Below are 257,788 nucleotides of genomic sequence, written 5' to 3'. Positions count from 1 at the left end.
TGAAAAATGACAAAAACGTGTGGAATTTGGGAAAATTCCAGTTAAACTTTTGTACAATAATGACAGTGTTCGCGAGGCATTTTGCAAGCGTACGTGTCAACTGACAAAATGTCAAACAGTTCATTCGAGATTTTCCTGGCTGCTGTCCGAGTCAGTGATTGCAAGACGCCTGCGTTTCGGTGCTGGTGAAGGCGTAATGAGTCTCATCTGTCATTACGAGACAGCAATTTTCTCTCATCGAGGTACTCACAGTACCGTAACCACGGCCGTCAATCTGGACACAATCGCCGATAGATGGGCGTGACGCCATGTTTGTTTACAGTGTGGAAGTAGCCCCTAAAATTTGGACATGACCTCTCTGATTTGCATCGGTATCCGTTTATAACCCCAACGGATACCGAAAATATTCGTATCACACAAGGGTGATAGGAAGTATAATAGAATCGTCATCGTGTAGTCTTGAGTTTGGATGGGTGAGGGAAGTGACGGGACTATATTTTGAAATGAAATGACAGCAAAGCAGGTCTTCCCGCAATATTCACAACTGAGTGAAGTCAACGAAGATTGAGTGGAAAGCATTAAACAATTTTTCCAGGGTCTAGATTTATCATTAAGGTGAATCATTAAAACTTGTCTTAGTGGGCTAAAGACTGGAATTAGCCCTGCCAATGTGTCTAAAGGGTATTGAATAGTTTATATCAATATCAATTGATCATCTTTGATATCATTTGCCTACTGTAGCACCGTTGAACGGCATGCATATTATCTTATTTGACACCATTCCTAAATTTTGATACATGCAGTTACGCAGTTACAGTGTTTGTTACTTAATCATTCCGTGCCACCGATATAACAATACTCGCCAAGAAATAACTATTTTCCTTGAACATGTAGTCACACAATCATCTTTTCGATGCCAGTCGCCATCTTGAGGTTCGTTCATTCGGAACCGACGGTTGGAACTAAAGTTTTCTCGTATCTCGGAGGCACAAAAGGGCCATAATCTCAGCCTAACGTAGGTTAGCCACGCAGCTAATTTCCTCGGTTTTCTTATTTTGCCAAAGTTCACAACAGGCATTCTGGAAACTCCCCTCTTGTTTACGTGGTTCAGCCCAAAAACATAGGCCTAAATGGGATTCGAACCCACATGCATTTGATTGCCTTAGGCCACTAAACCACTTGTGTACCCTTGTATAATGATATGAACATTATCAGACATCATCAAATGGTATGCGTGACGTTTTCTGTCCAAAATTTTGACAAGTATGGCGTCTGACATCTCCAAGAACACAGGACGCATAAATTGAGGATAAAAGATTTGATTTTCCCACTTCCAGTTTTAACCACGTTGCTGTCTATAACGTTTCCCCTAAGTAACACAGATAGGTGCTGATATTTAAATATTACATGTTAAAAGAATACTTCTCACCTCAAATGGACAAAGTTAAGTTCTGTGATCTGTGACAATTTCACTCTATCACATGTACTATCTACCAATAATTAACACTGTTCATACTTAATCTATAATAATGCCACAATAATGAAGAATGATATACAGTGGAAGCTGTCAAAGCCGGCATCTGTCCAATCCGGCAAGGTGTCAACACCGGCATAAAATCTCAGTCACGGCTGTGGCTTGAACATTTATCACCAGCTCTACAATCCGGCACGTTGTCTAAACTGGATTGTTTCTTCAGTCCCGATGAGTACTGGTAGAGACAGCTTCCATTGTATGTATTGTGAGTTTGCTTTTCAAAATTTAAGCAACAGTTTAGGCAAGGGAGGATTTGCACGTCGCCTCATAATTTCAGTATAAGATCTATTCATTTTTCTACTAATAAAAATCCCTCACCGTGGACAAGATAGCATCTAGAGTTCAATCAGTCCACAACGTTCCTGTATGATTTGAGACTGTCTGGTCGGGCAGCCTGGTGGTCACGCCGAAGATGCGGGTTCGATTCAACTCGTGGGTACAGTGTGTGAGGTGATTTTTGGTGTCCCTACCGTGATGTTACTAAAAGCTGGTAGAAGTGAACTCAATCACTCACTGTGGTGAGCCTATGTGCCGAATAATTTCAGACTCTCTAGGAGTTCGGGTTAGACGTATTCTCCTGGGACTAGATTTTCGAAGCTCTCTTAGCGTTAAGATAGTCGTAAGTGCCATATATTAACATTAACTTATGGCTATCTTAGCGCTAAATGATCTTCGAAAATCTAGGCCCTGCAATCCATGTCAGTCGTTGTTCACAACATCAGTAACTGGTTTGTCCAGTGTGGCGTTAAACAACAAACACAAATTTCAGCTTTTTACAAATTTGTTGTTTTAATCAAGGGCTCTAGAATAAGCAAAGAGAGACGTCTGTGTCAGCAGTCAACCTACCTGTGTGGCGCTCTGCATATACATGTACATAATTTAATGAAAAATAACAGTTGTTCTTATTTCACGGGGGTGACGAGTCTGCTAAGGCTTATGCCTACCTTGCATGTGAACGGGGTGAGCATGTAAAGTTATTTCGTCTAGTACCCATGTCACGACTTGTCTGCAGCCTTAAATACGTACATATGATCCTATCTGGTGAACACGTAACATTGTGACAGCCTAAACTCTTACAGAAGTGTATTAATGACCAATGCCGCTGGAACAGGATGTATAATGGTATTCAGTATTGACTCCCTTATTGTTGATTCATTATTTATTTTCTTTGAGTGTGCAACATGTTTTTATTTAGTTAGTCATAGTCTCCTAATTTTTTACGCCAATAAGTAGAAACTTCTACAAAATATTTAAAATGCAAGAATGCAGAGTTGATCATCCCAAAATGGATTCCACCAAGCTAAAGTGAATTCACCCAAATGTATGGAACATCTAAAACTTTTGTCAGACCGTTGGGCTGTTCAGCTGTAACTGTAGACCGCCCGTCTCCAACCTCTAACCCTAGGATCATTGCTCATACTTTCAGTCACTCGTTTGTCTTCACCAAATTCTTTATACAGGTGGTAGAGCGTCCTGGGTAATCAAGGGTATTTATCGCCATTATATAGGTACGATAATAAAATGGAGGAATAGCATTGAAAGACTAACGAATCTATAAGATAAACGCCCACGTCGTGAATATGAAAACAAACATCTTTTCAACAGAGTTATTGAGGCAACCTGTTCATAACGGAATCACGACAGGATGCGAACCCCAAAGTTCACGCGACGTTTAAATGACGTTCCCAAAACATTATAGTGACAATGATTAATGAAATAAATGAGACATTCCACAGCATTGCGCTATTTTAAAATTGTTTTGAGAATTAAGGATCTGAAGTGGACCAAACATTCCGGATCCTCGGACAAATGTTGTCATTCCATCCTACCAAATATTCAAAGACAGTATAACAATCTATAGCACCAACAGCCTCTTTGCAACCAGTGTATTGTAACACAAGTGGACATGTTCCACTAGAGTACATGATAGTGAGAGTTTGGCAAATATAGACGGGCGCTTGTCTAAATGTATGTTGGCGTTTGAATCAATGCTAATGGAAATGAAATATCTTCAACTGGAAACCAGCGTGGTGTTGACGATGAACAAACACACCGTATGCATCTCAATCATACTACATGGTATACCCACTGTGAGTCGGGTGTAATTAGATTGCAAACGGATTCAGGCAGCATGGCGTTTAATGGATAATTCATACGTCTGCCATACATGTCAAACTGGATATTCCCAAGAGTTTATCGTAGTGTATGGGAGTGTGTGAAGTAATTTACTTGGGTACAAGCAGTTGCAGACCCGCCCGAGGACATATCTACATCAGTGCTGGGATTGAGGAATGTGTCGAGGTATTTACCGTCTGGCGAGTTAGTGACAGTGCTGACATTTCATCATGGACCCTGGGAGTGAGAACACAGGTACTGAAGTATTGACGAACTTACTGTTATGCTGTCGTGTCTGTGTCATCTATAGCCTCTGTGATGTTAAGCCTATGATGATCTGTCGTATACACACTGCTTATCTTCTATCTATCTACACCGCCGATCTACAATGTCAATCATCTCTCTCACATAAACGTAACTATGCAAATTTACTGCTTCACGAAACGCTGCCGATCTACTCTCTCTCTCTCTCTCTAGGACAAATTTTGTTGATTCGGCTGATCAAGGTTTTATTATAACAAAATTATTGAAAAATCAAAAATTTAACTAACAGACAAGGCAACATGCCCTTAAAGAGGGATGAGGTCACAATTGTGTTTACAATCAACAATATCGGGTATTGGCACTATTTGCGTTGATACAGCGGCGGTGCACTGAAGACACCAGATAACAGAACGGGGTTTGTTAATGTTAACCAAAGACTGGCCTAACAATCCTTTATGGAAGGTTCTGCTCCTGTCGTAGGCGTTGATCCATTTCACTCCATTGGAGGAAAGGTCTTAAGAAACGGTCAAACATGCTTATACAACAATTCAAAATCGACAGTGTCAAATCGGGCTGGGTAATATTTGTAGTTGTAAGTTGTATTTTCCAATGAATTCCTTGCTAGCACAATTCAATCCCGCATATGAGGGGCGGGGTAGTCCAGTGGTTAAGGCGTTGGATCGTCACACCGAAGATCCGGATTCGATTCACCACATAGGTACAATGTGTGAGACTCATTTCTGGTGTTCCCCGACGTGATATTGCTAGAGTATTGCTATAAAGGGCATACAATCAAACACACTGTCTCAATATGCGTCTACATATGCGTCTCTAAAACGTTCTCCTGGGTGCATTTAGACCATCAGATAATATCTAGATCCATCTATGGGCTGTAAAAACTGTCTCTATTGTTTGAACGTCAGAGCTTGTCTGAAGTTAGGCAAGTCTGAAAGAAACGTGGAAGACGCATTTCACGTATGGATGACCGTGCGGCTGGCCGGTGTGCTCCCTCAACTAGTTGGATACGCTCTGTCAATAATTTGTCTCAACCCCGTAACTGTCCGAGATGTTAGGTGTCAGTTTGTCGAATATATATATATGCACAAACCGAATACGGTTGTCTTGTTGGTCTGACGTCACATGTGGACGACAAGTCGGTGTTGACCTCTTGTAGACAACGTCTCCAAAGGTCTAAGTGCGTATCAATGAACATTAAATGCCTCTCAACGTCGTCTGATGACATTTCTGTATGCAGAATACCCATGGCGCGTAGACATTGTGTTTTCAGCAAGACGTTTTTTCTTGTTCGCGTTGTTTACGAGTGCACCTGACAGCCAGTGAGTTGATTAAAGTTAGAAATCAAGTGTGAGTGTTTTGCATATCAAAGTTGTGACCATACGTCAGTATGCTTTTAATGTTTTCGAATCACGACCAGAAAGTCGAGCAACTGTTTTCATGAATATGTATTAAAATATGCATCATCCAGTTTAAAAGTAAATTTTATGTACTGAAATTGATATACATGTATACCACATTTGCATTTTTCTTTGAAATGTATTCAGTTTTTGTCCAAAGACTTCCCGCCTTCACCGGTGTATTTTTATTAGTTCATTCAGACCGAGAGTAAGGTCCACATTCATGTGTTTCACTGCAGCGACATGGTAAATTTAGTTCCCATTCATGTTCAACACAAATTAGGTTTATTTTCAGAAATGACTCAGAGAGCAAACATCTACAGAAATCGGCGTTTCCAATTTGTGGCATGTTATTTTTTGTACTTCGTGAACAAATATAGCATGTAACATGTTAGTAAGGGCCATAAAAAGACAGACACGAGGAGCTCCTTGTGGTGTAAAATTCACCACAATTTTCGAAACTCTCTTAGCTCTAAGATAGTCGTAAGTTAATGTTTGGAACTTACGACCATCTTATCACTAAGAGAGTTAAATGTGTAACTGTGTTCATGACCCCAGGTTCCCCAGGTCCCCTAGAGTTCCTTGGTGATGATGGTGTGGTCTTGTGCAGAAACCAGGTCCCATATCAGAACTTTGTAGTTAAGCAAAGTTATAGAGACGGAGTGTCCTTGGATGGGTGACTGTGTTTGGCAGCTTGACTCCCGAGAGTATCTATAGGATTTATGTCTTGCCTACAACGAAGCACATGTAACGCATGTGGTCTCACCTTAAACAAGTACATTTGCTCAAAATTGTCTCAGGGCAGTAGGGGTAGCCTGTTGGATAAGGCGTTCGTTTGTCACGTCGAAACTCCGGGTTCGATTTCCCACATGGGTACAATGTGTGAAGCCCATTTCTGGTGTCCCCCACCGTGATATTACTGGAATATTGCTTAAAGCGGCTTAAATTCCAACTCACTCACTCAAAATTATAAGAATGAAGATTTTTATGGATATCAACTTCTTTATGTGAGAACACAACGTTTCGGAGTTAATGCTTACTCCTTCATCAGGTGGCAACCGGCAACTTCAGTCAAGGGACCTTTCAGCAGTAACAGAACGACTTGCCGTTCCCTGGCTCCAGGGTCAGTTGAATCCATTACTCTGCCGGTCGCATTTAGCTGAGGTATTGCTAGGGTGAGAAGTGAGGGTTGCCCGCTGATCTCAAAGGTGTACATGGTAGCCATGCATCGGAGCACATTCATTCAAGGATTAACGCAATATAAGTTTTACACTCGGACAAATTTTACTTTGCCTCAGCCCGTCTCTTTAATTCACAGCAACCTGGACGGGACCAGACAGGGCAGGCTCCTTCCGGGATTTGGATTTGTATAGACCGATTAGTTTGGTTGGTTTTTTGTTTAACGCCGCACTCAGCAACATTCCAGCTATATTTCGCCAGTCTGTAAATAATCGAGTCTGGACCAGGCAATCCGGTGATCAACATCATGAGCATCAATCTACACAACTGGGATACGATGACACGTGTCAAGCAAGTCATCGAGCCTGATCATCCGATCCCATCATATGACAAGCGTGGGTTACTGTAGACTAATTCTAACTCCGATATTCCGAGGTTCGACTCAATCTGATGCGAGTTTGAAAGTCAGAAGATTGAGCACACACTCATGCACGCACGCACAAAGAGGATTTTTCAATACAAATTCTTGTACCGGTGTCAGTCAGGGGTGCTTGAGTAGTCACCAAAGAGACTCTTGCATAAAATGTGTTCTATGTTGTACCGGGGACTCTGTTAAACGTCTTGTAATCATTACGCAAACAGTTGTATGGTTCACTATACTCGTAAAGTAAACACTTAACGCCTCTGGGATGCTTTAAATAAACAACACTAGTATTGATCGAGGTTAGGGATGTTTAGGACTAGAACTACTGAAACAACATGTAATGAATTTCATCTTATCTTACCATGTATTTTCTACAAGTTTGGCCCTTCTGACTTTCCTAGGCCCTTGTGACTTTTCCGTTTTAGCCCTTTTGTCCGTTGGCCATTTTGTCGGACATGTGACGTAAAAAACATAGAGCGGTCTGCAGAATGTGCGCAGCACGAGAGTTGCCTCCCTTGCATACATGGCAACTTTCCCAAACAACATGCAGGCTCTCGTATTGTGATTGAAAACGGACGATTTTAACGAACACCATGTAGTGCTGTGGACATGATTTCTTTTGGTTTGTGAAGGGGTTGAACGTTTAACTCCTGCAGCGTATAGGTGAGTGTTGATATTTAATGGCATCAGTACGCCAAACGGGCACCTGCAAGCGTTGTGTTTCACTGGTTGTCGTCATGACCTATCTTCTGGAATCTGATAGCGATCATTATGATAAAAATCGATAAACCGATAATGAACCCATGTATTGCACACAATTTGTGGATCAAGAGCTTCCGTAATGTTATTTAAGAGACTGTTTTTCTATTATCATAAAACGTTATCCAAGGACAAGAATTGAAACAAAAGAGACAAATATAGGACGAGAATGTCAAAATAGACTTATAGTATACTTCGTTATGAATACCAGAGTCAAGCCGATTGTCGTGAGACACTGTATTGATAAATGTGAGTAAAATGTTTTGATTTTGCATAAGTCCTCAATGTTTTCACTAATATTTTATTGTGTGTGAAAAGATTAACGGATCTAGTTCCCATACTCAGATTACGTTGTTTATTGCCCATCCTTAACCGTTGGCAGTTCTCAACATTTACTGATAGGCCTGATCCTTAACTCACCTTTTCTGGGGAAGGTTGATCACTTTTTTAATCATACACATCGTTATGTTCACATTTCTGATCAAGACATTCTCCTTTGCAACAGTTAACGTTCAGTTGGTCTGTTAGTAACACAAATTATCCTACTTCAAGTATAAAAAGAAATGAACTATCCATTGATTTTCTTGTGAATATTGTCAAGGATGTATACAGGTAGAAAGAAGTATTGTTGTAAGGACAGTGTTTATTCCAAGTGGACACCTATAAACAAAGTATTACAGGTATGTGATCATACACCTGACATGGCCATCATTTTATGAGTGCTTCATGTAATATTCTCTGATAAATGTAATCAACTCAGCTGTACATCTGCTGAACTGAAATGAAGACAATAAGTTATAAAAAAAACAAAAACAAAAAGCCAAAATCACAAAAACAACAACAACACCAAAAATAAAAACGAACTCAGCCTTTCTTACGACGTGACAACAGATCTGCATATTGGTATATATTGTCACTGATGGGGTCTTTGCACTGCATAAAACACACCAACTGACCAAGCTTGTTCCATAATAGAACTGAACAACAATTTTGGCATATCCTGCTTTCAGATGTAGATATAAAATTAGACATAAATCACAAAAATTGAAGCCATCGAGGGTGAGTTTCTTCATAACTTTTAGAGCTTTTCCCAAAATCATCATTTTTACATCCTGAGGCAAAAATATCTGCTCAGAATTTGTGCTGCTAATTTACTGACTTTTAGTTTTATTGCATCATGTATGTGAACAAAATGCAGCAAAACATGTTTAAATGATGGCACTTGTCAGCATGTTAACAACCATTCTTTCCGAGACATTTAAACCTTAGTGACATAATGAGTTTATCTACAATTATTTACCATAATTGGGACCATGTCATGCTCATACACTTAGGCCTTCACCTTTACCTGATGGGATGTGCCACAAATCAGTAGTTCTAAAAATCTGGAAGTAGGTAAACTCTATTCAAATGTCAGTCAGTTCGGAGACAGATATGCTGTGCTTTTTTTTCCTTATTGTAATTAATGTTTTGCAAATGTGAAACGCTGAATGATTGGTTTTGTTGTTTCATTTGTTCTAGTTATATCCTACTTTTATTACAATTTTTCCTGATTGATAAGCAGTAAAGTTTATACTGTCATTAAGCGGATATTCGTAGACATTACTTGACTCATCTTACGATTCTAATAGTATTTTATAAGTATTTTTAAGCTGTTACACACTTCACAGTATAGCATATAAAATCTCACTTCCTATGGTTTTTCGAACTTTTTTGTTTGATTGATTTTTGTCATAAAAATTGGCTTCTCTCACTGTAGTCATAGATACCATTCTTTCCAGTTATCAAAAAATGACACACAGATAGTCAAGCACTTGTGACACAATGTCCATATTCAAACATCTGAAATGTTTCAAAATAAACAACTATATATATGCATCTCGATTGTGATCTTCACGACTAATTAGTATCAAACTAAAGTACTGTTTTTAAATTTGCTCATATTTTATAAGATGCTTAAATCATTATTCAATTTTATCAGTGACAAAAATATATTTTGAAGAACACATTTACTTCTTCCTCATGAACACAGAAAAAGGTTACATGACATATCCAAAACAATGGGGTCTAGTCATTTCAAAATAAATTTTGATAAGATTGTAACAGAGGATTACATAGTAACTACAGTTATGATGAAAACAAAGTATTAACTAAATGGTTTGTCAGTATAACCATAGTGTGTTATGTGCATATTGACTGAAACAAGAGGTTGGGACGAAAACCAGATCATAATATCCATCAGTTAAGCGTGGTTGTTGTGAACACACTTTATTCATGCAACTGGTCGACTGTAGGCTCAGCGTAATAGATTAATGCTGACACACTGGTGTATGATAAGACATTTGTCATGCTTGAATGCACATATTGATGTCCCCACCCGCACACACTGTGAATCCCAGGACCTGGTTGCTATATAGCTTGTGTCAACACACAACAGAAAGGCGTGTACTCAGTCCCAACACACAGGGACATTGTAGTTTAGGATTTTTATGACTGGTTGTATTGTTGGCTCATGTTAATACTTTCACAGGCACTAACCATGTAACTTTAGATTGACTGTGTGACAATGATGACAGTGTTCATGAATGGTTTTTCAAAGTAACAGGACATTGGTCCTGTAAGTTTCAGATGTCTGTCTGACCCACTGAAAATTCACAGGGCCCAAAGAATAAAATTAAACACACATTTCAGATTTAACATTTCTCATAATTGGCATTGAAATTATTAACATTATACAGTGACAAACATTTTAAACATAGATTTATAAACAGTGGACAAGTGTCACATGCCACAAATAACAACTTCAGACAAAGTTATTGTGATATATTCAGTCAGACACTGGGGCGAGCAGGTTTGGGACTTCCGTCTGACCGTTGGCAAATCTGGCAAATCTGCAACAGACACTATTCGTGAACACTGTGATGGAACGATTGTTTGTTTTTTGTTAATGTGTAACATATTTGGATTGGCTGAGATCCTCAACATGTCAAATTATTTATTATTGGATTTTGAGTTTGTACCAAAGAATTGTCAATTGTACAGAGATGTCATTTTTTATTGCATTTTCCCTGAAAAATTATGTGCCAAAGATGTGTAATTGAAATTTGAAGAAATATTTTCTTTGAAGAATGATGGGTTGAAAGTTGTTGATAGACTTGTTCATATGTAGTCACATACAATTTTAACTGATCAATAGGTATAATGTGTGAAACCCAATTCTGGTGTTCCCTGCCTTGGCATGGCAGGTGGTGTAAACACTCACTCACTCACTCACTCACTCACTCACTCACTCACTCACTCACTCACTCACTCACTCACTCACTCACTCACTCACTCACTCACTCACTCACTCACTCACTCACTCACTAATTCACTCACTAATTCACTCACTCACTCACTCACTCACTCTGGATATATTTAGATCAACAGATATGTGTTGAGATGTGTGTTGCAAAACTAAACTCACTCACTCACTCAACTCCTGGGTAAGTTACACCAAATCTCTGTGCCTCAGTGTCTGCTTGTCATGAACAAGTTCACACGATACCAGCATTCAGTTGATATACATCTGTAAGGCCATATGGGTATATCAGATGAAGTTTACACAAGAACAAATATTTTCCCATTGACTGCTATAGTAATATGATAGTTGTATTAGCTAAACCCTCAGCATTTTGACTTTTAGTCTGTGCATGGCCTGACCTTGAGGCAGCAGTAAATTATGACCAGTCTGACCTGTTCCTTTCACAGTACAGGAAGCTAAACAAAAAACTCCAGTTTGTTAATGCCAGATTCTAGTTTAGTGCAGTATAATCAGACAGACCTCTTTATGTAGAGTTGTTTTAGGATGAGATTTTCAAAATGGTTTATGGGGATGCAAACAACTTATTTGAATATTCAGGTATGTAGCAAGTCATTTTGTTTTGTCCAACAGGTTGCAAAGATTTTATTTAGATAGTATTGAGGACTTGCCAAACCTTTCTGCAACAATTGTATGTATACCCAGGCCTTTTTTATATTGGTAGCTTTGCCCCAGGTATTGGTGATTTACTTTGTGCATTTAAAGCAATTTTGAAGCTTGTATGGAGCTCTTGTCTTGGTAAGATAGTTTGTGCCCAAAATCTTTCATATTTTGATCATACATGATTAGTGACTAGTCAGATGATTGCTTGTTTTAAGACAGGACTAAACTTTATCTGGTTCTGCTTATAATGTCGTTCACATGTTTTTTGGGTTCAAACTCGATCATTTACAGGAATACAAGCTTAAACATTTTAAGCAAAAACAGTAAATTATGTCACAAATGTCTTTTTGAGGCACCACATTTGATTGTTTTGTCCAGTTGATGCTGAATTGGTTATATATCATACAATATTTAGTGAAGCTGGATAAGGTGAGTCTTGTGTTGCACTGAATGAGGTTGGGGTTAAGGTCAAAGTTGTTGTGAAGTTACAGGTCATAGTGTGGTCATAGTGTGATCACAGAAGTGACTGAAATTTGCTGATCATTCTGACCACAAAGAAGTCAAAACATGTGTTTCATAGGTAGCGTTATATACTAGTTTAATAGGGCCGAGACAAAACACAAATTGTGATATTTTACCTGCGATATGATACATATCACGATATATACACCTTGAAGGAATGGCACAGTATTAATATTTAAACTGATTTATATTAAGTTATATGTGCATAACAATAACATTTTGGTAATAAACAAGCACATAATTCTATCATACTTGCATTTCTCTAGATAAGTACTTTAGTGTGTTTAAGGTAATACTGTTTTTAAAAAAAGTCATTTATCATTTTGTGTCAATACACTAGTCAATGATATGATAGCTGTATCAAACTTAAATGTATCATGATGTATCGGTGCAGTGGTGAATTGCTCCGGCCCTAAGATTTCAATGCTTTTTTCTGAAGTTGGTATTGATTGATGACCACAATGAGTTTCCAGGCCATAGTACATCCCTAGCAACCAGTCCTGGTCTCAAGAGGCCAGCTGATTGATTGTGGTCACACTTGATGACTTGGTAGATAGTATGTCATCATGTATTGACAGCAAGGGTCATTGCTTGTAATGTTGTAGGTCCACACAAGGTGATTATAGATGATTTGCTGATGGTTTATGCAACAACACAGAAAATCTATCGGTGATAAATGCTGAACTGTACTGTTCCCTTATATTGTGATCATATTACAGCAGACTGTAGGGTTTATGGCTGCGTCTGGGGCAATTTTATGATTTACTCATTACTCATTCTTTGTAGTGTGTGTTTGTTTATTTTGACAACAGCTAGCAGTTGAGCCACTTATGTTTACTTGTTTGACAGGCTGAAGTAATATTGCTTTGTAAACATTTAGGCTAAATAAAAAAGTGAAATGTTTCTCGGGCATCGGCACGTCACTTTAATTTGTATGCATAAGAATTTTTTATTGCCATTTAAAAAATCTTATTTTGAATTGGCCACGTCCCGATCATCCACTTGTCTACTATAAGAATGAGAGCCTGTAACTCATTAACACATACTAAACTTCCCAAGCTGTATTTCTGTGAGAAAAAAAATAAAAATGTCATCACCTATTTAAAATAAAACCCCATTGCCCTTGTTACTTTTTAAAAAAAAATGTTCCCAAGAAACCTTAATTTTCTTTATGCAGCCTAAGTATTCAGTGACACTCTCTAGGAGGAGAAACTGAATTTACACCTGTATTCAGTGACACTCTCTTGGAAGAGAAACTGAATTTACACCTGTATTCAGTGACACTCTCTAGGAGGAGAAACTGAATTTACACCTGTATTCAGTGACACTCTCTAGGAGGAGAAACTGAATTTACACCTGTATTCAGTGACACTCTCTTGGAAGAGAAACTGAATTTACACCTGTATTCAGTGACACTCTCTAGGAGGAGAAACTGAATTTACACCAGTATTCAGTGACACTCTCTAGGAGGAGAAACTGAATTTACACCTGTATTCAGTGACACTCTCTTGGAAGAGAAACTGAATTTACACCAGTATTCAGTGATGCTCTCTTGGAAGAGAAACTGAATTTACACCAGTATTCAGTGACACTCTCTAGGAGGAGAAACTGAATTTACACCTGTATTCAGTGACACTCTCTTGGAAGAGAAACTGAATTTACACCTGTATTCAGTGACACTCTCTTGGAAGAGAAACTGAATTTACACCAGTATTCAGTGACACTCTCTTGGAAGAGAAACTGAATTTACACCAGTATTCAGTGACAGTCTCTAGGAGGAGAAACTGAATTTACACCTGTATTCAGTGACACTCTCTTGGAAGAGAAACTGAATTTACACCTGTATTCAGTGACACTCTCTAGGAGGAGAAACTGAATTTACACCTGTATTCAGTGACACTCTCTTGGAAGAGAAACTGAATTTACACCAGTATTCAGTGATGCTCTCTTGGAGGAGAAACTAAATTTACACCAGTATTCAATGACATTCTTTTGGAGGAGAAACTGAATTTACACCTGTATTCAGTGCGTTGAAGCCAAAACAAATATACTGCTGAATTCAGAGACAGTTCACATCACCGTCAGGTATGAGACTTTGTCCAATTCCCAATGCTATCTGTATTTGTGTTAGAACACACACTGTATATATGTCACATCACCGTCAGGTATGAGACTTTGTCCAATTCCCAATGCTATCTGTATTTGTGTTAGAACACACACTGTATATATGTCACATCACCGTCAGGTATGAGACTTTGTCCAATTCCCAATGCTATCTGTATTTGTGTTAGAACACACACTGTATATATGTCACATCACCGTCAGGTATGAGACTTTGTCCAATTCCCAATGCTATCTGTATTTGTGTTAGAACACACACTGTATATATGTCACATCACCGTCAGGTATGAGACTTTGTCCAATTCCCAATGCTATCTGTATTTGTGTTAGAACACACACTGTATATATGTAACATCACCGTCAGGTATGAGACTTTGTCCAATTCCCAATGCTATCTGTATTTGTGTTAGAACACACACTGTATATATGTCACATCACCGTCAGGTATGAGACTTTGTCCAATTCCCAATGCTATCTGTATTTGTGTTAGAACACACACTGTATATATGTCACATCACCATCAGGTATGAGACTTTGTCCAATTCCCAATGCTATCTGTATTTGTGTTAGAACACACACTGTATATATGTCACATCACCGTCAGGTATGAGACTTTGTCCAATTCCCAGTGCTATCTGTATTTGTGTTAGAACACACACTGTATATATGTCACATCACTATCAGGTATGAGACTTTGTCCAATTCCCAATGCTATCTGTATTTGTGTTAGAACACACACTGTATATATGTCACATCACCGTCAGGTATGAGACTTTGTCCAATTCCCAATGCTATCTGTATTTGTGTTAGAACACACACTGTATATATGTCACATCACCGTCAGGTATGAGACTTTGTCCAATTCCCAATGCTATCTGTATTTGTGTTAGAACACACACTGTATATATGTCACATCACCGTCAGGTATGAGACTTTGTCCAATTCCCAGTGCTATCTGTATTTGTGTTAGAACACACACTGTATATATGTCACATCACCATCAGGTATGAGACTTTGTCCAATTCCCAATGCTATCTGTATTTGTGTTAGAACACACACTGTATATATGTCACATCACCGTCAGGTATGAGACTTTGTCCAATTCCCAATGCTATCTGTATTTGTGTTAGAACACACACTGTATATATGTCACATCACCGTCAGGTATGAGACTTTGTCCAATTCCCAATGCTATCTGTATTTGTGTTAGAACACACACTGTATATATGTCACATCACCGTCAGGTATGAGACTTTGTCCAATTCCCAATGCTATCTGTATTTGTGTTAGAACACACACTGTATATATGTCACATCACCGTCAGGTATGAGACTTTGTCCAATTCCCAGTGCTATCTGTATTTGTGTTAGAACACACACTGTATATATGTCACATCACCGTCAGGTATGAGACTTTGTCCAATTCCCAATGCTATCTGTATTTGTGTTAGAACACACACTGTATATATGTCACATCACCGTCAGGTATGAGACTTTGTCCAATTCCCAATGCTATCTGTATTTGTGTTAGAACACACACTGTATATATGTCACATCACCGTCAGGTATGAGACTTTGTCCAATTCCCAATGCTATCTGTATTTGTGTTAGAACACACACTGTATATATGTCACATCACCGTCAGGTATGAGGCTTTGTCCAATTCCCAATACTATCTGTATTTGTGTTAGAACACACACTGTATATATGTCACATCACCGTCAGGTATGAGACTTTGTCCAATTCCCAATACTATCTGTATTTGTGTTAGAACACACACTGTATATATGTCACATCACCGTCAGGTATGAGACTTTGTCCAATTCCCAATGCTATCTGTATTTGTGTTAGAACACACACTGTATATATGTCACATCACCGTCAGGTATGAGACTTTGTCCAATTCCCAATGCTATCTGTATTTGTGTTAGAACACACACTGTATATATGTCACATCACCGTCAGGTATGAGACTTTGTCCAATTCCCAATGCTATCTGTATTTGTGTTAGAACACACACTGTATATATGTCACATCACCGTCAGGTATGAGACTTTGTCCAATTCCCAATGCTATCTGTATTTGTGTTAGAACACACACTGTATATATGTCACATCACCATCAGGTATGAGACTTTGTCCAATTCCCAATGCTATCTGTATTTGTGTTAGAACACACACTGTATATATGTCACATCACCGTCAGGTATGAGACTTTGTCCAATTCCCAATGCTATCTGTATTTGTGTTAGAACACACACTGTATATATGTCACATCACCGTCAGGTATGAGACTTTGTCCAATTCCCAATGCTATCTGTATTTGTGTTAGAACACACACTGTATATATGTCACATCACCATCAGGTATGAGACTTTGTCCAATTCCCAATGCTATCTGTATTTGTGTTAGAACACACACTGTATATATGTCACATCACCGTCAGGTATGAGACTTTGTCCAATTCCCAATGCTATCTGTATTTGTGTTAGAACACACACTGTATATATGTCACATCACCGTCAGGTATGAGACTTTGTCCAATTCCCAATGCTATCTGTATTTGTGTTAGAACACACACTGTATATATGTCACATCACCGTCAGGTATGAGACTTTGTCCAATTCCCAATGCTATCTGTATTTGTGTTAGAACACACACTGTATATATGTAACATCACCGTCAGGTATGAGACTTTGTCCAATTCCCAATGCTATCTGTATTTGTGTTAGAACACACACTGTATATATGTCACATCACCGTCAGGTATGAGCAGTATCAGAAGTATATCCAAAAATCAGAGCTTTGTCATCAGTGATTTCTTCCTGAAAGTTCAGGATGTATTGAAGTAAAGTCTGCTTAGCTCCTGTTGTCATTCTTCATGTCAGTTCCGTGGATTGTCTGGTCCAGAGTACTGAAAAGTGCAAGTTCAACTAACAATGAACAAATAGTGCCAGTATTTTATCATGTTTATTCCAAGATCTCGACCCACAAAGCATTTTTAACATTACAATCTATTGTAACCGTATGGTACATCACTGGCGTGTAAATGGCATAGTGCTATGAATGCTTTGTGCATACCAGGATAAGTGTATAATTTCCAGTCAAGACATGGACACTGAATAAGACGAAAAAAAATCCAAACTGTTTTCACCTGCCAGCTGCTTCATCAGTCCTTTGTATGATACATTTTGTATCATATTTGGTATACTGTAACGTTGAACCAATACTCATAAGATCCATCCCTATCCCTTTAGTTATGGCCCTAAAAATGCTTGTTTCTCTTCCAGGGCCTTTAAGGGCAGCACACTACATCACCAATGGACGACAAGGACTATCTTGTGTCCCCTAAAGGGGACCAGCCTTCTTCCCCAGAAAAAACAGTGGACATACTACCTCCTCAAGGGACAGCTGTTGACTTGAAGTCGGCAGCAGTTGTTGCTCAAACTCATGCTAAACTCCGCGCCAAGGCCAAGAAGAAGCATAAAAAGCATGGAAAAGATCGACCGAAACTTAAGCGCAGAATGTCCCAGTTTGAAAGACGCTACACTGAACTTGCATTAGACAATAAACTTATTCCTGAAAGGAAAAGGATTGATTATGTGTTGGTTCACCCAAATATAGCATCGTCTGATGCTAAAGATGTTTCCAAACAGAATGCCCTGAAGATTCACGAGCAGAACCGGAGGATGTTTGAGATGCTGTTGGAAAAAGAAGGCTTCTCCATCCAAAGGGTGACAATCGGGGGGTTGGTGTATGTCAAACTGCACTGCCCCTTTAAAAGACTTTGTGCAGAGGCAGAGAGAGTTAAGCTTCAGATGCCCCTTAAAGATGTAAGTACATGAATGCCCTTTTATATATTCATCCTTGCTGCAGTTCACATTCAACAAACTGGATATCAGTAATATGCTAATTTATAAACACTATAATCAACTGTCTTGTCCCGGTTTCTATTTCCAGATGTTAGTAGTACATAGTAGACATTGACATGTGCAACAAAGTGATCATCAGCTGATTGATACTGATTTAGTGATTATTAGATATGGAACATTAGTAGTTCATCTGTGCTAACTTCTTTTCTTGTTTCAGTGTGGAATTGAAGCCAAAGTTAATGAGAATAAACTGTCGGCCTGGATTGAGCGACACTTTGAAACTGATGATGAAGGTACCAACTTCTTTAGGATGTTGTCATGAGTAAAACTGTGAAAACATAAAGATATTATGGTACCACTGATCGTGGTTATCTGAAGATGTAGAGATGGTGGTGATCTGATGTGGTGATGATAGTGGTCTGATGATGTGTTGATGGTGATGTATCATGATGGTGGTGATCGCATGTGGTGATGGTAGTGATCTGATGATGTGGTGATGGTGATCTGATGTGATGATCTGATGTAGTGATGATGGTGATCTGATGATGTGATGGAGGTGATCTAATTATCTGATGATGTTATCTGATGATGTGATGTGTAATGATCATGATGATGTAGTGATGGTAATCAGATAATGTGTTAATTGTGATGGTGACGATGGGATGTGATGATGATGGTGGTCTGATGATGTGGTTTTGGTGGTGATGATGGTGATCTGATAAAACCCTTCTGACAGAAACTCTTCATGTTTCTTTTACAGTTGACTTTGTGAGCACAACTTTTATAATGGACAGAATCCATATTTTTGAGAATCATGAAGACCCCACCATCTTCTTCCGCCCGTCTCTCAGGTCTCTGCTGGTGAGTACTAGATGTCTGACCTGTTCTGAGAATCTCTTATACTTCACCCTATGCAAATTAATTGAAACCATTTTACTGAAGTTCACTGAAACTCAAACAAAGTTATTTTTCATGTTGACCTTGCTTGCACATTATTTCAAAACAACCAAAATATAATTTCCAACTTCTAGAACCGATACTTGAACCTTCAGTTCATCAGTAATGATAATAGTTGCATGTATGTCAGCTTATTTTTGGCTCAACTTTTTGTTTCTTGTAACAACAGCTAATAAAGTGTTCTGTCTCCAAACAAAATACAATACATTGTTTGGCTCTCTTTTAAGTTTTCTGTCTCCAACAAAATACAACACATTGTTTGGCTCTCTTTTTGTGTCTTAAAATAGGAGCTAATAAAAAGTATTCTGTCTCCAACCAGAACACAGATTGACCCTAGAATGTCACAATGTTAGATGTGTAGGAGCAATACACTGTGTGTTTTGTTGTGTCTCAAATGAGCTGGTGTAGCCTTGTGATTATAGTGTTCACTCATCATGTCAAAGAGCTGGGTTTGATTCCCCACATGGGTACAATGTGTGAAGCCAATTTCTGGTTTCTCTATTGCCCCAACATTGCTGGCATATTGCTGAAAGTGGCGTAAAACTAAACTCAATCTTACTAACCTGTAGTGCCACCACATCCTAATCAACCTGGACATTCGGACAGTGAAGGAGATGGAGGAAGGATGGCCAGCCTCTGCAGCCGAGGAGCGGTCATGTATAGACCAGACTCTAACTGTGTGTTTCGGGAAACGAGACAAGGAGACAGAGAAAAAAAACACTAAAGTCCTCAAGAAGAAAGGTAAGGTATTTTGTGTTTACTTTAAAAAGAGAGAAAATAAAAGATTCAGACATACACTTTTTTTCCATTTACAGAGGTTTTCCTTAGATTCTTCATGGAATGAATGAGATGTGAAAATTTCTGATCTTTCAGTTCTGTGAAGCTACTGTTTCTAAAATAGTCCAAACAGGTTTTATCATAGAAAATACAAAAATGTTGTCCTATCCTTTTTGGCTGAACCTTTTGATGTTTCCATTTCCACTCGTATCAGATAGATATCCTCTTCATTGACTTTTCTACATTCCTTGAATAAATTGTAGTCATGTTTTTAATTGCTTTGCCCTATGTTTCTGTGATCTCTGTGTTGAAAGTATTCCTAAATATATTGAACATAATCATTGTTAGAAGTAACTTTTTTGTGGCTGTCAAATCCTGATGCTATATGAAAAGTATGTGTTTAATTTCATAAATAAAGTATGCAAGGCACTCATATCATAATTGATGAATATGTTATATATGGTTCCTTCTTCACCTTTCAGTATTTTAAAATTTGATTGAAATGATAAAATGTAAAATGTTGGACCTTTGTAGCAGGAAAAAAAACCCCACAATATGTAGTTTCCCTACTGTTAAAATGAATTTTAGATTTTACATCAATCACAATCATATTCTTTTCATTTATGCTTTCATGATTCTATTATACGTTGACATTCTGTTTATTTGGAATATGTGATGCGTATTATTTGTTGTTTATTTTGCGGAATATTAATTTTATTTCCTTATAATCCACCCTTTTTCAGTTAACAAAGAGCTGTTGCCAAAAAGGGGTATTAGTTCAAATCACAGTATATGTTTAGAGTATTGGTAGTTTTATGTGCTGAACAAAATAGGTTGTTGATCATGAATATTTTCCATGATATTTTTATGAAACTGTGTGCTGTCTTCACTTACAACAATATCGAGTGAGTTATTCATGATCTCCAACCTTCTTTGTTCCATGAAGAATGTCTTGTGAAATGTTCTGTGACCTCTGTGAGTTTTAGAATGAGTGTTTAGATGTGTAACATGTTTTAGCTCTATGCACTGTTTTCCTGTTTTAGATGATGAGGTTTCAATTCAAAGTAAGAGGAGAACTTTCAGGTTTCGCTGCGTAGTTTAATGGTAGTAATAACAAATGCACATTGTAGATGAAACACACTTACACATATCTAAAATGTAGGAATATTCAACAGTTAATCAACATCTTTAGGACTTGATCATCAAAGCTGTTTGCTATTGAAATTAGTTTGGTATTATGAAAAAATACTTTGGGATTTTTTAAATATAATAGTACACAAGAGATCTGTGAGGACAATTTTTTCAACATTACATTTCTAATGTCAGATGGCCATTTTGTATGGGTTAAAAACTGCATGTATATTTATAAGTAATGCTCACAACAGAGTTAAAAATGAAACATACAACTTAATGGATTACAACTTACTGTTTATTGCGTTAAGTGACGTTTCACCAAATGGTGAGGAGCTTATGGTACATTGTGACAACAGCAGATGAACGATGAACAACAGCATTTAATAGGCTGACAAGCACATAATTGGAAGATAAAGCAGGGAACTATAAACAACCACTAGCTCTACTGATGAAGCCAATGAAGTGGGGGATTAAGTAGTAACAACAAATAGACACAATGCTTTGATAGTTTCTTGTTTTATTAGTTCATTAAAGGCTGACGGAACAGAGTTGTCTTCCTTGACTTCTGCAGAAGAACCTTGCATCCCATCAGATTTAATTTCTGCAGCCAGTGTGGCATTCTTGTACAAGAGTTCAGATCATATGCTTTCAAGCAAACTCTCTTTTGTAACTTTCATGTCTGTGAAATAGTTCTTTGACGAATACTTACAAGCATCAGACCTGCAAAAGATGTTTAAGGTATTTGCTGGCCAAAACACTGTATTTCTAAGATAGGCACTTTGAAAATCTAAAACATTTAGTCTGACTGTCCCTAGTGTATATTCTGTTTTTGATGATATGTTTTTTATTTTGTAATATAGCATAGTGATCATAGTACAGCTGTCCAATTTGTTGTATGTGATACATATTGCTCATATGTGCAAACCATTTATAAATGTTATCCTCCTAGCTAAACCTGCATAAGACCTAAACTAATGTAGAATGAATATTGATTCCTAAATAAGCATGCAATCACCTCACACTGATACCTTTTTTGATGCTATAGTGATTTGGTTTTGTCTCATAACAGGTGAAAGTGTACCTGCAGCTGAAGAGAGTAAGCAAGGGCACATTCAGATTCATGTAGTTGTGTAGTGACATACGCTGATGCTTTGTGCTTAATTACAGTTAAAGAACCTTCCAGAACACTACTTTGTTCTAGTCTCATCAACATGATGGTAGATATCACAAAATAAGAACTGACAAACAATTCAGTCTGTTTCTTATATGAAACATTCACTTTGTAGCTATGGTTTTGCTTGTTGAATATGTACATGAAGTATTTAGTTTTCATGACAAAATAAGTCATTTTGGGTTAGACCCGGAGGACCACTACTTGAAGCTCTCCTAGCTCTTGAAGGGTAGAGCCCTTGGATGAAATGGAAGTATAAGTAGCATGGTACTAAAAGATCTTTGTGAATATGGGCCCAGGAATTTTGTTTTTTATGCGTTTTTGTCCTGGCGCCTATAGGTTGTGTTAGGATTTTATATTTTAAAATCATAAGAGTTTGTTTTGTTACATGTATGAAATCTTAGTTATATTTTAGTTGTTTGTTTTTGTTTTAACATGCTTTGTCAGTATTTCATAATCTGTATTGTTAGGTTTGCTTTGCAATGGTTTGCAATGCTTTGCAAAGTTACTGACTGGTAGATCAGTCAACGAGATCCTGCTGTAGTGAGGAATTCCAGGCAGATTTCATTTTCTTCCCACAGAGGTTACCCCTGTCATATCTTCATAACGTGGGGCGGTGGGGTAGCTTAGTGGTTAAAGCGTTCGCTCATCACGTCGGAGACCCAGGTTCGATTCCCCACATGGGTAAAATGTGTGAAGCCCATTTTCTGGTGTCCCCCGCCGTGATATTGCTGGAATATTGCTGAAAGCGGCGTAAAACTAAACTCACTCACTCACTCTTCCAATGCAACCTCTGTTCTAATTTGGCCATATTTCCTGGTTCTCCCAAATATCCAAGCGGTCAAAAAATCACAACATAAATTATCTCCCTTCTTTCTATCCAGTCCGACTGGGAACTGATGACATGTGTCAACTAAGTCACCTAGCCTGACGATCAGACCCCTTGTGTAACATCTTATGACAAGCATGAGTTACTGAAGATACATTGTAGCACAGACTTTCATGGGTCAGTGGAGGTACTCCCATTTAATGACTCAATATTGAGTTTTCAGCTGAAAACTGATTTTCCCGTTGCTATCCCTGTGTGTTGTGCCAAATGCATGGATGCAATTCTAATGGCTATTTCAATCTGTGTTTCTGTTGCCCGAAAAAGACATTTTTAACCTCATTTTCATGTGTCTCACATCTGTGTTTACAAATCAAGTGATAAATGTACTAGTGAACTGTCCAAACACACAGACATATAGAGAGTCTTATGTAAATGAAGATAACAGGGGATGATTTTCCAATAAGCATTAGGTTTCAGAAACTGAATGGTGTAATTCCAATCCCAATAAGTGGAAGGAGTACTAAACTAATTAAGTAAATTACTATTAAGAAATACAGTTCATTCTACCACCATGTATAGTGTAATAAAGCACACTTTCGCCCTCTCTAGATCATTTTAATTACATCTGTGATTCTCTTAAACCATACAAGGCAAAATGACCATCTCATTTCTACTACCAACGAAAGTTTAGATCAGTACATTCAGCTGAAGCTGACTAGTCATGCGATATTCCCTGATTGCATTGTGCTAATGTAAACATTGCAAACATTACCGTGTCTCTGTAAAGTTTTGAGTTGAACTGCGAGGCATTTTATCCTTCGGAAAACATAAACATAATGTTTCCACTGGTGATGTTAGCTGTGTGATGCAACTGCAAACCAAGAAACTGGATGCGACAAAGCAGTTTACTGAGGGAGGCTGTACGAGGCGATGGCAACTGACATCCATCATGATGTCGGTTACATTATGACGTAATGCAAAAAAGTTCGATTCCGAAGGGGCAAACTGGAATGGCGCAGCGACGTCAACACATTGTGACGTAATGCAAAAGTGCACATTATCGTCAGATAAAGTATTGTTGGCGCCTTTGATCTTTCACCGAAGCATCTTAGAATTTTTATTATTGTTATTGTTATGGGACATGAGGGGATGTCAATAAGTTTTGAGCCTTGCATAGAAAAACACAAAATATTGGTATGAACCACATTTATTTTTCAACATAGTCCCCTTGTAAGTCAAGACACTTGTTCCATCTTTTCTGCCAGGCGCTGATGCCCCCTCTGTAGAAGGCACCATTTTGGTCCTGAAACCAAGCCTCAGTAGCAGCAATAAGCTTATTATCATCCTGAAATCTATGACCACGCAAGTGTTTTTTGAGATTTGGGAACAGATGGTAATCACTTGGTGCCAGGTCTGGAGAGTAGGGGGAATGTGGCAAGATTTTGTACCCGCATTCCTGGACAGCTGCGGCTGCAACGCGAGAGGTGTGTACTGGAGCATTGTCTTGATGTAGAAGAATACCATGTCTGATCTTGCCTCGGCGCTTCTCCTTGATTGACTGTCGCACTTGCCTCAACAAGTTATCGTAATATTCCCCATTCATTGTTCTTCCTTTTGGTAAGTAATCTATGTGGATGACGCCTTTGCTATTCCAGAAGACTGTCGCCATTACCTTCTGCACTGATCTGGAGGCTTTGAACTTTTTGGTCCTGGGAGAAGTGACATGTTTCCATTCCATGGATTCTTGTTTGCTCTCAGGATCATAGTGGTGGATCCAGGTTTCATCACAGGTTACTAGCCTAAAGTGAAAATCTTCTGGATTCTTGTTGTATCTGGCTAGCATAGAGTTGCTTCTGGTGACCTTTGTTTGCTTCATTTCATCTGTAAGCATTCTTGGCACCCATCTTGCGCACACCTTAGACATGACGAGATGTTCATCAAGAATTGTCTCGATGGATCCGTGTGAAATGCCTGTGGTCTCCTCTAACTCGTGGAGCGTGATTCGACGATTTTTTAGCACAAGTCTATGCACTCTATCAATGTTTTCCTGACTAGTGCTTGTTGTTGGGCGACCTGGATGGGGGTCATCTTCAAGACTCTGTCTACCATGCTTAAATTCATTGACCCATCGTTTGATGGTAGCAGATGAAGGGGAAGACTTCCCATAAACTGCTGAAAGCCTTTCTTCAATGTTCTTCGTCGAGTTTCCTTCAAGAACTAAAAACTTAATTACTGCTCTATACTCAATTTTATTCATTTTCACTGCCATGAGGGGGGTCTCTTTCTGTCAACGTGAGCTGTTCAATAACTTCTGAGAGTAGGATACCAAAACTTATATATCACATCAGCTACACCCCAAGGTGCAATGCACCAAAGGCTGTGACACCTGGGTGTGAAAAATAGCGCATATATTCACACAACTAGTACATGCTGGTATTTGTCCCTTGATTGTTTGAATACAATATCATTTTCAATGGGAACATTGTATTATCAATCTCAACTCCCTGGGAATCATACAACTCTTGCAGCCATTAGGCACAACAAGTTATTGCAGCTTTCCCATCCTTTCACAAGGTAGACCATTCAGTGGACTGGGACACATAGTGACAGTACCAAGTTTACTGCACATTACCACAACTGGATGTTTGCACATTTTCAAGTGGCCATCATCTGGTCCTATATCAACAGATTCCTGGGTTCTTTTAAGTGCACTAAGGTTGTGTACTATACAATTGGCGTTGTGACAACACTGAAAGTTTCTATAGAGATTTGAATCTATGATCGTTTGTTCAACAACTTTTACACTAAGTTGAATAAAATTTCACTTTATTTCATTTACTTTTTACCAAATTCTTTGGTATATTTTCACTGCAAACAGACTATAGTTCTGAGGAAAAAACATGAATAAGGAAGTCGTAGATTCTACACTTGACTAATAGAGGGCTTTTTAGTTCTGGTGTGTTTCCTGAAGAAAAATATGAGGTTGCATCATTTAGGGGATAATTCTGTGTTTATTAAACGCACACTTTTGTTAGTCAGGACAGGCGTCAAAATACATGGTATTATCAGGAGATTAGTATAGATGGTTTTCAAAGTAGAGCCTGTTGATTACCTATAGACTGCCTATAGACTCAGTGGTACTTGATTGAATTTGGAGCTAAACATGCAGTGTGAAGTTTCAAGTGTCAGATATTGCCTTGTTAAATCTACTGGTAGCCTAGCTCTACATTCAACACAGTATTTTTGTCTGCATTTTGTCATGCTAAATTGATTGCCGAATTTGGTGTCAGCAAAGATATTGAGTGAAGTAGAATGGGTTTTGTCCAAGGTTTTGAGTGGGTAGCTGGTCTTCTTTTAGGAGACATTAATAGGCACTGCCGTATCTGCTCAAACATTATATATATTCACATAGATATGCCTGTGGCAGGCATTTAAGGACAAAGCAACTCCCTAAGGAATAATGTAAACTACAAACAAATGGGAACATGTTACAATTTGATAGTCATGTATATAAACTTAAACATGGGGAGGTCATCTTTAATCCAAGGTCAGTGCAAATTTTTGTGTGTTTAATGAGCATTATAAGCAACAGGTTAGAACATTCATTGAAGCAAATGAATAAATATTCGTTGAGTTTGAGTGAAATGAAACATTGACAAAAACAGCGAAAAAGAAAGGTTCTGAAATGCAGCCGCACCACGTTGGATGCAAACACTCAAACACAACAGCCTAGTGCATGTGGAAGGCAGACTTATTTCATGTCAATATTGACATAATACCAACAGCTGGTATTGCATGTGCAAAATGGGCCATATCATTCAAAGGTACATGATAAAAGTTGTATTTTTTGTATGAATAATAATCCTTCTAACATACTTTTGTCTTAGTGGACTTACTGAACAAGTCTTTTAGTAAAAACTAATCATTGTCATTTTACACTTTTATTCTTTTAGCAAGAGATATTTCTACACACATTCCAGGTATTTGTCAGTTTGTGAGCATAGTATGTACAACTTGCTAATTTACTAATAACCTTTTAACGAATATGTTATTATAATGAAAATATGTTGTGAAAAAATTATCATTGTGAAGAATGAGACAATTCCATGCCTTCATCGTTCTAACAAAAATTTACGTAATTATAGCAACAATAATACAATGACTGTATGTCAGAGTTACAATGATCTTACTGCTAAGACTGAATATTTCAATTGGGGAAAAAGCTATGAGTGGGAATAATTTGATAAATCAAATAATCAATAAATTGATTTGTGGCAGAACACCAATCCTACTGAAACATGATCTATGATTATTAGACTGGCATTTCAGGGAGCAAATATTTTGATTGATGATTAAAGTTGTAAAAAGTTTGTGTGTATGTAAAACTGCCATGATGTATGTATCAAAGCACTTAATGAACTGTACATCCCTGATGGATAAGAATCTACGGGAACCTATTTTCGAAAGTGTCAATGATTAATAAACTTTTACCATTGTTTTGGTATTTGCAAAGCAACCCTTAGTAACAGGACATCATATTGGTGCATTGTTGCAAATAATTGAAGGTTTGTGTCCATTGTGATTAATTTAGAAAGTCCTGGGCTACTTTCTGTTTCAGATGTTGCAAATTAATTCATTCGGACCAAGGACAATCAATAAAATCTTGTACAATACGTGTTGTTTCTAATCACATGGAATTACTTGGATCTATCTAGTTTGAATCCCAAGGGTTTTTTAGTATACTTTGTTGGAGTCCATGACATGAATACAACTACACCTATGGTCCCCAGGACTTGCAGTGTGAAATATTTTATTTCATTCCAAATTTGTGTGAATGTAGGAAGTATTACTTAGGATTGGAAAATCACTGTCATTTTGTTGAAAGTATGAAAAGAATAAAGACCCTTTTCCTTTGCAGTGTTGAAGTTAAGTTTGATTTTTAATATGGAACATGTCAAGACAGTCAACGTAATGGCTTCTGTGTTTTATGGCTTCGACTTAGATGTGTAAAATCTGTTTTAACTTTTCAAGTCTCTTAACTGTCTATATTTCTTCATTGCAATATGCTTTTGCTAAACAATGGCTGTTTATGGTTTCTGATGATTGTATATCAACTGGCAGGTGCTTTCAACTGACTGAAAATAGCTATATTCTTTTGCTTATTTTACTGACTTTAATCCTGGAGTAGCTTATCCTCTAAAGTCTAACTGTTGGGTTTTGCTGCTAACTGTAGGTTATCTGATTGTAGGTAATGAACATGTTTGTAGGTCATGAACCTGATTATAGGTTGTGAACCTATTTGTAGGTCATGAACCTGTTAGTATATCATGAACCTGATTGTAGGTCAAGAAACTTTAGGTCATGAACCTGATTGTAGGTAATGAACCTGATTGTAGGTAATGAACCTGATTGTAGGTAATGAACCTGATTGTAGGTAATGAACCTGATTGTAGGTCATGAACCTGATTGTAGGTAATGAACCTGATTGTAGGTCATGAGCCTTATTGTAGGTCATGAGCCTTATTGTAGGTCATGAGCCTTATTGTAGGTCATGAACCTGATGCTAGGTTATGAGGGTCTGCCCAGTAGATCATGAGCAGCTCATGCTTCATGGAATGTGTGCGTGTGCGTGTGCGTGTGCATGTGCGTGTGCATGTGCGTGTCCGTGTGCATGAAGACATTGAAGTACAATAGGTTGCCATCGTGAAAAGCAACCTTTGACTCAAGTAAGGCCACCTCAAGCCATATGGAAAATAGGGTTTTAAACAAATTATCTATATTAAGTCACTGAGTGTGAAATGTCACCTAGGAAATTTGTAGCTATATGAGCCAGGACAAAGTCGTGGTCAGTCCAAATGGGTGATATTTTGCTGTGGTTCCAACTTGCTTAAGTCATAATAGTTGTGGGAGTTTAGGGCCTTGTGTTGCTATGGGATGGCTTGGGGATTTATGACACCAAGGGCTAAGAATTTTGTTTAACTTTTTATTAGAAGCAGTATCCTTTTCTCCTCATTAAAATCAGATGTTTTGTTTCATTTGATGAATTTTGTTTGTGAATATCTGATATCCTCAGATTAGGAGTTGGTTGCATCCACTGATGCTAGTCTCAGATGAAGCTTCTCAATTTTCTGTACTGAGGATCACATCTGAATTCAGTATCTTGAAAACATTAAACTCTAATGACAAGTTCTGAAAGAAGGTAAATATATAATTGCCACTGTATATTTAACACACCACATTATTTTTTAGTAGCGTCTACATATAAAAGTGGATTACCACAATTTGTTTTCGGTGTGGGCTATCTTTTCTACAAACAATATTCCAGATTAAACCAAAATGCTTTTGAAATTTAACAACTGCTGTATAGTATATGAAATCTGATTTTAATGCCATCATTTTATCCATCTCTGTTGACTAGTTATTTGTTGGTGTGATAAACTGTGCACTGTTTTTGGTCAATACACACTCAGCATAAGGTTGTAGCAGTGTTTAGGTCAGACCTAGTTACTTAGATATGGATGTGATGTACCATATTTCCTGTAATATTTGCACCAGGGTTCTCCAATAGCCATTGGGGTAAAGCAGCAGTTTAAGAAATAGGTGCCTGGGCTTTAATAAGTGCAATGTATGGTTTTTATAAATGTATTCTCCCATGATCCAAAAGAATATTTATTAAAGAATTGTCCCCAATTTTAACTCTCCCCAACAATTAATTATGGTACACCCAGTAAGTGCAGTAAGCGCCAAGTCTCCTATATGTATAGGGCCTCTAATAAGTACTAAGTCTGGAAGTCCATTGAAAAAATAAATTCCTGGGCACTTAGTTATTAGTTGAAATACGGTAGAATAACCCATTCTTGAACCACAATCTGTATCATACAGTTCACATAAATCAAAACTTATTACATAGATACGCTCAGAGAAATAGACCTATCATTATTTACCACACATCATAGTTGGATTTATGCAGATCGTATCTGCTAATATATGTACAACCATAGGTATACTTGATGCATAACATTGTGTGTAATCATCAGGTCTTCCCTACCTCCTGATGAAGAAGAGTTACACAGATGCCTACATCCTTCATGAAGATTCGATCAAGCGGGCGAAGAAGGAGTCGATTGATGGACTCTTCTATCCTGAAACAAAGGAGGAAGAGGATAAAATGAAGGGAGAAATGCCGATATCCCTGCTCAGTGATCCCAGGAAGGATATGGATGACACGTGGACCAAATTCTTTAAGTTCCAGCCTCTGTGGAAAATCAGAAACTACTTTGGGGAAAAAATTGCGTTTTACTTTGCATGGTCTGGGATGCTGATGACTACATTATGGATCCCTACCCTCTTTGGATTGGGCATCTTTATTTATGGATTAGTATTAAGGTAATTATTTCAAAAAGTACAATTATGACAAAAAATATTATAAAGAGAAAAAGTATTTCAAAAAGTTAAAAATTATTGAAAAAAATATTTTTACTGATGCTTTGAAGGGCATTATGGTTAATGTTGTTATCAGCAGCGATATGATTTACAGTGTATTTCGCACTACACAAGCTGTCAATATGAATATTTTATTCTTAAATGACTTGGTTGTATGGACACTTAGCAATTGATATTTGACATGTAGAGCTCAGGAAACTTTTCTTCTTAATAGTAAATATTTTGAACAAAATTTTGAAGACCATTTAGAGATTAATTTTTGTAAATGTCGGTAATTATTTACTTTCATACTCTACTCTACCCTAAGTCTCTCATATTTTCAGCATTAGTAAAAGTGAAAGCAGTCAGACTTTGAACAACGCTACACTTGTAGAAGAGTGAGTATATACTTGATCTTCAGGATGTTCAGTGTACTTCCGTCCAACACTGAGTCTACTGTTGAAGTGAATCCACTTGTAGCACTGTGGAAGAGTTTCATGACAGTCAAACATCAATATCAAGCCATATCAAGCCTTTTTTATATACCGTGTATTACCATGGATAAGCCTAATAAGGTCCTAACTTGACCTTTCAAATCTGTATCAATATGTCCTGTACATTAGCCGACCTACCCAAACTATGTTCATCTTCTCACTGTTGTCAGTCATCAGAGGTAGCGTGTCAAGGTTTCAGTAGCATGAATGAGCTCATGACATGTCTAGTTTAAGGTTTGAAGATTTTATTGTTTCTTCTGTTACAACTGTTTGGCAAAGTATATCAATGTAGTAAGATATCAGATATGTTTTTCTGTTGATCATCCGTTATTTTTTTCTACCAGGTCCCAATTCTGTCGAAGTGTCATTATCAGAGTAACTGTACATGGTGTTAAATGTAGACATGTCTTATTTTTCAGAATAAAGTCGAAGGTGACAGATGTACTGAACGTTATTAAGCAGGCCTTTGACAATGAAGTAACTCCATTTTTTGCCCTCGTCATATGCTTGTGGGGTAAGGCTCTCTGTGGACTAAAGGTCCGTTCTCGTGGTGTGATTTGTAGTGACAACTTGTAGCTTGCAGCTTCTGTTAACAATATAGATGGTAACAACTTTATTATTTGTGTACTTTTTACCTTGTATACAACTCCTATCTCGTGTATGACTTCGCAACATGGATTCGAGGAAATGAAACAGAACGTTATTGTCAGCCTACATATTGCGGTCACTAAGGAAGAAGAGAAAACCTAAATTGGTGTGGGTCTACAACTGGATTTTTAGGCAGAACACAGCTGTAGCTTGTCATTTACTTCGTGTCGGCAATTTCAGATTGTTTTGATGAATACTATATCTGTAATTCTTCATGTTTTACCTGACTTCCTGGGCTGGTGTGCTGTTGATGCATACCCAATGTCTTGTCCATTCGAATAAGGATGATGGTCCAAAAAGCTGCAGAGTCAGTAATTTTCACAGAATTGTACGCAGAATGTTAAAATTGGTGGAAATAATGTATTCCCAAAGAAACAGAAAACATATCTAATCTGATGACAGAAATAATTGAATACAATCCAACACAAATACCAACATAACTAAATACAATTAAACTCAATCAACGTCTGAAGTATGCAGATTTTGTTTTCTGCATGACTGAGTTGGAATTCTAACAAAGGAATAACCACAAAGCATTGGACAATTACTGCTGGTATCTTGCTTAAGACTCTATTCCAATATATTGGATTTAATATTTGATATATATAGGTATTGTTTTCTGAAAAGCTAGGAATTTGGGAAAAGGAACCAGACATTTTCTTCTTCTTCCACTGTTGCTAGGTACTGTATTTCTGGAGTTGTGGAAGAGGAAGGTGGCCCGTCTTGCCTATGAGTGGGATGTTGATGACTTTGAAGCGTCAGAACCAGATCGGCCCCAGTTTTTTGGCACCACAGTCAAACCTGTGAGTATTTAATTGAATGTCTAAAGACATGAAATCTTGTAAATAACTGCTGTAAGCATGGTAAACTTTCCTGGTATTAACAATATTCTGCAAGTGTATTATTTCTGCTCTCCAGAAATAAATGTAGGGAATATATGATCTGAAACTGTTTATTTGATCATTTCTGTTATAGTGTGTGCAAGAAACACCTGCTTTTATTTTATCAACATCAGATATACTTTCTGTACTTATCAACTGTAGTTTGTTGTGTTCCCTTAAAGGAAAGCATTTCCTTGTTACTGGGGCAACTTAAAGATGGTCTTTTAAGTTTACCCTGCAGAGTTATGTCCCTTGGACATACATCGATCCATACACTTCTCTATATTTACTTGCTACAGGCAGTGATCTCTGGTCATTTTATGCAATTGATCACTTTTTATTTAGGAAAAGGTCTTTAATTTACACTGATTATTGTCCTTGGTCTGTCAGCACAAAACAACTTATATGATTGGATCAAAGTGATCTTAGTGTATTTATGTTGTTAGTGAATTTAGTGTCATCACAATGCACTCAGTCTGCAGTGAAAAAGTTAAAACAAGGGCAGAATCTGATTGTTATCAAGCCGGTAAAGTTACGACTGTCAAGACCTGCAGGTGACTGTCTTATGTTGCAGGATCCTGTGACCAATGAGGATACGTGGTTCTATCCCCTCAGACGCCAGCTACTTAAGTTCACCACTTCAGCTTCTGTTCTCCTCTTTATGGTAAGTATTCATCTCCCACAAAGGAGGTTTCCGATCCCTAGACTGTTGGTGACTGAGGTGGTTCCAGAGTTGGTTCCTGAGATGTGGAACAATATCTTCTCCATCACACCATCACAAAGTCAACATGACAAGCTTCATACCGAAACTGAAAACAGCCCTAATAACTTATTAAAAGAGCTTTTGTCTAAGGGCCTCTGACTATCTTGATTAAGGAGCTACAGAAATGTGAATATTATTGTCGTTGTTATTGGAAAATGAGCAGTGCAAGAACTTGTTGGGACAGTGTTAAGATAGACACTGAGGTAGTCTAGTGGTTATAACCATATCTCAACAACATGGTTTTCATTCCCAAACAAGGTGTTTAGACAATTTCTGATAACTACTATCACTGTGCAACTATTTTCTTTCTTAAAACCTCATCAACCCAGACACAGTCCCTTGTTGATTCTTGCCTTGTGCCTGTCATGTAGATCTCCGTGGTGTTGATCAGTGTGACTGGTGTCATCATCTACCGTGTCATCATGGATGTCGACTTGTGCCCCGGCATCAGCGGAACTGAGTGCCTTCTCCTAACAACTGTTGTGTCTTCACTCCTGAACGCTATCTCCATCTTACTGCTTGGCAAGGTATGTCCTCTGTCACTGACATGGCCAGCCAGCTCTTTCCTCCAGCAACCCTCACGTCAAGGAACTACAGGATACATGGTTATATTCTTGGTTTACCAATTCTGTGCTCATCAGTTACTCAGTTTTCAACATGAATTTGAACAGTTTTCTTTCACGTGAAATTACTTGGATTAGTCAGTTATCTTTAGTTTAAGGTGCATAATCTTAATCTGAGCTTGATGCTTCATCATTTTATTGTAACATTTGTTACAAGTTACTTGTTTTTTTTAGTGTCTACTCAAACAATGTGTTTGATCATAGATAATACTAAGGAGACTACTCAGGGCCAGATCAGCATGAAGTGTATCTTGTTCCGCATTTTGTCCGCATGTGTACTCATCAGACAAAGATAATGTGAGCATGTGTGCCTTTATATAGAGAATGGTTTTGATGGCAGTGTTGTTAGTGATGTCAACAGGATGTTCTGACTTCACAGCTCTGCCGGTGGGGAATTACCAGTAGTAATGGCACCATTGTTGTGCCATGTCTGGTTCAATCTCATTAGTTTGAGAAAAAGAAAAGCACGAAATGCCAAAAAGTTAATTTGTCTCATGTTGGGTATATTTGGTAGCAGCCTCAAAATAATACTTGCTCCTGAGGTTAGAGATTGGACATGCGTTTTTATGTGTTTTTAAAATTTGCAGCAATTTTCTTTACACATTTACATGTGATTTTTCAGTTTTATGACAAGCTGGCAGTATGGCTGACTGACTGGGGTGAGCAGAGTTTTTGACTAAATCATCTATGAAATGATTGAGGTTTTTAATGAGAAATTTATGTGCTAGAAAATGCAACTTTCTGATATTTTGATGATTTAATGCGAATTCCCAATGGAACAAATAATGAGACAATACCAGTAATCACATTTTTGTTGTGTAACCATGGTAACCACATTTATCAACTACACTGTGTGCTTTGATACTTTTGCAGAGAACCATCGGACCCAGACTCGCTATGATGATGCTCTGATCATCAAACTCTTTGCCTTCCAGTTTGTCAACAGTTTTGCTTCCTGCTTTTATATTGCTTTCTTTCGAGGGGTAAGCATGAATATTTTCTCTCCCTCATAGCACATGTATGGAGAAAGTGGGAGGTGGGGTTGGTGAGCAACTGATGCGGTACATAACTGTGCAAGGCAGGAAATACTGTACGTTCTTCCAAGACTACATATCCATGAAGATTCGGGGTAGAATAGGTCTTTAGCAAACACATGTTTGCCATAAAAGGTGACTGTGCTTGTCATAAGAGGTGACTGAAGGATCTGGTGGTCATGCTCGCTGACTTTGTTGACACATGTCATCTGTTTCCAGTTGCACAGATTAATCATGTTAGTTGCTTCTTAAGAAAAGAATGTGCTTCTGAAGGCCAATAGTTCACCTTCACGGGTCTAATGAGTGTTCCAAGGTTACAGCATGTAGTCACACTACAGATTTGTGTGGAATACTCTGTAAACCTCCTTCATTATAAGCAGTGATCAAAAGGAGGCAGTAGGAAGTTGTTACAATATCGTCTTTGTCCAGTCGACATTCATGTTTCTCTGCTATTTGGATGTCCGAAGTACAGTGATGCTCACAATTAATGTACCTTTCTTCGTATTATAATTTCCTTTGTTGCTATCCTAGACTGTTGTTTCATCAAATATCTTGTCCTGAAATCATCTGACTTTAAATAGTTTCTCTTGAAATTGGCTGAACTTTATTGCCTTCATATTTGGTGATGGTGCCTAAATTAATCTAAATTTCTTTTCAGCGTTTTTTCATCCTTAACCGTGGTCAGAGTTATAAAGATAGTTGTGAGGGAACCTGCATGTCTCAACTATCCTTCCAAGTTCTTGTGCTCATGCTTGTGAAACCCTTCCCTAAATTCTTCAAAGATATAATTCTTCCGTAAGTAGACAAATTATGCTTTACTACCATCAGTCTGATTATAGAATCATGAATGCTCAATCTAATTAAATACAGATTAACACTGGTTCCATCCCTTTATGCAAGAACATCTGGTTAACATTTCTATAGAAAGCAGTGATCATTCTGGTGGCAAATAGCAGTGGCACATTTTCAGGATCTAATAAACTTTGGAAATTCTGTGATATCTTTACCAAATTTATGAATACATTTTCTTATCATTTTGAACCACAATGACTCAATATCCTGTTAAATGAAGTGATCAGAAGCCTGAAAGATTATCTTGTGTCAACCTGTACACACTTTCAACAGCTAGTCTTTATGCACAATGTGAAGGCATTGTCAGTCAGATCTAAGCTTTTTTAATCAGTTTAGCTTGCTTTGATGGACCAATGAAATGACTAACAAGAAGTGGATATCGGCCAATCAGAAAGCTGATTTCTTGAGCATTACAGAAAATATTTTCCAACTTCAGTCCCAGACTATTGACTCAATATTACAAAACTAACCCAAGAAAATTCTGGAATACCTAACGAGTGATTGAGATGCCCACTGGCTATGAAAGTTCAAATACTTATCCCACTGAAGTGAGAAAGAGATGCTAATATAAACATGATCAATCATTTAGCCTGGAACTGTTGTTCTGAATACACTATGTCCACCTCATCAAGGTTGCATGGTCTCAGGGGAGGTAGGGTAGCTTAGTGGTTAAAGCATTTGCCTGTCACGTCAAAGACCCGGGTTTGATTCCCCACATGTGTACAATGTGTGAAGCCCATTTCTGGTATCACCTGCCATGATATTTCTGAAATACTTCAAAAGCAACATAAAACTAAACTCACTCACTCACTCACTCACTCACTCACTCACTCACTCACTCACTCACTCACTCACTCACTCACTCACTCACTGCATGATTTCACAACTTCTCCCCATTGTAATTTCTCTCATCAAGGATAATGTTACATGCTTGGTTGAAAGTTCATTGAGATGCAATGTCCTCAAATCTCAGTTTGCATTTGTGTGAAAGTAGACATGATTTTAATGAGATTATTACAGTTATTAGTTATGTGAGTTATTATAGATGTTGTCAGACCTTCATTTTCATGGTTCCTGTCATTGCTAGTGCAAGTGGCACATAAGTGTAAATTAACTCACCTATTACGTTGCAGATTTCTAAAAATGCTGTGGCGAAAACGTCCTTGTTGCCGCAAGACAAAAGTTGATGAGGTGTCTGCAGATAACAAATCTGCTGGTGACGAGGCCATGAAACATCAGAGTTTTCTGGAGAGGGAACGCCTGAAACCCTCTCTGGGGGACTTCACTCTCGGGGAGTACACTGAGAAGGTCATACAGTATGGCTTCCTCATGGTAAGTTGGTCAAGGCCACATGTGTGATGGAACTTTTGCAAAAATTCATGTCGATTTTGTGAAAACTACAATGAGAAACATGATTTGATTTCATTGAAATGCACAGCTAGCCATGCTAATGCTGATGACTTATTGGTAGCTCACCTGGCTAAAAGTCATTGGAGATTATATGGTTGTTGCTTGTCCTATCATGTGAGATGTTGCTTGTCCTATCTGACAGACCTTTGATCTACCTTGCCCGTTGAAGGTATCACTGCTATTGAACTGAATTTGTTTGTTTGTGCTTCTAGATAATTTGTCTCTAAAACTTTCTTACACAAATCCAAAATAACTTCAGATGGCAGGGGCCGATTTAAACCTATCACGTAGAGCAATTAACGTAATGAGACGATCCTGTCGTGGTGTCATTGATTTTGGTCTACCATGCCCAGGTCTCGTTGCAACCCCACCCGTTTGATGGTACTTATCCCACAGGCGTGAAATTACACTTTTTGATTTCCCCATCTGCCGTCCCCCCATCTATCATCCCCACAATTCTCCATTTTGTTGCTTCACCAAGATACTGCCTCGGAGGCATTTCTGTCAGTAAGTGTCAATCTCTATTGCATTAGTGATTGCGACTTCTCCAGTACATTTACAGGAGTTAACTTCTGTATGCACGTGTAGCATGTGCTGGGCATGCATTATGCGAAATTCCATCGTCATTGGGTCATTGGATGTTGCGTTTGGGAGATACGCCACAATAACGGACCCTGTCACAGTCAAAGTTATCTACATTCAATTTCTTGGTTCCCTTATTTTCTGTCGGTAGTATATATGTATAAGGCTATGCTGATGTTATCCATTTATTCATGTATCTCTATTTATGCATGTATCTCTGTATATAGTGTTTCTGATAAACAGTGTTTCTTAAACTTGAATTGAATTCAAATCCAGTTATATACATGGCTGCCATCAGGTCTTCATAACTCATTTGAACTACTACACCAGATTCAATCAAGTCTTCATAATTCTGATGAGCTACTCCACTAGATGTTTCCAACTGCCCCAACATAGAATTGGTGTCTGTTAATATAACTTCATCATTCATGACTTCTGTATACTCTGTGATTGAGAAACATTAAGCTTGCTTCAATATAAGTTGTTATGTCTCGATGTGCAGCTGTTCGCAGCCTCCTTCCCCCTGGCCCCGCTCCTGGCGCTGATCACCAACCTCATCGACATCCGAGTAGATGCCAAGCGACTGCTTTGGTTTAATCGGAGGCCCATTGGCTTCATCGCTCAGGACATTGGTTAGTACAGAGACAATAATGATAAATGTCCATTGAAACTGAAATACGAGCTGGTACAATCAGTATGAACAAATGTAGATGGCACATCTAGACATATATTTTCAACATTCAGTGAAACAGTGTTTCTGCAAGGTCTCCAGATATCTGTGTAATGACATTCTGTCAGTGATATATATGATTTGTATGATCCTGGTTAAAATTGGTCATCAGCAGCCCATGCTTGTCGTAAGAGGCGACTAACGGGATCAGGTGGTCAGGTTCACTGACTTGGTTGACATGTCATTATATCCCAGTTGTGTTGATGCTTATGCTGTTGACAACTAGATTGTCTGTCCAAGGCTCAAGTATTCATAGCTGGAAATATTGCTGAGTGTGGTGTTAAACAACAAAAGTATACACTGTTAGATGATATTGGTTGCCCATGTGGCCACATCATAGAGATGCATCAAGTTAAGGGTGCATGAAATCTATGGTCACTTAATTGCCCTGAATCTGTTTCTATCTTGTCAGCATCATATGTTTATCTTTGGTTAGCAAATGTCAGATCAGTTAATAAAGCTGTCTGCCCCCATCAAGCTGATTCGTACTTTTTTGGAACTGTTACACTCACCACAATGTCATCTGTTTGTAGGAATGTGGTATGACATCCTGACGTTTGTCAACTTTTGTGGTGTCCTGACGAATGCTTTCCTGATAGCTTTCACCTCATCTTGGGGAGCAAACTTCGACCTTGTTGGGAAACTTTGGGTTGTGATCGGTTTTGAAGTAAGATGGGCTCATAATCATTTGTTTCTTTAACCATTTTTGATCTGTAATTCGCATTTTGTCGTGAAATGTTTGGTGACGTTCAGAGGCTGGTCTGTGGAATCAATACATTTTTTGTTGGTAAATGGAAACTGTTTTGAGATTAAAATGTTAAATTTGCTGTGCAGAGTGTTTTACATTTGCTGCCAGGATTTGCTTGCCTGATTCCCAGATTCATCTTGATTATGATCTTGTGTCTGTCAGCTTCATAGCTTTGTGCATGGTTTCACCAAAGCAGCAAACATACGTCATTATGTAGGAAATATCCAGGCCTTTCATGGTATACGTTGCTTACTGTCCAGAGAGCTGTTAGTCTCACTCATTTGGAACTGTCTCTTTATCACGTAGCACATCGTGTTCCTCCTGAAGTACATCCTGGCCTACATGATACCAGACGTGCCCATGGAAGTCCGCCTTGCCATCAGACGTGTAAGTTCTGACTAAAAACCCTGAATATAGTCTGTTTGCAGTGAAAATGTACAGATGAATTTCACTTGAAACAAAATGATAAATCGAATGAAGTGAAATTAAGATTGCGAATCCTCATAATTTCAACTTGCCAAGTTTTAAATCTCAGAATTTTCTTTGACTTTTGGATAAAGTTTAACAATCAGTCATAGCTTCAAATTGCTTTTATTGGTTTGTATTCTAAGGGTATAAGCGCAGTAGTTGGAACAGTGAAACAAAAAGGTTGAGGTAGTATTTGGAATGTCTTGTGGTTCAGTGTGCAGTTTGGTTGTCTCATTGATTAAGGGCAGGTTTGTGTGTCTCAGTGGTTGAGGGTGGGGCTTGGGTGTCTCAGTTATTGAGAGTGGGGTTTGTGTGTTTCAGTGGTTGAAAGTGGGGTTTTGGTGTCTCAGTGGTTGAAAGTGGGGTTTTGGGTGTCTCAGTGGTGAAGGGTATCGTTTAGTGTCTCAGTGCTTCAGGACGGGCTTAAGAGTCCCATTGGTTCAGGGTGTTGATTGATCACTCTGAAGTTGCTGCTGACCGTTTGGATGGATGTCTGATGCTTTGACATGTTCTGATTTCAGGAAAGGTACCAGATTAGGAAGAAACTGGAGGCTGGTAGAAATACGAAGATGGATTTCACTCATCTGTATCCAGAGGCCAGGTAGAGTTTTGTTATAAATGCTGGAAATGGTGGAAAAAAAACACAGTCGTGATTCTTCTTATAGCGAGACACAGAATGTTGGAATCTGACATGAACATAATGATGACATTTTGTCCCCATCAGTAAGGGGATTAATATGTTGACTGAGTTAAAAAACTATCAAACAAAACATATTTCTTTAATGTTTTAGATATTGCTGCATATTTTATCATGGTGTATTTTATCCTTAATCTGACATTTTTCATAGGAATCATAAACATGTTGAGTTTGCAAACCATCAGACAAAATCTATAATTTTAGTGATTGCTGGTTATTTTCTCAGTTTGTTACCACCATGCCTATGTTAGTGAGATTCATCAACTTGGTATATTGTGATAGCTGTGTCAGTGCAAGCTTCACTCCCACAATGATCACTGATGTTGCTGTAGTGCTGGTTAAAGTGACATTACGCGCTATTCACTCAGTATAGGTCTCTTGTATTCTCATCATTTACTGCTGTTCCTTTGATTTGTTGAAACTGAAATACAGTGTGGTGAGCAACATCAAATCATCGATATTTCTTACTAGGGATATTTGTTATTTCATAGTTGTTGTTATTTTCCTTTGAAGGTGTAATATGTCATAATTATGGTGGTCCTTTCTTTATTGATCACATGTAGGTCACGCTTGGCTTCTGAGAACGCGGATGACGATGTGAATGACAATTCGCGTGGTACGATCAACGAGTCCGTCATTGTGGAGGAAACTCCAGAAGCAGCAGGACCCAGTACGTTACGGAAACGACCTTCGGCCAACAACCTCTGGTATAGCTCAGAAAACACTGCAGTGTTAGACTTGGATAAGAGGTAATTTGGAGCAGATCCTGTCATCCTTGATAGTCTTCAGTGAATATCTTCTGATAAATCACCACTAGTATCCTGAATGCATCCACAGCTTGGTGTCTATGATGGGAAATTGAGCTTACCAATCACAAGGCTTCTGTCAAAACTCACTGGTGCTGCTTTTATCCAGGGACCTCTGTTTTATCTAAGTGATTAGACTTGGCATCATAATTGTTCCAGAAGTACCTTGTTAGAGGTAGGAATTCTTCCATATATTATTTTGAGGTTTCATACCTGTCAATTTGTCTATGTGATATTTTCCCTAAATCTCAGTCGCCCAGTGGGCAAACTTTTGTGGCTGCAGCCGCCATGTTTGTTGACATTGGCAAGCTTTGTTGTAACGGTTTAACTGATTGGCTACAGTGAGAAGACGGAGCCAACAAACAGATGTAGTACAATTATCCGACTGAGCCATTGATGCTTCCAGCTCAAGATTTATCATAATGTATGCCCTGGAGATTATGGAGGATGAGATCCTGTCAAGTGCAATGATATTCCTTTTGTAGTTTTGGATTGGCAAGTACTGTCAGGTCTCATTAATCCGACCTCCATTTATCCGACAATCGGCTTACTCCAACACTTTTGTTGGTATCAAATTGAATAAATGTAACTTTGTCTCTTTCATTTGTCCGACATCCTCGTTAATCCGACAATTTGATGTGCAACGGGCGATGTCGGATTAACGAGACTTGATTGTATGTGTTGTTGAACTCATATGCATTTATAGGATTTAGTATTCTAATGTTAAACTGTAGTTCATTTAAGTTAAAATGACACACATATTTGAACTGATTGTTCAGGTTATAAAGATTTGATTTAATAATATCATGACTGAACACTTGAGGACTGAAATAGTCACATGGAGTATTTAGCAGTAGCCTGGCTGACGATGAGGCAGTACAGATTTTCCCTCTCTCTTTGCTTATATGTAGTATCTTAATATTTACATGTATACCATTCATTTCAAAACTCTGGATCAGGAGTGTCATTTCAGATTTGCTAATTTTGCAAGGATTTTATCATGTGCCCTTTTCACAGCTCACAACCTCTCTTCTCCGAATCTGATGCTTATCTTGATAGGCATGTTGACAATTAAAGCAGATCAAAGAATTTCACAAGCCAGGTTTTTAGTGTAGTTATTTTTGCCCTTTGCGATAGTAATGGCATAGTCAGCATGTCTGCTATTAATCCTAATGGAAGTCGGCTGCTACGGTCCCAGACGTCACGAGAAAGTGAAGAGGAGACAACTCTGTCGACCTTGAAGCACTCAGAAACTATTGATGACATAGGTGAGATTTTATTTGATGTTGAACACCCTTCAGTCAGCTGACGTAGGGTTATTTGGTAAGGGGAGATCATTCCATAGGTGGATGGTAACCTCAATTTTTATTTCATGGATGGAATATTTAAAAATGTTCTCTTCAAATCTGATGGAAAAATCTTACTTATTCCGAAGATATGCCTTCATCCTACAGTCCCAAACATAGCTGAGGATGAGTTCCTGTGTTGCTTGGAGACTGAATGAATATAATTGGTATCAGTACTCAGTATTAACTGATTTTGCTTCTATAACATAAATAACAAGTTGCAGGACTCAAGTGTTGTGTATTTGATGATATTGAGTTCAGTGTTGATCACCAATATAATATGATTGACCGACATTTGTAGTAAAAGTTTCTTGTTTTGCAGATGAAGAGACTGAACCTGTGAACTCTACAACACCCAAACCTAGGTACAAAGATTCCCAGTGCTGAAGTGACGGTTTCCTGTTGGGTTGGTCTCCTACCTTTAGCATCACTAGCTCGTCTCTATCAGTAGCTCACCTGGATAGAGTTGGCTAGTTTCCATTCCAGCTGTAGTTAGCCTGGTTGGAGTTGCCTGATATCTAGCAGTAGCTCTCCTAGAAGGAGTTAGATGATCCCTGTCAGTAGCTCACCTGGATAGAGTTAGCTCATCTCTAGCAGTAGCTCAAATGAATAGAGTTAGCTCATCTCTAGCAGTAGCTCAACTGGATAGAGTTAGCTCATCTCTAGCAGTAGCTCAGCTGAATAGAGTTAGCTCATCTCTAGCAGAAGCTCAACTGGATAGAGTTAGCTCATCTCTATCCGTAGCTCAACTGGATAGAGTTAGCTCATCTCTATCCATAGCTCACCTGGATAGAGTTAGCTCATCTCAAACAGTAGCTCACCTGGATAGAGTTAGCTCATCTCTAACAGTAGCTCAAATGGATAGAGTTAGCTCATCTCTAGCAGTAGCTCAACTGAATAGAGTAAGCTCATCTCTAACAGTAGCTCAACTGGATAGAGTTAGCTCATCTCTATCCGTAGCTCAACTGGATAGAGTTAGCTCATCTCTAGCAGTAGCTCAACTGGATGGAGTTAGCTCATCTCTAGCAGTACCTGAACTGGATAGAGTTAGCTCATCTCTAGCAGTAGCTCAACTGGATAGAGTTAGCTCATCTCTAGCAGTAGCTCACCTGGATAGAGTTAGCTCATATCAAGCAGTAGCTCACCTGGATAGAGTTAGCTCATCTCTAGCAGTAGCTCAAATGAATAGAGTTAGCTCATCTCTAGCTGTAGCTCAACTGGATAGAGTTAGCTCATCTCTAGCAGTAGCTCAAATGGATAGAGTTAGCTCATCTCTAACAGTAGCTCAACTGGATAGAGTTAGCTCATCTCTATCCGTAGCTCAACTGGATAGAGTTAGCTCATCTCTAACAGTAGCTCAACTGGATGGAGTTAGCTCATCTCTAGCAGTACCTGAACTGGATAGAGTTAGCTCATCTCTAGCAGTAGCTCAACTGGATAGAGTTAGCTCATCTCTAGCAGTAGCTCACCTGGATAGAGTTAGCTCATATCAAGCAGTAGCTCACCTGGATAGAGTTAGCTCATCTCTAGCAGTAGCTCAAATGAATAGAGTTAGCTCATCTCTAGCTGTAGCTCAACTGGATAGAGTTAGCTCATCTCTAGCAGTAGCTCAGCTGAATAGAGTTAGCTCATCTCTAGCAGAAGCTCAACTGGATAGAGTTAGCTCATCTCTATCCGTAGCTCAACTGGATAGAGTTAGCTCATCTCTATCCGTAGCTCAACTGGATAGAGTTAGCTCATCTCAAACAGTAGCTCACCTGGATAGAGTTAGCTCATCTCTAACAGTAGCTCAAATGGATAGAGTTAGCTCATCTCTAGCAGTAGCTCAACTGAATAGAGTAAGCTCATCTCTAACAGTAGCTCAACTGGATGGAGTTAGCTCATCTCTATCCGTAGCTCAACTGGATAGAGTTAGCTCATCTCTAGCAGTAGCTCAAATGGATAGAGTAAGCTCATCTCTAACAGTAGCTCAACTGGATGGAGTTAGCTCATCTCTAGCAGTACCTGAACTGGATAGAGTTAGCTCATCTCTAGCAGTAGCTCAACTGGATAGAGTTAGCTCATTTCTAGCAGTAGCTCAAATGGATAGAGTTAGCTCATCTCTAGCAGTAGCTCAACTGGATAGAGTTAGCTATTCTCAACTAAACTTTTGATCCTATATTTAAATATGTAGTTCACCTGGATAAAATTATAGCTCACCCAATTAGAGGTAGCTGATCTCAACTCCGGCTGTACCTCTTCTAGATGGAGGTTGCCAGTCTCTATCCGTAGCTCACCTGGATAGAGTTAGCTGATCCCAACCCAGCTGTAGCTTGCCTTGATAGAGCTAGCTAGTCTTAACTTAACCTGTGACTCACCTGGATGGTGCTTCTTTCTTCACACGATGTTCACTCATCTGCCTAAAATTCACCAGTCTTTGCTCACTAAGACCTCACCTTTCACCTGCATGTTATTACCTACTTTTCATTGTCTGTTTTCCATGTCTATCCCATCTACGTCAGTTTGCACTTTGTAATAAAGTCCATTCCCTTGCATGCATTATGTGTGGTTTGTGTTGTGATTCCTTCTAAACATGGGTAATGGAGGGTGTAGGGGTGATTGTAGCGAAATGTTGTTTCATTTTAAAAATTATTTGAGTTCTTACTTCCACAATGATGATAATTAAAAGGAAGAGGAAAGTGAACAATTATTATTATTGAAAAATACCAGTCAAAACAAAGTCTTCCCAAACTTAATATGTTCCTTATGTCTTCTGACAGATTTTAAGAGACAAAAAATATCTAAACATGAATGAGGAACTAGATTTTAACTGACAGGCTTGAGAAAGTGTCTCAGCTTTCTTTCACACTTAGTGGTTGATTAAGAATATGTTGTATTTTTTAATTTTGGCTGATGTGTTTTTCTTAAAATACAGTTAAAAGATGGCCTTACTTATTCTCTCACCTGTCTTGTACACGTATTGATCATAGTTTTGTCACCTGCTCTAGAGAGACCCCAGGCCCGGGATATGGTTACGAGCACGTCATGAAACTTTGTTTGGACAGCTGACCTTGATTGGATATTTTGTTCTATCATCCCCTTTTCTTCCCTACCAGACTGATTATTTACAGACATAGAGCTGATATAATTTTGATATCTTTTTAGTAAAATAAATGAAGGAAAAAGATTAATCATCAGCATCACGGAATGTCTCCTTAGCCGATTTGTATGCCAGTGGATTATCATTAAAGACCTGTTCCTAGATTTTCCTAGATGCTCTGTTAGTGCTAAGATAGTCATAACTTAATGTTAAGATATGGCAATTATGACAGTCTTACTACCTGGAAAGCTTTGAAAATCAAGGTCCTTCAACTTTAGTCCAGTAGATTTGCAGGTTTAGCTTGATTTGCTTAGATGTTTTACTTAGATAGTCCAATAGATTAGCAGGTTTAGAGAGGACAGTTAATACTGATATCTAAATGTGTTCACACTCTTGCCAAAATACAATATGTAATAAAATGTACACACTAATGATACTACTCATATCACACCTACTTTGCCTGCCTATCAAGTTCTTGTAATGGTGTGAAGTATGTGAACTTCACATATCCTTTACAGTTTATGCAAATATAAGTGGTCATCTTTCGTATATATTTCTCAGGGAGATGAGAATGTACGCTGTTCCTTCGACCAAGGAGTTAATGTGACTCCATATCAGTGGATAAGTTCTTTTTTAGAAGTTGGTGTGATGAACGATGGGAAGAGTTCTATGGCTGCACAACTTCTTTGTCATTAATGTGGGCAACATTTCCAAGTAACTACTAACACCAACATCAACATGTTTATTAATAATTAAGAGCTTGTATGCCCATAGAACTCTCCCCATTGTTCATCATATCAGTGGATGAATCAACTGTTGTGTTCCTTTTGATCACATTACATGTATTTTCGGCACCATGAAGGGGAAAGGTAACCATAATCACTCACTCACTCACTCATGGCTGTGTTATTGGTTTTGCAGGCCGCCTGATGTAGTTTTGCCCAGCTACAGTGGTCAGAGTCGCTCAGTGTGGACCATGGACTACCAGAAACGAGGGTCCATGGGCGAGTAGCCTTGCTCCAAAGCTTTACTGAATGCTGAGCCCATGGATGTAAAGTAATTCTGTCCTTTGAAGAGTCAGGTCTAGATAAGCAGACAGTACTGCCCCAGTCTATTATTTTGTAGATGCTATCATTTAAACTATAATTCTTTACCTTAGAGACTCGTGCAAGTCTAATGGGCGAGTATATAGTGTAGGTATAGAGGTCAAGGTTATCCCTGGACCGAACTGGACAACATGTCAGCAAGCAGACAAGGTGAGGTTGTCACAAGAGAGCTGACTACAACTACGACACAGACAACCAAACTGTTCCGGAACAAAGCTTGTACATATTCTAATGAACTGTCATCAAGCACTGATGAAGATCAGAGTTTCTACAGCAGCAGTAGCATCAGCTCCATCATCAGTTATGGAGTCTCTCCACATTATACTCAGTAGTGTCCGGCAATATTTTATATTTGATGATCTGTCAGATGTAATGACATGTGATATTTTCAGTTGTTACTTATAAGGTTTGTTTCATACATAATCCACTTTTAAATATATAAAGTGTACATTAGCTTTACTTGTAACGAGACAGTACTTTGATAGAACAATCAAGTCTTTTGTTATTTATTATGCCTTGTCCATGACACACTATGCATGTTTGTATATACTGAATATGGATATCCAAAATTTGTTGCTCAATCTCATTGCTTGACTTTTCTTAACTAGCTTTCAGCATCACTGGCTTTGTACATTGTTCAAGAAGATTTTATTACATAGATAAAATGTAAGGAACATATTGACATTTTGCAAGGAAACTTGGCAGGCCACACATATTATATTTCACGGTTTACTTAATTTATCAACGAATACTCCTTGGTGATATGATCTCACATAAGATACATGCTGATTATGTTTTGAGGACAGAATTTAAATTTTCATGATTACCATGGTGATATCTGTATGTGACTCCATCTGTCGGAGAAAACTTGGTGTATTTATAAGAATTGAGACAGACAATATGTAATGCATGTCATCAATGAATTACGGAAAGTTAGAGTCACTTTTTTCATGGTTCTTTTAATTTTTGTATTCATCTAATTTATCAGTGGCAAACTGGCCAGATTAATAATGATAAACTATTCTTATTTGTATTTTCCTTTCTGGTTTGTACTGAGAATGGAAATTTAAAAAGGTATAACCCAGTGGAACCTCAGATAGGACTGAAATTTCAAATTTTTTACTTTTAACTTGTAATTTTATGTCAGATATTTTAATTGACTCCCTGCCTAAAACTACAGTTAGCCAGTTACACTTACACTTGATGTATGATTCATGTAGGTGGATACATTCTTAACAGTATATCTAGAAGTCATGCCAATAATTGTGGAAATTTCATTCCATTACTAATAAGTTTACATATAGTACATTCCATCAGACTTATTTCAAATGTTGCTAGATATATATGTTTAAAGATTTATTTAGATAAAATTTCTTGTTTGTTTACTCATTTGATATTATAACATAACATTACATATTTGGAAATGAGGTCTTACTTACACTGTATATGCCATGGGCTTTTGTTCTAGTTTTGAAACCTCAAATGTACATACCCCTTGTTTTCAAGGAATTATTTCAAGGAGTCTTTTCTGAAAGTATTATGTTTGTGTCTTAGCTACAGCTTGTTACTGACTTAAACAATTTATTGCTTTTGTTATCAGCATTCTGTAAATAATGTATCACATGTTTGTAATAAAAGAGAAGTGTTTATATTTTTAACCTGACATATTTTCCATTTTAACTGGAGCGGGGTTATTTGTAAATTATTCCGTTTAAACAATTTTGTATACATGTATATAGTTTCTGCTATTGTTAATACAAGCTTCTCCACCTGGCAGAAGGATTCAGTGTAAATATACTGCTGTTGTTTTAATGTTACATGTCAGACTGAGTCAGTATCCAGGATATGTTTATTTCATGTCTGGCTTTTAGTCCGAGTATAAAAATGATTTGATCTGATCATTTAAGACATAGTGTTTCCTTATTAGAAGACTGCAAAACGTTATAATCTGAGGAAAGCGATGTTTTTTGATTACAGAATATTACTGAATCAAAAACTTTCTGAGGTGATATTTTTTTATATATATTGGTTTATTGAGATATTTTAAAAAAAATATGCTCATAGATTTCGAAAAATGTATATCAGTCCAAACACTGACTATTTGTGTACAAGCTCTTTAGTAATCGTTCTTAAAGATATGCCTATGATTAATGAAAAACATGCTTACTTTAAAGTAGATGTACAATGTGTGTACAAAGACGGCAATTCTTACAAGACATACTTTTTGTGTAAATACTGTATAATATATTTTTATTATTGATATGACAATAGGGACTGCATAGGCCCTACGTTATTAGTATCAACAGAAATGTCAAAATTATCACTATTCATACAATGTGTTTATTTGATGTTTTGAAGGATATCTATGATTTGAGGTTGTCAAGTAAAATTCGCTCAAACATTTTGTAAATATAATGCACACCTTCTGAAAACTAGAATGTCAGGTTATTTGTTCACAGTTTTAAGAATTTGTTTTGTTTTGTTGTAATTGACGTTGAGAATTATTACCATTGTACAGCATTCAGTTCTTCATCTGTTGACTCAAGGCATTAGGTAAACAGGGATGTATATGAGATATGTGGGTCTTGTTTATAATGCCTGTATACATTGTAACTGGTGAGTTGTAGGGTTTCACAAGGTTTTAACCACTTGTATATAATCTCTACCTGAGAACACCCAGGTTAAAATTGGTCTCCAGTAACCCATGCTTGTTGTAGGAGGCAACTAATAGGAGCGGGTGGTCAGACTTGCTGGTTTGGTTGTCAGAGCGTTGTCTGGTCCAGACTCCATTCTATTTACTGACCACTGCCATATAGGTGGAATATTGCTGAGTGTGGCGTAAAACTAAACTCACTTGCTCACTCATGTGTTTATATTCTGACAAAACAGTAACTATTTCTCCAGCATTGACATGTGTACAGGCAACTTTCTTCCACATGAAACTGATGTGCATTGATTTAACTGTTCAAAGCATCACTCACATGTTAAATGGCAAAATGTGACATAAGTTGTTTAGCTACGGATATGCCAGGAAAAGTATGCAGTGTTCCTACAAGAACATTCCACTACCTGACTTTCTTCCACATGAAACTGATGTGCATTGATTTAACTGTTCAAAGCATCACTCACATGTTAAATGGCAAAATGTGACATAAGTTGTTTAGCTACGGATATGCCAGAAAAAGTATGCAGTGTTCCTACAAGAACATTCCACTACCTGACTTTCTTCCACATGAAACTGATGTGCATTGATTTAACTGTTTAAAGCATCACTCACATGTTAAATGGCAAAATGTGACATAAGTTGTTTAGCTACGGATATGCCAGGAAAAGTATGCAGTGTTCCTACAAGAACATTCCACTACCTGACTTTCTTCCACATGAAACTGATGTGCATTGATTTAACTGTTCAAAGCATCACTCACATGTTAAATGGCAAAATGTGACATAAGTTGTTTAGCTATGGATATGCCAGGAAAAGTATGCAGTGTTCCTACAAGAACATTCCACTACCTGACTTTCTTCCACATGAAACTGATGTGCATTGATTTAACTGTTCAAAGCATCACTCACATGTTAAATGGCAAAATGTGACATAAGTTGTTTAGCTACGGATATGCCAGGAAAAGTATGCAGTGTTCCTACAAGAACATTCCACTACCTGACTTTCTTCCACATGAAACTGATGTGCATTGATTTAACTGTTTAAAGCATCACTCACATGTTAAATGGCAAAATGTGACATAAGTTGTTTAGCTACTTATATGCCAGGAAAAGTATGCAGTGTTCCTACTAGAACATTCCACTACCTGACTAAGATTGTTGTTAGTGTTTGGAGTGCATTCCTATTACTTGAATGTGATTTAGATTACTCTGTACATGATTTACATTACTGTGAATGGAATTCGCATTACCTAGGACTTGAATCACATTTCTCTATACCTGAGACACAATAGGTTTGTTCCACTGAAAAGTGCAGTTTTCATATTAATTGTGCCAAATAACACACCCATCAAATTGTTTTATGTCCAATATAGAGTAATTTTCCTTTTGAAGATGTGGTTTGAGGCAAGGTTAATATTTTACTTCTTTTTTTTCAGTGGTAAAATTATGGAAATTTCACGTCTTTTTTCATTTGATTCGATTCCGAATATGTCAACAACAAAAGCCCAGGGTAGATGGGTGTATGCATTTGAAATTGAAGGACTAGATTAATGTTCCTGATTTTTCAAATGCTTTCTTGCCAGACTGGAAACTGACTTCTCTTGTCTCATGTTATGTTAACTGGTGTTGATCTCATGGTTGTTATTCGTTGCTATGGCAGCAGTAATCATGTGACATCCCCGAGTTGTCCATGCATTATTTGCAATCCCACACTCAAACTTAAAAATCACTCAGGAAAGACTTTGTAAAATGTTGTGGTGTTTGTGGTTTTGTTTTTTACATCGTTTCGTATTTTGTAGAGTTAAAGTGTAAATTTTGACAAGTGACAAGTGTATTATAGCACGATTGTGACACAGACTGGGAAATACAATTCACTTCTCCTTTATTAAATAAATCTCACATACATTATACATGATAAACAGAGACACTCTCTCTGTGCAGTTAGTGTGAGAGTTAACTGACAAATAGACATCCATTGACATAATCATGACATAATCGTGTTTAACATTCACCCACTCACTCTCTCAGCACCGCAGTGAGATAACCTAGTGATTAAAATGTTTACTTGACATGCGGAAGACACAGGTTTGATTCCCCACGTGGGTACAATGTGTGAAGCCCATTCCTGGTATCTCATGCCGTGGTATTGCTGGGATATTGGTAAAAGTGCCGTAAAACTATATTCACCCACTGTAACCACCACAGCTTTCATTTTATTGAGCTTGTGCAAATATTGATCTGTACACTGTTTTTATGGCTCTGTTGATACAAATTTGCTAGTTATGTCTTTTGTACAGGTGTAGGTTAAATCTCTTGGAGAAAAAGAAGAAAATTGCTAAATTTATTCACCCAGACTTAGCTGTTTGTATATATTTGTAAAGTATGCTTGCTTCACTAGCCATGGTGCCATAACTGGTACTTGCTATCTGAAGAATACTAATGCAGATTAAACTTCAGTGAAGCTAGATATTACTGTATATTTTTTGGCAATCATTCGTTTCTTATGGAAATACACTGTAGTCCATGAATTAGTATTCTTACTGTTGTGTCTTCTTGTTGTAAGTAATTTTTATTGGATCCCTGATTTTAATTTAATAGCATTTTTGTGAATACTTATTAATATGTTTATAGACACTGAAGTATTCAATTATTTTCTTGTCCGTCCATGTACCACTGTTTGTCCTTAGCAACCTGTTGTTGTTTTCTGGTCATTGCAGCTGTTATAACCAGGCAGCGGTTCGATACTTAGTTACTCAGTTATAGTGAGCAGTAAGCATAATTTACTTTTTTAGGTTGAACTATATTGGACATGATTCTGGTCGTATCTTTCCAAGGCAGGGCTGCCCACTAGCTATTTTTGAGTCTACTTCCCACCCTCAGCATTTCTGGACATCTGTTTGGGGCTAAAAGATAAGTGATGTGTCTCAGATGTGGACAGTAAAGTAAGAAAACACTTATAATAATTATATTATCAACATCCTTTTTCTGTGAACCTGGTCACTGCTATGGCCTCAGTCATTACTGATTGAATTTACGCTGGAATTTTTCTGAGAATTCAGTTGAGATGAATATGTAGTGGTTAAAGGTTTGCTCGAACTGCCAAGGTTCTTTTATATGTGTGAGTGCATACTTCTTCATTTTGTTTTACTCAAGGGACACCAACTGGGTTCTACATAGCAAGCCAAGAATGAGATAGCCTAGTGGTTAAAGCGTTCACTTGTTAGGCTGAGGACACAGGTTTGAGTCCACATATGGGTACAATGTATGAAGCAAAATATTGCTAAAAGCAGTGTAAAACCAAGCTCATTCATCCAAGAGACTGGACATGAAATATCTAGGGTGGAGTCTTGGCCTTCCCATAGCTCATGGACAGTCTTGTCTCGGGTAGAAGACCATGTTCCGTCCACATCTTTGGATAATAGTATATCACATGTAAAACTGCTTTCTTCTTGCGTCCAGTGTATTTACAAATATTTTATTTTTGTTTAAATTTAATGTTTCATGTTCTTGTCCTATTTGTTGTCTGCATACATGCGTTTTTGGCATATGTTTTACATTTTACATATCTGTAGTGTTGTGCATTGAATATTTTTTGGGCAATATCTCAATGCCATGGATTTGTATATTTTTATACTTAAGCAACAACTGAACCATTGACTGGTTTAACTCACATTATGGAAAGTCAGGGTTTTCATCATTATAAGTTAATGTTAACAGAAATATTTTTTTAAAGTTGGTGAATCAGATGGGAAATATCAACATTTAGCACGTTTAAATTTTCTCGGCTATATGAATGTTTACAAGCATTGTGCCATGCTTGTAGTAATGTCAGGGCGGATCCCTTCTCTCCATGAAAACATTTTCCCAGAGGAGCATTTCCCACTAACCTTTGGACATGTTTCATCCACCGCCTCCTAAATCCTGGATCGACATCAGTGTCTTCAGTGTGCCATTGATTGTAACTAGAGGATGAATTACACCAGAGATAATTCTTTCTGTAAATAAAGCCATAACTGAGGTGTCAACTGGCAGAGTGATTGCCATAAGAAAAAATGGACAAATGTGAAATCTTAGGTGTTCTATGATGTCATTTTTATCATGATATGATTTTGTTATCATGTCACATTTGTTATATTTATCCAATCTATTTATGAAGGTAATAAAATACTCTCTTCTGTAAATATATTGTTTGTTGTAAGTCGTTTGTTGTAATGATGGTGCTGTATCAGGGTACCAGTCTTAAGAAATCTCTGTGGCACCCAGCTCGAGTTTCAAGAGACTACTCTCAGGCTATACATTCAACAATACAACTAGTATATTTCCTGTGGGATCCTTACAACATGGGAATATACTGGGAACTACAGAATCTCAAACAATCAGTCTGATGACATCTCCAAGCTGGAAGCATTTGGGATACAATGACATCAATTGCGCAGATTGATTCACATATGCATGCTCTTGGTCACTTGATTCTCTGGTCCAGACTCAATTATTTACAGAGCACTGCCATATAGCTGTAATATTGCTGAGTGAGTGTTGAAAAACAAACCAGCCAAACAACCAACCTAACAACCTAGGGTTTTTCTTCATTGCATCCCTCACAAAATTGATGAGGTCAGATCCACTTCTTCTAGGTGTCAATATGCCTCTGGTTCCAGAAAATGCTATGTATTTTTCATCAAAGTAAGAACCTCAGCAGTTTATTTGGAAACATTTTGAAATCACCCCAGGATTGTATTGTTCAGCACCAGATATTTGAATGGGCGTGTCACTTACCTTTCTATAAGCTGCAACATGGTTTCTCGTCACACACACGAATCAAAACTCAAGTTTGTTCAGCTGATTTTATGCTTTGTACACTTAATCATGTCCAGCATTTACATTTAATTATTTTACCAACCACAGTATGTTCACATGCAGTCTTACACGTTAGCAGATCCACATTTCGTAGACATTATCACAATCCAAATTCGTATTTGTTCTACAGACAAGTCGCACGAAGAATTACGTTTATGCAGCTTTAGATCCAAAGAAACTGAGTAACGATTTGTGAAAATCGGGCCCAGTTTGCAAGTCAGAGAAGCGTCAGTACAATATGGCATGGACAGCGTCAAAGAACACGTGTTTTCAATCCTTTGTTGTACAAGCACTGGTACCATTCCAACGGATTTTAAAACCGCTTCTTGTCCACACAATCTTGTGATTGACACTAAGTTACTAGAGCGACCAGACGTTCAAGAAGCTTGAACAGATTGCCGATGATATTTACTCTTACTCGATCTGGTCTGGTTTGATTGTTTAACGCCGCGCTATGAGAACGGTCTGTAAATAATCGAATCTGGACCAGACAAGCCAGTAATCAACAGCATAAGCATCGTTCTGCGCCTTTAGAATACAATGACACGTCACATCTAAGTTAACGAGCCAGACCACCAGATCCGGAGATCAATTTATGCCCAGATCCGAAGATCAATTATAGCCCAGATCATCTCAGTTAGTCTTACATGGAACCCATCTTGGTGTGTGGAACGAGTTCGATACTAAGTGATTATGGTGCCTGTTATGACATAATAATACTTTCATACCCGCATAGTTTGGTTGGTTGGTGTGTTGTTTTACGCCGCACTCAGCTTTATTCCATCTATATGGTGGCGGTTTGTAAACAATCGAGTCTAGACCAGAAAATCCCGTTTAATAGGTACTAGTGGAAGTGTTTCAATGAATATTTTACAACAAAGAATAAAGTTGTTTGGTCACAGATTCAGGTTGCTAGAACTTTCGTGAGAAACGTTCAGGTAATATGACAAACATGGACGTAGCGTGGCGGACAAGGGAAGGTCTCAACATTTGAACCAACCCTTTCTAGCAGATAGAAAGTCTACCCTGAAAACGTAAGGTCGTTGGTGTGAAACGGAATCGGGTGGTCAAGCTCGCTGCCTAGGTTGACACAATTCATTGTATCCCCGTTGTGTAGATCGATGCTCATGATATTGATCATTAGATTGTCTGGTTCATATTCGATCATTTACAGACCACCACCATATTGCTGGAATGGTACTGAGTGCAGCGTTAAAAACCCAAACAATCATACTGTCAACGCATACACTATAACCTAAATTAACGCCTTAACGAGAGGACCGGATGCTTATTTTATATGTATTTTATTGGCTTCATGATATGAATAGAACGTGACACTCAAATAAAATATATTTCTTCTACTTCATCCTAACAGTTCACTCCCCTTACACTTGTGAGTCACCCATGTGTGTCGTGTTGTACACTCATGTGGAACCAGTCAAGACACACATTTGGGTGGACCAGAGAACAAGTAACAAATGAAATTAGTTTTACGCCACTGTTGCAATCAGCTAGCAATTTCACGTCAAAGGACACTTGGAATGTGCGTCACACATCGTACCCATGTGGGAAACCAAACCCGGGTCTTCTGCGTGACGAGCGAACGCTTTAACCACTTTGCTATCCCACCGCCGCCACTAACAAGTGAAGTTATTATTGGCGGAGACAGTGAGCCCATCTCCAAATCTGAAAAATTTTACCAGTCTGACAAAATGTACCGGAAATAATCATTGCTACAAGACAAAACAACTTGTTTCTATTACAGAGGTAAATATGCTTACTCTCCACTCTCTGTTGTACAGATAATCGGTATTTCCACATGCTGATCACATGCAACAGGCTATGGGTGGTCTCTTTGAACTTTAAAACGCTCCGCGATAAGCTGCCAGTCAATGATAAAAGAACTCGGCATGGGTTTTATTAATGAAAAAACCCAACAAATATCTGCAATGCCTGCTGGAAAATGACTGCAACTATTGGTTTAACATTTAGTCTAATTGATGAATTTTGTATGACCTATAATATGATCATGCTTTTGTAATTTTGGAAAACCAGAATCGATGTGTTTCTTCAAGGGCCTATCATGCATGTTGTAGGAGGTAAGATAGCAAATATGAGGTATTCTGGACCTGCGTATTAAAGAATGTGGCTTTTATTCAGCAAGGAAATTAACTCACGCAAACCAAACAGGAGTTGTTGATGTATATTCCAACAAAGTTATCGCTTACCCCTTGTAACACGTATCATGTTTCAACAGAGAAATGAATGTCAGGTCTTTTCGTATTTGTGTATGTCAACCCACAGCCTTCACCACCAAATTATACATTCATGCACGTGTCTGTGTGTATTTGCAACATACATAGCAACATTTGACATCACACACACACGCGCGCGCGCGCGCGCGCGTGTGTGTTTGATGTCAAATGTTGTTATCAAATATGTCTGATAGTGAAGATGCAGTATCTTGGCCATTGGATATCTTTTCATCATGGGTATTGTTTAATTGGAATCCTGCTAATATTGCTTCTGACCTTTAGTCATCTTCGGATCTAAATCTTGATGCCAGTGCCTCGGATATTTGGTCACTGTCAGATCTGAATATGTGTGAATTCTGATGACCACCTCCAGATTATTGGCCATCACCTGTTCTGTTCTGTTCTTATCTATCACCAGCCTTGAAATCTGTCCTTCTTGTGCATGGTCCCAGGATCCGATTCCTGGTGAAACTGCTGTAGAGTACACGAATCTAGATGACACTGCTTCAGATCATAGGACATTTATTTTGAATCTTCATACCATTACTCCCGATTATCGGACCCGAATTTGATTGTTAAACGACTTGTTATCTTCTGATTACCTGGTTAATCTTAATGAAATCCACCAGAATAATTGATCATCATGAGCAGGAACTATTCTTAGGATCTTGTGATCTGATTTTTCACTGCTGTAGGTTATTTGCCACCTTATCAAGAGAACCACAGTTACATTACACGAGGTCTTTGGTCATCCTTTGGCCAGTATCATGGTCGCATTTATCTATTTCAATTCTGACCTGACATAAATCTTAGTGACATTACTCCAGGTCAATTCTGGTGTTCTGATCCCAATCTTGGTGACATTCCTCAAGGTCATTGCTTATCTTCTGATCCGAATCATGATCCAGTCACGACATCCCTCATCTTTTGTCAACCTATGACCGCCATTCCGATAGCACCACTCTGGTTCCTTGGCCAAGTTATACTTGCAATCTTGATAACATTTCACCAAGCCCTTTCCTATATGGTACACGTATTAACACTTGGGTTAACAACTGAGCTAAGCTATCACATATATCCCGAACAAGTAACATGTGTGAAAGTCTGGACCCACGTATTCACGAAACAGACTAATTCGGTTAGTGTGGCATTCCTCCATCAGCAGCCGGCTTATGGCAGTAGCTACCTGGTGTGTGTTCCACGAGGAGGGTTTATCCGGGGTGATGGCTAGGTATGACAGGAATGCCTGCCTCGTGCCTCGCATGGCCGAGGTCGTTCATTCATAACCACAAATATCATCATACAGCTTGATGCACCTTTCTTACCCTTCAACGGTCATTGGGGCGATGTGGTAACGCTGGCGTTCGGCCGTCACGCCAAATGTCCAGGTTCAGTACCCCATATGGTTACTGTGTTTGAACCTAAGTTTCAAGTTCCCTATGTTGATGGTATATTGTTTAGTGAGCCAGTGAATATAGTTTTAAGCCGCGACATCACGGCGCTGACGGTGGTGGTGTTTCGAGTGGGGGTGTTCAGGGGATTCGACCCCTCCTCCTCCTCCTTTTGAAAATGACTTTTGATGACTTATGATCACATTGAATGATGACAATTCCTAGATCAGTCTACCCATTACATTGTTTTAAGCGTCGTGTCATCACACATCGCTTGCCAAACGTCTGCACTCATTGGTCACAGGTCATACAAGAAAAGAAGCCATTTGTGATCATCTGTGGCTTCAAGCGACAATAGTAGGAGGGCGAAAGGCTGTCATTCCAAAATATGTACCAAAAGATGATTATCGTTACCCCGCCTGACGCTCGACAAGGAATTAAAAGACCAGCATATTCATGTTAAACAGTGGCATTGTATCTCGTTGTCCGAGTAAAAGAGACGTTAATCCTGACTTTTATCTTGAGTCAGATAAACGGACACACGCATGCGTATTGTTTCCATTTCAATATTCAGCGAAACTGTGCAAAGCCATAAGTTGTTTCCTTCAAAATTATTCCAAATAATGAAACATTCAATACAACAATACAAATAACTAGTGGAAGAGTGAGTGATCATGAGTGAGCGAGTGAGCAAAGCTTTACACCGCTTTTAGCAAAATTGCAACAACGGCGGATGACACCATAAATGTTGGGAATCTAATCCGGATCTTCAGCGTGACGAGCGATCGATTAAACCACTTTGCTACTTCACCGCTCCGACTAGAAGTCGAGTACACCGACTTTAAATATTATCAATTCATGACATGATCAAGGGTTATGTCATCCTGACATGAAATTCTACTTTGAAGGAGGTATTTCAGAGAAGATTTGCCGTCAACAAAAAATTAAGAATGCTTCATTAACAATTTACAGTACCGTCTGTATAGTCAACGCGACATGCATTCTGTTATCGGTATGGAAATGTAGAAGAGGACTAATTGTCTTGAGTTGAAAACATAATCCACCGCCTATCTTAAAATCTAATCCAAAAGGATACCATGACGTCACCCATTCCTTTAACACGTTGTTTCGAGGACGTGCGCACTGTAAAATTCCAAATGAAGATTTAAGGACCACTTCTTTCATATTCAACGTTTACTTCACGCCATACTCAGGTCTCAAATATTTAACCGTTCACCGCTTCAGAACGCCCAAGACAGTGCAGATGAAGAGAATTATTTTTGTCATGCTTATCTTTGTTTCCGTTCATCACGTGGGCAAGCCACTGGACCTCAAGAGCTTTTTTCGAGAAGGGCTTGGTATATTAAGGAACAAAAACGTGAAGATTGTGCTTTTGAACGATGTGTTAATGTGTGTATCGGAGTGTATGAGGAGATCTAACTGCATGTTCTTTGCCTACAAGAAAAGGGTGTGTGGTGTGGACGTGACAGGCGGGAGAGTCCCTTTAAAGCAACCAAAGAATAATTGTATTGAAAAGCGACAGATGGTGGAAATGTATCCTCGGGTAAGTCTATCATAAATCAGTCGTTTACGATATATAACACGAACCGTGTCTAATATGTTGAAGGAAATATTTTCCAGTTTGTTTTGTGTCCAGTTTATCCCTTTCAAAAAGAGCTCTCAGACCTGTGTTCCAAATAGTCATATGCGTTATGCTCAATAAAGATAGGAATGCATATATGTATATAATGCACATATGTTGAAACAAACATTCTTAAAGAAAACATTTTCCAATTTGCTTGTATCAAGGTTAAAATATCAATTGTTTCGACAAAATAATCAGTGTTTGTAGGATTCTCACATGGTCACATCCTGCATTTCCACTCAAATGAAATCGTTCTGTGACTGTAATATGACCTTCCCATCTTCCAGACTATTGCAGGTGCTTGCTCTGTCCACACCTGCACCGACAAGCAGATCTGCAAGCTGCGAAAGAGGGGAGGGTATCGTTGCCATAAGGTAACAAGAAAGGGAACCACGTGTGTTTTCAAAATCTTGTAAACACTGACCTTTAGTGGCTTTCTTTTTAAGGATTACATGCTGATAATGTGCAGCTGAAATCAAATCATGAATACACAATGCCATTAAGAATGGCTAAACGTAACATACGCTATCTTTGTAATTACACTTTCATAGTACAGAACAAATATCTGGAATGTTGGAACTTTGGTTGGGTTGATTCCATTCGGGATTCGAACCTTCACATTCAGAGCTAGGCACCTAATCGCCAAAACACAAAGTAACAAGCACAATCCCCTGTCACTGCGGCTTCCACAATCAAATCACAGAGTAAACGCCAAGTGTTCTCGTTATTGTAAACCTGTTTCTTCAAGATGAGATGAAACGTGATTTCGGACAGTATATCTGATGTTTTCTCAATGAGATCTCACGTGGAGAGATTGAATATTTACTGGTTAGATGTAGAAAATCGATTTACCTTTTTATGTTGCATTTTCCTTTTATTTAATACTCTTTCAATCAGATTTATTCTCTTTTCGTTAACATTGTAGCTTCACATTACGGAGAAAATATATGCATATATTTGTTCTAAGAATGGGCAAAACTGTACTTGGAAACAAGTTTTTTTCGGGCCATGGAATTTCGACCCGTTGCTTGTCAGTTAATGGTTTGTCAGGATCCCATTATTCATACGTTTTGAGCTGTTGCTGATTTAAACAAGGTAGCATGTGTCATTGATCTGAAAATAACACCCAAATATTTTATACCATACCAGATAAAATCAGCCTTTTAATATAAAGCACAACAAATAAGACAAAGTAAAAATATATTTATATCATGTTTTTTGTATTTTTTCTATGCTTTTGAATATATGTGAATGTGTATTATGCGCATGGATATTTTGTAGCTCAGAACTTTGGACCATACTGAGTAAAGCTTGTCTGTTTTTGTCTGTTAAACATTTTTACATAATGCATCGGAAGAGTTGCTATATCACCCAGATTCCGTCGAATGGTATACCAACTGGTCTTAGAATACTGCATTTGGTCATTAGGTTCATGGCGCATATTTCATTGCTCAGTGTTGACTTTTACCTTACACCTATCTGTTAGTTTAAGCTGCGGTCGTAATTTGGAGGAACTACGATCATCCGTGTCTGACTTTATCCATGTTAGACAATATGCTGAAGACGGGAATATTCCGTTAAGAACAGACTAGATACTTACCCGTCGATTGATGTATAAATAACGAAACAGACGGGGTTTGTATCAACGTCGAAGAATCTGCAGAATGCGCTTCAGTATTCTTTTTTGTGGAGAGAGAGCGAGAGCGAGAGAGAGAGAGAGAGAGAGAGAGAGAAGAGAGAAAGGGTGGGGAGGGAGGAGGGATGGAGGGAGAGAGACTTCAATTTCTGAGCCAAGGTTGATTCTAATTATGAGTACGATTCTAATTATTTCAGGCGGGACGCTAATGCTTTTTGTATGGCCGTCAGGTTCACATCGGAAATCCACTCTCGACCGACATGCCATCTCCATAAAACTTCTGTTTGAACATTCATATCTGACCTGTTCTTTCTGGTACCTGCGTGAAACCGGACCATACAATGCGATGCCATCAGCTGTACGAGTATGCTCCATTATTTTCGTGAGGCACCTTTCCTCCAGAATGTGTCAGAGTTCAACGTCGAAGAAATAGTACCCGGGGGTGTGGCAGTCTTCGTTAATAGCTACCACGTCTTGCTTAAAAGCTGCAATATTAAACTTCCGGTGTCATTTTGATCTATTTGTTATTAACCAATGTTACGTCATGACAGTCAAACTATCAGCTTCAGCTGTGTTCACGGATGATGAAACCATGGAGATGAGACAACGATACTGACCCACAAAAGGTTATAGCTTGGTTTCCAATCAACGATCTTGGACCTTGGAACCAAGGGACGCAACTCTGTTAGCAATTTCAAAGTAGTGGTTTCCTTTCAAGTCTTTTTCTCGAACAAAATGATGTCAATATTGTCTACTACCCAACCCCGAATATATATATAATGGTCGGTGCCTAAAAGACCTCAAGGGACAAAGCTAGCTGTAAGTACTTAACTTCATGGCACCTCTCTGCAATCGTCCATTCTTAAACATTGGTGCTCACGACATAAAATTGCCTTAATGTCGCTTTGTCGAACTGGACCAGGTAGAATATCCCAGAAAAGCGATTATTGCATGAAGAAATCCAAGTGTGATCTTGATTGAAACTGTTGCCAAGAGAAAACCCAACGCCCTTTCTTAATATGAGATTTGAGTACATTTCCCCGAAAGGATTTGAATACATCTCTCATACTGGAGATTACATTTACACAGCGAATGGAATTTGAATTTATGAGTTGTGTCAGATATCACAACGCCTTGATGGAATGTCCATCTTGGATTATAAAGCTATTAAGCAAGAACGCCATCTACATATCATTTCGGACAATGAAACTATAAACGTGTGCCACTTTTGAAAACCCAACAATTAACTGTGAAGGAATTCAAATGGCACGACAGGATGATTGACACGTGGCATGACGTCATTTGTAAATATCTAAGTACTTCATGAAATAGCGTTCTACTCTGACAAGAGCGTTTTGAAAATAGATCCCTTCCCTGTTTTTGTACCCGTTCACACGTGTGGCTATGAAATATTTTGACGTGTCCGACATTTGGTCTCGCAGGATTGTCACGTGACGAATACCAACGTCATTTTCCCCCCTGTACTGATTACGGAAACAGTGTGTTACATTTGACATATAGACTGAGCCCAGCCTTTCTTTTAAACTACCAACCGTGTTAAGTTCACCTGAACGGAACGTTCCTATTGCAGGATAATTTTGAATCCATTCAGTAACCATTTGATTTATGTTATTTGTTTACTATCTGATAAGTACTTGTATATAAGTATAATTTAAAGTGTATTTGTTGTGATATTCAAAAGTAGACAGTAATCAAGTCTAGACGCGTCAGACACCTGCATATGTTTCGAAATACCTGTAGATATATTGCCAGTCTGACGCTGACATTTCCTTCTCAGCAGGAAATTCCAATTATCCAGGGATTGTAGGGGCACTTCTGTATTCCATACCACAGACGTGATCCCCCAAACCATATGTTACACCTGTCACATCTACTATTCAGTGGCACGTGCCCTATAGGTCACATCACAGTATCTATTGAAAACTAAACATCTACTATTCAATAGCATGTGGCCCTCAGATCATGTCACAGTATCTATTGATAACTGAACAGCATCTACTATTAAATAGCATACGTTCTAAAGATCACTTTACAGTATCTATTGATCACAAGGATCACCTGGTACATTAAAAGGGGTGAAATCATGTATGTTGACAGTTCATCAGAATGTCGAATCAGATTAATTTCGAATCACATACATACATACATACATACATACATGCATGCATACATACATACATACATGCATGCATGCATACATACATACATACATGCATGCATGCACGCACGCACGCACGCACGCACGCACGCACGCACGCACGCACACATACATACATACGAATCCGTTTCTAGCTTCATGTATCTTGTCAAAACTAAGTTACATAGCGTACAAGTTGATTAACAACAAGTACATTTCAACTTTTGAAGAACGTCTGTAGCACAGAGACCCGTGAAGGTCCCGGGGTAGAATAGGCCTTCAGCAACCCATGCTTGCCATAAAAGGCGACCATGCTTGTCGTAAGAGGCGACTAACGGGATCGGGTTGACACATGTCATCGGTTCCCAATTGCGCAGATCGATGCTCATGTTGTAGATCACTGGATTGTCTGGTCCAGACTCGATTATTTACAGACCGCCACCATGTAGCTGCAATATTGCTGAGTGCGGCGTAAAACTAAACTTACTCAAAGGTAAAATCACTCCTACAAATCTTTCTTAGGTCAAACCGTTGAGTCAGCCAATACAGCACATTACTGCCTAGTTGAGGCCATTAGTTTGGAATGTGGACTGACTCAAAAGATGGATCCTTTACTGAGTTTCTTCCTGTTATAGAAACCTTTTGTACTTGTGATAAGCAACCCCCACCACTAAGAAAACCTAAACTGTTAGTGGCGGATATACTCGGCGGTGTAAGGGTACCTTCTTATAAGGCGATTCTTACCCACGTGGTGGAAATGCAAGGAAACGGTCTGTAGTGGGATTAGGTGTACATCGGAACAACATGGTTGTTGTTGGCAGTAAAACTGTGTGTGGCTGAATGAGGGAAAAGTTTGTATCACCACATATGACAATCTGTCAGCGTTGGGATGTCTTTGCCCGCACGCTGGTGTTCCTGGTTGCAGACCCCTATTCATGTCTCCGCCATGAAGTTTCTAAAAATACAAACAATGAAAAAGTAGACAGCCAATGAAAATTGTTAGACAAGACATCTGTGGTCCGTCTTGATATCCAGGGATTGACACTCGTGTAACCAATTCAACAGTGTGTCAAGAACATTTATTTAACCCTAAAAGAAGTGCGAACTACAACTTGATGATAAGTGCCGACTAAACAAAACTGATAATTGATATCGTGCTCTTTAAAAAAACATTTTGCATAAAATTGGGGGCAAACTTTTGATAACACCGTATCCTGCGAAAATAAAGTCCAACCATCCATAGTGTGCTATCACTAGTCTTAATGTTTATAAACAACGTGTTGTTGTTTATGTGTGTATGCAGGCAAAAAATGAATGTTCTTTAGGAGTTAAGGAGGCATTGAAATTTTTAGAAAAGAGGCATCAATTTGACGGCAACAAAGAGCACAGGTCAAGATTAAAATGTCCTCTGTAATCATCATTCTCTGTGGGCATCCGCTCTTAATGGGTGTAAGAAGGGGTTTGTTTACAAGAAATATAAACGTTAATCTCATTTTCAAAGATTTTTGCCACACAGTAGATTATGTGATATTTCGCTGATATCTTATAAGGATCAGGCAGATTATTCCAGTAGTTCCGTCAGTGGCCTAGATTATTTGTTTGTGAGTTTCGGTGATGGGCATGTTTCTCTGTTAGTTTTGGGTTGTTTTAACGACAATTATCAGGGAAGATACATTCTAATCTTGTGCGATGTCAGTGTTTTTTTTATGAAATGTATTTTATGGTTTTCAAGACATATATTTCTGGAAAACGGTAGAAGTAGAAGTGAAAAAATAGTTCTTTATTATAGTGTCACACATTGTTCGTGCAACCCCGTTCAATAAAAGTAACAACAATGTCCGGCCATATGGCCTATGAGACACCAAGGGCACTTTATAATCCGTAATTTAAAATATTTGGCATTAAAACTTACACATATCACATATACACATACATGTGCCCTAGAATAAAATTCATAAACTATACGTTTTGGTTAAAATGTTTGAACATTCCGCTTCCGAGCATGTTTCTTCCCCGCCCTCATGTAGTGTTTTGAGTATACGTGATCAGCAACCAGTAATACTAACAACGACACCAACCCATATTCACTCACTAACGGATAGTGTATAACATTAACATCTGGACATTTATAAGGACAACTTTGCAGAATCTGGAGCAAGGCTCACACGATCGAAAGTTAAATATACACAATGTCATTTAAAAAGTGGTCAAATGTATTAATGTATATTTGGGACTACGCTTTTTCTGTAAAAAGAGCCGTGACAACTTACACTTATCAGAGGAGGGGATCACAAAGTGCGTGGTCTAACCTACCCGTTGTCCGACTTCTATTTCTATGGAAGACGGGTGGCTGAGTGGGTTAGACGGCTGACTTTGTGTGCGGGCGATTAGGTCCTTGACTCTGAGGGTGTGGTTTCGAGGTGGGACTCAGCCGAACAAATGTACCACCCCCATTCCCCCTCAATCCCCCTCATGATAAGAGGATGACAAGGATGTAATCAGAAGATGGTATGAGCCCGATTAGGGCACGACAAAATATTATCAAAAAGAGAGTGAATAATGCATGGTAAAACATGGTCAGAGAATGGAAACGGCATGGTTATACTCCATTTGGTCAAGATGTCCCATATGCACGACACTACAAACGCTATCCTGTACCAGGGATAATCTACAACATCGAGTCTCCCTGCCTGTACTCAGTGAGTCGAGCCGCTTACGACGTTAAGTTAATGGTTCCGACATGCAGTGACGTTAACGTTGCTTTCCTAGAGCATTAACTCGTATAACTCGAAGAATGGCGGAAAGCTCCCAATTCTTCGAATGAACTGGGTTTTACAATGAATCACTTGATGAGTTGATGTACATTTAACACATAAGTTCGAAATGAATAAAACTATTTGCTGCAAGTATGGTGCTTTTTCAAGCAGAGGATTGCATGCACTTTGGCTTTGAGCAGCTTAAGTGAAAAGTGTATACTTGTTTTTAGCGAAATAGAAAAGCATAGAACAATTTTGTTCCTTTCTCAAATTCATAAGCAGTTTCTCATCCAGACCTATTTCAGCGTTGGAGTACTGGGTTTCGTTATCAGGTGATACTTTAAGATGTATGACTTGAAGATAAAGCTATTCATTTCATTTTATAGTCAATTTATGCATATTATTAGTCCGAACACCTGATAAAATCGATTTTTTTGCGTTGTAAAAGAAATCCGAAAAAATAAATCTGATATTTACATCATATTTACTGTCCTTGAAAAATATTTAGTCTAAATTTGATGGATGGATGTTTGGAATGTTTTATTTATCGAATCACTTTGTCTGTTCCTGTAGTTATATAATCTTGAGACCTCGCATAAAACAGCCACAAACAAGATTATGAAGGTCGTGAAAATTAATGTGATATATGATTTTTACACTCACTGACCTCCAGATTACGTTAGTTCCTTGGCATGTATACACAGTGGTGGGCAGAAGCCAGTAAGGTGATATTTATACAGATTACACTCCCGCCATTTGAAATGTTTTAAGACAGCAAAAGTAAAACATATTAGTATTTTTGATAATTTCTGTCAAAGAGGGGTCATAAGACTGTTAAAGAGATATTTTTCAGATTTCTGAATTACTGTAATGATGTTAGGGTGCATTTTTGTTTCTGATATCTTTTGCCAATATAATTTGCTGATATAACCAAAGCATTTATTCCAGAACATGTGTAAGTTATTTGGTGTAAGACGCTTTGGATTATATATTGATAACGAAAAATAAATGCAAAATACCTCAAAAAACCGTTTATCATAACGGATGAATTGCAAAGTTCCTGCTGCGGTGGGCCTGGGCATAGGTATGGTGCTACACAACAAAGAACTCAGTCGGAGCGAATTATAAACCCATCATCCCCGACATCAGACTGACTACATATTGCGAATTCCGACGTCTCAGTCAAATGACCACAAGCGATGGTGTATAAAGTTGTTACTGAAGCTGTTTCCCATCACCGTCACCAGTTTGTTCATCAGCGTCGGCAGCAGCGACGTGCCTCACAATGCCATGCCAAAGCGTGTATACCCAACGGGGATCTGATTTTATACTCAACAATTATATCTAACGAGATGGTTTGCCTGTATGGCGTCCCACAAACAGTGGACGCTGACTAAACCGGCACTCACTGGTACTGAAGAAATAACCCAGTTTGGACAATGAGCCGGATAGTAGAGCTGATAATAAAGGAACAAACCAAGGGCAGGACTGAGATATTATGCCACTGTTGATAACTTGTCGGATTGGAGAGATGCCGGTTTGGGCAGCTTCCACTGTAGACACGTAAAGCCATATGTCACCAGCAGGCAATATACTTACTGAAAAAATGTGAAGATCCAAGTTAGAGTTGATCTTCAGCGACCAGTGTTTGTCAGAAGAGGCGACTAATGGGATCAGGTGGTCGGGCTCTCTGACTTGGTTGACACGTGTCATCTTATCTCAGTTGCATAGATCGATGCACATAGCTGTTGATGACTGGACTGTCACCGTCAGGAAACCAAGTACCTGTAATACTAGGGTTATCCGGGGTAATAATATGCATGCTATCACTGTTAGCACTATGAGCATTCACCTCGTGAGTGGGGTTTGGCGCAATATAAATGCATATATTATTTTAACCAACCTACTGAAAACATTAAGAAGAAATTATACTTATAATTACTGAAAACATTACTGAATAAATACGTATAACGTCATTTGTTACATAGGGGCATATTTTTATAACATTTGGTACGAGCTAAGGAATCCTCATGCCAAGCAGCAGCATAGCAGTAATACAGTATCGTGTCTTTTCTAAAATAATACACTCGTTTAAGGTACAATAACATGATTTTACGTAATGTAAAATCAAAATAGGTATGTTTTGAACAAAATGAACAATGCTGGTTTCAATTACTTCCTTGCATTGCACCTACGTCCTAAAAATACTACTATGCGATTGCATTCTTTATTTTCTGAATTAGATAAACTGGGTATAACCACTGTGTATGGACGTTGTAGTTTATTCAGATGTTACGTGGCTACCTTCCTTACTGAGTTCATTCACATAAGTGAATAATTTAGGGTTTCCTTAAAAATGTACCTGAACAACTAACATGATGGGGATTTGTGAAGGTACCGATACATATGCCTCCACTACATAGATGCACACTCAATTGCAGACATTTGAAACATAGACGTCTCCTGTGTAACTACGCAGAAACACCCATATGCCCACAGACGTTTTGCAGAACTATCACAAGAACACCACTGCCACGTGGCTGCCGTAAAACACACAGAAATACATTAAAAGGTCCGCTGAATCTGTTTTGTTCCCAAAAAGTCGGACCACAGCCGCTAGCTACACGAGCTCTTTGAAGGAAGGCTGTAGTAACATGCCAGTGGTTTCAATCCATGGACTCAAAGCACGGGTTACCACTTATCAAGAAATATCTCAAGGCGTTTTTACGATTAGGGCCATTTTTGACTTTCTTCAAGGATACAGCACATCTCTTGAAGGGACCGGTCTTAGCTGTTCCTTTCATGGTAACACGTCATGGGCTTAATCGTCGGAAGGATTCAGCATGCTATAGCCTGATACACGTGAGGACCTCTTTGAGTACCTGGTTTCTTTCTCTTCTCCTCCTCCCCCTTTTCTGTCTCCAAGGAAACTCTTTCCTCTAGGATCTTCCTTTCCTCGTTCATCTGGACCCGACTCATACTCCGAGACTAATATCTAGTTACTACATTGAACATATTTTACAGAAAACACGTTTCAATTCCAAAATTATGTTCATCAAATATGATAAAAACCTGCTCTAGACCTGTATTGGATATATCGGTTTCAAGGTCTAAAATACCTCTGGTAATGTGGAGATATTCTAGACTAGAATTTGGTCCGCATTGGGTATATCTGTTTCAAGGTCTGTATGACAGACGATTAATATCCGTCATTGTTGTATTCAGGGTAAGAATTAAGACAGCCACTGTTTAGTGACTGATACATAAGCATCTGTGTTAATTTTAATGACAACGTTTGACCTTTTAACTTTGTAAATGAATATTCCACGTCATTTAGCAGAGTTTTCCTTCCCTAATCCTGGGGGCATTTGTCACATTGTATAAACATTGTGAACAGAGATGAAGTAACATCTCTATCTTTTAAATGTTTTTTTTTCACAAAATTGTAAAAAAAATAGAGCAATATCATGGAAAGGTTGCCTAGAACAGATATGCGCAATTTCCTCATTGATAAGATCTATGTGGCATTTGTGGGACATTTAGGCAAGAGGTGGGCATCCCCGTGAAGAGTTCTGGTTTGTCTCTTTACATAATATATTATCAGGCACATGAAAGTTGAGCTACTTCTCCAGTTAGCAACGTTAAAAAAAGGGAATTCGGCGATGTAAAAAGTTGCATTCAAATAGTTGAAAGTTATGTTATGATTTTCTAAATATTTGGCATTTTCAAAAAGATGTCTGAATGCATGATACGGATCCAGGCTTATGTACATCTTCACTGTATTAATAGTACAAGTTAAGTGGAAATTAATGTCCTGTCACTCTTTAATCTCTACTCTAATTACAATAAATTTTATTCCAACTCAGCGAAGTCAGACTGGCGCTTCCCTCCAATAATGGTTTGTTTCAACCGGTCCCTTCTCTTTGTTAAGGAATGCGTGTTCTCTAAACGTTTCTGATATTCTAATACGGATAAAAAACAAATTCTAATAACTAACCCTTCTGAAATTATTCGTATAGATAGTGACTTCAGTCAAGGTAGTCTGATATGAACTATCAATAAGTAAAATAAAAATATAAGTATAGGCGCCAATATGTAGAATAAACACCTACTATTAAACTAAGGAAGCTTCGATAGTGATAGCGACAGATTGTGTCCACAGACAGATACATTATTGCATGTAGACCATACTCTAAACACTGTCGAACAGGAGAGGCTAAACATAGATAGACTGCTTGTAAACAAACAGAGGGATAGGGGCAATCTGTTCACACCGTAATTCATCTTATTAATGTAGTGATTAATATCTCACTCTTATCTTGACGTTTGATTTCTTATCAGCGATGTGTTTTTACAAAAACGTGTATTATTATCCCCCAAGCCTATAATTACATGCTTTCAGTGACCTGGTTTACAGAGTATTCTTGTTACAGGAACCTTGAAATCTTTAAAGACAAACACATCTAGGACAAAGTAAAGAAACTGACTAACGTCTAATGAAGATGCTATGCTATAGCACCTAGGAGTGAATATGTTTTTACGCCGCTTTTAGCAATGTTTCAGCAACATCACCACGGGTGACACCAGAAATGGGACTCGCATGTCGTATCCATGTAGGGGATCTAACCTGGGTGTTCAGCTTGATGATTGGACGCTTTAACTACTGTACTAATGGACTGCTCCACTATCTCCCATATATAACAAGGGTGCTTCAAGATAGTGTAGTGTAAGGCTATGGTATTAAATGAACATTACTGAGGAGATAGTAAAATAATGGGGCGAAATATAGGAGCGAAGCGAAAGGTATCTCAACGAGTAATGATTTCATATTAAAATCTTCAAATCCTATATTCTCCATTCATCCATGTGTGTGTGTGTGTGTGTGTGTGTGTGTGTGTGTGTGTGTGTGTGCGTGTGTGCGTGTGTGCGTGTATCTGCGTCTATATGTGCTACTGTTTTCGCCTGTGTTCACGTCTGTGAGTGATATTGTTTTGATACCTAACTTCTGTTATCGATTCCATATATAATCATACACATGAATGCCAGTACTTCTTGTAGAATTATTAAACCTATATTTACCTCTGAAGTATTTTCAGAAATGAACACTTAAATCTTTTGTTCCACATATTCCCACAAAGCAGGGAAATAAAGTGTGTACGTTGAAGACTGTATCCGATGTGATACAGGGCCCGAAGGATCCCACTAACGTGAGGTTTTGGAGTGAGCATGATGTTATAATTCAGGGGTAAAGTACATAAGTGTACCAGTCCGAACCCTGGACACTGAAACTTGATTCGACGTTGACCTCGTTGTTGTTTGTTGACTGTTACATTTTTACCGCTGGAATGCTCATGATATATATAGATAAGATGAGCATTCCTTCTATTTTCATCAACGTCAGTGTAACCCAGCTTGTTAGGAAGGAATTATGGTCCAAGATCTGAATAACATTCAAACACCATTCCAAGTGTTACAATCTAACACTGACATAATGTCGGCCATGGATGACTTAAAAAGTGCACGTTCTGTCCAAGATCAACCACTACTGATACTCAGGAAAGGAAAAAGTATTGACGTGTCTCAGATTTGTTTTACCTTTGTTTGTAGGCAAACCGAGACTGAAATGCTTTGAAATTATGTCTGTTTTAGATTTCGCGCCAACTTGTTTGAAGCTTTCTGAATGCATATCTTGAAACTGGAATAGCTCCTGGCATGTCCTGAAGAGGGACAACATGAGTTCCAGTGACATGAAAAACCCGTTCGGACGGTGTCGAATTTCTCCCTGGTACTCAAATTGGTTGAGAAAGCAGGTGGAACATTTTCAGTCAGCATATTGACAGGTCATAGGTCATTTATTGGTCATCTTCGGTGTTTTATTGATAATGAGAATTCATCAACTTCCGTGTCCCATCACGTATTGTCGTCGCTATATGGATGGAATAATGGCGATGTAACGTGAGCGGTAATTCACACGCTATTCTTCCGCAGTTTCTTTCGCTGATGGTGGAATCCTACTTCACCAGACTACAGCATCTATCGCCTTTGTTTTTGGATCTTCTAATATAAAATTCAGTACCCTTTCTGAAGCCCTGCGTTCATATCAGAGCTAATCCTATCCCATGATCCTGAAGGTGAAGTTCGCTCATGGTAACAGGATCCCCTGAGATAAAAACACAAACTGCAAAAGTTTAGTCATATATAATTTTCTTACACTCAGTTTTGCTCAGTGCTACGAAACCTAAAAAACCCCTAGATACCATGGAAACGATGCTCAAGACTAACCTCATTGCTAAAAGAATTGATTCATCATGCATGGTACCATCAGTCTGACATTTGACATTTTTGTAGAATAACATCAAAACTTGAATCAAAAACATGATTCAAGGTCAGTACTTCTGAAACAGCCATACATCTTTAAACAAGATGTTCAAAACAATAAATGTTGTTTCAAATAGAGTTAATGTTTCGTTTTCGTTCATGCAAGACGTGACTATAAAGAAAGTTCGGGTGCCTACAACGGTTGCATGGCATTTGTTGAGCATCTTTGCCATGTAGCTGGGATATTGTTGTGCGGCATAAAACTAAACTCACTCACTGTTGACCATCTGTCGTCGAATTGGGTCTACACAAGGTCAACTTAACCACGATAATAATCGATGCTGTTTGTGTCTGCTAAGATATTACCGGTTATGTGTAGGCTATGGTTCATCTTCATACGGATGCACCTGCCCTGTTGTAGTAAGAAATGGTTTAAACATAATTTATTCACTTGGAAATGGATTGCCAAAGAAGCCTGTATGGCTTATACTAATGCCTCTCCATAACACATACTTTGTTCACATTTGTACGAAGAAAGTTTACATGATGTTACTATACACTGACATATGTGGTAGTAGATGAGTCACGATGTTTCGTACGATAAACAAAATCAGTCATCAAAATAAAAACAGACTGCATTGGTATTATAAGCTTTAGGTGACATTATCAGGTAAACGTTGTAGCTTTTCTAATATTTGTTCGTATTGGTTTCGTGGCCAGTTAATACACGGAAGTTATTACCTACTAAACTTTTTAAGAATCAAATCGTTTTGATGCAATGATGAACTGATGAAATGAGTGAAGAATATCCATATTTGTCTGATATGAAACTGAATTATTGCCATTCAGCACGTCCCGTAGTGTGAAACCTTTCTTATAGAAATATGATTCATATCGTATATTGTTATATATTTGGGACACGTGACGAAATAGTGGAAAGCATCCCCAGGAACATGTGAGCAGGAACAAGAGGCATTATCAGAAATGAAACGGTTGTATTTGTCACTGTTTAAGTCAATGCATTACAGCGTAAGGCGACTGTGCATTATTTGAAAGAATCGACTACCATAGTCTAGATCAAACTTAATATCAGTATTTGCGGGGTATGTGATTGGATTCTTAAATTCTCCAACAGAAGAAGCACTAGTCGCATTAGTAGGTAGATTATTCGACAGTCTGACTGTATCGAGTAATTCGTAGATCTGCATCTGATAGTTTGGTAATTTTCATTATTTCTAAGATTATAATTATTATTGTCAGATACAATCCCTGGAACACGATCACAAAGATAGTCAGGAAACATGTGGTTTACCATTTTACAAAACAATGTTAATTTGCACCTTTCCCTTTTTTTTTGGCAAGGAGGTTTGATTTGTCTCATTGTACAACGTATCGTGGCTCGTGCCTTTGTGCATATGGCATCTAAGTGAAGGTGTTCTAGTGACAGTGATTGCTCATCTGTGCAATTGTCCCAGAGATGACAACAATAATCAAATAATGGTAGAATAAAGGATTTGTACATTGTTTCCAATGTTTTGCGTGACAGCCCATATTTAAAACTACGAAAACAATTAAGCATAAACAATTTTTGCTGTTCATTTCATTTATGTGGGAGTGCCAAAGTAAGTTATCTTGAAAGGTAATACCTAAATGTTTATGAGTCTGTATTTCTTTTATGACCGTACCATTCATGTTGAGGGGAGGTCTACAGAATGTTCAGTTTTAAGTGAGAATGGGATGTATTCAGTTTTGTTTGGATTAAATTTAACTTGCCAGATTTCTGCCCACTGAGATACACAGTCTAGATCTGAGTTTAGGGCAGATGCACCTGTATAAGGATCGTCAATTATCACGTAGAGTGACGTGTCATCTGCGAAGAGACGTATATTACCTTCGATTCCATCAACTATGTCACTAATGTACACTAAGAATGGACGAGGCCCGAGAACTCATCCTTGGGGAACTTCGGCTATAATCGGTTTGGATTCTGACATTTTACCCTGAATAACTACTCTCTGCTTTCGATATTGTAGATAACTTTCAAACAATTTCGATAATGTTCCGCCTATTCCACAGGAGTTAAGCTTATGAATAATTCCTTTGTGTCAAACTTTATTAAATGCCTTGCAGAATACAGCTCTAACTTCTGTTCCATTGTCTATAGCTTTAGCAATAAAATTATACAAATGTGTAAGTTGATACGCTGGTGAATCTCCTGGAATAAATCCGGATTGTAAGTTTGAAAGGCAGTTATTATCTCTCATGAAATTAAAGACATATTTAAATACACATTTTTCACAGACTTCCGATAAGCAAGATGTCAAAGTAACCGGTCTATAATTACAACGGTCGTTAATATTACCTTTCTTTCCATGTATTTGGGAAGACTGATGTTTGAAGTGACTTGATGAGTAAATGGTAGAGACAATAAAGACGATACCAGGCGTAAAATACGATTTCCTATCCCATCCGGTCCTGTCTCTTTATCAATGTTTAATGATGATAACACATCTTGAACATCCTGTTGAGTGAGATGTAAATCAGTCAGATATGCACTGTTGTATTCAGATTCACGTGTGGAAGATATTTATTGGGGTCAGCTACTGTTGCCTGCTCAATACAGTAATTATTCATGACATTTGCTATTGACGCTTGATCATGATAAACATCATTGCTATAATGAATAGGGGAAAAGATATATTTTCAGATTTCTTGTGCATATAGTTTTTAACTAATTCCCACCATAGTTTGGTGCTATGGTTGTTACTAATTTCAATATCTAATTCTGCAATGCAACCCTTCTTGGCTTTTCTAACTGCAGAAGTAACTTGGTTTCGAAATGTTCTAAAAGTAGCCCAATTGACTTCACAATTTTTTAGCTTCGCGATGTTATACTGTCTCTGTCTACTCCGTTTCCGAATGAGCTTGTAGATATTATTATTCATCCACGGGGTATCTTTACTTATCGTAACAGTTTTATTTGGTATATGAGAATCACATATATCGGATGGAGTTTTGACGAACGAATTTGTATTCGTATGTATATCCGGTGATGATAGTACGTTTGCCAGTCCGTATTTTCAATGTGGGAGCAAAAGTTATCTCTGTTTATCTGATTGTAGTCATAAACGTTTCTCTCATAAGTGCTTGCTGATTTAATACATTCCTTTAGCATTACAGATACTCGACAATCGTCGATGTAGTAAGAAAAGGCAGGTTCAATCTTGATTGTTATATTTTCCGTCTGTTGTTATCTACTAGAGTCAAGTGCTGATGTGGAGGTAGAATCACGTGTTATTCAAAACAATAAATGTTGTTTCAAATAGAGTTGATGTTTCGATTTTGTTGATGCAAGACGTGACTATTAAGAAAGTTTGGGTGCCTACAACGGTTGCATGGCATTTGTTGAGCATCTTTGCCATGTAGCTGGGATATTGTTGTGCGGCATAAAACTAAACTCACTCACTGTTGACCATCTGGGTCCACATAAGGTTAACTTAACCGTGATAATAATCGATGCTCTTACCGTTGTGTCTGCTAAGATATTACCGCTTATATGTAGACCATGGTCCATCTTCATACAGATGCACCTGCTCTATTGTAGTAAGAAATGGCAGATTCTGTTTAAAACCCGAGAATGCGTTGAATAAAATCCCAGTTGTCTTCAATTCCCAACTCCCTTATGTGCATACCATTAGTTTAGGTATAGTATGTTAGTTGTTAAAGCATATGTGGTTAAGTTAAGGTTCCAAATGAGATTTGTAAGAGTATTTGTTTTGATTCCAGTTCCGTTTGATATGCAAAACAGGTGGCAAAGCGACACATATTCTATTGCACATTGCCAACAGATGTACATATTTACTGAACTGATATATCTTTAGCTACCAGTGCTTGGAATACTTATTGAAAGCATGCTCTATTGTGCATTGTTGGCTGTCTCACATGTATGCATTTATGAATCACAACCAACTAGTCACACTGCCATTACAAAAAGACGAGCGCACCTGCTTCACCGATGGCATCCAACACAAGTGCATTGAAAGACAAGGTCAACTATGCACCTGAGCAAAGACAAAAGCATGTTATACAAGTCCAAATGGGGAATAGTATCGGAAACCACATTGGTCAGTGATACGCCAACTTGGACTTTCCAGCCTTTTCCACAAACGGTTGGTTTCATCACTGATCTTTCAGTTCTCCATATCCATCAGTTTTTATATGTCTGTTTCGCCTTTTACACCCATGGGTATGTAATGAAATAAGGAAATGGGAGAGGGCCGCGGTTTCATCTCCATAGAAATATGCACTTTCCAGGTTGTGGAAATCTGAGAAATATTGGTATTATAAATATGACTCATGCTGAAATTATTAAGAACAGTTCTTTGCAGACACAGAGTTGTAAGACGTCAAATGAAAGGCCAAGTGTCATCAAATGGAAGATTAAAAGTTACATTTACACCATTCATAATTTTGTTTCCCTTTACCTGTTCTATGGATACTAGCTTGGTTCAAAGACTTGTTCATACTGATAAATTACGAGTGTATTTCCTGAAAGTGCCACATTAAATACTTACCCGCGCCTGCAGTGTTGTCATAAGTTGCAAACACCCAGTAGTTGCTATGAACAAAGTTGTGTGTTTTTGCTGTAAACTTATCTATGAACTTCCTTAATATTTCTGAAAGTTTGGCTCAATTCCTTAACAATGCAAATGCCCTTGACCAGATGGTCTCAATTTCCTACTTTATGGATATCAGCTTTCACCATTCTTTCTAATGACGTCTGAGCTAAATTTTGTCCCGTCATCAGCCGAACGCTGACTAGGTAGAGACAGTTTATGATATTTTTAAACAAGGTAGCACTATTACTCAACTGGGAAAAAACGTCCCCAAGATGTTCTTATCCATCAAAAATATAATATATTCTTGATCTTGTATCTCTAAAAGGCCTTTGAAAAGTTTTGAAATCGTGTTGATGTGTATGAAGACTTATATCAACACATCCAGAAATATCCCCATTGTCAATCAGAGTGGCTGCATTCATTCATCAGAGTGAGATGAGAAAGATATCAGCCCCGAGCAGCACCGTGATTCTATTGTGTGATCACTGATTGGATGGCGTGAGTAAAGCATGAGGCTCCGTCTGATTGCTCTTGATTGGTAGAGGCGTGACAGGTTGATTTGGCAAGTCATGAGTTTGTTTCTTCTAACAAAGGTTCACTCATCTTGACATTGTCCGTATGTGTCTGATGTGATTGAGCAACACTAGTGTCACCGTGGCTTGCCATGAGTGACAAGCAGCAGGGAGTCGGTGGTGTCAAAGTAGGTCTCAGATATAACACCATCCTCGTCGATAATTACCCATCATTTCCTACTCACTGCCTAAAGTATCAGCCTTTATACTTTCAAAAACCGCCTTGCTTCTGAATTCCAACAGTCGCTGCTTCAACCACGTTTAAGTCCAATTGGTATGTTGCGTCAAGTTTACCTTTTTCAGCTGTTAAAGTAATCCCTTCTCTACAATGGATCGATCAGCCAGTATAATCAATTCTTTGTTGGATTCCTCCTTTGATATGAGTTACCAGCCCTTGGTTGACTACACACTTACTGACTCTGAGGACGAGGATTACTCATTGGACCAGACAATAAACAGTCTCAAATCTCATCTGGCAACCATGAAGACAACGGTGACGGATGATGTGTGTTGTCGCCTACGTCGTCGGGTCCAGATGAACGAAGAAAGGAAGATCCAGGAGAAGAGAGTGTCCTTGGTCCTAGAGACAGAAAAGAGGGAGGAGGAGAAGAGAAAGAACCAGGTACTCAAAGAGGTCCTCACGTTCAGAAAGACGTGTTCCAGTCCATTGGATACTGAAACCTTCCGACGATTCAGCCCACGACGTGTTACCATGAAAGGAGCAGCCAAGACCCGCCCCTTCAAGAGACATGCCGTGTCCTTGAAGAAAGTCAAGATGACACCTAAACGCCAGAGCGCCTTTCACTACATTCTGCTGAGTGAGAGACTGTGCTTCAGGTCCATGGACTAAAGTAGTGACGAAACATTGTGTTGAACGAGTCCTTACATGTGACATAGACCAGTGTCACTGTTCTGTTTTCCCAGGAGGATTCTACTATATAAGAGGACAGTTGATGCCGATGTATGAATACGCCTGTTAAACACCTATGTTAAGACTTTGCAAATGTGTCCATGTGAAAGCTAATGTTCAATGTTGATTGTTATATTTTCCGTCTGTTGTTATCTACCAGAGTCAAGTGCTGATGTGGAGGTAGAATCACGTGTTATTCAAAACAATAAATGTTGTTTCAAATAGAGTTGATGTTTCGATTTTGTTGATGCAAGACGTGACTATTAAGAAAGTTTGGGTGCCTACAACGGTTGCATGGCATTTGTTGAGCATCTTTGCCATGTAGCTGGGATATTGTTGTGCGGCATAAAACTAAACTCACTCACTGTTGACCATCTGGGTCCACATAAGGTTAACTTAACCGTGATAATAATCGATGCTCTTACCGTTGTGTCTGCTAAGATATTACCGCTTATATGTAGACCATGGTCCATCTTCATACAGATGCACCTGCTCTATTGTAGTAAGAAATGGCAGATTCTGTTTAAAACCCGAGAATGCGTTGAATAAAATCCCAGTTGTCTTCAATTCCCAACTCCCTTATGTGCATACCATTAGTTTAGGTATAGTATGTTAGTTGTTAAAGCATATGTGGTTAAGTTAAGGTTCCAAATGAGATTTGTAAGAGTATTTGTTTTGATTCCAGTTCCGTTTGATATGCAAAACAGGTGGCAAAGCGACACATATTCTATTGCACATTGCTTCACCGATGGCATCCAACACAAGTGCATTGAAAGACAAGGTCAACTATGCACCTGAGCAAAGACAAAAGCATGTTATACAAGTCCAAATGGGGAATAGTATCGGAAACCACATTGGTCAGTGATACGCCAACTTGGACTTTCCAGCCTTTTCCACAAACGGTTGGTTTCATCACTGATCTTTCAGTTCTCCATATCCATCAGTTTTTATATGTCTGTTTCGCCTTTTACACCCATGGGTATGTAATGAAATAAGGAAATGGGAGAGGGCCGCGGTTTCATCTCCATAGAAATATGCACTTTCCAGGTTGTGGAAATCTGAGAAATATTGGTATTATAAATATGACTCATGCTGAAATTATTAAGAACAGTTCTTTGCAGACACAGAGTTGTAAGACGTCAAATGAAAGGCCAAGTGTCATCAAATGGAAGATTAAAAGTTACATTTACACCATTCATAATTTTGTTTCCCTTTACCTGTTCTATGGATACTAGCTTGGTTCAAAGACTTGTTCATACTGATAAATTACGAGTGTATTTCCTGAAAGTGCCACATTAAATACTTACCCGCGCCTGCAGTGTTGTCATAAGTTGCAAACACCCAGTAGTTGCTATGAACAAAGTTGTGTGTTTTTGCTGTAAACTTATCTATGAACTTCCTTAATATTTCTGAAAGTTTGGCTCAATTCCTTAACAATGCAAATGCCCTTGACCAGATGGTCTCAATTCCCTACTTTATGGATATCAGCTTTCACCATTCTTTCTAATGACGTCTGAGCTAAATTTTGTCCCGTCATCAGCCGAACGCTGACTAGGTAGAGACAGTTTATGATATTTTTAAACAAGGTAGCACTATTACTCAACTGGGAAAAAACGTCCCCAAGATGTTCTTATCCATCAAAAATATAATATATTCTTGATCTTGTATCTCTAAAAGGCCTTTGAAAAGTTTTGAAATCGTGTTGATGTGTATGAAGACTTATATCAACACATCCAGAAATATCCCCATTGTCAATCAGAGTGGCTGCATTCATTCATCAGAGTGAGATGAGAAAGATATCAGCCCCGAGCAGCACCGTGATTCTATTGTGTGATCACTGATTGGATGGCGTGAGTAAAGCATGAGGCTCCGTCTGATTGCTCTTGATTGGTAGAGGCGTGACAGGTTGATTTGGCAAGTCATGAGTTTGTTTCTTCTAACAAAGGTTCACTCATCTTGACATTGTCCGTATGTGTCTGATGTGATTGAGCAACACTAGTGTCACCGTGGCTTGCCATGAGTGACAAGCAGCAGGGAGTCGGTGGTGTCAAAGTAGGTCTCAGATATAACACCATCCTCGTCGATAATTACCCATCATTTCCTACTCACTGCCTAAAGTATCAGCCTTTATACTTTCAAAAACCGCCTTGCTTCTGAATTCCAACAGTCGCTGCTTCAACCACGTTTAAGTCCAATTGGTATGTTGCGTCAAGTTTACCTTTTTCAGCTGTTAAAGTAATCCCTTCTCTACAATGGATCGATCAGCCAGTATAATCAATTCTTTGTTGGATTCCTCCTTTGATATGAGTTACCAGCCCTTGGTTGACTACACACTTACTGACTCTGAGGACGAGGATTACTCATTGGACCAGACAATAAACAGTCTCAAATCTCATCTGGCAACCATGAAGACAACGGTGACGGATGATGTGTGTTGTCGCCTACGTCGTCGGGTCCAGATGAACGAAGAAAGGAAGATCCAGGAGAAGAGAGTGTCCTTGGTCCTGGAGACAGAAAAGAGGGAGGAGGAGAAGAGAAAGAACCAGGTACTCAAAGAGGTCCTCACGTTCAGAAAGACGTGTTCCAGTCCATTGGATACTGAAACCTTCCGACGATTCAGCCCACGACGTGTTACCATGAAAGGAGCAGCCAAGACCCGCCCCTTCAAGAGACATGCCGTGTCCTTGAAGAAAGTCAAGACGACACCTAAACGCCAGAGCGCCTTTCACTACATTCTGCTGAGTGAGAGACTGTGCTTCAGGTCCATGGACTAAAGTAGTGACGAAACATTGTGTTGAACGAGTCCTTACATGTGACATAGACCAGTGTCACTGTTCTGTTTTCCCAGGAGGATTCTACTATATAAGAGGACAGTTGATGCCGATGTATGAATACGCCTGTTAAACACCTATGTTAAGACTTTGCAAATGTGTCCATGTGAAAGCTAATGTTCAATGTTGATTGTTATATTTTCCGTCTGTTGTTATCTACCAGAGTCAAGTGCTGATGTGGAGGTAGAATCACGTGTTATTCAAAACAATAAATGTTGTTTCAAATAGAGTTGATGTTGCGATTTTGTTGATGCAAGACGTGACTATTAAGAAAGTTTGGGTGCCTACAACGGTTGCATGGCATTTGTCGAGCATCTTTGCCATGTAGCTGGGATATTGTTGTGCGGCATAAAACTAAACTCACTCACTGTTGACCATCTGGGTCCACATAAGGTTAACTTAACCGTGATAATAATCGATGCTCTTACCGTTGTGTCTGCTAAGATATTACCGCTTATATGTAGACCATGGTCCATCTTCATACAGATGCACCTGCTCTATTGTAGTAAGAAATGGCAGATTCTGTTTAAAACCCGAGAATGCGTTGAATAAAATTCCAGTTGTCTTCAATTCCCAACTCCCTTATGTGCATACCATTAGTTTAGGTATAGTATGTTAGTTGTTAAAGCATATGTGGTTAAGTTAAGGTTCCAAATGAGATTTGTAAGAGTATTTGTTTTGATTCCGGTTCCGATATGCAAAACAGGTGGCAAAGCGACACATATTCTATTGCACATTGCCAACAGATGTACATATTTACTGAACTGATATATCTTTAGCTACCAGTGCTTGGAATACTTATTGAAAGCATGCTCTATTGTGCATTGTTGGCTGTCTCACATGTATGCATTTATGAATCACAACCAACTAGTCACACTGCCATTACAAAAAGACGAGCGCACCTGCTTCACCGATGGCATCCAACACAAGTGCATTGAAAGACAAGGTCAACTATGCACCTGAGCAAAGACAAAAGCATGTTATACAAGTCCAAATGGGGAATAGTATCGGAAACCACACTGGTCAGTGATACGCCAACTTGGACTTTCCAGCCTTTTTCACAAACGGTTGGTTTCATCACTGATCTTTCAGTTCTCCATATCCATCAGTTTTTATATGTCTGTTTCGCCTTTTACACCCATGGGTATGTAATGAAATAAGGAAATGGGAGAGGGCCGCGGTTTCATCTCCATAGAAATATGCACTTTCCAGGTTGTGGAAATCTGAGAAATATTGGTATTATAAATATGACTCATGCTGAAATTATTAAGAACAGTTCTTTGCAGACACAGAGTTGTAAGACGTCAAATGAAAGGCCAAGTGTCATCAAATGGAAGATTAAAAGTTACATTTACACCATTCATAATTTTGTTTCCCTTTACCTGTTCTATGGATACTAGCTTGGTTCAAAGACTTGTTCATACTGATAAATTACGAGTGTATTTCCTGAAAGTGCCACATTAAATACTTACCCGCGCCTGCAGTGTTGTCATAAGTTGCAAACACCCAGTAGTTGCTATGAACAAAGTTGTGTGTTTTTGCTGTAAACTTATCTATGAACTTCCTTAATATTTCTGAAAGTTTGGCTCAATTCCTTAACAATGCAAATTCCCTTGACCAGATGGTCTCAATTCCCTACTTTATGGATATCAGCTTTCACCATTCTTTCTAATGACGTCTGAGCTAAATTTTGTCCCGTCATCAGCCGAACGCTGACTAGGTAGAGACAGTTTATGATATTTTTAAACAAGGTAGCACTATTACTCAACTGGGAAAAAACGTCCCCAAGATGTTCTTATCCATCAAAAATATAATATATTCTTGATCTTGTATCTCTAAAAGGCCTTTGAAAAGTTTTGAAATCGTGTTGATGTGTATGAAGACTTATATCAACACATCCAGAAATATCCCCATTGTCAATCAGAGTGGCTGCATTCATTCATCAGAGTGAGATGAGAAAGATATCAGCCCCGAGCAGCACCGTGATTCTATTGTGTGATCACTGATTGGATGGCGTGAGTAAAGCATGAGGCTCCGTCTGATTGCTCTTGATTGGTAGAGGCGTGACAGGTTGATTTGGCAAGTCATGAGTTTGTTTCTTCTAACAAAGGTTCACTCATCTTGACATTGTCCGTATGTGTCTGATGTGATTGAGCAACACTAGTGTCACCGTGGCTTGCCATGAGTGACAAGCAGCAGGGAGTCGGTGGTGTCAAAGTAGGTCTCAGATATAACACCATCCTCGTCGATAATTACCCATCATTTCCTACTCACTGCCTAAAGTATCAGCCTTTATACTTTCAAAAACCGCCTTGCTTCTGAATTCCAACAGTCGCTGCTTCAACCACGTTTAAGTCCAATTGGTATATTGCGTCAAGTTTACCTTTTTCAGCTGTTAAAGTAATCCCTTCTCTACAATGGATCGATCAGCCAGTATAATCAATTCTTTGTTGGATTCCTCCTTTGATATGAGTTACCAGCCCTTGGTTGACTACACACTTACTGACTCTGAGGACGAGGATTACTCATTGGACCAGACAATAAACAGTCTCAAATCTCATCTGGCAACCATGAAGACAACGGTGACGGATGATGTGTGTTGTCGCCTACGTCGTCGGGTCCAGATGAACGAAGAAAGGAAGATCCAGGAGAAGAGAGTGTCCTTGGTCCTGGAGACAGAAAAGAGGGAGGAGGAGAAGAGAAAGAACCAGGTACTCAAAGAGGTCCTCACGTTCAGAAAGACGTGTTCCAGTCCATTGGATACTGAAACCTTCCGACGATTCAGCCCACGACGTGTTACCATGAAAGGAGCAGCCAAGACCCGCCCCTTCAAGAGACATGCCGTGTCCTTGAAGAAAGTCAAGATGACACCTAAACGCCAGAGCGCCTTTCACTACATTCTGCTGAGTGAGAGACTGTGCTTCAGGTCCATGGACTAAAGTAGTGACGAAACATTGTGTTGAACGAGTCCTTACATGTGACATAGACCAGTGTCACTGTTCTGTTTTCCCAGGAGGATTCTACTATATAGACTTTGCAAATGTGTCCATGTGAAAGCTAATGTTCAATGTTGATTGTTATATTTTCCGTCTGTTGTTATCTACCAGAGTCAAGTGCTGATGTGGAGGTAGAATCACGTGTTATTCAAAACAATAAACGTTGTTTCAAATAGAGTTGATGTTTCGATTTTGTTGATGCAAGACGTGACTATTAAGAAAGTTTGGGTGCCTACAACGGTTGCATGGCATTTGTCGAGCATCTTTGCCATGTAGCTGGGATATTGTTGTGCGGCATAAAACTAAACTCACTCTCTGTTGACCATCTGGGTCCACATAAGGTTAACTTAACCGTGATAATAATCGATGCTCTTACCGTTGTGTCTGCTAAGATATTACCGCTTATATGTAGACCATGGTCCATCTTCATACAGATGCACCTGCTCTATTGTAGTAAGAAATGGCAGATTCTGTTTAAAACCCGAGAATGCGTTGAATAAAATCCCAGTTGTCTTCAATTCCCAACTCCCTTATGTGCATACCATTAGTTTAGGTATAGTATGTTAGTTGTTAAAGCATATGTGGTTAAGTTAAGGTTCCAAATGAGATTTGTAAGAGTATTTGTTTTGATTCCGGTTTCGTTTGATATGCAAAACAGGTGGCAAAGCGACACATATTCTATTGCACATTGCCAACAGATGTACATATTTACTGAACTGATATATCTTTAGCTACCAGTGCTTGGAATACTTATTGAAAGCATGCTCTATTGTGCATTGTTGGCTGTCTCACATGTATGCATTTATGAATCACAACCAACTAGTCACACTGCCATTACAAAAAGACGAGCGCACCTGCTTCACCGATGGCATCCAACACAAGTGCATTGAAAGACAAGGTCAACTATGCACCTGAGCAAAGACAAAAGCATGTTATACAAGTCCAAATGGGGAATAGTATCGGAAACCACACTGGTCAGTGATACGCCAACTTGGACTTTCCAGCCTTTTCCACAAACGGTTGGTTTCATCACTGATCTTTCAGTTCTCCATATCCATCAGTTTTTATATGTCTGTTTCGCCTTTTACACCCATGGGTATGTAATGAAATAAGGAAATGGGAGAGGGCCGCGGTTTCATCTCCATAGAAATATGCACTTTCCAGGTTGTGGAAATCTGAGAAATATTGGTATTATAAATATGACTCATGCTGAAATTATTAAGAACAGTTCTTTGCAGACACAGAGTTGTAAGACGTCAAATGAAAGGCCAAGTGTCATCAAATGGAAGATTAAAAGTTACATTTACACCATTCATAATTTTGTTTCCCTTTACCTGTTCTATGGATACTAGCTTGGTTCAAAGACTTGTTCATACTGATAAATTACGAGTGTATTTCCTGAAAGTGCCACATTAAATACTTACCCGCGCCTGCAGTGTTGTCATAAGTTGCAAACACCCAGTAGTTGCTATGAACAAAGTTGTGTGTTTTTGCTGTAAACTTATCTATGAACGTCATTAATATTTCTGAAAGTTTGGCTCAATTCCTTAACAATGCAAATGCCCTTGACCAGATGGTCTCAATTCCCTACTTTATGGATATCAGCTTTCACCATTCTTTCTAATGACGTCTGAGCTAAATTTTGTCCCGTCATCAGCCGAACGCTGACTAGGTAGAGACAGTTTATGATATTTTTAAACAAGGTAGCACTATTACTCAACTGGGAAAAAACGTCCCCAAGATGTTCTTATCCATCAAAAATATAATATATTCTTGATCTTGTATCTCTAAAAGGCCTTTGAAAAGTTTTGAAATCGTGTTGATGTGTATGAAGACTTATATCAACACATCCAGAAATATCCCCATTGTCAATCAGAGTGGCTGCATTCATTCATCAGAGTGAGATGAGAAAGATATCAGCCCCGAGCAGCACCGTGATTCTATTGTGTGATCACTGATTGGATGGCGTGAGTAAAGCATGAGGCTCCGTCTGATTGCTCTTGATTGGTAGAGGCGTGACAGGTTGATTTGGCAAGTCATGAGTTTGTTTCTTCTAACAAAGGTTCACTCATCTTGACATTGTCCGTATGTGTCTGATGTGATTGAGCAACACGAGTGTCACCGTGGCTTGCCATGAGTGACAAGCAGCAGGGAGTCGGTGGTGTCAAAGTAGGTCTCAGATATAACACCATCCTCGTCGATAATTACCCATCATTTCCTACTCACTGCCTAAAGTATCAGCCTTTATACTTTCAAAAACCGCCTTGCTTCTGAATTCCAACAGTCGCTGCTTCAACCACGTTTAAGTCCAATTGGTATATTGCGACAAGTTTACCTTTTTCAGCTGTTAAAGTAATCCCTTCTCTACAATGGATCGATCAGCCAGTATAATCAATTCTTTGTTGGATTCCTCCTTTGATATGAGTTACCAGCCCTTGGTTGACTACACACTTACTGACTCTGAGGACGAGGATTACTCATTGGACCAGACAATAAACAGTCTCAAATCTCATCTGGCAACCATGAAGACAACGGTGACGGATGATGTGTGTTGTCGCCTACGTCGTCGGGTCCAGATGAACGAAGAAAGGAAGATCCAGGAGAAGAGAGTGTCCTTGGTCCTGGAGACAGAAAAGAGGGAGGAGGAGAAGAGAAAGAACCAGGTACTCAAAGAGGTCCTCACGTTCAGAAAGACGTGTTCCAGTCCATTGGATACTGAAACCTTCCGACGATTCAGCCCACGACGTGTTACCATGAAAGGAGCAGCCAAGACCCGCCCCTTCAAGAGACATGCCGTGTCCTTGAAGAAAGTCAAGATGACACCTAAACGCCAGAGCGCCTTTCACTACATTCTGCTGAGTGAGAGACTGTGCTTCAGGTCCATGGACTAAAGTAGTGACGAAACATTGTGTTGAACGAGTCCTTACATGTGACATAGACCAGTGTCACTGTTCTGTTTTCCCAGGAGGATTCTACTATATAGACTTTGCAAATGTGTCCATGTGAAAGCTAATGTTCAATGTTGATTGTTATATTTTCCGTCTGTTGTTATCTACCAGAGTCAAGTGCTGATGTGGAGGTAGAATCACGTGTTATTCAAAACAATAAATGTTGTTTCAAATAGAGTTGATGTTTCGATTTTGTTGATGCAAGACGTGACTATTAAGAAAGTTTGGGTGCCTACAACGGTTGCATGGCATTTGTTGAGCATCTTTGCCATGTAGCTGGGATATTGTTGTGCGGCATAAAACTAAACTCACTCTCTGTTGACCATCTGGGTCCACATAAGGTTAACTTAACCGTGATAATAATCGATGCTCTTACCGTTGTGTCTGCTAAGATATTACCGCTTATATGTAGACCATGGTCCATCTTCATACAGATGCACCTGCTCTATTGTAGTAAGAAATGGCAGATTCTGTTTAAAACCCGAGAATGCGTTGAATAAAATCCCAGTTGTCTTCAATTCCCAACTCCCTTATGTGCATACCATTAGTTTAGGTATAGTATGTTAGTTGTTAAAGCATATGTGGTTAAGTTAAGGTTCCAAATGAGATTTGTAAGAGTATTTGTTTTGATTCCGGTTTCGTTTGATATGCAAAACAGGTGGCAAAGCGACACATATTCTATTGCACATTGCCAACAGATGTACATATTTACTGAACTGATATATCTTTAGCTACCAGTGCTTGGAATACTTATTGAAAGCATGCTCTATTGTGCATTGTTGGCTGTCTCACATGTATGCATTTATGAATCACAACCAACTAGTCACACTGCCATTACAAAAAGACGAGCGCACCTGCTTCACCGATGGCATCCAACACAAGTGCATTGAAAGACAAGGTCAACTATGCACCTGAGCAAAGACAAAAGCATGTTATACAAGTCCAAATGGGGAATAGTATCGGAAACCACACTGGTCAGTGATACGCCAACTTGGACTTTCCAGCCTTTTCCACAAACGGTTGGTTTCATCACTGATCTTTCAGTTGTCCATATCCATCAGTTTTTATATGTCTGTTTCGCCTTTTACACCCATGGGTATGTAATGAAATAAGGAAATGGGAGAGGGCCGCGGTTTCATCTCCATAGAAATATGCACTTTCCAGGTTGTGGAAATCTGAGAAATATTGGTATTATAAATATGACTCATGCTGAAATTATTAACAACAGTTCTTTGCAGACACAGAGTTGTAAGACGTCAAATGAAAGGCCAAGTGTCATCAAATGGAAGATTAAAAGTTACATTTACACCATTCATAATTTTGTTTCCCTTTACCTGTTCTATGGATACTAGCTTGGTTCAAAGACTTGTTCATACTGATAAATTACGAGTGTATTTCCTGAAAGTGCCACATTAAATACTTACCCGCGCCTGCAGTGTTGTCATAAGTTGCAAACACCCAGTAGTTGCTATGAACAAAGTTGTGTGTTTTTGCTGTAAACTTATCTATGAACTTCCTTAATATTTCTGAAAGTTTGGCTCAATTCCTTAACAATGCAAATGCCCTTGACCAGATGGTCTCAATTCCCTACTTTATGGATATCAGCTTTCACCATTCTTTCTAATGACGTCTGAGCTAAATTTTGTCCCGTCATCAGCCGAACGCTGACTAGGTAGAGACAGTTTATGATATTTTTAAACAAGGTAGCACTATTACTCAACTGGGAAAAAACGTCCCCAAGATGTTCTTATCCATCAAAAATATAATATATTCTTGATCTTGTATCTCTAAAAGGCCTTTGAAAAGTTTTGAAATCGTGTTGATGTGTATGAAGACTTATATCAACACATCCAGAAATATCCCCATTGTCAATCAGAGTGGCTGCATTCATTCATCAGAGTGAGATGAGAAAGATATCAGCCCCGAGCAGCACCGTGATTCTATTGTGTGATCACTGATTGGATGGCGTGAGTAAAGCATGAGGCTCTGTCTGATTGCTCTTGATTGGTAGAGGCGTGACAGGTTGATTTGGCAAGTCATGAGTTTGTTTCTTCTAACAAAGGTTCACTCATCTTGACATTGTCCGTATGTGTCTGATGTGATTGAGCAACACGAGTGTCACCGTGGCTTGCCATGAGTGACAAGCAGCAGGGAGTCGGTGGTGTCAAAGTAGGTCTCAGATATAACACCATCCTCGTCGATAATTACCCATCATTTCCTACTCACTGCCTAAAGTATCAGCCTTTATACTTTCAAAAACCGCCTTGCTTCTGAATTCCAACAGTCGCTGCTTCAACCACGTTTAAGTCCAATTGGTATATTGCGACAAGTTTACCTTTTTCAGCTGTTAAAGTAATCCCTTCTCTACAATGGATCGATCAGCCAGTATAATCAATTCTTTGTTGGATTCCTCCTTTGATATGAGTTACCAGCCCTTGGTTGACTACACACTTACTGACTCTGAGGACGAGGATTACTCATTGGACCAGACAATAAACAGTCTCAAATCTCATCTGGCAACCATGAAGACAACGGTGACGGATGATGTGTGTTGTCGCCTACGTCGTCGGGTCCAGATGAACGAAGAAAGGAAGATCCAGGAGAAGAGAGTGTCCTTGGTCCTGGAGACAGAAAAGAGGGAGGAGGAGAAGAGAAAGAACCAGGTACTCAAAGAGGTCCTCACGTTCAGAAAGACGTGTTCCAGTCCATTGGATACTGAAACCTTCCGACGATTCAGCCCACGACGTGTTACCATGAAAGGAGCAGCCAAGACCCGCCCCTTCAAGAGACATGCCGTGTCCTTGAAGAAAGTCAAGATGACACCTAAACGCCAGAGCGCCTTTCACTACATTCTGCTGAGTGAGAGACTGTGCTTCAGGTCCATGGACTAAAGTAGTGACGAAACATTGTGTTGAACGAGTCCTTACATATGACATAGACCAGTGTCACTGTTCTGTTTTCCCAGGAGGATTCTACTATATAGACTTTGCAAATGTGTCCATGTGAAAGCTAATGTTCAATGTTGATTGTTATATTTTCCGTCTGTTGTTATCTACCAGAGTCAAGTGCTGATGTGGAGGTAGAATCACGTGTTATTCAAAACAATAAATGTTGTCTCAAACAGAGTTGATGTTTCGATTTTGTTGATGCAAGACGTGACTATTAAGAAAGTTTGGGTGCCTACAACGGTTGCATGGCATTTGTTGAGCATCTTTGCCATGTAGCTGGGATATTGTTGTGCGGCATAAAACTAAACTCACTCACTGTTGACCATCTGGGTCCACATAAGGTTAACTTAACCGTGATAATAATCGATGCTCTTACCGTTGTGTCTGCTAAGATATTACCGCTTATATGTAGACCATGGTCCATCTTCATACAGATGCACCTGCTCTATTGTAGTAAGAAATGGCAGATTCTGTTTAAAACCCGAGAATGCGTTGAATAAAATCCCAGTTGTCTTCAATTCCCAACTCCCTTATGTGCATACCATTAGTTTAGGTATAGTATGTTAGTTGTTAAAGCATATGTGGTTAAGTTAAGGTTCCAAATGAGATTTGTAAGAGTATTTGTTTTGATTCCGGTTTCGTTTGATATGCAAAACAGGTGGCAAAGCGACACATATTCTATTGCACATTGCCAACAGATGTACATATTTACTGAACTGATATATCTTTAGCTACCAGTGCTTGGAATACTTATTGAAAGCATGCTCTATTGTGCATTGTTGGCTGTCTCACATGTATGCATTTATGAATCACAACCAACTAGTCACACTGCCATTACAAAAAGACGAGCGCACCTGCTTCACCGATGGCATCCAACACAAGTGCATTGAAAGACAAGGTCAACTATGCACCTGAGCAAAGACAAAAGCATGTTATACAAGTCCAAATGGGGAATAGTATCGGAAACCACACTGGTCAGTGATACGCCAACTTGGACTTTCCAGCCTTTTCCACAAACGGTTGGTTTCATCACTGATCTTTCAGTTGTCCATATCCATCAGTTTTTATATGTCTGTTTCGCCTTTTACACCCATGGGTATGTAATGAAATAAGGAAATGGGAGAGGGCCGCGGTTTCATCTCCATAGAAATATGCACTTTCCAGGTTGTGGAAATCTGAGAAATATTGGTATTATAAATATGACTCATGCTGAAATTATTAACAACAGTTCTTTGCAGACACAGAGTTGTAAGACGTCAAATGAAAGGCCAAGTGTCATCAAATGGAAGATTAAAAGTTACATTTACACCATTCATAATTTTGTTTCCCTTTACCTGTTCTATGGATACTAGCTTGGTTCAAAGACTTGTTCATACTGATAAATTACGAGTGTATTTCCTGAAAGTGCCACATTAAATACTTACCCGCGCCTGCAGTGTTGTCATAAGTTGCAAACACCCAGTAGTTGCTATGAACAAAGTTGTGTGTTTTTGCTGTAAACTTATCTATGAACTTCCTTAATATTTCTGAAAGTTTGGCTCAATTCCTTAACAATGCAAATGCGCTTGACCAGATGGTCTCAATTCCCTACTTTATGGATATCAGCTTTCACCATTCTTTCTAATGACGTCTGAGCTAAATTTTGTCCCGTCATCAGCCGAACGCTGACTAGGTAGAGACAGTTTATGATATTTTTAAACAAGGTAGCACTATTACTCAACTGGGAAAAAACGTCCCCAAGATGTTCTTATCCATCAAAAATATAATATATTCTTGATCTTGTATCTCTAAAAGGCCTTTGAAAAGTTTTGAAATCGTGTTGATGTGTATGAAGACTTATATCAACACATCCAGAAATATCCCCATTGTCAATCAGAGTGGCTGCATTCATTCATCAGAGTGAGATGAGAAAGATATCAGCCCCGAGCAGCACCGTGATTCTATTGTGTGATCACTGATTGGATGGCGTGAGTAAAGCATGAGGCTCTGTCTGATTGCTCTTGATTGGTAGAGGCGTGACAGGTTGATTTGGCAAGTCATGAGTTTGTTTCTTCTAACAAAGGTTCACTCATCTTGACATTGTCCGTATGTGTCTGATGTGATTGAGCAACACGAGTGTCACCGTGGCTTGCCATGAGTGACAAGCAGCAGGGAGTCGGTGGTGTCAAAGTAGGTCTCAGATATAACACCATCCTCGTCGATAATTACCCATCATTTCCTACTCACTGCCTAAAGTATCAGCCTTTATACTTTCAAAAACCGCCTTGCTTCTGAATTCCAACAGTCGCTGCTTCAACCACGTTTAAGTCCAATTGGTATATTGCGACAAGTTTACCTTTTTCAGCTGTTAAAGTAATCCCTTCTCTACAATGGATCGATCAGCCAGTATAATCAATTCTTTGTTGGATTCCTCCTTTGATATGAGTTACCAGCCCTTGGTTGACTACACACTTACTGACTCTGAGGACGAGGATTACTCATTGGACCAGACAATAAACAGTCTCAAATCTCATCTGGCAACCATGAAGACAACGGTGACGGATGATGTGTGTTGTCGCCTACGTCGTCGGGTCCAGATGAACGAAGAAAGGAAGATCCAGGAGAAGAGAGTGTCCTTGGTCCTGGAGACAGAAAAGAGGGAGGAGGAGAAGAGAAAGAACCAGGTACTCAAAGAGGTCCTCACGTTCAGAAAGACGTGTTCCAGTCCATTGGATACTGAAACCTTCCGACGATTCAGCCCACGACGTGTTACCATGAAAGGAGCAGCCAAGACCCGCCCCTTCAAGAGACATGCCGTGTCCTTGAAGAAAGTCAAGATGACACCTAAACGCCAGAGCGCCTTTCACTACATTCTGCTGAGTGAGAGACTGTGCTTCAGGTCCATGGACTAAAGTAGTGACGAAACATTGTGTTGAACGAGTCCTTACATATGACATAGACCAGTGTCACTGTTCTGTTTTCCCAGGAGGATTCTACTATATAGACTTTGCAAATGTGTCCATGTGAAAGCTAATGTTCAATGTTGATTGTTATATTTTCCGTCTGTTGTTATCTACCAGAGTCAAGTGCTGATGTGGAGGTAGAATCACGTGTTATTCAAAACAATAAATGTTGTCTCAAACAGAGTTGATGTCTCGATTTTGTTGATGCAAGACGTGACTATTAAGAAAGTTTGGGTGCCTACAACGGTTGCATGGCATTTGTTGAGCATCTTTGCCATGTAGCTGGGATATTGTTGTGCGGCATAAAACTAAACTCACTCACTGTTGACCATCTGGGTCCACATAAGGTTAACTTAACCGTGATAATAATCGATGCTCTTACCGTTGTGTCTGCTAAGATATTACCGCTTATATGTAGACCATGGTCCATCTTCATACAGATGCACCTGCTCTATTGTAGTAAGAAATGGCAGATTCTGTTTAAAACCCGAGAATGCGTTGAATAAAATCCCAGTTGTCTTCAATTCCCAACTCCCTTATGTGCATACCATTAGTTTAGGTATAGTATGTTAGTTGTTAAAGCATATGTGGTTAAGTTAAGGTTCCAAATGAGATTTGTAAGAGTATTTGTTTTGATTCCGGTTTCGTTTGATATGCAAAACAGGTGGCAAAGCGACACATATTCTATTGCACATTGCCAACAGATGTACATATTTACTGAACTGATATATCTTTAGCTACCAGTGCTTGGAATACTTATTGAAAGCATGCTCTATTGTGCATTGTTGGCTGTCTCACATGTATGCATTTATGAATCACAACCAACTAGTCACACTGCCATTACAAAAAGACGAGAGCACCTGCTTCACCGATGGCATCCAACACAAGTGCATTGAAAGACAAGGTCAACTATGCACCTGAGCAAAGACAAAAGCATGTTATACAAGTCCAAATGGGGAATAGTATCGGAAACCACATTGGTCAGTGATACGCCAACTTGGACTTTCCAGCCTTTTCCACAAACGGTTGGTTTCATCACTGATCTTTCAGTTGTCCATATCCATCAGTTTTTATATGTCTGTTTCGCCTTTTACACCCATGGGTATGTAATGAAATAAGGAAATGGGAGAGGGCCGCGGTTTCATCTCCATAGAAATATGCACTTTCCAGGTTGTGGAAATCTGAGAAATATTGGTATTATAAATATGACTCATGCTGAAATTATTAACAACAGTTCTTTGCAGACACAGAGTTGTAAGACGTCAAATGAAAGGCCAAGTGTCATCAAATGGAAGATTAAAAGTTACATTTACACCATTCATAATTTTGTTTCCCTTTACCTGTTCTATGGATACTAGCTTGGTTCAAAGACTTGTTCATACTGATAAATTACGAGTGTATTTCCTGAAAGTGCCACATTAAATACTTACCCGCGCCTGCAGTGTTGTCATAAGTTGCAAACACCCAGTAGTTGCTATGAACAAAGTTGTGTGTTTTTGCTGTAAACTTATCTATGAACTTCCTTAATATTTCTGAAAGTTTGGCTCAATTCCTTAACAATGCAAATGCGCTTGACCAGATGGTCTCAATTCCCTACTTTATGGATATCAGCTTTCACCATTCTTTCTAATGACGTCTGAGCTAAATTTTGTCCCGTCATCAGCCGAACGCTGACTAGGTAGAGACAGTTTATGATATTTTTAAACAAGGTAGCACTATTACTCAACTGGGAAAAAACGTCCCCAAGATGTTCTTATCCATCAAAAATATAATATATTCTTGATCTTGTATCTCTAAAAGGCCTTTGAAAAGTTTTGAAATCGTGTTGATGTGTATGAAGACTTATATCAACACATCCAGAAATATCCCCATTGTCAATCAGAGTGGCTGCATTCATTCATCAGAGTGAGATGAGAAAGATATCAGCCCCGAGCAGCACCGTGATTCTATTGTGTGATCACTGATTGGATGGCGTGAGTAAAGCATGAGGCTCTGTCTGATTGCTCTTGATTGGTAGAGGCGTGACAGGTTGATTTGGCAAGTCATGAGTTTGTTTCTTCTAACAAAGGTTCACTCATCTTGACATTGTCCGTATGTGTCTGATGTGATTGAGCAACACGAGTGTCACCGTGGCTTGCCATGAGTGACAAGCAGCAGGGAGTCGGTGGTGTCAAAGTAGGTCTCAGATATAACACCATCCTCGTCGATAATTACCCATCATTTCCTACTCACTGCCTAAAGTATCAGCCTTTATACTTTCAAAAACCGCCTTGCTTCTGAATTCCAACAGTCGCTGCTTCAACCACGTTTAAGTCCAATTGGTATATTGCGACAAGTTTACCTTTTTCAGCTGTTAAAGTAATCCCTTCTCTACAATGGATCGATCAGCCAGTATAATCAATTCTTTGTTGGATTCCTCCTTTGATATGAGTTACCAGCCCTTGGTTGACTACACACTTACTGACTCTGAGGACGAGGATTACTCATTGGACCAGACAATAAACAGTCTCAAATCTCATCTGGCAACCATGAAGACAACGGTGACGGATGATGTGTGTTGTCGCCTACGTCGTCGGGTCCAGATGAACGAAGAAAGGAAGATCCAGGAGAAGAGAGTGTCCTTGGTCCTGGAGACAGAAAAGAGGGAGGAGGAGAAGAGAAAGAACCAGGTACTCAAAGAGGTCCTCACGTTCAGAAAGACGTGTTCCAGTCCATTGGATACTGAAACCTTCCGACGATTCAGCCCACGACGTGTTACCATGAAAGGAGCAGCCAAGACCCGCCCCTTCAAGAGACATGCCGTGTCCTTGAAGAAAGTCAAGATGACACCTAAACGCCAGAGCGCCTTTCACTACATTCTGCTGAGTGAGAGACTGTGCTTCAGGTCCATGGACTAAAGTAGTGACGAAACATTGTGTTGAACGAGTCCTTACATATGACATAGACCAGTGTCACTGTTCTGTTTTCCCAGGAGGATTCTACTATATAGACTTTGCAAATGTGTCCATGTGAAAGCTAATGTTCAATGTTGATTGTTATATTTTCCGTCTGTTGTTATCTACCAGAGTCAAGTGCTGATGTGGAGGTAGAATCACGTGTTATTCAAAACAATAAATGTTGTCTCAAACAGAGTTGATGTTTCGATTTTGTTGATGCAAGACGTGACTATTAAGAAAGTTTGGGTGCCTACAACGGTTGCATGGCATTTGTTGAGCATCTTTGCCATGTAGCTGGGATATTGTTGTGCGGCATAAAACTAAACTCACTCACTGTTGACCATCTGGGTCCACATAAGGTTAACTTAACCGTGATAATAATCGATGCTCTTACCGTTGTGTCTGCTAAGATATTACCGCTTATATGTAGACCATGGTCCATCTTCATACAGATGCACCTGCTCTATTGTAGTAAGAAATGGCAGATTCTGTTTAAAACCCGAGAATGCGTTGAATAAAATCCCAGTTGTCTTCAATTCCCAACTCCCTTATGTGCATACCATTAGTTTAGGTATAGTATGTTAGTTGTTAAAGCATATGTGGTTAAGTTAAGGTTCCAAATGAGATTTGTAAGAGTATTTGTTTTGATTCCGGTTTCGTTTGATATGCAAAACAGGTGGCAAAGCGACACATATTCTATTGCACATTGCCAACAGATGTACATATTTACTGAACTGATATATCTTTAGCTACCAGTGCTTGGAATACTTATTGAAAGCATGCTCTATTGTGCATTGTTGGCTGTCTCACATGTATGCATTTATGAATCACAACCAACTAGTCACACTGCCATTACAAAAAGACGAGAGCACCTGCTTCACCGATGGCATCCAACACAAGTGCATTGAAAGACAAGGTCAACTATGCACCTGAGCAAAGACAAAAGCATGTTATACAAGTCCAAATGGGGAATAGTATCGGAAACCACATTGGTCAGTGATACGCCAACTTGGACTTTCCAGCCTTTTCCACAAACGGTTGGTTTCATCACTGATCTTTCAGTTGTCCATATCCATCAGTTTTTATATGTCTGTTTCGCCTTTTACACCCATGGGTATGTAATGAAATAAGGAAATGGGAGAGGGCCGCGGTTTCATCTCCATAGAAATATGCACTTTCCAGGTTGTGGAAATCTGAGAAATATTGGTATTATAAATATGACTCATGCTGAAATTATTAACAACAGTTCTTTGCAGACACAGAGTTGTAAGACGTCAAATGAAAGGCCAAGTGTCATCAAATGGAAGATTAAAAGTTACATTTACACCATTCATAATTTTGTTTCCCTTTACCTGTTCTATGGATACTAGCTTGGTTCAAAGACTTGTTCATACTGATAAATTACGAGTGTATTTCCTGAAAGTGCCACATTAAATACTTACCCGCGCCTGCAGTGTTGTCATAAGTTGCAAACACCCAGTAGTTGCTATGAACAAAGTTGTGTGTTTTTGCTGTAAACTTATCTATGAACTTCCTTAATATTTCTGAAAGTTTGGCTCAATTCCTTAACAATGCAAATGCGCTTGACCAGATGGTCTCAATTCCCTACTTTATGGATATCAGCTTTCACCATTCTTTCTAATGACGTCTGAGCTAAATTTTGTCCCGTCATCAGCCGAACGCTGACTAGGTAGAGACAGTTTATGATATTTTTAAACAAGGTAGCACTATTACTCAACTGGGAAAAAACGTCCCCAAGATGTTCTTATCCATCAAAAATATAATATATTCTTGATCTTGTATCTCTAAAAGGCCTTTGAAAAGTTTTGAAATCGTGTTGATGTGTATGAAGACTTATATCAACACATCCAGAAATATCCCCATTGTCAATCAGAGTGGCTGCATTCATTCATCAGAGTGAGATGAGAAAGATATCAGCCCCGAGCAGCACCGTGATTCTATTGTGTGATCACTGATTGGATGGCGTGAGTAAAGCATGAGGCTCTGTCTGATTGCTCTTGATTGGTAGAGGCGTGACAGGTTGATTTGGCAAGTCATGAGTTTGTTTCTTCTAACAAAGGTTCACTCATCTTGACATTGTCCGTATGTGTCTGATGTGATTGAGCAACACGAGTGTCACCGTGGCTTGCCATGAGTGACAAGCAGCAGGGAGTCGGTGGTGTCAAAGTAGGTCTCAGATATAACACCATCCTCGTCGATAATTACCCATCATTTCCTACTCACTGCCTAAAGTATCAGCCTTTATACTTTCAAAAACCGCCTTGCTTCTGAATTCCAACAGTCGCTGCTTCAACCACGTTTAAGTCCAATTGGTATATTGCGACAAGTTTACCTTTTTCAGCTGTTAAAGTAATCCCTTCTCTACAATGGATCGATCAGCCAGTATAATCAATTCTTTGTTGGATTCCTCCTTTGATATGAGTTACCAGCCCTTGGTTGACTACACACTTACTGACTCTGAGGACGAGGATTACTCATTGGACCAGACAATAAACAGTCTCAAATCTCATCTGGCAACCATGAAGACAACGGTGACGGATGATGTGTGTTGTCGCCTACGTCGTCGGGTCCAGATGAACGAAGAAAGGAAGATCCAGGAGAAGAGAGTGTCCTTGGTCCTGGAGACAGAAAAGAGGGAGGAGGAGAAGAGAAAGAACCAGGTACTCAAAGAGGTCCTCACGTTCAGAAAGACGTGTTCCAGTCCATTGGATACTGAAACCTTCCGACGATTCAGCCCACGACGTGTTACCATGAAAGGAGCAGCCAAGACCCGCCCCTTCAAGAGACATGCCGTGTCCTTGAAGAAAGTCAAGATGACACCTAAACGCCAGAGCGCCTTTCACTACATTCTGCTGAGTGAGAGACTGTGCTTCAGGTCCATGGACTAAAGTAGTGACGAAACATTGTGTTGAACGAGTCCTTACATATGACATAGACCAGTGTCACTGTTCTGTTTTCCCAGGAGGATTCTACTATATAGACTTTGCAAATGTGTCCATGTGAAAGCTAATGTTCAATGTTGATTGTTATATTTTCCGTCTGTTGTTATCTACCAGAGTCAAGTGCTGATGTGGAGGTAGAATCACGTGTTATTCAAAACAATAAATGTTGTCTCAAACAGAGTTGATGTCTCGATTTTGTTGATGCAAGACGTGACTATTAAGAAAGTTTGGGTGCCTACAACGGTTGCATGGCATTTGTTGAGCATCTTTGCCATGTAGCTGGGATATTGTTGTGCGGCATAAAACTAAACTCACTCACTGTTGACCATCTGGGTCCACATAAGGTTAACTTAACCGTGATAATAATCGATGCTCTTACCGTTGTGTCTGCTAAGATATTACCGCTTATATGTAGACCATGGTCCATCTTCATACAGATGCACCTGCTCTATTGTAGTAAGAAATGGCAGATTCTGTTTAAAACCCGAGAATGCGTTGAATAAAATCCCAGTTGTCTTCAATTCCCAACTCCCTTATGTGCATACCATTAGTTTAGGTATAGTATGTTAGTTGTTAAAGCATATGTGGTTAAGTTAAGGTTCCAAATGAGATTTGTAAGAGTATTTGTTTTGATTCCGGTTTCGTTTGATATGCAAAACAGGTGGCAAAGCGACACATATTCTATTGCACATTGCCAACAGATGTACATATTTACTGAACTGATATATCTTTAGCTACCAGTGCTTGGAATACTTATTGAAAGCATGCTCTATTGTGCATTGTTGGCTGTCTCACATGTATGCATTTATGAATCACAACCAACTAGTCACACTGCCATTACAAAAAGACGAGAGCACCTGCTTCACCGATGGCATCCAACACAAGTGCATTGAAAGACAAGGTCAACTATGCACCTGAGCAAAGACAAAAGCATGTTATACAAGTCCAAATGGGGAATAGTATCGGAAACCACATTGGTCAGTGATACGCCAACTTGGACTTTCCAGCCTTTTCCACAAACGGTTGGTTTCATCACTGATCTTTCAGTTGTCCATATCCATCAGTTTTTATATGTCTGTTTCGCCTTTTACACCCATGGGTATGTAATGAAATAAGGAAATGGGAGAGGGCCGCGGTTTCATCTCCATAGAAATATGCACTTTCCAGGTTGTGGAAATCTGAGAAATATTGGTATTATAAATATGACTCATGCTGAAATTATTAACAACAGTTCTTTGCAGACACAGAGTTGTAAGACGTCAAATGAAAGGCCAAGTGTCATCAAATGGAAGATTAAAAGTTACATTTACACCATTCATAATTTTGTTTCCCTTTACCTGTTCTATGGATACTAGCTTGGTTCAAAGACTTGTTCATACTGATAAATTACGAGTGTATTTCCTGAAAGTGCCACATTAAATACTTACCCGCGCCTGCAGTGTTGTCATAAGTTGCAAACACCCAGTAGTTGCTATGAACAAAGTTGTGTGTTTTTGCTGTAAACTTATCTATGAACTTCCTTAATATTTCTGAAAGTTTGGCTCAATTCCTTAACAATGCAAATGCGCTTGACCAGATGGTCTCAATTCCCTACTTTATGGATATCAGCTTTCACCATTCTTTCTAATGACGTCTGAGCTAAATTTTGTCCCGTCATCAGCCGAACGCTGACTAGGTAGAGACAGTTTATGATATTTTTAAACAAGGTAGCACTATTACTCAACTGGGAAAAAACGTCCCCAAGATGTTCTTATCCATCAAAAATATAATATATTCTTGATCTTGTATCTCTAAAAGGCCTTTGAAAAGTTTTGAAATCGTGTTGATGTGTATGAAGACTTATATCAACACATCCAGAAATATCCCCATTGTCAATCAGAGTGGCTGCATTCATTCATCAGAGTGAGATGAGAAAGATATCAGCCCCGAGCAGCACCGTGATTCTATTGTGTGATCACTGATTGGATGGCGTGAGTAAAGCATGAGGCTCCGTCTGATTGCTCTTGATTGGTAGAGGCGTGACAGGTTGATTTGGCAAGTCATGAGTTTGTTTCTTCTAACAAAGGTTCACTCATCTTGACATTGTCCGTATGTGTCTGATGTGATTGAGCAACACTAGTGTCACCGTGGCTTGCCATGAGTGACAAGCAGCAGGGAGTCGGTGGTGTCAAAGTAGGTCTCAGATATAACACCATCCTCGTCGATAATTACCCATCATTTCCTACTCACTGCCTAAAGTATCAGCCTTTATACTTTCAAAAACCGCCTTGCTTCTGAATTCCAACAGTCGCTGCTTCAACCACGTTTAAGTCCAATTGGTATATTGCGTCAAGTTTACCTTTTTCAGCTGTTAAAGTAATCCCTTCTCTACAATGGATCGATCAGCCAGTATAATCAATTCTTTGTTGGATTCCTCCTTTGATATGAGTTACCAGCCCTTGGTTGACTACACACTTACTGACTCTGAGGACGAGGATTACTCATTGGACCAGACAATAAACAGTCTCAAATCTCATCTGGCAACCATGAAGACAACGGTGACGGATGATGTGTGTTGTCGCCTACGTCGTCGGGTCCAGATGAACGAAGAAAGGAAGATCCAGGAGAAGAGAGTGTCCTTGGTCCTGGAGACAGAAAAGAGGGAGGAGGAGAAGAGAAAGAACCAGGTACTCAAAGAGGTCCTCACGTTCAGAAAGACGTGTTCCAGTCCATTGGATACTGAAACCTTCCGACGATTCAGCCCACGACGTGTTACCATGAAAGGAGCAGCCAAGACCCGCCCCTTCAAGAGACATGCCGTGTCCTTGAAGAAAGTCAAGACGACACCTAAACGCCAGAGCGCCTTTCACTACATTCTGCTGAGTGAGAGACTGTGCTTCAGGTCCATGGACTAAAGTAGTGACGAAACATTGTGTTGAACGAGTCCTTACATGTGACATAGACCAGTGTCACTGTTCTGTTTTCCCAGGAGGATTCTACTATATAAGAGGACAGTTGATGCCGATGTATGAATACGCCTGTTAAACACCTATGTTAAGTCTTTGCAAATGTGTCCATGTGAAAGCTAATGTTCAATGTTGATTGTTATATTTTCCGTCTGTTGTTATCTACCAGAGTCAAGTGCTGATGTGGAGGTAGAATCACGTGTTATTCAAAACAATAAATGTTGTTTCAAATAGAGTTGATGTTTCGATTTTGTTGATGCAAGACGTGACTATCAAGAAAGTTTGGGTGCCTACAACGGTTGCATGGCATTTGTTGAGCATCTTTGCCATGTAGCTGGGATATTGTTGTGCGGCATAAAACTAAACTCACTCACTGTTGACCATCTGGGTCCACATAAGGTTAACTTAACCGTGATAATAATCGATGCTCTTACCGTTGTGTCTGCTAAGATATTACCGCTTATATGTAGACCATGGTCCATCTTCATACAGATGCACCTGCTCTATTGTAGTAAGAAATGGCAGATTCTGTTTAAAACACGAGAATGCGTTGAATAAAATTCCAGTTGTCTTCAATTCCCAACTCCCTTATGTGCATACCATTAGTTTAGGTATAGTATGTTAGTTGTTAAAGCATATGTGGTTAAGTTAAGGTTCCAAATGAGATTTGTAAGAGTATTTGTTTTGATTCCAGTTCCGTTTGATATGCAAAACAGGTGGCAAAGCGACACATATTCTATTGCACATTGCCAACATATGTACATATTTACTGAACTGATATATCTTTAGCTACCAGTGCTTGGAATACTTATTGAAAGCATGCTCTATTGTGCATTGTTGGCTGTCTCACATGTATGCATTTATGAATCACAACCAACTAGTCACACTGCCATTACAAAAAGACGAGCGCACCTGCTTCACCGATGGCATCCAACACAAGTGCATTGAAAGACAAGGTCAACTATGCACCTGAGCAAAGACAAAAGCATGTTATACAAGTCCAAATGGGGAATAGTATCGGAAACCACATTGGTCAGTGATACGCCAACTTGGACTTTCCAGCCTTTTCCACAAACGGTTGGTTTCATCACTGATCTTTCAGTTCTCCATATCCATCAGTTTTTATATGTCTGTTTCGCCTTTTACACCCATGGGTATGTAATGAAATAAGGAAATGGGAGAGGGCCGCGGTTTCATCTCCATAGAAATATGCACTTTCCAGGTTGTGGAAATCTGAGAAATATTGGTATTATAAATATGACTCATGCTGAAATTATTAACAACAGTTCTTTGCAGACACAGAGTTGTAAGACGTCAAATGAAAGGCCAAGTGTCATCAAATGGAAGATTAAAAGTTACATTTACACCATTCATAATTTTGTTTCCCTTTACCTGTTCTATGGATACTAGCTTGGTTCAAAGACTTGTTCATACTGATAAATTACGAGTGTATTTCCTGAAAGTGCCACATTAAATACTTACCCGCGCCTGCAGTGTTGTCATAAGTTGCAAACACCCAGTAGTTGCTATGAACAAAGTTGTGTGTTTTTGCTGTAAACTTATCTATGAACTTCCTTAATATTTCTGAAAGTTTGGCTCAATTCCTTAACAATGCAAATGCGCTTGACCAGATGGTCTCAATTCCCTACTTTATGGATATCAGCTTTCACCATTCTTTCTAATGACGTCTGAGCTAAATTTTGTCCCGTCATCAGCCGAACGCTGACTAGGTAGAGACAGTTTATGATATTTTTAAACAAGGTAGCACTATTACTCAACTGGGAAAAAACGTCCCCAAGATGTTCTTATCCATCAAAAATATAATATATTCTTGATCTTGTATCTCTAAAAGGCCTTTGAAAAGTTTTGAAATCGTGTTGATGTGTATGAAGACTTATATCAACACATCCAGAAATATCCCCATTGTCAATCAGAGTGGCTGCATTCATTCATCAGAGTGAGATGAGAAAGATATCAGCCCCGAGCAGCACCGTGATTCTATTGTGTGATCACTGATTGGATGGCGTGAGTAAAGCATGAGGCTCCGTCTGATTGCTCTTGATTGGTAGAGGCGTGACAGGTTGATTTGGCAAGTCATGAGTTTGTTTCTTCTAACAAAGGTTCACTCATCTTGACATTGTCCGTATGTGTCTGATGTGATTGAGCAACACTAGTGTCACCGTGGCTTGCCATGAGTGACAAGCAGCAGGGAGTCGGTGGTGTCAAAGTAGGTCTCAGATATAACACCATCCTCGTCGATAATTACCCATCATTTCCTACTCACTGCCTAAAGTATCAGCCTTTATACTTTCAAAAACCGCCTTGCTTCTGAATTCCAACAGTCGCTGCTTCAACCACGTTTAAGTCCAATTGGTATATTGCGTCAAGTTTACCTTTTTCAGCTGTTAAAGTAATCCCTTCTCTACAATGGATCGATCAGCCAGTATAATCAATTCTTTGTTGGATTCCTCCTTTGATATGAGTTACCAGCCCTTGGTTGACTACACACTTACTGACTCTGAGGACGAGGATTACTCATTGGACCAGACAATAAACAGTCTCAAATCTCATCTGGCAACCATGAAGACAACGGTGACGGATGATGTGTGTTGTCGCCTACGTCGTCGGGTCCAGATGAACGAAGAAAGGAAGATCCAGGAGAAGAGAGTGTCCTTGGTCCTGGAGACAGAAAAGAGGGAGGAGGAGAAGAGAAAGAACCAGGTACTCAAAGAGGTCCTCACGTTCAGAAAGACGTGTTCCAGTCCATTGGATACTGAAACCTTCCGACGATTCAGCCCACGACGTGTTACCATGAAAGGAGCAGCCAAGACCCGCCCCTTCAAGAGACATGCCGAGTCCTTGAAGAAAGTCAAGACGACACCTAAACGCCAGAGCGCCTTTCACTACATTCTGCTGAGTGAGAGACTGTGCTTCAGGTCCATGGACTAAAGTAGTGACGAAACATTGTGTTGAACGAGTCCTTACATGTGACATAGACCAGTGTCACTGTTCTGTTTTCCCAGGAGGATTCTACTATATAAGAGGACAGTTGATGCCGATGTATGAATACGCCTGTTAAACACCTATGTTAAGTCTTTGCAAATGTGTCCATGTGAAAGCTAATGTTCAATGTTGATTGTTATATTTTCCGTCTGTTGTTATCTACCAGAGTCAAGTGCTGATGTGGAGGTAGAATCACGTGTTATTCAAAACAATAAATGTTGTTTCAAATAGAGTTGATGTTTCGATTTTGTTGATGCAAGACGTGACTATTAAGAAAGTTTGGGTGCCTACAACGGTTGCATGGCATTTGTTGAGCATCTTTGCCATGTAGCTGGGATATTGTTGTGCGGCATAAAACTAAACTCACTCACTGTTGACCATCTGGGTCCACATAAGGTTAACTTAACCGTGATAATAATCGATGCTCTTACCGTTGTGTCTGCTAAGATATTACCGCTTATATGTAGACCATGGTCCATCTTCATACAGATGCACCTGCTCTATTGTAGTAAGAAATGGCAGATTCTGTTTAAAACACGAGAATGCGTTGAATAAAATTCCAGTTGTCTTCAATTCCCAACTCCCTTATGTGCATACCATTAGTTTAGGTATAGTATGTTAGTTGTTAAAGCATATGTGGTTAAGTTAAGGTTCCAAATGAGATTTGTAAGAGTATTTGTTTTGATTCCAGTTCCGTTTGATATGCAAAACAGGTGGCAAAGCGACACATATTCTATTGCACATTGCCAACATATGTACATATTTACTGAACTGATATATCTTTAGCTACCAGTGCTTGGAATACTTATTGAAAGCATGCTCTATTGTGCATTGTTGGCTGTCTCACATGTATGCATTTATGAATCACAACCAACTAGTCACACTGCCATTACAAAAAGACGAGCGCACCTGCTTCACCGATGGCATCCAACACAAGTGCATTGAAAGACAAGGTCAACTATGCACCTGAGCAAAGACAAAAGCATGTTATACAAGTCCAAATGGGGAATAGTATCGGAAACCACATTGGTCAGTGATACGCCAACTTGGACTTTCCAGCCTTTTCCACAAACGGTTGGTTTCATCACTGATCTTTCAGTTGTCCATATCCATCAGTTTTTATATGTCTGTTTCGCCTTTTACACCCATGGGTATGTAATGAAATAAGGAAATGGGAGAGGGCCGCGGTTTCATCTCCATAGAAATATGCACTTTCCAGGTTGTGGAAATCTGAGAAATATTGGTATTATAAATATGACTCATGCTGAAATTATTAACAACAGTTCTTTGCAGACACAGAGTTGTAAGACGTCAAATGAAAGGCCAAGTGTCATCAAATGGAAGATTAAAAGTTACATTTACACCATTCATAATTTTGTTTCCCTTTACCTGTTCTATGGATACTAGCTTGGTTCAAAGACTTGTTCATACTGATAAATTACGAGTGTATTTCCTGAAAGTGCCACATTAAATACTTACCCGCGCCTGCAGTGTTGTCATAAGTTGCAAACACCCAGTAGTTGCTATGAACAAAGTTGTGTGTTTTTGCTGTAAACTTATCTATGAACTTCCTTAATATTTCTGAAAGTTTGGCTCAATTCCTTAACAATGCAAATGCGCTTGACCAGATGGTCTCAATTCCCTACTTTATGGATATCAGCTTTCACCATTCTTTCTAATGACGTCTGAGCTAAATTTTGTCCCGTCATCAGCCGAACGCTGACTAGGTAGAGACAGTTTATGATATTTTTAAACAAGGTAGCACTATTACTCAACTGGGAAAAAACGTCCCCAAGATGTTCTTATCCATCAAAAATATAATATATTCTTGATCTTGTATCTCTAAAAGGCCTTTGAAAAGTTTTGAAATCGTGTTGATGTGTATGAAGACTTATATCAACACATCCAGAAATATCCCCATTGTCAATCAGAGTGGCTGCATTCATTCATCAGAGTGAGATGAGAAAGATATCAGCCCCGAGCAGCACCGTGATTCTATTGTGTGATCACTGATTGGATGGCGTGAGTAAAGCATGAGGCTCCGTCTGATTGCTCTTGATTGGTAGAGGCGTGACAGGTTGATTTGGCAAGTCATGAGTTTGTTTCTTCTAACAAAGGTTCACTCATCTTGACATTGTCCGTATGTGTCTGATGTGATTGAGCAACACTAGTGTCACCGTGGCTTGCCATGAGTGACAAGCAGCAGGGAGTCGGTGGTGTCAAAGTAGGTCTCAGATATAACACCATCCTCGTCGATAATTACCCATCATTTCCTACTCACTGCCTAAAGTATCAGCCTTTATACTTTCAAAAACCGCCTTGCTTCTGAATTCCAACAGTCGCTGCTTCAACCACGTTTAAGTCCAATTGGTATATTGCGTCAAGTTTACCTTTTTCAGCTGTTAAAGTAATCCCTTCTCTACAATGGATCGATCAGCCAGTATAATCAATTCTTTGTTGGATTCCTCCTTTGATATGAGTTACCAGCCCTTGGTTGACTACACACTTACTGACTCTGAGGACGAGGATTACTCATTGGACCAGACAATAAACAGTCTCAAATCTCATCTGGCAACCATGAAGACAACGGTGACGGATGATGTGTGTTGTCGCCTACGTCGTCGGGTCCAGATGAACGAAGAAAGGAAGATCCAGGAGAAGAGAGTGTCCTTGGTCCTGGAGACAGAAAAGAGGGAGGAGGAGAAGAGAAAGAACCAGGTACTCAAAGAGGTCCTCACGTTCAGAAAGACGTGTTCCAGTCCATTGGATACTGAAACCTTCCGACGATTCAGCCCACGACGTGTTACCATGAAAGGAGCAGCCAAGACCCGCCCCTTCAAGAGACATGCCGTGTCCTTGAAGAAAGTCAAGACGACACCTAAACGCCAGAGCGCCTTTCACTACATTCTGCTGAGTGAGAGACTGTGCTTCAGGTCCATGGACTAAAGTAGTGACGAAACATTGTGTTGAACGAGTCCTTACATGTGACATAGACCAGTGTCACTGTTCTGTTTTCCCAGGAGGATTCTACTATATAAGAGGACAGTTGATGCCGATGTATGAATACGCCTGTTAAACACCTATGTTAAGTCTTTGCAAATGTGTCCATGTGAAAGCTAATGTTCAATGTTGATTGTTATATTTTCCGTCTGTTGTTATCTACCAGAGTCAAGTGCTGATGTGGAGGTAGAATCACGTGTTATTCAAAACAATAAATGTTGTTTCAAATAGAGTTGATGTTTCGATTTTGTTGATGCAAGACGTGACTATTAAGAAAGTTTGGGTGCCTACAACGGTTGCATGGCATTTGTTGAGCATCTTTGCCATGTAGCTGGGATATTGTTGTGCGGCATAAAACTAAACTCACTCACTGTTGACCATCTGGGTCCACATAAGGTTAACTTAACCGTGATAATAATCGATGCTCTTACCGTTGTGTCTGCTAAGATATTACCGCTTATATGTAGACCATGGTCCATCTTCATACAGATGCACCTGCTCTATTGTAGTAAGAAATGGCAGATTCTGTTTAAAACACGAGAATGCGTTGAATAAAATTCCAGTTGTCTTCAATTCCCAACTCCCTTATGTGCATACCATTAGTTTAGGTATAGTATGTTAGTTGTTAAAGCATATGTGGTTAAGTTAAGGTTCCAAATGAGATTTGTAAGAGTATTTGTTTTGATTCCAGTTCCGTTTGATATGCAAAACAGGTGGCAAAGCGACACATATTCTATTGCACATTGCCAACATATGTACATATTTACTGAACTGATATATCTTTAGCTACCAGTGCTTGGAATACTTATTGAAAGCATGCTCTATTGTGCATTGTTGGCTGTCTCACATGTATGCATTTATGAATCACAACCAACTAGTCACACTGCCATTACAAAAAGACGAGCGCACCTGCTTCACCGATGGCATCCAACACAAGTGCATTGAAAGACAAGGTCAACTATGCACCTGAGCAAAGACAAAAGCATGTTATACAAGTCCAAATGGGGAATAGTATCGGAAACCACACTGGTCAGTGATACGCCAACTTGGACTTTCCAGCCTTTTCCACAAACGGTTGGTTTCATCACTGATCTTTCAGTTCTCCATATCCATCAGTTTTTATATGTCTGTTTCGCCTTTTACACCCATGGGTATGTAATGAAATAAGGAAATGGGAGAGGGCCGCGGTTTCATCTCCATAGAAATATGCACTTTCCAGGTTGTGGAAATCTGAGAAATATTGGTATTATAAATATGACTCATGCTGAAATTATTAACAACAGTTCTTTGCAGACACAGAGTTGTAAGACGTCAAATGAAAGGCCAAGTGTCATCAAATGGAAGATTAAAAGTTACATTTACACCATTCATAATTTTGTTTCCCTTTACCTGTTCTATGGATACTAGCTTGGTTCAAAGACTTGTTCATACTGATAAATTACGAGTGTATTTCCTGAAAGTGCCACATTAAATACTTACCCGCGCCTGCAGTGTTGTCATAAGTTGCAAACACCCAGTAGTTGCTATGAACAAAGTTGTGTGTTTTTGCTGTAAACTTATCTATGAACTTCCTTAATATTTCTGAAAGTTTGGCTCAATTCCTTAACAATGCAAATGCCCTTGACCAGATGGTCTCAATTCCCTACTTTATGACGTCTGAGCTAAATTTTGTCCCGTCATCAGATGAACGCTGACTAGGTAGAGATAGTTTATGATATTTTTAAACAAGGTAGCACTATTATTCAACTGTGAAAAGCGTCGCCAAGATGTTCTTATCCATCAAAAATATAATATATTCTTGATCTTGTATCTCTTAAAGTCCTTTGAAAAGTTTTGATCCCAAATGTCCTCAAATTAGACTGAAATGATGAGGATATGGCGATAAACAAAATTGTGTGTTATCCATTTTAGCTAGGTTATGAAGACTACATAGAAGTTTGTTATTAGGAGAGATCCCAGAATCGTTTATCTAATGATGTCAATGAACAAGATGGTTAGGACTATAGATGCTCAAGTGCATCACACTAACGGTACATTTAGCATGGTGTCCAATATATGTACTTAATGATACATCGTTTTTTGTGTCTGTTGACAAATGTGTTTCATAAGATGGTGAACCATTTATTTTACTAAATCCCATAGCGATAGCAATCGTAGTAAGACACATCATTTACAGAAAAGTGCTTGACATATCTTACTCCCATTGAAACCATTTTTACACTGCTCTAACGTTTAGTGAACCGTTAATTAAAGTGACATTTAACATTCGTCATGATTCTCGCCTCCCATTATATTTCATTTTTTCCAAAAACAATTTTAAGAAGCCACAATAAGTAGACATGCTATTTACATCAAAATAGAAAAAAATAAACAATCTGTGAAATCTGATCAGAGTCACCATATCCTCATCTCACCCAAAAGTCAACAAACCTCCTTTGTCTCATTTAACCTCGGGGATTGGGTTTTCATTCCCCTTGTATACCTCCTGATATCTGTGTGGAGCCATCAGTTATGTGGCACAGCGGTACAAAGGCCGATACCAGATGAGGTATCTAGTGCAAGATGCGTTAGCGATATGGTATAGAGAAACAAACCCGGCCATAACCTTGGGGAAGATCTGAGCTAGGTTTAGGTAGCAGCTACCCTCGTGGCTGTATGTTGAGGAGATACAGGGATAAGTGGCGAAGAGAAAATATTTGAAATATGTTTGATTGATATTAAGCATGTTGCATTTGCATTGCCTGCCCTTTGAGCACCTGTTGTGTTCAAACATTGGACTATTGATGTTTGTTTGTTATTCAGGAAATGGAACTGCACAGGTTTCAATTCTTGCCTGTTTTCCTTTGGGCTGGGAAACCATGACTGTCGTAAAAATATTATTCCAGAGGCTGGGTGTTATTTCCCACGCACTGCACTTTTGAATAGAAGTTATAATTTTTTTTCTAAATGCCCAAACAGCTTATGTTACCATTATTCCGCCCACAGAACATCCTCATATTTCCAGGAGATATCTGCCGTGGTGATGGTAACACGGTTGACTTTTGGGTTTGGCAAAATACGATGCAGTTTAGCATGGCTTGCTGACCTTTCCCGAAGTTTTATACTAAAAAAATCAGATCAACATTTACCCCTATGAAGTCTTTGCAATTGCTTCCATAGTCTGTGAAAGTTTGGCAAAAATGAATGGAACCGTAAACAGTGTTTCCCAGGTCAGAAGGTGACTCAGAGTTCAAGGAGGTATTTGTTCCTCAGTATTTTGATTTCTAAAATGTACGGGCACACGCATGACCCTGTAATTCTGTTTCGCGTAAAGGGAAAACCCTTCACTGGTCGTCCTTGTTTAACAAATGTCCATCATTATTTGTTCTCGTTGTTCTTTGTGGTGATTCACAATCAGCAAATAAGGGCTCTGCTCAATTGTGGCCGCAAAACGGAAAACAGTAGCCTTATGTTCTAATTATATTACGCCAGTACACAACAATGCCAAGATTTACACACAGGCTCTGCATTTTAACAAGCCAGTGAGGGTGAGGGTGTACACTGATAAACTGAGGGCTCAGATTATACATGAAGTGCCGTGGCAAGACAAAACCTAATCGTTCTAGGATGAGGTTTATTTTAAAATCACCCAGGGCACATCATCTGCAGCAATTAGCAACTCTCCTGAGTACATCTGAGTATATCAACGAGCATGCCCAGCGCCTCGTTTTTGATACTTACAGAAGTGACAGAACATCTCTTGACAGCCACACCCGTCTCATTTCTTGAGAGAGTATATATCATCATATTTACAGCAACACCATAGACCTTGTTGCTAAACCAGTCTCTGTGTTCTTCAGAAAAAGCACCGCTTTGGAATAAACAAATGCAGTCGAGTCAGTCCTTCGGTATGCTCTTAATATCACCCAATTCGAATGTTCCGGTATGCAGAAGTACTTCCGTGTTTGTGTTTATGAAAGAGGAAATGCAATATCTCGCATTAATCACTACATCCGTACACGCGCCGTGTTTACTTTCTAGGTTGCACTTCCGCATTCCAACATCCCGTTAGGACGAGATTTTGACTTGTATTTCCGGCATGTTGATACAGAATAAACAGGTTTACTCTGTATCGATAGACAACAGACACGGCCAGTTTTGCACTAACCAGTATACTTTGGAAACTAGTTACACACTTGTACCATATCACCCATCTGTGAGATGTCAGGTATTATTGTCATGTCTCGAAGAGCATCATTAGTGGAGAGAGGGTAGGGTGTAGTTTCTGAACCGCCTTTAGTGGTGTTATACAGTTGTTCAGCTTGGTGATTCTACATTATTTGTTGCCCGGGAACAGAACTTTGTCTTAGAACATTTAATGTATTTCTAGAGTTATAGAGTGATTGAGTTTAGTTTTACGCGGTTCCAGCAATATTGTAGAAATATCACGGAGGGGAAAATCACAATGAGCCTCACACATTGTGCACATGCGAGGAATCGAACCCGAGTCTTCGTTTAATCACTAGAATTACCTAGCATTCCTAGGATAACATAACTGTGTTTGTTACAGAATACACTTACCATTTCACGGGGAAAGGAGGTGGGATTGTTGTTAAACGTACGTCCATAAATCTAAAGCCGCTTTTACATGCACACAGTTACTTACAGGAGTTCATCTGCTTATGTGAGTAACTGTACCTATGGTAAGTAAAGTGACCACGTAAACGTCACAAAACGAATTTACTAAAAGAAATATTTATACTCCTGCAGTAGATTTACATCTGCTCCGGAGGTAAAGTAAAAGTTCATTTATTTCTAAAGTATTTTTCTCCAGGAGCAAATTGACCATGTAAATAATACTTCTGATGTACTCCTGTCAGCAAATACATTGCTCCATACCTTTAGATATGCTATTATTACATTATCATTGTGTTGTCAGTGTTTCATATAAAAAGATACGTTTCATTGGCATTGATATGTTTTCATAATCCGTTTTTGTCACTTTTTTCGATTTCCTTTTGTATGACCATGCCATATGACATGGTTCTTCTATCTTTTCCCTTCTAAGTCAAGTTTTATCACGGTCTATCATGGTATCCATGATGAGCCGTTGGAAAGGGGCTGCCGAGTCCCGAAAGCTCAAAGGCATACTGCGGCTCGTCCACAGTCCTTACGTTTACACTGTTTACGTTAACTTAAGTCAGTGTGACAACGTATCAGTTTCCTAAGTTCATTTAAGATTTTACATTATATCTCGGTTTTTTTTCAAATTGTCTTTTCCTTTTCTGTATCAATGCTTATGCAATACAAGTTGTCCTGAAGTAAATAGAGCAATTATTAGTTTCTTCTACGTGTGTACTGGAACAACCCTGTGATTGTAAAGTATGCTTGTTTTTCAAACAATTCGACCTGTGCCCTTAGAGGTTATGATGCATATCTATTGTGCATAAAATGCATAGAATGTCGCACACTAATAGTAGTAGCAAAAGTTCGTAACAGTCACTTGTTTGTTTTATCCGCGCTTTATGCATGTACAAGATACTACGTACGTTACTATTCCTGTCAATGGACACCATTGTACCTTCCGATACTTTGTCAACTCCCTGAGGAACATACAGCCTAGAAGCATACTTACATAACTAATAGTTCACGCTGTCAATGCCATAGGTATCCATATTACAGCTGGGTGGACTGGGACATTGCGGATGGAGGTGACTTGCTCATTGATGTGCAAAGACAGATGCTATATCCACTACACTATTGCACTGAAGACGCAGCTGAGATGACGACAGCCATAATGTAACAAATACCACTGTAAAGATACACTGACAAAGCTGCCTTTTACATTGTGCTATCTGTAGTAGAGAATTTGTAGCATGCGATCAGTCGTGACAAACAGAGCATGCTCTTATTTCCGGTACACATCTTAAGCAACTTTTCAGATCGTTATGACAATGGGAGTTATTTCGATATTGAGATGATTCAGGTTCGTGCTACAAATCCTATTTAATTAGGATGCCTTTTTGCCATACATGTCTTTACTCATCCCAAATTTCTCCACCCGCCGACCCACCGATCATCATTAAAGGTGCCTTGGGCAGGTCTTGCATTAAAAGAATGTTGCAGATCTCCTCTCTGTTTTAAAATCACGAGCCTGCTTATTTTGTGTCTGAGGATTAAATTACCAAACTACTTCAAAACCAGATGTCTGGGTGGTATGTAGACCAGATATACTCCTATTGGTTAAATGTCCACGTGTATAGCAAGTAAATATAGTTTTACTCCTGTGAGTTAATTTACTCCCAAAGTAAATATACTTTCAGAATTTACAGGAGAAAATGCTCGCATGTAAATGAGACTGTATGTAGTCTGTTTATTATGCACAATCAGTGCCTGAGACTAGTATTGAATCACAATTGAAAAATCACTCATAGAATTTATCACAATTCCTTTGGGATTAAGTTGAGTTTCGTTACAGCCGACCTTTCTCTTAACCCGGTTTCATTACACGGACAGTCGATTGTATTTCATCGCTCCGTGATCCAATGTGTATGTGTGGCACTCCGTCTATGAGACATTGGAGGTATTTGTGACAAAGAAACGACGAGATCGTTGACTTCAGCACTTGTTACTCGTTTCAAATGATGTATTCCCACTCATTCTGCTCAGACACTTAGCTTTTAATAGTATTAGTTAATACCTTGCGTAGTATTCTACAGGGTAGAGCTGTCGACAGAAATACAGAGGCTTAGACTGACACGTTTATGGGGGACTAAGGTCAGACATACGTCAGTTAACGCCTTAACTGGCGCCTTTAACATAGGTAACGCTAGCAGGAAAACGAAAAGGAAACCAAACAAAAAAGTACATGTATCATTCACTGCTCAGTCAGACGCGTCCAATTGCGTCCGTGTCTATTGAGGAACATTGCTGTTTGAAGGTTTGCAGTTTTTCAGTGGAGATCACTGTGACGTTGCAAGTCTTTTTTATGGGAGGTTACATGCATCGTTCTAAACCAATTGGTAAACTTTGCCATGACAATGATATTACCAGGAGATTTGGAAGGGATCTCTCAAACAGTATGTAGGATCAAACTCTGGTGTCATAATCATGAAAAGTTGATAAATATAACAAACTTGATATTCCCTACAGTCTGTGTCAGAGATCCAAACCAATGTCCATGTGTGCACGTCTCCGTATGGTAGTGCACATGTCTCTGTATGGCAGTGCAGATGTCTATGAACAGTAGTGTACATGACACTGCATGGCAGTGCATATGGCTATGAACAGTAGTGTACATGACACTGTATGGTAGTGCATATGTCTATGAATAGTAGTGTACATGACACTGTATGGTAGTGCAGATGTCTATGAACAGTAGTGTACATGACACTGTATGGTAGTGCATATGTCTATGAATAGTAGTGTACATGACACTGTATGGTAGTGCATATGGCTATGAACAGTAGTGTACATGACACTGTATGGTAGTGCATATGTCTATGAATAGTAGTGTACATGACACTGTATGGTAGTGCATATGGCTATGAACAGTAGTGTACATGACACTGTATGGTAGTGCATATGTCTATGAATAGTAGTGTACATGACACTGTATGGTAGTGCAGATGTCTATGAACAGTAGTGTACATGACACTGTATGGCAGTGCATATGTCTATGAACAGTAGTGTACATGACACTGTATGGTAGTGCATATGTCTATGAATAGTAGTGTACATAACACTGTATGGTAGTGCGTATGTCTATGAATAGTAGTGTACATGACACTGTTTGGTAGTGCATATGTCTATGAATAGTAGTGTCTATGGTAGTGCACATGTCTCAGTATGATAGTGCATATGTCTCTGTATGAAAGTGCATATGTCCTTTTGTGGTCGTGCAAGTGGCCCGCCATGGTAGTAATTAAAAACAGGGGCACAGATGGCTTAGTCGTCTAAGGAACCTCATTTTACTGTGGAGAGTTACGTCCCTTACATGAGCACGGCACCTTTGATCGTTAGAACCATGCATTCGTTACGTCTTCGTCTGCCCGGCAAGCTACAAACGTGTGAACATGCATCACTTGGGGCTCATCACGGACCCACACCGTGATATAATCGATATTGTGTAAGGGATATATTCAAGCACACTAGCTGACAGTGTTCTAATAGTACATACAGTCACTCTGGGGCTCAAAAACTGGGATTCCTTGGCGTGAGTATCTAATCACTTGAAGCTGTCAAATGAAGGTGAACATGACGGTCACAAACATACAGTGACTATATATAGACTCTGAGTGTAACAAGTACCGTGATTTTCTATATTGAGATGGGTAATTATCCAAATATTCTAAATCGGTTAGTCATAAACGTACGGGTACAATTTGACGTTTTTCCCCCTGCTAAGATGACCTGCACCTAAAATAGAAAGTTGAACCTGTTGACGAGACGTTAGTGTCTGCCCACATAAATCATGGACATCACGTAATGTTTGACTTTAGATCACTGTTTCATTGCAGAATAGCACATGTTACATGCTATTCTAAAGCATCAATTTAGCGTCGTGTGTCCGTTCCGTATTTCCAGCTGGATTTGGTAAATGATTGTGTTCCCGAGACCCCATACGTTCGCATAAATGCACATGTTAAAGAATGGAGGTTGCAGTAAATGTGCCCCTTTCCCTGTTATTTATTGATTTTGTTTTACTAATGAAAGCTCTGCTTTTCTGGGTGGAAATATCTAACTTTTCTCCGGGTTTATTTAGTGACCTAACAATAAACTTACCCGAAAATATACAGTTTGGTCGCAAATATAGCTCGAGACTATTTTATGAAGCATTTCAGGGCCAGAGGAAGGGAATGTCATGTTCAAACGAATGCGTACATACTTCTATCACCCTTGCGACATTATTATTTCTAATTAATATTTCAGTTGCTTAGTTCTTACGTACATATTTTAAGGACTATGAGCATTTACTGACCCGATGACAATGTAAGCACTGTACAACTCGTGCAATCGTACGGAATGGTGACACAGTGTCACTATAAGATGCACCATGCCACTTTTCCAGCCTCTTGCGCACACATAGAGAACAGTGACCCAATATCAATGAGCGTAAGAACAGTGTCACTACAGAATGTCATCCCATTATCAATGTAAGCACTGTACAACTCATGCAATCTCTACTGCACACGTACGGAATGGTGACACAGTGTCCCTATAAGGTGCACCATGCCACTTTTCCAGCCTCTTGCGCACACATAGAGAACAGTGACCCAATATCAATGAGCGTAAGAACAGTGTCACTGGTACAGACTCTTGTGCAGTCGTACAGAATGTCATCCCATTATCAATGTAAGCATAAACACTGTGTCATGCAGCCAGCCACAAGTGTAGTCAAAAGGAATAGTGTTCCAAAATCAACGTAAGCATCGTGCCACTCACTGGTCTAGCCTCTAGTCCATCAATATAGAACAATGGCCCAATACTAATAGATATGTTCAACTAGCTTAGCTCCGAGTTCACCCCTAGAGAATAGTGACCCAATATCATGTAAGCACTGTGCCACTCACCCACCCAACCCCCGTGCACACGTGTAGAACAGTGGCCCAATATAAATGTAATGGCGGTGTGATTCACTCACCCAGAATCTAGTGCACCCGTAGAGAATAGTGACCTCAATATAAAAAGTAATACCTGTTACTCACGTAGCTTCTGTTGCACCCGTAGAGAATAGTGCCCCTATGTATAAGTAATCACTGTGTCAATCGCGGAGACTCTAGTGTACGCGTAATGAATAGTGACCCAATGTCACCTGTACTGAACCATATGTGTAAACAATATTTAGACCATATCACGATGATCGGATAGTGACCCCATTCAATGTCATCCCTGAGAGTCACAACGCACTGTAACCTTCAAGAGAGACAGTAGTAGGGAAGCGCCTTGGCGAACACAGTGTCGGGGGACGGCCAGCCATACATTTCCGTTCACAACCTCCTTCAACCTGCGGCTGCAGACATACCCAAACACAAACAATAACAAATATCAAACATCGTTTCATGTTCAGCCTATCTCGATCCCTTGTTTTAGCACGGCTATGAACAACAGCCAATACACATGCTCCTACAGACACACCCTGGCGTGCTCCAGCGATATCGTCTTGTACAGACTTACCTAGCAGTCTATGAAAAAAATAATGTCTGGCGATATTTCTGGTTCACCTTGAAATGACAACTTGGAAGCATTTAGCATTTACACGCACTTACGTTCGACACAATTATTCGCCGCACAGCTGACGTCCCTTCACAATGAAACTACGAAACTGATGTCCCAGTAACTACTGTGATATGAATATAGATAGCTTGTGACGTAACGGCGTTCGGGCTATGCAGTCCAGTTGCCGTAATGCGGATAAAACAACATCGGAATTCCATTTGGAAGTACTGCCTCGTGACGGTGAGTACATTGTATCACTTTTTGTCGTTAATGATTGCATATTGTACATAGGCTAATCAGTGATATATGCAACGTATACATGTATTGTACGCGGTGTATGTATTATGTTCATCTTGGAATGATACCTTAGCGTACAATTGCTGACTACACAATCCACAAAAACTTCTATAGACATCACATGTGTATCATGACTGAGATAGTCTGTGTAGTTTATACCACGCAGTGGGTCTTGTATCAATGTTAGAAAACGGAACGTGTTTTATAAACACAAATCAGTACGTGTTGGGTCACTGTTCTGTCAGCGATATGTTGACATAGCACTGTGTTTTATTTTATTTTCTACAAATATGAACGTAATGGTGTAGTTATAGTATCTGCGGACTGATTTATGTCTGTTTTGTAAAACTGTTATTGGAACTGTCACGGGAAATAATACATCATAGTTCAATGATACTTCCAGAACAGATATCAGGATCCTGGTGTCAACATAGGTGACAGATATTTCCAAATCCGTATTTTCAAAGAGAATGTTAATAAATAGTTTTGCTGCATATTTCGGGAAAATATACTTGCTTGAAAATCACACAATCTATTTTCATACATACATGCAATAATGCATACACACACACACACACGCACGTACGCACACTACATACATACATACATACATACATACATACATACATACATACATACATACATACATACATAAGTGTTTTTAATTATGTACAGCCGTGCTTACATACATACATATATACACACACCTGCGTACGTACCTACCTACCTACAGTGAGTGAGTGAGTTTAGTTTTACGCCACACTCGGCAATAGTCCAGCTATATGGCGGCGGTCTGTAAATAATCGAGTCTGGACCAGACAATCCAGTGATCAACAGCATGAACATCGATGTGCGCAACTGGGAACCGATGACATGCGTCAACCAAGTCAGCGAGCCTGACCACCCGATCCCGTAAGACGCCTCTTACGACAAGCACAGTAGACATTCATGGTAAACATGGGTTGCTGAAGGCCTATTCTACCCCGGGACCTTCACGGGTCACATACATACATACATACATACATACATACATACATACATACAGACATACATACATACATACATACATACAGACATACATACATACATACATACATACATACATACAGACATACATACATACATACATACATACATACATACATACATACATACATACATACAGACATACATACATACATACAGACATACATACATACATACATACATACATACATACATACATACAGACAGACAGACATACATACAGACATACATACATACATACATACAGACATACATACATACACACATACATACATACAGACATACATACATACATACATACATACAGACATACATACATACATACATACATACATACATACATACATACATACATACATACATACATAATTTTGAAGAGCCGTGCTTCTAAATACAAAATATGACAGTACATTGAGGTCAAAACGTAATGATATAATAATATAAAGCAATATCCATTTAACACAGTTGAAAAGGGAATTTAAAAATCGTTATCTGTGCTTGCCACCGAGATCAGTTGTAGTGTTGTTGAGTGACGTGATCTCCAACACATCACAGCCACACTTGATTGACGTACGGCTCGGGTCCAGTCGCCAGTCAATGCCACCCTGCACATACAGTGTGAGGTACGTCGAGCACCACTAGTGCAGCTTGATCGAACTAAGTACGATTTATTTGATGTGTACGTGACTGGAGAGCAAAGTGAGGTCATCTGACGCAACCTAGGAGTAGGAATTCGTTCATGGTTGATAGGATTGTGAAAGGGTATTGGTTGTTGAAGCACTCTTGTTACTATATTTAAACAATTCACGTGATGCCGGAATGTCTGGCAGTTAATCTGATACCTGTTTTTTTTTATTTGCATTCGGTACCATGTCCTCGATTATCGTGATGTCATTGTTGATATATAAATTCACTCTGTTTTTTATTCCGACATTGTTGATTTTCATTTTTCTTTATTGGTTTTAACTCTTTATTTATCGGTGTGATTTACGTTCATTCACACAATCACCTCTCGTTACCTTTGAGTGTGGAAAGACAGTTTGCGCCCGTAAGGGACAAAGGGGATTGCGTGGACACAATGGCTGCATTGTGTGGATAATACGAAGGCCGCGGTGGACGTCATTTTGCTGTATGCATTCTTGCTCCGTAAAGGGGTGGTTAATGTAGTTGTTAATGGAACCACGGAACAAATATAAGTGTGGTATTGATGGAATATTCCCATTGCTACATACTGCACGTGTAACATGACTCGTCTTATCCCTTGACATATGGTTTGGTTGTTGTTGTTGTTCAACGCCGGCAATATGCCGGTTATGTCGAGTCTGGACCAAACAACCCAGTGATCAACAACTTGAGCATCTTTCGACACAGTTGGGATACGATTACACCCGATCCCGTTAGTCGCCTCTTATAACAAGCATGGGTTACTGATGAAGAGTTCTAACCCGGATCTTTACAGGTTCTTGATTAAAATCTCCAAGTTGTTTTTATCACGATGTACATGGGGGATATGACGATTTGAGGGTTCTGGAGACAAATGCAGTTGCAGACTCTCAGCGGCGAGTCACGAGGTAGTTGGTGAAATAGTTAAATGCGGCTTAAAGACATAGTCACTCACAAGTTTGTAATAATGTTGTTCTTATATCCCAAGCTACCTCCTAGCGTGAGTGTAAAAAACCCTGATGCTACACGTAGATTTCGGCGCTACACATGTCACCCACTCGTGTCCATCTTTGCCTGCCGGGACGTGTTAGTAATCTGCAACGTTACCAGGGGGTGAAGGGAATGCAGCTCCGCTCCGACCCCGGCAACATGTAACACAACGTTTACCTTTGACAACCACACGTGGGTCAGCTGTGTTGGGTCGTATACCATCAAATAACGGTCGACAAGCATACAGGTCGACATTCATCACGTAGATGAGTCCATGTCTGTCACGTACGGCGACGTTTTATTACCAGCCGTACGGGGGCTTTCCATGGGTAATTGCGTGATCGGATACTTTTTATTCTTAATTTCTTCTATTTCGGGAAGCATGCCGATTTCATTTGAATAGGTATTGCTTCGTGATGAATGTTTATAAAATTAATAAATTACGACTGGCAGTCATTCAAACTGTAGCCACGTGGTACACCGAGCACGGGCTAGCGAGTGGAGGGCTCGGGTGAAATGTTTAAGGTGTCATTTATTCTCATTTATCACCCTCCCATTTGTTGATTTATTGGTATCCAAGGGCCCTCCATAAAGTTGACCCCCGTCAGTCCACGGATAGATTTCTTGGAACATAGTCCCGGTTAACAAGGTTTCATTGTCCCTGGCCGTCATGAACACAATACGCTCTGCGCAGGAAGATGTGTGATTTTCTTTGATTTCCTCTTCTCTGAATCCACGTCTGTCTCTATGGTTGTCATTGAAGCAATGCCTGGCTTGTTCTTCAGTATCGAGACTATGTTTTCATGTTGTAGCAGCAGTTCTCCTCATATTCTGTGTATGTGTGTTATCACGTGTTTTAGAGAGTATCTGTAACAATGTCTACCTGATATCTGTAGTGATCTCATGCACGGGATCTCTTTTAATGGACCAAGGATTTTATATCCTCGGGTTGTATGTGGTGTTGTGTCGTGTGCGTACGTGCGTGCGTGCGTGCGTGTGTTTGTGTGTGCGTGCGTGCATGCGTGCGCACGCTTGTGTTGTCGGGAGAGAATAGGGTTATGCGTAAAAAATATAGGAGACATGTCTGTGATGTGTGTGTGCGTGAGCGTGCGTTTTTGGTGGGATGGGGTTGAGGTTGGGTGTTGAGGAGAAAGACAATTTGTAGGACCAGCAGACTAGTTCTGAATAATGGTGATGATGATGCTGATGATGAAGAAGATGACGATCATAGTGATGACGACGATGTTGCTGTTGAGATGGTGACTGGTTGAGATGCACATTTACATGAAACAATATTAAAACAGAGAAACACAAAGAACTCGATCCCCAGCCAGTACTACGTGGAATCAGATATCAACGAGGTCGTCCTTAGCAGTGATTCATCTCGTGCAAAGTAATTACACAATCCTATCATACGTTACATTGATCATGCATACCTCCGCATGCATGAGACGTAGCATATGTCTGCTCACAGGCGAACACAGGGGAGGTCAAACAGCACAAATTGTGCACGAAAGCTGAAGCATCTGCTGACAGCCCAAATACAAATAATATCAGAAATACTATCAACACCCCAGTTAATACACGTTCCACAGCAAGACATATGGAGATTCTTTGTTGGAGATTTATTTAGTATCCCGATATTTGTTCAGTGGAAACGAAATGACAGTGCTACTGCTGGGGATTGTGTGAAGCAACAGGTGTAAGATCATGCTGCATGTTGCTACCCACGTTATCAATAGGGTGTTTGTGCTTTTCTTCATGCAGGGAGGGGTGGCCCAGGGGCAACTGCTGAATGTACATAGATGCATAAGTAAATATAATTATGGTAGCAAAAGATCTGATAAACACCACTTTACGATTAGGGCGTTCTTCAGAGGGTCAGTGCACATGGTGTGTTTTTTGAAACACGAAGAGTATGGTTTAAAAAAGGTTTACCAATACAAACACGAAATACGTGCCCAGACGCATGGAGTGATTGATGGAGAAGAACTGAATCTGCTTGAATACCAATAACACACTGGCGACTGTCCACGGACAAATTCCGCACTTAACGTCTGATGCATGGTGGGGGAGCGTAGCGGGTGGGATAACCACTCTAGCGGGAGTTAACGGTATTCGTATACAAAATGTTGACTGAGTTCAGTAGACGTGCCATGAACGCTTAACAAACGCCGTGTTTTTTGCTTTAAACATTCCATAAACATGAAGTCAGACTCTGATAGGTTTCATTTTCCATATTCCCACATGTACCTGGATTTGAGATGTGAGGGGATAGAGGCTGCAGTGCTAGCCCTACGAAACCACCAGGAAGGCTTGCACAAATGTATGGGCAGTGCATCCATGATCGCAACAGTAAAGTAAGATAGTCTTAATAAGGAGACTTTGAAACAGGTGCCCCAAATTATTGACAATCGACGACCCTGTTCTGGACCCAATGTTTATTTCAAGAGTACAGGATCGATCTGAAACCTTCCTAGAGCTAAAACGGCAAAATTAAATTGTTGTAACATTTCGATTGCAAATCGTAACTTGGCTGCTCATTTCAAAACTCAACGCTATGTGGCGTCACTTACACATCCGAAAATCACAAATGAACGGCATGGTGTGCAAAACGTCGAAACTGGTGTAATCCTTACTCGCTGATGGCACGATGTGTGCATCAAAGTCTAAAGCCAGTGACTGTTGCTGAACTTGGCTAGGCGCAGTAAGAGGAGATCACCCATTCTGACGTCACCATTAGTACACTCATACTGTGTACTGTGTCTCGACGAATGAGTGAACGTTTAACAAATCATGGCGTTGTTGCCCACCACTAAATTAGAAATGTCAACCTTAAAATTTCTCGCCTCACCGTATGGTCCTTCAAATTCGTTGGCGATTACAATGGCACACAGTCACCAAGTGACGTGACCAAACAATGCACAGAAGATTTAGTCCGCCATGGCTGAGTGACAGATAAAGTCATTTTGACCAGTGTTTCGGTCATACTGATGGATCTGGTTGTGGGAGGGCAACCAGAAGAGGTGCAGGCCACTGATCATGTACAATTTTGGAGCACGGATTCAACGATTCTAACCCAAACTGATGCAAACTATGGACATAACGGTAACTGTGCTTTATAACACACCATCCTTTCTGTCTCCATGTTGATTGGACACTTATGTGAGGTCACACTGCATTAATATTGAGAACAATACGATATTGCATCAGAATTTATATTAATGCATCTTAATAACAGAAGGACTAATGTTTGTTTCTCGAGTGTATGTTAAGAGCGTTTGTCATGGTTCTTTTCATTGCCCAAAGGAACCAAAAGGTCGTTTTAATAGGTGACAACATTCGAACCCATAGTAAAGCTTTCAAAACGATCTTTTTAATCATAAGATGACATTTCCAAATTTGATCGGAAAGATGATTACCGATGGAAATCCAAATATATGTACCACATGTTACGTACTTGACTTTGCATGTGTTTGTGACCGGTGTCACACTTGTGCACACGATATATTCTCGCGTATATCTGGTGCCCCCTTCCTCCGTTAATACTGATTCATAGACGCCTGATACAGTCGTAACTATACAATGGACGTTGCTATTAGTAGAGATTCCTTACGGATTAAAATGCTTGATAGCTAATATGACGATATGTCTTAGTAGATAAGGTTTTGTCGCTTCGAATAACAGAAGCTGAGTTCGCTATATCCGTCTTCGATGTACAGGCGGTCAACAAACAAGGCTCTTAATGTAATCCCCATGATAAATTAAATGCTATTACTGTCATGAATACCAACAAACATGATATGAGCGCACCATTTAGGTTGTTTGATACACCATTACCTGAGCTATACACCATTACCTGAGCTATCATCTCTTTGCCTGCGTCTCACCATTCTACGTTGTGACAACAAAGGACAACACCTTGTTCTCCAGTCATAGACAGTCCTCGATCTAGGTGGCCAAGCCTTTCTTAAAACTCATTGCCTGGAAAATAATCAGTAAATTTTAGTCTAGTGTAAGCCCTTTACAAAGGTTGTGAGAACGTTACATGATGCTCTCCCACTGTTACTAGAAGGGGAAAATTTTGTCATCTCCCTTATCCCTGTAAGTTAACCTCCCTACGTTCAAACATCAAAGACATCCGCACCCCACAGTTATTCTCAAGTCACACAGAGTAACCTTGCCCCACGGGCAACGTCACCTCCTGGGGATATTTTAGCATATCGCTTTCCTTCGCTCTTTTTCAACACATTAGCAGTCAACCGTACACCTATCTGCAAAAAAGTGCTTTAATAGTCGTTAGCACATCACTGATGTACCTGGTCCGGCTTTAACTTTCTTGCCGTCTGTGATAAAGGTAAGCATTTGCTAGTATCGTGGCATCAATCTCCCAGTTTTCTTACCACCACTACATTGCTAACATGCCACATGCAGGTGTTACAGGATTGTTCATTGAAACCTAAGCCAGATCATACTATCAGTAGTCGGCTTTTTAATGCTTTTAGACGTGTTGTGCTTTATCAGATTTACTAAAAAGTTCTTTTAGTAGTAATATGTCCCTGGTGTCTTATAAATATTTCAGATGAAGATTTACGAGCTGGATTTTTTTCTATAACAATACCCTGGATTAGTATTAGGTGTTCAGCAGGGATATCTTCTGTGCCGTACGTAATTAATGTCGCTACCTAATTTTTCTAGATATATATGTGAATAGAAGTACAGTAAGATTCCTCCGTGTACAGAAATTGCATATTAAAGTTTTCTAACTGAACATACACCTGAACAATCGCTGTTAATGAGTGCAAAATGTTTAATATGATCTGCAAGTAAAAGAACGAAAATCAACGAAACCTGATACCTTACTGCAGGTGTTTAGACTATATCAACCAAGGATTTTACTGGAGCGTCATAACATACAATACAAGCAGGAAATGACATTATCGTGCCATACAAAATGTGTTTTCAGTTAAAGGTTCTGGGGTTATATGTCCTGAGATTTAATGCAATATACCCACACACCTGTCCGAGGAACACTTGACTCACCTTTAATTGCAAATCTATGTAACACTGATAAAAGCTAACAAATTATATTCTCCAGAATGCCAACATCATTGACAATAGAACCAGCAAACAAGAAGACGGTATATTACTGAATGTACATAAATACTATCTCTGCGTAACAAAATAGGAAAACAAAATGCCACAATATGTTTGCTCCAAGATCCATGGACTAATATTTTTTTTTATACTCATGTGGCAAACGTGTATCAAATATGAATGATTTCCACAGAAGGAATTATACAGAGTTATCATTCACAATCAATTATTTAGGAATAAACCTTTGCGTTATAATCAAGTAACTATTACTAGAGTATCTTTTCCAAAACATTAACTGGAAGATTTATTTCGCGTTTCGCTGCTTCCAAAAGATTAAGTATAAAATAATTGCACTCGTAATTTAGAGTCGCACTTCCAGTTTGATATTCCACTGTGCGGGGAGTCCATAAATTGCATTCTGTAACACTAGTGTAATACTAGTCACACGTCAGATATCTGTATACTATAGTTTGCTGACAGGTGTAATTATACCCCGACTGGCGTACAAAGTTCAAACCCACGTAGATAACTCATGGTATGAAAGAGACAGCTGTTTTGTAAACCGGATAGACGATCAAAGTATAGCCCTGCCTCGAGAGTTACCTCCTTTGACAGTAGGCAGCTGCACTGGTAGGCATTAGTGCCTACAATCGTCCTTGTTAGAATGAATAGAATACAATATTTTCGGACACTGCAATAAGCATTTTCTTCTGAAAAGGAGACAAAAAATATGTTCACATGTCTGTTTAATCATTAACCACGTCAAAGGAACATTTTTGTTTCCTAAAGCGCAATTTCTTCAGTATATCACAGAACGTACATTCTTGCAATTTGCTGTGTTAATGTTTACGCTGGTATGATACAGACAGGTAGCTGCTATGCATATTTACGTTCAAATGTTAACGATTAGTGGCGTTTTTTAACTTTACATATCCGCGGTCTTCGAACAAATATCTCTATATAGAAGATCTCATCAGTTTCCTCATCAACAGAGACATTCTGCTGAAGTTATCCGGGTCTGACTCGTCACCTTTGTTTACAGTACTGCATACCATGCGGTAGCTTTGTGAAACGGAGTATTTGACTTGAAGATCAAACTTGCTGTTCTCTAAGTCATTGTTCACAGTCCAGAAGATGGTCAATGTTTTATCCTTTCCTTTAGTGTCAACCTGTACGTTAACGTAAGTTTTGAAGTCTCCTTTAGTGTCAACCTGTACATTAACGTATTGAAGTCTCATTTAGTTTCAACCTGTACATTAAGTTATTGAAGTCAGGTGATCGTTTGTTTCAACAGAACGGTATAACAACTGGCAGGAAAGGATGTTTTTGATGGTGGTGATGACAGTGATGACGACCATCGTGATATTGAATTGATGGTGATAGTGATGTTAAAGATGATGACGGTGACGACGAGCACAATGGTTAAATTAATGGTGATGTTGATGAGGTGACGCTGATGACCAGCATCGTGATAATTACTTCATGTGATGCTGGCGGTGATGGTGACGGTGATGAGAAGCACCGATGTCGAATTGATGGCGATGGTGATGATAATGTAGAATTAATGTTTAATTATATCTGGTCGATGATGCATGTGGTATGTGGGTACCCAGCAGAAACAAAATTCCCCGAAAATACACATTGGCATTATGCAGATTGTGAAGTGACTGCAACGGATAAGCATCTTGTAACGATAAATAAAAATGGCAAGGCCACTTGATAGACGTAATATATCTTGAATCATAGCGAGGTTAGATCTATCTCACTCACTCACTCTAGACCTTTGACAAAATCCCTAATGTCTAAAGAATGCTGTTTAGACAAGTTTAGCTTCTACTCCCCGTTACGTAAATACTGTAATCCAAGTAATCTATTATGTGGTGAAGTGTTTGTTTGGCGGTTGAATACCCCGTCTGTTTCATATCACTATGAAGCTATTGTGTTAAAGGTGAAGTCACACCACTTGTGGAGACAAACAGCACATTTACAGAAATGTATGAAAATATATAAACGCTGAGTGCCAAAGATATATCATTAATATCGTTTCCATTATATGCCGTACAGATTTCGTTGGGCGTGAAAGGCTAAACTGTAGCGAAAATAGTAGAGATGAATCACTGAAACACAGAACATCAGATGTCGGCGAAAATGTCCAGCAATACATCCGAAAACAATGCCTAGCTCAGCTACATGCAATCGTTTGTTTTCATCCCTCCTTTCCAGCGGTCGTTACCTCTGACGTCGCGTGATTGACATACGTCGTAAATATATGTATATTTACGTAAGAGAGTTAAAAGAAGATCTTCACATTATGACATTGCGATATCGTTAGACGCAGTAAGAGTGAGCACGTCGGCATGCCACAAGGAAATGGAGATTATTTCAGGCTCCGTCAGTATTTGTGTATTTAACTGAAAAACATTATTGCCTTTGGAAAGGGGCACAGTGACTCTGACGATTGTTTCAAGAGGAGATGCACCTTTACACCTGCTCGTGTATGTGCCTACCTTGCGAATTTCACGTGCTTACCAGTCTTGCAGCTTGGCAAAAGCGGGCAAACTGTACACCTTGCCTGGCAGCTGAATGTCTGGTTTTGCCCACTTGCAGATGGTGACTCTTCGGGTCAAATGTTAGATAGCATTAACATGTGATTATTCTGATATAAACGCACAGAAAACGGTCAATTGTTGCTCTGTATTTGTTAACGCAGATGGTGCTATATCTAAAGTGTTTCTGCTTGATGCGCATTACTCTTCAATTTCCTCTAACGGGTGTATCAAACAACCTAAATGGTGCGCTCATATCATGTTTGTTGGTATTCATGACAGTAATAGCATTTAATTTATCACGTGGATTACATTAAGAGCCTTGCTTGTTGACCGCCTGTACGTCCCGCCAATAACTAAATTGTGATTGGTTGATCAAGTTGTATGTCTGCTGCTAGCATGCCAGTATATATCGAGGGGTTGTTATCCGTCTTTCAGTCATTGCTCTTCCTGCCCCAAAATCTTAATCAATTACAGTCTGTAATATAACTCACGTATACATTTCTTGATAGGGGATAGCATGGCGGTAAATTTAGAGACAGCTCGTTTATGATTGTTACATGGTATAAGGTGCAATATGTATCCCAGTATTCCGACCGTCAACATATTGTTGTCTGTACACAGTTAGACCACTTTTGTCAAGAGCTGATTGATGATAACTTTCAAAAACACCCGTTGATAATACTAACTTGAAACGGGGAAGTAGGGTAGCCTTGTGACTAAAGCGTTCGCTCGTCACGCCGAAGACCGGGGTTCGGATCCCCAAATGGATACCATGTGTGAGTCCATTTCTGGTGTACCCCGCAGAAATGTTGCTGGAATATTGCTGAAAGCAGCATGAAACCAAACTCAGTCAGTTAACTTGAAGCCATCATGTAACAATATGGCCAATGACAGTGAGTGCCACTGACATTCGTATGGGTATTATGTCGCCTGCATGTCTGCAAGTCGCAAAACTGAATCCGACCGAATTTGGTCGACTGTCCATCATTATTGCACATGGTATCAGCCACCGGTTTGTCTAACCCATAAGTCTTCCGTGAAATAAGAAGACTATTACTGGCTGTTATATAACTACTGTTTTGAAGGTTAATTTCCTTTCAGAAAGAAAGCAAATTTAATGCGCTCATTGGTAATATGGGGTTTATTGAATAGCACAGTCTTACGTATATGCAATTGCGCAATGGTGAAATATCTCATCTCACGATCAAGAGGGACAAACTTGACGGATGTTCTGTAGAAAGAGGGCTAAACATCAACATCTAGTACAACACTTTTGAAGGATGACACAACGTTACCATTACGTACGTGGCGAACAGCGTATGAAGATGCATTTTTCAGGCAAAGCGAGCGAGAAGACGTGCTCTGTTTCATAAGGACAACAGACCAATGTACAGTTCAGTTAATGCCATTTCTATAGTCCGACATTTTCTTGTTCCTGTGTCCAAACAGGAAGGAAAGAACCGTTTCTTCTGGTGCCATGTTACCTTCTGAGATCGTTTTGAACAAGCAAGAGAGGTGCCTTTGCGAAACTGGGACAAAATCAGCTCAGCATCCTTGTAAAATGTTTATCACTGCGGAAGGGGATACGTTTAAATACGTACATACAGACACCAATTACACACTGCCTGAATCCATCCGCAATTTCTATGATATTGGTCCCAAACCTACAATAATACCCTGGCATACTGGAATGCATTCCAAGCACGTTTGCATAATTGCAGCATGTTGTGAACTAACGTAACATAAAGCTGTACTAGAAATAACTGTTGACCAAACAAGAAGTTGACTTTCAGGAAATACACAATGACAGTTACTGGCGACGCAAGGATTTCCTATCGCATCATCGGCGGTTCATCTCAAATACTCTCTACAAAACGGTTATTAGTCGGCAGGGTTGAAGCCCGTGGATACACACTGGCGGATCTAGAGGGTGTGTGTGTTACAGGGGGTTCCTTACTTTGGGGTAAAGAATCGTCCAAGACCTGGGAGAACATGGATGGCAAATTCCCTTTTTGACGTCCAGTTCCAGTTCGTTTAGGAAGACGCAACGTTTTTACCCCTGCTGAAGACCTGCACAGGAAACTGCAAGGTGCTTGTCTTAGGCAACGGTGTCTAATCACACGTCCTTCTTCACTGCAGAAACGCCTAGCGTGTTGCAGAATCCGGGAATATCAGATGTTGAGAACATTACAGTACAGCTCATTTGTCAGATGAAAGTTACTAAATTCTACAGACAGTTTAACTATTTGGTAGTAGCCCAGGAACGAAGTGAAATTGCATTACTACAACTTGGATCTTATAATAGTCCTTGGAACCACCAATAGTCAACATTGTCAAGAGAATATACCACTGTCGTGCCACAATTCGTGTTTGGAAAACGTTCGTAAATGACAATACTATACCTCGCTATCATCGAGCCGCTATCATTCGAACGGCGTCGATTCTTTACCAATGCTGATATGAACTCCGAACTACAGATACTCCTGTAGGCACTGATGCAGGCACTTCATGGGGAACATCTATATGTAGATGCTATTCCTGCGATGGCTTTACCAAGGCACATACACAACCATGCACTTCGTACTTCTATAAACATGTGGATGTTGCTTGATTAATGTCCATGTGTATACATTATTGTGATATCTCCTGATGAAGTCTTTCTATGATGGTCACAACTTATCATTCAACTCCTGTAACTCAAACGACGCTCTGATCGTGCGTATGCTATTTTCGATCATAGATTGTACAATCTCTTAACAACATGTAGATCATGGAGTATGTACACCTGACCACAGTATCGAAATGATACCAGATGTTCTGCCCTGAACACTTAACTGACTCTTATTAGGAGCACTCGTAGATACGCCGCTATTTAAACACGGCGTTGATATCTGCAAGAAATGGTGGTATAGGAGGAACACTTGAAAAATAATTTGATGAGATACTGGTTGGATGTTTACAACCTGTCGTCTTACTGTGCCAATGCCAGTGATGTTCAAACCGTACAGGGAAGTGTGGTGTTGGACTGTGCGATATGATCTGATGGATTTATTGGTTGGTTTGTTAACGCCGCACTCAACTGTGTTCCAGCTATATGGCGGCGGTCTGTAAATAATCGAGTCTGGACCTGACAACACAACGATCAACAACATGAGCATCGATCTGCGCAAGTGGGTTTGCTTAGATGAGATGAGGTCTTTAGAGGATACCTTGTTGAACTACTTAACCAATTACCTGCACCAATCCTCATCGTAGAGGCCATTACACAGTTCGGTAGTTAGTGGGGTGATTTTGGTCATTGTTTTTCCTGACAACATGGCCATGGGTTATTGCGCATAGTACAAAAGAATGGACTGTCAGGCCCATACTCAAATATTAAATATTTACAGATCGACGTCACGTATATCCAACTGGAACATAAGAGTGTGTGCCGTTCACAAACAAACTAGGACAGAAATATTACACTGTACAAAAGCTATCATATTCACGATATCTTAATATGTGCATATACATGGCTTTACAGGATTAGATCGTGTGAAGAACGGTTTGTGCTAAATGACACACAAAAGCATTGTCTAACTGCCTCCTCCCAACGGTTGTTACCTCTTACATCATGTGATTGACACGTAAATATATGTGTATGTAAGAGGGTGAAAAGAAGGTCTTCAGATAATGGCATTACGATATCTTTAGTCGCGGCAAGAGGTAGCACATGGTATGTCACCAGGAGGTTGTTTCAAGCTCCGTCAGTATTTGTGTATTTAACTGGAAACGATATTGCAATAGGGACACAGTGACCCTGACGATTGTTTCAAGAGGTGATGCAATTTACACCTGCTCATATATTTGCTTACCTTGCAAAATTCACGGGCGTTAGCCTTACAGTTCGACAAGAGCAGGGGTAACAAAACACCTAGCTTTGCAGGTGAATCTCTGGTAGAGATTGGCTCCTCGCGTCACGTGACACACTGCACGCCGTCCAGTGTGTACGTGACAATTCTGAGGGGACATGAGCACACATAAAACGACAAAACATTGCTCCACATTTGATCCTGGCACTGGGGTCACATCAAATGTGTTTTCAGTTTTCAGTTTTCAGTTATATACTCTTCAAAATAAGTACAGAAAGTTCATTTTAACTTACGTTTGAAACAATTGGGAGATATAACGGAGTCAACCAATGTTGATGCAAGAATTAATGTCTTAAGAGCACATCACCACTTGTACTTCCTCATGACCACAGTTGTTTTCGCCCAGACTCTGTGATACGCCTGAGAAAGTTCAGCAGCACTTGTCGGCCTTGGTCGCACATCATCGAGCCACCTCTGAATCTCGTCCCACCAGTGTTCTGTCGGGTTTAAGTCTGGACTGAGAGCAGGCCATTGAAGAGTTTGTATGCCGTGTTGACGGAAAGTCTCTAGTTGCTCTGGCAGCTTGGGCACGCGCATTGTCCTGCTGGAAGACGTGGTTTCCATGGTGAACAAGAAATGACAAGACGAAAGTTCTGGACGCTTCATCAATGTAGCGGGCAGATGTTACACCATTTCCTCTACCAGGGCCAATATTATTTTCGAGCAATTCAATCATTATGCTCTTTGTCAGGCCTGCTGTATATAATATTATGATGTTGATTGGGATGCCAGGGAATTCTCAGGTCTCGAATATCTCCCAAACAGATTTCATTGGGTTTAAAAGACAATATAGGATTGATCACACAATGACACGGGTGTTCACGAAAATATCTAGCAATGCACACAAAAACAATGTCTGGTTCAGCTACATGCAATCGACTGTTTTCCTCTTTCCTTTCCTATGCTTGTTAGCTCTAACGTCCTGTGATTGACGTACGTCATACATACTTGGATATAAAGACGGCATTCCTATAATGACATTACGATACATCGTACTGGAGCACACTGTATTGGTTTTTTTCAAGATCAAATGAAGAGTATTTCAGGCTCCGTCAATATAACTGTGTTCAACTAAGAAACATTATTGCAACTGGAAACGGGCACAGTGACTCTGGCGATTGTTTCATTTTCATCCTTTTCCAGATTCACGTCCATGCCGTAAAATTAACACGTTATTATTTTGATAAAAGCTTACAGGAAACAATCAGTTCCAAGTCAATATCTGATACTACCATTTGTGTCATAACAAATGTGTTCTCATCTTCAAATGTTCTACAAATTGAATCACAATCGTTATATTTAACAAACATCAGAAATAAGACTCAAATGTTATGCATAACATTTATTACCTCCATGTGTTTTTTCCGGCCCCGATAACGTACTGGAATGGGATGAACAGGTAATATGTCTGCCGAATGCGTGTCATCATAATGTCAGAGATATATGGATGAGATATGCGTTTGATGTTTACAGTTTGCCTTCTTCGTTTTAACAATGCAAATGTGTCTCAGATTGGGTATCATGCGTTGCGGTGCAGTGCTATTCGTGGTATGTTGGTGCTAGGTGTTGTATGGTCCGGTGTTTGTTTGGTGGATGGTAACGTCATCTATTTTATGTCAGTTTAAAGTTGTGAGAGGTGTTAAAGCTGCACTTCACGTTGAAGATTCTGACTTACCATGGAACCGCATGAACATATTGCAGCGGCCAAGGGTGTTCACACATTTGATCACTGGATCGTTTGGACTTCAGTTACAGCCTGCCATCATGGCACACCATACAATTAAGGGGGACGTTTTGAGGTGCACGTTGAGTGTCCTAAGGGATGCAGATTGTTATTGATGGTATTTGTGCGGTTAAATGGGACCTCTGCACATCATATGAACTGTCAGGCTGTCTTTACATCCAAGTAACCTTGTGTCATCTACACTTACTCATAGATTCACAGAGATAGATAGAAAATGAACCGTTGAAACTAGGGACTTCTCTATTCGATATAGATGAACCTTATTCTAAAATCCATTAACACACACACACACACACGCACGCACACGCACACACGCACGCACACACACACACACTTTGAAGCCGACCACCACATGTTATATTCGGGAAAAGGTGTATGTATTCGTCTTTTTGTTTGAACGTACCAAACGAAAATACATATTCACGTTGACGTCTTATACGCATCATTTGATGCCAAAGATGAATGTTAGCATTGAGTTGATAATCACAAGTGGCGTATTTGATACGAGCAATGTTTTGGGTGTAAGGTTTGCAGTGGTCCTTTGTGTCCTTGTACAGTTTTGATAATGTTTGCAATTACTTTTTTTCAAATTCATGTTCAGTTGTCGAGTGTATACTTTCTTTTGCCTAGGAGAGTAGCGTGACGGTGATTCTTTTCTTTCTTAATCAAGAAGTCAAAGATTCTTATTGACATATAACACCCTATTTCAAGCTACAATCTTGCCCAGTATGCGATTTAAGGGTTCTGGTCAAGCTACCTGTGCTGTGTACCCCGAAAGGAAGTACTCTCAGGATTATATTTACCCTTAAAAGCGGATTATGGTTTTAAAATGATATTACACCGTTTTTCATTATATCCATCCAGCCTGGCATGCCTCTGTCATGGGGATGGGTTAACAGCTGCCTAGTCCCTGTAATATCCACCCGCCTTTACGTACCCGGCTTGATGGACATCTTAATCCTTCCAATAAGCCCTTGTCAAGCCTGGGCCTCATCTAAACGCCTTGAATGCTTTGGATCGAAACTGTTGATTATTAACAGGGGTTGACAGTCCCATATTCTCAACACAGCACGTGTGAATTGGCAGCAATCTGTCTATAGTATGAGACACAGACTAATGCGTTTTCCAGACGGGGCTAGGCAGGGTGACTACTTTTGACCCCTTCACTTCATTGTCAAGCCAGTGACGATCTGTGGCTTACTTGACTCTTTATTCTACTCTTATATTTTTATCATTTTAAGAAAAGGGCTTTGTGTATCCTGCCTCTATGTTAAGTTATTTGATACTTTAGAACTTTGGGTGCCGAGATTATTGTCTGTACACGTTTAAATGGGTGGTGATATAATATCTTATTTAATTGACATATTTGCGTTCCTCCCAAAAGGGCTTGTTTAGAGTTTTGGAACTGCATATACTTAGAGGACTTTGTAACTTGAACGAGATGAATACAGGATTTTAGTGTTTAAACGTAGTACTGCCATTTAAGTCACCTTTCCGCTAGCACGTACCTGCAGCTGGTACCATTGCTATTTGAAAGTGAGTCATAATAGTTGGTAAAGTCCACTCCGTACTATAATATTTAATATACACCCCTCAGGGAAGTCAGGCATCCACTTATGCATATCCTGAATTTTCACGTACCATTTTGAAAAGTCATCTCTGTCAAATGATAAAGGTTTTCTATTTCCATATGCGAATGCAATATTACAACTCTGTATCCTTGAATAATTAGTACAATTGAGAGACAATTATAAGAAACATTTATCGACGTCTTGATCACTGATCAACTCACATTAAGTAGGGTGACATGCACCAAACAAGTCTCTCGGGACAAACGTTGGCCGCTGAAGACCAATTCAAACCCGGGTCTCGATAGCAACAAGCAGTTACAGATAGCTAGCCTGCAACAGCTGTTACCTTCATTATTACACATCTAAAATCATCACCACCAATACAACTGGTATTTTACAATGCAATTTGTTGGTGTGGCCTTGTCATACTTACTACAACAGTAACTCCTGTGAATACACCATACCACTCAGAGGTGTTCAAATGCATCATCAGTAGTTCCTGTCTCTGGAACTGATATTCACTGGAAGAAATAATCTTTCTTAAATGTTTTCGCTCCAGACCATAACATTTTTACAGATTCTTTAAAAAATAGTAAATTCAATTTGATGTGAAAATCGAGTTTTTCTCCCGATAAAACTGCGTTTTATCGAGCATATAACGTGTGATGTGAACAAATAAAACTCAACAGAAACTGATCTTCTAACATTTGTGTTTTTTTCTCTTAAAAGCTATTTCAGGCAAGTAAAGTTTAGTCTGTTTTCAAAACGTGTATCGTCATTTTCGAAACAACATTTTACAGTTCCTCAATGCATGGGGTAATGCATTTTCCATCTCATTCTTCTTGCTCTGACATACGCTTTACAGACTTCATGTACTCAAGTAAATACTCCAATGATAAGCGTAGTATGCATACATCGCATCTCTATTTTCACGACTGCATTAAATGACAAGGAGAGAGCTATCGTCCCTGTTGGACTCCTTGCTTCATTCGTCTTAAATTAAAGAAGTGTGTTTCTGCGCAGCGAGCCTGAGTTTGTATTAAATGCTGATTTTGTCTTCATCACGATCGCTGGCTCCATTAATATCGATGATACACTGTGCAGACCCTGCTTAAATCTAAATGTCCGACATTTATTTCTTGGGAATCATTTGTTTTTGTTTTGTTTTTAAATGTGTCAATGATTTTTAATTTTTAAATGGTATATATAGCGCTTGAATTAGACAATCCTGTGATTGCCATTATGAGCATCGGCCAAAGGAATTGGAATATGATGACATGTATTATGAAGAAAACTGGCAAGATTAACTGATCCTCCTTCGACATGTACGGAATGCAGAACTGATGCGTTTGTGGCAGGCACTGGACTGTATGCTGGTTTCAGTCACATATATGATGAGAAAATCAACACGCCGTCGGTTACGATGGGAATGAAGTTACTGGAACCTTAATACCCCTTTTCATCTGAAATCGCGGATGACCCCTATAATAGATCTAATGTCTTTATTAAATACTTGACAACTTAAATATTTTAAGAAACCGATTCGTCAGATTCTTTAACCGTTCTATTTGATATCTCTTATTAAAGAAACGTATAGTTTTAGACCTTTAAAACCCGCAATAAAGGAAGCCAGCTTTAACAAATTTCATCAGTCAGTTTTTGCAATTTAAGCATCACCAGAACGCTATTGGGCCTGTTACCGCCATTGCGTCACCGCGACTGTGAGGTGGTCCTCGTCCGTCTCAAAGTAATTGATATGGTTTTCTTGGTGTTGTTAGTACAGTATTTGATAAGCACCCCTTTACATCCATCACTGTCGCCGATCCGACACTTCCGCCTGTTAAGAACAAATTTAGTTTTTACCTTTCAACCGTTACACTCACAGGTCGCGAACAAATGTAAAAAAAAGTCCCAACTAGGCAAAACTATCCTTTGCAGTTTCCGAAAGGCTCTGTATCTAGGTTTGTCCGTGACTGTGTTTTTCAATCAATAATGTCACACGGTAAGGTTTCCTTTGAAAGTCTGCCTTTTAGCACGTAGAAGTTGACATTCATTTAAGTCCACGTTGAAATAACAAGGGTTGGAGTTTAATAGTGTCGAGGACAAGACGTCGTTTTGCAAAAATTATGAGATAAAAAAAACCACTTGGTATCTGAGCAACCAACGCCCAAACGCCCAAGAAAATACGCTTTAACGTTGTGTTACCATGGTGATGGATTAATTAAAGATCATGCGACTGCTTATCACAAACTCTTGACACATGACCATGCCTGCACCTGTATTATATTCAAATTACGTGTATAAAAGGGAGACAGAACATTTCCACTATCGTAATCTAAGCAAAAGCTAATATTGTGTGATGCAGATTTTATTCGTTTTACATTGATTAAGAAATATCATTACACAGAAACACCACAACATGTACGAATACTAACCTGGGGCCCGTTTCACAAAACTCTCGTAAGCTTAAGATCCCGTGACTTATCTCTTAGCATTTGCACCTCTCATACTGTAATATAGGAGTTGCAAATGCAACGAGAAACGTTACGTGATCCTAGGCTTTCGAGAGTTTTGTGAAACCGTTCCCTGGGCCTTAAGTGTGGCGAGGTAACGACTTAAGTACCAGACCACCCCAGGCCTCCTAACGTTAAACCATCAACGTGACGCTGTTTCAGCGCAGGAGAAAACTATATTGAATTAGCCGTATGATAGTGGTTTTCGTCCTTTTTATGCATTATGTCAAGGAAGAATACGTCATCAAGCGACGACTATGCAGGTGGCTGCAAAAACGTTTCGGACGGGCATCTCATGACTGCCAGATGTAAATCAAGAAATGTTTCCTGAAGGAATAGTACATTATTTACAAGGTATCTGTTGTCTGGCTCAAAACGAATCGGAAGTTCAGAAGTGACTACTTCTTTCTCATTCGGTGACGTTATTACGATTACTTAGATCACGACATGTCAGTTTGATTTGGGAGGATCCAGGTGACACAGAGCTCCAACAATTTACTGAAATTAGACAGGCGTTCATATGAGAGGATCGCGATAACAATCACGCTGCGCGAATAAGTAACTAAAACACCCAAGTACGCTGGGAAGACAGACTGCGTGAGAAGACATTAGGGGTAAACCTTGACATGTTGCAAATTCGTTAAGAATTGAGAGGGTTTAATTATCATGATGTTATATCATTGTAACGTATACGATCCTGGGCACTAGGATAGTCTCTTTTCTGGTAGAATATGCTGCTTTGTAATATACCTAAATACATTTCAGTTAAAAGCGATATTACACATTTCGTTCACCAAACATAACCTACAATATCATCTGGTAATATAACTGGGCAATTTCCCAGTTAACAATACAGCTTTGTCACAGTCTTATATGCTTTCGTTGTTTCAACATTGTTCTATGGACTCAATGGTATGGCCTGACGTTGGCACACGTCATTTTTACGACGCCACGACTTTGATTATTTTACGTTGTTTTAACGCTCTATTTAGCGTTAATAGTAGAATAGTTTTTCCAGTAGTGAACAGTAAATAAGACACAAAGGTCGCGTGTACATGAATAGTGAAGAAAAGTGTTACAGAAAACTCTATCGTGAAACGTTTTTATAACGTAGTCAGGAGCCCAAAGCATAACGTTTCTTCAACGTAAAGTTATTACGTTGCGACATAACGTTTTAAAATGACGGAATACTGACGTTGTGTCATGACGTTCCAGCAACGTTGTGAAAACGCTGTGTGTTATCAGGGTTAGTATCCAGATATCGTTGCACATCGCGTTTTTCTCCATGAGCCAAAATGCACGTACAACATGCTACGAACACCTGAAATAACAATCGCAAATTTATCAGTGAAGCCAGCACAGGCTAGTGTGAACGAACCATTGCACCGTTCAGTTCTACATACGCCGCTTTACGAAGACTTTTACTGGATTCCCACCACGGGAGATCATTCAAGCACCGATCTGCAAATATGCTCAGGACGTATTAATGTCCCGCCAGTCATGGTTAAATACCTACAGTTGCAACCTGCGAATAAGCTAATCCACAAATACCTAAAATGGTAATAAAGATTCCTAAGCCCAAACATTGTGTTGTGTGTTCTGCAGTGTGAATGAATGCTCCAAGACGCCTCACTGTTTAAAGGTTTAAGATCGCTGCAAAATTGTTCTTGGTTCAAACCCTTATTTCATGTCTACATAAATACAGACGTTATATAGATACATTTAGGAACACAGAAGTATGTTTTATTTAACTCTTAAAACCCTTCTAAGCACATACTTGAATTGACCAACAATCGCGAATGCATATTTCTGTAAATTGTCAAAGCTCACATGGCGGTATCACCCTGTTTCTTTGTGACATCATAATGGAAACTGCAGATGTTGACTGTATCTTTCTCATACAGGACTGGTGTAATGTTCTTTCGTGGTGACAGTTTTATTATGCACACTGCATTGCTCTACTCAAGATAAATGTCTGCGATGGAAAATCGGTAGTTTCTGTTATTAGTAACGCGGTATTAAACATAATTCAAATGGTAATTTCTTTAAAAACACTTTGGATAATCTGGTATTATATCTTTAACATTTGAAAGACTTGACACTACTGAAGTACTTCTCAGACGTGGAGTGTTACAAAATAGTAAATAGGCAGTGTGGCACCAGCACACAAATAAAAACGTTAAAAATAATTATGTTATTTCAGGGCATGAAAACATTATTTAGAACTCTTATACCTTTAACTTGCAATTCAAAATTGTAAAGGCATGTCCGTTTTAAAAATCCACACGCACCTGGAATTGTCAGCTTATCTTGAATAGCCAAAACGTTTTGAAAAAAACGTATAAATCAAATAAAATGCAATTTTAAAAAATTAATTAATTTTGTATTTAAAAAATCCAAAAGAAGTAAATAAGCCCACTTGTAATAACAATTCATGTTCGTTTTATTTCACCCTTCTAAAATCTAATCAATTTGTACGTGAGTGTTACGTGCAGTTCGACAACTAGCCAACGTTAAAGTCATCTGTAACGTTTTTTAACTCTCCAAACAAGTCACGCCAGTGTGAGAGCTGAGTGTGAACAGTCGTGCCGACTGTCCGCTGCGAACATAGCCAGTGCAAACAACGTGGACACTGGACATTGTCCACCATCCACATACATTGCCTCTCTCGTGACCTCTACCAGCCATGTCACGTGGAAAGGAGAATATGGTAGCTGAATTTTAAGGTAGGCCGAATGACCTAACGCATTACATACATACACACACACACACACACACACACACACACACACACACACACACACACACACACACACACACACACACACACACACACACACACACACACACACACACACATACATACATACATACATACATACATACATACATACATACATACATACATACATACATACATACATACATACATACATACATACATACATACATACATACATACATACATACATACATACATACATTTACATCAACGATTCTTATAATATGAAAGGTTAATATTTTGCCCACGACCATTGTGAATTGCCAGTGTGATACTTCACGGTTGCGGGAGTGATTATATTTCCATTTATCTTTGTGCATATGTGTGCATGGAAATGTACGATTTTATAAAAAAAAATTGACTGAGTGTGTTTTACAATATGACAAATATTAGACGTAGGTTACCAAGCTGTGAATATTCTGAAGTTCTTGGCACTGAAAACTCCAACGGTTGGCAATTATGTCGTATTTCTAACTAATTTAGTAAGATATCACGAATGCGCGTGGCCAAACCTTAAAACGCGTCGATATGTAATGTCGTGAGTTTGGGTTTCTTGTGTCTTCATATGCTGGTGGTTTGAACCAGACAGTTGCTCAGACGTATAGTGATTTCTAGTTTGTCAGCGTTTAGCCCCCCATGCTGGGTTCTGCACCGTATTAAGAACATCTACGAGCCTCTGCACTACACTGCTACTTTCCGAGTATCAGTATCCCAGCATCATGTGTGTGGGATGACTTGACAATTTCACGATGTGTGACACAGCTGACTGCATGGCCGCACCCCAATACGCTGATCGCTTCTACTATTGAAAAGCTCCCTTGGCACAGACTACCTATTTGATGCTCCAGTGTTTAATGTCTCGTTCGGTCCAGAGTGCGTTAATCGCTGCCTCTATTTGTAATAGCTCATTTGGCCCAGACAGTGTTGATAGCTGCTAGTGTTCAGTATCTCGTTTGGGCCAGACTGTAGAGATCGCTACTCCTGTTGAATATCGCGCTTGGTCCAGACTACGTTAATAGCAGCTCCTCTTTGTAATAGCTCGTTTGGCCCAGACAGCTTGCTAGTATTTAGTTTCACGTTTGGGCCAGACAGTGATGATAGCTGCTCCTCTTTATAATAGCTCGTTTGGTCCAGACAACGCTGAGAGCTGCTAGTATTTAGTTTCTCGTTTGGTCCAGACAGCGATGATAGCTGCTCCTCTTTGAAATAGCTCGTTTGGTCCAGACAACGCTGAGAGCTGCTAGTATTTAGTTTCTCGTTTGGGCCAGATAGCGATGATAGCTGCTCCTCTTTGTAATAGCTCGTTTGGTCCAGACAACGCTGAGAGCTGCTAGTATTTAGTTTCTCGTCTGGGCCAGACAGCGATGATAGTTGCTTCTCTTTGAAACAGCTCGTTTGGTCCAGACAACGCTGAGAGCTGCTAGTATTTAGTTTCACGTTTGGGCCAGACTGTGGAGATCGCTGTTCCTATTAAATATCGCGTTTGGTCCAGACTTCCTTCATCGCTGTTCCTGCGTGTATTTGTAATACCCCGTTTGGCCCAGGTTACGTTCATCGCTGCTGCTTTGTGTGTTGTTAAACGTCGCATCCAGCAATGTTCCTGCTACATGACGTGGGTCAGTAAATTGTCTGGTCCAGAATTATCGAGTCTGGACCAGACAATCCAATGATATGGGATATGATGACATGCATCAAACAAAATAGACCATCCGATCCCATTAGTAGCCTCATGTGACAATCATGGCTATTTAAGACCATGAAATATTTCGAAAATTTGAATTTGAAATTCCAACAGAAGGAGACACCGAACAGTTGCCTTCGTTCATCACAGCATTAAATGTTGCATCGTGGCATTTTCGTTCACGGTCCTTTCTGGTCACGGGTCACTGGCCCTAAACTGATCTCCAAAACAAAAGATTTCACAAGACAAAGCAAACAAATATTGCTCATGCAAGAGATGTGTATTCCCGAGAATGTTGTTTCAACGTATTATTAACCAAATAACATTTCATCAGAGCAGATGAACTGTGACACATGGGTATATGGGATTCAAAGTTATACTACTGCTTTCTACATACCTGTCATACAAAGGTATTTGAGGTACTACAACGTCTCTAAACAACACACCAATAATAAGTGTTGCCGCTCTGTGTCTCGGTTCACGCTGCAACATGTCGGCCTGTCGACGTCAAACTTCTGATGACGTCAGCAGAAATTCTTTGACATTCGTCTGGAAGAACCTGGCTGGTGATATCGAGCGCCGTATAAATACTCGTCTACCAGAGTCATCTCGTAAATCGGTCTGTGTGGGATTATCTCAGGAGAACATGACAACGCAGGAATATTCATGTTGTACAGGTGGTCTTGAGTTGTTATTTCAGTATGGGGTCTAGCGTTGTCGCATGTCAGACAATATCACGTGGCTGTTCTACAGAAATGACGGCAATGTTATTAATATAAAATATATGAAATAGGTTAGTAGAGTGTCCGCACATTATCGGTTCCACGTTCATATTATCTCGCCTCAGTCGCAACATCTACATACGTATGCATGTGATGACGGCGTCTGTTGTCGGCGTGTATGTATGTATGTATGTATGTATGTATGTATGTATGTATGTATGTATGTCTGTATGTATGTATGTATGTCTGTATGTGTGTATGTGTGTATGTGTGTATGTGTGTATGTGTGTGTATGTATGTCAGTGCGTACGTGCGTTCACGCGCACGTTTGTGACCGAGTTTCGTTGTAAAAGTACTTGACTTTATTTTGTAGACTGTTTAAATATTAGCACTTCTAAGTTGAATATTCCATTTCGTACACGATGTTTACCCTGGCATTTTGTGTTGTTGCATTATTCATATATTGAAGTATCATCATCATCATCATCATCATCATCATCATCATCATCATCATCATCACCTTCATTTGTTATAGATGTATCAAGCGTTAAAGCGTTCTCTCGACCCGGGCTCTATTGCTCATAGGACAGAGCCCATTTCTGGGCTGTTGCCGAACCAAGTACTTAATACTAGTAATCAGTAATTGGGCAATTGTTTAACAAACCCCATAATTAAAGGTTCCTATCTGTTTTTAAAACACCATGTCAAGTTTACAACTTCTCGTGCTTATATTTGAGATTCAGCGAGCGATTCTAATGAATTTTTACTTTGCACAAGGCAGTTTGAGAAAAACAGTCAGCCACATTCGACCCATATATCATAGTGTACATATTATCGTCATGTTCCTTATTCTACCAAAGCGGATCAGTAATGGTAGTTACACGGGATAGGTCCCCAGGTGAGTGGACACTCTGGGCAGTTTGTAGTACAAGGTCGATGCGATGAGAAGCCACTTTACGAATGTAATCTTAGGCCATAAATGTCATAATCATCGTACGTTTAAAGTAACACGGCATAACTCCATTTTACAAAGAGTTGAATATCAGACTTTGTGGCTGTTAACATAATAACAATCGCTATTCGAGGATACGTTGTTCATATGAACTACTGGCATGATTATATTTAGGTTAGGTCACGTTACGTTACGTTACGTTACTATACGTAAAGTTACGTTAGGTTAAGGTTGGTGCGGATGCTTTGAAACTTCTAAACAGAGGAACAGCTAGTATATTAAATTTGGATATCACTTTCAGTAGAGTGGCCCTGTTATATTAGATTAGAATAGAAAGAACTCTAGGACTATGTATTTCCTCATTTCAAAGAGACAAGTATTGGGGCATGTAACAGTAAATGTTAACTATACTTTTTTCTTGATAGATTTCAGTTTCTCACATTTCAGATTTCTGTGTAAACTTCATAAAAGGACAACTTTAAACCGTTCATATGAGGTGCTTTTTAGATCGCCTCTCCTTAACAAAGACTTAAGAACAAACTCTTACGCTGTACTCAGCGCTTGAGTGTGCAATTTGTATTAGCGGTTGTTTTTTAAGACCGATTTTTATACAGATCGTGTGATAGGTAGAGGCTGCATAAACAGTCTAACAACTCAGTTCATATTTGAAATGTTTAAGATTATATTCTTCTAGAACGTTGTAGGACTACCCAACTTTGTATAAACGTATGTGTCATAGTATGCAGACACGCCTAAACTCTAGGCTTAATATACACACTATGAGTCAGATGTCACAGCACACCTTATATAACCTGTATGATCATATAAAGATACCATGAATCAGCTAGATTCTTACTCAAAATGCATTAAATAATCAGTTTTAATCCAGTTAATCCCGTTAATCGGATTTTTACTTGCAGTACTATTTCTTTAAATACTCTAAGACTATTACTGTCACATTTATCGAGTAATCCATTATCCGTTTTATCGATTAAAATCCAGTTTTTAAATCTACTCTTTATTTTTTCAGGCAGTTTGTTAGTAAGCACTGCAATTGTACAAAAAGTATACATGTGATCCGCTGATATGGAAATATCTATCTTGGATGATTTCAATGATATTGTCAGCCTTGAACGTCTAAACATGTTCCCATAAACAGCAGGTAGATGCTGATTGCATTCAACCAACGACTGGCATCATGTCATATACGAAATACTCTTGAGTCATTTTATATGCATTATCAATGAGTATCAGTAACCCAGTTTTATCGAAAGAGGTCTCCTCTTAACGGTATCGGGTGGCAGACTCGCTGACTTGGTTCACGTATGTCATCGTATCCCAGTTGCATAGATGGTGCTCATGCTGTTGATCACACGATTGTCAGGTAACTGCTCAATTATTTATATTCTGTCGGAATATAGATCGAATATTGCTGAGTGTGACGTTAAACAACACACAAACATACAGATGTGTACATGGAACCTGTTGCTCCGATTTTGGATACCGGTTAAAATCAGCAGCGTTCAATAACTATTTTATCAACTGAATGGTTGTATCGAACTCCTTGGAGTCCTAGGGCTGATACGGGTCCGATTTTTACCCGGGTACTCTACCCTCTATTACCCTACCCTACCCGGATACCCGTTATGTTTAATTCTTGTTAATTTCATGAAAGAATAACCTATTACTTTGATTGGTCTATTAAGTCACGTGTCCATAAACGGGTCCGGGTATTGAAACTGTTACCCGGGTTCAACGGATCACACACCCGTCCCGGGTATCCGCGTTACCCGTCCAAGTCCTACAATGATTTCGTCACACTGAGTGTTCCTTATGCATATCCTAGTCATGAAGATATTTGAGATATCTGAAGACATCACCACAGTCCACAGCAATATATATCTCACACTGACATTTCTTAATGTAACCTTGCTCCTGTCTGGTTAAAAAAGTAAAAATAAATAAATAATAATTAAAAAAACATTGACTCTTGGCAATTGGTTGTTAGACTGTTGGTCTAAATGATGTAGACTCGGGTTCGAATTCATGTGTACATAATCCGTTTTTAGGCTTTCATGTTCTGTATTACAAGTAATATTACCGTATGATATATAACATTTGATCACACGGTCAAAAAAAGAAACAAACAAAATCAGTCAATGCCCAAAAATATCTTGCACAATGAGCGTCTGAACAATTCTGATAGAAAAGTACCCGTTTGTCAAATGCTGGAGTCAACATAACCACGTTGACCTTAAGCCACCCCTGCTAATATGGCGTACGTGACGTATGAAACATACTGTGTGTGTCACAAGTCCTCAACACATAACTTGGGGCCTTTGAAAATATTCCACTTGCTCTTGAATCAATATCAAATCCCTTTTTCCTTAGAAATCCGGAGATAAGAGATATGTTTGACTTGAATGATATCTCCTTTCTTTGTTGAGATAATTCTTTGCTAAAGAGGCTGTTTAACTGATTCAGTCACGTACTGTTCAATATTACATTGAACTACGAAGTTTACCAAGACTCTGAAAACCAAAAAGTTATTTTTTAAATATTGTTCCGGTGTATATTTAATAGAACTCTTTATAGATGTACAGGGTGATTTTTCCATCGACTGGAAATATATTTCACTTGATAACCTCGTGGATGAATATAAGAAAGACGGCAATGTGTAATTGTTTAGTTCGTAATAGCCATTAGCTGCAGATATCACAAGTGCTATCGGAACAAACAGCCTTTAAGAAAATATGCATTAACTTCAGTTGTTGATAAATATCAAAACACACACTCATTCACGCGTATTTGACACCTAAATTTATGTAAATATGGACACAATTAAAAACCCCAAATATGAGAAAATATGCATTTGGATTTAAATAATTAAAGTGTTTATCGTAGTTGATAAAAAGCTAATGTGTAAATATCAGACTTGGATGATCACAAATATGTATGAAAATGTGTGGTTAATGAACTGGAAGAGAAACATAATACTTATTTATTTGTGGAAGTTGGAATCTAAGAATCGTCGGATAATAGCATTGTAACTTTATTAATTTGGTTAACTTTGGCGACAACGTGACACTGTCCCCTCTGTGATTCCATGAAAACCATTTCCACATGCACTAGCCTATCGTGTTTGGGCGTTTGAATCAAACATGGTGCTAGTGTGTTTCACCACCCTTCTATTTCGCTGTTTATGACTTAGTGTTTTATTTCACTCAAATATTGGATCGGATGCGTCACTGCATGTTCTAACATGACCTTTCAGGTGACCCGTAAGTACGCAGTTGCATTGACTTTAGAGTATAACTGACCTCATCACTGTTACATTTGTGTATGACAATCAAGTTCTAGGGTGTTCTCAGACTCTTGTTTGTGGTATATTCGTGCCCTGCATTGAGGGTCCCGGTGTGATCAACTGGTTACAGCCGAGTGTATATACTCCATGCATTGAAATTATGTGTCATGATAGACTGTCTGTATCCCAGTATATATAAACTGCATGCACTGAGATTTCGTGTCGTGATAAACTGTTTATAGACCAATGTAGAAACTCAATACACTGAGATACTGCGTCGTAATATACTGTTTATTGCCCATATATTTACTCCAGACATTTCGAAGCCGTGTTGTAATGAACTGTCTACAGACCGATGTGTTTACTCCATCTATTATGTATGGAAATATTCCGTAAAGGTAATGTGTGAAGCTCAAGTACAAACTATTCTACGTATAGACCAACAAGAAGTACCCGTATAATACTATACACTATGTTGCCTCATATACACCGTGAAAATGTGTCCCAGACAGGTTCGTTCGTAGTCCCATAACTGTTATGCATTTAAGAAAAAGTGTTTAAGATAGTAAAGAATATAAAATCTAAAGGTGGAACAGATCCTTGGTCCCCCGTCTTCACCCCCTTCACATTCAATTGAAGTTCATTGTGTGTAATTACTATATAGTTACACTTAACATCTCCCTCAGTTCAAATATATGGAAGTATGGGAAATACAGATTTAAGAGTATCGACTTAAGAGTGCATAATCGAATGGGCATTCACATGATCTTCCACTTTCAGTATGTTAACAACAACAGCGACAAAGTTAATATGAATTAGCACGCCGTTTCAAACGTTGGCAGGATGCGAAAGTACATCACCTTGTTTATTAACCCTGTACTTTGGAGCTAACGCTGAATTTCATTTTGTCTTGTCATCTTCATGTAAGCGATGTGTATTTGTAACAACATTTTTGGTTAATATTTGCATATTGGAGTTGTACATAAGCCAAGCAAGTGCCAAATCTGATTGGAACATCTAATTAAATTGTATTATGAATATTTGACGTTATACCCAATGATGCACTTATATTTAGATTGTGGGGACGTACTGTATCAGTTTATGATTAGGCGTGTGTTTAGACTGTCAGGCGATAGATAATTTTGGGTGTTTAGACTCTAAACGTGATTAGATAGAACCTATCAAACCCGTATTGCGTTTGGATATAAACACGTTCGTACGCATATTTTGTATGCAATTAAAATGTAAGCACATTTACGCAACGTTACACCGATGGAACCAGGAAGTCGATGCTACAACATCACTTTTCATTATAACGCGCGCTCGGTGTGTATTCCAAGATCACCGTTGTGATAGGGAAGGCTTGTAGAAACCCGAAATGCAAGGTTTGTGTTGCAGACACTCCTGTCTAAAGGATTGGGCTCTGAAAAACCTGAAAAATCACAGGAACTTCGTCATATATATGACGTGTGGTTCATTGACGTGCGTGTTTTTATATTTCTTTTTGTTTTGGTATTTTTGTTTGTTTGTTTGGGGGGTTGTTTTCATTTAGTTAATTAGTTAGTTAGTTGGGGTGTGTGACTGCACTGTATTTAACCCCACCATTCTAGAGCTTATCCAGTAGGAATTCTGGAATAACAAAACATGGGTTTCCTTTGACATCCATTCCTATGATGGATTTTAAGATGAACGTAGGATATGGATCCTAACTTATGTCAGTCTAAATACAATAGATTTATATTCCTTCAACTTATACCACCACAAGGCAAAATACACTCGCCTAACACGTACAGTCAAAGATATACCGTCACAAGACATGTGCGTGTGTATGTGAGCACGTGTTTGTTGAGGTGCTGCTTGATAACACAGTTAAAAAATGCCCGGAGGGAGGGGGACAATCCACAGTCCCGGACCTTGGCGTTGGTACAAACGTCTTAATCGGCGGACCAATGAAATGGGATCATTGATTTTTTAAAATTTCCCCTTCCTTGATCATTTTGCAACATTTCACCTAACATTCTCAATTAAGTCTTGAAATAAACAAAGTTATCTAACTGTTTGTATACAGTTTGAGCGCCTCGTCAGCCACACTAGTCTGAGTTCCTTTGAAATAATTATCAATCAAATACAACAGACTTGAAAAGAGCACGATCTTTATACAAAGGGAAAAGAAAGATATCAGCGGGAGTTGGAGGGCATGTTGACCTTTAACGTCATCACGAATATACGTCCGTCCGGTAATGTATCGGAAAACTCGCCTTCTACTCCTTGTATATCTTTCTCTGGTATGTCGGATAGTCCTCTAGACAGGATATTTAAACACGTTGACCCACCAACTCTCAATAACTTCCTCTTCACGAACGTTCAAGTTGCAGAGGCTCATTTCTGTCCATGTCATCAGTTGATTTTCAAGCATGGCGTATACGTCGTGCGTAATGTATGCTTACATACTTGTATGCTAGCACGTCCAACTCTGGCTCTCTTTAACGGCAGGATCTTCGCTACAAAGAACGAAACAAGTAAGTTGTGAACATTCAAAGTAATGTTACGGATGGAGTGTTTGCTTTCTTTGCTTATTAGTGTACGAGGGTCGGTCAAAAAGTAGTCTTCCTCACCTAGAAAATGGTACAAATGCAGATGTTTGTATGCTTTATGTTTCTACAATCTATCTGTCAAATTGGTTTTGCAATGTTCCAGCCTCACGATTCCCACTTTGCTTGACCTTTTATGTTGGTACTCTAAATAAATAAAACATACGATAAATATATCACAAACACCAGGAAACAAAATACATAAGAGACATTTTGTGTGTTTGATATAGATAGACGTCCGCTAGAATCATGCTTAGATATTAATGAAAAAACAGTTTCAAATTGCAAAGGCTTGTGAAAGTGATTCCCACTTCATGTGCAATGAAAGAGCTTGCACTACCCACCCTCTTTTAGATGACGTAATTGAGTCAGTTTAGGTTTACTCCGCACGCAGCAGTGTTTCAGCTCTATGGCGGCGGTCTGTAAGTAATCGAATCTGGACCAGACAATCCAGTGGTCAACAGCATGAACATAGATCAACTGGGAACCCATAACATGTGTCAGCCAAGCCAACAAGCCTGACCACCCGATCCCATCAGTTGCCTCTTACGACAAGCATAGTCACATTTTGTGGCAAGCATGGGTTGCGGTAGACCTAGTCTGCCCCGGATCTTTACGGGTCAGATGACGTCATTGTAAGGACATAACTTATTATAATGTTTTCACTTATTCATACTTGAGAGCAAGGGTTCAAACTAAATACTGAATGGTCAAACAAGTGGCAGGTCTCAACAAGTTGAGTACATAATGACAGTTCTCATGTCATTTTCTCCATTTTCAAAGAAGTATTATACCCCAGTGTGCTGTGATGGCTAATCGTTAACCACATTACCCAATGTATGGCTTTGCTAACAATTCTTTAAAAGAAACTGGAAGCTTGTCAAACATTGGACATCGAGAATACTGTTAAGCAGACTACTTTTTGACCCACTCTCTTAATGCGTGTCGTCATTATATAAAACAGTTAATTTATTTGCTCCTGCTTTCAGTCCAATGTCTGTTTGGTGTTCCCTCAATTATTCACAGGTTGATTTAGCTGAAACATCAGTGACTCGGGCGTTACACGTGTTGAACCACTCACTTATTCTGAAGTTCGTCCGTCAGTCGACAACGTTTTCGTATTATTAATTGCATTACTGAAGCTGATTTATGATTTGGCACTGGGTTCCTTCGTGTTCCGTTGTCGTAAACACGATCAGTACTCACAAATAACTTGTTACTTTTCAAGGTTTGAATTCGGTCAGTGGTGACTATGTAAAATATTAGTGTATCAGTCTTTAGGCTCCAAGCGACATAGTGGGAACAGAGAGATCCTGAGTTCACATGGATAAGCTTTTACCTGAAAGCTACACAATGAAATAGCGCCGACGCAATATTTGACATTTTCCGCGATAACTCTACTGTGTCTGGTTACGGTCGTTCGTGTTAGAAGATTGTCGCACTACGTCACATGAAGTAGCAATTCTGTTTCACACGGAAATGTGATTAAGGAAAGACCTGATGATCTGCCACTGCAAGTCATGGGCGTTGCTGATAATTAATGGTTCTGATTGAAAATTGAACATTTTGTCATATGTTATTTCATGGAATCATCTTTCGCTTGTAAAACACATTTCACTTGTCATGAAACAGTTGTTTATACCCACATGGCGAACTAAAGAGAGATAATCATGAAGAGACGATATTTCCTCTTTAGAAAGGACCAACGTCATGAATTGTCAAGAATATAACAAGAAAACGGGATCAAACATATCGATCCCCCAAACTGATTTTGTGAAAATACAATTTGAAGTGCGCTGTACTAAAGATGAACTTATCGATCACAGTGCACACACGAGCAGACGACCCAGTCCAGGGACAGTTTTTGCACACGGAACATCTTATGCTGAAAACTGAATCTCTTGAGCACATCTGACATAAAGTGAAATTTTGGTCAATTATTGGATTATACGCTTTGACATAAACTTCTACAAAGATGTGTGCGACAAAGCAAGAATATAACGTACGGTGTTGCTTAACCCAGTAAAGTTTACAGACACAGAACAAACGCGTCTGTCACCAGCATTTTGAAGCAAAGAGTGTCTTTATCCATCTAGAAAGCTGAAAACGTCAGTTTTATTGCGTTCACTTCATTGATTATCAAAATTAACGTTTAACGTCTGTGCCAAAGAAGGTGCAGAGTCAGCCATGTTTCAAGGTGACTATAAATTAATGGAACACTTGGGAATGTATTTGGTACGGGTGTCATGTTAGCGTTTTGGAGTGGTTCAAAGACTGAACATGGTACAGTTTTCATTTGGTTTAGTCCCGACTACTTCATGTATATTTCAATTGAAATGCGTAAAATGAACTATGATTACAACAAATTAAAATTATTGGTCCGTTTGAGTCCGTGATAACTTGAGGCCTGTGCAGATCCGGCTTAGAATTGATCAGCTTAGAATTGATAACGGGATCAGATGGCCAGGCTTTCTGACATGGTTGAAACATGTCCCAATTTCGTTGATCGACGCTCATGTTAATGATCACTGGATTGTCTAGTCCACACTAAATTAGTGACAGACAGTACCACATACCGTACGGCGTAAGACTAAACTCATTCACTTCTCATGGTGTAATTGCTTTTTTTGATATTCGTAAATACAATTACATTGTAAGTGTGTATATAACGAACTGGGTAATATGAATCAATGGTCATAGCAGGTCTTTTGGATAATCAAATCACTGCATTTAGTAAATTTGGTATTAACTGCACAAGTAACATATTTCGGGCTGGAATCACGATGGTTATAACCCAGTCGGAGCTGGTTGGGGTAGCTTAGTGGTTAAAGCATCCGCCCGTCAGGCTGAAAACCCGGGTTCGATTCCTCACATGGATACAGTGTGTGAAGCCCATTTCTGCTCTCTCCCTCCTTGATATTGCAGGAATTTTGCTAATTGCGGCCTAAAACCATACTCACTCACTATAACTCTATGAGAATTGTATGACATATGTTTGACTGACAGTTATCTTTAAGTTTACTTATATTTAGAATTTGTAAGAAACAGTCACATACATGAAGAAAGGTGTATTATATGTCAACGCATTTCCTTGATAATGCAAAGTGCCCAGTGGTCGCGTGATAAATTACGGCGTTTACCTCGTGAAAATCAATTTTCATGTTTTGTCAACCACAGGTTCAGAATTACAATATCTCTATCAACACCTCCACAGTACGCCAAATAAATTAACACCTTATAGTATAATCCATAAAATAAAGAACAACATTGACCTTCAGACCCTTTTCATTCTTTGGTCTTTAGACATTAATGTCACTATTGGTAACGCCTTGGAATATTTATTGTTATAGTATCGTGAAATGCAAGTTGGGAAGTCAAGGAAACTGAAGATAAACACTTTATATAATGGATCGTTCTGTTAATTTCTTTTCACAGGAAAATGTCTCAGAATGTTTTACTTGCATAAGTTTTACTGTGGCCTGACGTGACCTCGTGACCTCGTGTGAATTCAAAAAGTATCATTCTGTCTTAAGTTTCTCCCATAAAAGGAAAACGTCAGTGACAAACGTTCTGGGAACAAATGATCCTAGACACTGAGTTGGTTAACGGAGATTTGATACATGCGCCAGGTCTGGATGTATGTTTAAGAGTGACAAATACCAAAGGTTAACGTCAATTGTGGTGTGGCGTTACACCATTTGCGGCATTTGGAGAGAACTATGTTTTTCATCTGCAATAAGTCTTTTCCTTGTAGAAGAAATTTTTAGTAATGACAAAACGCTTCGATGTAAATCTGCATCAAACCCTAGTTAGAATATCGAATATTTGCTATTGTGCAAATCTATTTGTGCAATGATTGTATAAGTGAGTGACTGAGTATACTTTTACGTCACACCAGAAATGGTCTCTACTCATTGTCACCATGTAGGGAATCGACCCCGGGTTTCATTCGTGACGAGCGAACGCTGTAACCACTAGGCTCGCACACCGCCATGAGTACGTCCGGAGCCCTGGAGCGGTGGTTAAAGGTTATGGTTAAAGCGTTCTCTCGTTACACGTAAGGCCCAGGTTCGGATTCGAACATGGTTCACTGTGTCCATCAGTGGTGTTCCTCAGTAGTGATAAGTCTGAATAAGTGTAAACTGGCTTGAAATCCTATTCACACAATCTTTGCTTTTGCGTAAGTTTCCATACTGAAAATCATATACGACTCTACAGATAATCACTTGTGATTGTTTGTCATTTGCAGAAACCCGATGAAATAAACATTAAGGAATAAAACAGACCTAGAGAGGTCAGGGCACAGGACAAAAGTTTTCCGCATGATTCATGTGCACTTGGTGAAACACAAAAACCACGACTACTCGAGAAACTTGTCAAAACGTGCATTTCATTCAAGCAAGGAAATTTAAATGTATCCTATTTTAAGCAACCCTGTGTCTATAACCTTTATATACAGCTGGCGGAAGGCGCCAAAGGAAGACACTATGAATGCAATCTCTCAACACAGGAAGATTCGGGGGTAAGTATTTTTCAGTCACAAAAAATGGTTTAGGTCAATGTCTAATAAGTGATTCTTCGTTTTGTACACGTCAAGATAAACAACAGCTTTATGAAACCTACACTCTGACTACTAACACCGACGCATGTTAGATTGACAACATGCCATATATGTGCACACCAATCCCAGGAATTACAGTCTCAAGTCTCAGCTGGTAGACCTTTAAATACCTGCTGTACTATGATGTATACCATCTTTTCATTTGCTATGGTTGGTGGTGATGGTGAGATGGACTAGGCTGCAGCTGCGCAGTTATTCGCCTCATATGGCTGACCCCATAAATGTCTTATTTGAAAACTTTTATTTTAACATTAACGTTTAGATTTATACCAGTGATAACACTTCACACAGATAAAAGTGTCAGTTGTTGGTTTCCATGCTGCATATTTCCTTATTTGAACAATGTTAAAAGCATCGTGTTAAATGTAACACTATTCAGTTTAAAATTTAGTTTCATAATATTTTCCGTTACACAGAATGTACATGGATCTATTTGGCGTTGTAAAGACAGAGGCAGTTGGAGTTAAGGTGAAGCAGCGGGCCATGAGAGACAGAAGTCTAAATGTATATCATATGTCATATGTAAAACGTGAGTGCGCATCCGAGAAATGCATTTTTGAAGCGGACGTGAGTGTCTCTCTGCCAACGCGATGAAACTATGTATTTGACAAAAAAGGTAGGATACCTTATGCGACGTTTCGGATTTGATGGTTTCCAGTTTACTTGTTGGGTGAAGGGTGTTGCTCGTGACTCTGCTGACTGGTGGTTGAACTCTGTGAAAGCACGTAAAAGGTACTGAATTTCTGTAGACGTAGGGGTAGGCTACGGGGTGAATGAGAGATTGTTCTGGTGAGAGTGGATATTATGCCCGTTTTGGTTGTCAAGGGTGAGTTAGAGTTAATGTATATATATTGGTCGGAGTGATCTGGTTTCCTGAAGACACTGGTTAGATCTGGTTGAGTAGGAGTCTGGTTACGAGGGCGTCTAGAAAGGGAAGTTGACCATTGGCCTCTGTTGCTGAGGTGAACTGGGCAACGGCGTGCTGTTGGTGTTGCGGGAAGATTGCTGTGTCTTGTTGTGCATTGACGAGGGTGTCATCGGCTTCCCGTACCGGCAGCTTTTGAAGCGTAAGGTGGTGAGTGCTTGCTGTTGGCGACATGTGGATTTGGAACAGATGGGAGTCCATTGGCGAGCCAAGGATTTCACGTAGTAGTCACCTTCCTTCGTGAAGCAGGTGGAGGCGATGCATCCTGAAATAGCATCCGATCCTGCACCCAAATGTATCTCCTCATCTTCCTAAGAAAGACCTCGCACCACATCGGCCGTGTCCTGAAGCGACAAGAGAGCTTTGAAACCATCTTCACCAGCTCTACACCCCTGAAAACCAAAGGCCAATGTTTTGGAACTCACCAAAACAACTCACCAAATTCGTTGTCTACCAAATCTGTTCTGACCGTGGCGATGTCTGTGTAAGTAAAACTTCACGTCACATGAACGTCAGAATCAAAGAACACTCAACGGCAACCGCCTAATCAGGCAAAACCACATCATCAACCGTCGTGGCCACAACATCGAGTGAGACATGTTGAAACATCATCATAAACCTCCACCAAAAGAAAACCGAGGATATCTCATCCAACCAACCTGACAAAATCACAAAGCACTACAGAAATCATTGAATACACAATGTTGTATTTAAAGTGGTCAAATGTAAGAAATGTTATAGCTGGGATTACTATTTCTTAAAGTACAGATTCTAGACTTAGTACTTTTGCTAGGTTGAGACCCATCTGGGAATCGAACCTTCACTCTCAGAGTGAAACACTACTCGGTCACCGCGACTTTCACAAACTGGAAATCAGACAACTTATAGTCTAGATAATGCACTAGGCAATCGAGATATTAGTCGATCCATAAAAAAATCTCAGAAGTCTTTAGCAATCCTCCGTAGACGATTCAGGAGTTTACAATATAGCGGAATGTCCAGTTTACTGATCTATAACAATTAACGGAGAACTCGCTCTATATGTTTTGATTTGAGAGCACTTGTGAGCTCTCGAAGAGATCTGTAATGCAACCATTGGGTTTTGGAAATGGTTACGTAATTTTATGCCTTCTTACTCAAACGGAGTACAGCCTATTGAACCGCATCATCCACTGCAGTGGTACGCCCAGGGGTACGCCCAGAGGTATGCCCCCTCCAGGGACCGCTTGTTGTCTTGATCATATACCCTCGTGTGCCATGCTCAACACTTTCCGGTTGGGTTTGCTCAGAGTACTAGCTAACATTTTGTGATATATATGAAATATTGCTTCAATAAATTTGTCTTAGTGACAATACTGGTGTCGATCGGATGGAAATTCAAAAAGCATTGACAGAAAGATTGTTATCACTGAAGAGTTCATTATTTACATACCCTTTTCACAAATATATACGACATTTCTTGTTTTCGTTATTTCCTTGTTTGCTGTTAACGGCTGATGACGTCAGTGTACTCTAGTGTTGCTGTTTCAGTAAGTTATTATCTGATCTGATAAACCTTCCTGTGAAACGACAGCATTTCCGTGGAGATGCTGTTTACTTTATAAAGAGAAAAGACCTACAAAAGAATGTAGATTATCAAACCTACATTCATATTCCGTGAAGTTCCTGGTTAGAATAGATCTTCAGTAACCCATAGTTGTTGGAAGCGACAACTAACGGGATCGGGTGGACAGGTTCGCTGTCTTGGTTGACACATGTCATCCTATCCCTGTTGTGTATATCGATGCTCATGCTTTTGATCTCTGGATTGTCTCGTCCAGATTACTTACAGGCCGCCGTATAGCTGGAATATTGTTCAGTGAGGCGTAAAACTAAATGGACTCACTCACTCACTCACTCACACACTCATTTACGGAATTGTGCAGAAACGGGTCAGTGTACTGACGTTGCCACGTTATAATAAAGGTCTCGAAATACCCTTAGTTTGCCCCATGTTGAGAAAACTATCTCAAACTTAATTTCACTGATTTCTAAACTGACATGGATAGTATATGTTCCCGAAAGAAGCTGTGTTTGTGTCGACTACGATTAATAACACGAATTCAACTTGCGCAGCTGCTCTTGGGTCTGTCTGCCGATCGTGGCGACCTGGCTGCCTGTCTGCTTCAGCACTTGTCTGTCCAGAGAGCTACATGCCAGCGGTGGCGGGCAACTGACGGACGGGGAAGCGTGGTCGGATTTACATAATACTTTACACACTTCCGTGGTGTTTCGGTACAGGAGTATCACGCATGACATAAGCATGTTAAGGCTGTGAATTACCTTAAAATACTCAGTTGATTGTTTCGATCGAGTAGAAAAACATTTGGTGAAAAAACCCTCAGCGAAAGATGAATGAAATGCGTCACTTTACTCTGAGTGAGTGAGTTTAGTTTTACCCCGAATTCAGCAATATCTCAACTCTATGGTGGCGGTCTAAATAATCGTGTCTGGACCAGACAGTTCAGTGATCAACAGCATGAGCATCAGTCTACACTATTTTGTGTGTGAGAGAGAGAGTGAGAGTGTGTGTGTGAGAGAGAGAGAGAGAGAGTGTGTGTATATGTGTGTGTGTGCGTGCGTGCTGGAGATGTGTGTGTATAAATGTGTGGCCTTATGAATGTGTGGATCAATGGATGGTGGCTGACAACACAAGGTATTATCATCATCATTAAACTTCGAGGCGTTTGAAAGTTATACTTATCTCTGTTAGCAAAGCAAGGGTTTTCGCAAAATTCAGATAGCACTTGGAGCGTGTCAAGCACCTGTCTTGTTCATTGCGAGAAATCCTTTTCGAAAATCATTCATGTTCCTAATGCAAACACGTTGTCTCGAATACAGTCGCAGGGGGAAGGTGCTAACGCCCTCACCGTCGGGTCAGCCTAGGTCTCATGTATGAATTTCTCACAGACAGTGTGAGACACTGACATATCGCGGGAGACACCTGTTACGACACACGAAATACGTGGGTACCGCTATATTGCGTAATCCTTCGTGTGTCAATTACGCCCGGTGTTCTGGGAAGTGCAAAGTTTTGTCAAACCTGCGTACGGGATTGTGTCGACCGGCACGTGTCGCAAACATTGATTGCTTCCCCGGAGCGACCCAGGTAACCAGCTGTCGGGGGCGACCAGTTCGTGTCACATTTAACCGCGGACTTTTTACTATGACCTTTCTGTGTGACCCGTTCCTATATCACTACATCAAAATCGAATTGTCTCTTGTTAGACACGTCCTGTGGTCGTTCAGCATGAATGTGAAAGCATGAATGGGAATGATTGTAAACCCCGCTCAGCCAATAGACGGCAGTGGATGTGAGAACCGCGCACAGCGGTCACAGACGGGGAAGTGATTCGCCTCACGTATACCGGTATAGACACAGTCACTGGGAAATGTTCATTCAGTGAAAAACTCCAACAAATGACGCATGCTCCCAAATCGATAAGAGTGAACGTGCAATGTTGAAGGCACGCCAACTGTCTGAGGTCACGTCTGCGTATGAATGAGATTAATTCACATGGGAATGTTCAGATTGTCTTCTTATGTATTATCAAATAATTTCTGAGTTATAACTTCTGAACTTAAACTTATCCAACAAGCAGCTGAAATTATTTCCTCCTAATATATATCCATTTCAAGTGAAGCAGGTGTAGTTTATTTCACTTTGAAGCTTTGGGATTTGTTTTGTCCTTCAATAATGTTGTTAAACACTTTCCGGAAGGTGTTTTGTTGTATACACAGGTGGACCATTCATTCGTTGGCACTGAAAAGAATCACGGGGCTGTAAGTTCCTTATGCGAAACAAAATATGTAGAAGACGAGACAGTGTTTTTGTGAATGGAAAAGTTGATGGCGTTAAAGCCACACTGGATTAAAAATGAGTCTGTATAACATCAAATAATGGTCGACGTAAATTATTTTAAATCTGGTCGTCATGTTGTCTCGAGGTGACCCACCATCAGCTTCTCCGTGTTTATGGATCGTCCCTCTTCTCGGTCATTACGATATCTTGAACCCATTTCCGGTAGGTAACAAAGACATTGCATGAAAAGCTGAGCGATAGTACGTGTTACGTCCTTGATTTTGACCTTGGCGGAAATAGTTATTGAGCACTCGTTAACATAAGTCAGTCACTTACAAGTTAGAATGTTTGGTCGTATATTTGACCTAGTTTGAATACACATTCAGTATGGAGTATGGAGTTAAAACAATAGCCCTATTTTGCCAGTTACATCTGACAGTTACATCTCGCTGATTTTATTGATTGGTTGTTGTTAAACGCCACACTTAGCAATAGTCCATATATATGGCAGCGGCTTGTAAATAATCGAGTCTGGTGAGATAATCCAGTGATCAAAATCATAATTAACAATCTACACACTTGGAATACGATGATTTGTGTCTACCGAGTCAGCGAGCCAGACCACTCGATTCCACCAGTCGTACGAGATGCATGGGTTAGTGAAGATCAATTCTGTACCGGATCTTCACGGGTAAGCTAATTGTAGGTTGAGGGACCCTCTACCGACTAAGTAGTCATTTAAAACAATCTGTTGACGAGACCCGAAATGTTTTTAAATGGAATGAACACTTTCACATTGAGGACACTGAAATCAAAGTCATATCAGACAATGGTTCGATTCCTCACAAGGGTACAGTAAGTGAAGCCCATTATCGTATCCTCCGTGCAGATATTGCAGGATTATTGTCCAGCTTTGAATAGTATGACATTTGTACAGTCAATCTTACTCTTCTTCTTTCGGAGAACATGTATATTCCAGAAAAAGTATGTCATTCCACATAGGACATAGCTGTAAATATGTATACATGTATGGGTCAGCTCTGCGACATCGCAACGAGACTTCGTAACGAGACTATCGCACCTATCAAGGTTTCGTGTTCACATATTTCAAATTAGCATAATCGGCAGAACCAGCTTTACGATAAGGTCTGGTGCCAGATATCTTGATTCTAAAGTTAGTTACTGTTTTAAACTTATTAAAAAGCATATTCTAAGTGCATCAACGGAACTCCATGCTTTTGGAAAAATACCTGTGTGTAAAAACCAAACTTGGTTAACTTGCGTGGCTATATAACTTATCATATAAATGGGTGCAAAGTTATAAAACCTCCCTTTATGTTTAACACGCTTGATATGAAAGCTGCTGCTGATAACTGCGGATTATGACGAGGTCATCGCTTTCTTTGTTGGAACAAATTTCATGACTTCAAAAGATAAACTGAAAGATGAATTATACCTTCCATCTATGAAATTGCTTTGGTTGTAACCCAGCCAGGTCGTATTTACTTTGTGTATGGGATTACTGCCCTAAATGTCATCTCATTGAAATTCGTCACATTGACCGTCTTGTTGCGTAATTCACAGTCAACACGAATGTACACTTATACCCTCAAATCAACAGATGCTGACTTGACAGATGTCACATGGACAATAATCTCCTACTCGACAATGTCGTGCAGTGTCACACCGTACCATCGTGTCACGCCGAACAATGTATCATCATATGATACATGTATACAGAATACCGAGTCGTCCCAAATAAAGTACCACGACCCTACCACATAATCCCAAAAACGCCACACCGTGTCATGTCAGGTCTAACACCAAACCAAACTACGCTACCCATATCCCATCACACTGTGTCACGCCAGTTCTAGTATCATGTCACACTACACTACCCATATCACATCACACTGTGTCACATCAGCTCTAGTACCAAACCAAACTACACTACCCATATCACACCACACTGTGTCACAGCAGCTCTAATACCAACCAAACTACACTACCCATATCACATCACACTGTGTCACGCCAGTTCTAGTACCATGTCACACTACACTACCCATATCACATCACACTGTGTCACGCCAGTTCTAGTATCATGTCACACTACACTACCCATATCACACCACACTGTGTCACGCCAGTTCTAGTACCATGTCACACTATACTACCCATATCACACCACACTGTGTCACGCCAGTTCTAGTACCATGTCACACTACACTACCCATATCACACCACACTGTGTCACAGCAGCTCTAGTACCATGTCACACTACACTGCACTACCCATATCACACCACACTGTGTCACAGCAGCTCTAGTATCATGTCACACTACACTACCCATATCACATCACACTGTGTCAAGCAGCTCTATAGCTAGTACCATACCACACTCCACTTTCCATATAAGATCACCACGTGTCACACCATATCCACAGAACCATACCACAGTTTACACTTAATATAACATAGCACCGTGTCATACCAGTTCATGTATCATATCACATTACATTATCCATAACACATAACACCGTGGATGGTTTATATCAGTGATTGTTTCTCGGGTCTGTTTTACCAATTCTAATATTGGCGTCTTGACCAATTTTGGGCAATGTCCGAGCCTCGGTGAATCTGAAATGTAGGTTGACTTGTCTCTATCACAGTCCCTGAACCGCATTCTTTTGCCCAATGCCAAGCCTTCTCTGCAGTGATAAGTTTTTAATTAAGCAAGTCTAGATTTCCTCACGCTCTGAGTCTCTGGGCTCTCTAGGACTCCATTTCAATTAAAATGGGTTAGTTAGTTAGTTAGGTAGTTACTATACTATACATTCAGAGACTAAGTATGACCAAATTCCCGTGTAATAATGGCAGAAATTCTGACTCGAATGCATGACGAAACGTATACACACATGGGGTGGAGCACAGTTGGTGGCCATAGGTGGGCCGCCTCTTTGATGAAATCAAATTTCATTACCCCACATTAACAGAAACTGACTGGGGACTACAGGGAGGAGGTGAAGCGTTCGGACAAAACCGCGGCAGCGTATGCTCTTCACCTACGTGTGACACGAAAACAACGTTAGGTTTAAATTGTCCATTGTGTCTGTACTTATGTCTTATCGTAAAGCCAGGTGTTAACGACCTCCATTGTGTCTGTACTTATGTCTTATCGTAAAGCCAGGTGTTAACGACCTCCATTGTGTCTGTACTTATGTCTTATCGTAAAGCCAGGTGATAACGACCTCCATTGTGTCTGTACTTATGTCTTATCGTAAAGCTAGGTGTTGACGACCTCCATTGTGTCTGTACTTATGTCTTATCATAAAGCCAGGTGATAACGACCTCCATTGTGTCAGCAAGTCTGTCTTAAAGTAAAGCCAGGTGACAACAACCTCCACTGTGTCTGTACTTATGTCTTATCGTAAAGCCAGGTGATAACGACCTCCATTGTGTCAGCAAGTCTGTCTTAAAGTAAAGCCAGGTGATAGCGACCTCCACTGTGTCTGTACTTATGTCTTATAGTAAAGCCAGGTGATAACGATCTCACATGTGTCTGCACTTTTGTCGTTTGGTATTATCCTTTGTGTCTACAAAGTAAAATCCATATGAAAACGGCCCCCGTGTTCCTGTTTAGATACAATCCACTCCCTACATGCCATCAACTGGCTGGTTGGCAATCCAGCAGAGCAAATATGTTTGATGACGGTGTGGCCACAACAACGCGATTCCCCTTTTCCTGGTAGTACCAAAACCTACTGAAGAATCACGCCAAGTTAACAATGATTATGCAAACTGTATGGTATACTCCCATCTGTTACACATGCCAGTTCTTACACACCGCAATACACATAAGATCACAGTCCACTGCACACACCCATCACCTGTTACTGGAAAATAAGATAGTCAATAGTCGATACAGACATAGAAGGAGAACCCAACACAACTGATTAGCACTGCATATCATTTTGTTGCATTTTATATGCATTTGTTTGCAAATTGATTCAATTCAGTTGTTTAGCACTATATATCATTTTCTTGCATTTTGTATTCATTTGTTTGAAAATCCATATCTATGAAATTCATCATTCTTCGATGTCTCTTATCATTTGTTTCTAAACCACTTATTCAACTCAACACAGATGCCACATAACAAGAGTCTCAACCATGCTTAATCAAATGTCCGATGGAATAAAGGAAGCGGTGTCCTGATACCCTGGTCAAGCTGGTCATCCAGTCCTAACTATACATATATCGCCAGTGCTGACATGTCTGTCGTGCTGTAGTCTTGTTGTAGAGGAACCCTTCAGAAAGAACTTATGATCTCTCGCTGCGATGTGACATACTCTACTCTTTGAATACCTGTCATGGTTAATATGCAAGGGTCATCCCCAGCCATTTATAGTGAATTTCTCAATATAAATTCTCTAATCGCCATCAATCAGTTAATCCTGCCTTGAGAAAAATAAATCATCTCAAGATAAAACAACTGAATGTAAATATGAAATGCTAATGATAAAAAAACATATCTAATCAAACAAACACTTCTTGAGTAAAGAAACACCAAAACTACATGCTGTTAATCCATTTGATTCATTGGACAGTTAAGCTGCCTCACCATAAATCCTTCCACTGACCTGTTTGGTCTAGTCTATTATTGTTGTAGGTGTAGCAGGTGTACACACCCAGCCTGACTGTGTAACAACTGGCAATAACAACGTACATGTAACAAATGGCATGTGTAACAAATGGCATGTGTAACAAAGCGGAGACATCCAACCGTACAGATAGCATATACAGTAAAGCCAAAACAAGCCAATGATTATCTGTAGACAAGAATCACTTTACTTGCTACAACTAAAATGAAATTGTGCCTTGCAAATTATAATATCAGCATCAGATTTGTTTGTTGTTAAGACAGCCATGTGGCACTGTAGGCGAGCTGCGATAGCATGAATGGGAATGGTTGTCAACCAGTTTCAGCCAATAGACGGCACTCGATGTGAGAACTTCCGGTTGGAATCCGCGCACAGCGGTCACAGACGGGGAAATGATTCGCCTCATGTACACGGCTATAGAGACAGTGACAAGGAAATTTCATTCAACAAAAAACTAAACAAACTGCGCGTGATTCAAAATCAATAAACGTAAACGTGCGATGTTGAAGTAACCACAGCTGTTTGAGGTCACGTCTGCGAAGGAATGACTTTACTTCACATGGGCAGTTTATCAGATATGCTTTCTTATAAAATTTTATGAAATGCTTAATTACCTATAAGTCTTAATCTTTTAACTTCTCCCATGTATCCAACAGACAGCTGAGATTATTTCCGCATTGAATGTAAACATTTCAAGCGATGCTGACACGTTCTTTACTTCAGTTTAATGGGCAAGGCTTTGTTTTTGTCTCCGAATAGGATCTGTTTCCTCATGTGAACAGCGTTATACTGCTTGACTCTCTCTGCCGTTTGCTGCCCTCGTTCTGTGTGTAAACCTCCCTAACTCGGGAAGTGTAGACGGGGGATATTAACACATGTCCCATATCCTCCTTCTGAATCAGTTCATTCTTTAATACAAACAAAGACTATGAGAGTGCATGTTCTTGGTGCGTAGAGTGGTGAGAAAGATGAGTCAGCAAATGTAGGGCTTTATGAATGAAGACCTCTCCTTATTTGGTGGCATGTTTTTTCTGTTCACAGCTGTTGAAGTTACAGAAGAATAAATGAAAACTGGACCCAGTGTCTCCCTTGATATTTGTAATACAATCTGACAGAAAAATAACCCTGTTTCATATAACTGAAAATAATTTCATCATTTTATTTCTGTTGCATTCATATGTCTTATAATATAATACGTTTTATATATTTGGGAAGGCCTATCTTAGTCCTAAGGATTTTGATTACCAATGTATTCTTGTATGTTAAAGCAAAGCGCACAATGTGGATATTTGTGTGTTTGTTTGAAGCATGACCTCATATTTGATAATGTGAACAGCTCACAACTATCTTTTAATTCTCAGCGCTCATATATTACTTTGCACTGCAAATACCGATTTTATAACTCCACGACTTGGTGAGAATCAACGTATATGTTCGTGTGCTACGAGTAAGCCGGAAACAAGTATGGCAAAAGACGGAATATCATCTCTACAGAAAGGAAACATGTGCCACGGGTCGGTCGTCCACGTGTGACATTGGGTCAACCGTATTCGGTTAGCGCATCTTTGGAATCGATTCCACAGTGCTAAACACAGTATTAGAACGGTACGCAACCGATTGACGTATGATAATATCCGGCCCATACGTCTGTCGGTACGCCCAGTGTTGCCCCCCACATCACGTTCACACTCAGCTAGCTTGGTTTAGGTGACATCTGAGGTACAGAAGCCAGAACGTGGACAATTTACTGGTCACAGGTCCGTATAGTTTTCATCTAAGCAACGTCAGTAGTTGCACAACGGTTTACAGTACGATTAAACGTCCGTTTTGTACTGCAGGTGTAATGGTATCGGTGAGCAACACGAGGGATAATACATTTCAACATTGTAAATGCAATTTGAATGACGCGCAAAGACGACGATCTTTCGAGATCACGTTTCACCTGCCTTGTACAGATACAAACGCTGTAACAGCAGCTCCTTAACGTCCGTCCACATAATACACATATTGTAACAGAGTTTAGGAGCGAGCATAACATTTCAGGCTATCTCTTGACCTCTCACTAAATGAACACTTTTGGGCTGAGTTGGATGACTTCTACGACAGGAACAGAATCAACAAATACCCTCAATCCAGATGTGCCAATCTGTTGTTAACGTTTGGAACAACCTCTAAGCCTTCTAGTCACGATCAACGCAAATGGTTGTCACTCCCGATATTGACATTGCCAGTTGTTCACGCAACTCCTCATCAAGGAGTGCCGCTCTAATTCCTGTCGTTGGATGTTGCTTTAGACATGTGCGTGTAAGTTTCATCAGTGTTCTGAACGTATATCAATCACCTCACATTTCCTACAGTTTTCTCATACAAGAGAACCATTGCCTGAAAAGTATAGTCCAAGCGATATCCGAACCCACATAGGCTACTGGTGTGCCCAAGAGACGCAGCGTAGCATTCCGTCTCTTCTCCCTGCACTCAAACCAACCCTCTCCCACAAAACGACCGTTCGTTCCAGTGATTACATCCAGACTACAGAGTCTCAGACATCAGAATTCTACAGCCTTTCCAAGTTTTCACTTTCCGGGATCCAGCATTTTAACAATACGCTTTCCTGAAATCCATTATTGTACCGTACAAAAATATGAACATTACTGGCCCTCGAATGCATTGGTATTACGTGTGTGGCTTGAAGTATGTCGAAGCGAAATTCACCTCCCAGTCAATTATTTACCGCTGTGTTGCAAGCATTAGTTCTCCCTAAGGCCCCAGCATCTTCGTTCTCGCCCACCCTCAACCAACTCTCGTGGCAGGTGTCCTTACTCAGACGTTCCCTCGCTTATAAAGCAGGCGGAAGATGCACATGTGTTTGCGCACAGATGTGCGCAGTGTCGGGTCATCTTACCGCACACGATTACGTCACAGCGAGGCTACATGTCGTCGCCGCGACATCGTAACGAGGCTATCGCATCTGATCAAGGTTTCGTGTTTACATACTTCAAATTAGCATAATTGGCAGAATCAGCTTCTTGATAAGGCCTGGTGCCAGGTATCCTGATTTTGCTGCCGTTACATCTCACACACATGGCCATGTGTTGCGCTGGGTTTGAGCAGACTCTTACAAAATGATAATTCAACTCAGTTACTGTATTTAAACCAAAAGGAGGCATATTACTACTGCACCAAAGAAACTCTATATTTGTTTTGGAAATATGCTTGTTTGCTTTGGAAAACAACTTAAATCGTTAGCTTTCGTAAGAATATGTCACGGGGATGTACTTATCACATTATTGCCTTCATAAAAACTGCCTTTGTGTTTAACACTGCATGATACGAGAAATTGCTGCTGACTGTTCATTAAGACAAGATGCAGTAGGAAAGCTGTCGGGACAAACTCAACTCAACAGCATGCGAAACTTAAACATGAAGAGGTAAACTAAATTATGTAGTCTACCGTGCCTGTGTAAATGTGCTTCTGTAGTTGTACCACAAGTGAGTAATACGTTTTGGAGTTGACCAAAACATCACCTGAATCATATTAAAGTAGGTGTATGTAGGAGGTGGTAAATCGCATCGACCGTTTTGTGGTGAATCTCTCAGTTAAGAAATAGAACACGAACACTCGCATATCAACAAATGTTGCAGTGCATTTTCATGAGTGTCCAATTTCGCTGACTTTACAGTCTCTCACCACGCAGTGTCATGCTGTATCACATCGGACCAGTTTATCAATCGATTAAATATGCACCATGCTGTATCGTGCTGTATCACATCGTACTAGTGTACCAATCTGTATCCCGCTGTATCACATAGTACTAGAATATCAATGTGTAAAATATTCCCCCATGCTGTATCGTACAGTATCACATCGTGTCAGAGTATCAACCTGTACAATATCCCACTATGCTGTATAATGTTGCATTACATCGTGACAATGTATCAATGTGTAAAATATCTTACCATACAGTACCACATCCTACCAGTGTATCAACCTGTACAATATCCCAAGTAGAACCCTTCTTGTAAATACAGTCATTGAGAACATGGTTGTATATTAGACCATACAATTATGGATGCATGCATGTATATCAACAGCAGCAACAGCCAAGCTGCATATTGTGCACTAGACACAATATGATATTGCACGTCACTTGATACTTGCAACATATTGTGTGGCACTCCCCCGCACGCCATCTGTTGAACGTATCCTCTTGCATCATCATAACAAAATCATATTAGTGCCGCCTCAACCAGCTTCCCCCACACAACAACTGTTGTGCACTGTTTTCTCGACAATTTCGTCATGTTGAAAATATCAGCGGCAAGGGATATCAGGATCTATCCATCAATGTGATCACGAGAGCAAGCACGAATGTTGGTAGTGGAAACAAGTTGTGTGGTGGAAGTCCAGCGTTGAGGTCACCTTCGTCTGGGATAGCTATGGAATAAAAGACAAATCGATTATACCACGAGGATCACAAGGTGAATAGTATAACAATAATATACCACGAGGAACACTTTTCAAGGTGAATAGTATGCTAATATTGTACCACGAGAAACACGCATAAAGGTGGGTAGTATGCTAATATTGTACCACGAGGAACACTTTTCATGGTGAATAGTACACTAATATTGTACCACGAGGAACATTTTTCAAGGTGAATAGTACCCTAATATTGTACCACGAGGACCATTTTTCAAGGTGAATCGTATGCTAATATTGTACCATGAGAAACTCTTATAAAGGATAGTAGCATACCAAGAGCGTTCAACGAGGAACACTGTTTATGGTCAGTAGTATCCTAATATCATACCTAGAGGAAAGCTTTAAAGGTGAATGGTAAACCAATATTGTACTACGAGGAACAATGTTAAAGGTGAATAGTATACCAGTATTATACTAGTATAATGGAAAGACAGGGTGAATTCTTCAAGGTGAAGACCTTCGACAAACTGACGTGGCCGTCACCCACATCAATATGATGGGACATTTTAAGAAGACCAAAGATATTGTTTCTGCTATAGGGTTTGATAATTCCAACATTGTGCATCTCTCTGGCTGTATCGCCTTATGGACATGGAGTAATTGCCTACGCCTCAGTGGACGTAACCGAATCCCGAGGCTAAAAAGTAATCCATACGCTTCTCGATGAGGCAGAATGAAAACCCACTTCAAAATATTAGTTTAGAACATTATGTTTACGTTTTTGGATCGGTTCCAATATTTATTCCTTAAGTGGTTTCCGGGTAATTTCCTCAGACATGTTTTCGCAGTGTTAAAATTTGGTAAACACTGGTGGTTCGTTACAAGGGCTACTGGGTGAGAATGTCTAATTCTCAGGCGAGCTGGTATTAATACCTGAGCCGCATACAATCCGAGATGGGATTTGTAAGTTGTACCTTATTTTGAAGTCGGCAATACAATTATACATTCCGTTCTGATAGAAGTTCGAGATAATGATGTAACATGTACAAGTATCATGGAACACTCACTCACGCACTCACTCACTCACGCACTCACTCACTCACTCAGACGCAAGCCTAAAGTCAGGGGCAAGTCGCGGTCTTACCCGGACGAAAGGTTTCGCGGCCATCTTAACAAAAGGAAGCAATGAAGTGTTTCTTACCAGGTATTTTCTATGGCCTGGGGTTTGACTTCGAATCAAGTCAAATATAGACTTCTTATTTGTGTTCGGCAATAGAGAACACTCTCTGATATGCGATGTAAAAGTTAATACAAAAACATCAAAACCTTCTCATAATCCTTAGACAAATTTGTCTATTGTACTATATCACAAACCTTTGCTTAAGAATCAATACCAAATGGTTTTTTGCCAATAGTTCACGAATAGAAACACTGCTCACTCATAGTTCGATATTCTGAAGTAAAATTTTCTGGAGTCAATGCTCCTGTACTCTGCATCGCCAAAACGTTATATGGAGCATTTACGCTCACACGGTCATACATTGATTGCTGTCGGAAATTGATCGTCAGTTGTCTGAATGTCGTATGACACAGGTGTTCACAAAAATCAAAATCGCCTTACCAGATAGGACTCCTCTATACTGGGCATGACTTGTATCCGGTAGCGAATGTATAGGCAACCCAGCCTATGTAAAAATGTTAAACAAAGATGCATTCACTTTCTCAAGTTTACAAACACCACATTCGTACATATTTTTTCAGGACGTGAAATGGTGTACAAGGTATTAAATATAATATTTCTATTTTCCTTTTTTTAAATTTAAAACTACATTGCCACTGACTTAAACAAACATTCCTGTCCATTGACGAAATATGTATGAAAATTCGAACGCCTATCGGTTTAAATTTAGACCAATATTTCAAATGATTGAACACCCACCCGTGTAGAGCCCCACCAATTGACAGGTAATGCTTTAATTTTTGTGACCCGTGTTGCATCACTCCTTTCTGAGATGTCTAGCGTGTTTTGCACGTATATGCCGGCGGTTGCATCATACTTCAATGTTATATGCACGGTGTAGAATGTTGAAGTGGCATACAGCGTGAAGTCTCCCCAGGTGCCGGTTGACAGGTAGGACGATGTTTGTTCCGGTCGTGTTGATTTATCATACATGCTTGCATCATCATCAAGTTATTAATAAGCATCTCATGGTTAAGCTAATTTACCGACGTGACGTAGGCATCGTTAATATACCGAGTGATTGGTTCATATTGTTTTCGTCTGTGACGTCTCAAAAGGAAATGATTCAGGTAGTTTAATTGAAATATCGAACTTTGATTATTGATTTAACAGAGCTTGACATGTGGTTGTTGATTTTGATGATATTTGAAGAGTGGATTTTTAGATTCAGCATTTGTACTTTTGCATGTTTGGACGAAAGTTAATGAACAACAAAACTTGATTTATCCAGACCCTGTTAATTCGAACTCATCGTTTAACTCACCATCTGGTTAAGTTTGCTGTCATCAGTTTGGTCCTCCACCAGCTGCTTCATGGTTTGTAATGTAAATCTGTATGATGATCGGGTAATCAGTAGTTTATTGCTTACTGAGTCCGGGCATTGCTTTTACTGGACAGTATTTATATCCTTCACAGTTAATCCGGGAATTGGTTTTACCGGTCACCTGTTAAACCGGACAGACTTTATCTGCTTTCCAGTTAATCCGGGCATTGACTCTACCGGTCACCTGTTAAACAGGGCAGTATTTATCTGCTTCACGGTTAATCCGGGCACTGGTTTTACTGGTCACCTGTTAAACAGGGCAGTATTTATCTGCTTCACGGTTAATCCGGGCACTGGTTTTACTGGTCACCAGTTAAACAGGGCAATATTCATCTGCTTTCACAGTAAATCAGGACACAGGGCGTTCTTTTTCTGTTTATCCGGGCATTTGTTTGTTTTTAATGGTTATTAGTTAATCAAGAAATTACGTTACATGGGGGTTTACTGTTTACTGGTCATCTGTTACCCGAGCCATGTTTTCTTTTGTTTTTCTTGTAAATTAGGCATCGCTTATTACTAGTCACTTGTTAATCGTCAGATTATTTTTCTGTGTTGTTCTGTTAATCAGGAATTTGGTTTATCACATTTTTCGATACATCAGGACATTATCCTGTCATGGTTTAAGCTGGACAGTTGAGGCAATGTCTTCTGTTTATCTGGCTACTAGTGGTTATTAGCCAACGGATAATCACGACGTTACTGTTCTGTTGATCCAAGCATTTTTTTCAACTGGTCATTTGTTAATCAGGACATTATTTTCCTGTGTTTTTTTTTAATACATAGTAACTTTGATCTCCGGGTTATTTCTTAACTCTGGTATTAGCTGTGACAACAGTTTGGTGTTAACCTTGACATTGGACTTGTTTGTAAATATGTACATTATTTTCTTTTGACTCTGAATTTTCTTTCGCTTGTCATCTATTACACATGGCATTAGTGTTTCTTGTTTTCAAACAAGGTCCCGGCGTAGAGTAGGCCTTTAGCAACCATGCTTGCCATAAAAGGAGACTATACTTGTCGTACGAGGCGACTAACGGAATCGGGTGGTCTGGCTCGCTGACTTGGTTGACATATGTCATCGGTTCCCAACTGCACATATCGATGCACATGTTGTTGATCAATGGATTGTCTGGACCGGACTCGACTATTTACAGAGTCCGCTATTCCATATAGCTGGAATATTGCTGAGGGCGACGTAAAACAAAACTCGATCACTCACTCTTGTTTCAAAAGAAACGTTGCATCGATTTTACTGGTCACTTGGGGAACCTGGGACAGTCTATTGATTTGGGCATATGTTTCTTCATTCACTTGTGTTGGCCTCTTCAGGATATTTGTTGCAGAACACTTCCTTAGGGAGTTTGTAAGTTCGGACCTCAGGCTTATGTTTGATTTTTCACTCGTTACTTTTCAGATAGGAATGTGTCTGGAAATAATCTGTGATATTGTTTTATCAGTGCATCCCGAACTCTTGACAGCAGTAACCACCAAAACGACCTGATTATACATGATATATTAATTTTAACGATGATCATCAAACCAGTAGTTTAAATATCTTAAATTACTCAGAATCGATTTTATGAAATAAGTCTTTTAACGTGTTTCGTGGATAGCCTATCCTTTTTACATGAATATACGGGACACTGGGGGATGTTGATGGTGAAACTACCCCGGGTATGTTGTCATAATGCACCCGTGAAGATCCAGGTTGGAACTAGCCATTAGTAATGTCATAAGAGGCGCCTAACGGAATCGGGTGCTCCGGCTAGCTGACTTTGACTCATGTCATTGTATCCCAATTGCGTAGATCGATGCTCATGATGTTGATCACTGGATTGTCTGGTCCAGACTTGTTTATGTACAGGCCGTATGGTTGGAATACTGCTGAGTGCGGCGTAAAACTAAACTCACACTCTCATTGTTGCCATATTGTATTCAGTATGTTTTCATCCCACATGTGCCTGTATCGGAAATTCTGTCACAACATATAGGCTGGCCTATTGGTCTCATGGTCAAGCCTTCGCTCGCTGCGCCGAAGACCCGGGTTCGATTCCTCACATGGGTACAATGTGTGACGCCCAAATCTAGTGTCCCCCGCCGTAAATTTCATGGAATAATGTTAAGAGCGGCGTAAACTGAACTCACTCAGCCATTCATTACCAAAGGCTGGGACGAATTAAGTCCCTTTACTACCAGGATCCGATGGTCGCGGTTCGAATCTTTGTGTTGTCCGTTCTCTGTAGTTACCCTTTCCGTATACGTTCGCTCGTCACCTGAAGCCCTTTTTGATGTTCCCCGCCGCGAAATTGCTGGATTATTGCTAAAAGCGGTGTAAAACCAAACCCACTCACCCTCTACCTGTCATAGTCTACTACCGTCCCCTATTAATTATATCATATACCTATAGCTAATATCTCTTACAATGTTGGTATTTTTTAAAGTTACTCCCTTCTAATTAAGAACATGCCTCATCAATGTAATGTGCCACCCTTTGCGGTTTTTGTCATTGCGCGATCAAAAGCCGAATTCTACTCAGATTTCTTCCATGAAAAAATTCTCACGAAAATGAAATATTGTCATTAAAATTTCTTACCGAAAAACCTTAAGTATGTTCTTTGTACACTTCACAAAAGCGTACAGTTTCCTGAACCCTCTAGAATTTGTATTAGACAACTGCAAAAGAAATATCTTTAGGTCACGTATATCACGTTACTGTAGCTTGTTAAAGAATGTGGCGTACCATATCACTTGCACAGTGGCGTATAGTTTTTAACGTTAAAATTGCAATCTCCTTCAGTTTTCATGTACGTTAATGCCAATGAGGTATATCGGTGACGTCACCAACAACGTTTGCAAATGTCATTGACGTAGGACATGCCTTTTTAATAATACCTCCCGATAAGAAATCAATATTTGGAAACTTGTTTTCATAAGTTGATACATGTGTTAAACCTATTGTGAATTTCTCCTCATATCAAAATATCATAATCATTAAACAAACTACTCACAACGTCTGTTGATATTTCCATAACGCTGTGTCACCAAGGCATATTTTTATTATTGTTATTTTTTCAATCCCTTTTCCCTCAAGCTAAAAATGTGCAAAGGCGATTAGTGCTAAGCGATAAGCAGTCTTAATGCTTTTAATCCACGGGAGACAACGACGATAGGAGATTTGCACCCCATTTGCCTAGACGCCCTAGGAAAGGAACGTCACCTGTGACAGAAATTCAATATGGCCGTCTGACATGGCGATTCTCACTACGCATGCGTAGAGATTTGAAGATAATGCTTCATGTTCGAACCCGTTCTGTGCGATCTTCTGCCTGAAAGCGATATTTTGTTTTCGTCGAGGTTTAAGTGTTATTTTACACTCACATAGTGCTGATTTTCCACCCGGTTTAACACAATCGTGACTGGACGTACCTGTGACAATAACATTCTCTCTTGTTTACACGAACATGTGAGAGGCTTAAGAAACCCTTGGCGACGACAGGTATTATTCCGATAATGAAAAGCCAGATGTTGACATATTTTAATAGTCGAGATTTCAAAAAGCATAACCCTGATAAAATATGTACCGGTGAACTCAACGGTGCTGTAATAACGAATGTAAATGTTTCGTTACAGCCACTACTATTATTACTAATAGTGAGGGAGTTTAGTTACGCTGTCCTCAATAATATTCCAGACATATGGCGGTGGTCTGTAAATATTCGAGTCCGAGTCAGACAACCCAGTGAAAAACAGCATGAGCATCGATTTACGCAATTGGGAAACAATGATATGTGTCAAGCATGTCAACGAGCCTGACCACCAGATCCTGTTAGTGGCCTGTTACGACAAGCATGTGTTACTGAAGGTTAATTCTAATACCGCCATGTAGTTGGAATATTCCTGGGGGCGGCGTGAAAGTACACTCACTCAATTCTAATACCAGTATTACTGCAAATATTACTGTTACTGCTGTTGCGTCTGTTTCTTTTCCTATCTTTACTACTAGTACAAACACTATGACAGTGAAGATCCTGGTTAGAACTGATCTTCAGCAACCCATGCTTGTCCCAAAGTGGCGAATAACGGTGGCCATTGTTAGCGTATCTCAACGTGGATCGATGTCAATCACTGGATTGTCTGATGTAGATTCTATTATCTACAGACCGTCGTCTTACAGTCGGAATGTTCCTGAGCGTAGCGTTCAACACACTGCTGCTACTTCGACCACTATTAAGACGAAACTGACGTTTACTTTTATCGCTACTGTTGCTGCTACCTACGAATGCTACCTTTTATAGCAGTAACGAAATGTAAATCAGTGAGTAGTGGTAACAATAATCGTTTTCTGCCATCCATAACAGAAACTAGCACCTAGGTAACCAACTGCTGCACGTAGCTCCCATCACCGCTCTCGGAACACCATGCCGTTCTCTTAGGGTTTTTTTTATCTTAAATGAAGCAAATTAGCGAACAAAAAAACAACCGCACAACTGTAAACATTAAGTAGTGTTATCGCGCCGAGGTGAGAAGTTAGTGGCACACAGCCATAATCCCAGAGTATCTGAGAACTGTGCAGTGGGGCATAAACACCAAGAACACCGTCTGCGCGTACGCGTATACCAGTATAGTGCAGCTCCACTGAGACACTGATGGGGCGATGAGATAGCCTAGTGGTTAAGGTGTTTGGTTGTCACGTCGAAGACCCGGGTACTCTTCAAAGAAACAAGGGGACCATGAACAATATATGTGAATACCAACAACAGTCTCCTCGTCGGTTAATAGAACGGTGGTAAATCGTGACTGAATCGCGTACTACTCATCACAAATACTCAACATGTCCCATCCTCCTTCATGCTAGGTGTCAACAGCATCTACACAGTTCACGTTTTTGCCGAGGTGGTGGAGTATCTTAGTAGTTGAAACGTTCGCTCATAGCGTTCGAAGCCCATTTGTGGTGTTCCCCGTAGTCATGTCGCTGGAATATCGCTAAACGCGGCGTAAACCTAAATTCACTGACTGACTGAGATGATCGACGATTCTGACCGACACACACACGTTACCTGGACATTGAAGTAACATGTAGTCCTGTTCCTATCTTCTAGAACTGATGGTGAGTGGATTTATCAGAGAAAGCAAAGATGCGCTATTGACGATAACAGCGGTTCCTTGCACGACCATGGGATGTAATTCTTAACTTTCAGTTGCGAGGCCTTTCTTACTGTATCACCAGGTTTTCTGAATTTGGTGATGTTTGTGAGGTTGGCCAGTTTATTTTTAAATATTATGTTCCAGAAAGTACTGGGAAGGAATAGATCATGCCGGATGTCATGTAAACACGATGGGACATGAAACAGCTAAGGGAAACCAATTCTGTTGACATCAAAACCCTACTCCCCAAGTGTATAATGATAATGATGGTGATGGTGATGATATGAGATTGCGATGTGACGGTGATGGTGATGTGATTGTGATGTGATGTGATGTGATGTGATGTGATGATATGAGACTGTGATGTGATTGTGATGTGATGTGATGTGATGTGATGTGATGATATGAGACTGTGATGTGATTGTGATGTGATGTGATGTGATGTGATGTGATGATATGAGACTGTGATGTGATGTGATGTGATGTGATGGTGATGGTGATGGCGATGGCGATGGCGATGGTGATGTGATGTGATGTGATGGTGATGTTATGCCATGTCATGTGATGGTGATGTGATGGTGATGTGATGGTGATGTGATGATATGAGACATGTGATGTGATGTGATGGTGATGTGATGGTGATGGTGATGGTGATGGTGATGGTGATGGTAATGTGATGTGATGATATGAGACATGTGATGTGATGTGATGTGATGTGATGTGATGATATGAGACTGTGATGTGATGTGATGTGATGTGATGTGATGGTGATGGTGATGGTGATGGTGATGGTGATGGCGATGGCGATGGTGATGTGATGTGATGTGATGTGATGGTGATGTTATGCCATGTCATGTGATGGTGATGTGATGGTGATGTGATGGTGATGTGATGATATGAGACATGTGATGTGATGTGATGGTGATGTGATGGTGATGGTGATGGTGATGGTGATGGCGATGGTAATGTGATGTGATGGTGATGGCGATGGTAATGTCATTTGATGCTCTGTCATGTGATGATGATGTGATGTGATGTGATTTGATTTTGATGTGATGGTGATGTGATGATATGAGATTGCGATGTGATGTGATGGTGATGGTGATGGTGATGTGATGTGATGTGATGTGATGTGATGTGATGTGATGTGATGTGATGTGATGGTGATGTGATGTGATGTGATGTGATGATATGAGATTGTGATGTGATGGTGATGGTGATGGTGATTTGATGGTGATGTGATGTGATGTGATGTGACGTGATGGTGATGTGATGTGATGTGATGTGATGGTGATGGTGATGACGATGGTGATGTCATGTGATGGTGATGTGATATGATAATGATGTTATGTCATGTCATGTGATGATGATGTTATGTAATGTGATGGTGATGTGATGTGATTTGATTTTCATGTGATGTGATGTGATGTGATGTGATGGTGATGATGTGTTGGTGATGATTTGATGATGATGAAATAGTCGAGTCTGGACCAGACAATCCAGTGAAACATGAGCATCGATCTGCGCGATTGGGAACAGATGACAGTGTCAACCAAGTCAGCGAGCCAGACCACTCGATCCCGTTAGTCGCCTCTTACGACAAGCATAGTCGCCTCTTATGGCAAGCATGGGTTGCTGAAGGCCTATTCTGCCCCGGGACCTTCACGAGTTAGATGATGATGATTGCGTTGTGATGATGATGTGATGTGATGATGATGTGGTGTTGGTGATGATTTGATGATAATGGTGGTGATGGTGAACACGACAATAATTACAACTGTGATGGTGATAGTGATGCTATGTGATGTGATGATATGAGATTGTGATGTGATGTTGATGTTGATGTTGATGATGATGATGATGGTGATGTGATGGTGATAGTGATGGTGAGGTGAGGTGAGGTGAGGTGAGGTGAGGTGATGGTGATGGTGATGGCGATGGTGATGCCATGTGATGTCATGTGATGGTGATGTTATGTAATGTGATGGTGATGTGATTTGATTGTGATGTGATGTGATGTGATGTGTTGGTGATGATTTGATGATGATGAAATCGTCGAGTCTGGACCAGACAATTCCGTGAAACATGAGCATCGTTCTGCGCGATTGGGAACAGATGACAGTGTCAACCAAGTCAGCGAGCCAGACCACTCGATCCCGTTAGTCGCCTCTTACGACAAGCATAGTCGCCTTGGTGATGGAGATGATGATGTGGTGTTGGTGATGATTTGATGATAATGGTGGTGATGGTGATGATGATGGTGATGATGATGTGGTGTTGGTGATGATTTGATGATAATGGTGGTGATGGTGATGATGATGGTGATGATGATGTGGTGTTGGTGATGATTTGATGATAATGGTGGTGATGGTGATGGTGATGGTGATGATGATGTGGTGTTGGTGATGATTTGATGATAATGGTGGTGATGGTGATGGTGATGATGATGTGGTGTTGGTGATGATTTGATGATAATGGTGGTGATGGTGATCACGACAATAATTACAACAACTACAACAACAAAGTCATCTATATTCTATATATAATATACCCAGACAGTTTTCATTTCAAGGAATATAAGTTTCAGCAGGTAGTGTCTAAGAAATATGTTAAAACAGTTTCAGCAACTTTTGAACATCCCGGTGTATGATTTATAAGAACACGAATCGTGATACTTCATGACAACAAAACACATCTGAAATGTGTTATCTTAAACTCCCCGGTGTTCTCGAACAAAAATAGACATGTAGTTGTGGATCCTCATAAAGCAGGTGATGCCATACCTACAGTGCGTTAATCATGGGCTCATTTGGGCGAATTAAGAAATGTTTGACATATGAGTTTTGAAAATTGAAACGCTCAAGAGGATGATAACCTGGTAGAGGGCTATCTCCTTGAGTAACATGAATACTTATTTCCAGAGCCAATACAAACAAGCGTAGGGAGGTTGTTTTAATGAAATTGTAACCAAGTCTTATCCCAGGAAGCGTACAATATTATGATGGTAAGAACAATAGTGAAGGTGGGTTCTTACTGGAAATGTGAGCGGACTGTCGTCAAACTTGCAGGTTTTAATTGGTGCGTTGTGGCTTGGAGTGCAGGCACTGCCAGAAATATAGGTGGCCAATGTTTGGGATAATAAGCCGTGTAAAATTGGTGTTGTTCTACTCTGCCCCGATATACTCTGCTGTGATATGCTAGGGTATGCTATGCTATAATATGCTGCTCTATGCTATGCGGTGTTAATCATTGCTATGATTGATGCCATGCTATGCTGTGAAGACTTCTGGTCTGCTGTACAATGCTTCCGTGAAATGAGGGCCTAATACGTGTCGTTATCAGAGTCTTTACATGTCAGCAACATAAGTCGCTGAATACTTTACCTCTGAAACAGAGGATATAATTAAGTCTGTGTTAGTACGTTACTCTACCAATGTTGAATGTTTGTTCTACAAAGCGCCTGTTGCCCATTTATACCCAGCGTAGATACTACGTTCATGTACTGGGCTTAACCCTGTCTATGTTTACCCAGGATAAATGTCGTGTCCTTCATACTGGACTTCACCCTGTCCAGCGGGGTATATACTATGCCCTTGATGCTTAATATTGGCTTTACTCTGTGTCTGTTTATACAGGATATATACTATGTCATTGACGCTGGGCTTTACTGTGCCCGTATAAGCAGGGTCTGCACTATGTCATTGACGCTGGGCTTTACTGTGCCCGTATAAGCAGGGTCTGCACTATGTCATTGACGCTGGGCTTTACTGTGCCCGTATAAGCAGGGTCTGCACTATGTCATTGACGCTGGGCTTTACTGTGCCCGTATAAGCAGGGTCTGCACTATGTCATTGACGCTGGGCTTTACTGTGCCCGTATAAGCAGGGTCTGCACTATGTCATTGACGCTGGGCTTTACTGTGCCCGTATAAGCAGGGTCTGCACTATGTCATTGACGCTGGGCTTTACTGTGCCCGTATAAGCAGGGTCTGCACTATGTCATTGACGCTGGGCTTTACTGTGCCCGTATAAGCAGGGTCTGCACTATGTCATTGACGCTGGGCTTTACTGTGCCCGTATAAGCAGGGTCTGCACTATGTCATTGACGCTGGGCTTTACTGTGCCCGTATAAGCAGGGTCTGCACTATGTCATTGACGCTGGGCTTTACTGTGCCCGTATAAGCAGGGTCTGCACTATGTCATTGACGCTGGGCTTTACTGTGCCCGTATAAGCAGGGTCTGCACTATGTCATTGACGCTGGGCTTTACTGTGCCCGTATAAGCAGGGTCTGCACTATGTCATTGACGCTGGGCTTTACTGTGCCCGTATAAGCAGGGTCTGCACTATGTCATTGACGCTGGGCTTTACTGTGCCCGTATAAGCAGGGTCTGCACTATGTCATTGACGCTGGGCTTTACTGTGCCCGTATAAGCAGGGTCTGCACTATGTCATTGACGCTGGGCTTTACTGTGCCCGTATAAGCAGGGTCTGCACTATGTCATTGACGCTGGGCTTTACTGTGCCCGTATAAGCAGGGTCTGCACTATGTCATTGACGCTGGGCTTTACTGTGCCCGTATAAGCAGGGTCTGCACTATGTCATTGCCGATTAGCTTTACCATGTCTCTGTACGGGGTATGCACTATGTCCTTGATGCTAGGGATAACCATGGCTCTGTCTGTAGAGGGTCTGCACTATGTCCTTGATGCTAAGCTACACAATGTTTTTGTTTTACGGGGTCTGCACTAAGTCGTTGATGCTAAGCTTTACCATGTCTCTGTCTTTACGGGGTCTGCACTATGTCCTTGATGCTTAGCTTTGCCATACCTCTGTCTGTACAGGGTCTGCACTATGTCCTTGATGCTAAACGTTACCATACCTGTTTGTACAGGGTCTGCACTATGTCCTTGATGCTAAGCTTTACCATGGCTCTGTTTGTGCGGGGTCTGCAGTATGTTCTTGTTGCTAAGCTTTATATGTCTCTGTTTGTACGGGGTCTGCACTAAGTAGTTGATGCGAGGCTTCCAGGCTGTTTATACGGGATCAGCACTAGTATGTCCTTGATGCTAGGCTTCATGTCTGTTTATCTGGGATCTGGGCTATGTCCTGGCTATAACGTGTGTCTGTCTGATATATGGATCTGTACCAGTGATTGGTAAAGAACTCACACTCGGCATCAGTTTGATACTTGGTCTGATAACGGGTCTGTACCACGAGTATATTACACTGGATCTGTGTCAGATCAGTATGGGAAATTGAATCTATAGTGAATCTTTGCCTTGCATTGGATCCATATTATGTTGCCATTTGAAACTGGTGCAGTGGTAGATCACATTTACAATTGAATCGGTATCTGTTGACAGTGGTTCTGTTTGGGGTTGACAATTGAAAGTGGGTGTGCATTTCGCTTTTTTATACTTGATGTAGATTAGGTCTCTGTTTGTCTTTTTATTCGTTGGTTTGTTGTTTAACGCCGCACTCAGCAATATTCCAGCTATATGGCGTGGGTTTGTAAATAACTGAGTCTGGACCAGACCTCAACATCATGAACTGCGCAACTGGGAACCAAGCCTGCACCCGATCCCGTTAGTCGCCTCTTACGACAAGCATGGGTTACTGAAGATCAGTTCTAACCCGGTTATTTGATACCGAATATATACCTTTTTCCGCATGATACTGGATCAGTTGTGTATGCCAGATCAGTAACAGATTTTTACTGCCACATTTTTTATACTGGTGTTATTCAAAACCTATGTTGGACACTGGGTCTGTACATGATGGAGTTTCTTCTTTATGGGGTTTATTATGGGGTTTATTTGCTTACAGGGTTAGACACTACTCAGGTTATTTCGAATTCAAAAGAATCAGCCAAACCAGCACGTTAATTACATTGTTTATCGCTATTCATTCAAGAAAATGGCACTGGCATTGGATTCGTCTTAACCAAATATTCGGTACACGCGACTCCGTGGTGGCGGTGGGGTAGTCGAGTGGTTAAAGCGTTGACTCGTCACGCCGAAGACCCGGATTCGAATCCCCACATGAATACAATGTGTGAAGCCCTTTCCTTGTGTCCTGCGATATTACTGGAATATTGCTAAAAGCGGCGTAAAACCAAACTAAGTCAGTTAGTCTGTATATTAGAGTTGACCGTAATGCTCGCGTTTCGCTATTTATTCAGGAACCAATGATATAGAAATTGGATTCGTCTCAACCGAACATTCGATACACCCGACTTCGTAATGTTCAGAAAACCCTTTCCACTCCAGTGCACTCATATTGGACTATTAACATTGCGTTTTGCACGACTGAAGTTCATATGTACTGAGACGAAAAAAAACCACATCGACATGTGAATACCACGCAAGATAACCAACCCTGTTCCACAAACTCGCAGACCTTTCATACCCTGTGGTCGAAATGTCACCACGCGGAACTAAACGTTTTACAGAGTACAAGGTCTTTTTTACAACAATTGTCACGAGCCATTCTACAAAATGTGGATTTAGGATCCTAGGGCAAATGAAGAATGCTGAACGCGCAGTCAGATGAGAAGACGCTCTTCGTAGTGTACAGCGGGGCTATTAGTTAACACTGATGTAAGGGGCTAGTGGTCCGTGCTAGCGATATGCGACGTTTGTTTTACCACAGGCTCGCTCTATGATATAGCACATTTTGTCAAAGCTGACAGCTGTTGGTCCTTCAGAGTCATTGCCTTGACTTAACTGTCCACAACTCCTCGTGTAGGAACAGGCATGATAGATGTATGAGCGTTTTTCTCAGTGATCCAATCAAAGTAATGGATACGGTGACTACACTTACTCTGTCTCGGGAAGGTAAACAACAGAGGCGGATTAAATTCTAGTGTACACAACATTGAAACAATTTTTGTTCCAGGGGCAAAATGACAACATTCGCGAGCCTGTATTATTTTCTGTAGACATTTTTCACTTTTATATCTTCAACTTGCTTATCGTTCGAGCATTGGCCCTGGCTCTTTTCCATGCAGATAACTGAGGGTATCTATTTACCTCTTTTCAGGCGACCCCTTATGCCATGCGCACGCGACTGGTATTCCATAGCAGACGACACAGCGGATATATACCGGGAAAGTGAATTGGCTACAACTCTTCAAGGATTGAAACCGGCGAAGGAGTTATGAAATATCCTGTGAGCACTGGTTGTGAGAAAAAGATCTGGAAGAGATTTCTTTTGGTGTAAACTAAGTGCACATATATTCTGTTCGAAATGTTATTGAATTGGGACAGTAGTATATTTTTTGAAAAGTGGTCACATGACGAGATGAGTTGAGACGATGGATGCCTGTGCTATATAATATGGGAATTGATATCACTCGAGCAATTGGAAATGTTCGCTGGGAGTGGACGCACTTGCCAGCTTAGCAGCGTGCTTGTCAAGGAAATATCTGAATTGGTTAACTTTGTATTATTTATTGGGAATTTGGATTAGTGCAATAAACACGAATACTGTAATTTATTCTTCGTGTGGATATTACCGACAATCCCTGAGTGGAGTATGGGAGTTATAAGAAATACTTATGAAGAGGAATCGGACATAGTGATCCCTGTGAAAGAGCCTTTCAATAGTGATTGTATCATACCAATGGAAAGTGTATACGACCGACTGCGACCCCCACCCCCATCCTGTGGGTGTGGCACTCGCCCAACAACAACATGTGATAGAGAGTCTTCCCCGGCGAGGAGCAATTCCTGGTAAGTACGTTTTTCTTAAATATATTAATATTGCTCAAGACACTTCAACTTAAGCTTAATACATCACTCCTACAGAATCATGTTATTCATTTATTAGATTGAATTTTGAATCCAATTATGATTCGTTACTGTACTTTTTTTAGCTTTATAAGGCACGCTGATTAACGTTTCTGTATGAATATCATTCATATGGTATGTTACAACCATGTTATATTATATGCTAATTTTAACAGTTATTAATTCTCCATGTGTGTAATCGCTAATCCGCTTCGACGAGCCCTGACTGCGCATTGATATTTCATTTCATTACGCTGGAATATGTACGATGACAAAGTCGATGACAGTGACCTAGCTGAGTGAAATCCTCCCCATGCTTCTCCTAGGGCATTTATGCTGAATTATACATATTCACAGGCATACGTTACATGCAGTGCTTGTCAATAACAGCGTGGCCGAAGTTGGGTTTATAAACAAGCCCGTGTTAAATACACTGGTAATAGTGGTGACAGTTTAGACATTTTCACGTACGATTCATTACTAGAGGGACGCGGTGGTATCGTATTTCATAGCTTGCATATTAATAGCAGAGTAGTGGAGGCTCGTTTAGTGTTAATTGCACAGGGCAAGGTGTATATTTCATGTTCTGAAGTTACAAAATATGCGTTTACATGATCATTAGCAGTTGGGATTGTCTAGTGTTCGAAACTCTTCGCAAGGGTAGGTGAGTCAGCAGATTTGTGAGGGAATTCTGATAGCTTTGAAGGTATAGGCGTATTAGATTCAGCGTAATTTTATGGCGGTTATGTATAATATACATAATTCATTTGATGTACATTTCGTAGCAATGTATGTCAATAGCAGCTGCGTTTGTCAATTTCGAATGGAGACATCGGTGAGGAGGTGTGATTTCATGATTATAAGACAACACATTCGTACATTTACACTCCAGTGCTGTTCCGTTTTCGGATTTCACAGACTGCCTAGTCAGAGTAGTCGAGGCATGTCATTGGCACATCCCATGTTAATTACACGGAGAAAAATGTTGCCAGTTTCAAGTTGTCAGATAGGTTAAACATGCTATGATAGCTCGCTAGATCGTAGTGTTTTGTCCATCATCGCGCGTTAATGCGGCAAGCGGTTCCAATGCACTCGCATCGGGCGAGGTTCAGAGGATGTGCAGTACGACTATGCCAAGCGGAGATGTATATTTCATCCCGTTACGTGAGCGTGGCTCGAACCACGGCCTCTCTAACAACAAAGCAGTTGTCAATTTCATTTTCAACATGTATTCGCTTCAAGATCGCTTCGTAGAACGCGACCGGGAGGTACGGTGTGTTGCGTGAGGAGTTGTTTATGTACCATAAAACAACTGAGGAAAGTTTTAGGCTGTAAATCGACATAGTTTTGATGTAAAAGCACGAGATCTATGTGTGAATGAATGTTATTTAATGCCGCACTTTTCGATACACCGGCTATATGTGGCGGTCTGTCAGTAGTACAGCGACTGAACGCACGAACAACGAATTCAGACATGTAGACCACATTTACCTTTGTTCCTACGTCATTTTCTGATTCTAAATTTGCGCTGTGGTGTGTGGCGTGTTTTGTTCATTTTGAAATATTCTCTTTACAACGAATTTGTAATAAAACACCTCTACCTGAATCAGTGAGGTGCCCGTCTGATCATAATTTCAATGTATATGGTGTAATAGTCTACATCTTATCTTACAGACTGGTTACTAACATGAATTGCGCGGCGACATTTTTTCACGGTCGTGTTGACATGTCACTTACATTTACAATTCGTAAGGACTTCCTAAGGATTATATACCCTAACGAAATAAAATAACTTTTATAAATATATATTTGAACAGTTCAAACTAAAGTAGTCACAGCACTGCATAATTTAATAACATAAGCATATGTAGCAGGTAGAATCTGTCATGATCCTTACTTTAAGAACTCCGCTCGACGTAAGTGTTTGACATTCCGTTTCGAGTATTTGCTATTTTTCTCAGAGATCTGAAGTTGACATACTCAAAACGCACAAGCAAAACAAAGTGTTTTGCTGTAACACTAATAACCACTTGACTACAAGAGGTCAATTTGAAGAAATAGCGTATGTACTCGGAAATAGGGCCTCTTAAACACACATTTTCTTATGCTAATTGTGACGTTGAAAGGTTTGGTGTATATACGTGTTACGACCGAGTCGATAAGAAATCTATGGTTCTCTCAGTTGCCCTTGGGAGTGGCAGTACAAGGTTTATAGAAACAAGTAAATGTTGTTCTTTTATGGCAAGGCACTATTTCAAAGTGAGTGAGGGAGGTTAACGTCCTATCGGCATTATTTCAGCCACATAGAGACTCTAGTTTATAGTAATGTGCCATGTCTAATAATGCGGATGGAATAATGCCTATGCGACGTTAAAGGCACTATTGCAAAGTGAGTGAGTGAGTGAGTGAGTGAGTGAGTAAGCGATCGCGAGTTTAAAGTCGCATCGGCATTATTTCATCCACACAGAGACTCTAGTTAATGGTGATGTACCATGTTTAATAATTTTGTGTCGTATAACATACTTACAGTTAACCTCAATAAACTTAACGTTCATTTCATACAGTGAAACCTTTTTAATACCAATTTACCTAGGTTTTTTAATGTTTTACCATTACAGCGTTTTTGTTAACTTCATTAAGCAGTACATCGGTTTAAACCTAGTGTGTCGGTTTGGTGCACGAGTGACGCAGAGCAAAACGTACAAAATCGAAAGTGAAAACACTTTTGAAACAGGTCCTTCGTTACATAGTCAGAAAACTATTGGGCAGCATAATTGTCATCATGAACATCGGTCTACGCAACTGGGATACGGTCACATGTGTCAGCGAAGTCAGCGAACCCGTTAGTAGCCACTTACGACACGCATGGATTGTTGAAAATCAATTAAACTTGATCTTCATGGGTCTGTTGTCGGTAACACGAGTAAGACATATATCATACCTTGGACGAGAGCGATTGTGATGATACATTACACCAGTATGTAATTACGCCCTATAGACATACACTACACATAAACTTCGAATATTAGTATTCAAGAAAGCAGGGGCGGTGGGATAGCCTAGTGGTTAAAGCTTTGACTCGCCACTCCGAAGATTCGGGTTCGATGACCCACATGGGTACAATATGTGAAGCCTATTTCTTGTGTCTTCTGTCGTGATATTGCTGGAATATTGCTAAAAGCGGCGTAAAACTAAGCTCACTCTCTCCTTGTCAAATTTGTACCAAACCCTTAATTAACTACACCACGGACCAACCACCACTAGTTATCAAATCTTCGGATTAACGGTTCATCATAACGGACTCATTTGATCTCACCTCCGGTTTACCGGAATTTCGCACTGGCTCGACCTGTATTTCTATTAAAGTGAGAAAAGATATGTTTATCTAAAAGTGCTTAAGGCGTTTGTAACAGTGTGATCAGTACTCTAGTTCTCCTGACAATGTTAACAAGCTGTTCTCATGAACAAGGAGGACTGTTAACCCAGCTCGATAAACAAAAACAACAGGTGAACGGAGGTCCTCATTTCCTCATCTTGTTTATTGTTTACAATACTGCATGACGTTTCAGAAAGAGTTATTCAGGCAAGACTGCGATAGCGGAGGACTTAAATATTGTTTCGCTGATGCCACGCCGACGATAGCGCCATATATCTTGTTTTATGCGTTATCCAAAACGCACGTGGCACGTTACACTGGCACCGTCGTACGTTTCTCAGTTTGAAACGTAAATCTTTCACAAACACCCTGTAAAGCGTAGATACCTTTTCGAAAGCGGACGCCCGTTTCGTAGATGATGTAACTGACAGAACGGCTACAGCGACCGCGTGTTTGCGTGTGTTTAGACCGCGAGGCATCCGGCTAGATGATCCGAAACCCTACACAACAGTTATCGAATGTATGATAAGTACTCGTCATCTAAATATGATATGCCATTTGAAAGGGTTATTAGCACGAGGCCTCTGTATTCTGGTGGGTGAGCGAGGCACAGCGTAGGAGAGACCCTGTGCGGAGTTCTGGGAAGTTGTTTCGCCTGTAATACGGAGTGCTTGTGTGTAGGCTATCTGGGTTTGTCTGAGGTTTTCGACTTAACACCCACTTATGACTTTGAGTTGGGAGTGATAGGGAGAATTTAATTTGATTCGTAGTTGATTTCGGTGAAATTGTTTTGACTCAATTTCAAGGAAGCAGGAGAGTACATCGACTAATCCGATGTTCGAGATATCCGGGGTGTCAAAATATGACAGGGTTATGCAGAAGGTTTGAGTCAATTCAAACTTCAATTCTGTGGAAAGTCGTTAAATCGAAGTCCAACGAACATCGAACATTTGTCGAGTTATGGGGTTGTTCATGAATCTACCGTAAGTCTAAAATCGGTACAACGATACACTAATAAATGGATTTCAGGTTTTTCGAGTTTTCACTTTAGGTATTTGATTGGCTACAGCGTTGTGCGAAGTAGATATAAGAATGTCGCCACCTTAGAATGGTTAGAATGGAATGGTTTATAGAATCTGGCTGAATTGTGAATCTGAAATTCAGCAATAGAAAGAAAGTCTGGAATCAACAAATAAATGTATAATTATAGATATTGCCATATCATATGAAATGAATGTTTATGTGTATGTGTTGATATGGTCTGAAAGCAAACTAAAAACTAGAACCCTAAATGCAGATGTGGGATGTCCCTGACCTTTTAAACACTCAACATTGAACTGGGGTTAATTCCACGACAGAGCAACACGATTCCTTATATTGGGGCCATTAGAACTCCTGTGAAGATTAAGTCGTCAGAACCGACTCAAGAGGAATACGGGTTTAAAACGAATGCTTGCGTTTCATGTTGTTTGTCTGAACCATACTCGAGTATTTACAAACTGATCTTAAAATTCGCTCATTGCCAATAGAGTTTACACACTCTCCTCTAAGGGTGTGTAACGCGTTGCGTAGGTCGTATTTCTGTTTATAGAGTTGAGTCCATTTGACAATCTGGAACCCCCGCAAGGGTTCGAATCTGTGATCCGTCGGTTCCAGAATGTTCGTTGCTTCATGAACACTATGAGTTTTTTTTAACAAAATGTCAACTTTAAACCTTCATCGCCTTTTTCACTTGTTCCCGTTAGGCTGACACAAGCTTTACTGCTTTACATCGCTCTCAGACTCGATAAGCTTCAGACGCGAAAAAAGGTTTGTTCAAGCGTCAAACACTCGATTTAGTATTAATTATAATTTAAGTGGACAACTGCCTCAATGGTTTTTTAAATGCAGTATTTTCAAACGAAAGTTAATTCTGTCTGATTAACCGTTGACAGAACATGGGAGTGCTACCCTCCTTGAAGAAATTCTTTATTCATTAATATCAATGAAGAGCTAACATTAATCTTATCTGGTATTGTGGGAATTTAGATACGAAATAGAGAATGATATACTCGATCGATTTTGGATTCATTTAATGTTATCATTTAAGCTGAAGATAGGTAAATGATTGTGTATCTTGGAAACAGAACTGGCATCGCTAAGACCAGAGTCACCTCGTCCTCCCGCCACTAAATCTACTTTTAATTATACGATGTTTGATATCGCTGCCATGGTAGTCAATGCCTCTGGGGTGTTCTTCTGCGGAGTCCATGACGACATGAGATAATATCAAGTGAAGATTTATGATAGACTGCTAATTCAATTTGGCATATGTTATGTACCTTAGAAGGGTCGGTTGATTAGGATTTCAAATAATTGCTGATTTACGGCTTCGTGATCTACGGCGAACATGCACTTACAGTAGACGGAGATGGTGAGATACCAGATTGAATTAACTGTAGAAGTGAGATAGTTGTCATAAAACAGTATTGTACAGTGCTGTTTATCTCGCGATTCTCTCGGGGTATTGTGTTAGGGTAGCAAAGTGAGCGAGTGAGTTAAGTTTTCAGCCGCTTTTAGCAGTGTTTCATTATATCACAACGGTTAACACTAGAAATGGGCTTTGCACATTGTGCCCACATGGAGAATCGAACCCGGTCCTTCGAAGTGAAGAGCGAACGCTTTAACTACGAGACTGGCCCAACGCCCATGGCAAAGTGAAGCTGGCTTTGTACTCACGAGCAACCTCTTGGTCTTTAGAGGTCATTATAGGGATTCGATCCATTCAAACCATTCGAACCATTCGCGGCCCTCTATAGCAAGATTAACGGAGTGTGCAGGCTTTCGCATATATTCCAGCCATAGTGGGACAGGATACTACAGAAATTAACCACACATATTGCACCTATTTTAGAATTGAACCGGGTCTATGACGGTACAAGAAAACGCTTAACCCGCTTGGCTTTCCCTCTTAAGTGTACTGAAATAAACTTAACTGTTAGTTTTTACCTAACAGTAATTTTAAGAATGTTGTTTTTCATAATAAACTCTCACAAGCAACTGGTATCCCTCTCCAACTTATCATTGTAAACAACTGAGTAAATTAGAACATCTCTTATCGACAAAGACGGCTCGCCGTATTGATGCTGTCGTTCGCCATATAATTATACCGTCACGGTGCTCGCTTCTTTCACCAAGGTCAACCGTCACAGATTTAGGCGCTATTGTATTTCAACAGTTTGGTTATTCCGGCGCACTGAATATAAATACAATCACAAATAGGTCAGTAGTGCAGGTCTTTTGTGCTATTTTGTCAGTGCAACTCCTGATTACATTGTGTACGTTACGATCAGTGTCCGCAAACCAGACTCGTTGACATTTGTTCAACAATGTGATGTGGCCATGACTTTTTTGTTGATATTAATCGGAATGGGGCTTTGGAAATATTTTCAATTTTCGTATCCAGAATCTTTGAAATTGAGATTTTAACACATTCATGTGTAAGAAAAAAATATAAAGCCGTGAATCATTATCTGTTTTGGAGGATTCTACGCGAAGAAATTCAACGCTGTAGATTTCTATTCAATCCTCAAAAGAAAGACACCGAGGCAGTGGATATCCTTGTAGACCACAAATGTCTGGAGGATATGAATCGCTTTTACATAAAAGCAAATATTCAGTATGCACTATATCCATCGTTTTACAGACACGCATACACGTTCACAACTAGACTACTGTTTAGTCCCTGTAAATATAATTTTAATGATAAAACCTTTAAATTGAAAAAGGATCCCCATAGACTAACGTTTCGTCTCTGAATATATAATATTTTCATTGAAACGATTGACCCATAAAAACTGAAAAGGAGATCCAGGAAGATCAGAGATTCAGAACCTGGTGAAATCTAGACTTGCTTTATTCAGGGCTTAGCATCGCAGACTGTAGGAAAAATAATGTGGGTCAGGGACTGTCAGACAGACTAGGATCCCCACTGAATTGGGAGATTTAGGACCTGAGGAGATCTAGACTTGATGTTTTTAGGGCTTAAGAATTGCCGAGAGTTCTAGACAGATGGGAAAATATTATGGTTCAGGGACTGAGAGACAGACTAGTGCACAACGAAAAAGCCATAAATTGGCAAATATTCATAAGTGTCTTTCCCCCTTTCCACACCATGTAATATACGTTAATGCTATATCATGGCAAAAGCTGACTTTGATGGTTTATGCGCACGGAGCCTCCTAAACATACAAATGGTTCATTAATGCAGAATTTATGCATCCTAGTTTTAACAAGTGTGAGTGAAACATGTTACATGTTCGCATCAATCTATCCGTCTACATGTAGAGAAGCATGTTTGCTCACAGCCGTGCAGTGTGTTATTCTTTACCCCATGGCCGTGTGAGTTACAGAGCTGCCCCTTTAAGAAGGCAAATAAGAAATGCATCAAGATATACATTTGACAGTGCCTGATAACCAAAGGCACTACAGCTGAGAGCAGGGCCACCTGGCGGAGGACCAGGGCCCGCTAGCCCCATACGGGATTTGTTAAACGTCAGGCAAGCATCACCTGTGGGATTTATTAGATGTAGTGCGCATTAGTCACCCATGTGTATAAAATGGTCGAGTACCACCGAAGTTCTCATTTCAGTGTTTAATGTGTTGTTTCAGGGTCATTTATGCAAAACACACCTGTAAAAAATTGGACCTCTAATATACTGAGATTACATTTGAGCAGGTATGTTGAGTAACTCCGTTTCGATCTCACTGTGACTCGTCACGGCATGAGGTTTTAGTCTTTCAGATAAGACTGAAACAAACGCAACTCAGTCAAATGGTTTGTGATGGATGGATCCTCAAAGGGAGACTGGGACCCCATTTGTAATCGGTCGTAGGGCTGCGTTCATCGCATGCGGCGTTCTAAGTGTACGAGATGATGTAAACAAAGTCAAAGTTGTATCTCGGAACGGAGCCCTGTCGAGTGAATGAAATTTTACAGCTCTCCTTAAGTATTTGCAAACGCAGACGGGGTGCATGGAATATGAAAGTCTAGGAGCGATGAACTTCTTACAGCATGAACGGCAATGTCATTGATACCAGGCATATCAGCGGATAGGGGTCTTCCTGTGTATAGTATGCACGGAATATATCATTCTGTTGCTTATATAGAGAAAAAGATAAATGTATGCAGACGATACCGAGAATTTCGTTAGTGACCATGGAATCAGAATCTGTATGTGTCCGTGCAAGAAGTGGGTGTGGTTAATGTTATTGTAGTACTTTAAAGGGTAATTTGTTACTAATCGAGAAGACGAGCACGAAATTCTTGGCCTTGATTTTCGAAGCTTTCTTAACGCTAAGATAGACGTAAGTTCATTTTAATGTATGACACTTACTACTATCTTAGCGCTAAGGGAGCTTCGAAAATCTAGTCCCTAGTTATTAGGGTGGACAGATCAGGTGACCCTTTATGGAGACCACCATCCAGGGCATACACTATATTCAACTGGAACAGTTCCTCAAAGGCATCTTAGCACTACAATTGTATTAACACAGTCTACATTGCAGTGTTTGGGCGCTGTGGTCATATGGTTGAACTGGGACAACATTTAAATTTTTATTGGTTTGTAAATCATCTAACACTGCTGTTCTATTCTACACTAGTGCAAAATTATACCATACATCAATAGTGGCTGGTTGAGCAGTCAGTGTGATTACTTTTTGGGTCGAAGGTCAAGATTCAGTTCCCCATGTGTAAATATTGTTACATAAAGGAACACCACACTATGAATCTGACTGAGTGGTAGCTGAGAGAAAAAGCGATTGCCCTTTCCGCCCTTTCTCAAAAATGGTCATAGTGTGATGGCACATTTGGCGATATATCACTTTGTAGCAACTAGATACGGCTCAGCGGTCTAAGGTGACGCTGTTTGCTGTGCAGAGTGGTGTCCCTTGGACACGCCAGTAACCTATGAATTCCTACTAGCCCCTTATATGCTTCTTGGTTTGTCATCAATATCAGCCTCTTTCACCAAAGTGGTGAACTTCTGAGACTGAGACTAACTTCAGATATTCTTCTACGGTGATATACATGAAGAAAGGCCAGAGCAATGTTGAGCCATCTCACTCACTCCCTTTCCAAAAGAAGTGCTGACGTCAAAGTGTTGGTGAGAAAATCAGGCCCAGTCATTCAAAAGCCTTCTGGCTAAGCAGCTCAGTTCAAGAAACACTTCAACATTTTCGAGAGTGTGTGGTTTTCGTTGCCAGAAACATAAGTATGATTACAAGAATACATCATGAGCCCATGATTTAATGGAAGCCTGAGCCTTGAGAACGCGAGGAACACTCCCAGAGCAGAACATTGTCGTCCCAGAGTAACACGACCACTTCTATCAGTACATAGAAGCTAGCTCCTTTACCTAATAATCGCCAAATCTGTCTCTGACACGCTACAGAAAGGAATATTTATTGCCATACGACGGCGTTTAAAACTACTATCTATCAGATCGAGAGTATATCACAGTGGCCCCCGTCTCTCATAGTCTCTGAAATCATTTTGCCAGAATGGTTGGGGCTAGGGGTCAAGGCCTGGGAGATTAACTCCCCTTGTAGGTTACTATAGTCAGTAGGTTTTGAGACTCTTCCTGGGTAACTCAATCCACAATGCTGGAGATAGGGTCTACCTTGTTAGCAGGAATTAATGAGGTTTTGTCATCCGGTGTTTGGAGTCGGAATTATTGTTGCCTTTGAAGGTGGATCCCCGCTGTGGACATAATGCTGCCAGTGATTTCATATCCTCTACATTTGTTACAACGCAGTAGCTTCTATCGCTTGAGAACTACGTCAGAAGGTGAGACGTGTTAAACGAACAAGAAACACGTGAAACTAGCGCACAGAGGAATTCTTCTGGATCAATTCCGGTATTGGAGACATCAACTCAAGTGAACAAAACATGATTATATCAAAACAGACTCAAACTACTTAAAGCTGATATTTGGTAACAGAAAAAGGCAGGTATAATTAAACAAACACAATTGTCGGTTTTTAGGTTCCCTCGTGGGTACAAGGTGTGAAGGACAGTTTTGGTGTCCCCCGCCATGATATTGATAGAATTTTAATATTATATCGATGATAATGGTAGAATATTAATATTGCAAAAAGCGGAGTCAAACTAAAGCCTAATCAAGCACAGTGATTTTCTTGCCTTTGATTGTAAGTACCTTTTTGTTAAAATATACGTCTTGCAATATATTGCAATACATATCGCAATACATGCCTTCGCATCGCAATATGAACATTCTCTGAAAAACCCACCCCTAGTTGTAAATAGAATGACTTTACTTAGTAGCTAGTTCATCAAGGATGACCACTGGTTTTGAATCATTTTTGATAGTTAGGGTCACCCTTAACTACGTTGAATTCCCCTCAACATCTTTCCCTAAGATTATGCTGTGCCAAGACGCTTGTGTACTGCGATACATGATTCGATCCTATTAGACACCTTTAGTTTCTGATAAAACCGTATAATATGAGCATGTTTGAAGGTATTGCGTTCTGAAATGTAAATATTTTGGAGAAGAAATCATTAAGGGCGTACACAGTTGTTGTTGTTTATATTATTTTTCGGATGATGCTTTCGCTCTGACATATTGTCTCACTGCCAAAATTTCTTTAGAAGAAGAGGCTATGTACTGCCTTGAGCAGGATTCATATTAGGTTTGCCGTTATCGCTCGGCGTAACGGTACAACCTCAGTGACAAGACTCTTCCCCGATACAATATACCTGTCATATGCTACAACAGATTCAATCTTTTGTCTCTATTTCCTCTACTTCGTTTGATGTCGTACTTGAAGATAGTAACACGAGTGACCTGCCCTGAATCGTGGCAATCCGATTCCAGAACAAACCCTTCATTGTTGTCTGATGGTTCTAGGGAATGACTCAATGAGTGACTGATAGTTCTTTAATGTCAAGAACATATCTCCACCAGACAGCTGACACATTTTTTCGCTATCAAGGTGTTACTGATAATCTACGTGATGGACAATATACTCTTTTTTCATGAAACCTGACATTTTAACAAGGTTCGTGATTAGCGATGGTTTCCCCACGACGGATTATAGATCTCCCACGTTTCCCTGCTACAGCTGCTTATCGTAGTGTCTACTTTAATGGAAGATTATGTGTTGGTTGAACGTGTCCCAGACATCAAGGATGGTCATTATCGCTTTATCGTTCCTCGAGCGCTGGTTAAATGCCCACTTGGTTACTCACCAAACCCCCCTCCTCATATTTGTTAGATGAAAAAGTTATGTTATTGTGTGTTTACATAGTTACCTTGTTGTGATGCACTTAATTAGCTCTAGGTAGCTGGGCGTTCATTCAGCTGAATTGCTTGTGTACCCCTTCTTATACAAACATGATCCGTTAATGTATTGCGTATGTATAATCTGTCTGGATTCTCAACGGAGCGTGAGGTAGTCTTGTGGTTAAAGGTTCGCTCGTCACATCAAAGACCCGGGCTCGATTCCTCGCATTGGTACAATGTGTGAAGCTCATTTCTGATGTCCCCTTTGATGTCTCTGGATTATTGCTAAATACGGCGTAAAACTAAACTCACTCACTCGCTTTACAAAACAACCTGCTTATTTGCCCCCTCCTATACAGACAAGTGAGTGAGTTTGTTTTAACGCCACATTTAGCAAAGTTCCAGCAATGTCACGGCGGGTACCACGACAATTGGGCTTCACACGTTGTATCCATGCGGCGAATCGAATCGGGGACTTCGGCGTGACGAGCGAACCTTTAACCACTAGGCTACCCCACCGCCTCCACTATACAGACAGGATCAGGTGATGCTTTACTAAATATTACATATAACCTATGGTTATCTTGCAGTCTTCTAATGCAGACAAAAATTATAATGACGTTATACATTATTATCATAATTATAATAAAAGATATTACACAGAAACGTTTCGACAAGAGGAACACTTTTTATGGATATACAGCTTTTTCACTACAGTGAATGCCCCCCCCCCCCAAAAAAAAATAAATAAATAAATAAAAAAAAAAAAAAAAAAAAAAATAAAGCTGTTCCTCTTCATCATATAAACTTCTAAATGCCACTTAAAGAAGCAACAGTATGGTGGTATCAGTATTTCCAACAGTATATTTGAAACACAATATATGGTCCACGTGTTCGTTGTTACCGATCATTTCTTTAACCAGGGGTTGTACTTGTCTTTGGTAGAGTAAGGTAACCTTTGAAATTTGCCTGTTTCATGTAAAATGAAAAGCAGTTTCCTATGCTAGTCTTGGTCGTTTTAAGAAATCGTTCAGCTGACGAATTTTAGGAACCTTCATGTCAAAGCTGTGTTCTAACGTGAGGAATGACCTTATTATTCGACGTCCAGATTGTGAATCCTAAGTACAGTCAACTACGGTTGTAACGAAGTCAAAGGAACCACGAAGGTTTAGTACGATATAACCGAAGTTCGTTATACGCATTTCGATTATCATAAAGAGCGGTGGTCCGGCAAATTCCCATTTTGTTATGTCCATCATTTATAGTCCAGCTCGTTATCAACATAGTTTATTGTATCATGGGTAATGTCAAGATTACGGATAGTAAGGTTTTTGCCTGATATCTACAAAGACTCTCCGTAGCGATAAACGTTTACGACCTGCCCGAATCCGAGAAAGAGGGGGCTTCTTTGGAGGTATTTACTGCAGCTTAACCGACTTCAGCGGCTAAAGTGGTTTCCCCGACGCTGTGTTAGTGACGAATCCAGTTTCGCTCTCAGAAACGGAAACTGATGGATCCGTCTACTTCAGCCACAGAATGAGCGTTGTACCGGATGTTATGTTCAAGCTATTGAAAGGCGAAGGAAGTGTCATGATGTAGGGAGTCATCTCTTTGGGGCGAAAAACAGATCTTATTCAAGTCCGGGGTATCGTAACATGTGCGTGTTATCGTAGATTCTGCAAGCACCAGAAGCCGTGTCTCGGCATGTCTGTTTCTGTTCCTACACAGCACTAGTCGATGCTGACTTCCTGACAAACTACAATATTAACGTATAGCTGTGATCGTTAAGGTCATCGGATCTCGACATAACTGAACATCTGTAGGATCAAACGTTTTGGTCGACGCCAAGCTCAGAATGGCGAGATTAAAGCTAAGCTTTCCACGAAAAAATAAACAGCCATTTCTCAAGGACATATATAGTGTTATTTCTGTTTTATGTTCATGTTATTCCTATATGATATCACTGAGTGGTAGTCACCATATGACTGAAATATTGCCAAACTGTCGTTAAATTCTAACTCACTCGCTCGCTATGATCTATACATGGTGCATTTCTGTGGGGTGTTATATTGTTATATTGTTATATCTTATATTGAAAGATATTCGGATAATAATATCACACTGGGAGAACTTCAGTTTGGATGTTATTTCTCATGGCACCATCCCCAGGTTAACGCAAGATTTCCATTGATATCTAGTATCGCTCACTCATCCACATCTGATCATCACGTTACCTCTATGTGACTTCGTCACGGTAGGGTAGGGTAGCCCAGTGGTTAAAGCGTTCGCTCATTACGCCGAAGAACCGGGTTCGATTCCCCACATGTCCAGATAAAATATGTTAAGCCCGTTCCTGATGTCCCCCGCTGTGATATTGCTGGAATATTGCTGAATCATATAACAATACTTCTGTGTGGTAAAACTTACATTTGGTATACACCCAATATGTTGATGTTTGTGCAAGGTATCGCACCTGCACGTTCCTGTGGTAAGCTTATTGTACCAGCTTCTACTTCTCAACGAATCGTCGCACGTTGATGTACATACCTCTTTAAACCTGTGTGTGTTTCTATAATACAGTATGTGAAGCCCATTTTCTGGTGTCCCGCCGCCGGTGATATTGCTAAAATATTGCTAAAAGTGGCGTAAAACTAAACTCACTCACTCACTCTATAATACAATTGCATACAATTCTACATTATGATTCTGACGTACGTGATAGATGCGTTTTTGGCTGGTGGTCAGGTTTCACTGATGCATAGTTTAAAAGTGAACCTGTTTTGTTCGCTTGTGTTTTGCTTTAAAAACAAATCCCTTGAACCTTGAAGCTGGGGAACAGAACGAGGCACGCCATGTTGATATTTGTATTGAGACTCAGACCAAGTTGGGTTTCATGCCGCATGAAACGTATTTCGGTTACATTACAACGTGGTGGCTGAATATGCGATGAGAACACAAAGCGGTGCAGGTGTTGCCGTGAAACCCATATGTCTGAATGAGGAGCAGGCAAACCCTGAAACATAGTCAGGATGAATCTCGGATTTGAACAAATGATCACGAGATTCAAACTAGTCTAAACAATGGTATCGTGTGCAAAGGTGCGTAGAGCGATTTCTGAAGGTAATGACTTTAAACGTTGAGGAATACTCAATATAGAGTATCGCATGATCTCTGAATATATGTGATTTTCATAGTAACATTTAAACTGTAAAAGAGCCCCAGTTAGATGAAAAATTATAAAAAAAAAAGAAATCGAGACTTGCTACATTTAGGGCTTTAGCTTTCAAGGGAGGGCTAGGCAGTAGGGAAACTAATGTGGTTCATGGACTGCGAGACATGCTATACACCGTGGAGCTCCACGAACATACAGTATGGTTTTGAGTTGTAATCCTTGATAATTGTTATCTGTCTAGCGGGTGCTACTGGAAGGACGGGCCATGCTTAACCTTTCCGCTCACATCCTGTTCCATTTTTGGTTTTTAGTGATTCATTCATATATTTTCCACCGCTTTTCCATTACTTCTGGAATCTGTTTCTTTGGATAATCGAGACTGGTAAATCTCTCGCTTTGACGTTATATATTTACATTGGGACCAGTGGTTGTGTCGTCGCTTTCCGCAGATGTGGATCGAGGTTCATGTCATCAAATTTGTGTGAGTCTCACTAGCCGCCATGATGCAGTGTAAATATTGTTGTCTGCAACCCAATCTCTCTTTCAGTGTCCGACCTATTTTCTGTTTGTAATGTAACAACGCCATGACATATGTTTAAAAGTATATCACATTTCCTTTACATTGGCTGAAAATGAACTAAATCGTACTTGACAGAAACAAAAACTTGAAAAAACACGAAACTAAGAGAAACTCGAGCCTTCTTTCACGGTCCTCAACATGTGCGTCAAAACAACAGACAATAGGAATATCGCAAACTTCAAGGTTGTTGTATGTAAACCAAACCTCAATGAAAAAATGCAATAAAACACTCTGTCAATACTTTTGTGTTTATTACTGCATGTATTTGTTTAAATCTACAGAGGTGTTTATCTAGATGACGGTAGAAAGCCTTTAAGTTGTGAAAAAGACAAATATTTCCATTGCAATGGTTCGACATTAGCGTAAAAGCATTCCTGAATTCAAATATAAAATAGGGCTCAATACAGTTTCCCATATGTTTCAAGCGTTACGTATTTTTTTAGATTTTATCAGTTTGATACATAGGGCGATGAGTGAAATACCGACGCACGTCTTATTGGCTTCTAACCGTAAAACAACTCCTCGACAAAGGCAATTCCGAGAAACTTATCGCCAGGCGATAACACTGTTATCCTTAAACGCTGACGAAAGAAGACTGTAGATCAAATGCAACCGGTCGTTATGATAGCTGGCGATAACACTGTTATCCTTAAACGCTGACGAAAGAAGACTGTAGATCAAATGCAACCGGTCGTTATGATAGAAGAAAACTATTAAGATGTGTAGGTCCAAACGAAATCTTATCGTAAGCTTCAGTTTACCAACTCTACCTCACAGTTAATATGCTGCCTTTTGAAGTAAGACCTTTCGGCTGATCAATTTTATCGTAATACTCATTAGACAATCACATGTGTTGAAAGATAAGCCCGCTGTGATACAAGCATTCAGGCGTTCTTAGACACCTCGAGAAGGACAGTTGCTCCCTTGAATGAAAACCAGCTGAAGAATATTGGGGACGGGAGATATACTACTAGCTGGGGGTTAATCTTCAAAGGGATCGATCGTCAGAGATATCCTTCATATCCAATTTGTGGATTAATACATAGGAGAAGCTGATAGAGACTCATATATAATAACTGTGTCGTTTTGCCATAGCTTTCAAGAGCAGGTAATAACTGAACAATCGAACGAAAACATTGATATTACTAAATGGTGGAATATTTTAATGTACAAAAATATAAATGAAACAATTGGCCATAGGTTTCCAATAGTGTCAGAAAAAACTGAAGCATCTTCAAAGGTTGAAGTTGGTTTTATTGGTTTAAAGAACCTCTGTCTTGCTGTCAAACAAACACAGGTACATGCTAGGATTTCTTCGCAGGACATAAATTGAAAATAATGTGTGCCATGTCCATCACAATGACGCGTTTCATGTAACCTACCCAATCTGCATACGTGGCAGTAGGCGATCTGAGGTCATTTAGCATTCCGATATATGTTTGCCCAAATTACCTCTTTCTTAAATTACCGAATGGTACGCGAGTGCAATGGTATATCACAACTTTAACAATACCATATTGTATGCTCAAGTCTCATTGACGCCGATATATCAGGACTCGTACAGGTTAACGATCTGCATGACAAAACCAACCATACCAGTTTCGGTTGTATCCGACAAAAGCCTTGTCATGTCACATTATCTGATGGCCACGTTATCTCGGTATATCAGCCATGCTTCAATATGTTTGTGTATTGTTTTACCCTTGCACTGTCATCCACTAATCTGGCGTTGACAAGGGGAGACCACCCAGGCTTAACTCGTATTCAGTCAGTAACTGAATGCTGAAGGTGTCATACGACGCCGAGATTTCATGGGTGGCATAAAAGAGGGACACCTTTGAAGTGATGACAGCTACGTAAATTAGTCTCTGGTTTATTCACCGTTCCCCATTTGAACCTTCATTATTCAAGACTTTTTGGATGACAGTTGATGTTTTCGTAATGTTCGCTTAGATGTCGGTCATTCAACGAAGGCTAAAGTTCGGCCAGAAACTAATGTGCTATTCAGGAATATTTCTATCGTGAAAACTAAACTCCATAATGGCGTACCCTGTCCAGTATCAGATCAATGCTTTCAAATTGGAAAACAGAACAGAACAATTTATGCAAAACGTATGAATATTTTTGGTGAAACATAGAAGACATCAAACAACGCACTGAATCAAAATTGATAGTTTGACTTGACTTTGCAATGCATGAAACATACGGTTTGAACCAAATGTTCGGCAAAGTTAATTGAAACAGCGATACGAATACATTCATCATTAAGTTAAAGATAAGGACGAAATGTCTTAAGAGTATTCCTATAAAATATCGTATCATTCAGTATGGATGGCAGATATATTACTGACTAACTCTGAAGGTGAAGGTCAAAGCTGGAACATCAACAACACTAATTACGCCTGATATATATATTGGTCAGCGGCTGCTATCGTAGCTCTAAGTCGAGGCTGATAACTTTGGCACACAGGTGTGGACGGAAGATATTCGTTTATGGGTTGCACAAGGCAATTAACGATAACCCCAAGGTGAGACACAGGCACGTGATATGGTCTGATAGGCAGCAGGGGGCACAAGGGAGACGTCACTGTCATTTCTTGTCTTACCGCCATCTTCAATTACGTCAGTGGACGTCTCGGCGTTATCTCGAATGAAACGAGATCTCGTTAGCAGCGCTTAGCTACTATGAATGTGTATCAGTCATGCAGTATTCAAAATGCTGATTATTCCAGACATGTAATGATTATTTGAAGTATGATGTGGCAGAGACAAAATACATGTAAAAGACATGTACTTAATACTGAAAATGATCTCAGTTACTGTAGCTTATCATACTGAATGCAGTTTGTACTCGTTGACTGAGTTTTGAAGAAACGAGTTATCGGGTTTATATTTTCATTCTTTTGTTATATCACAGTTCAGCTTACTAATGTATATGCCTTTGTTATTGAGAACATAAAAATGATATCTTCATAAAATGTGGCATCAATTTTCGTCACAAGTTCCCTTTAAATCATTGGTTTCACCTTTTTTCTTGTGTAAACCTAGAATACATTACCACCATCAAGGTTACAATCAGCGCTAGGGTAAGTTTTTGTCGTTTTGGTTTTAAATGACAGCAAAGTGTGTTTTTGTCTGAGCTATTAATGCTTTTTCTGATCGGTCAATAATCTTCAGTCCGTTTGTGGGACAATACCACACTGATATTGAAAATAAATCCGCATGAGATATGAAAAGTTAAGTGAAAAGTCAAATAAACCTGACAAATTTGTGCGTGCTGACGACTGCGATGAACTCTGTGCCCTCGTATAAGATTTCTTCGTAAGGAATCTGTGTATTTATTTACCTCAAATATATCAGCAACGTTGTATTTATTTACTGGATAAAGTAAATCATTAACCAATTTTCAGTCTGACACAGCCCAATCGTTCTGGTATCAATCTCGAGGGCATTCATTCATCCAGAGCGGCCATGTTTGCACAGAGAATTTGAATTCCCATCTCACTTGTCCTTGTTTTTGGAAGAGTATTACTGTGTGGGTTTCGGCTCTGTTGTCGTAACGACATTTATTGCCGTCTTGGACAAACAACAACACATGGCATTGCGTGAAGGACATTCCTGCCAAGATCGTGGGAATGACCTTTAGAAGGTCAAGGCGACAAATGTGCGCGTTTGTCGAGAAATGTGCATTTACGGTGAAGGCGTTTGTGACAATGCTGCAAAATGAGCTTCAGACCCCGAACAGCAACCACAACCACCCACCTCCGCCATTTTTGTATACGTCAGCATTCACTGCATGTGATTGTGGAGTACAAACAGTTGCGGTCAAAGGCCCTTGTTCGCAGAAAGGTTTACATTAGGGGGACGAAAAACAATAAACGGACGAGGCAAGCAATTTGTTGAACGGTCTGCAGTTAACACAATCTTTTTAATCCTCTCAGTATTCGCCACCTGTGGGAAACGTTTCGTGAAAAAGAACAAATAAAAATTGTCCGGTGGGTCTTTGTGAAATATCATTGGAGGCGGTTATCACCTTCTGATAGCTTACCACAGAGAAGCACGAACACTGGTATAGTTTATCTCTGCTTATACATGTATACAGCGGCATGCGTAACTTCCTCCAGAAAAGGATTCTGTAAATACAATTTAGAAACCTCATATTTTAGTTAAGTTAATCGAGTTGTCATGGAAATATCTGTTGCTTTGACAATGATTTGGTTGGTTGGTTTGTTGTTTAGCTTCACATATTCCAGCTATATGGCCTGTCTGTAAATAATCGTGATCAACAGCATGAACACCAATATATTTGGATACAATTACATGTGTCAGTCAAGTCAGCGAGCGCGATCACACGATTCCGTTAGTCGCCTCTTACGACAAGCAAGGGTTGCCTGAAGACCAGTTCTAACACGGATGTTTATGGGTGCGCTTACAATGAAATATATTCATGCCCTTCCTCTGTACAACAAAAGCACAACGATATGCGGGATTGACGACGATGTTGATTGAAAGGAGAAACAAGTGTCATTATTTGCCAGGCAGATTCTTTCTCTGGTTATTTCATAGGCGCGATTCTGTATTAGCTGTGAAATGCTACATCTCTTACACATGACAGAATGCGATGGTCTCGAGGGGAGTGCCGGGATCACAATACCACGAAGGAACAGGAATTGGACCCAGGTTCGAAAACCACAAACGGACGTTTTGTCCACTTAACTGCTTCATTAGCACAAACAGACACAAAGAATGCAGTGATTCCATCTTGATATATCAAATCGATTCTAACATATGTGTATGGGCGGTGGTCAAAGCGTTCGACGAAATCCCGGGTTCGATTCCCCACATGGGCACAGTAGGTGAATACAGTTTCTGGTGTCCCCCGCTGGGATATACCTTGAATAATGTATAGCGGCGTAAAACCCAACACCCTCACTGATATATTTATCGATGATATTGGAGGTTATATTCACATCAATACAGATGTTTTGAGTGGTGGAGTAGCCTAGTGGTTAAAGCGTCCGTTCGTCACGCCGACGTCTAGGTCAGATTCCCCCACATGGGTGCAATGTGTGAAGCCCATATCTGGTGTCCCCCTCCATGATATTGCTGGAATATTGCCAAAAGCGCCGTAAAACCACACTCACTTCACTCAATACAGTCTTCTTCATATTTGTCAAAAAAACCCACCAGAATCATGAAGTAAGCCTCAGAAATAAGTGTCAGGTTAATCACCGAAGTAGTTCATCAAAACTTCAAGGTGAGTCATTATCACAATATTTGCAACTAAACCTTCGTCTACCAAAAACCTGCTAGTTTTCCCATGAAATCCAACCATTCGTACTGGGGAAGTCCGAGATTCAAAATATCATTATGAAAGCATTGCGGGTTTTTTTCTTTCCAGGGGACAAAGCTTTGACGTTTACGATCTTGCTTGCGCTCTTAAGAAAACACATTGCACATTTGGCAAACCGGGCCATCAAGTTCGAAATCTAAACTCTCCTTGATCCATACTCTTATCTCTGTGATGGGGAAACAGATCAAGAATAATGTGCGAACTACAGTCAATTCCGTTGATTTGCGACACATCTGAATAATAATACGCATTTACATTTTTCGACTAAAATGCATTCACAATGTGAATGAAAGATAAGGAAGAAGTTTGGCTAGGATTCTCTCCAGCGTACGTGCTTCTGACGAGGATCAGTCTGGGGAGTAGGACCCTCCCAGCGTATCGGCGTATGCAGATTGTTTGTTTTCTTAGCGGCCGAGTAGAACTATCGCACCCTACACTTTGAGAAACAACAAATAAATCGCATCCAATACCTACCGCACTACGTGACGAATGATAGGGTATCGCACAGGGACCGGTTGGTACTTTCTGTTTGGGATACTGGTATTACGAAATATCGCAGCAAGGACGTGAGGAATGAGACGAAGCTTTTATCTTCTGGCTTGGAGTTCGTTGCCGTTATGTAATGTCTTGACAAAAAACACTAAATGGTCGTCCTTGTATTTATGTAATGTTCATTATTGGGAACTATGCTGAAGAATTACGACAGATGGGGAGATTTCTTTAGGCTGTTTTCTTGTAGGCAAAAATCATTTCAGGATCGGGACTCATTGCCTTGTTGTTCCTGCTTTTTATAATTAAAATGAAATGAGCTGAACTGCAAAAGTCATGTGCAGAATGTCAGATATGCTATCAGGTTATGTTTATTGTGCTTACATGTCCTTCACTGCAGGAGACATACTCGTGGATGTCGCAATTTGGAAAGAGCCTAATGGGAGTGGGTACTCACTTTCAGCAATATTTCATCGACTATTTCTGGTACACCAGAAATGAATCACTGAATGTACACATACCGGGATCGAACCCTAGATTTAAGCGTGTCAACAGAAAGCACACATCTTCTTCAGTATCTCGACATATCACCAACATCAACAGTTCGCTGAACTGGGAGGACAGCGCTTTTTTAGAAAGGGTCGGTGCACACCTGACTCCAAATGGTCCCGCGCATGATTTAGTTAACCTTCAGGATAAAAAGGGGTACGCATCCCTGCATCCCCTCTCTGGATCATGGTTTGACCAATGGACAATTTTCAATCATAATCTAACTTCGGCCATTCGGGGTCGAATCCGCCCTTTGCTGTAAGCGTTTGGTTGGTTGACCCAGCGTTTGTTGAGCTGTGGTGAACGATAAAAAGAAGGCATGCCTACAGTGTGTTAGTGCATAGATGCTGAAACTTTTGCTTCTTAAGTGCCAGGAATTTTCAAACGAGCGTGGTAGACTGTTTACGCTGCGTTCCCAGTGTCAGCCCACCCACCCCTTACATTACGTCAATATATCATTAGGCACAGAGTAGGGTGGTGTTAAACGCACTGTTGTCCTTCCTAACACAATCTGATGGTTCATACTGAACACTCGCACGGACAGCTGCGATGCTCACGGGGTCGACCAGAGTGCTTCCTGGTATAAATGTACCTCTGGGGAGGGAGGTAGCCGAGTAGTTAAAACGGCCACTCGTCACACTGAAGACCCCGGTTCGATTCCCCACATGGGTGCAATATGTGAAGCTCGTTTCCAGGGTCCCCCGCTGTGATATTGCTGGATTATCGCTAAACGCGCCGTAAAACCATATTCATTCACTCATAGTCTGCATATATAGATCCTGAAACAAGTATGTGCAAGAACGTCCATGCAAATCTAGAATACGGGCAAGTCTAGGTGGCCATAGTTTCAGGAAAAGGAAGGATGTCTCTGGGCACCTTTTTCTTTTATGAACAGTATTATTATTTTTTTAACGTTCCGTCTGTGTTCAACGTCGTGTTGTAGGATGTACATCTACATCTCGACGTGATGGTGATGGGAGGAAGTGCCAAAGGGATGCAACTTGCATCACCTACTTGACAAATCCACAAGCAGGTGAATGGTGCTAAGAAACCGTGAAGCCTGTTCACTACGAACCGCTACGAACCCCACGATAATAGATTTCATAGACTCAAAGGCACATTAATGCACAGCGACTCTAATATTAAGGTGATGACCTGTGAACATGCGGGTTAGAATTGGTCTTCAGGCAACCCGTTGTCTTGTAAGTGGCGACTAACGGGGGCGGATGGTCAGGCTCGATGACTTGGTTGACACATGTCATTGCATCCAAACTGCGTAGATCGATGCTGATAACGATGATCACTGGAGTGTCTGGTCCAGAAATGATTATTCATCATGGGATATTGCTGAGTGTGGCGTTAAACAACAGACCATTGTCACAGCAATGCATTTGGACTTTGTATTGAACAAGAAGTCGCGACTGGAGAAAAACCGACTGCCAAGAACGACATTCGAGCTCAATACATAAAGTTCAAATGTACTAGTATCACTTTCTGTATTTATTCCATACCCTTCTAATGACACAGACGGTTTTAATCTAACTCTGAACGTCACTTTTGAACCTTCCGCACTGAGGTTACCATGATCTGAGTATCAATCCGCGCAGAAGACGTATCACTGATGTACACGTGACACCGCGTTCTTCCGGCTGACATCATCAGGTTCTGATCACCAAAGAAACAATACGGAGTAACATCTGACACAATGCAGCTTCTATTTGATAGCTATAATCTTTCAAAAGATTTCATTTTCTTTGTATATCTTGCTGAACATTGGGAAAAATAGATACGGCTGCCGCGCAATACAGAAATCAGAGTGTAATACGGATTTCGCCTACAAGAATGCAAAATAGAAAAACCCCAGAATAATATAAAACCAAGAAACTAACAAATCAGATGAAAACAACAGCAAGAAATGATACCAAAACACATTAAAGGATATTTACGTATCCAAGTTTTGTCTATAGAATGTGTTCTTAATTGAAGTGGTTTAGTTGCATGGGTCTGCCATTCAGTGATAAAACAATGTTGCATTGCTTCTATTAAAGTCATTATTTCTGATGCAAGATATGCTAACATCTTAACAAAGATAAAAAAGTTTTAGTTTTAGGTGATTCGGATCATACACAATCTTCGAGATGTTTCTTGCAATCACTGACAGACGTGTAGATCCGGAGTAGAATACTTCTTCAGCAAAATATGCAACAGGCAACTGTGCTCGTCGTGAGAGGCCGTTATGCGCGCTAACGTATTAACACACGTCATTGATTCCCAGTTGCGCGTATCGATAGTCATGCCGTTGATCACTGGATTGTCTGCACCAGGCTCGATTATGTACAGACCGCCACCATAAAGCTGGAATATTGCTGAGTGCGGCGTAAAACTAAACTCACAATCACTGGTCGACCAGGGATTGTATTAGGTCTTAGGCAAGCACTGTGTTTGCCGTTGATTTTATCAGGGACTTTGTTGACAACGTTGCCAGAATGATGTATGTGTTCTTGTAAAATTGATTAATTTTTACTTTAATTCAGGTTACTGGTTTATTCAGTGTTCTGTGCCTAAAAAACTTAATGTCATTAGTTTTAATGTACAAGTATGCTTCACTTTGAACGTCAGAGAGTCTTTTGTACGCCATCGTCGTATTTTCTGCACCAGCTGAACATATATGATATATCTATATGTTTCATGTTAACTTGATAAACACATTACGGGGCATGTCCTCTTGAATAAGCATCCTTGTCTAGATGAAACAGTTAAAAACCCCGCCAGGTACAAAAACATGCTATAGCAATGTAACGTATCGTAAATTCTGGGCTGTAGCTGCCTTGATGTATTTCAGAGCACGTACACCATTGATGATACCAGTTTGCCTCTACCGAACTGGACTGTGGCCTGTCTATGTGTCAGTCTCTGCCTGAACATGGCTGGAATGTGAGCGAAGCTAGTTTTATGCCGCTTGAAATGCGCCGCAATGTTACGGCTCATGATTCAGAGTGGTGTTTGCTCTTTGTTACTGACCAGTATTCCAACTTCAGTATGGCGGGCTGTAAATCAAGTCTGACTGATATCATAGGATATAATCGAATGGAATATTTGTCACACGATGGCACCCATCACTCAAGTCAGCAAACATGAACACCTGATCACATTAGTTGACTCAGTTCTAACCGGGATCTTTGTGGATGTCCGGATTAGTGTTCACAGGAAACTGATATTTCAGAAGCGATCAAATACATGACATATTCAATAACTATCCACCATATTGAACTCAACAGTTTGTTCCGGTATTGACGGAGATTCGGATAGGTTAGAGTCCGGTTTGGACAGGTGTCACATACTACATATATATGAATGAGTGAATGATTACTGCATGCAGTATTACAAATACATCCAGACAAGGTTAACATGCATAGATTTCCGACAGTCATGAGGGGCATCTAACACGTTAAATACCAGCTGCCATCAAACGCAAACACGAACGTTCAACGCAAACGTGGACGACGAAAGATTTAAGAGTATTTTTGAGTTTCATAATGAATTTAATGAGCACATCCGTAACAGAATTGTTACATACAAAAACATACGATAAAAAACCTGTTTCAGATCTAAAGTTCCTATGCAACCTAAAGTTAACAAAAAAAAAATGCTATGGCAAGATACAGAGGTAGTCTTTGGAATTATCCCGCTATTTAACCCATTCTACGGTTCTATGATGTAGCCTGGGTTCGATGCCCCCCACATGGGTACAATGCGTTAAGCGCGTTTCTGGTGTCCACTGCCTTCATGTGGAGAGAATGTTATAGTGGCATAAAAACGGCGTAAAACATTTCTCCCTCAATCACATACACATTCACTCACTCACTCACTTTGGTGAATACATCATACCAATATTTGCATTGTTGGCATTCTAAGTTTGCACTGTAACCGTTTGGTGAAACTGTTCCTCATCGGTATTTACCTACACTAAAATTTCACCTGTTTTAAGCTTTAGTTTAGTTTCATCATAAACAGGCAGTCAGCTTGTTTGAATCATAACATGAGCCACCCACTAATGTTTCAAGCATTATTTCAGGTCTCCATAAGAGTTGAACGTGTTTCCATTTCTTCTGCCCCCTGACATAGTATCGTATTGGTCCTATCCACAAACCGTTGTAACCACGGCATTCGTAAGTCTACGATAAAGTATGGAGTTACGACAGATCGTATCGCTACCCTGCACCGGAACCCTGCAATCTGTTGTTAAAAGCCCATTCACACACCAATCCCGTTGCCTGAATCCAGTTAAAACCTTTCCTCGAGGGATGTGTTACACGATTTTATTCATTACGTGTGACGTGAGACAGCGTTAACAATGACACAAATACAACGACCAACTGTATCGCTGAATGAAAAAGTTCATCAAACGGAGGGGTGACATAGTTTCAAATAACAGCAAAATGTCTCACGAAAGGGATCATCAGGGTTTCCACCATTAGAGAGGAAAGTAGGCCAGTGTTTACGTTATTTCATGAAAACTATCTCTTGAAAACGCATGAACGTCAAAGTGTGTCCTTTAAACGGTTGTGAAGGTCACTGACTGACCTCACGTCGAATGAAACAACCTTCATCGGGTGAATTTCACGTTAAAAGTACATTCGAATGCGCGTTGGTGCAAAAAGTCAATGCCATCAGCGGGTTTGATGTTCAAACAGGACAGAACGCTGTTGAGGAATATATGTGGGGCACGTTGCACGTGCTGATTGCCGTTCCGTCAGACGTCTGTGGGTGAAGTATAAACATATCTGAGGGAGAGCAGCTCCATGATGTCATTATCGACAAGGCAGAAATATGTCTCTGGGAGCAGCTACCGACGTCTCATCACGTAGGCAATGCCGTCGTCACTGCTGGCGGCGACTCTCTCTGAAAGCAGTTGACCCGCTAGTTCTTCTCATCACACATTGCGTATGATGTATGCGAGTGGCCTTAAGGCCACAGGGGTCAGAAGAAACCCCAGTTCCCCGTGATTTTCGTAAATAAATATGTGAGGTATGAGACTGGCTGAGAGCTGTTTTGTCTATTTCAGTCTCGATGTTTATCAAACAGAGCGGATAATACGGATTTCGGTGTAAAACAATATTCATATGATGAACCAAACTGGGTGAGGTTAACTTATATGTACTTAGTATAAGTCATGTCGCTTCGATTCCACACGAGTGGATGTGTTTGGTTTTAAGCCGATTTTAGCAATATTCCAGCAATATCACGGCGAGGGACACCAGAAATGGGCCACATTGAGCCAATGATGAACTCGAACCCGTATCTTCGGTGTGACGAGCGAGCGCTTTCTCCACTAAGCTACCCCTCCGATCCAATTCTTCACAAATCATTTAAAGTCGTGATAATAAGTAAAGAATGATTGCTTCCCCACCCCTTCCCTTCCCCACCCCCATTGTTCCACTGTATCTTAATCACCTCGACCACCTAACTCCCTCCCAACAAGCCCCTCCACTGACAAACCTTTATTCAGAAATAACTTAAAATGAAAAAATACCTATAAAATCAACCAACACTTTAACATCTGTAAATGTTGAACTTAAAGTTGTTAGATTCAATATCCAACTTTCTCGCTTCAAAAAACGACCTTCGATCTTTCCAGTTGTGTTTATTTTGTTTGGTATTATGTTCCAAAACTGTTGGCCGGTATTTGGGTGAAGACAAATATACACGTCTCTTCGCTTCTGTTTTTAATAGAGTGTCGATAGGAAGCGAAAAAATACATCATATTTTGTATTTCCCGGTGACATTTAATGCAATGTGGCATGAATGTAACACGAATGTAACAGGAATGTTACAACAATGGCGACTTAAATGAAACATAGAGCTACATGTACAGGAAACGCTTTAGACTAGCCTTTGACTAAGTATGCATGGACCATTCGTTCAAACAGTGAAATCATTTCTGAAGTTTTATTAAGCATTAAGCTCGGTGGTATCATGGAAATCTCAAAACAGGCATTATCATTTTTTTCCATATTCTTGATATGTAAGGTCGGCTCATCCCAAGTAATAGAAAATGCCTGCGTCAAACATGCCTTCTACTCTTAAGCAATGACTTTCGACACTCGGAGAGCCAAGGTCGCTTTGTTGAACTTTGTTGTCCCGATCCCTTATACCGTTTAAACTCTCAACCATTTTTGAGGTTCATAGATGTTCTACATTCTTTCCTAAATCATTTTCTATGCATATTCTTTAACAATAATTTCACTCTCCCAAATTTGAAAATAAACCTGTCTAAATTGGAGATGAACACTCAGCTCTAGCGTCACACTGCTCATCGTATATGTTCTACATTCTTTCCACACCATTTTCTATACATATTCCACGTGATAAAAGCTCAGCGTGCAGATATTTTGACATACTCTTTAACAATAATTTCACTCTCGCAAATGTGAAAAACTCTACACTGCAGACCATCAGCCCAAGCGTCTTAATGTACATCAATCACAGTTCTCATTATCCGCGTGCACATTCAACATTGAGCCATTCATAGTGAAACAGGCTTGTTTTGGGCCTGTTTTTGCCTAGAACTATCGCGGGGAATTAACTCGGGGATCTCCACGCCTTCAAAAACAAACAGAGAGGGATCTCAGGCAAAGCAGGAATATTTTATTCTTTCGACAATCAATAAATCACTAAATCAATCAATCAATAAACAGAACAATCAATGGATCAGGTCAATCAATTGCAATCACTGAACACTCGAGAATAACGAGGTAAGACAAGTAGTCAACATTGTAGATGTTATGACGCAATACCTATAAATGACTAATTATAATTCACTGACGCACCTAAAGGATCAGTCATCAAATTTTACTTTAAGAATAAAGGTGACTCGAATACTTAATTGAACAGTGACAACTATTACAATTGTATCATTATCGACTATTAGAGTAAATACAGTAAATGAGGGTCAATACTATGTAAATACTTCAACGTGATAATTTATTTGAAACATTCTGAGTTTTGATTTCCAAATGAAACGGTAACCGGCATACATGGCAATAACATGGCGGTTCACTTAAGTTTACAGTTGCCATGGTGACGATTAGGTTGAGCCTCACAATTGACATACTGCGCCGACGCCTGTAGGTGCGCCTGATGATTACAATAATATGTCTCATAACGAGAAGTGGATACTCTCTGCTAATATTTGTCTTATAAAGAAAAAGTGGATACTTTCTGATTATTGCATACTGAGACTGATATTAAGGAACTTTGCCTTTATATTTTGAACTATTCTAGACTGCTACTACATCGCCGCAGCGTCATGATAAAGTGTGCACATTACATGAACATATATTTATAAGACATTGCCAGAATGTGCGCGTTTAGCTAGATAAGTTTACATAAAGTATTATTATTCTAGAACATATGCAGTCACAAACTGGGTATCTCGAACGCAAATATATATATAAGCTTCTGGCGCTAACATGACATATAGAAATCGTACATATAACATACATTGCAAATAGTGTACATGCCAAGGATATATCTGTATCGAGAATGCTTCAACAACGTTGTACACATTGAATGTGTTGTACACAAACTATTTTAGCATCCACGACCCCGTACAATAATAAGCTATTTCAACGTGAAAACCTACACAATACAATTACCCTTTATACCAAACTGTATCATATTTAGTACTGTATTTGAAGACACGATTCAAATGAAATATCCCGACAAACTAGTGAGTTGGAATGGCATTTTACGAATTTTGACTAAGTGTAACTTACATTCAATGTTCAAGCAGAGTACAAGAGTTATAAGCAGAGTCTGACAAAAATGACAAAGTACAAGCGACTTACCTTCAAAAACAAACAGAGAGGGATCTCAGGCAAAGCAGGAATGATTCTAGTGTGCAACCATCCTGTATATATACCCGAGGCCTCCTGTCCAAATTTGAAGGCAAGACCGTACGCGCAAGTTTAATTGTCAGTTTCGACAATAGAATATGTGACATGCTGGTTACCTTACGCAAGTTCGGGAGAACAGATGCATAGCGCTAAATACCGAAATAGTGGAAGTTAGATAATCAAAGATTATCAATGTCGCTTTAATGTCACAGTTTGTGCTGGTTCCTTTGATAGATTATATTTGACTTGGTCAGCCGTGGCTACACAATCAGGTTCCCTGCGTTGACAAAGCCCTGTGTTACAGTTGATATGTAAAATGACCTAACATTTAATTGCATGTAGTGTCGCCTGACCGGTTGTGATTGTATGTAGCATCGCTTGACCAGTTGCGACAGCTTGCATCCTGAGGTAATAAGTGATAATATGCCAGCTGCCAGGCGCAAGTAGACTTAGCTAAAGTAAACTGAAGTTAAATATACATTGTAGGATATTTTCCGCATTTTAGTAAAAACTAGAAGTAAAATATGACAAATTTGACCCTGTTATAGAACCCCTGGGCGTCGTGGAGCTTTTGACCGCAAAAGCCTTTGATCACGTTTTTGCTTTAGTCAAAAACAAATACGTACTGATAATACAAATGCATACAAATACAAAGTATACAATAAACCTCGGTAACGGAATGTACAAACAATCATATAATATGACAAAAGGTATGTACTGTGCAGACAGCCCACTTAAAATTCTTTGCAGATAGAGGATTGATTTATGACTTGATAATGACCATCGTGAACAATTAATATGTAGGCAGCGAAAGGCTGGGTGAACATTTTCTGGAGCTTACGGGCCGTAAAGAAGGAGACTCGAAGAGAATTTGGAACAGAGAGAGAGGTTTTAGTTAATTCGTTTGTCACAGTGAAGGCAGGCCAGACAACCGTAAGAGTAGGAAAGAAGTATCCAGAGATTTGGAGCTGTTCGACAGTGTAGGGAGGTTGAATGTCCCAGTAAGTAGGACAAAGACTGAGTGATAGAATAGGAACAGTCACACATTCTGGACCAGTGGTGAGCTCAAGAACAAGACCATTGTGCGTCCGGGGATTGTGTTTAGAGATAAGAAGGAGAAGAATGGATGCAACCGCAAGTGTGATCACTCCAAGAAGAATTGAGACATGATAGTCAGCAAGATCAGAGATGACAAAGCCAGGGCTAGAAGTTGTTGGTGCATTATAGTTTAGTGCTGGAGGTTGAATTGCTTTAACGGGGGCGACACGAGTAACGAGCAATAATGCAGCAGAGAGCGCGCGTACTTTGAAAAACATCCAAATGAATAAGACAATGGACAAAACAGAAGTAGCTGAAGCAGTGACGGCAATAATGGCATTTGTATCATGCCAAGAGGTAGGCAAACTAATCTGACCATCAAGCAAAGGTTCTGCAATAGTTTGAAATATAGTTTCTGTTTTTCGTGCACTTTCTGCAATACGCTTCAGACTTAGATGAGATTGTTCATCATTCGCCAAGACATCAGAAATTTTATGGGAATATATATTAAAATTTGGAATTGTAAAGTTAACAGCTTTTTTGAAAGTCGTGTCGCCTGCTATGCTAGAAAGGGTTGAGTCATCAAAAAAGTGTTGCAGAAGAGCAAGGTTGACAGGGTGAAGGTGTGAGATTTGGTTGTGGTAAGTCCGACATGAACCAAAGGGTGCTGGATAAAATAGATCTTCAGTAGACAGAGAACAGTAACAAGGAGTGACAATAAGACAGAAAGTACATCCAGAAATTACGCGATGAGTACCAGGACAGTGGAGAGTAAGGAAAGGAATTCTATAGACAAGAACATTTGAGGTATCAATAGAGATAAGCTGAGGTGGTTGAGGTCTGATAATGTAGCGAAAGTCACAAAGGGATTTAATCAACTCTTTACTATTTTGAAAGAGAGCTAGGGCACATGATGGTTTGGGAGAGGACCGTAATGCTATTCGAAAAGGACAGTGTATGACAAATTCATCACCTGAACAGGAATCTAATGTTGAACTGTCCAGACTGAGAAAATGCTTGGAATCAGATGATATGGCAAAATGAGGCAGAATATCAAGGAGTTGAGTAGAGTGGGATGATGTCTTGTTCACAGGCACTGGGAGAGAAATAACTTTATACATTTGGAAAGGTTTGGTCAAAGAGGATAAGGGAAATTTAACAGATATGTACACATGGGACTTAGTACGGGCAAAGATAAATTTAGCTTGGGAATAATAATAGGTTGGGTTGGTTTGGAGCAGCTGGAAATTTGGATACTTACTTGATAAAATGGAAGAAAGATGGTGGATGGTTTGTTCCAGAATTTGCGGGGCAATAAGTAGAGGAGAAAGTTTATGCTTTGCGAGGTCTAAAATGCCTAATTTGAGTTCTTCGAGCTGATGCTCAATGGTATTAGAATTTTGAATTTGGTCTATCAAAAGGGAGGTGAGTGAAGTAAATGTAGACTGAATATTTCTGGCATTATTCTCTATCGCAGTGGCTGTGAACGTAATCGCATCGTGATTGGCCTTCACACCTTTCAAAGCATTCTTAAATCTATTGTTGACAAGTTTCATAAAAGAAGAGAGGTGGGCTGAATGCTGTTGCAAGACATTTGCAAGATTAATATCATGTTTGGTTAAGGCGTTAATATGCTTGGCAAGCAGATTGACATCGTCAGTGGTGGCTGTGCCAAACAATGTTTTGGAAAGGGATCCTACAAAACTAAGGACTGCTCGCTTGGAACGACTTGAGGAAGGGACCTTTGACTCAGGAATGAGTTTTATTATTTGTTGCTTAGTTTCATTTAGTTGCGCAACACACCTGGCTTTTATAACATTCAGGTGCATTTGCATTTGATGCAGTAATGCACACGTTGCATTGCCTTGGTGACAACCGCTCAATGTAGGGATACTGGGGACGTGAGGGAGCTTGACCTCGTAGGTGTGTACCCAATACTCTGTTGAAAAATGTACTTCAGTGGTTGGCTTAAAGACTATTCCATAATTTAGTCTTTGAACAGGGCTGGTGCTGCAGACAGGGTGGGCTAACAGAGCGATAAGCCACAGGATAATCAAGCGCCAGGATGAACCTTTGATGAAATGAAAAAGGAAGCCATTAGAAGAGTTGACCTGATTGGAAAGAATGTCGTGGCCACAACACCAATCCTAGCACTATGAGACACAGAAACTGAGTAACTGCAAAAGGGGTTGGTCACTCATACAATGGCTAACACAATTCAAATCATAAAGGGTTGAGACAGCTTGGTAACACCTGAGTACTGACTCAAAGAAAGTACTTGCGTCTGTGTTTGCGAGCTCTACCAGTCATTGTTCTTGACTTATGGAAATGCTTGATCAGGGATGGATCAAGGTTGGAAGCAGGCTCCCAAGTCGTTTGAGAATAGCCTAACCATTTTATTTGGTACGTCTTGGTACCTTTTGACATTTTGCATCTAAGAATTTTGTCAACAGGATAGGTTTGTTCATCTTGAGGTTTGTCATCCTCCTCTTGGGAAGCGGATGGTACAGGACCTGTATCATTGCTTTCTGGGTCTTGAGAGATCATTTGTTGTTCGAAGGGAGTGCTAGCATCAGCAGAAGTGCCAGCATGAGGAGAATGATGTGTGTCCTCATCAGCAGAAGTGCTGAGAGAAGGGGAATGACTTGTGTCAATATCAGCCGAAGTGCTGGGCAAAGGGGAATGATGTCTATCATCATCAGCAGACGTGCTGGGAAAAGGGGGACGACATCCATTGTTGGGGACTTGATCTGGAAGTCGATCATTGGCTTCTCGAGCGACATAAGGTTTTATGCGATTGGCGTGGATGAGGGCCTTGTGTGTTTTGCTGGTTTGAACGTGCTGTAGTTTGAAGGTGTGATTTGGGCCTAACTCTATAATTGTGTACGGACCTAACCATTTAACCGAGAGCTTTGGGGACCTACCGGGAAGAATATGTGAGTTTTTCATCAGGACCAAATCACCTACAGAGAACTGGGGCTCTCTAGCTTTGAGGTCAGTGCGCTCTTTGTTGATGTCTTGGGACAATTTCATATTGTCCTTGGCAATGGTCTTGGCTACTCTGAGATTGTCCAGAAGGGTCTTAAGATGACGCTCTGCAGTTTTGCCTAGTGATGGCTTGGGCAGAAGGGCAATATCAATTGGGAGATGCATCTCTCTGCCAAAGAGCAGATAGAATGGAGTGTAACCAGTCGATGCACATGGTGCACTGCGCAGTGACATCATTACACAAGGAATAAGGTCTGCCCAGTTGGACTGATCAGAGTCACAGTATGCTCTGAGTGCCTGTTCAATGGTCCTATTGCGTCTTTCACACATGCCATTGGTTTCAGGATGATATGATGATGTCAGATGGTGCTTAATGTCCAAAAGTTCACAAAGGGCATTGACAAGTTTAGAAGTGAACTGCCGACCTCTGTCAGAAAGAAGAGTTTTGGGAGCACCAAAGCGAGTAATCACCTGATTGAAAAGAATGTGGGCTACCTCAGTGGCATCTTGGGTTTTCATGGCAAAGCCTTCTGTCCAACGGGAAAAAGAATCCACTACTAGTAGGACATACTTAAAACCATCTTTTGTTTCAGGGAGTGGACCAAGGATATCGATGTGAATTCGGGAAAAGGTATCCTCTATGGGCATTGGGACCATAGGAGCATGTCTACCATGAGTCATGGGCTTAATTTTCTGACATGTCTCACAGGACCTGATGTAGTTGTCTATGTCCTGATACATGCCAGGCCAGTGGTACTTAGACAGGAGCGCTTGAAAAGTAGAATCCCTTCCAAGATGACAACCGCCTACTTTTGAGTCATGATAGGCAAACAGGAGATCTTTGCGCTTGATAAGTGGGACCACTAGCTGTGTAATTTGAGGAGCTCTATGGGCCTTGGCACCTCTATGTTTAGCTTGGTAAACATGATAGAGAATACCATCTCTGACAACATATTCCTGTGAACGACCTACCAGACCTTTGACTTGTACATCGTTATAAGTTGCAGGGATTTCACCTTTGGATATGTAGTCAATAATGGGTTGAAGGTCAGGCGAATTGTATTGTTGCATAACAAACTGATCATCATCTGTGTCGACTGCTGCAACTGCAATAGATGGACCAGGTGGGGGTGGTTTCTTAGCGTAATACAAATCAACCGCGAGTGGCTCAGGAGTGTCTAGGTCCTGGTGAGAAGATAGGGAGGTGGAGGATGGGTCGGTAGAAGGGACAGAGGTTGATGTGTAAGGAAGGGGTGATGCTGGAGTGATATCAGGGGTTGAGAGGGGTACAAAGGGAGATGCAGATATGACCAAAACAGCTTTGTCTGTGGTGTTGGATTGGCATGAGACAACCTGAGCATACTTTGTTTTGGAGGGCAATGGAGGAGATGGAATGTTATCAGTGACAGGTGCGATCTTAGGCTCAGGGTATTTTGTGCGAGACAAAGCATCTGCATTGGCATTGGATTTCCCTGGCCTGTGGACAATTTCAAAATCATAGTCTTGTAACATGATTGACCATCGACCAAGGCGACCAGTTTCTTCCTTAATGTTTTTCAGCCAAGTAAGTGCCTTGTGATCAGTGTAAATTTTGAATTTATTTCCAGCCAAATAGACTCTAAAAGTTTTTATGCCCTCTACAACTGCCAAACATTCAAGTTGTGTAACTCCCCAATTCTTTTCCGAAGAGTGAAGTGATCGTCCCCCATAGCAGATGACATGTTCCTTACCATCAGGACCAAGCTGCCCTAAAATATACCCAAGTGATGTAGTGGAAGCATCTGTTGTGAGAATGAAAGGTTTTGTAGGATCAGGATAGGCAAGGATAGGAGATGTTGTCAGTTTCTCCTTTAAGAGGGAAAAAGCCCGTTGACATCTGTCTGTCCAAGAAAATTTTGCATCTTTCTTCAACGTGTCATAGAGAGGTGCTGCTATACCTGAGAAATTTGGAACGAATTTCCTGTAGTAACTGCAAAGACCGAGAAAATGGCGAACATCATGAACGTTTTTTGGTGGGGGAATTTGTGTGACTGCTTCTATTTTAGATTGGTCAACTTCAATACCATTTTTGGTGAAAATGTGCCCTAGATATTGGACCTGTTTTGCTGCGAATTTACATTTGCTTGGTTTCAAAGTCAAGCCTGCTTGCTTTATCTTTTGAAAAACACATTTTAGATGAGTCAGGTGTTCTGAAAATGTTTTGGAGTAGACAATGATGTCATCCACATAAATAAGAACATATTTCCAGTTCATTTCTTTAAGAGCTTCTGAAATAGTACTTTGAAAAGCCATGGGAGCATTTTTGAGGCCAAATGGCAGACGGTTCCATTCAAAAACACCATCAGGAGTAATGAAAGCAGATTTATGTTTTGTTTCTGGGTGAAGAGGAATTTGCCAAAAGCCACTTGCGCAATCCAAAACACTGAAAATTTTTGCATGACTTTCTCCCACTGCATCAATGACATCTTCAAACCTTATTAGAGGAAAGAAAATTGGCTTGGTGACAGAATTCAGGCGTCTGTAATCCACGGCAAAACGATAAGTGTTGTCCCGTTTCTTTACCATAACGACTGGGGAGTGCCACTCTGATGAACTAGGTTGAATAATTTTGGCATCTAGCATTTCTTTGATTTGTTTTGAGCACTCTTTTCTAACTTCAGCATTTTGACGGTAAAAGGGACGCCTCACAGGTCTAGCATCACCTGTCTCTATCCTATGTTTGTGAAGATGTGTTTGACCCAGTTCAGACCAATTGTGTGCAAAAGCAGCCTGCTGAGAGTGGAGGAAGGAAAGAAGTTCTCGTTTTTGGTCAGGAGACAGGTCTGAATCAGAAAGGTCAAAGGATAGTTCTGAAGGAGGAGTTTGTTTGCAGTGGGATGGGGACTGGGATGGAGTTGTAAAGGCATAGGGTGTAGATACAGAGTTAGTCTGACCTCGTGTAAGGGATGCAGCACTAACCTTAGGATGAGGGTGATGTGTGTCATGGGATGGTTTGGGTTCAGGTTCAGGGGAATCTTGCAAAACTGAGACACTCGACGGGTGTACTTCAGATGCTACGGCTAGCACTCTTTTAGTATTGAGATAAATAGGAGAGTTTGTAGGGTTAAGGAAGCGCATATAGACACCTTTCTTGGACTTCATCACTAAACATCTGCCGCCCTGCAGTTTAGCTCGTGCAAGCTCAGGAACAGGTTCTAATAGAAGAGTAGAGCCTAACCTATGGCGAGAGATTTGGACAGGAATGTCCACCTGGCAAGAAGGTGGAATGGTGATTGGTTTCTTAGCCCTAGCATAGCCTGCACTAGACTCTACAAGGGGAACAGTAATCAGACCTTCCTGGATAATCAGGCACCTGTCAGCTAGGGAGATAGCAGCCTTGTATTCAGAAAGGAAGTCCATGCCTAATATCAGAGAGTGGTGTAGAGATTGAAAGACATAGAAGGATTGAGAGAGAAGGAGATGACCTATGCAGATGTCAAGAGAAATGGACCCTAAGATCTTATGAACTTCACCACCTACACCAATGACTTCATGAAGGTCAGAGTCTTGTAAGTCTTTTAATGTGTAGCCTACTTTTTGAAGGTAGCTCATGCTGACACAGGACACAGAAGCACCTGTATCAACTAGAGCTGTTGTCTTCACTTGCTTCACCTTAACTAGAACAGTGTTCTTAACTAAGGGTGCCACAAGTGAGACCAAAGGTTTCTCATGCCTGACCCCAGGTCTCTGAGAATCAGGCGCGAGTCCCTATTGCCTTGGCCATTCATTCTGAGAATGATATGCCCTTATGCACACACTAGAATGGTGACCTACTTTATGGCAGAAAGTACACTGGGTATTAAAATGTGGGCAATATAACCTGTCTGAACAGTACATACCACATCCGATGCATCTTTGCTGCAGGAACGGGGGTACTGGATACTGTGGGCGTGGATGATTGCCGGACTGTCTTGGCGGGGCCTGATTCCTTGGCTGTGGACGACCTTGAGGCAACAGAGGAGGTGGTGGTTGTCTCCGGAAGTGGGCATCATGAGGCTGGTGCCGTTTGGGCTGGTATCGCTGGGGATGTTGTAGCTGGAATTGTTGCTGCTGTTGTTGTGGAGGTGGTCTAGTGGCTTCTGTAGCCACAGCCTGAACTGTTGGGTCCGTTGTCTTGGTGATTAGGGTGGCTACAAGTTCTGAAAGTTGGTCCACCTTCATAGCCATGTTAATATCCTGAGATTTCACACCCGTCTGTGATCTCTCAGCCAGTTCAGCATGGTGACGGACATCTTCAAGTGTGGCAGGCTCCTTATTAATCACCCACTGGCGAATGTTAGGCCTAAGCCCATTAACGGCTACTGCCACAGTCACGGACACTGGCAGTGCTAAGTTATGTGTGGCCTTTTGTAGCCTTGTCAGAAAATCAGCACTGGACTCTCCTGTTGACTGTGACATTTGTAAAACATTCACATCAAAGGTTCGTGGCTTGTGAAACCTTGACGTGAATGCTGTCTCCAGACGGGTCATACTTTGTTTGGTGTCATCGGGAAGATCTTGGTGCCATACCTTAGCTGTCCCCTCTAAATAGAAAGGAAACAGCAGGCACTGACGTTCTTCGTTGTAACCAAACAACTTAACAAAGTTGGTAAAGTCCTGCCACCAGGATGCTGGCTCCTCTTGTCCGCTGAAAGGCCGTAACTTGATCTGTGGCGTTGCCATGGCAAAGGCTGCTGATGGAGGCGTTGATGAATTTGTTGATGATGTTGATGCCGCTGTTGATGTAAGTGATGGCACAGCTAATGTTGTGGACGATGGTGTGGGTGTGGTCAGGGATGGTGATGTTGGGAAAGGTGAAACCTGCTCTTTGATCAAACTGGTCAATCGCAACCTTGAATCATGCCCTCGAAGTCTCTGCTTGTAATTTGTAGGCGTGGCTCCGGACATCTAGGATTGACTCCACCAGTTGAAACAGGCTTGTTTTGGGCCTGTTTTTGCCTAGAACTATCGCGGGGAATTAACTCGGGGATCTCCACGCCTTCAAAAACAAACAGAGAGGGATCTCAGGCAAAGCAGGAATATTTTATTCTTTCGACAATCAATAAATCACTAAATCAATCAATCAATAAACAGAACAATCAATGGATCAGGTCAATCAATTGCAATCACTGAACACTCGAGAATAACGAGGTAAGACAAGTAGTCAACATTGTAGATGTTATGACGCAATACCTATAAATGACTAATTATAATTCACTGACGCACCTAAAGGATCAGTCATCAAATTTTACTTTAAGAATAAAGGTGACTCGAATACTTAATTGAACAGTGACAACTATTACAATTGTATCATTATCGACTATTAGAGTAAATACAGTAAATGAGGGTCAATACTATGTAAATACTTCAACGTGATAATTTATTTGAAACATTCTGAGTTTTGATTTCCAAATGAAACGGTAACCGGCATACATGGCAATAACATGGCGGTTCACTTAAGTTTACAGTTGCCATGGTGACGATTAGGTTGAGCCTCACAATTGACATACTGCGCCGACGCCTGTAGGTGCGCCTGATGATTACAATAATATGTCTCATAACGAGAAGTGGATACTCTCTGCTAATATTTGTCTTATAAAGAAAAAGTGGATACTTTCTGATTATTGCATACTGAGACTGATATTAAGGAACTTTGCCTTTATATTTTGAACTATTCTAGACTGCTACTACATCGCCGCAGCGTCATGATAAAGTGTGCACATTACATGAACATATATTTATAAGACATTGCCAGAATGTGCGCGTTTAGCTAGATAAGTTTACATAAAGTATTATTATTCTAGAACATATGCAGTCACAAACTGGGTATCTCGAACGCAAATATATATATAAGCTTCTGGCGCTAACATGACATATAGAAATCGTACATATAACATACATTGCAAATAGTGTACATGCCAAGGATATATCTGTATCGAGAATGCTTCAACAACGTTGTACACATTGAATGTGTTGTACACAAACTATTTTAGCATCCACGACCCCGTACAATAATAAGCTATTTCAACGTGAAAACCTACACAATACAATTACCCTTTATACCAAACTGTATCATATTTAGTACTGTATTTGAAGACACGATTCAAATGAAATATCCCGACAAACTAGTGAGTTGGAATGGCATTTTACGAATTTTGACTAAGTGTAACTTACATTCAATGTTCAAGCAGAGTACAAGAGTTATAAGCAGAGTCTGACAAAAATGACAAAGTACAAGCGACTTACCTTCAAAAACAAACAGAGAGGGATCTCAGGCAAAGCAGGAATGATTCTAGTGTGCAACCATCCTGTATATATACCCGAGGCCTCCTGTCCAAATTTGAAGGCAAGACCGTACGCGCAAGTTTAATTGTCAGTTTCGACAATAGAATATGTGACATGCTGGTTACCTTACGCAAGTTCGGGAGAACAGATGCATAGCGCTAAATACCGAAATAGTGGAAGTTAGATAATCAAAGATTATCAATGTCGCTTTAATGTCACAGTTTGTGCTGGTTCCTTTGATAGATTATATTTGACTTGGTCAGCCGTGGCTACACAATCAGGTTCCCTGCGTTGACAAAGCCCTGTGTTACAGTTGATATGTAAAATGACCTAACATTTAATTGCATGTAGTGTCGCCTGACCGGTTGTGATTGTATGTAGCATCGCTTGACCAGTTGCGACAGCTTGCATCCTGAGGTAATAAGTGATAATATGCCAGCTGCCAGGCGCAAGTAGACTTAGCTAAAGTAAACTGAAGTTAAATATACATTGTAGGATATTTTCCGCATTTTAGTAAAAACTAGAAGTAAAATATGACAAATTTGACCCTGTTATAATAGCTAGAGCAGAGCCTCCCCCATGAAGGGTCATCCAGGGAGCCCTTGAGTTCCTTCATGACGACAGTGTTCAAGTTTCTGGGGGGTAAGGACATATCTTGAAGGGTAATTCCCATACACCTGTTGGCGGCATGTGGACCCCGGGAGTCGGAGGGGGAATCCCAACATCACACGGCGAGGTCACAGGTTAAAGAGATATGTCTTGAGTATGAAAAACACCTTTGAAATTCAGATTCCAACCTTGGCAAAATGCATAGATGTTTGCAGCACCGTGTTGCGCGGTTCAAGGTGGCTGAGTGGTATGTGAGAAGTATGTGTTTCTGTTCGCGAACATATGGCCAACAGACAAGCGATTAAAGTGCCAGTGTAAATGTGATATTAGACATATGTCTAAACGTTGGATAGCTTTAAAAATTCAATAACTTGATTTATTTAGTTATATAATTTCTGTGTGATTGACCGCACGTCAAACTCGTTGTTACTTCTGTAGGAAACCACGAAATCAGTTTTACAGTTCATGAAAGCCTCATTGAAGATCTCATGAAATGCGAACGTATACGTTACCTCGATATAACCTTTGAAATGATCAACGTATATGTCACCGTCATAGGTTGTAGCATCGGGTTTAATTGGTTGTGTTGCTTTTGTCTAGCTAAGCTTACGTCCTACCACCAAAAGGACACAAAAAAGGTGGTGTGGTTCGAGTTCCGATGTTTGTACCCTTGTCCCGAACTTAGCATTAGTCCTGCCACCCCAAGGACATAGAAAATGTGGTTTATTTCGAGTTATGTTGCTTTTGTACGCTTGTCTCGAACTAAGCATTAGTCCTACCACCCCAATGACATAGATAACTTCGAGTTCTGTCCCACCTCCATTAACTGTAGTTAATCGCATGTTAAATTAATGCACTGTGCTGATCATAGAATGATGACACATTAATTATCTTTTTATAGTCGAAGGAAATGTCTCCCAAACTTGGAAGTGTTAAAATGATAAAAAGGTAAGAGACGGTTTTCAATGAGAAATCGTAGTGGCTTTTAATAATTAGATTAAAAAAACATTCTTGCACTTAATGCCTGTACGAAATTGCATGTAAAATCACAAAAGCCTGGCTTTTGAACGTAGAAAAAGTTGACCATAATCTCATAAGAGATTGGTTTATAAGAAAAAATATCTACGATTTGGATGTATATTTTAGGAACTTTGCAGGAAATTTCTCACAGGACCAAGTCGTGACGCTCCCGATCATGTTGCTTCTTGTTTCAGAAACACTGAAACAAACGCCTAACCCGACTCACGCAAGTGTTTCTCTGCTATCGTCTTTGCATGCACACATGCATTTTCAGGAATTTCTGGAACTATCCTGACATTTACTGAACACAATGCAAACAAATGCAGATGTGCCGTGTAAATATGAGTGTAATAGTTAAAACACTCTTCAAGCAGGTTGGGTTCTTGAAGAACTTGGAGGAATATATCCATGGATTAAGCAAGAAGCCCTACTCTCGTTCTCGCAGAATCTTCATTATTGTAAAAAGACTTTTAAAAGTCTCTTTCACAAAGATACTTGGAATTACGCGGAAGGTTTTAAGAACCACACAAACACACGTGGATATAAAACTTTTTGTTGATTGTAGCTCATATATATGAGCAGAAGCATATTCGCAGAACTGATGTTTTATTTTGACATGTGAGACAAGGGAAGGGTTAAGGCAAAAGACATCTGATTTCACTGTTTCACAGCAGTGGAATTAAGTTAACAGTAGCACGTTTTTGCAATTGTTGGAGAACAAATGCATTTTCATGAACTCTGCGATTGTCTTGAAACGGCGTTAATCTCCCCTCCGTGCTATAAACTGAAGTTACCGGGCACCCAGATGTAGGTGAATCGAAATATCAGACATGCTGATAATACAATAATATCTCTTGAAGAGGAATCAACGACCGTTATTTTTTGTCTGGGGAACTGTAAGCTGTGTGGTTAACGGTTTTACTGTCACTTTTGCGACGCCTTCTGACGAATAGTGCCTCATGTCTTGAATCACGTTTTTCTCTCTCACAAATTCATGAAATAATATCTTCATATTGAATAAATCGCACGTAAAAGTCCCGTGCTCAAACGCCGTGTTCACGAACAGGTATTCCATTATCACGTTCACATGGACGTCGAGGCCACTGCCACCCTCCTGGTTTGTGACGGTGTTAGTGGGACAGTGAGCTGTCGAGATTGGGTTACTGGTGGTGTAACCCGTCAGAGGAGTTAGTTAGTGAAACGGTAACGAGCTGACTAGATCGCTGGATTTGTAACGACCTGGTTGGATAATGGAATGGTAACAACTTGACTCCATAGTGGAGTGGTAACGGCTTGACTGGATAGTGGAGTGGTAACGACTTGACTGAGTAGTGGAGTAGTAGCGACTGGACTGGATCGGTGGAGCGGCAACGACTTGACTGGTGGATAGTGGGAGGTAACAACATGACACCAGAGTGGAGTGGTAACGACTTGACTGGATTAGTGAAGTGGTAAGGACTGACTTGGTAGTGGAATGGTAACGGCTTGACTGGTTTAATGAAGTGGAAAGGACTTGACTTGGTCTTGACTGTGCTAGTGGAGCTTTTATGAGTTAACAATGCCAGTCTGTGAAGAGATATCTCGTGTACCCTTTTCGCTCGTCCTAGACACAGGTGCACCTTGTTCTCCGTTGCGACGATAAATCCTTTAGAAGGACAAATTGAATCTGATTTCATCTGTGAAGAGCACATGAGACCAGTGACTTTGATTCCAGAGGCCATAACGTCTACTCTATCGCGAATGCGCCTGCCTGTGACGTGGTCTATCATCTCGGACTGTTATGATTCTTGGGTGACCCATTGGCTTAGAATCTATGACACAGTTTACCAATCGCACTCTGACTCACACTAATTATAATGCTGACATCAGTCTGACGCGTGTGTGTATGTGGTGGGCGTGTGTGTATGCATGTGTGTATGTATGTGTGTGTGTGTGTGTGAGAGAGAGAGAGAGAGAGAGAGCGCAGGAAGGAGGCAGGACAACACCAAGTACCATCTTTTAACGCCGCTTCCCAAGCAGACGCTCTGTCTACTGGAATAGGGAGAAGGTGTGTGATGCAAATCACTGCTTGGCCATTGGCCGAGTCTGCGTTTGTGCGGCCTAGTTGGCACAGGAACTTTGGGGACTTGACGGAATAGCGGAACGGATGCTTGTCTTGGGAAGGCGGCATATATACCCTGGAACATTTTATTCCAGTACAAATTATAATCCACAATTGGACCTCAGAGTATTCTGTGAGGAAGGTGGTGTATGGCTACCGTAAAGCGTACACCTTGAAGACCTGACAGAAAAATAATCTGCACTAACCACACCCCACGCTCCATGAGTAGATAGCGAAGTTGCGTCATGTTCTATCTATTCATCACTTCACCATCAATGTTACATCTCAGAAACGTTCCTTCTTTGAAGTCAGCATTACAGTGGGAATGCGATAAGATTTAATGAAATATATGTCTTGTTTCATCATCCAGAAATTCCAATCAAAAGAACTAGTTAAGTAACTACACCAAGTACACGTGAACCTAATAACAACATACAGATACACAAGGTACAGGTGCACTTACATGCGGGGGTGATTTCGTCCTGGTTCGTACTACGACTTTCATCGAGCGCGATTGCGCGGATGTCCACTTTCGCCACTAATCAGGCTCATGAAGCCGGCATGTGAAAACTCCCCCAAACCCTTTTCTGCCGTATTTTCATTATCGAGTGCTTTTATCTTTTTCCCAAAAAATATTTTTATTTACAACACAAACATTAGTATTTCACTTACTTTTGCACGGTATTACACAAAGGCGATATATCTCATGAAGTTAAACGACACACACCCATTCTCCAAACTTCAAAGGCAGAGTTTATGTGCACGGAGGTAAACGCTTTCAGACTGTCCTAATTGAGTTGTGTAAGTAAATTCTGCATTTATCTACAGGTTCCTCGGTTATCAGACAGAAAACGTGAGATTTAATTGTACTTTAGAGTACTATTACCTAACTCGGATTTTCTGTGAAAGTTATCAGCGTTGGTTGCAATGTGTTATTTTTATTTAGCACACTGAGGTGCGTGTTTAAGTGTGTAATAACTTTGTTTTACGTGTTTTTTCAGCTGCAGTATGATGAGAAAAGGGTTTCTACATTTAACCCATAATGGGTATCGAACCTAGAACTTCGGAACAGTTTAATATAAATTTAGTCGAAGCGCAAACATTATTCACATTAAAATATGCATTGTTATGCACGTATGAATGATTGTAGGCGGGCGTATAACCGTACAGGCTTTTAAGTTGTAACAAGTTTTTATGCTGAAATATGGAGACAAAAGAGGATGAAATTGAAGATTGCCTCAGTTCTAATTATTGGCTCAAGATCCGACGACTTCAGTGAGAATCCCTTACTGCAGACCTTTCGGAGCAGTGTTCAACCTAACACACACGTACTGAAACATCTGTTAATCCGGAGGAAAGACTTGATTCCATTACTCATATGGGGATAGATCATGAATCAATTCTAAATGCATTATTTAATGTTTAATATAAGATCAAACTGGGAAGACCTAGCATGCAGATTCAAAATGATCTAAGTTCTAAGAGCATCTACAAGAAATAATGTTGGTCTTATTCGTCCCTTCTTGACAGTTTTATTGGTGTTTTCAAATCTGCACGCGAGTGCAAACACATGACAGTCTAGACCTCCAGTTATAATCCTTCACGGATGCACAATGACACCAAAGGACGCCCCATATAGCGTTGGTGTTCCTTCAGAGAACCTCTACGACAAAAACAGCACCAAAAACGACCAGTCAAAAAACACTCTGATCCTCTGCTGAGTCCACAAACCCTCTCCCGAGACGGATGGTAGAAGAGCTGTAATGAAACCTCTGTGAAGTCAATTTGAGAAACCAGAACCAGCGATCACCTAAACATAGATATGTAAGTTATGTAACCGAGAGTAATAACGTATTAACCGTCAATACAGATGAAAAAGACATCTGGTGTCTTCCTCCTTCTGGTAGTGTCATCATCAGCGACATTCTCTTCACCAACGGGACACGGCGGCGTGGTGTTTGTTGAACAGAGCATGTGTTGAGTGGCGGGGGTCCCTACCCTTTACCAAATAATGTCTTACTTCATCTGTGAGGATATTTAAGACGTGCAAGTGCATGTTTATTTTCAGTCCATGGTTCTTCTTGTTGAGGTTAAAACTGGGGCTATTAGGGTGTAAAATCCATTCTTCAGATCTATCGGTTTTCTGTTTCTTTTCACTAAGTGTTTCTTAGTGTGTTCAGGTTTGTTGTTCGTTCTTGAAGTGAAAAACGTTCAGTGTTTCCAACTTCGTTTTTGGATTATAATTATTTGCAAAGGTATAGTACTTCCTACAAAAAAAATAATAGTTTTATCCCAGAGCCATCAGCAATATGCTAGCTGATGTTGGTTCGGGTCACGTTCCTCAACGAAAGGTATCACCAGTCTCAGTCTACCATCAGCAACATTGAAGATGCCAATCTCTACCGTCATCAACCACCAACATGAGCGTCAATTCCTGCCACCACCAATATCAGCAATGTCTACTATCGTCAACCACGAATATTAGCATTAATTCTTGCCATTACCACTACCACCCATCAAAATCAATCTATGCCTATAAAACTACCAAGATAAAATAACAACATCAACAACGTCAACAACATCAACATCTCTACCAATTGCAATATCAAGTTCAATCCGTACCACCTCCACCACTAACTTGAATATCGATATCAATTTCTACATCTTGCATCAGCATCAACAACTTATGAAACCAGAACATCCAACATTCACAGCATCACTTCGGAATAAGTATGCTACAGTATATAGCAGTGGGAATACTGGGTACCGGAAATATACAAAACTAAAAAATACCCAATAAGAATTAGGTGTAAGCTAAATCCCAAAGTAAACCAGGCAATGCTTCATTACCGAACGAAGCATCAAAACTAAAAATATATTGTTCCAACGTGCTAAGAGTACATGCATGTCGAAATGGCTCAACCAGTCCTCACCTGCTCTCATAATATATCAAAACACGATCAATTCTACACTGTAACGCCGAGCACAGTCAAGTGTGAACTAGTCACGGTAATGTTCTTATTTCCGCTCAATTAAAATACCTTTAAGATCACTACAAATAGTACCACTCTTTTGGGAACTCGATTACGGTTGGAATGATAATGTTGATGTTTTCATACTGGTTTTGCTTTGCTTAATTCGAGATCAGATAGGTTTGTACTTTGTGCTCTATTTACAAAGGTTTGGAGGTCGTAAGCTAGTGTTCATGGGTAATCCACACCAATAATTGTGGTGTCTGGGGTCAGGTATTGTCCCAAACCTCACCCCATGTGGGGTGAGCGTTGTCTATTTTAACCCACCTCGTACGATATGGAAATAAAAGAATAACCATCTAGGGAATGCAGCGTAACTGTATTCTTTGTCAATACTATAAATACACACCATCTGTCATCTCAGACTATTGTCCTTATTTCCTTTATGTCGTCTGCGTTTTCCCGCCAAGACAACAGACGACATTCAGGAGTCAGTGACCTCAAGGACTGCGTCTATCATTTTCCAAATTTCCATGTACAGAATCTAATCTTGGGTACACTTATCGACCGCCAAACCGTACATCAAACGAAGAACTTTTTTATTATCGTGTCCCGCGAAATGAACTCTGTGAACTGCTGTCACGTGACCCAAGCATTCCTCATACTTTCGCATGTTCCTTCTTCACGCTCTGGCAACCCGGGCACCATGACTCCGCCGTCTTTGTTGACGTTTTTCTCAGTAAATATGGAGGTCGCATACTTACCGCGCAAAGCCTATGTTCATGTTAGGATGTTACTTAAGCTAAAAATACTTCTGTCTCGCGCCGACCTCTCGCGTCGAGAGGTCAGTAGACCAGGCTGGTGCATTTGTTGCAGCAAGTCTCGCGAGAGGTTGCTGTGTTTACGCCTGAGAACTCGTGACTCTCATTAATAGCTTACTTAAATGAACCGCGCAGTAGATACATATTTGGTAAACGCACTTAACCGTCATTGTACAAACCTTTCTTTCCGTCTTAGTTTAGACGGTACGAATATACGTCTTGTAGCACAGCAGGCTTGAGGCAAGAGCGTTTCAGGTTGGGTGGTAGCAATTAGACTTTATTTAGTAATACCTGGGATGGTAAACTCTCCTTTGTATATGCCTGACGTTTGGTGAAGTTAAAAGACCTTCTTCAAGGCGCATAATACATTTGGCGTGGGTGGCTGAACACAAATCAATGTCGCCTTCTATAACAGTCTGACTCACCGACAATTACACAGATGGTTTACATTCATATTTAAACTTCAAGGCATTCCTCCTTCAGGTACATGTACATATTTGGTGACCGAGGTTTTCATGAACCAAAGTTAATAGTGTTTTTATCCACCAGTAATTTGAAGATCTTTGTGAAGGTTTTATTTCATGCTTTCAAATTATGCAGGCTTTGCGCACTACGTAGCTTATGGCGGATGCCAGAGCTGACGAGGCCATGGTTGAGGGCACTCGTGACATGATGATGCAATAGGTTGAAACATGCTCTACATCGCGTTTCGCGTATCTCCTGGCTTTTTACATGTAAAGGCGACATTTAGAAAAACTGTATTCAATTTTACTATTATTACCACTAGACTGAGCCGCCCACCACCACCACCACCACCACCACCACCACTACTACTACTACTACTACTACTGTTGTACCACTAATATACTACTACCATTACTTCCTACATAGACGAACACTTTAGTCCCAGAAAATAAAATATAATTTTGATTTTAACAAACCCATTTAAAGTGGAAAGAGTCCCAGTGTGTCTGGAGGTGGAGCAATCAAGACTTGCTTAATTTAAGCCTTCAGTATCGCAGGGAGGGTTGTGCTATAGAGAAAATAATGGGACTAAGGAACATGACAGACAACGTACGTAACTTCCTACCAATATGTCTGCAGCGACAGCTACTACTCGACAATAGGCACCCTGCTTCTACGTCTACTGCTATCTATCCTACTGCTACGTCTACTACATCGTCAGCTCCACAACTACCATCGTTAGCGCCCAGCCAGTAACCCTTCGTGCCTTTGTACATTGCAGGCCCTCAGGCGGTGGTCGACGACGGGCACGGCGGTCAGTGGTTCTCTTCTCCGAGAATCATTACACCACTTGTGTTCATCATGGAAGGTAAGACACCTATATTTCATCCACCTGAATAGTTCAAGGATTCACTTCCCTATCACTAAAACCAACGTCAACCGTGATCCACCCCTTTTACAAATCTCATCAGCCATCCACCCATGAAGGTCCGGGTTGGGACTGATCTTCGTTAACCCACTGTCGAGAAGCGACTTGGGTTGTCAGGCTTGCTGACTTGGTCGACACAAGTCATCGTATCGCAATTGCGGAGATCGATTCTCATGCTGTTGGTCATTGGATTGTCTGGCCCAGATTCGATTGTTTAGAGACCGCTGCCATATAGCTGGAATATAGCTAGGTGCGGCATAAAACAACAAACCATAACATCGGTTGAACTTGAATGGTGCTTATCAATCATTTTTTCTAATTTGCCTTGTCTCGGTAAGTTCGGAAAAATATTAACTGCGGCGTTTAACAACATTCATTCTCTGACTATCTTTACACATTCACCACACGAATATTATTTACATTTTGTTTGGGGTGATAAGTAAATCACGCACTACCACTGATAGCCTGTATAGAGTCACAGAGAAATACCTATTTCCACATCGTGACGTTATGAAGGCACGGCAATAATGCGTTACAGATGTTGGCATGTGATCACGTCTCTGTTTACGGACATGTTCAAGTGTTATCGTCTAGTGTTTCCAGTATAATTTAAATAAATAATTTCCGTCTGTGAAATATCCAATTTATTTGTGGGATGTGTCTCCAGTTGTGTAAATATCCCTTTTTAAGGTTTAAACGATTCTTATGGTGATAACCGCCTCATTTATAAATATCTTTTGAGAAATAACTACTTTGCTTTTTAAATATTAAATAAATCCTTCCTGTGTGTGAGGGTGACGTGATGTCATAACGTGTGTTCTACTCGTAAAGAAGCTAACATGGTTTAAAACAATTTCAGCTTATATGATAACTTAACTGTGGCAAATTTGGAGATACCACAAAGATTGGGGCTGGTTTCACAAAGCCGTGATAGCTGAGACTAAAACACCTCACGGTCTTGCGCTGATGTTCAGGTTAAAGGTTGGCAGGTTGTATTACTTTGTAATTCAACATATCTTGTGTGTTTGAAATACATGTCTATACCAGTACATTGTAGAAGATGTATGGGTGGTAAAGCAGTAAACCCTTCGCGAACTGCGTATGTGACGTGTAGATTGCATCGTGTATCTCTTGAAATCGCGTGTAGTAAGTAACGAACCGGTATATTCCACTAATGGAATTGATTTTCTGCCCAATAAGAAAAAAACAAAAATGAGTCATTGTCAAAATGAAATCTCCTTAACATGCGGTGTCTTCGGGAGATTCGGAAGATGTCGAAAAAACCGAAACTCCAGACAAGACGAGTGCAGATATCCATGCTTTGTATACGCTTCTTGAATCGAACTTTCAACTGGCTTGTTAAGCAAACACCTTAACTACTATGCTACCACATGGCCCCTCTTTCGATCAAGACTACACAGATGCATATGTGTATACAGCGTCGCAATGATGTACCCGAATACTTAATCACCTATACTGTTGATGGTGTTTCGAGTGGTTGGGGTGGGGGTGGGGGGGGGGGGGGGGGGGGGGGAGGGGAGGGGGCGTTGTTTTTCCCCCGTTCAACTCCGCACTTGGAAATATTCCAGCTGTATAATGGCCGGTAGTAAATAATCGTGTCTGTATCACACAATGCAGTGACTGACATCACGAGCATCGCTCCACGCAACTGAGATACGGTCACGTGTGAAATCGGCGAACCCGTTAGTCGCCACTTACGACAAGCATGGATTGTTGAAAATCAGTTAAACATGATCTTCACGGGTCTGTTGTCGGTAACACGAGAAAGACATATACCATACCTTGGACGAGAGCGATTGTGATGATACATTACAGCAGTGTGTAATTACGCCCTATAGACATATACTACACATAAACTTCGAAATTTGGTATTCGAACAGAGTAGGGGCGGTGGGGTAGCCTAGTGGTTTAATTTTAAAGCTTTGACTCGTTATCATGATCTATTCCACCAATGAGTAGAATGTGTAAATCCCTTTTCTTGTGTTCCCCGCCATGACATTGCTGAACGCGGCGTTAAACCATACTCAGTCAGTGGAAGAAAATAGGTTGCTGAAGCACCAAAGTAATTAATCTTTAGTTTGTTGAGCTACAGTCCTCAACAAAGATACAATATATGATGTCAAATGCTGAACTCATAAGTCCTAAGGTGTGATTTGCCTGAAATATGTTTGCTAAAGTGGTGAAAACATAGACATACGAGCAGTCACATGATCTCATGATACTGAACATTGGCGTTTGACAACCGTCCTTCCGTGACCCTTACACCACCAAGACCTGTGACCTGTGATCCACGTCACTATGGGTAACCAGACGTCCCGATTGGCCTTCTTGTACCAGGAATCACAAAGCTCACCTCCATATCTCCGCTGAAGCAAAGTGGTGAAAAAAACGATGCTAACATCCGTATCACTCATCAAATCAAAGATACGTAAATAGTTAATGATACAAATGTTTATTCATAAGATGATATGTTCTAATGTAATTGTTATCACAGCTGTATGTTTGATATGACATGATACGATATAAAGTTTATGTATACAGCATCGCCGAGATCCTACATACGATAGGCGTAAACGGTTATCACTGAAATCATACATTACGCATATGGATTTAATCCATCTGGATACCTGTACATGCTGAGCGGCCGGTGTATCTACGTATGTAACTTCTTTGTGTAAACAACAGTATGTGGCGAGGTTCGTTTCTTCAGAATCAAATTTCATTGAGGATGGAGGTTTGGGGTCTGTGTTGGAGAGTTGATGGTGGATATGAAGATATCAAGAAGAGAGCATACACTATCACGATAAATACACAGTAAAATACAACTAACTACTTCACATTGACGGAACAGAAAACAATCCATGCACCAAACAACACGATACACTACAACACATCGACGGAGTACAACACACCTCGTGCACTAAACAAGACGATACACGACATTACACCGAGACGCCACAACACAATTCGAGATGCACATGGCAACACAACTCATTACATCACATTACAACACAGGACCATCAATGCACTAGACAGTATGACACACTATATCACACCGAGACTGCACAACACAATTCATGCACTGAACAACACGATACGCTACATCACATCGAGACGCCACAACACAGTTCGACATGCACTTGGCAACACAATTCATTACATCACATTATAACACAGGACCACACAATCAATGCACTAGACAGCATGACACACTATATCACAACGAGACTCCACAACACAATTCATGCACATGACAACATAACTCACTATTTTGCATTACAATAAAACACACGATGCTTTACACCAAGACAACACATGCAATCCATGCACTAGACAACACCACACACTACATCACATCGAGACGCCACAACACAATTCATGTACTGAACAACAAGATACACTACATCATATCGAGACGCCACAACACAATTCATGTACTGAACAACAAGATACACTACATCACATCGAGACGCCACAACACAATTCGACATGCACTTGGCAACACAACTCATTACATCACATTACAACACAGGACCATCAATGCACTAGACAGTATGACACACTATATCACATCGAGACTGCACAACACAATTCCTCTCAACACCGCTTATGTTTACACCACGGCAACTGATGAATATTCCAGACTACAGTGACAAATGTCCCATACATGCGGACATCAAGTACATAACGGCCAGTAATTCTATTCCAGAAGGTCAGATACTGATGTAAAGCTGCATCTGATTATATATCTTGTCCCTGAGTCATCTATGTAACATTTCCAAGTGGTGACACTACACAAGCGAGACACCCTCCACCACACGTACAAAAGAATACGAGCTTTATACGATTACACTGGTGGAAAGGACATTAACGGTTGATGTCTACTGAATCAATGGATGTTATAAGGCGCTTGAAACAGCTTTGTTGAGGTATGTGTCTTCTGTGGTGCTGGCAGGTATGTGCACACACAGTTGTGCTGAGTTGTGCTTATGTTAGGCAAATCTTTCGGTGTTGAACGGCGTAACATAACATATACCCACGTTTTCTGTCTACCATATTTCCAGTAGTAAGTCTAATGCCTAGAACACTTTCTACGTGTAAATGTCGACTAACTTCGACGTAATTCAGATTCTTTGAATGAGTGTTATCTTTGTCCATATCGCCAGTCACCGGTTCCTCTTGTAGCTGAAATATTGGTATTTGTGGCATCAGCCAACAAGCACATGTACAGTAATAAAGGATATATTGATTGTCCACCAGGTTAGCTACAGTAGCCATATTGGAAGTCTGGAAACTATTCCGGTTGCTTGTTACATGCGTCGACATATACCCATGCCTCATGGCACCGGCAGAGTTAGGAGGAAGGATATGGTTTTCAAGCACTAATTTCAAAGACAGGAATTGTCGCCTTCATAAAATATGACCTTGGTAATAAGTAGATTCGAAGGTCAGAACCTTGTCTCATTACTTCAGCTTGCAAATGGCCTAAATGAGCAATCTGAAATGAAGCATGTGCAATATTAGGAATACGAGCATATTTAATTCGCACCAGATGTCGACTAAATAAACTTGATGATGTTTTTGCGAGACGCGTTAAGACACCGTGGGGCTATTTTCAAGTTTGGGCTAGAGGCATTCCACTTTGTAAGTATCGTGTAGGACTTTTTCCAGTTTCTTACATCTTGCAATGTATACCTTATGTTAGGTTGGGGATAACGTGTTACTGTCATTACTGTTATATGCATTCGCATATGTTCTGAGTGTTCTCTGTACTTACTGTTGTTTGTTTTCTAAATGAAGCCCATTCCTTGTGTCTATCCCCGTGGTATATCTGAAAATGTCCAGAAACATAGTTACTCACTCACTCATTCACTTCTGGTGTTCTTAAAATCTATAGGTTGTGGGTATGACGTTACAAAAGACCATATTGTTTTTTTTATGCATATGTATGTCATTATTTAAAGGTGTAATGCCATTACGAACGGTATCGTGCCTCATAATCTTGAAACGTATGATGTTATTAAAGGTCTAAACATATGAATATGACAAGAGAGCATAAAATTTGTCTCATATTTATACTAGTTGTATAACAGGTATATGTAGTGGTTTGAAAGGAACTATGCCTTTTTGTACATAGTTATCAGAGATGCTATGTTTCGGTTATATAAACGATGCTATGTCTCGGTTATATAAATGTAATTCAAAACCTCCATATGCTGTACAATTGTATGTATGTCATCAGCACGATATCACGCATTCATAGCTGAAATATGCATGTTGTTGCAGCAATAAATAGTTCATATCTAGTTTTAGTTCTGTAGTCCTGTGAAGGTACAGTGACGTGTGCAGTAAACTCGTTTATAAAGAACACGCTTACACTGTGCAAAAAACACTAGATGCGGGGATCATTTTATCCTTGCGATTGTTTTATTCATTCATTCATTCATTCATTTTAACGAACTAAAATTAGCTGTCTTTAATCTTCATTATTACCGCAGCCGTTATTGAAAGCCTTATATTCTTAGGTGTGTGCATATTGCTGTAAGATATATGTGTCTGATTTATTTATCTCAACGGTGAAAGGTAAAGAGGAACAATCCATTTCTTCACGATACGTATTTGTTAAGTGCTGGAATCTGTGCTGTGATTCCGAAACAATACACTTATCTACAAACGTATGCCATACAAAATGCTATCTCGATTGACTGGTTTGAAGTTTCGCGAATAGTCACATATAAAGTACTCTAGACCTCAAAAGAGTAAACTCACACTCTTCAAATTTCATGTAACGCTTGAAGGTGTGTGAATGCAAGTACAAAAGTACTAACAGGATGTTATTCGGTTTTCTCAATACACATTCGATAAGAATAAACTCTTATTGGAGTTTGAATACTTGATTCCTTTTCATACTTTTTTGAGTGCTGACTTGAGTCGCTGCACGTCTCATTAATGACAGGTGAGCGTACGGGTGACTAGGGCATGATGCAAGTCCCTTGCAAAGTGAAGCAATCGTTGTAATTTAAATACCACACAACGTGGCCTGCATTACATCGATCTATCATTTCACTCTAGGAGTTCAGGTACACTTTTTGCCATTTTTACACTCTTACATGTTTGGGGTTTTTCAGTTACATTTTTTCACCACGTAATTTGCTTGGATGCACTTTGCGGCTCATTGCCAGCTGAGAAATAGATGTGCCTCTTATTTTGGGTGTTCCGGTTCAAAACATACATTAAATTTGCTCCCGCATTCTCAGGAGCGAACTCTACACGGCTAATTGAGAAGAGTAGATATGTTTGGTTGTTTAGCGAGTCCTTTTTGTTAAAGATATGTACGTTTTACGTGAACGGGTATGGTTTTTCGCCAACCTACGGCACAAACTCAGGAATTCTGGTTTAACATGTTGAGGGAGAGAGCGAGGAGATCTCAATGGATGAGTATGCTAGCTTTCATGACATGCACGATCCGAAGGAATGTCGGAAGCGCGTAGCCGGCGATTATGCCTCAATGCTCGAGTTACACTAAATCCTCAATGCGCGTATAAAAGATACGGATTCTCCTCTGGAACATATTGTGTTACAAGGTGGTATAACAGCTAACCAGGAGGACACAGGTCTATTGAACTGGAGTTGGGCAATCGCGACATGTGTTCGATGTGTCTGTGTGATTCCTGGCAACGGGTCATGACATCATCTGCGTGTTTGTCTGAAAGACGTGCCAGCTGGGATGTCGTGTGATTGTCTATTTCCGTCAATCCCGACGAGGCCACACGCTTTGCTAGTCTTCAATATATAGACCGATGGCCACGTGGTTGGACCTAAACTGCCCTAAGGACCAATGACTGTCGTCATATTGTTGGTTTGAACTTGAGGATAATATGACATCCGATAATAGCTGTGAATCCAGGAGTGTCGACTCGGTGTAATATATTCTCGCCTAAAGGTAGTTATCAATTTTACGAGATTGTTATTCCAATTTATTATCTCACATACAAGCCAACGACATTGTGTTTGTATACTGTGGTTATAGATTCAAAAGGCATTTTCGTTCCCTTTAAATCATGATTAGTGTGACAATTAAAGTCGTTGTACACGTTGGCTTGTGTGTAAATCTCAAAGCTAGCCTACTTAGCGTTGCGTTTTTGCCGGTGACACATGCATGTTTTGGTGGGTTTTTTTCCTTCTTTTTTTTCTTTTTTTTTTGTATCTTAATGAGTGCAGTTCGCCGGAGCTGACTTCCGTGTTTAATAATGCTGGTTCTTTTAACAAGGGGGTGATGTTGATAAAGAAGCTATCAAGTACTACGGCGGTTATTAGGGACGGTTAATAACTCCTGAGAGCTTCACACAGTGTGTCCTAGCCGATAGCCCCATTGAACAGATAAACGCAATTTAAAATATCGTCGGCCTCGAGAAAATGATTCTACTATCTTATGCAAGGTCTTCCTGTGAAGGCTGAGAGGTTGATTCTTCGGTGTTGGAAATGTGTTTCATCATATGTTCCCTTTTCTTACAGTGTTCACTGGTCAACCGGTCAACCGGAACCGGATACTGGTCAAACGGAAGTGGAATTACCGGAAATTAAAAGTAAAAAGGCAAATTGTGGACGGGTTTGCTGTCCTAAATGCGGGACCAGAGGACATTGGAATAAGTCCAAAATGATGCGATTGACGGGTCAATGTATTTTGTTTCTAATAATAGCTTCCTGTGGTGGTCTGATCATCAACAACAATTTCGGTTCGGGCGATCAGGCACCAGGAATAGTGGATATAGTTGAGGCAACACAATTACAAGTAAGTATATCCTTACTATCACCTTACTCCAAACAACGTTTTTTATAGGAATTAATTAACTGACGTTGAAGTAAGCTTAAATTCAATATGTTTTATCATAACAAGGGCTGCTTACCAACATTTGATGTATTGAAAAGGGCTTTTGTTCTTTGATTGAAATTGGGAACACTACTGTGTTTCATGTGTGTTGTTTGTTGTTTTGATACGGCGATCCTTGGTTGGCAAGATTCTCGTTGGTCAGTATACAGCATTACGTTTAATATACTTTGTTTTCTTATAATAGATTCTCAAGAGTACTCATCCTGTTGGTACCTTAAACCTTGGCACATAAAATAGCTTTCATAAACATCAAACATTTACAAATTACTGGATCAATCATATCATATGCAGAGTTATAAAATGATGTTTATCGTATTATCGATTTGTAATGGTTGAATGCCACGCCACATATTTAGTGTGAACGCCTTGTATCCATAGGTGAATCGTTTTACAAAGCATAAAGTAGAACCTGATGTAAGAATCCCAGGTTTTTCAGTCCTCTTGGAACAAAAAACGGTTTCCATGCAGAGGTTGTTAAAATAACGTTTTTATAATGATAAAATGGTAGTATTCTTCATGATAATGGTTACTTTTTCTGCGGGTAATAGTGACTGACAGTGGACGGATGTTTTAAAAACAAATGATCATCTATCCTGTGTTTCAAGTGCATGTAAGCAAACGCTTATTTTCAATGGTCCGTAATGTGATTTCTCTACCCTTTCACAAAACAAAAGCTCCCACGTCCAAGAACGCAAGAATGTGCCTCCTCCTTATCTTGGAAACAGACAGGTGGTAAAGTTCGTTTTTGATTTTGTTTTGATAGGTTTCCATGACAGCGGATGGGATTATCATTTCAGTTTAGTTAGTCATCCGGACTGATTAGCGTTCTTTTATCAAGAAGGCGTTTCAGCAACCATGTTTGAACATGCGCGGGACTTTGATAAACATTTTTGTTTCCGTTTTTTTATGAAAGTGATAGACGCTAAACCTGAGACGTTCCCGGGTCATGATGCTGACTTTGTTCGAGTCACTGATGTGGACGCCGAGCATAAATAATTTGTTTTACCAAAAAGAGTTTTAGTTTGATGTGCGTTGTGTATTTTATTTTGATAATGGAATATAACCAAAATGACTATATTGTCAGCATTTCACTTAATAGAAAGTCGGTGTTGTTTTATACGCTGTCCAGTTCTGAATGTGAAAGACTGTCCGTACAAGTGTGATACGTTCAAAGTTGTCAGTGCATACGAGCATGTACTTTTATCCGGAGATACACCTAGATACACGGTTTACAAACTTTGACAAACCTTTACAAAACCGGTTGTTGTGTGTCATTCAAAAAAAGACATGAATGACGTAGGCACTCCCTAATAATCAATCTAATCCTTATATAAATACAGTGTAAACTGAATGGGGGTTCTCTGTCCACCTTTCATGAACGAATAACACCTACAATGTGTTTAAATATCACTCCCAGGACATGTTTACCTGTCGTCTTAAGCGTAGTACAGGACACATCTCCAGATGACGACATTTTTATTCATTTATTGTAGCTGACGAGCTATTTTTCAACCACAGTTGTAATCAAGGCGGGCACGTATGTGGGTGCCTGCTTGATTTGCATACGTGCAGTTAGTGAGTGAGTTTAGATTTACGCCTCATTTTGCAATATTCCAGCAATATCACGGCGGGGCATATCAGAAATGGGAATCACACATTGTACCCATGTGGGGAATTGAACCATTAGGTTTCCACTTGGCTAATGTGTCATGTAAAAATGAAACATATTATATTACATATAGCAAATCTGTGTCATTTCTAGTTAAGAGGCAGGTACACGAGTGGTCCATTAACTGGAATCGTTACCGTCGAAAACTGAATGTCCCGGTTTATCAAATAAAATATGTTGCAACAATAGTTTTTTCCCCTGTATATATGAGTTTAATTGTGCAAGGACATACACATTTATACAGGTCACACTGAACAAACACATACACATTTATACTGATCACACTGAAGAAACATGCACATTTATACTGATCACACTGAACATACACATTTATATTGGTCACACTGAATAAACATATACACATTGATACTGATCACAGTGAACAAACATGCACATGTATACTGATCACACTGAACAAACACATACACATTTATACAGGTCACACTGAACAAACATATACACATTGATACTGATCACAGTGAACAAACATACACATGTATACTGATCACACTGAACAAACACATACACATTTATATTGGTCACACTGAACAAACATATACACATTGATACTGATCACAGTGAACAAACATGCACATTTATACTGATCACACTGAACAAACACATACACATTTATATTGGTCACACTGAACAAACATGTACACATTTATACTGATCACACTGAACAAACATGCACATTTATTCTGATGACACTGAACAAACATATACACATTTATATTGGTCACACTGACCAAACAAAGGCACTTATACTCATAACACTGAACAAACACATACACATTTATACGGATCACACTGAACAAACATACACACTTATACTGATAACACTGAACAAACATACACATTTATACAGATTACACTGAACAAACACATAGACATTTATATTGGTCACACTGAACAAACACATAGACATTTATATTGGTCTCACTGAACAAACATATACACATTTATATTGGTCACACTGACCAAACATAGGCACTTATACTCATAACACTGAACAAACACATACACATTTATACGGATCACACTGAACAAACAGACACACTTATACTGATCACACTGAACAAACACATACGCATTTATATTGGTCACACTGAACAAACATATACACATTTATACTGATTACACTGAACAGACATATACACATTTATACTGATCACACGGAACAAACATACACATTTATACTGATCACACTGAACAAACATACGCATTTACACTGATCACACTGAACAAACATACACATTTATACTGATCACACTGAACAAACACATAAACATTTATACTGATCACACTGACCAAACACATAACCATTTATACTGATCACACTGAACAAACATATACACATTTTTCTGTACCTGCAGGGGAAGCAAATTCATATGGACATTATACAGTCATATTTACGTCTTGCACACACTGTTGACCTTGCACTGTTATGCCGAAAAGTTGAATTTAGAATGGCGTATTTAATAATGAGCTGTCTATGCTATTTCCAAATAGCTCCCGGCATGGAAATGAAGATAAAGTTAAAATGTCAGAGGCATATGAAACCAGTAACGATGTGGGATGACAGTAGTCTTTATGTGGTCCGACATGCAAGGAATGTAACCACACGCAACAGAGGAATGGCCGTGCAAGTCCGCTCATATTGTTGTCTGGCCCGCTACCCTAATGCTTTTTAATGATTGGGCCTATTTGAACTTACTACGGAAGTAATACCCATATGATGATTAAATCTGAAATATTGATATCAGTATTGGTGTAGATGCCGACGTTTTGACACTGCTTGAATACGTACTGCATGGGCTGATCCAAAAGGGGGTGTATCTGCCCATGTACGTGAATTTGGTTAGGGCAGTAAACTATCTTGTGTGTATTAATGTTACTCTTGCTGTTGGTCAAAGTTGATATTGGCCTTCAATCACAGAAACACATCGAATAAAAACCTTCTAACGGATTGTTTTACCGTCAATATATGAATATGTCACGACAGGTCTATACATGCCATACGAAGTACGTAAGAGTAAACAAAGATGTTGTTCCCCAACGTAGAAGAATTTGCAGTTGGAAGCATGTCAAGTTGTAAAACATTCCTGTAGCACGTTTCAAGGTTACACGAAGAAGTTTTATTGCAGGGCCTCGTTAGCCATAGGTGAAAATTAAAAACTCAAAGCCTGCAGAGACTATTTACGCATACCAGAAACTGAATATCACCCTGAAAGTACGTTCAACGGTGGATTCGCAATATCAAAGAAACCGTAACCTAAGGCCGGGTATTTCCTTACGTTTCTGATCAAATAATGACGTTGTATCTCTCCGCTATTTTTTACACATTCTGCTTAGCGAAGAATCTATACCAAGGTAAAATGCTGTATTTTTAGCACACCAGTATAACGATTCTAGGCATCCCAAGACCAAAGCCGCCAGTTGTTCCAAGAGTAAATTCAGCATCGAATTCTGCTAGAGTAAACACTGACTTAGCCTCAGTGATCCGAAAATACCTGTGTGCGGGGGCGAGGGGTGTTTCCGGTAGCTCATGAAGACAGTTGGTTGAACTGTAAACTTAGTATACTATGTCAGGCTGCAAGCTAGAGTGCATATTGATGTTAGGGGGAAATATCCTTTTCCCTGATATATGGCCACGGAAAGCTCTCCTTATCACTGGGTAATTATTTGCATTGCTGATAATCAAGTAATAAGCACATTTATGAACCAGGAAGTGCCATAAATACAACCTGATATGGGGGTTGGCGGGTTGAAATAAATTTGGTAAATTAATAAATTCGAAAACAAATTGGAACATTATACAATTATAGATTGTTGATGAAGTCAATACCTGTTTTCATGGATCCGCGAAAAGCAATACTGACCGAGGGCAAAGAGCGAGATCAATATTGCATTCCGGTGGTCCATAAAAACAGGTATTGGCCGACTTCGCCAGGCTGTAATTGTTTTATTTATTATGTAATTGCCAAAAAAACTTCTAAGAACCAAAACATAACCATGCAGTCAAGAAAAGTAATTTTATTTTCACTACAAACTAATAACGTTATGTCAGTACCACTGTGATATGTTCTGTCCTGTTCTGTCCGCGTAATGCTAATTTTTGGACATTGCTATTTTTATTTTATTTGAATTTTGTTGTTCTTGTTGTTTACTGACCTGACGGATAAAGTATACACCTGCAAATCTAAAGGACATGCAAATTTCAACAATGCATCCTCAAAATTACTTGTTCTATGCTCATAATCCTAGCGAACATAAGCATTACTTTTTTTGTAAGATGATTATCGCTCCCCTTGGAGGCGTTCGTATCATATCAAAAGAAGTGATGTGTCACCGACACAGAAAGACCTGTCTCGAATATCTTACGAAAAGATTCCTTTGGACGTAAAAGGCAAAAGTAGAGGTTGGATTGACTGCACCACCCAAGCCTAATAGACATAGTTGAGTGCACCTTTAACTTTTCAACAGTAGCATTTGTCTGCTGGTTTGCACGGTCATTGTATCCGTGGTTATGTAATTATAATATGTGAGATGCTCCAGGAACAAAAACACGAAACAGCTTACACAGCTTAACTTACAATGTGCCCGGAAAAGAGATTTTCCTTGTAAATGAACTTTATTTTACCACCAGGGGGAGATAAGATATGCGTGTTGCTATAGAAACACACGTGAAACAGACAGTAAGGCAGACTTCACGATAATACTTGACTAAACGTTTATTTTCGGTATTTCCCTCTGCGGACGAGGCAATCAAATACGAATCTTGCCTGGGGTACATAGACCAAGCTAGGCAACTGAATTTCGTATAACTTGGTTCAACAGAGACATGTGCAGGAAACGCCGATTACTGACTCCGACTACAGCCTAACTCAATATCAGCACTATTCTGATAAAGGAATTCAAACTGCAGATCCTCATTTCTTCTGTCTGTTGTCTGATGCAGAACTGCGTATTTAATCTAAAATCTAAGGATTCACACGTTAGGTAAAAGTAAAAAGCTGTATTGCTCTTCATAATATCAACTCGAGCTCGGCTGTGTCATGTATAAACTGATACGCAAACCGCGTGTAGATGGGTCTGAGCCAAGAAGTCACTTAACGGGATCGCATGTATTACGTACAACTCTAAACATAGATTATTATCAAGTTTTGGGGCAAAGATTGAATTCCAAATTAAGCATCTGCTTAAATAGATCAACGTGTAAAAAGTATAAAAAATTCAATTCAATTCAATTCGAATTACTCGAGTATTTTCAATTTCAAAAGTTCGAAAAGAAACAGCTTGGAAGACAAAATAATATGTCTCATAGATATGAAATTCTCTTACAGCGTCTAAAACGTATGTGTTTTCAACCGTCACAACGTTCCCCGTGTCTCCAAATATCCTCAACTCATAAGTATTAATGTCCACCATTCCTAATGTCGTAGAGAATGAATCATGTAAACGACGGATGCAAAAAGTAATGAATTCTAGTGTTTTTTTCCATAAATGAAACTTTATGATAAACGAGACCCTTCATAACTTATCCCCTAATGTTGAGCTTAGAAGTGAAACATTGCTAACAGTCCTGTAAGACAGTGTATTACCACACGTCTCAACAATACGGCGGAGGGCGTTGACAAATTACGAAAACACAGGGTTATGCCAGGGTTGGTTATTTGCTTCATAGCTTTTCATACATATCAATCATATTCAATGAAAAAAATAAGCATCTGACGTGAACATTTACTTTCTGGTGTCTTTACAACAATCCTTTCATCCGTGATTTGTAAACAACCAATGAGGTTCTCAAGACAAGGGTTTTCTTCACCATCACCTATATACATTCCAGGCATATTATGTATTGAATGACAGAACACTCGTACAATGAATTCCTTCACAAATAGTTTTACTTTGTGACGCACATATACACACTTAAACTGCTCTATGGACGTGCTTCCTCATTGCCACGTGTTATTATATGTACATAATTAACATTGCCATATCCTGCCGCACCCTCGTCTCTGATTGGTCGAACCTCCAACACACCCCCATGGCATAAAGTAAGCATAGGTGAATACATCCTTTATCACTTTCTGCGCTGTTATTATCATACCAAAGATGATATGTAAATGCCAAAATGTCATTAAGTGTACGAACACCTGGTGTTTCCTACTTTAAGTCCGGATAATCATTCTCTTAACGTCCGGATAACCATTCTCTTAGCTCTGTCTCGAGATGTTCCTTTTCGCCCGACTGTCTGCCGATCATATCGCAAGTGTAATCACTGAAGCATGTTGGTACGTTACGGGCTAGAACAGTTGCGTCATGTTCTCAAGGACTATTCTTTTTTACCAATAGCAGAGTGTATGAGCAAGATTTAGCAACTACACGTGGCGAAAGTATGCAAAAAAGTATCTTAATATGATTCGTAAAGAAAATACGTTTTTTAAATTCTTTACAAGCATAATGCTTGGTCTTGCATTTCACGTATCTCAAATGCTCCCTCAGTTCATGTTCTTGCTAAAATAGAAATTTACTTAGTGTGATCTTTATCAGCATGTCGCAACTCTATTCGTTACATGTTATGCATGGAATTGTACACTGATAAGTAATCTCGTTGAAGGATAAAAAGTAAATGATGTGTGTGTTACATGTTTGAATACATATCTGTGAACATTGAATTATTTGTGACGTTTGTTGTTGTTCATCCGTGAGATCACAGGAAACCAAAAGTGTGACACTTTACGACCATAATATCCTTCCTATTATAAGGTTGTTTGTGAATCGACGTTTGTGTATGTTTCCGACAAACAAAAGGTCATAATTGGAATTCAGACCGGATTCGAACCTGTAACCATGGCGAACTTATAAGTGAGTGAGTGAGTGAGTATAGTTTTACGACGCACTCAGCAATATTCAAGCCATATGTCGGTGGTCTGTAAATAATCGAATCTGGACTAGACAATCCAGTGATCAACAGCATGAGTATCGATCTGCGCAATTGGGAACCGATGACATGTGTCAACGAAGTCAGCAAGACTGACCTCCCGATCCCGTTAGTCGTCTTTTACGACAAGCATAGTCGCCTTTTATGGAAAGTATGGTTTGCTGAAGACCTATTCTACCCCGGATCTTAACGGGTAGCGACCTGTGCTTGTTACTACCCTGGAACACCATGCGACGGTTACAAATATTCCTGATGTATGTGTACCATTAGTCTCTGGACAAACCTGTGACCGTAATCATGAGCAGCGTGCCATGTGATCGGAGCAAGGTGATAGGAAATATTCCGGTCCTAATTACCTTATTCTGTCTGTCGGCTACTCTGATAATCATGTAAGCCGAGGCCCCTTTCTCGAACTAATGTAACAGCAAAGGCAGCTTGCATCACATTCTTTTTCCTTACACTAAATATACAAGGGGCTATTCGCTTCGCTGGGTTAAGTTCAAAACGAAGAATCTGCCGTAACAATTACATGTGACATGCCGAAGCTCACACAACGCATGTAAACTGCGACACAGGTATTTCATTCTTCACGGGATATCTACAGTTGAACTATATATGGAATGTGTCAAGAGTCGACGGCATGTGGTCCTGCATGTGCCTAGCTGAACGCGTCATAACGCTACTCCCCATCTTCCGTCAGTAACGTCACAGGGTGTGTGACAGGTCGGGGTGACCCTTTTCCTCAAACAAGTCACCTTGCCAAAGGACAGATGTGACATGAATACGTCTTGCTTATATTTACATGTTAAATGTATGTTATGGAACTGATACGCCCGGCCTATATAAGAACATAATTTTGTAGCACAAATAAACCCATTTAAATTGAAAAGGAGAATTGGGAGGAATAACATGGGAAAATGTGGACAAGCGTCTTTTAAGGTTTTATTATTGTAGGGAGGTCGAGGCATAATGGAAATAATGTGTACCGTGGACTGTGAGACAGATATGTACGTGATAGTGTTTTAGGACTGGTACTTTAGGTCTATATAATCATGATAAATGTTGGGGTGTTACTGGGCGAGTGATAAGTTGTGTTACCGATGCGTCATGCCTATATATTCATGGTAGTGTAGACATGCTATTGTATTATTGGTACGTCAGGCCTGGTACGTAAGGGCTACATACACATGATGATAGTACAACAGGCCTATATTTACATGATGAATGTAGGCACTGTTGTAGGACTGGTTCGTTAGGCCTACATTTTCATGGTGAATGTAGGTATGGTATTTTGGGGCTGGTACGTTAGGGCTACATGTTCATGATGAATGTAGGCATGCTATTGTGGTATTGGCACGTCAGGCCTACATGTACATTGTAATGTAGGTATGATATTGTGGGACCTGTACAGGAATGGAAGGGAGTGGTTCACAAGTCCATGCCATTCAAAAGTGTACCGCACACACAAGATCCTAAAGAATAGTTTTTGCAAAGATACAATATATGTAGTCCACGTGTATGTGGGTGGCAGATACTCTGTTTCTCACTTCCCAATGAATGTCAATATGACCCAGTAAATTAGCCCAAGATACCACAACCTTCCATTGCCGTGAGCCTTGTAAATGATAACCCCTCACAAGAAATATAAATACATCATGGCGTTTATTTCTGTCTCAGTCTGAATGGCAAAAATCAGCCCCGGGAGTATTTGTTATTTATCTTTCTCCAGAAAGCATCCCTTTCAGACGTAACCCCAAGTTCTTCAGCTTTTTGCTTTTGTCGTAAGTGGCATTTCTGCTGTTGCATGGTCCTAATTCCGGCAAGAGAATGCCGTAAAAATGTCGCTAATATAAATCGCTACCGACTGTTCCAGGATGTGACAGTATAACAAATTGACATGTTAGCAGGTATCAGGAAGGAACCCCATGTCACTTTCCAGGAGATATACATAGAATTCATTGCAACACCACTCGACATGTTGTTACATTTGGCATCTCCTTTGCTGATTGACTTTACAAGGACTTTTTGATCTTGTTATTTTCTAAGTGAAACATATTTAGTTCCCCTACTGCCCAAATGCATGTGTTTAAGAATTGGTCAGCTGAATGTATTATTGTCAGGGCTATCATGTTCTAGTTTGACTGCTGTCAGGTGTTCCTTGAACTTTAATAATTGCTTTCACTTGCTTGTCCGTTTATAAGGGCCAACGTTATTCATTACTTTCTGTAAACATACGCCAAACGTACTTAAATACATTAGGGTACTTTGGATAGTAATTATGATAGCATGAAAGGTTATTGCGAACATAACATAAAGCATAAAGTTTTCGGTGTTCGTAACAGTGGTTGTCCCCACACTGACTCACTCAGCCAATCGAAAACACTCACTCTCAAGAAATTGATCTTTAACCATGGTGTGTAGTGATCATGTAGCAATACTCAAGCAAATCTGATCAAGTTTCTATTCATTTTCAGGGAGTCCACCTACAACCAGTGCCTTTAAATGAATTAAAAAGACAATTACAGCATACAAAAAATTACTATGACTTTTTACGAATATTCCTGAATAAGAAAGATTTATCGAATGAGTTGATAGATGAAATAGTGAACGCCCGGACTATACAGAAATTCCTGGGAGCGGAGAAAAAGAGTAGAGATTACAACGAGGACTATGATGACGAGGAATGGGTTGTGGATGAAGAGGACATGCATATGGATGAAGAGCAGGACCGACTGGATGAAGGTACACATTATCTACCGTCTAATAGGGTTCCTTAGAAGGTTGCTGTTGGAGGGAATGTTCGCTCATTTAGATACTAGCATCATGAATTGGAACTTTAAAGAAACGTTTTAAATGTACAGATAGTTGGAATATTGTCGAGTGCGGTGGGAAATTAAACTCACTCGCTCCTATTTTGTCTTGATTGTCGAGAGTACCTTATCTTCAGTATTTCGAAATCTGTATGCTAATCTGCAAATCCTGGTTAATTTTTAGCTAAATTGGGGGAAACAATTATGTCCCGAAGAACCTACTCCATCGTGCCATACGTCCTGACATCTCTTGATTCTGTCGCCCACATATATCCGTAGAAACCCATGCTTGTCGTAAGAGTCGACTTATTGGATCAGGTGGTCAGGCTTGTTGATTTGGTTGACATATGACATGGTATCCAATTGCATAGATCGAACCAACCACCATATAGCTTGGATTATTGTTAGACAACAAACCAACCATCCAACCAAATCTAGAAACAAGGTGTGTATGGCAACAGTGTTGAACCATTCCTCAGTACATAAGCACCATGTCCATGCCCGAATGGACAGAGTATTAGAACCTGATGGTGGATAGTCGGGTGCTCGAATTCCTGGTCCAATTGCTTTATTTGTACTTTAAGAATAAAATAAGAACGTGTCGATATAGAATATATTTCTTCATTCCAGAACTTTCGGACGCCATGTATCATATTGAGGAAATGCACAACAGCCCTCTCGGGGAGTGTAAGACGCCGCAGCCAGAGATTGTCAACGTTATCGACGAGGAAAACAGACACCGTGTCTACTTCCCACAATGCACAGTCGTACATCGCTGCAAGAACGTCACCGGGTGTTGTGGCGCGACGAACAGGGAATGTGGGCCTATCACCATAGAAGTCATCGAAAAATCCTTCATTGTAAGTCAGACCTCTTTCTGCCTAACTACGCTGGGCCTAGATTATCGAAGTTTCTTAGCACTAAGTCAGTCGTATGTTACTGTATGGCAAATACATCTATCTTGGCGCTAACAGAGCTTCGAAAATCTAGACCCAGGACCCCGTTTCAGAAAGCTGTCGCAGCGCTACTACAGTCGTAGGTCTGTTAAAATATGGGAGCTACGATCATCCTAGCACTACGACCATCTTGTAGAACGGGATCCAGTTACTCTTCACGGGGGACCGGGTGGTCAGTTTGTCTATATCGTGTCTGTTTTGCGTACCAGAAAACCGTGGTCGATAGTTCAAATCCCAGGTTCGACCTAGTCATGCTACTAGGGGCTTCACCAAACTGATAAAGTCTAGGACCTGTTTGGACTTTCCAATTCCCATCTGACGATAGAGAGAATAACTGTTACTGTCTCCTGTCTCATATGAAGTTACGTTCACCACTTTTAATTTACGACCTTTGTGTCAAATTACACACGGAGGGTCCTTAACTGTATCGATGGATCTAGAAACGGCAGCTTAATGAACAGAATGATATCTGTAGCTGATGATATTTTAGGAGAAAGGAAATTACGCAAAGGAATAACAGTTTTGATTGAATTGTATTTCCTTGTTACAGTATCAATTTACAGCTCAGTTTGACAACTGCACGAGTGCACAAGTGAATTGCAACAGGAAAATATATATTCATATCCAGATGAAACGTTTAAAATATAGTTATTTTGTATGATCCAATCAGCCTCCCTTTTGTCTAATTAATATACAAAAATGCATGTTACGATTTTTCTTAACGACAGGTCGTACAGCTGATTGGTGACAATACACTTCCCGACAAAAATATGGTGGAAAAGAAGAGGTTTATTAACCATACAGAATGCGCCTGTAAGGAAAAACAAGGCCTACCTAAGTATGTATCAGTCTAGCAGTTGACGCGACAGTGAGTGAGTGAGTGAGTGAGTGAGTGAATAGTGTTTTGCACAGCATTTAGCAATATCTCAGCAATATCACGGCGATTTATATCAGGAATGCGCTTCACACGTTGTACCCACGTGGTTGAAGTGACAGAATGGTGGTCAGGTGTGGTAAATTATTTGGTTGTATGTCACCGCACCCTAGCTGCATTGGTCGGTGTTCATAACATCAGTCACTTGATGGCCGGGGGTAAATGAAAGCTTCTTCTTGTCACTGTCGAAGCGTGACTAGAACATTCCGAGTGTGGCCTTAAGAAGTTAACGCTTCAGCAATATTCCAGCAGCGAGGAACACAGGACATGGGTTTCACACATTGTGGGGAATCGAACTCTAGTCTTCGGCGTGACGAGAGAACGCTTTAACCACTAGACTACACCACCACCTCGCCAAAATTGGAAATATGCTGAACATGCTGGCGCAATAACAAAAACATATAATCATGTTTTCAAGCAGCTGAAGTCCATCTTGGGGTTCACCGGAGACATTCCGAACCCGAGTAACGGTACTGTTGTGAATCGTCACCCATGCCAAAATACACAGAACAAAATCACTTATAACCAAATACAAAAACAGAATTTCTGCTTAAAGATATTTTTGTATCTGCGAATGTGACAGAACATATCTTCATATGTATATTTTTTACATTCCTATTTCAGTTGTGACAGATTCAAGTGCCCATTTCCTTTCATGATGATGCGCCGAGGCGTTCAGTGCGCATGTGACTGTGAGCAATCAGCCGATGAAAACAACTACGTGTGTCAGAGTGTTAAAGATGGCTTGATACCGCTCCAAGAAAGAGACTTGGCGTAAGCATCATAAGTAATTAGCAGACATTCGTCTTATTTAATGGTCGCTGAGTAATATTAGTCACCAGGAGAGACTGGCGTCAAAATCCAAGCGTTAAATCAATCTAAATTTTCAAGAATCATTGCTAAATTAGGTGTCTTAAAAGTTTATAGCATCTTTACCATATTTGAAAGAGGTGACTTACGGGATAGGGTGGTCAGGCTCGCTGATTGGGTTGACACACTTTCTCAGCTGCGTAGACATACGCTCATGCTGTTGATCACAGAATTGTCTGGCCCAGAATCGATTATTTACAGAACATTGTCATATAGTTGGACTATAACTGAGTGCGGCATTAAACAAACCACCCAAGCAAATTTACCATCTTTGTAACTTTTTTTATTATAAATTTATCCAAGAACCAAACATAAAAAAATGAAGTTACAAAAGAAAAAGAAATAGAAAAAAGACACCACTCTTTCATAAAAGTGTTTTGTGTTCTTACTAAAATTCTAATTATGAAATTTATTTTCAGGTGTATTAAAGCGAAAACCTGTCTAAAACCAGTTTGCACACATGGTACTTTACACGTGCAATCAGGTCACTGTCCGGCGATTCAAAATGATGGCCTTGGGTCTCCATTCGATGTTCCGATAGAGCGACAGACAGATCGACATGTTCGACACTTACGACACAAGAAAGGGAGAAACAAGGACAAAAGGCTTAGGAAAGGTCAAGAAAAAGCTGGGAAATAGTCATAATGTGTTGTCATGGTAATCTGTAACCATGGAAGCAATCTCTACCTCTCCCTCCACCCTGGACCTTATACGTAATCAGCGACACGTAACCGACGTGACCTTCAACCTGATTTGTCACGTGACAGGAAACAAGCGCAGAGATATTTGTATCATAGATATATATGACGTCATCGCACGCCAAACATAACGTGCACACTCCCAAGCTCCATACACCAACCTATCTATACAGTACACAAGACAAAGGGAGGCATCTGTATATACGTGTATATGAAATCTGCTGTATAAAAAGAGCTGTGACGAATTCAGGACAATGTGAATGACTCGCCAGACTGTCGTACAGGAAGATTACCTTGGATTTCAAATGCAATTTTCGTTCTTACACATCTGCAAATGCTGCTGCGTTGACGTTATTAATGTCATTTCATGGAAGTGCCATACAACACTGTCAGCTGTGATGACGGTCATACATCGAAATATACTCTCTACAATAAGAAACGCATAGGTGGTGCCACTATTTCGTGGATGGATAGCAGTCCCTGTTGCACAGCAACAGTTGAGTTGGTATTGCGCCACATCGTTATTATTCCGACCATGCCCTGACGTTAACAAGTCCTCTTTCATAAACATTTTAAGTACAAATTCCAAATGAGTTTTTCAAAAGCACATATATTCATTTAACATTCTAAAACAGAAAATGTCATAGCACCAAACTCAAGAGCAAGCAATTCCTCATAACTATAGAGTTCGTTTTAACTGATCAGATCCACAAAATGGTTTCTTGAAGTTGATAGAGATTGATATCGACGATCTTAACATTTGCATGTAATCTTGGGAACTGAAATAAAAGCGGTTTTCACGTGCAAATCATGCATTTTGGCAGTTGTTTTCGCAAATATGCCAACGAAACGATTTTGAAAACTGGTCATGCGAAAAATGATAATGCGAAAAATAACGCTACTGTATGACTTCTAGAAGGCAAATAACAAATGTTACTCGCAATTTTACATTTGGGGGCAAAATAGTATACGTCTTATGCAAGCGTTGGCAATAATAAGACTGAGGTAGCCTCCAGTCACTCACAGTTGAAAAATCGAACGAGTTCACAAAATGAATCACTTGAAAACCACATATGCGTTTCTTTTACGCGTGAGTATTCGTAGGACATTAAAATGGCGCCGTTACGATGACGATGGTGTCTGTGATGTATAGATATTATATTTATTGAATATATTTTCTCAGTTTAACGATGGAGAGCGTATGAATGTTGAGTGATGTGTGAAATTAACCGCAACAGGAGCGACAACATGACACCGGAACAGCAGCATTCTGGTATATTGCATTTATGAACATTTTATGTGGTGCTGACAAACTCTTGTAAACTTATTCTTGTTGTTGTCAATAAAATAAAATTAATCCTAACAAAGTATTACAATGCTTGTTAACTCTCCTTGAAGTTTCATCTCGGACAATGTACTGAGTTACCGATGTGGTAATACACAGAATTGGGATGTGTTCCTGTGTACTTTGGAGCAAGGTGTGTGTGTCTATGTGCGTGCGCGTGTGAATGTAACAGATTGAGCATATGCACACAGGTTCGTCCATTAGACACAGGCGATGAGTCTTTATACAAATTATTGCACTTTTTCGTATTCACTTGGTGGTATTTCCGCGGACTACCACACAAAATAATGCAGGGCGCATAGATGTATGTGCTATGATACAAATTGTAACACTTCATACAAAGCCAATCCCTGCTGTCCTCCACCGTGATGTTGCTTGAATATTGCTAAAACGGCATAAAATAACACTCAGTCGAGATTAGATGGGGTAACATAAGACCTACCTGGTCGGCCCCTTCTCGCAAATCACTTGTATGTACGTTTAATTATAAAGCACTCTAAAGGGAAATGTACTCACATGAATCGTCAAGCCGTACCCGTCACGATCACTACAGTGTCAGGTTTCTAACTTTCTGCAATGTGAGATCCAGACATCGCCATGCAGGTAAAAGCAGAACACATTTTCTCCGTCATTTGCTATGAGAAAAGATGATTAATTTTTTATGTGTTTCCCTATCTTTCTGTGCAGCGAGGTTATCAGGGGAGATAATTTGGTATCGCCATATTATCTGAAATGTGCACTGTCAAACGGAACACGCGTTGCAGGATGGGTTATTTCAATAAATCATATTGAGCTTGAGGTATGGCCGGTAGTAGGTCGGACGCTGGTAATCCACGGGACAGAGCAGGTGGCAACGCTTCACGTCTACCTGTTGACAGCTTACTGCTGGTGGCTCTCCGACCCACTCGGCTTGTTTTGCGAAGGACAGTGTAAGTGAGTGAGTTAAGTTTCACTCCACACTCAGCAATATTCCAACTATATGTCGACGGTCTGTAAATAATCGAATATCGACCAGACAATCCAGTGATCAGGAGCATGAGCATGAATCTGCACAGTTGGGAACCAATGACATGTGTCAACCAAGTCAGCAAGTCTGACCACCCTAATCCGGATTTTT

At 39.9% G+C, this 257,788-nt stretch overlaps 2 protein-coding genes across 5 annotated transcripts; both read left to right on the top strand.

The window, feature by feature from the left end:
* The first annotated feature begins 7,450 nt into the window (after window positions 1-7,450).
* Window positions 7,451-46,630, top strand: LOC137271975 (uncharacterized). The gene is made up of 26 exons (XM_067804352.1): window positions 7,451-7,594; window positions 17,586-18,128; window positions 18,385-18,460; window positions 18,928-19,028; window positions 19,694-19,865; window positions 20,945-20,965; window positions 30,073-30,421; window positions 30,802-30,855; window positions 31,371-31,465; window positions 32,281-32,402; window positions 33,055-33,144; window positions 33,615-33,770; window positions 34,489-34,525; window positions 34,740-34,849; window positions 35,559-35,695; window positions 36,886-37,084; window positions 38,247-38,376; window positions 39,008-39,141; window positions 39,529-39,609; window positions 40,212-40,291; window positions 40,951-41,136; window positions 42,331-42,461; window positions 42,862-42,904; window positions 43,153-44,593; window positions 44,784-44,806; window positions 46,540-46,630. Exons 2-26 carry the CDS (start codon window positions 17,616-17,618, stop codon window positions 46,628-46,630), a joined length of 4,572 nt encoding a protein of 1,523 aa, XP_067660453.1. The 5' UTR covers window positions 7,451-7,594; window positions 17,586-17,615.
* A 71,495-nt stretch (window positions 46,631-118,125) lies between these two features.
* LOC137274209 (uncharacterized) lies at window positions 118,126-256,699 on the top strand. 4 transcript variants are annotated; one of them, XM_067807268.1, is made up of 9 exons: window positions 118,126-118,454; window positions 183,832-184,523; window positions 233,384-233,470; window positions 241,067-241,343; window positions 251,533-251,800; window positions 252,499-252,728; window positions 253,553-253,662; window positions 254,383-254,532; window positions 255,048-256,697. In XM_067807268.1, the coding sequence occupies exons 2-9, from the start codon at window positions 184,327-184,329 to the stop codon at window positions 255,265-255,267; spliced, it is 1,539 nt and encodes a 512-aa protein (XP_067663369.1). In that variant the 5' UTR covers window positions 118,126-118,454; window positions 183,832-184,326; the 3' UTR covers window positions 255,268-256,697. The 4 variants fall into 4 exon arrangements, with proteins under 4 accessions (XP_067663369.1, XP_067663370.1, XP_067663367.1 ...); XM_067807269.1 differs by lacking the exon at window positions 118,126-118,454 and adding an exon at window positions 141,121-141,301 and having other exon boundaries at window positions 255,048-256,699; XM_067807266.1 differs by lacking the exon at window positions 118,126-118,454 and adding an exon at window positions 155,063-155,129.
* Window positions 256,700-257,788: the final 1,089 nt, after the last annotated feature.

This window comes from Haliotis asinina, chromosome 2, assembly GCF_037392515.1.
Source record: "Haliotis asinina isolate JCU_RB_2024 chromosome 2, JCU_Hal_asi_v2, whole genome shotgun sequence".
Taxonomy (NCBI): Eukaryota; Metazoa; Mollusca; class Gastropoda; order Lepetellida; family Haliotidae; genus Haliotis; species Haliotis asinina.
The sequence above is the reverse complement of the archived record's forward strand: the minus strand, read 5'-3'. Positions and strand labels throughout refer to the sequence as shown.

What these genes read in the sequence shown, in the direction of transcription:
- LOC137274209 (XM_067807269.1), top strand. Translation starts at nt 184,327, where the DNA reads ATGGGAGTTATAAGAAATACTTATGAAGAGGAATCGGACATAGTGATC. An exon ending in ACTTGTGTTCATCATGGAAG is followed by an intron (nt 233,471 to 241,066) that starts GTAAGACACCTA and finishes CTTTTCTTACAG; the next exon opens with TGTTCACTGGTCAACCGGTC. An exon ending in TCATCGAAAAATCCTTCATT is followed by an intron (nt 252,729 to 253,552) that starts GTAAGTCAGACC and finishes TCTTAACGACAG; the next exon opens with GTCGTACAGCTGATTGGTGA.
- LOC137271975 (XM_067804352.1), top strand. Translation starts at nt 17,616, where the DNA reads ATGGACGACAAGGACTATCTTGTGTCCCCTAAAGGGGACCAGCCTTCT. An exon ending in CAGTAGCTCAACTGGATAGA is followed by an intron (nt 44,594 to 44,783) that starts GTTAGCTCATTT and finishes TACCTCTTCTAG; the next exon opens with ATGGAGGTTGCCAGTCTCTA. An exon ending in GAGGTTGCCAGTCTCTATCC is followed by an intron (nt 44,807 to 46,539) that starts GTAGCTCACCTG and finishes TTGGTTTTGCAG; the next exon opens with GCCGCCTGATGTAGTTTTGC.